This window comes from Vicugna pacos, chromosome 2, assembly GCF_048564905.1.
Source record: "Vicugna pacos chromosome 2, VicPac4, whole genome shotgun sequence".
Classification (NCBI taxonomy): Eukaryota; Metazoa; Chordata; class Mammalia; order Artiodactyla; family Camelidae; genus Vicugna; species Vicugna pacos.
In genome coordinates, this window is record NC_132988.1 from 96,627,824 (window position 1) to 96,916,181 (window position 288,358).

The following is a 288,358-nucleotide window of genomic DNA, read 5'->3' on the forward strand; positions in this document are numbered from 1 at the left end:
CTCTTGCTCTTGTACCCATCAATCAATCATTAGCAAACCCTGGCAGCTCTACTTTCATTATATGACCAGCTTCTAAACATGTCTCTTTACCTCCATTGCTTCCACCCTGGTCCAAGCCACCTTGTTCCTCTCTCTCCAGAATTCCTGCAATTGCCTCTGACCTGCCCTCCCTGTTTTGCTCCCTTCAGTCTATTCTCAGCACATCACTAGGAGAAACACCTGCTAAAAGTCAGATCGCGAGACTCCTCCACTCAAAACCTTCCAATCGCCTCTCACTACATTCAGATAGCATCTCAAGTCCTCACCATGAACTACATGGTCAACAAAATCCATCCCCATGGTCTCCTATCACAGTCTCCTCCCTTACTCTGCCTCAGACACAGTCTCCCTGTTTCATCAAACATGCTAAGCACATTCCAGCCCCAGGGCCTCTGCACTGGCTGCTTATTCTCCAGACACCCCGACGGCCATGTCTTCAGTTATTCCTGTGCTCAGTTCCAAAGTCACCCTATCTGGGAGGTCTCTTGTTTTTCTGAATTGCCGTGTGGCCCTCAAACAGTCAGTAAGGATTTGACCTCAACCCTATCACAATCAGAAATTCATGCTGGTTGTTGGTGTTCTGCCTCCTACTGGGAATCCTGAGAGACTCGCATGCCAGCATTTCTCAAACTTTAACGCGCATGTGAGTCAAAAAGACTGCTACTCTGTGCTTCTCATACTACTGCATGCAAATCCATCCGCAGATTCGCAGGTTTGAGACAGGCTGAGATTCGGGCTAACATATACCCAGGCGACGCTGATGCTGCATCCCCGCGCCCATACTTTAAGCAGCAGGGTCTGAATTTACATGAGGAAACTCGGTACCTCATCCCAGACACACAGGCTGATGGGGCCCCACCTCTCTCTTCCCTACCTGTTCACAAGTTCCTCCGTCCGCCAGAGGGTGCCGGCTCTTCCAGCCCCACAGATCTAACGGCACGACAGCTGAGTCGCCTGGGGCACGGGCCTAAAGGGGTGAACTGGCTGCACTGAGACGTTTCCTCAGCCGACCTGACCCGACAAACCCCGCTGCCCTTTCCCGCGCACTTCCACTACACGCAGCACGCGCACACCACGTGCACGACGTGCATACACGCACCACGCGCATGACACGCACCACTACGCACACCACGCACGACGCACACCACGCACGACGTGCACCGCGCACGACACGCACCACGCAGGTTCACGGTAACCCTGCGATTGACGAGGCAGTCAGCCCTCGGCGCGGAAAGGGGCCCGTGAGAGCTGAGAAAGCAGAGAAAACCGGAGAGCCGTGAGAGGAGATGAGGTTTGTGTGCGCTTGTGTGCTGAGATCTGAAGCAGAGGAGGTTTGGGCAGGTGGAAAACAGGTGGCGTTTCTGAGGGGAAACGGGAAGCGAGAAGGAGCAGCGCACATTCAGGGGGCTGCGGGGTGGCGAAGCAGCTGGGGCCACTACGACCTGAATGATCAAACCCCAGCCTGGATACGTTTAAATATTCTGTTAAAAAGTTACAAAATAATGTTTCAACAAAATACAATTTTAAGAAAACATGTGAAAAAGAAAAGGGAAGGGGAAGCCCCTTCTTGTTTCTTCTTTCAAGTCCACTCTCCAAAATGGCTGGAGAGGGGACTGCCTTTCTAGAGCTTTTAGTGGAAGCCTCTCTATATAAGTTGTTTTCTACTCGGCTATTTCAACAGAATATACCGGCCCTGTTTATGGACCAATAATTTCAATTCAATTTCGACAATATTCTCAAAATGACAAAATTACAGATGATAGAGGTGGAAGACACATTAATGTGTGCCAAGGATTAGAGGTGGCGGAGAGGGTAGGCAGGTGGGTGTGACTATGACTACAGAGGTATTGTAAGGGAGATTTGTTTGTTTGGATCAAATAGTTTCGTATCTTGGATGCTCTTAATTGTATGTAATGAATGTTGTGAAACTATACACATATTGTGCCAACATCAAATTCCTATTAATGCTTATGTAATATGTCACCTCTGGGAGGACTGGGTGAAGAGTACGATGGGCCCCTCTGAACTATCTTTGCATATTCCTGTCAAACCGTAATTATTTCATAATAAAATAAACCTAAAAATTATAGATTTGAAAGTGAGAAAAGTACTATAGGATAGGTTCTCAGTCCTACTGAGCTCTTTATGGATCATTTATCAACTGAGCCATATAAGCCCCCTCTTGCTGGTGGACAGTCGTAAAATTCTGTTTCTGGGGATTCGTGTTAGCTCAGAGAACATTTCCAAAAAGCCTCCAAAATGTGCTTACCCAGAGAACATTTTCTCTAATAAATGACTGCAAGTCTCATTGGTGAGGACTGCAAGTAAGATGTACTTCTGGAGTTCTCTCAGGGTCCTTCCAAAATAAAACCCAGCAGCTTCTTCCAAGGAATTCTGCATCTGTGAATTGACTAAGGGCTGAAAATTAGGTCAGTGCCATTTAAGGAGATTCAAGTTAATCTCCAGAATTAGAGGGCTTCCTCCTCCCCCTCTTCCACAACTCCAGTTAAGTAAATCAAAGACGATCTTAGTGAGACTCAGTGAGTCCTAGGCATAATGCCATCAGTTGGCCAGCAGCAAAGATTGACAGGTTGACATTCTGATTACAGATGCATGTAGTTGGCTGTTGGAGTAACCAAGACAGCATTGCTTTAGCAATTTTGTGTTACTGCTTTGTTTCTGCCACTCTAGGAATCCATCAATCAAATCCAAATAGGGAATCTACTTCAGTGGTAGCACTTCCTGTATAGCAAATAGAACAGCTTTGAGGAATTGCAGGGTTGAAATTCTACTCATCAATATATTTCTCAGTGCTTTGGAAGACAGAATGTTCTCTGGATTCTGAGGGGGTGAATATTACATCACATACAATCTACCGACTCCAACATTTCAGTTCTCTGAGTGTTTGGATATCTTGCTGTATATCTTATCATGGAATTTCAACTTCATATAAAGCAAACCACTAATAATTTCCAGATTAATCCAGCAAATGATCCAGCAGTTAAAATCACTCCTAGTTTCTCAAGCTATGAGATTGATTCAGGTATTTCTGGTAGGTGTTCCACTTACATAAATTGGGCCTAATACACTATTATATTATTTTCTTCTCCATCTAGCTATCACCAGATCTCTTAACTCCTAGATTTCTGTCTTGAATATATGAGCCAAATCTTGCCATTGAGTTGGTGTCTAAGCCATTTTATACGAGTTTTGGCTTTGCAGTTTCTCCTTTGGAACATCTTGAATATGATATTTATTATAGATCTTGTGGCAATAAATGAAACTAAGAAAGGAATATGAGAGGAATTTGCATTTTCATCAACATCATTTCCTCATGTACAGTCATTATATTTGTTTAAAAAAAGGCAAAAGCAGCCTTCTCTTATTTTGGCAGAGGTTTTTGGTGAGCTTTGGGAATCCTATCCATGTCCCTGGAATCCTATCAGATATTCTCTCTCCAATGTCACTATCCCACTCTCTCTTTATAAATGTCCTAATTTTAATGTATTTCAGAAGGCTGTATGTATATTCATTCTACACTTATTGTGGATTGAATTGCCTACCTCAGAAATAGATATTGAAGCCCTAACTCCCATTACTTCGGAATATGACCTTATTTGGAAATAGGTACTTTACAGAGGGAATGAGGTTAAAATGAGCTCATTAGGGTGGGTCCTAATTTAATTTGACTGATGTCCTAATAAAAAAGAGGGAAATTTGGATGCAGAGACAGGCATGCCCCGAGTGATGGCATTGTGAAGACACACGGGGAGGTCAGTCATGTGACTGGAGTGATGTGTCTATAAGCCAAGGAACACCAAGGATTGATGTCAAGTAACAAATTACAAAAGGCAAGGGAGGATTCTGCTCTAGAGCTGTGTGAGAGAACATGACTCTGCCGATACCTTGATTTTGGGCTGCTGGCCCCCAGAACTGGGACGCAGTAATCTTCATTTGTACCTGTGTTTTGGAACTTTGTTAAGACAGCCCTGAGAATCTAATCCAATGCCATAATTCACCAAACTGAAGGGATAGACTTTTTTTTTAAATTTATACCTGTATGAAACTTGCTGATAAAAAGATAAGTGATTTTGCTTTATTGGAAAAGAAAATCCCCGTGTCCTCACTAGCCTTTGAGATGAGAATTTAAATCTTGAGCTGGTTACTGTCTTTGCAGCATAGTCAGAAACTGCCAGCCCTCCCTCCCTTTCTCAGCCCTCTGCCCTGTGTAAACATTGTCATGATCATCAATCATAATACATGTATTAAAGCTTAGCTCTCAATAGGCAATTCAATTCAGGCAACCATAGGTAATAATTAAAGTAAATATTTTGCTACTGCTTGCCATGGATTATTAGTGTCTTATCTTTTTTGTGTTAATTGGCTCCTCTGTTCACTGACAGTCTCAACCTTGTGAAATCACTAATCCTAAATTTCCTTGAGAATGCCTTTTCTGCAAGCACCTTTGTAACCAGTTACTGTATTGCTTATGATTCCAAAGTTTCAGGCAATGATATGCTTGCATGCTCATTTATGAATAAAGGGTCATATTAAATAGTTTTTAGAATCTCCTAGATAGCCAATGTTTAAATACTGCATAGCTAAGATATTATATATATAGTTTCTAGCTATATACATGTATATAATATATATAATTATATGCATAATAACAACTATACACACTATAATGCTCTTCTAAAAATTCTTCTGGAAATTCCACTGATGCGCCACCACTTCACTCATTCTCTGAGATTCTAGGGAGGCTAGGAAAGATAATGAAGAGGTAGCATAGCCTGGTGGTTTAGAGCATGGACTCTGGAGCTGCCCTAGCTAAAGTCACAGGTAGCCTTCACCTTTCATTAACCCTGTGACCTTGGCTTTGTTAGGAAGTCAGCTGTACTTCAGTTCCCTCCACCTATAAAATGAGAATGGTAACGGTGCCTGTCTTCTAAAAACATCTGGAATTACTAAGCATTAGCTAAATGCTTGTGAAATAGGGGATAAATGAATAAATAGGGACCGGGCACTATAATGTCTGCCTGATTTGTCCCAGATAAAACTGAACATCTCCAACCATGCTAGAGAGATAAATCAATTTATTGCAAACATTTTAAATTTTCTGCTTTTCAGTCTCATGTGTATGTTCCTTCTTCTACACAGCTAGAATCCTGGCTGCAAACAAGTTTGAGAAATACTGTTTTTTAGACTTAGAGTGTCCATATTGAAAGATCAGAATTTGGGAAAACTCACTCAAACATCATTGTAAACCAAAATCTTATTTCCAGCTGTGTAAGTGACATTCCCAAGATCAAATTCGAACTCTCTGCTAAATGCAGTAAGCACCGGCTCCATGAGCATGTGTGCAGTGGTTCCCCCTGGGACATAAATTTCCTTGGCCATACAGCTGTTTCACAAATACCATGTCTGGGGAAGAATAAATTTGAAAAGATGTTTTTTTACAGAATGTTCAGTCTGGCTAGCCTCTGGCGAGCTTGTGATTTTGGTACAAAATGGTTATTGATCTGGCTAAAAGTTTTTCTCTGGTTTCTCATGCTTTCTGCCCTATCTGCTATACACAAAAGTTGTCAGAATGTTTCAAGTGCTGAATTTTTTTTTCAATTATTGCTATTTTTATCTTTTGGGGCCTGTGGCCAGGGACAGTCAACCTGATCTTAGCACATTTACAGCTAATGAAGCTTTCTCCTCAGCCATGTTAACACTTGTTGGATTTCATTCATTTTACGGGAATACAGCATGAGTAGGAGGCTGTTTCATTAGCATTTAAATTTCATAATTTTCTCATTGCAGCAGTATTCAGGGTAATTTTTGGCTACTTCATGATGAGAAAAAAACATCATGTTTTCCATTACATTCCTGCAGCCCACCTTTTGCATAGTCACACTCACTTAAATGGTAGGTTTTCATGCTACGTATGAGCTTGTTTCGTATCCAAAATGACTGGTAGTCTTAGATATATATTCACTTTTTTATTTGTCACAACTGGTCTTGGTTGTCAAATTCTTCTCCATTTGTGAAATCTTTTCAGTTACGACATTGTCACAATTTTCACTTTTCTAGCTTTGGACTGGTCTTCTGTTTTTAATTATTTCCAGATCATTACTGTCTCTAATAAAATAGCAATAACTTACGCGTATGCTTTTTAAATTAAATATCATAGTAGTTTCTGACCTCGTATTTTCAGAAGATTGCCTCAATTCAATGACACATTCAAGCTTCTGTAATAATTTATTTTTCTGCTCTACTGTTAAAAAGAGATGCTTCTTTTTTTCTTCTTTTGCTGTGCTCTTTTGTTCATTTGACATTTTCACACAGCGTTGAAACCTAGGGTCTTGGCCTCCTGCACACATGCACACACGATGCAGTATTACCAAACAGCAGAGTTATATGCGATTGACTGGTGGGACTATGAGATAAACTGATAGGCTCCCATGGATTTAAGTCAGGTGTAGCTGCCAAATAACTGTGGACAACAACCTCCCATGGTTTCAGTGTTTTTTTTTTTTTTTTTGATGTAAGACATACACATATAACTTTACGGACCTGTATTAATAAGTGAAATAGGCCGGTTTAATATGTTATCAGATTTAGAAATATAAAATTATTTGATTTTATTGAAGTTCGTAAGTTAAAAATGCAATTTAATTAAAGTTTACTTTGGAAACTGTACGATAAAAAAATTTATTTGTTACGCTGTTATTTGGAAACATCTGAGAACTTTTGCCTTCATCAAAATGTCAATTACTATTCTTTTTTTGTATTACAATATTCAGTACAGAAATTACTTATGAAGTCTGGGAGTGATATTTAATGTTATTTAAGTAGAAAGCAGAACTCAGCTGATCAAAATTATAGTTACCTCTAAACATTGATAGGACGTTTGAATTATGTTTTAATTTGTATCATAACTGCTCCAGAGGTGGTCACAGAATTCTGATACATCAAAAATATCATTTTAGTTTCAAGCTCCAAAAAACAGTCCAGTTAAATAATTCTCATTTGTAGACATGTTTCCCTCCCTCAGCAATAATTTATATTATTATTAATATAAAGCACTGAGAAATAATTGAGAAAGCTGAACTGAACAATGGTTAATTCATTTTTCTAAAACTTGACATAAAAAGAATTCTGGAATTTAATATTTCACCATGCAGTTTCACAATGTAGTAGGGGACATAACATCTCTGAAAATTAATTTTAGCATAGGGAAATCAATCTGGTTTTTCCTTGACAAATTAATAGTTTAGAGAGAGGATATTGCCAAGAGTGAAACATTAAATTATATATTCAATTTAATAAACTGCCTCCACCTTTGCTGATACTTATGTGCCATCTTTCCCTCTGACTTTTCTCTTTCTTCTCTCTATTCTCTCTCAGCCACACCTGATTATTTGCTGTGTTCAAACACATGAAGAATTCTCCCAACACAGTGCATTTATGTTTACTGTTTCTTTTTTTAAGCCTGGGCAGATCTCTTCCCAGATACTTATATTGATCACCTTCAGTTTCTTTTCTTTTTATAAATGTACCCATTAGAATGTCAACTAATCAGATATTTGTCTTGATCACCATAGACAAAATAAAACACTCAAATCATACTCATTCAGTATCATTTTTGATAACTTGTTTGTTCATTAACCTGTCTCAGTCTCATCCTGCTCACAACATTTAGAATGTAGATGCGTGAGATCAGTAAATGGCAATTTACTATCTGTGTATTACTATGGTCCATGTCTTCTGGATACTTTAACATTAAAATAAGTTCTGTAGACACTTTTGAACACATTTTTGTATTTACATTTATGTTCTCAAAGCAAATAGGGAGATGTGAAAATGGTAACAAGTGAAAGATTAGTGCAGTGAACTAATTTCTATTTTACTAAAAATAATAATGTCTGTAACACCTGCCATGTGATAGGCACTATTAAAAATATTTAGGAATATTAATTTATTTACTCTTCATTTTGAGAAAAAGAAAAATAGCCCTTAACTTTCAGCAACTGCCTAGCAACAGCTTAGTCTCAGTGCTGTTAGCTGTGGTGTCAATGCATGAACTGTGGATAATGGTTTTTGGTATGGAACACTCCATGTTATCTCACTAGAGCCTATAAAGGTTAAGAAACTTTTTAAACTCTATAACATCACTGACATTATGAATTGCATGCTAATATTTCTTTTCCAGGGGTTAAACTTGTTAATTTGACATATCAGTGGATATGTAAAAGTCTCCTGTTACATTTGACAAATGATAATAAACAACTGTCAAAACTCACTATAACCATTTCTTTATATTTTATTTTAAACTAAATTATTTATACATTTATAATTATGAGGAGTACTGTCCAGAGCAAGAAGGACTATAGATTACATATCTTTATAAACTGGATTTCATCTGGTTATAGCTGAAAGTGAGGTACTCTTTATGTTTAAAACATGCTCTTCTGTATGTGAGTATTTTACCAACATATATTATAACTATTCTTTAGATGAATGTGGTTGTCGATGTGTATATAAGGTGGTAGCTTAAGTGGATAGTTACTACAACCAAAGGAATCAAAGGATTGAATTATCCTTTGATAGAGACATGTGGATACAACTCCTTTGAAAGAACTCCTTGCAGTTTTTATTAAGACTGATGGACAAAGATAAGAGATTACCCTAAAGACTTGAGTAGTAAAAAAATTTTAAAATTCTTACAAAGTAGCAAAGTAGTTTAGCTGATCTCTAAACACTGATATGAAAGGTTGAGATATAAATACATCACAATCTGTAGAGCTGTGTAAATAAAAACAAGTATTCTGTGATATAACTTCTTGGACAATGTTGTACTTTAAATTAACATGCAGGCTTTTTAAAAAGTTAAATACTGTTAAATAGACTACTTTCTATTCATGTAGAAAAGTTAACATTGTTCAAATTTAACAGTTTTGCCCTAAATACCAAAGTAACTTTTCAAGTGTAAATTCTGTTTCATCCTAATGAGGTTTAGGATCAAATATCACTTCATAATAAAATTTCATGCTTTTATTCACAAATCCATTTGGTGACTTTTATAGGGAAGAAAAAAATTTAGTTCCTCTTCCCAGATGCTTTTAAAATGACTTTGGTTAACAAGAGCTGTTAAATCTTTCTATATTAAAACTTTTTTCAGAGATTTAAGATTTCCATAAATAAATTCAGAAACAAACTCAAAGCAAAGTCATTATTCTCATGTGAATAATTTATTTAAATTAATTATCACTTATTATATTCATATAAAGTGGTAGGCACAATTATATGATTTTATTGTATAATAAATTGATATTCATTGATAATGACATTATCCATTCGACAAAAAAACAAACTTTCAAGCCTTTAATGAAACTTCAAAACTTAAAAAAAGTATTCATTAAGTTGTATCCATATGTTAAGTTCACAGATAGTCAATATTATTTCTCTAATGTTAAAATGACAGTTAATCAGTTTGATACAGTCAAATAAAATAGGGATTTCTTTTGATATTTCTGAAACAGAACAAAATGGCTTTGAAGTCTATTTTGGGGAAGTCCTGTAGCAATGATAAAAAATTGATGAACTGATGATAACACACTTAGATTTTATGTCAGAACAAAAGGTTTACATATAAAAAATAACAATAATGTAAAGTGACTGAAAGTTTTACTGTCAAGTATGTTAATTGTATATCCCTGAAATTTATTTTGAAGTATTTGAAGCACTTCCCCACAATAATAATAATTATAAAAACTTTTTAAAAAGAAAGTGTTATGTTTTGCACTTATGCCATGTAGGAAACAAAACTTAATATTAACACACATGAAATGCAAATTGTAAGTTTATAAAAAGATGTACTTGTATTTATGCAGTAATGTGTATCTTCTTTTCCTTAATTCAAGAGATGTTTTAGTGCCTTTACCTGATACTTCGTAAAATGTGTAGCATAGAAGAAATCCTGGTTAGTCATTTAGAACAGTTGTGAAAATAAAGCCATAAAGAAAATCTGTTTTTGAAAATATGCTAATTTTCTATTATACCCTATTTCCAAGATAATTTTTTATTTGAAAAAAGGTGTCATGGCAGTTTATCTGGAATCTCAGAGATAATGAAGACTGTCTTTTGTTCACACTGTTTAATACGAGAATGATCCTTATTTGTCTAATCTGTCCCACTGATACAGTGTTAGGTGACCAAGCAATACTTGAACTTTCCCCAAATCAGGCTCATGCATCCATGGGGGTGTGTCTCTACTTCTCAAGTTTACATTTACTTTATGGACCAAGTGCAACTAGCCAGGCCAGTAAGCTATTCTGAGTATAAATGAAGCAAAAGAACTGTCACTTCTTCAACATTGCCTTTAACTTTACATATGCTTTTTTTTTTTTTAAGTCTCTGGAAGTACTTTGTTGGGGGAGGGAATGGCTGGGAGAGGCAATCAGGTTTAACAGTAACTACTTGGAAATCTGGATCCTTAGTTTGGATCTGATCAAATAATTTGGTATTGAAAAAAAGGGTATGAGTATTTTCAAAGAGCTGACTTGCTTATTTCCAAAAGTTTTCTACAAAATCTGATAAACTTTTGCCCTAACCTAGGTGTTAGCAAAAATAACTGCTGAAAATGCTGTTAAAAAAAAAGAAAAAGGTATCTCTTCTACTTGATTTTCTGTTGCTTCATATCATTATGCTGTTTCCAAGAAACAGTTACCCTTGATGGCTCTCTAGACAACAATTATCTTTTAAAAAACTTACCAAATCTTCCACCTTTTTTTCCCCTTTGTTGTTGCCTTATTTGTCCTGTTTATATGAGTATCATTTTGTGCATTACTATGTTTCTGGTTATTGATTTGTAGCTTCGTCTCTGAACCTTGATTTGAAAATACGTTCTTATGAATCTTTATATTCAGCATCCAGCGATGCATTTAATTCACAGTGGTTTGGGGAAAAATGTCCATTGAATAAAATATGAGGGAATGGGTAAGTAAACAAATAAACATAGGACTCTTTGGGCCAATATCTTAAACATTTAGTTTTTAGTTTTAAACAATCTTATTTCCCAGGCCCTTCTTATCTCAGATTTATGCATTTTATTTTTTTCCTATTATGTTCCAAAACACTGTAGTATTTCTGGCCAATTTTGGATTATCTTATTTCCTATATATTTAGTTTCTGTATTTGTAAAGTCACTGTTGATATTAATTTATTAACTTTGTCAGGATTATAAAATCTTTGATGATTTATTACAATTTTTAAAAATCCTTTCCAGTGCCTTTTACCAAGGTAGAGACTGCATCAGTTCCACCATTGATTCTGTTGAAGTCATAAGAACATCTGAGTTTCTCTCTTCATCTATTAAGAATAATCCAAATCCAACTTCTAGATTTTCTTTGGTATTTTCTGATTGCACATATGACCATGGAGCTTCATTATTGAATCCTCACTGGCTTTCTCTAGTGTTCAAATTGAATTTCTAACTTGTAAACTACAGAGATAAGTCTGCTCAGTATCTGCTCCTTACCTCCACCTTCAGTACCATCACTCACTTCCTTTCACTTCCCTGTTTATTTCTTTTACTACAGTCATCCTTTAAGATATGTTATAACTAAAAGGGGATATGCTGTAGAATTTTGCATGCTATTTCTTTCTCATTTCATATAATGTAACTCATAAACATGCCTCAAGTCTCAGTTTAAACTTAACCTCTTGAAACTTGGTTGGCTCTCAGGATAGCACTATAGGAATTTTGGTTCACTTTCCTGTCTCTCACACTTGATTGGAAACTCCTTGAGATTTTTCACTACCATTTCTTATTTACCAGTCTAACACTACCAGTCACTACAATGCTTCACATTTTAGATACCCCTAAATGAGGGAATTCGTACATTCAGCTGGACCAGTCTGATTCAGGTGCTCCTGATCTTGTAATCCACAGATTACAAGATGTCTCAGTTTTTGTATAAAAATTAGGAAAGATAAAACTATTTTTGTTCAAAGATAACATACTTTTTACATAGAATAGTAAGCAGTTATAGCAAGGTTTCCAGATAGGATTCTAATATACAAAGGTAAGTTGCTTTTCTGCATACCAACAAAGAATAATTCAAATTTTAAAGTGAAACAAAACCACTCACATTAGCATCAAAAAAGAGAAATACATATAAATCTAACAAAATATACATACAGTCTTACATAGTGAAAAACTACAAATCTGATGAAAGAAATTAGAGAAGACCAGAATGATGGAATGATTTTTGACTATTCATGGATAAAAGGACTCAATATTATTAAGATATTAGCTATTTATAATTTGATCTGTAGATTAAACGCAATCACAAACAAAATCCCAACAAGTTACTTTGTAAATATCTAAAAACTGATTCTAAAGTTTATATGGAAATGTAGAAGAACCAGATTAATCAACATGATAAAGTAAATCTGCTCTGAAAAAGACAGTGTTCACAGGATGAAATAATAAGCCACAGGCTGGACAAAATATTTACAAAACACATATCTAATAAAGGACTTGTATCCAGAATATGCAAAGAACTCCTAAAACTCAACTAAAAGATAACAGACAATGGAACTAAGAAGCGGGGAAAAGATCTAAACAGACACCTCACCAAAGATGATACAGAGATAGCAAATAAGTGTATGAAAAGATACTCAAAATTCTATTTCATTAGGAATTGCAAATTAAAACACTAATATGAAACCACTTATATCCCTATTAAGGTAAAACCCCAAACTCTAAGAACACCAAATGCTGGTGGAGCAACTAGAGCTCTCATTCATTTCTGGTGGAAACGTAAAAATACATAGACACTCTGGAAGATAGTTTTTCTTACAGAGCTAAACTTAGCCTTGTCATGTGGTCCAGCAATTGCAGTCCCAGGCACTTAACCAAAATGAGTTGAAAACTTATGTACACATTAGAACCTGCACACAGATGTTTGTATTATAGTTTATTCATAATAGCCAACATGTGGAAGCAGCAAAAATATCCCTCACGAGTGAGTGGGAAAAACAAACTGTGGTACATCCATAAGATGGAATATTATTCAACATTAAAAGAAGTATCTCAAGCCACATAAAGACATTGAACCTTAAGTGCAAATTGCTAAATGAAAGAAGTCAGTCTGAAAAGACTGCATACTATATCATTCCAACTATATGACATTCTAGAAAAGGCTACTATGGAGTCAGTAAAAAGATAAGTGGTTGCCAGGGGTTGGGAGGAGAAAGTAGGAAAGAATAAGTTAAGCTTGGGGAAATTTGAAGGCAATGAAATTCACTATGATCCTTTAGTTATGGATATATGACACTATGCATTTGTTAAAACCCACAGAACTCTATAAAACAAGTGGATTCTAATATAAACTATAGACTTTAGCTAAATAATAATGTATTAGTATTATTTCATCATTTATAACAAAAGTACACATCGCTGGGAAAGGCTAGTATTAGAGGATTTTGTTGGGACAGGGAGAGGGAATATATCAGAACTTAGTGCTCTGCTCAATTTTTCTGTAAATCTTTAACCACTCTAAGAAAATGACTATAAATTAAAAAAAATCAAAATACACAATGCATATACAAATGATCATGACAATAAAAATTGTTTATTCTTTTTTTTGCCTAAGCTACAGTGTTTCTATTAAAATAAACCTTTTGGTTAGTAACGGGGTAATTCAATTTCTATAGAATGTTTGCAATGTCAGTAACCTTTTCTAAAAATATTATTTGACAAAAGTTAAAATTAAATATCAAGTGCTAATTTTCATGAGAAACATTTTTTAAATCAGTGAGTTGAAGGTATAGTTCAGCCAGAGAGCAAATGAATCATTATTGCATCACAGTAACATTTACAGGAATGAAGTTTTTATAAAATATTTTCACATGTATTTTCTCAAGTAATCCTTACAATAATCCATTTGAAGTTGATTCTGTTTTATTTGAAGTTGGTGCTGTTTTATGTATTTGAAAAAATGGATCAACTTTCAAACTGGAAGATTCCTGGGTAAGAGCTGGTATGCCACAACCACGACTGTGGTCTCAATTTCCTAAGTCCAGGTGAAGAGAACTTGCCTTCCTCCCACTGCCTCCATCTTCATTAACAGGAAGTAAGAGAGCAGAGCAGCAGCATCTCCAATGAACATGGGAGAGAAGAGAAGTACGTAGCACTGTTGTTTGAACAGCTCATTGTTACACAACTGAATTGTAGTACTTGCTAAATAATGTGTATTTAGCAATATGTGCCATTCTTTTTTAGTCTCGGAATACCTAACAGAATCCTTCAAACTTTCTGCAAACTCCACATACACAAATATGTATCAGTTTTTAAAGATGCCTTCAAAACACCATGAGCTTCTGTATTATTGCCTCTGGAAATATTTACAATTAAAACCCAACTGGTTTAATTATATGCTGAATGCCGTAACCATTGAATACACAAGTGTCATACTAAGTAGTTAAACAATTTCTTTCCAAATCTTAAATAAGCAAACAGAAAAAAGGGAAGATTCTTTGAAGATTGAAAAGTGCTCCCAATGTAGTGTTGCCTGATAAAATTGAAGGCACCAACTAAGTTAGATTTTAAGATAGATAATGGATTTTTTTTTAGTGTAAGTATTAAGTATTTAGTATAAGTATCATGGAGATACTTCTACTAAAACATTGTCCACTCTGTATCTGATTTTCAGTTTTAACTGTGTGTTCTGTATTTTTATTTCCTAAATATAGCAACCCTATGTCAGAGAAAAATCCTCTTTACATCTTCAATTTTATACTGAGCCCTGCTATTGAAAATCAGTGAGTAGAATGATTAAACCAGATATGTTGAAAGTCAGTAAGTGTCAGGAGTTAAGGATGAGACTGAGAGCTTTTAAGATACCAGCTCATACAATTAAGGAGGCTAGCAGTGTGGAATCTATAGGGCAGGACAGCAGGCTGGAAATTCAGGTATAGAAATAACGTTGTGGTATTGTTAGGACAGGCCAATGGGCTAAAAGCTCAGGCAGGGTTTCTGTGTTGCAATCCTAACACAGAATTTCTCCTTCTTTGGGAAACTTCAGTCTTTGTTCTAAAAGCCTTGAAATGATTGAATGAAGCCCATTCACGTTATGTGGATGATTTGCTTTACTTTGTTACTGATTATAAATGTTAATCACATCTAAAAATACCTTTACAGCAACATCTAGATTAGTGTTTGACTGAACAACTGGGCACCAAAGCTTAAAATTAATAAAACTAATATAATCATCACACTAGACCCTACTGTGAATGGATTTTGAAGATGTAATTAAGATCCCAAATCAGCTGATCCTAAGATAGGGAGAATATTGGGATGATCCTGCATGATTGCACCAGCCGTTTAAGTCTGGGTTTAGTGGTCAAAGAGGAAATAAGATATGTTTAAATCTTAAGTGGTATTGAGCAGGAGAAATTTTCCATTGCTGGCTTTGAAATAGAGTGGGGCACATGGCAAGATGAGGGCAGGTAGCCCCTAGGAACTGAATGTTCCAGCTGACGGTAGGAAAATGGAAACCTCAGTTCCACAACTATGAGGAAATGACTTCTGCCAACAATCGGAATGAGCTTTCAAACAAAATCTTCCTCCAAGCCTCCAGATGAAAACAGCCTGAGACTGACACTTCAGTGCTGCAACATAAAAGCCCTATCTTGTCATAACTTGAGCAAGAACCCAGTTATGCAATGCTAGACTGACCTAGAGAACTATTAGCTAATAAATAGGTGTTATTCTAAGCCACTAAATCTGTTGACAATTTGTTAGGCAGCAGTAGCAAATTAATACACACTTTTTACAGTTAACTATATTTAGATTATTTGAATTTCTTTAGATTTTTTGGGAAATTGTCTTTACATTATATATATATATATATTTATATATAATATTACACATTATGCAATGTAAATGAAATATATATATGTGTATATATATGTATAAATATAGCTCCTTGTTTTGTGCAAATTTGACATACTCATATATCTTTCATTAACTTTGCTTAGTTATCTTCCTGCTATATACCGGATACATTTCCCTCTTGGCTCTGGAAACTCTGCACTGTATAGCGATTAAGAGTATAGCATGTGGAGCCAAGGTGCCTCATTCAAATCCCAGCCCTGACACTTCTATGCTGTGCAACTTTAGGCAAGTTAATTCTTCTGGTATCAGTTTTCTCTTCTGAAATAAAAGGACAGTAAGGTGGTTGTAAGGATTCAGTGAGACAAGACCTGTGAAAACACCTGGAACAATTAATAGCACAAAGCTCTCTGAAATGTTAGCAAATAGTGCTGTTCTTCTTAGTTTTTTAAATTGTATAAATAATATACAAATACATTCTGTTGTAATTAAAAAAAGGGATACTGACACATGAAAGTATGAAGAGTGAAAGTACTCTCTTCACTCTACCTACAGTCCTGTTCTCTTCCTTGCATTAGTAGCATATTCCCTGAATTTTTACAGCTTTAAAGTTTGCTATGTTACCTCATATAACAAGTCCTTCTTCATATTCATTTGGTATTCTTGTATATTTTCATATGTAAAATATTAGTTGATATTTTCCAATATGTGGTTAGCTTGTCAAATTCACCAAATATCCCATTGAAAGTTTTTTTAATTCCATTAATTTATTAGATTAATTTGTGGGAGAATAGTCATTTTATATAGTGATTCCTTTTCATTGATTTTAATTTCTACCCAGAAGTAATGTATTGAGCAGAACCTTAAGGGAAAGAAAAAATGTGAGCAAATAAATTAATATATGATCTAAGAGTTGACATTTTCAGATGTCCTCTAACTACAGCTGGCAGATAATTCATAATGACACTTGTGCTAATCTCTTTTAGTTACTGAGAAATCTATGTGATATATATGTGTTAAAATTAATACCTTGAGTTACACCTGTAAAACATTGGGAAATTAGTGCTAGAAACCTTGGCATGTTGACTACTACAGAATTTATTTATAATTAGAGAAAGAAAAAGAAATTGTAGAAACGCTTTATATTTTTAGAGCAATCTTAGGTTCACAGCAGAATTAAGATGACTTCCTATATACTTCCTGCCCTGACACATACAGGGTTTTGCCCATTATCAACATTCTCCACCAGGGTGGTGTATTTGTTAGAATCAATGAAACTATATTGATAAGTCATTAACACCAAGGGTGATATTCTGGATCTTCTGCCTCTTGATACAAACTTTAGAATCAGTTTGTCAAAAGTGCACCAAATAACTTGCTCAGATTTTTACTGGGATTTCATTGAATCTATAGATCAAGTTGGGAATTACTGATTTCTTGACAATATTGAGTCTTCCTATTTATGAACATGATATACCTCCCCATTTATTTAGTCTTCTTTGATTTTGTTCAACAGGGTTTTTTATTTCCCTCACATGGATTTTGTACATATTTTGTTAGATTTATATCTAAATGTTTTATTTTTGGAGGTGCTAATGTAAATGGTATTATGTTTTTAATTTTTTAAGCTGTTTCATTGATTTCAAATTTTACTTTTTCATGTCTGGTATATAAAAAAGTAATTGACTCTTGCATATTAACCCATATGCTGCAACCTTGCTATAATTGCTTATTTGTTCCAGGAGTCATGTGTTTTTGTTGTTGTTGAGTCTCTCAGATTTTCTGTATGGACAATCAGGTCATCCAAAACCAAAACCAGTTTTCTTGCTTCTCAATCTTTATCCCTTTTATTCTTTTTTTTGGGGGGGGGGGGCTTATTTAATCAACTAGAATTTCCTAGGATGGTGAAAAAAGAGTTGTGAAAGGATATATACTTGTTTGTTCCTGATCTTAGTAAGAAAGCTTAGAGTTTCTCACCATTAATTATGATTTTAGCTCTAGGTTTTTTGTACATTATCAAGTTCAGGTATTTAACCACCATAACTAGTTTACTGAGAGTTTGTTTATAATAAATGTTAGATTTTGTCATATGTTTTTTTCTGCATCTATTGATATGCTTGTGTGATTTTTATTTTTTATTTTTAGCCTGTTGATGTGGTGGATTAAATTCATTGATTTTCAAATGTTAAACCAGTCTTACATACCTGGAATAAGTCGCTTGTGTATATTTGGTTGGTCTTGGTATATATTTGTTTTTATATAATACTGGATTTGATTTGGTAATATTTTATAGAGGATTTTTGCATCTATGTTCATGAGAGATATTGGTCTGTAGTTTTTTTGTACTGTTTTGTCTGCTTTGGTTTAGGGGTAATGCTGGTCCCTTGAGTTAGGAAGTATTCTCTCTGCTTCTGTCCTCTGAAAGATACTGTAAAGAATCAAAAAAAAATTTCTTCCTTAAATGTTTGGATAAATTCACCAAAGAACCCATTGGGGTCTGTTACTTAGTAAGTTTCAGAAATATACTAATTACTGATTCAATTTCTTTAATAAGTATAGGCCTATTTAATTTGTCTGTTTCTTGTTGCTTGAATTTTGCCAGGTTGTGTCTTTCAAGGAATGGCCTATTTCATCTAAGATATCAACTTTGTTGACCTAGATTGTTCATAGCACTTATTGTTTATATTTTTAATGTCCATAGGATTTGTAGTGATGTCCCCTCTTTCATTTATATAATGTAGTAATTTGTACCTTCTCTTTCTTCTTTGTTAGCCTGAGGTCATTCAAATTTATTGATCTTTTCAAAGGACCAGGTTTGGTTTTATTGATTTTCTCTATTAATTTTGTTTTCAACATCATAGACTTCTTCCCTAATTCTTACAATTTATTTTCTTTTGCTTACTTTGGATTTAATTTTCTCTTCTTTTTCTACTTTTATAAAGTAGGAACTTAGACTACTGATTTTAAATCTTCTTTAATATATGCATTTGATGCAATAAATTTTTCTCTAAGTACTGCTTTTACTGCATCCCACAAATTTTGATTAGTTGTGTTTTCATTTAATTAAAAATCTTTTAAAATTTCTCTTGAAATTTTCTCTGGTCACTGTGTTACTTAGAGATGTTGTTTAATCTTTATATATTTGGGGATTTTCCAGTTATTGTTTTATTAGTAGTTTCTGGTTTAATTTCATTGTAGTCCAAGAACAGAGATTGTAAGTTTTTTGTTTGTTTGTTTGAGTTATTTCTTATGGTGTGTTTTATGGCCCAGAATGGGTTTTATCTTGGTGAATGTTCATGTGAGCTTGAGTAGAATAAATTCCGCTATTGTTGGATGAAGTAGTCCATAGATGTCAATTATATACAGTTAACTGATAGTGTTGATGAATTCCTCTATGTTCTTACCAATTTTCTGCCTGTGACTGTTCATTTATGGAAGAGATGTGTGAAAGTCTCCAACTATGACTTGGGATTCATCTGTTTCTCTTTGCAGTTCTACTAGTTTTTGTTTCATATGGTTTGATGCTCTGTGGTTAGATGCATGCACATTAAGAATTACTATGTCTTCTAGAGAATTGACTCCTTTATCATTATGTAATATCTTTATTTATCCTTGATAGCTTTCCTTGCTTTGAAGTCTGCTCTGTCTGAAATTACTAAAACTGCTTCTAACACTTGATTATTAGCATTGTATATTTTTTCCATCCATTTACTTTAAAATTATATGTGTCATTGTATTTAAAGTTGGTTTCTTGTAGACACATATAATTAGGTCTTGTTTTTTGACATACTCTGACAATCGGTTTTTTTATTGGTACATTTAGACCTTTGATGTTCAAAATGATTAATGATATAGTTGGATTAATAGCTACCGTATTTGTTATTAGGTTCTATTTGTTGCCCTTTTTTGTACCATTTTTAAATCTTCAAGTTTTTTTCTGCCTTTTTGATTATAATTGAACATTTTATATAATTCCGTTTTCTCTCCTTTCTTGGAAAATCAGTTATATTTATTTTTCACTTTGTTTTGTGGTTGCCCTAGATTTGCAACATACATTTACAACTAATCCAAGTTCACTTTCAAGTAACACACCAAAACACCTCACAGGTAGTGGGAGTACCTTACAATAACAACATAATCCTAATTTTTCTACTCCATCCCTTGTCTTATTGCTGTAATTCATTTCATTATATAAGCATGTATATATACTATATGCATAAGCATACATAATCAAATACATTATTGCTAATACTATTTTAAACAAACTGTTATCTGTTAGGTCAATTAAAATGTTTAAACCAGTATCATTTTCCTTCTGTCTAAAGTATTTCTTTTTAATTTCTTGCAAAGCAGGTCTACTGCCAGCTAATTCCCTCAATTTTTCTTTCTCTGAGAAATAGAAAGTCTGTTTTCCCCTCACTTTTGAAGGATAATCTTAGAATAATTTCTTAGGATGCAGAATTCTGGTTTTTTTTTTTTTTTCTTTCAACACTAACAATTTCACTCTACTCTCTTTCCCTTGCATGGTTTCTGAGTAGAAGTTGTATATAACTATTGTATTTGTTTCTCTATAGGTAATGTATCCCCCTCCCCAACCCTGGCTTATTTCAGAATTTTTTTTCTTTATCTTTGATTGTCTGTAGTTTGAAAATATGCCTATGTTCAGGTTTTTCGGTATTTACTCTAGTTTCTGCTCCCTGAGCTTCCTAAATCTCTGGTTCAGTGCCTAACATTAACTTGAGGAACTTCTCAGTCATTAATATTTTGAGTATTTCCTCTGCTTTTTTTTCCTTTTGATATTCTCATTATGTGAATGTTACACATTCTGTAGTTGTCTCACTGTTCTTAGATATTCTGTTCTGTTTTTTCAGTCTTTTTTTCTCTTTTCAAGTTTGACTGTTTCTATTGAAATATCCTCAAGCTGAGCGAGCCTTTCCTCAGCTGTGTCCAATGCACTAAAAAGCTCATCAGGGTGATTCTTCATTTCTGTTGCAGTGTTTTTGATCCCCAGTATTTCTTCCTGATTCTTTCTTAGGATTTCCATTTCTCAGGTTATGTCGCCCTTCTGTTTTTGTATGCTATCTATTTTATCCATTAGAGACCTTAGCAGGTTAATCATAGTTACTGTAAATTCCCAGTCTGATTGTTCAGTACCCCTGCCATGTCTGGTTCTGATGCTTGCTCTGCCTTTTAAATTGTGTATGTGTTTGAGTTTTTGCTTGTTTTTTGTTTTGTTCTTTTATCTTTTGGTATAGCCTGTAATTTTTTCTTGATAACCAAACATGATGAAGCAGGAACAAGGGACTGGTACAAACAGGTGCTTTAGTAATGTGGAGGTAAGGTGTGGGGTTGCAGAAGTGTTCTGTAGCCCAGTGATTAGGTATCAGTGTATGCCTCTGGACTGTAAGCTTTACAGCAGTTTCTCAGTTGTTTTGGTTTTTTGTTTTTTTTTTACCTCAATATTTAGATGGGAAAGGATGGTGCAGATGGGCTGGAGTTGGGGATTTCCCTTCCCCTTGTCGGTTAGGCCCTGGTTAGCTAGTTTCACCTGAGGGCAGACCTCATTAAGAGGATCAGAGTGCGCAGCCTTATTTCAGAGTGGTTCCTTTTACCTTCTTCTTGCAGGAAGCAAGAAGGGCTTTTTCTCTGATGTTTACTGTGGGAACCTGGCTGAGCTCCTGGAAGCAAATCTCTCATTGTTGTGGAGCGCGCTGCCCCCCACGACTGGTTCTTGGTGAAGTTGTTAACTCTCAGAGCCTCCCACATTGAGCCTTCAGCAAATTCATCCACTGCAGTTTGGATTTTCCTACCCCGCCCTGGTTCCTGTGGCAGTTTCACTCTCAGGTCACTGCTCTGGTAAGTCATGACTCCTGGACTGTGTTCACTGCTGTCTCCCCAGTACTGGGGGCTGGGTTTTGCTCTTTGTTCTCTCTTCTTTTATGGATCCAAAGAGAGTTGTTTTTTCTGTTTCTTTGGTTTTTCGCTTGTTAGTATGGGGTGCCAGCTTCCAAGCTCCGTACATGTGTAACTGAGAACCAGAAATCCTCAATATTTTTTTTAATATATGTTTAGAATGATTGAACTTTAATGTGCTGATTGTAGCACAACTAGTAAATATAGTGGATATGTTATAAAATGTTCTAAAGGACTTCCATCTGAACTTAAATGAATGTGATTACATAATGTGCCTGTTAATTGAACAGAGCTTAAGGGAGAACCGTTACAAATTCGGAATCCTTTAAGTTTAGAATTTCCTCGTTAGAAAAATTTCCAGTGTTTGAGGAATATATGGTCTCATTTAAAGAAATTACTCCTTTGACGTGTTTGTCTTCTCTCACCACATTGGTATTTATCACAGCAAAGCATTGAGACATGTTATGTGTGAAACAAACACTATTAGCACTCTTACTGTTTAATTGTAAAAGAGCTGCACGTGACACAGACACCTGTCTGGCATCAATACTAACAAGTGGTGCCCTTAACTTTGACAAGCTGGTAGGCTTCTTACTAACAATTTTAGTCAATTGTGTTAAAGGTACACTGCATAACCTTAACTTTCTATAATATGCGGAAGGACTGGACCATAGATAATTCCTCATAGAAGATAAGCTATGCAAAATGCCTAGCACGTGGTAAGGTCACAATAAAAATTTACCAGTATTGTTTGAAAATATTAGCAGTCCTTGAGAAATGTGGCCCCAACTTGGAGGCAACTAGAAGGTTGAAGATATCTTTATTATGAAGAAGAAAAAACATGTTGTTCAAATGTATATTTATAAATAGTAAACCACCAGTCAGAATCACCAGAACAATCCAGATTTCTTCCATATCTTTTTGAATGCTTAACTCGTATGCCTGCTTTTAAAGAAAAGCTTTTGTTAAAATAATATAAAATAATATATTGTGATGATAAATTAGAATTTTACAAAATATAGTTGATTGATAGTAATAATACCAGTTAATAACATGTTCACATATTATAGCCAGAAATTTGAAGCCTTAATTTACTATGCTACTCTGTGTTGCATTAGAGTCCAAACAGTATTCAGGGGAAAGCCTGTGTCTGGCAGTCGTACTTGTCAAACACTTGTACTGAGGTAGGAAGGAGGGCAGGTCAAACTTTTCTATCACCCTAATGGGTGGACACATATTATATGGTAAGAAATATTTGGTAAATAAAAGTAAGAGGAATAAATGACAAAGCTCCAACCCAGGTAATAAAGCATGTGGATCTGTACACAACTGTCAGAATATCAGATCTTCATTTGCATTTCAAGAGAGGGCCAAATTGGAAAAACAGAAAAAAGTTAATCATTTTTTCTACTGTTTTTAATGTGACATTTTGTCTTCCATTCTCATACTTTTTAGCTATACTGTGTCCTCTGAAATCAGTAATCTTCAAAATCTGCTAAAACTTTCTCAGAACATTTAAGTCTTCCTCTTAAATAAGATTAATGGAGACACCAATTATTAAAACACACACACATTTTTCCAATGAACATAAAATACTGAATGTGAAAGAACTAAACACAATTCCCCCTACATTATTCCTTTCTATGTTTCTTTCAATTTAGCTCTCAGCAAATGGATTTTTACAGGTAAATTAAACACTTGTATTGATTCTTTCAAAATTTTGTCCATAGACAGGATTTTGTTTCAGACACAAAACATTTAGATGGATGAAATAAGAAAACACGGTACATAAATGCTATCAGAAAAGGAATTCACCTGAGAATAGACTGATTTGCAATCTAGTATAAATGTAGCCCAAAATACAAAAGTTTAATTCTCTTAAATTTATTGTGAAATCATAGAAATTTGTACCCTCATTTTGGTATTTAAGTTCAGCCGTTTCTTATTAAATGTGGTAAGATCTAAACGTAGCAAAGTTTTATCTTTTGCCTTTAAATTGAAACAAAACCGGCACAAACTAAAATGAATACATTTTAAGTAGATAGATCACTGGATTTTTAAAAGTAAGCATTTCTGTAGAATTATCAAATAAATCAAGATACAGACTAATACCAGCCTCCAGCATATTCCCTTATGGCTCTAATCAGTTACTAGCCCTTCCAAAAATGCAGCCACTTTTCTACTACCATGAAAATGATCCTGCATGTTTTCAAACATGGTCAGTGTTCATTATTCTATTATGGATTTTCTAAAATTTTTTTACTAAGCACTGTTAGGTTCATCTGTGTTATAGAAAGTTATAATTTATTCTTAGTACTGTATAATATTCCACTTTATTAGTAATTCTGAAGTTTTTATCTATTTTAGTGTTCTGGTAGTTTTGGTCATTTCTAGTTTTGAGATGCTATGAATGATGCTTCTTAAATATTCTTGCATTTTGGTAATGTATATACAGATTTCTAAGTGTATATATAAGTTTCTAAAATACATCTAGGAATTGATCTTAAGTATACCTATGTTCAGCTTTGGTAGAGACTGCTATCCAGCTCAAAGTGTTTGTAGCAATTTACACTTTGAAGTGTGTGAGTTCTTACTACTCTATACCCCTACTAACACTTGGTATTGCTGTTTTTTGTTTAATTGTAACCATTCTAATTCTTTTATAACATTATAGTTTTATTTGTGTTTTGCTAATAACTATGTTAAGCATATTTTCCTAAGCTTACTTTTGGATAACATTTTGTTAAAGTGCCTGTCCAATTCATTTGTTCATTTTTGTTTTAGATGTAGTTATCTCTTCATTATTGATTTGCACTTATTTTTTATGTATTTTTATGAATCTTTAATTGGTTATTTGTATTACAAATATCTCACTCTAATTTGTGGATTGCCATTTCCAGTCTTTCAAAATTGTTTTTCAAAGAATTAAGAATTTCTTAATTTTAATAAAGTTCAATTTATCAGTCTTTTCTTTCATAGTAAATACTGTGTAGTGTTTTGAGGAACTAGTAACCTATCCAAATATCATTCTGTATGTGGTATTACATAACATTTCTGGTTTCACATTTCAGATTGTTGTTTATGATCCATCTAGAATTGATTTCGTACATGGTGTGAATTCGAAGTCATCTTTTTTTTCCATATGGTACAATTATTCTTATAGTTTAAAGGCCATCACTTTCTCTTGTTTTGACGCTATTAATGTAATGAAGTGATTTAGCATTTTTAATTTCTCATGATTCTGTATTTTTTTAATTCCATGTAATTAAGATTATAAAGGCTGAGGAGAGATTATGACTCAACCAAACCACACTCATCTTTTCTGCTTTTCTTATAATCTAATCAGTTTTTTATACCTGGTTTATGTTTGTATCTTTCTATATCTGTTTTTTCCTTCATTGAACTTTGTTTGCTGGCATGGTTGGTAAGATTTTGTGTACTTAAAGTGATAAGTTAAGTCTCTGTATTAGTTTCTGGATAGTATTATCATCCTTCAGAGAAAACTCTTTTTCTCTTCAGGCAGATAGCACACATGCAAATCACCTTGCTTTAATAATGATTGTGAATACTTGAAGCTTTAAAGTTTGTGAAAATTCTTCTATTTCTTATAGGTTCTTTCTTATAGGGAATAACCCTTTAGAACTATGAACTATGAACCTGAAGTGGTTGCAGGGTCTGACTTCCTTTTTAAGATTTCAGGTCTATCAGTTGTTGCCCCAGAACTCTGACACTGCAGATCCTTAAGTATAGTTTTTCTCTCAGCAGCTGTTTTTCTTTGTTGTTTTTGACCTTTTACTCTAGACATGCCCAGTTTAGGAATTGGTTAATGCCTTTTGAGGGATTGTATCCAGAAGACCTGGATCAACTTCCATAGTTCCAGTTCTCTGCCATTCTTTCCTCTTAAATCCTCATTGCTCTGGTATCCATGAACTTCAATGTTGCACCAGCTCAGTGGCAACAACACTGAGATCATGCTCTGCTATCAGGCTTGACATTCACAAAGGTAGCAAATAGCTTTTCAGGGAGAAGGCTGCTTTGAATGCAACCTCGGTGAACCTCTATAAGGTCTTTACTCTCAAGTTCTGGGAACTTTGTTGGATTCTGATACTTTCAGTCTATTTTTTATTCATTTGTTGTTTTCATAATTTAGAAGGTTCTTATAGCTGCTTTCAATGACTGGATACAATGGGGTTGCTCATCATAGTGAGGAATGAAATTCAAGATTAATTTTTACCAAGTTATATGGATGATGATAAAAAAAGGAAAAAAAAATATAAAATGCAAGTCTTTTGATTCCCCAACAGTCTTATGTGGTATATTTACAGAAATTTCTGAGTGGCAGATTTTCAACAAGTCATCAAGTTCCCCTGATGTGGTGCCATGTCACATTTTCTCCCAATGAGAGACATTGGTTCATTAGCAAAAATCTCTGGAAAACTCATCTTTTGAAGGTTAAGAGGGGGCTCTTCCTTGAACTCATTATATCTTCTCTTATTCTGTAGAGTTCTCTCTCATTCCTTATTATTCTGATTCTCTGTTAACATTAATTAATTTATATATCACACTTTCCCTATTCAAATTATTCTGTGATTTCTCTCTCCATTGTACTCTGATAACAAACAAGCACATAAGAGTTTTGAGGAAGATCCAGACATAAGTAGGAAGGACATACCTACACTGTATATAGTTTGTGTCCCTCAACCTAAAAGGGACTGGTAGAGAAGAGAATAAAATATAGGTCAAATACAAATGCAGAACAGGAATGCATGAGATGCATGCCTACTTAGACTCTGAGTTCTTACAACTGCTTAGAATTCAACAAAGGGTGACACCATAGTTAGGCTTTATATAACCTTTTACTGATCAATTGACTGCAGGGTCAGAAACCTGAATAGGTTGAAAAAAAAAACAGAATAAAAAATCAGTAAGGTAAAAGTTCTAGTAGATATTCTGGAAACATAGTATTATTACGGAGATTATGGTGAATCCTAGATTTAGAGAGAGAGGGTCAGAATTTGAATTCTGGAATTGCTTCTAACTAAAAATGGAAGTTTATCAATTTTTTAAGCTGCCTGACTCTAAGTTTCTTGAATGAAACGAGGGAAAAAACCCAAGTCTCTTTAGTCATATGTGTAGGATGTGTGTGATAGATAAGGACACAGGAGAGGGGTAGCAGGTGCTGCAGTGATTAGTTTAAGCATTATTATCATTAGCAGCAGCAGCATCCTCATTAGCAGCAGCAGAAACTTCAGTATCCTCATATTAATGATAAAAGCATCCACATCTTTGTGCCTTTCTAAAGTCCAAAGAATTCTAAATTCTGAAATACATGTAGCCCTAAGGATTTCGGGTAAGAGATTGTGGACCTGTATTAATAAGGTTTTGTGATAATAAACATGTTTCATTTTTATAAAAAGTAATCTCTTGCTCTTCTTTTTTTCTTGGAAGATGAAATGTCTGAGAGGTTGAGGGGAGTATTTGATTAGGGATCTCAGTTGGGAGATGGGCAGGAGAAAGCTTTAAGAAATATTGCTATAATTATATTTCTCCCAGTAAAGGGATCAGAGAAGCAAGTAAAGACTTTTATTTTTTTTAAATATTAAAATTTTTTGTTGTTGAAATATGCTTCTCAAAATATGATTCAAACATTGAACTACTTATAAAAATCGTGACTTGTAAGTATCCCAGAGCTCATACCTTTAATAATTTTATATATATATATATATATCTCCCCTTTTGCTAATACCATGCTTAATTAAAAGCATACTGGTCATTGTATTTCGCACATCACTTACTCAAAAGGATAAAATATGTCTGACAATATATCTTGTTTTTTATTTACTTTTGAAATAAATGTACTTTAAGTTAACATGTTGACATTGTGGGTCACATATTGGTGTGTTCTGCATTTTCTGAATACGAGTCAGCTTCCTCGTTTGTAGTCCATTCTAGTACAGAAGAAATTGAGATCTTAACGCAGCTGGACTTAGACTCAGACTCATGACAATGGTGAATTAACCAAGGTTAATATGACCTTAGGATTTGATCATTTGTTAACCACTCAGCCTTCCCAATAACTTTTTCATGGGAAACATTCTCAGTATAGACTCCTAAGGTCAAAATGAACATACTGTTAAGATTTTTTTCAGTCCAACTTATACTTTTTTGTAAGATACCTCAAGCCACAGATATTAGAAATAGCCACTGCAAGTTAGAGAGTTCATATAATATATAAACAAATATAATAAGATGAGTTAAATTCAGTGAATATGACTTATAAATAGTAACATAGCATGTGAATTCATGTAATATTCAAGAAGAAAAATATAGAATATAACCTTACTGATATCTAAAAAACACATATGTAGCCAACATGATGATGAATAATCTTCTTATAGTTACGTTTTATATATATATACACACACACACTTAGTTCACAGCACAAATTTAACTTACATTTAAATTTTTATTATTGTTGCTAGGAATTAAGATTTCATGCATTTTAATATGAACCTTGGAAAGAAGGCTTAGAGGATTGAATTTCTTTCAATTATAATATTGTCATTTTCTATTAATGAGAGCTAATTATGTGATAAGTGAACAACTCTACTCTTGGGAACTCATTTCTTTTCACATTTATAGGGTTTACCATCATTACTGCTTTTATAAGAAACAATGAGTTTCAGTCTGAAGTTCTCCAAACTGTATTTATTAAGGTTATTTCATGATCGTAGAATCTAAGAATTTAGTTAACATTAAATAACATGTAACTTTTTATATAATTGTGCAAGGTTTAGTTTTAAAAAGTGAAAATTTAGTACAACAAATAATTAAAGAGAAGAAACAAATGTAAATTAAACGAAGGATTTCACTTTCTCCATTAAAAGTAAATTAAGACGTTAACAAACAATTATCTATGCTACCCTCCCACTCAGCTCAATCCAGCTGTATCTGTGAGTCAGACTATTTTCAACTGCTTTTAATTAGCAGTTTTTGTGAATATCTCAGAGGTTGCAAATTAAAGAGAACATTAACTAGCAGATTTTGTACTGCATACAAAGGAAATGTCCTAGGGAGAACTCCAAATAGCAATAAAGAATTTCGGTAGTAGTGGAAGGCAATGATAAGGCATGAATGAAGAAATTTTTTTTAAAAAGTGAGAACTGCTGAAGTCTCAGATTTGATGCTATAAAATTAAGATTCAGAAGAGATTAAATGAATTTCTTTACTATAGTTAATAGAAATTTGAAAAAATATCTCACTAGAAACAGTTTAAGGTGTGGAACTGACTAAAGTGAGGTGATGTTATTGATTATAATATTTTATGTATGATGTAGGCTTTTTAAATTTACCAAATTTAGAACAGATGGTATTGTCAAGATTTTACTTATACTCTTACCCATGTAATATAGTAAATACTGTAGCTCAAACTCTTTTATGTAGTATGAAAAATAAAAATCTGTGTTCTTAGAAAAGTATGTCAGACATAGAAATTTAAGTCTGGTTATTCAAGTTGTTTTTTTTTTTAATTTTTAGTTTTAAGACTTTTTTTTTTTAGAGCAGTTTTAGGTTGTCAGCAGAATTGAGAGGAATGTGCAAAGACTTCCCATATTCCTCCTATTCCCACATACATACAACCTTCCCTGTTATCAACATCCACTCCCACTCCCTCAGAGTGATATTTTTATTACAATTATCATTCAAAGTCCCAAAGTTTACCTTAGGGTTCTTGGTGTGGTACATGCTATGGGTTTAGACAAGTTCATAATGACATGTCTCTATCATAATAGTGCCATACAGAGGATTTTCATTGACCTAAAATTCCTCTGTGCTCTGTCCATTCTGGCTAATCTTTCCATAGTCAGGGTATCTTAAGTACTGGATTTTTTTTTATTAGAATAAGCTGTGATTAAGATTTTGTTCTAAAACCAAAAAAAAAAAATTCTAATTCTGTCTCCAACTAAAAAAAGTTATTTTTTTCCTAAAAATCAACTAGCAAGTTAGTTTTTAAAACAGTGGGATATGTTTTATATAAATACTGTAAGTAGTGATTGATTTATTAGGCTGGCCTGTGAAACTTACCCATCTATCTCATATATATTCACATGTAGGGATAAATATGTATACATTCATCCACCTTTCCCATCTCTACTCCACCCAAGATAAAGATTAAATCAGTTTTAAAATTACAAGATTAAATAATATTTATAAAAAGATTAGAGATCTTGCTCTTTTTAAGTCAAGAGAACCTCAACATGCTTTCGTTTGGAACATTTGATTTTTGTTTTACTTTTTAATTCAGGACACTTATAAATCATGTGTTGAGTAAACAAGCACACAGATACGTAGTAGCTAAGCCACTGTTGAAATATTCCATAGCAAACAGTAAAACATGTTGGGTAGGGGTTTTGCTTTGTTTTTACTATGTGCCAATTTACATAGCTATGTTTAATTTACCTCATTATTGAAAACCATGCTGGTCTTATATTTTTTTTCTCATATGTTCCTCAAATGTTAAATATGCACAAATATAATGCTGGATGTTGGCTATAGAGAGATGAAGATGACATTTCTTCACACTTAAATGTCATATAGTTTATAGAAGATCTTATATGGTTCTGTTATTATGCCTTGGAAAGCATAGTCATGTATGATTATTCATGTATTATAAAAATTAAGAATATTGTATACATTTATTTCATCTAATATATATGTAAAGTTCACTGATATTCAACCAAATATAAATTAAGCCTCAAAAACTTTGCTAATAATAATGCTAAGATAGGGATAATTTTTATAAAACAATCTGTATTTATAAACATTAAAAATGCAATATAAATATGTAATGGTTCCACCCAAAGTGCCTAATTCATCTTTAAGGAAGAGCTTATGATTCTGTTGATTCTAAGAACTTGCATTAAAAAAATACTGATAGAAAATTTCTTAACTCAAAATGTACTATTTGTTCTTTGTGGTAACTTAGGACAAAGTGAGAGAAAAGTTGAGTTGGTCATTTCCTCACCAAAATTTTTCTGAAGCACCTTAGAAATGATTCTATTCATAATTTATGTCTAGTGCCTTCTAATCTAATTATTCAGTCGTTCAGTAGATACTTATTGAGTGCAAGAAATGGATATGTATCAGTTAAACATAAGGTAAAGCTTTCTTCCCTTGTGAAACATATGTTCTGGTAAGGGGAGATAGCCAATAAGTGGTTAAATTTTATAGTATGTTATGAAGTCATAAATGCTATAACTTTAGAATGGGCTAAGGGAGATAGGGACTGTGGGGGAAAGGGCAGAAAAAGGTTTTTGAAAATAGTCATGACACTAATGCCTATCTACTGAGCAAAGTGTAGGAGGAAATAAAGGTCAGAAAGGTCAGAGGTAATGTGTGTGGGTGGGACCAGTGATGTGGTGGTACTTCAGAGTCCATTATAAAGGCTATGATTTTTCACTGAATAAAATGGAGTCATGGGAGGGTGACAGCAAGATGTGATACAATTCAAATTTCATTTGAAAATGATCTCTGTGTTAAGCAGAGGCAGAGGTAAGAGTATAAGCACTAAGACCGGTTAAGAAACTATTTAGTACTCCAGTGAAAGAAGAGGAGAGCTTAGACAGGGAGGTGAGAAGTGTCCAGATTCCAGATACATGTTGAAATTAGATGTTTCTGGATTGCATGTACAGTGTGAGAGAAATGGAGCAGTGTTGGATAGGGTGGGCTGACAAATATCGGGTGCTCTGTTTTGGACAAGTTAGGCTTAGATAACTATTAAATAATACAAGTGTGAAGAGCAAGTAAATAGATGATGGTACAAGTTTGGAGTACAGGGGAAATGCCCACTTTGGAAGATTCCAGAGAATTTCTGGGGGTAATTAGCAAAAGTCTCGCATATGCCCATGATGCACTCCAGTCAGCCACCAGATGGTACCTAATATCCCCTTATGCTCCTCTTGCTGTCCCTCGACACCTGTTGAATATCACTGTTATTTCTTCTAGGTATTGCTGTCCTGATAGGCATTGTGGTTACTTGCAAAGGGGCATAGTCATCTTCCATTTTGACTGCTAAATGCGAGCCTCTGTTCAGATAAGCATGTAGTGTAATCTGTTGCAAAGTGAGAGAATGACACTTTCTCCTGTGTGTGAGTGTGTGTATATAATTTCACATTCACTAAAATATTTCTTAAAAGTAAAAGTACATTACATTTCATTTAGGAATAAAGTATCTAATATTCATATTTATATCAAACTATAAAGATTGATTGCCAGCTCAACAGTCAGATCTCCCGAACAGGATTAAGAATGAGATGTTTCACATAAGATTTTTGCTGGAAAGAAATTTTATATTTAACAGATAAGATCACAATAAATATAAGCTTTTGATATTAGTATTCCTGCTTTCTTCATTACTGAAAAATTTGCTAAATAACAAAAGACTTCTAAGATAGGCAGTGTTTTCTTATCCTTAACGAATATGAATTCTGCATTAACCTACTAATCTAATTATAATGCTTATAAAGAAGGTAATAAATGAGATAAATATAGATTTACACACATTTTTATGTCATTTTACAAAGGGAGATAATATGCCTATTAAAGGGTTAAAACTTCTCAGTTACCTATAATTTGGTACTTAATTCAAGAATGCTGCGCAGATGTTGATGAAACACAAATAGTCTTTTTGAGCTCTTTCAGCTGATTCAAGTATGAACTGAAAGGAACAAGAAATTGGTAGATGTCAAGATCTGCTCCCTACTCTCTTCTGTTTCTGTATTTGGTCCAATTCAAAGAGCATGGACTGTTACAGGGGTTGGAGATCCTCTAAGTAGTGCTTTGGGCCTTAAAGTTTTCTCATTCATTATAATGAAATAATTTAATTATATATGGTATTTAAAATAGTGCCACATAGTAAGAGATTTTCTAGGATGATATTATTTTACTATTCACTGTCATACAGCCATTCAAATTGATCTTATTCATTTCTGATAGGATTAAATTAAATAATTCAGGGTACTTACTTTTCAAGATTCTTAGAAATAACCCTAACCCTAACAGGAATCAAACCTTTTGTGAGCATTTAAAAATATATCTTTAACATTATAACATTGATTTAACCGTGTAAAAAATTGGATTTAACAATAAAATTTTGTTTCTTAGGTCTATATATAAATGCAAGTAATGGATGCTTATCTGTGAGTTTTAAAATGTAACTCTATACTCCCTGGCCAGTTTTCTTTTTACTTTGAAATAGCGTTAAGCCTCCAGGATAGTTACGAGAATTATGAAAGTAACTTTTTATTTTCCTCACCCATTTGCAGATAAATTGCTTACATAATGGCCAGTAAAAATAATAAATAACATTGATAAATTACCATCAAATACTCAAACCTAATCAAGTTTTGCTGATTGTTCCAATAAAGTCTTTTAGAGAAAAAGGATCCAATCAAGGCTAACATACTTCATTTCTTTTTCATAACTCATTAATCTCTCAGTTTGTTCAAATAAAAACAGTAAATACACCCCTTCAGATACATAATGTATATTTGAGTTCCTATTATTAATTTGAGGATTACTATTAGGTTCTAGGGGCTGAGAAATATAGATTATCAAAGCAGCAAAGGCACATTTTCTTACAAATCCATACTTCAAAAAAGAAATGTTTAACAATTTGTTAATATTAGAAGTACTAATATTCAGAATACCATGTAATAAATAGTGGTTGAGGCAAAAAAATAAAAAAGTATTTAATGTAATACAAGGAAAAACGCTTAATTAGTATTCATCTAATATTTTGAAAATAAAACTCATCAAAAAATAAGTAGTAAAATGCAAAATTGCTCCTGAAATGTTCACAATAAATTTGAAATGCATGAATGCCATGTAAGAAACAACAATTTTCCAGTGATTTTGGAGACTTCTATTGCTTCAAATGGCTAACTGTCATATAAGCAATTTTCTAAAGCATGTGAAATTTAAGTCATTGAAATCATTTTTGTCGGACATTTTTTACTGTATAGAAATAGCCTTAATGTAACTTCCATTACTTATAGATGAATGATGAATCCAAATGTGTTAGATAAATAAATGCAGCAAAGGCTGCAAATTTTCAACACAATGCTGATTTTCCTTATTTGGAAAAATAAATCTCCCCAAATTATCTACAAAGTATCTGACATGTTGCGGGATTTTTTTAGATACTGTGTTTAATTAATACGAGTTAAATTTTTAGAATATTCTCATTTTTAGAAATACTGATTTTTTAAGATATATTTGAGGATGTTTTGTTTGATTTTTAAACAGAGAAACTAATTTAAGTCCAAGTTCAGTTAGTAAGTGTGAATAGTTATATTTGAAACTTTGATCAAAAGTGAGGTAGGTTTTTAAATTAAAATTTATTTTCTTGTGTATTTCCCCAGATGACTGTAGGCCAGATCATGTACCACAAGACCTACAGGTGAATTTACTGAGGAATAATTATATTTTAGTATTTTTAAATTTTCTAATGCAATAGTATAATTTGTACAAAATAAACAACTTTGAAAAATACATAAGCAGATATCCATATCTCTATTTCTTTTTAATTATGGCCAATAAAAAGTAAATATAAATGACCATTTGTTAAGAATTATAGGTCTTCTGTGCCACTGTAGTACCATCTCCTTCTGCTCAAGTTAATGGTCTTGGCATAGTTTATCTTCTATTCAGTACATTGAAATGTATAAGAAACCTATTCTCACCACTGGAAGGAAGAGAATTGTAGCTCAGTGATTTAGATTTCTTATAAGATCTGTTTCTTTTTTAGAGTAAGCCTTTTCCTCGAGTCTATAGAAACATCACAAGAAATAATAGGGAAAGAGGACTTTCTGTGTAGCTTACACTCTGTTGAGTTTAATAACCACTCTCCTTGGGCAAAAAAACTGTGTTCATAGAACCATCTTATTTTCCTCTGAAGAAGTTTCTTGGTCTTTCATTAGCTTGTTTGTTTATTTAACATCTTAGAGGCTCAATTCTTGATAACAGAGTCTGGGCAAAGTCAAGGTGAATTGACTGTCCTAAAGTGACAAGAGAGTTTTAGTCTCAAAATTGGATGAATGGAGGGATATCACATTGCAAGAATGTCTGAATCCTTTGGTCCCTCACACAGAATGTCCTCAAGTTCTCCAGTGTGAGCAAATGTTCTTTAAACACTGTAGTCTTAAAAACTGTAGTAATTGTTCAGTGATTTGGCATGGAGGTCATAATTGTCATGGGCAGAATTCCAGGTAGACCATAAAAATTCAGGTAAGAATAGCAACATTTTAGTTTCTCTTTGGAAGATGTTTACCACTGGTGAGCAAATTGAAGAGTTAAAAGAATTAATTTTCTTGAAACTGATTTTATATAGTAAACAATCAAACAAAAAGATGTTTGTATTGGTTTTTGGATGGTGATAGGATTTTGGGGAGACAAAGTTCCAATTAAATTATATTTCAGGAAAGACAGTCTTGGTCTTTGTCTTAAATTGTCTTCACAGTAAAATGAAAATCAGAATTCTTTACCCAGTTCTCTTGGTTTGCTTATTCCTTTTTTTTTCTCTTTCTTTTCTTTTTTTTTTAATTCCTCAAAAAGAAAAAAGAGCCTCTTACCACTAATGATGAGATTATATATCCTATTAATTCTAGCAGGTAGTAGTTGAACAAGATCAAATTTGGTTTATAAATATAACAAAATGTGACATTTTTATGCTTAAGTGTATTGAAGAAATTTATATGGGGCAGATGCCTGACTTGAGAATTTATCCATTTGTTTAAATCTTTAAGTTTTGGACACAAATCCCATAAGAGATTATTTTAGTATCTTGGCAACCAGATTAAAAAAATACATATGTACACACACACACACACACACACACCCTAAAACTTAATACCTAATCTGTACATTTGAGTGAAAAAGTTAAAGTAATATAGAAAAAAACAGGGTCAGTTTGTAGATGATTTTCAAAAAAAAGATTTCTATTAACACCCTACTTTTCTAGTCATTTGCCTACCTTCTTACACAGGTTCAAAATTTCAAAGGCTTCGGAAACTATGCTATGTACATACAAATTTTTGTAAACAATCAAGTTAATTATGGAAATATGATGTTCATTTTCCAGAAAGAATTCGAACTTTACTTTGATTCTGTTTCCAAATCCTCTCCAAAGTACTTATCAAGTGCAGCTAGAAAATAGATATGAGTCCAAAACACCCAGGTGAAATCTGAATTAGGGATTATATATTCAATTATAGCTCACTTATGCTCAAAGGTAGGCTAACATTCTGGTTTAATTTATGCCTGAGGTTTTGGAAAATCAAATCCTCTCTATGGAAACATCCAGCATTTTAATCCAACTAATTTAACTTAGGGTTGACCTCTTTAAATACATAAAAATGAAAGTTCATACAACCATCGTTTTTAAAGTCATGTCAGAAGAGATGTAAGACTCTATCGGGACAACACATCATTATGTGAAAAGCTAGAAAAATATGATTACTTTCATATCTAAAAAGATACAGAATAAAACAAAAAAATCAAAAGAACAGAAATTTAAATTTAATTTTAAAATAATTTGTATCAGGGAATACTCTTAGCCATCTCAAAGAACACTAGATCTCAAAATGTGGCTAGGAGGCAGAAACACAAACTCTTACTCAGGAGACAATAAAAATGTAGCTCAGATGTGCTGAGCACACATATATGATGATGTAGAGTTATAAAATTTAGGCAAATGGCATTTAGAGAAAACACTCATCTATGTGAAACTATTTAGGGGGAGAAGCATGAATTAATGCTTTCTTAACTGAAAGATATACATATATACATGTAGATACATATACATATGTAGAGATATATATAGCTTATGTATTAAAGCAAGCCATTTAGAAGTCTATGACTCTGTTTTCAGTAGTAGTAGTAGTATTTTTTATTCCAATTTTCTATCCTTGTTTCACAGGAGGTTATGAGTACCACTTTCATTGTTAGTTATTCAAAACAACAAGCTTAAAAAGCAAAAACACTCTTTTTTCATTAAATTACTATGTAAAGTCAGTGGCTATCAGGATGTGGCCTTTAATTATAACTAACATTTTCCAAAAAAATTAATTTGTTAGTAATCTCTCCCTACATTCTATAACCATTATTTGATCATATGCATTTGATTTTGTTTGGATATATTCAGTGAAGATAACATGCCACAGGGGACGAAACACTCTTTAAGATAAAATGGCTGCCCATGGTTAATGTTTTTAGAAAATGAGGAAGGAAGGCAAAAGGTCAGCAGATTAAATTGTTACATGTCTGAACTGAAAAGCCAGACCCAATCACAGCTTTCAAAGTCCAGTTGAGTGCCAGAGGCTGAGCTTGCTTTAAGTCAGTTTCTGAAGGAAATCCGAGGAAGAAACATCTCTGTTCAAATGAGCTGGAAAAAATGCTGGCTGAATATACTTCTCTCTTTGACTTTTCCAAGAACAGAAAACAGCAGCATTGCACATAACAAATAGCACTTGTCTTCTTCACAGAGAGTAAGGGTTGGCTGGCAGCCAGAGGTAGTCTTGCTTTGAAAATAAATTGAAGAAACGCAAATATAGCATCACAACTTGGCCAGGAAAGAAGAAAGGAAGAGAAAACAAAATGAGAAGCCAAAAGAGAAAGCAAGTAGAGAAAAGGAGACAATGACAGAATGGGTGAAAAATGAACAAATAGCATTCTGAAATTCTCTAATTCATTGATTTGCTGAAGTGTAAAGAGAGATTTTTATCAGTAGAGGGAAGATCACAGGGCACACAAACCTAGGTATTAGTCTTGGTTCTGTTAATATAGCTAAGGCTTCTCTGGTTCACCTTATCTCTCTAGATTTAAATGTGCTTATTTATAAAAATATAAATAAATAAACCCAGACAGGATAGTGAGATAAGCCTATGGACCCTTCCAAGTAGAAGACCTGAGAGATGATGAGTGCTTGGTCTATGATTTTTGTAAAGTAGTGCTCATTTTATTACCAAGGTACTTTATCAAAATCTAAAGGGGCTATGCTTCTGTGGTTTAAACTGATGTAATCTATAGTAAGGGAATATTTTTATACAATTTTTTTTATTAATGAACAGAGAGCAAGATACAAATAGTCTCCCCCCACCACCAAAAAAAACTTGAGCAATGAAATTATTTGGAGGCTAATTTTTTGTTAGATGTCATTACCACACACAGAAAGTAGTACAGGGTTGTAGTTGCTGGTAGTCCACAAACTACTAGTTCCTTTACAAACATGCTGATTATTGATTGTACACCTAAAAATAGAACGGTGAGTTTTATATATATTTTACCACAGTAAAAGATGTATTATTGTTACTTAAAAATATATTAATTCCAGCAAGAACGAGTTAAGGAAAAGCATTGAAGTTTTGGTATTCACTTATCTGCGTTAAGTGGAGTAAGGTTGTGAGAGCATGTTAGTTGTCTCCAAAATATTGTTTTTACAGATAAGATATATTCACTAAACCGTAACCATTTCCTCGAGTAGCAATACTAAACTCTCAGTGCAAAATAATTCCTTAGTGACCTTTAAACCTACAGCTGCCCAGACTTCGACCTCAAGGGTTCATTTCAGTTACTGTGTGGTAGGGCCCATTCAACCACATTGTTCAGTTTTAACATGCACCCAGGGTTGAGGATAACTGCTCTAGAATGTAGACTCTTTGAAGACAGGAACTGCATTGTCTTGTTCACAGCTATGTCCCTATATAGTTGCTGGCTGACTAAATATCTGTGGATTGAATGAAGGATTGCACAAACAAAAGATCTCCTCGTCTATTTTATCTGTACATTTATCTATTAGATTTTCTTTGGAGTTGCAAAAGCCATGCATATTCCATAAAATCAGCCAGAAAATATGAAAGTAAATTAAAGTCAGTTACCTCTTCTTTTCTCCTGTCCTTCCACCCCTACCCTGAGATGACAAATGTTAAAAGTTTGGTACATGAACTTTAAACTGTCCTCTCTCAGCATGCAAATAAACACAAGTATAAATATGTATGTGTTTTAAAAAGTTTTCTTACACTTCCTTCAGCCAGATGGGATGAAACAATTTGCAAAACTCTACACTTTTTTCGCTTAAACAGTTTACTTAAACTTTTCTCAAAAAATCACACTATTTCATTATTCCTCAGGTTTCACTCTTTAATATAGAGCTAAACAATATTCTAATATGTCTGTTCCCAGGTGGCTCTGTCGTGCAGTGGATAACACATTGGACTTCTAACATGTCTGTTCCCTAAGATATTTAACAATGTCATCTCCATTCAGTTTCCTTCCTTTCTCTCATGCACATACTCCAGTAATACTTTGGCTGCCACCATACCAGAAAAGCCAATGTTAAATTGTCAACATCATTCTCAAACTATGTGTAACATTTGACCAAGTCTTGTCTGTCCTTATTGCAACAGCTATTTTTTGGCCCCTAGGCTGCCACTGTCTCTTGGTGTCCTACTTAACTATTGCAGTGAACAGTTTATACGTAGTTCCTCATCTGCTCTAGCCATAAGTTTTGAACCAAGCCCCAAAGACTTTTATACACACCCATTCTCTTATTTCATCTAGTCCATCTAGTTCATTTAGTTTTTAAGACCCACTATTTTATGACAACTCCAATTTTTTTTAATCCAGGCTGAAACTCTCCTTTAAACTACAGACCTATGTATCTGAATTCGTCTACTGATCTCCAAGTTTGTATGTAATAAACACCTTATAGTTAATGTGCCCCAAATAGAAATTTTGACTTTCCAGTAATTTCCCCCTTAAATTCCACAGTTCAGTGAATGGCAGCTCTATTCTTTTAAGCTGTCAGGCCAAAATCCCTTAAGTCTTCCTTGAATTTCCACTTTCTTTCATATCCTGCAACAATGTTGTAACAAATTCTGCTCTTAACCTAGAAACCTATTATCCAGAATACAACCAGTTTTTACCACTTCCTAATCGAAGACAACATCATTTTTCATCTGGAATGTGGCAGTAGTACTCCAGCTATTCTCCCTGCTTCTCTCTTTGTCTCCTCAAATCTCTATACAGCAGCAGTGATCCTTGAAGATATTAATCAGGTCACATCATCACACGTGTGCTCAAAATTCTTAAGAGGTTCCCCATTTCACCCAGATTTCCTTTTCTTTCACTCCTTTGGACCTTGTCCCTACATTATGTGTGACTTCCTGCCCTGCACCTCCCCAGTACACATACCATTATTCCTCAGATTTCATTTTATACCGTTGTCATTGACATTTCCTCCTTTCCATTTCCACCTCTATACTTGTGCTTCTTTGAAGACATCAAACATATTCTAGCCTTTGAGTATTTGGACTTTTCATTTAGCTGAAGTAATCCTTGTGTAGATATTTGCATGGCTTGACCTGTCATTTCACTTAGCTTTTAGCTTAAATATCACCTAACCAGAGAGGTCTTCCCTGATAATTCTAAAATGTAATCATCAGAATTTATCTCACGTTACCTAGTCTCATTTCTTTTTCCTTTGTCATACAATTTATGAATAAATGAATTATGGTTGTTGCCAATATCTTCCCTGCATAAAATGCTCTATCAGTCATCTTATATATATATGTCTTTATATATTGGTGCTTTAAAAATGAAATAGAATTATTAAAAAAATAATGTGTTTAATTTTCTCCGGGATTTATCACATTTCTTTCAGAAAATAGTGTAGTTTTCCATATTGCAATGTGTGTTATATATTTACCTACATCACCTCCTGTACTTGCTGTGTCTCTCTCTGCCTCTCTCTGTTCTCCCCGCTCCTTCCATGCTTCCCTTTCTCCCTCCCTCCCTCCCTCCCCTCCATAAATTATTGAATATTTCTTATTTTAAAATGTGGAAATGTAATTCCCTCCTTTTGAGTGTGTGCTGGCTTTATGTAATATCTTACTTCCAATAAGTAGAACAAAACTGAAATGATTATATGTGCCTTTGTTTGGAAGCATTCTGGATACATGTGTGCATATATGCATGTGTACACACTATTTATTTATATATATACACATAAATATTCTTATAAATTTTATAGTTCAATATTTTTCATAATGGTCTCTTCAATATTTAAAAATTGGACACTATTTTAACTTACAAATAAAAATAATTTTATTTTTAGTATTTTGTAGGTTTATTCTCAGATTTTATTATATATCTACAGAAATATTTGAATATTTCATGACTTAAAATTACTTATATTGGAGTTTGTATTTTTCATCTTTTTTTTTTCTATTTTGACTTCTTATAAACCTCTTTGATGTAGTTTAATTTATTTCAACTTATTTTAAAGTAGATATTGTGCTACATAAGGAAGTTTCAATGTTCTGGGACCTCTTTGTGCTTTTGTAGATGCATTATTTCTCACAAACCCTAGGGAAATATTTTATACATGTTTTTCTAGGAACTTTGTAAACACTACATGTTCCATTTGTGTAATGTGATTCTGAAAATGATGCACACAGATTGCAATGGGACTGTCTTGAGAATCATAGTTAACAGCCCAAGTATTTTCCTTTTTTTTTTTTTTCAGAAGAAAAGAGAGAAATGTATTTAATTCAAAGTCACTTTATTTTCTAAAGGGAAATATTACCATTAGAAATTCTAGACACTCATTTTGGCTTCTGAGGACAGACCATGTAGCAACAAGAAAGGCATTATGTAAATAAAAACAACTGGGATTTAGAACAAATGCTTATTATCTACAAAGGATCTCTTTATTGGTTGACCTTCCATTTCTTTCATCTCCCTTTACCATTGGTGGGTGTGTGCTCTGCTCCTCAAAACTTGCATAGATTCATCTGGCTAATTACCTTTCATAAAAATCTCAAAGGAGGTTCACCCATATTTTTCACCATTTAAAGCACTTTAAAATCTTACTATTTTCTTAATTGTTTCACCTTGTCCTGAGAAGATACAATAATATTTAGAAGTGTATAGTTTGATGAAGGTAGTTATTGTTTGATAGTTTGACCAAAAAGTAGACCTCTACCTTCATGAAAGATAAGTATTTGGGGGAAAGTAATACCTTTTTTCCCCTTAGGTTTTTATTCTTTCAGTTATTTCTGAGCATCCTATATTTTACATGATATATTAAATGTCTTAAGCTAAGCTTATCTTCTGAAGCTTATTTTATATTCTTTTGTAATTAATATTATTTTGTAACTTTTATGTTCCTGCAATACATTTATATCATTTATAGTTGATAACTTTACCAGGTATTTATATAAGTATGTATTTGTTGTATTAATGCATATTTATTTAGCACACTTATCATAAATAATTTTATAATTTATATTCATGTTATCAAATTATTTTTATATCATTAATTTCATAATTAATATAACCCTCCATCCTTCCTACCCCATCACCACCAGCAGTAGTTTTAAAGTAACTGGAAATGAGAAATAAGATGTTTTGGAAATGAGGATGTCAAAGTCTCTTCTACTTTCTTATTCCATGCCACTGGGTGAGGAAAAGCCTAACTTTATTTATCAAATTACCAAAATGCACACCAGAAAAAGGTCTTGTGGGTTAAAACGTTGAAATAGGTTAAAGGTTAAAAGTCACAGCATGTAAAATTTTATTTCATCTCTTTGGTGATCTCCTGCTCTTTTAGAGTTCTAAGTGTGAGACAGGACCGTTTATTTTCTCATATGGGAGATAGGATCTCTCTCTTTATTCCTTCTGCTTTCTTCTCAATCTCTTGTTTTCAACTATTAAAGTCCCAATCTGCCTTTTCATGAAATATTGAGCCATTATTCTTTTCCCTTTAAGGTTTTTCTCTTTCCTTCTAATAGATGGAAAAGTAAAAACAGGTTTGGGGGCTGCTGCGCATTACTTTGTTGCCATGTCCCTGGATTTGCACGCGAGAGCCCTCCTTTCATAGGCACTATGGCAGGTGTCCTCTTACCTCTGTTTCCCTTTGAGTTGTTCTCCTTCCCAGCCCTGGATGGTATGGTTTCAAAGAGAGGGTAAGATTTGGATTAGTGTTGGAGTATAAGCTGGCTGTTTAAGTCAAATCACTTCAAGCAAATGGCACCTGAGACGTAATTCAGGATAGTTCTCTCAAGTTCATTTTGGGACTTGGAACTCAAGCTCCAGTAGAATACAGTTCACCCTTGCACAACAGGGGTTTGAACTTCAGGGATCTACTTTCCATGGATTTTTTTTCTCAGTAAATACTACAATACAACATGATCTGGCTAACTTGTGTAAAATAAGACAAGGCAAAGATAACGAATGCTAGAAAGTGAAATTACGAAGCTATTTGAGGGACAAGAAACAAAAATAAACAGTATTAGTATAAATTAGATACCGGGAAACTCTTAGTAGAAAAGCATAACCCAGCACACGTTGACATGGAATGGAAATAGCCTGCGCCGCAGAATAACAGCAAGGATGCTTAAAGGGGAAAAAAAAAAAAGAGCCAAGAAAAGACAGGAGTCAAAGAGAAAAAAGATACATATATTCCTACACAAACCTGACTCAGAACTTCATTCCTTCTTGTAGAGTGAAATCAGAGCTTCTCTGTATTTATAGCTTGCATATAGAAATAAACTATATATTATCACACAAAATTGCACACATGGCTCTCTTTTCATGTTGTGGATTGAATAAGAAAAAAGTCATTGCATTGTAATAAAATCTGTCACACATGCACCATGTTTATGTAGACTGGCAATTTCATTTAAGATCCAGGTGTTCAGGTTGTACATACTTGTTATTTCTTAGAACACTATTCAGATGGGCCTTATTTTTGTCATGTATGTTATGGTTTTATATATTGCATTGCATATTTCAGAAAAGTTGAGGAGGCACTTTCATGTATTCAATAAATGACAATCCTGTAGTTCTATCTCCTATCTTTTCACAGATGATTTTTACATACATTTAAAAAAGAAAGAATTAGATAATTGATAATAAACTGGGACAGGCTGAAAAGACTGTCTGTCTTACTTTCATTATTCACAAATGGGGCAGTTTGTCTTATCTTCCCTTATGATAAATTTTTGAGAAATAAAATTGCACCATAGTAGGAAGTTTTCCTTAGGTACATGGTAGTCTGTTGCTAGGGGCAATTGTGTTTGTAATCTCTTGTAACCTTGATGATGTCCTGGTGCTCTTCAGTTTTAAAAAGATTTTCTCGTATGCAGCATGTAGTTCTTTATTTGGTTATATGAAATTGGAATTGTCTAAAACTCATATAAAGACTCATAAATGTCTCATAAAAATCTAGAGATGGAAACAAAATCTTGTCCAGAGATTGCATACACTGAATTCATGTTTCACCACTTTTTCCGCCTATACTCAGAGAGAATGAGGAGACTTCTACTGTGTCTGGACATAGTTTCAGAATTTTTTTCCAAACAATGTTGCAAGCATTAAGTATATTAAAATGGGTTTGGCATGGATATGAAACCTAAATTCTTTGTTACAGTTTTTTTTGTTGAGATATAATTGACACATAACATTATATTGATTTCAGGTGTACAGCATAATAATTCTATATATGTGTATATTGCAAAATGATTACCACAATACGTCTAGTTAACATCCATCACCAAGTTACATTTTTTTCTTGTGCTATAAACTTTTAAGATCTACTCTTTTCAGTAACTTTCAAATATACAATGCAGTCTATATTACATCTCCAATTTTTCATTATAGAAATTAAGAAACTGAAGTGGATGAAATTATTCAATCTTAGCTTGATAGTAGCAAAAAGAATTTTAAATTGCATGACCAACCATGTATGTTTTCAGGGTGAGAAAAGTAATGTTTGATGAAATTAAATATCTTGCATAAGGTCATTAGATGCCACTGATTCACCTAGATACCTGGTTCAGAGCTTCTTCCCCTAGAACAAAGCTCTTGTTGAAGACCTTCCTTTTAACTTTCAATTTCAGATATTCTCGATTTTTTTTTTCATTAGTTTGTACCCTGTGTGTGGATTCCTAATGACTAATGATAAAACATAAAAAGTGAACTGATGAACTCTCCCCTTCTCTCCTCAGAGCTTCCTTGTTTTACAACATTCCCTTAGCTGGGCAGATGCCATCAGCATTAACACTGGTGCAAGTGCCTGAATCTTAGCTGCCATCTTTGACTCTGCTCGGTCCCTTCTGCCTTGCCCCTTTCCTCACTAAATTCAAAGTGCTCTTCCTCCTGATTATCTCACAAGTCTGTCTGTTAATCTAATTCCAGTGTCCTCAGCTTTTATTAATTTCTGTCTAGTATAGTAACCTCTTAAAACTGATCTTTCTTTATTTTCTCTTTCTCAACACCTCCAATCCATTCACCACTCTGCTCCCAGAGAAGAATAAAGGCCTGTATATGTCACTGTGCTAATTAGACTATATTATGGTCTAAAAAAGTTGTTAAAATTTATGAGTCGTTGTTTGTAGAACATTTTTATCTCTTCTTTTCCTCATGACTCATTAGCCTAGACTTGGTTTTGTTTTCAACAGACATTATTTTTTCAGTCATTTTAGGCTCACAGTAAAATTGAGTGGAAGACACAGAGATTTCCCATATATCCCTTGCTGCTACGTATGTATAGCCTCCTTATTAAAATCTTCAGCAGAGTGGTGGTTTTATTACAGTTGATGAACTGATGTTGACATATCTTTATAACCCAAAGTTCATTGTTTACCTTAGGGTTCCCTTATTGGTGTAGTACATTCTAAGAGCTTAAACAAATATGTAGCAACGTGTGTCCACCATTATATCATCATGCAGAGTAGTTTCACTGCCCTGAAAATCCTCTTTGTTACACCTGTTCATCTCACCCTCCCCCCAACCTCTGACAGTCACTGATCTTTTTGCTGTCTCCATAGTTTTGCCTTTTCCAGAATGTCACATAATTGGAATCATGCAGTATTTAGCCTCTGTCTAGATTGTTTACTTCATTTATTTAAAAAAAAACACTATTTAATCATTCAATGAATTAAAAAAAAAGAAAATATGCATTTTAAAAAACCTGATTCATACTTGATAATAACTTGCATGTTACACATGCAGTAGGGGAATCATAATTTTAAAAAGTGATGAAGCCAGTCTAAATTAAAATACTAAGAAATATGTGGATCTAGAATAGTCTGTTAATATTAAATATATATGAAACAGTATCAATAGGTGAAGAAGTTTTTCTTGCTAGAAGCCACAGAAGAACATATTACAAAGATAGCTATTTTCAGATGGGTAGTTCTAGAAATTTGAAAGAGAAGCTTTTTTATCTAGTTATTAGCTTTCCTCTAATTGATTTAGGCACCCTTCTAAAGAAATATTTTATTCTTCCTTCCCTTAATCTTCCCAATATGTTTGGATAATATTTTTACATGTCCTTTTGCGGAACCCTATACAGATTAAAAAATAGGTGAATTAGAGTAGTTTTTTTATCTTAAGCAAAACTCTCTGGCCCAGTTATGGAAGGCAGAAATAGAAATGAGGTTGCTGACTATAGATTTCTGTTGGGCAAACAGTATCACTTGCTTTAGACATACTAGTGTCCAGAATTGAGCCAAACAAACAGATAGAGAAAGTATAAAATAAAGCTGGGTGAGCTTCATTGAGGAGCATAATATGTATCTATGTGTACATATATATATACACATATATAATATTTTTTCTTCTTACAGAAATTTTACTGAAATCTCTCCATAGTGAAAATTCTTTCACAAAATTTATAGCTTTATGTAAGGAGTGAGAGAAATGAATACAAGCAAATATTCTAAGGGTTTTTTTTTTGACATTTTAAAAGAGCTTTTATCCTTTACACAGGAAATCAGTAGGCTTCTAGGCATCAACATTACATGGATATTAACAATTGTCTTTAAATTACATCTGATTGAATACCCCTCTCATTTAAGTTTCTATAGATTTTTAAAGTCATATATTTATCTCCATAATTTGTAATAGACAATAGTTCAGATTATGTAGGAATATTATTTTTATAGTTTATTCTACTTTCTGCCACTCCCTTTGCTCTGTGTTTAACTACTTGACATTATATTGTGTGCCAGTTGTCATTCACAACACTGAGATAAATAAAATTTACCAAAAGATTATTTCAAGTAGCAAAACAAAATCCCTAGAAATAGTTTTGGTCTCAAGCACTTTTCATTACATATTAGTAAATAAGACACGTATGTCTTGACAAGAGTGATGATGTGCTTCAAAAAAAATACTTGTTTACCAAAATTTAAATTTGAAGCACACATTCAGTATCTTCCTATGGAAGTCTTGAGCACACTGACTAGCACTCAGATGAAAGTTTTATTTTTCCTACCTAGCTTGAAGGTGTAATATAAGCATTTTAAACAGACAGTACCAATAAGACTACTTGAGCCTGTGATCAGCAACATCCTTGTGGATCCAGAACCTAAACAAAAATCATATGGAAATCTTACCAACCCATTAGTTAATTGCTCATTTGGGTCACGGGAATAGCACATCTTCAAAGCCCTAACGAAACATAATGTCCAGCATCCACAAAATGAGCATTGGCAGATCTCAAACAAAAGTCAGCATTATTTATTATTCACATTACTTGATGTAATTAAAAGCTGATAATCTGGAATGGTGCAGAAATCTCAGTGTAGGTGCTGCCAAAGCGAGCACAACCGGTGCAGAAATCTTGATAGTTCATTCTTCACCATCCCAATTAGTGAATATTTATTTCATCCTCCTATTTAATCAGACCAAAAAGCTGTCTCCCTTTACTTTCTTTTTCTCTCACATCCTATTTCCAAGTCATCCAATTGTATCCAAAATCCTGCCACTTTATAATTTCTATTGCTACTCTAATGTTACCATCCTGGGTAAACTTTTAAAGTAGTAAGCTGCTTCTTTTCTCATTCGCCTAAAAAAATGTCAATACATCAGCCAGTGTGATCCTTCAAAGACAGATCAAGTCTTTCTTCTGCTTAAAATCCTCCAGCGTCTCCTGATTTCATTCAAAGTGAAAGCCAAGACCCTCACAGTGGTACGCAGCATTTGACCACAGTTGGAACCTGTTTCCTCTCAGAATTCATCTCCTGCTGTTCCCTCTCTTAATCACTGATTCACCTACATCATTTCCTTGATGTTCCTCAACTATCCCAGGTGTGTCCCAGCCATAAAGCCCTTGCACTGAATGTTCCCTCCACCTGGAGAGAACTTTCTCCAGAAATCCACATAGCTAGCTCTTTCTTCTTTCAAGTCTTTGCATAACTGTCATCTTCTCAAAGAGGCCTCATTTTTACCATTCTGTGTTAAATTGTGACCTGTCCTTATCCCCTCCTCATAGATTGGTGTGTATGATTCAACTTATCCTGCTCTATTATTTCCCTTCAATAGTGCTTATGACCTTCTAGTTTGCTATACAATTTATTATTATGCTGCTTATGTAAATTCTGCAGGGCAATATTCTTTTTTTTTTTTCCCAATCTGTTTTGTTCAATGATGTCTTTCAAGTGCCCAAATCAGTGATTCTGGCATCCAGTAAATATCTCAGTGAATGAATGAATGATAACCCAACATCTGTGTCTTGATTGCTTGCTTGTTTATTTGTTTATTGGTGACTTTTGTTAGCAAAGGGCAAACCAGATGGTCAGAATGTTCATAAACTGTGATGAGGCATTTGTAGCACATCTTGTCAGACTGAGATACAAACTGATGCTTGATTATAGCATTTTGGTGGGTCACGTTGTATTCTAGAATCCAAATAATTTGTTACCTTATAACAATATATTTTTAAAATTCTCATTAATAATTCATAAGCTTTTTATACAGTGGAACATTTAGTTAGCAACAGTAGGCAAAATATGAAAATATTTCAAATGTTCTGTATGATGGTACTTGTAACTCCAGAATTTGGATAAAAATAGAATCATTGGAAAGACATTAAAATTAAAAGTATTGTAATGGAGTTAAATGAAATGTCCTTATGTCATATGATATCAAGAAAGCACACTTACACCACTTGCATATATACACACAGATTGTAGCTAAATTTGGGAATCATAAAATGTCTGAAGAAATGATCTTGAAAATAAGTAGAATATCTGAATTTTATCATGTAAGTGATTTGAAGCTAAGTTTTACCGTAACTGATCTTTTATTAGTAGAATACTTGGAGATTTTCTCTTGGAAATTGAATTGAGTATTGACACTATATATTCTGCATATTTTTCTGACACTTTGTAGTTTTAAATTACACAATAAAATAAATATACTCTATATTTGAAACTTGTGATGTAAAGGAAGCAGAGAAGTACAGGAAGTTTTAAAAATCTTCAGCAAAGTTGAGTAATTTAATGTCTTCCCACCTAGCTAATGCAAGTTAAAATTAAAAATCTATATGCTTTCAAGTAATTAGCAATAGATACTTGATCTTGACATTTCTAATAATTATTTCTTTGCCTTTTGCAAATAGGAATGCTAGTAACAGCAGCAGTAGCATCAAGATCACAAGGTCAACACAGTACAGTGTGTGCCTGTGTGCCCGTCCTTACGTGAACTGCTGCACCCGTGCTAGTTTTCCCTAAAGCTTGGGGATAATGCGAAAGTGTTCTGAAATTAAAGACTTCTTTTTTTAATCATTGTGCAACCATCATGGAAAGAAAACATCATGGGAACAGAAATTGTTTCCATTTCTTTATTAGGGAGACAGCTCAACAGCTTTGAAATTTATTTGTGAGAAAATCTTTGCCATCTGTATATTTGTAATGTGACATTTTTAATCTGGCCACTGATCATTGTCACCCAGATAATCAGGATATATAAGAGCAACTTTCATTAAAAATTAGTGGATACTAAATGAGTAGCAAGGATGTCTAAGGTTTTGCTACATATTAAGTGCCATTTTGAGAAACTGTGACTCTGAAACAGTTATGACTGTATGATAAGTTTCAGAAAACGAAGGGTGCTAATGACATTATAGAATGTGAACATTAGTATAGCATTTTTTATGGTTTGTAATAGGACTTGATCATTCTGGATTATTAGAATTTTATTATATATAAATGATTTTGAAAGTACATGCTAAGGTTGACTTCGCAATAAGAAAAATAAAATGCTTATTGAAATCAAGCAAGCAAATCAATATCAAAGTATTTTCTAATAAAAGTACCTTAACCATGGCATGTTCAGTTTGTCCTTTAGCAAATCAACAGGACTATTTTAATACTGAACACGGCAGTTTCGTGTTTAGTCTCAGGATTGCTAATGACTCTTTGCACAGACTAAAGTAATCAACACATGGGTTTAGCAGTGATTTAAAATTAGTTACATTGAAAAATCTCAATTTCCAATGTCATTCTCATACTTAATAAACATTTACTTCTTGCAAAATTATGTAGAGGTCAGAAAGAGAAATCAATGTCAGGACTTCTTATTAGACAACGAAAATTAATTCATTTAACTACATTTGGGTTATGCTATCGAGTGATAAAGAACATCTTGCTTTAAGTGGCAGGAAACGGAAAGTCTGGATATCATGTGTAAGCCTTTGCTAGAAACTCAGTGCTTGTGTTTATAATTGCCACCTTTTTAATGTTCTAGGCTTCCTTACCTGAGATAGCATCAAATTTTGCATAAAATATTTTTCTGACAAGAGATTAAATATTTAATAAATAATCTCTTATACATACTTGTAAAAAGTTGCTTGTAGTCAGACTAATTATGCCTGTGCTATTACAATGGCATATATTTTCTTCTATGGAACAGTGATTAGGGCGTAGTGGCAGAAGCAGGTGGCCTAGTTTGATGCTCAGCTTCCATCTAGTATTCTAGGAGATCTTGACCAATGCATGCAACCTCTCTGTCCCTCAGTGCTACCTATTAAATGTGGGAAAATTATGGTAGCTCCCTGTCCTTTAAAGTTGCTGTGAAGGTTAAAATAAAAATTGTGAAGTGTGCACAACAGCACAAGCACATACTGTAGGGAATACAAGATTTAGCAATGATTTATAATATATGTGATATAACATATTTCATATGTTTTATGTATGTATATATTTATATAACATATAAAATGCCATTTGATGTATAATGTATATTATATAATATATAATGTACAAAAAATATAAAACATACATTTAGCCTATATGTATCATACAAATTTAATCTATATAGATATATATCACAATGGGGAAAATAGAAAACAAATAAAAATAGTTGTATAAGACATTTTTAGCATAACATTTTAATACTGAGTTAAAAGAACACAAAATACATGTTTATCATATATAATATAGCATTGCTGCTTTGATATTCTCAATTTAATTAAGTGAAAGTCAAAAATTTACTATGATTATACTTCAACAATGTGCCATTGCTTATAGTTAATTAATGACTTACAGATATAATTGTTTTAATAAAGAGATTAAAGGGTAATTTATAAGCAGTTCTTGATATACAAACATCTATCTTCTATATAAACTATATAAGATCACCCTAAGCTCTGCTTTATCTATATCACTCTACCTGTAGGCCATTGCTTTATGCTTCCTAAGAGAGAGCTGAAAAGGCTTGGAACTTCTCAGAAACTGTGCATTCAGAAAGCAAGGAAGGAAAGAGCAAAGTTGAGCCATTCTCAAAACAACGACAACAATAAAACCTTTAGAGTAGCTGTCCTTTGATAGACTCCCAATAATGGCTATATCAAAATTCATAGCCTCCCGCCCACCTCAAAAATTTATTCTAGCATTTATTGAGTAACTTGATTTAACTTTGTTAAACAATTTTTATGCTTTGCAGACTAATTTTATCAAATATTATTTTTCATAAAAAATCAGAAATGTATGTCTCATACTTCCAATAATAGTAACATTAGTGTAACAATAATGTAACTAGTGTAATAGTAACATTAATTATAACATCAGCATGCATTGTTACTATAGAATTAATTTTCACTTACCACCTAGTGGCATTTTGCTGAAAGACTGTTGCTGAGTGAAAAGGAAGTTTAAGACAATTTGTAATAGAGGCTATGTCAAAAAAGGTTTATTAATATCCAATTTAAAGTTATTTGCAAGAGAACATTGATGTCTGAGGAGAAAGGATCCAGAAGGAATAAAAAAAAAAAAGAAAGAAAGAGTCTATAATTTTAGTGTATCCTGTAATGTGTTATGAGCAATTTGTCTAGGATCCTTTATAACATTTACTGGCATGTCTTTGTTCCTGTTAAAAAATCGTTTTTAGTTTTAAATGACTATAATACAAACAGTTCTGAAAAAAAAATCTGTTCACAGTTCAGAGAAAACCTGTATGTAAAAAAATTACAGTATTTGCTTTCCCATGGGAGAGAGCTTAAAATACTCTAGATTATCTAAAGCCTTTCTCTTGTCTTTGCCAACAAGAAGCTTAGAAGATTAATTTTCAGCAGCAAAGATTTGTTTTTTGGGGTGAGGAATAAAACTAAAAGGAAAAGCTGATTAAAACGTGGTATAAAATATGAAATGATATACCTTGTTTAATTATAAAATTTAGAACTGAGAGAATGGACAAACTTGTTGGAATTTTTAAAGAGAGTTTTATAGAGCATTGGGTCATTGATGAAATGAATATGACCCATTAGGTAATAAAATATATCTTAGCTGTGTACAATCTGAATCAACCTATGAAAATCTTAATTTTTAACTTTTAATATTTGTATTTAAATGTTTTTAATATAGGCATTAAGTTAAACATGTTCATTCTCAAGAACAGGAACTTTTCAACGTGATTTGCATTCGCTGAAAAACCCAATTTACTTAGTGGATGAGGGTATAATTTTGTGAAAGAATCTAGTAAAAAAAGAATACATGTGTGTGTGTGTGTACATAAAGACATGTATTTGCCTGTAGAAGAAATAGAACTTAACTAGTTCTCTTTGAATCCATGTATAATCTGGAACAGCTCAATTTAAGGAAAAAATACAGCTTAGGGAATATTAAAGAAGGGAATAGGTCACTTCTCCTAAACTAGATTGAAAGGAAATATAAAAGTTAATCTGAGAATAAAATTTCTATGAAAACAACATAGTTAACATAACAATACTTCTGTACATCTCCACAGAGATCTGACTCCTCAGTTAAATAGCAAGTGGAGATTTCTTGATGTGTGACCAGAGAGTAAAACAGAGGCATTTCCTCAAAATGTTCCACCTATGGAAATGAAATGAATTTCAGTACATGCACTTGGCCAAATACATTGTGTATCATATATGTTACTCTGTGTTTTACCTGTTAAGGAAATTAGCCAGGTAGTACTTTTTAAATTTTCTCATTGGTTTCAATTTTTTGTAATCAGTGTATTATTGAAAAAATAAAATGTAACATGCAGAGTGCCAGACACATGAGTGTTGATTGCTGGTTGGTGCACTTTATTTCTATTAAGATTCAACATATGTGTTAAGTATAAAGAAAATGAAAACATGAAAATTGAATGATTAAAAGCAGAAAATCTACTAGTAATATTTATTGAAAGTGGAAAGTTTTAAATATTTGTACTGTTATTAAATTAAATATGCTCATTATCAGGATTGAAATATTTCAACATGACTTACATTCTCTGAAAAAACCTAATTTACTTAATAGTTGAGGATATACTTTTGTTAACTAATCTAGTAAAAAAAAAACAAGAAACAAAAAACAAAGAAATGGACATTTACCTGTAGAAGAAACAGGACTTAACTGCTTATTTTCTTTGAGTCCATCTGTAATAATGTCTTATTATTCTGAAAACCTAAATAATGCTTAGAATTCCATATTTCTTTGCTAATTCTTACCAAGTAATGATCATGTGGTCACTTACACTACTTAGACTGGTGTATCAACTCACAGGCTGAAATAAAGGCCCCTCGTCAGTGCAGAGCTATGCTTTGTTGCATAGAGGTTTTTCCTGTTCCTTAAGATTATTATGTACCCAGGAGTCATACTTATGATCTATGTTTTGGTGCAAAAAAAGTTTTCTCTGTTTTGGAAAATTATTCTTTACCCAGCAGTCATGGTCGTGGAAGAAGATCAAGTACTAACACATTCTGCCAAAACAGGATAAAGGCAAATGCACTTACAGATACACCTCAGGAGGAATTCTGGATTGAGATCAACTATGAGCAAACAGCTATTACTGTTAATCAGCCTAAAGAGAATACTGTTTAGAGGGGAAGGGATACTCTGGAGAAAGAAATAATACGGAGTTGGATTGAGTGCTAGTTCACACATCCTAGTGTCTTAAGCTAAAATTATTTTGACTTCTGTGAAAAAATAAATTTCAAGAACTTTCTCTACATTTCTAAAAATATCCATTCGTTGTTAGCTACCAGAATCGTATTGTGAAAACTAGGGAGTAGTTCAAAGTGCTATTTCCATCATTTTTTTTAATCCAAAATATGTTTATTGGAATAGTTTCCCATTCATCTTGATTCAGGGCGCTTTTAGTGCTACTTTCATCTGAAGTACTCCCATCATTTTAATCATTTTATGTACATATAAAACCTTTTCTATCTATGAGTAAGCTTATTGAGATCAAGGGTCTTCTCTGACCTATAGATACTGCTTCTATACTCGTCACTGAATTAATGAATTTAACCATCAGATAAAAAAGTAGTTTTCAAGTGTAGATTCATTTAAAATAGACTAGGGAATTTAAATTATTGATTTTAGTGATTCTATAGGAATATTTTATTTTTCCTGTTTTAGTCCATAGACTACTTGATGCAATATAAAATATGCAAAAAAAACCCAACCAAAAAACAGAAGAGGTGTTGAACAAAGTAAAACAAAGAGGGAAATCCTTAAATGTCTTCATATTTGTAAAAATATTTTCTCCTTCTGTTTTCAAAGGTTTACTCAATTATGTGCAGTTTCCTGAAGTAACAGCATCAAACACCTAATGATACTCAGAGGTCATACCTAGATTTTTTATTAAATTGTTATCATATGCATTTCTTGCTTATTCTATAAATGAATGTCTGTGGCATTTGAGCTTAAGATATGCTCATTTTTAGCTATTGAAGTGTTGTTTAGTTAGATATCTATTAAAATATTTAAATTTTCCCAGATTAAGATTCCAAATCTGTAAAATGATGATTAAGTAATTCATGCCATAGCAGTTTTGTGATGATTTAAATACGACGTAATTGAACATGACTGCATACTGTTCCTTTACCCTACCCTTCTTTGTTAAGAATGCCAATCATGTTGAGCTATAAGCAATCTGTGCACAGTAATTGTGTTTTGAGTGTGCTTTGGCAAAGTGCACTTTTGAGTGCACCTTTGAGTACTCACTGAGAAATCTAAAATTGAATTAATCTGTAACTGACAATTGACCACCTTGAGGGGAAGATGATCACTGAAAATGCTTTTAGAAGGATCACATTTGACTTTTGATTGGAGCAGGATTTGCTTCACCTACTAAAAGCGAATTATCTGCTACAGTCATATAAAATATATGCATCAACTTTTAGAATAGCTCTTACTTTAAATGAGCACTACAAAAAAACATATTTCAATTGTGGCAGTACAAAAATGTCCTAATTCCATGAACTGTCCCATGTGGTCTTCAGGGCACCAACATTTGGTCAGGGAGATGCACTGAAGAGCAACATATCAGTAGCTTAAGGGAAGTGACTTTAAAGCCTAATATCAGCATTTTTCAGTTTGCTGTGAATGGCACAACCAGATTAAATTATGAATAAAATAAAAACTACACATTCTATAGAATACCTACAAATGATCCTTGCATTTTCCTTATCCACTTTTCCCTCAATTTCAAATGTAGGTGCTTTTCCACTTTGCCTAACAAAATCTTTCCATTTTTGCTGTAGTGACTCTTAGTTGACTATTTGAGGCAACTTATTATTATAAGCTCTCATATTATCTTCCTCTTGTATTTTTCTCAGCAGTTGTCACAGTTGTAAGTTTCCTGTTTGAGTATATGTGATATATGTGTGATGTGTGTGTCTGAGTATGTCTCCTTCTGAGACTGTAAGAGTATTTGGTGACAATGTATTTTTGTTTGAGGTCACCATTATATCTCATGGTTTGGCACAGCATTTGACATACAATAGGATCTCAATTATTATTTGGAGTTTAATTTCTTCTATTACAGAAAAGTACCATCAATGCTATTAATAGTAGAACTTTTATAATCCACTATATAAATATGTTTCCTTTTTATGTTTTTATACATATAAATTAAAATCTGATGAATACCGTAGTAGTACTTTCTACCCTACCCCCACTGTTTCCTTTTGGTTTGTTTTGTCTCATGACTTTGTCTTGTAACCTGCAGTACTTCTTAAGACCTCACCCTGACTCCTTCCTTCCCCCACTGCTCACTGAGCGCCTGAACCCAGTCATGCTTTCAAAACCCTTTGTTTGGGTTTTCTCTGGATTTCCTCATCAGTGACCCTCGCCTTCTCAGTCTTCCACCTCCCTAACTGAAGCAGCACTCAGCAACTCCTCCCTGGGAAAGGTTTTAATACATTATATTATGTGTAGTGACCTATACAACCTGATATCCTGGTTCAACCAGGACATTTTCCCTTTTGTGGAACTCAGATAGTCCCTCTGAAGAGCCGCATACTAGAACACTTCTTCCTTTTATGGTTCTTTCCCCCAACAATTCTTTGGGCCCTAATCTCTCTGTCTCCCTCCTGCTCTCCCTCTTTATTCACTAAGTATTGCATAGCATTAATGTTTAGAGTTACCATCATTTATTTATCTCATACTTCAAACTTTTAGCTGATTACATAGCCTCAGCTACCTAGCTGATTTTTTTTAATGCATTTATAATTATTTTTTAGAGTAAATTCTTAGTTTCTTTTCTTAGCCTTGGTAGTTGAGCTCTAAATTCTCTACAAAGGAAAATAAATACACATACATGAATGAAGATTTATGCTTAGTTATGCATATATACAAAAACTATGTAACTGGGAGACCAGAGGTATAGAGGAAGAGATTTGGTGAAAAGAAAAGAAATGAAAAGAAAGAAAAATTGTTAAAGTTAAAAAGGCTTATTGGGGTTTACAGAAGTGTTGAAGAGGAATATGGAATTCGGAGATGGACAGTGAGGAAAGAAAGAGAATCCCTTCAAAGGAAGGGAGTATGGAGGAAATGTGGCCAAGTTGTCGTTCTTCTAAAGTTGTTTGGGGACGGAGTGCAATTGATGGAAATGGAATTTCAAAGATTTTATTTATGTCAAAGCCTTACATAAGCAAGTAGTAACTGCCTGAAAGAAGTGGCCCTGTGAATATTCCTCTGAATTTCGTCACTTGGCTCTGGCCTTCATGTCATTTAAAAATAGTCCATATGGTGATTTTGATTTCAGACTTCAAATCAGCAGTTTAATCCTTCCTTCTGCAAGTGTTTTGGTCTCATTAATGGCTAATGATAAAACACGTGCTCTTTGGATGCTAATACTCCCCTTAAGTGTGGAATTCTTCACAAAAACCATCTTATTTTAAAAACACATCCAGAGATGCAAAATATCTTGTAGTTTGTTTTTTTTTTTTAATCTTTTTCCTGTTGAATAGTAAAGAATTATAAAGGGCTCTTCCAGTATCCTTTCAAAATGCATGCATTTATTTGTTTGAAGAAAGGAGATATGCTAAGGAGCCATTTAAAAACCTTTACTTAATGCCTTTTCTAAAGCCCTAGAGAAGACTGGAAAGTAAATGCAAAAATTGAAATGCATTTGGGAAATACATCTTTACAAATTCAGTACAAAAGTGTCCCAGGAGTTTTGGGCTCCTGTCAAATTATAGAATTCCCAGAAGACCCTGAAGGATCTGATGTTCATATCAATAATTCAAATGCGCACAGGCCCAAGTTTACCATGAGGTTTTTAAATAAAGAGTTCTGACTCTAACTTCCATAGGGGTCATTAGAACCACTGATGGCTCCACTTTGCAAAACTATGATGTTGACAATAACTTTATCACTAAAATGATAATCCCTGTTGGGCAGCACAATAATTCTAGTCGTATCAAATATGATTTCAAAAGGACTGATGGTGCTGAATGTACATTTCTTTGGGTTTAATTCCCTTAACAAAAAGAAAAGAAATTATGAAGTCCTTATATTCCTTGTAGTGACCTTACAGTGTTGCTTGTCAAGATTCAGGCTGAATTCTGTCCTTTGTTTTATATGGTGTTGTGCAGGGCATTTAGTTAGAATACCAGGCTAGGTCCTAATGACCTCCTGAGTACAGCGGTCATTCTGTCCCTAAGCCTACATCACAATTCTTGGGATTGAGCCTCCACCGGAAATTTTTGATGAGTCAGACTGTATGCCATGCAGTTGGTCAACAATTGTACTTAGAGTTCCATTGTTTTTGCCTCTGATAATTTATGTTTGCTCTTGATGTGACTTTCATGAGTAGAAAATAGAATCCAGCTATCAAAGTGAGATAAGGAACTTTGTAAACAATGGGACTTTTGAGAGACAAATGACAAAATTAGAGATATAGTCAGTTCTTATTATTCATGGTGATTATGTTCTATCAAGTTGTATGGACACGCAATCAACAAACATAGACGTTCAGTAGTAGGTTCCTGCAGAGCCTCAGTTCATGACACTTAGTTAGCTGCTCAAATCGTATATTTTAAAGTCTGCTTCTGTTTAAAAATACCTTATTTAGTATATCTTGTTGATTCATTAACATCGAGCTTCCAGCCTGCAACACAGTAACCCACACCTAAACACTAGTGTAACGTATTTCTCCCATAAAGCACATCACAGCCTTCTTGTGCTTAGGAACACTACGGCATTTCAGCACTATTTATTTTTAAGAAACAAGACCCTCATAGAAGCACAAAAATGTATAAAGTGGGACTGAACAGACTGCAAAAAGAAAACTTGTATACAATATGAGAATTGAAACAAGAAGGCAGAGCATCACTTTACTCCACCTCAGCTGGGAAAATGCACTGTGGGGGACTCATATATTTTACAGCTCAGTGTTATGTGCACAGTTGACTGTGAGCGTTGATTTTGGGGTTACAAACAAGTTTTAGTGAATATACAAATTCTCTAACACCAAATCTGTGAATAAAGAGAGTTGACTGTGTGTCTCAAATGATTTAGGAAAACACATATTTTCTTTTCTTTTTTTTAAACACGTGACCATTGAATGGAGTACGTCAGAAAAAAAATATTTCTTAAGACACTTTTTCCTAGGACCTAATGGATAACAGCATGTTTCAAATATTAATCTAGAACTACTTGTAAATCCTGGGAAGGTGAAAATGCCAGATGTTGCTATTATCCTCTGTATTTTACTCTTACACTATTTGAGACGTGTGAAATATCACAGATATAATTACCAGGTGTTTGGAACATTTCTGCTTTTTCTTTGGTTACTATTTCTGTACCCAAACCTTTTATTTTTTTCTATCAGTACACTATTTTTTCCTACAATGTTCAAGTATAATTTAGATTTAAAAGATATTATTTTGTCTGTCTTTATAATAATTTCCCTTGTTTCCCAGTTTTGCTATTTGCTTTTTCAGTTGGATTTATTTGTGCCTTTTGGGCCATAATAATGCTGTGGCCTTGGCAGCCTGCGGCTGAGAAGTAGTTCAGGGTTTATCAAGTACAGGACATCTTCCTTTATCTGACTCAGCTCTGCTCTCTTTATGATAAATTTAGTTTGTAAAATGTACTTTTTCTGTTAAACTCTAACTCCTGCAGTTCCTGTTTCTCTCTTACTATTGAATTTTCAAGTATGTTGTGTTAGATAATTCCGTTATTATGACTGCTGGGTTACAAGTATGTGCTTCTCCAGAATCTGGTTGCAGAAGCTTTGTAGAAACTAGTTGAGTTCCTCTGCTCTTTCTAACTGCATTAAGCCTGTTTTCTGGCTTTTTTTTTTTTTGCCAAAAATTTAATTAAATTTAAAAGTCAACAAATACATAATGTCTCTTTGAATATAGGCTTATGACTGTTGTATATTTTTTATGTTTCATATTCAGATAGGCCATGGATCATATTATCTTTCATCTTTCTCTCTGCCTGTTTTTTCCACATTGGCTGCTGCTTTGTAGTTTATTTGACTCCAGTCACTTATGATGAGTAAATATAAGTAAAGACAAAAATGGCAAAAATAAATAAATGAAAAGGAAAAACACATTGAAAATATTCCAAGAATAGAATATAAATAAAAGGGATAGAGCAGATATCCAGAAGGTAAGAGTGAATCAGTGAACCATTCATAGCAATGGAACAAGAACTTTGATAACCTCATGAAATTAGAGACATCGTGAACTTAACAGTTATATGAGGTCGTGCTGGATACCAGTTGTTCTGTGCACTGTTTGGGGTTTAAGCCAAAAATAAACAAACAGGAGTACCGTTTCCTGATAAGTGCACCTTGGGCCTGGTTTCAGTGACTTTTTCAGAAATGTAAAAGGGGCAATTTCAGGTATTGAGAGTTAACAGCCATAAAAATCAGAACTAAATAAAGCCATGGACGTCCTTGGAGAAACATAAACCTTGGTGAGGTTTCTGCTGGAACGCTGGTCAGTGTGGTCCCTGGACCAGCAGCATTGCCATTATCTGGGAATTTGTTGGAAATGCGAATTCTTGGATCCACCTCCATGCCTACTGAATCGAATTTTCTTGGAATAATACTGATCAATATGTGTTTATAACAAAGGCCCCCACGTATTTCTTTTACAGTCAGCCTGAGAACCACTGAGCTGGCACAACATGGGGAAAGAATAAGTAAGGACAATGTGTGTGTGTGTGTGTGTCTACACATGGTACCCTGTAATAAGTAATACAACAGTTGTTTGTTATCAAAGACATCAACATCTACAAGTACCATACAGTATAAAATCTGGAGTCCAGTAGGTTATCAGTAATCCAGTTTATTTTCTCACAGCTGAGATATGCTAATGATGGATACTAGTTCTGGCAGAGTGAGGACGGGCTTTATTACGCCTCCTTAGGGTAGGGACGCTGGTGTCTTGATTAGGCATGTGGCCGGTGAAATCATGCTGCCTGAGCTTAACTCCTGCCTCTCCCACTTACTATCTGCATAACATCGAATCAGTTACTTTATATATCTTTTTGCTCGTGTTGCTCATTTGTAAAATATAAAAATCAATGATACTCTCTCATAGGTTTGCATTGAGGATTAAATAAATACTTTTAAAGCAGTAATTAAAAAGTATACTGAAAGTAGCAAAATTTTAATATCAGGTTTTATTTGTGTGGATTCATTACTAGAGATAATGGTGTATGTATTCTTAAATACAATCCCATGAATAGAGTACATGTCCCGCTTCTCTGTATTCCATAAAAATATCTGAAAATTCAGATTAATTTGCATGGGGACCTACGGAGTGATACGCAGTGGACTTTGGCATTTTTATTTAGGACATGTATTTCCTATAATCCTAGAATCAATTTTCCCTTTTGTCCAAAGGGCATTTTCCCATATTCCATCTTATCATTCGCACTGTCTCCTAGTTTTGAAGCACAGAACTTTATCTTAGCCGGACAGATGCACTCTGCTAGTTTCCTTGAGTTTAACAATGCACCTGGCAGTCCATTTTCCTGACGGTTCGGGGAAAGCCCTTAATGTCTGCATGCAGGCTCTATGTCTCAGAGGGAGCTCTTTCACCCGCTCTTTGAAGTGGGATATCCCTGTCAGTCACTGCAGCCCATTGTGTTTTTCTAAGACTTCCACATTGATCCTTAATCTGTGTCCCCTTTCAGGCTGCTATTTTTCACTGTTTCATTTGACTTGCTAAGTTTATGGTTCCAATTAAAGGATTCTAGGTCACAGTTACAGCAGTTGCCCACTGTCATCCAAAAGACCACACATTTCATACATCAGCCTTCATGGCCTTATCCACAAACCATCAATTATAGCAGCCCTGTAACAGATTTTGACGTTTATGTCTTTATTGGCAACAATCTTAAGGGGGCCTATTCTTATATTTGAAGCAGGAAGATGCTTAAAAGTTACGATCTGTGATGCTAGCATTGGGAGACTTCAAGTGCCCAAATCTCAGCTTCTTGAATGATCCCACATGCTTTATAGATGCTTTTAAACTACCTTCAAATAGCTGAGCTGGAATTAGGTGAATCCTATAGTTAAGCTGTCCCGTGGACACCAATGGGAGTGGAAATTGAAGGTCTTTCAGATTAAAAGTTCAAATTGTGATGATTGCACCTTTTAGCCTCCGAGCTGGCTTTTACCTTGATCTCCCTAAGCCTGTTCAGTTCATCATATTGAAAAGATTATGACATTTTCTGAATCACCTGGGGGGAGTATTCCATTTCAATTCAATGACTAAGTCATTCCCTGGGCCTGCAGCACTACCCTGCTGCGTTTAGTCCTTTAATGTGGAAGTAATTCTTATGTTTATAAAGTTTGTGGCTTTTTAAATCCCACAAGGAAACCTCACACTTTAATGTGTGATAAGCTGAAAGAAATTACTCACTGTACCTCAACTGCTCTAAAAGGAAAAGCTTATCAGAGGTAAGGAAATGCTAGCCACAGCCACTTTAAACATCAGTAAGGGGACATCACTGAAAGTAAAATCACACAAAATAGCTTTTGGATGTTGGGGATTTTGAATTGAGATGCCAAATCTGAATCTTCATTTCTCACAAATAACATTTTCCTAATTTCAAAAGTTGTATGTACTCTTTGGAAAATATTTTTAAAATATTAAAAATAAGAGAAAGAAATTACCTTCACTTGACCATAACCATAACTCATGTACATCTCCAGTCTTATTGTATACATGCATACATGAATTAAAACAAAATCAATTCTCTGAATTTAGCATTACCTTATAAATTTTATCTGATAAGCCATAGTGTTTTTGAGATTACTTTTAATATTTTCTTTTGTAGATGAATCATAATATCAGATTTCCATATTTTTGTTAACATTGATTTTTTTGGGTTTTGTTTTTGGAATTATAAATCAATTATTAAAAGTCATGAAATCTTTCTAAGTAAATCTTGGTTCATATTTTAAAATTACTGCCTTAGGATAAATTCCAGGATTAAAACTGATTATTGATGATATTAAACATTTAAATATATTGCTAATATTTTCTCCAGAAAGGTGGTACCAATTTTTGCCCTCAACCTTGGGAACAATGAGATTTATAAGTTAAAAAAAAAGCGAACAAACAAAAAACTCCTAGCCAAAAAAGGTAAGTTAAAAGTGACCTTATTCCAAATTTCATTTACTGCTTCACTGGATTAAAATAAAGTTTTTAAAAATTTTTTCCTTTTTTTGGTGGGGAGGATTTTTAGATTTGTCCGTTTAACATTTCTGTGTCATTCTTATTAATACTGAAAAGTAGAATTCTGTTTCTAATTTTAGGAATTATTGTCTTAATCTAATAAAAAGTTTTAACAAGGGGAACATTTATTTAGCTTTTATAAATATTTCATATCTGAAATAGATCTAGTAAAACTTGCCAAGTGTCCTCTGCCATATCTTTGCAAATTTGTCAGAGCTGAAAAATACTTTTAAACCTTTTCTTGCTGTGTTGAAGTTTAGACCTGTTAGAAAACTCGAAAATTTTAAGTCCAACAGCATAGAAGAAACTCACTATGCTTGGATTAATTTTATATGAAGGGCATGAGGCCTTCCTATTACTGTTTGTGTTCGTGTCATAAAAGTGGTTAAGCAAAATAGTGCTATTTCGACCTGCTCTCGTTTTCTAAATGTTTATATGAAACGTTGGTCCAGTTTTTATCCTACCCCCATAAGAACTATCTATTAATGTTATATTTCTGGTCTTTGTCTTACCCTACTATGCAAAGCAAGTCATGAACTTACAGAAGTCAGCTCTTGGCACAGCCGTCTTCAACTGCTGTCTGTGCTCCTCTCAAGTACTGAACAGCTGCAGAGAGGAAACAGATGTTTACATCTACTTCTCTGTAACTTCTAATTCTTAGTTTTTAGCTTCACAGAAGCATCACCATATCAATTAGTATAATCCTCTAATCAATTATTTTTAGTGGCTGCATAACATCTACCGCTTTATATGTCCCATTGTTTTTAAAATGACTTTTAATCAACAATTATTCACTGTACTTACTTTTTTCTATTATAAAGAGGCTACAATAAATACAAGTATTCACATATATGTAAATGTAGGTATCATGGGATTGATTTTATGGTTTATGATACGATGTATACTGTTACATCTAATTGTAATAGATACTGTAAAATCACTTTTCAAAAATTATGTAATGATTCATGTCTCTGACATGATATGTAAACACAAACATTTCATTCAGATCTCTGATAGAAATATTGTCTGTTTCATGCTTGCCAGTCTGATAAGTATAAAATGATACCCCAGTTTTATTTTAATTTCTGTTTCTCTGATTACCCAAAATTCTTTCCATTTTCTTATATGTTATTTTGTTCATTTTGAACTCTGCTCTGGGACCTGTCTTTTCGTGTTTGTATGTGTATTTTCCATGAGATAAATTTAAGTATTTCTTCATGATTTGTAAATGCCATTTTTATATTATAATCATCCATCACTTATCTGTCATTTGTACTATAATATTTTCTAATATTTCTACTTAATCTATCTTTTAAAAAATTTTGAAGGGTTATCTAGGGATGTGCTTAGTGCTTTTCAAGTAGGTCAGACAGTTTTCATCTCATTTTTATCTAATGGTGATATTTATTACTATTAAAATACTGACATCAGCTTTTAAATAATTAAGTATTTAAGTTCAGACTTCAATTTATCATTGTAAAAGTTTTGTTTTTTTCTTATTTTCCTGCTAACTTTAAAAAGCAGTTCAAAAGCAAATTGTCCTTATATCCATGAGATTGACAGAATTGACAGATTTATTTAAAAAAAAAAAGTTTGTTGTTTGCTCACTCCTAGGTATAAATTTGAATTACTAGTTTGTATTGTTTGAAACAACTTCTAGTCTAGTTGATTCTATTTTTTTTTAAAGAAAGGTATACATTTGAAAACATTGCAATCTTGTAACATAATCTTTTATAATGGTGGCTCAACTTTAGTACTATTATATGATAATTAAAATTGTTTGGATATAAACATCTAATATTGCATGTAAACCTGAGAATGGTTGGCCCGTAATTTGATCACTGCCTTTTCAACTTTCTATAAAGTACTATGGTAATCAGTACACAAAGGCATTCACAACTTAATCCCTGGAAACTGTAAGTGTGTTTTCTTACTTGGCAAAACTAACTTTCCAGTCATCATTAATGATACAGACCTCAAGTAGAGAGAGTAACCTGAACTATCTAGGTGGGCCCAGTCTAATCACAGGAGACCTTAAAACAGATAATATTCTCCAGCTGGAGGTAGAATAGATGAGGCAGAGGGAGAAGAAATAACTATCAAAATGTGGGACTGACTCAATGCCCTGTGGCTTGTTTAAAGATGGAAGAGGCCAACTGAAAAGAAATGCAGGTGGTCTGAAGAAGCTGAGAGGCTCCCAGCTGACAAGTCAGCAAGGAAATGAGGATCTCAGTCCTAAAAGTTCACGAAACTGAATTCTGCCAACAATAAAGTAAGACTGGCAATGAATTCTCCACTGGAGCCTTCAACTGTCAGTCCAGGACCATCACCTCTTTGATTTCAGCCTTGAGAACAGAGACGTCAAGCCCACCAAACTTCTAATCTTCAGAATTATGAAATTATAGATAGTTATTTTAAAATGCTAAATTTGTGGTTATTTTCTTACAGAAGCAATAGTAGACGAATACAAACACATACTGAATAAAAGAAAAGAGAAAAAAACTCCTTTGGTTAGAATGTTAAGAAATGTATACCAAACAAAATAATAACTACCTAAATTAAGACAGGAAAAAATACTTAGTAGCTTTTTCAGGAAACAGAGGAGTACTGCTGCACAGAGAGAAAGCAAGATATTCTAATACTTAGTGCTACTCTGTATCCCATGGTCACCAACCTGAGTTTAAAGATTTGGGGTCTATAAAAAACAAGTCACTAAGTAACATGGTCAGTGTTATTTTCATTTCAATCAAAATGTATTCCCAATTTACAAAGTAATTCTAATTTGTAATTTAAAAGACAGCAAATTAAAGAAAAAAAAAGTGCCAGATTGTTACATTGTAATTGGTCTTGGTAGGAACACATTATATCTTAAGGCAGTGGTGTTCTCCAGAATGTAAAGTAGCAAATGCCAATCAAAAAGATAGATAAATAAATAAAGAAAAAAAAAGAGGAGCAAGCAAACAACAAATCCTAGCTCTAAAACAAAGCTCTCATAGCAAGTCATTCCAGGAAACTTAGATTTTTGAGTATACCATTGTTTAAGCTTGACAGAGGACTATGTGATGTGAGTAGAATACTGTTTTTGGACCACAAAAATCAGTGCATGCTATCGACATAGAAGTTAGTCTTTATGTCTGAGAGTTGGACATAATCAGTATCTAATTAGAGTGTGTGTGTGTGTGTATATGCACACAAATTTACATTATATATTCTATTATTATATGTTTATATATAATATAAATATTTGCCAGTATGATGGCTATAAAATAATGTGTGTATATATATATATACATATATATGTGTTTTTATGTGTGTATATATGTGTGTGTGAATGTGAGTGCACATATATATTTTTTGAGAGAAACCAAAGAACAGAGGAAAGAATACTATGATAAAAGTGTTATGCTATACAAAATATTATGCCAAATGTTCAGTAGACACAATAAAAAACACTTAATTATGTGAATAAACATCTGAAGTTTTCCCTTAATTAAGGAAAACACAAGTGTTTGAAATGAGAGAATAGATTTCAATGTGAACAATGAATCTTACTCATGAATAACAAAAACTTACAGAAGAAAAATATTATAAAAGGCAAACTGTTTTAAAAGTATTTTTTTAAATTTCAAAAAGAATTTTATTTATTCTAAGGATAAAGAAATATAGCTAAATCATTCAGTTAGAATAATGAAATTATGCTATGGGGAAAATATGCTTTGCCTTTGCAAATTTGAATAGAAGATGAAAATGAATCATTAAAATTACATAAGATATTTAGCTTTAAGAAGGATTAGAGATTTGAAATAATTTATAATATTTTACATTTTTTTCAAATGGAAGATATTACTAAGTGTGCATAAGAATATTTTCAGATTTCCATGTGATAACATGTGACCCAACATCCATGAACATATATGACATACAACTCAACAGACTATGTTTAATTCTTAAGTTGTTAGTACAGCGCTAAGAGTAGAACCTAGGAATCATTTATTGTACATACTGAGATGTGTTCAGTCTGTTGGAGAGCCTCCGGGTTGCACCCCCCAAAAATACCATAATAAAATCAGCAACATGAATAATTAATGGAACTGGAGAAAGAGATTCTTTGTGGTAAATTCCTGAAAATTTAAAAAATTGATCTGTAATTTCTTTCCAGAAATTTGTATGAAAAATGGCACATCAAAATAAACTAAAATAATTTTTAACTAAGTTCCACATTGAAGCAGTATGCCATATGATTAACAGAAGAATTTTCACCAACTGACCTACACCCACTTTTTTCATGTACAATAACAATGCATTCTTAAAATATTTCCAGTCAGTTCACAGCTTCTGAACACCTATTATATTTACCAAAGAAACACATTCTTCACATTTATTTTACTAATTAAGTAAGCTACTTATTTCTCCAAAGATATCCAATGTCTATAATATCATCAGGCTTAGTTACCACCTTGTTAAGACTGCTGGTGATGATCCAAGGTAAAGATTAGACTGATAGTAGTTCTGTCAAATTGTGGACATTTGAATAAATACTCACCTTCCTTGAAGTCTGTATAACTGATTAGGTAAATTGAATGTTCCTAAGATAAAGATAAAATTAACAAACACCTAAAATGCATACATACACATCAGTCACACCATGTTGGGGAAGAATATAAACACAACATTATTGTGAGATTTTATGTCAGGAAGAAAGATTTGAAACTGATTCTGTCTTGGGCATTTTGCTTAATAGCTATGATCCTCAGGTCCATCATGCATGAAATGAATAGAATACGGACACCCACAATAGCATTGTAAATATTAAATTAGATAATGAAATAAGAGAATAGGACGGTGCCTGGCTGATCACAATTGCAGTTGTGTTGATTATTTTATGAGGACAGTTTTTCTTGGAAGATAACTCAAACACGTCCATGAAAAATGCTTCCATATTTGAGGACACAGCTCCTGAAATATGATTCCAAATATATATGATTTAATATCTTGTTCCAAAATGCCTGATGAAGTATTCTGAAGCCCATACAATTAATATCCCCAAATTCATTTAATAATAAAGGATCATTTTTAAAAGATCAAATGTAAAATCAGAATAAATGTATATATAATGGAATATTTATATAAAATCATCTTAAAAAGTGAAAGATTATAACTAGACTAAAATCATTAGTGTTTTGGGGTATTTTTAGGTATTACTGCTATGAGGACACTGGAGAGACATATGATTATATCCATACTGCAAAGATCCCATATTATTATCATTTTGATGAATTTTTTTGATGAGTATGGGCTTGTATTTGGGGTAAAATGTGCATAAATCTGACATAGAATTTGGAGCTAACAAAGTCATTCTGAAAGGGATGGAGTAAAGAAGGTAGTAGGTGGAGAAAAGCAGAAACGGGACTTTGGAGGTATCAGAAGGCCACAGAGTCTTCCAGCATGCCCCTTGGTTACTTTATAAACCTTCAAAATTTTTGCAAAATTTCTGAAATTCTTGGGTTAAGGATGGCATTTGTCAGTCTTTCAAAGGGATGAATTTTGAATATCTGATCCACTTACTGTACAGCGTAGTCAAACTTGGAGAAAGAGAAAGACAGGAGAAAATTAACTTTTGGTTACTTGAAGAAATCTCAGGAGAGGGATGATTTAGAATTCCACAGAAGCAAGGAATAAAGTTTCTTCAAGGGACGAAGGGGACCTATGATATCTAGGCTGCAATATGAAAAATAAGTATTTATTTTTTTAAACTAGAGCAAGGGATTCGTTATAATAGTCAGATTCTCATTAAAGCCAACACTACTTATCTTTAATATTTTTAGTTCAGGACAGTTTGAAAAAGTCATCATCTGTGTCCAGTTCTCTTATATTGATTGATTTTTTTTCCCATTATAGTTCATATTTTCCTGCTTCTCTAAATGCCTAGAAGTTTTGGTTGGTTTTCAGAAATTGTTATTTACTTTATTGGTTGCTGAATATTTTTGTATTCCCTTAAATATTTCTGTACTTTGTTCTTGGATGCAGTTAAATTACTTAGAACAGTTTCATACTTTTCAGGCTATCTTGCTGTCTGTCTGTCTATCTATCTATCTAATCTATCTACCTAACTGGCAAGAGCAGAGCGGCCTTCAATCTAGAGAAAATTTTGCCTTACGATGGAGGCAATACCTTTTTGAATAATCCTTCCAGTACTTCATGTATTGAGATTTTTCCACAAACTGCTGGTTAGAACACATCCATTTTGAGCTTTCTGTGAGCACTGGTGATTCTTTTATGTGTTTTGGTTTTTTTTTTGGTGGGTCATTTTCTAGCCTTATAGTCTCCTCCTCACATGTTGATGCTGATCAGTTCTTAGCTGAAGACTTCCATAGTACCTTCTGTAGCTCTTCTTAGCATTATCTGTCTGTATCTCTCTCCTCTTAGTACAGTGCTATCCCCTCTGATTGTCTGTTCTGAAAATTCTAGCAGCTTGGCCAACCTGAATCTTCCACTTGGTCTCTTCAATTCCTGGAGACTGCCAGGATCTCTTTGAGATAGATCTCTGTCCTGTGCCCCGCAGAATCTCTCCAGATAGTAAATTGAGGCAACTGAAGACCTCAACTTGCTTGTTGCCCATTTCTCTGGGATCACTGCCCAATGCTTCCAGTAGTACCATGTATAAAGTGCATCTACCAGCCATCAGTGTTCTACCTTGATCGATAGGAGAAAAAGTTTCACAGACTTTCAATTCAATGACCTTTGCACTGTCTATTCCCCAAAAGAGTATGATTTCATATATAATTAATACAGTCAAAACTCAGACTAAATAATGAGAAATTGTGGGACATGGACATAATGACATTCATCAAATGTTAATAATTTTCTGATTTTCTTATATATAATAGAATAAATACATAATGAAAATCCCATAATTAATAAGCATGACTTTTTCCTGCTCATACTACTTATTTGTAAGATTTCTTTAGATTATTTACAAAATTCTGGCTTATTGTGTGGCTTATCTGAGAATATTAATGGATTATACCTATTATGCTAGGCATACAGGAAATGACAAGTGACATTACAGACTCTATAAAAGTAGACAAAACATTAGCTTTGAATGAGTTATTTTAATCTACCAATGAAAAAAAGCTTAAGTAGACTAATGGAAAATAACATGACATGATTAAAGTTGAAGAATAGGCAACTTAATTGGTAATTTAATTTCTATTTTTATTTTCTGCTAAAAGATTTGAAATGTCAACTGGAAAGGCTGTCACATAGTAAAAATGTGTTCCTGTATGCATATTTCATGTAAATCATTTTTGTGTAATTTGTAAGTTTAGGTGTTGCTTGGAATACTGTATATTTAAAACTATTAAAATATATTTACTACAGAAGTTTAATGTCATACATTGATCAATATTCTTGTACTCTTTATTACATTTAGCATGTCCTTTGAAATGAAAGATGTGCTATATATAAGAAATATCTTCTATTTATAATGGGATCTTGACCTAAAGTATCCTTTCAAGTTTGGGGAATAATTCTTGTCATTAATTAAGCTTGAATATTTCTATATATGATAGGTTGGAAATATTTGAAAGTAAATGAAAATTTGAAATGGTGCCCTTGTCATAGTTTTGCTCACAATTAATTATGAGAAATATTTCTTTTATAGGTTAAAAGACCAAAAAATGATTATAATTATATTTTTATAAGGAGTTATCATGAGAAGTATCATATTGCCATGAATTCCTTAATGTTAAATATTAGGAAAAGGGTTCAAATATTTTTTCCTCAATTTAATATCCTAGAATATAGACCTTTTTTTTCTCATTTACAATGTAAGATGTCATTTCATAATGAAAAAATAATTTCAATTGCTTATTTAGATTTCATTAATAAATTATTAAAGCATGCTCTAATTTAAATGAATATTAATTTTGTGTGTTTTTCATTTTGGAAATTGCTCATAATTTAGAATTCAGCTAAGATCTGTTAGACTAAAACTACAGCAGGATTTCTGTTGCTTATGCAAACAACATTTAGTAAATATTTAAATATCTTTCCCATCTGTAAACAAGTACTAATATGTTCATTTAATACACCGAGTTTAAGCTTTTCATACCATTTTGTTCATGGTTTTTCAGTGTTCATCTTTGAAGTTGTGTCCTTTGGCCAAGTGACATTAATTTTTGATGATCTTTCATTTACCAGAGCTTTAAACTTCTTTCTGTGTTCACTGGTTACTTAAGAAATGCAAAAAGTTTAACTCAAGTTCTCCAAACAGACCACGGTGACAAGATTACATAGGTGATGAAAAGGTCAACAAAAAGTCTTAAAACTCTAAGCAAAGTTGAAATCTTCCTATTCTCATCATTGTTTTTGTATGCCATTACTAAAACAGATTCTCAAAATGGTTCCTATCTTTAAAAATCCTATCTCAGCCACGTTTACTCATTGATCATAACCCTCCTTCCACACTCCATGCTCTCTGATGCTCAGACTTTGATTGTCCTTCCCCAGCTCAGTGACCTACCCCCATTACAAAGACCAGTCCCCATCTCTGCATTGTCATCTCAGCCTTCCCTCAGCACCCTCTTCATTCTGTGTAATAAGCCATGTATTTTGCTCCTTCCAAAATGTAGTTGAAAAGTTCACATCTTAGAGAAAATCTTCCAGGCATCTTGGCTGAGTCACTTACTTGACTCAAATTTGGACACTTTCCCACTCAATTTTTCTATTTAGTGTTTTCTTTTTAATGAATTTTTCTACTTTCAAAGCTTTTGTTACGTATTTTAAAAATCATTTAAACTCTGCTCAAGTTTGTTGCACCAGATGGATTTCAAGAAAGAAACAATTGAACAAGGAAATAAGGGAAAGAGAGAAGAAAGAAAAAATTTAATACAAATAAACAAAAAATATTTATTTACATTTTATATATTTCACTAGTTTCACTAATATAAGATCTAAAAACATATAATTAGTGAAATGTGTTTATATCTATATCAATATCTCACCAATTAAAGTTGTAACTTCCCTGTAGTGCTTGCTATCCAGAGGTAGACAACAATTATAAGATAACAAGTATAAGGACAAAATAATTTTGGGAGTTTTTTAAATCCTCGTAAAATTATCTGCCAACAAGAAGTTTTCTGTGGTTTTAGAATAAATATGAACTTCCTGATAGGCTGGTAAATGACAACTGGTTATATGTGTCATAATTGTAGTGATTAATAGCAAAGTTTATTGGATTAAAAGTAAATCTTGTTTTCAAATACTGACTGTGATCCAAGGTGAGCTGTTTTTCTGCCTACACCTCTGTTTCCTCGTTTGTAAAATTGAACATTATCTATCTCATGGTCTTATTGCTGGAAAATTACATGTGAAAAATGCATGTGAAATGCTAGATACCTAGCACATGCCCCTACACATTAGCTGAGAGTGTTAGTATTCTTAGAAGTAAACCCGACTGTGTCTATCTGAAAACTATGGATTTCTCTATATAAGTAGCTGTGCATACCTTTCCCAGGGAAACCATTGGGGACATGGTGAGAAAGTGGTCTAAATTCCTCAACTTCTTTGGCTCTTTCTGTCAGGGCTGAGGAATGAGGGGAGGTATTCTGACACCAGTGGGCAAGTGAGAAGTAGGGTATCTTGCGGGGAGAGCCTGAGTTTACAACAATCTGAAGGTAAAAACAGTGTCTCTTCACTTTGCCTCTCTAACTCCCTGTGTTTCTGAACTCAGGAACTTTGTAGACTAATCTCTGTTTGGATAATATTTCCTTCTAGGTGCAAAGTGTTGTTGGAGTAATGTTTATGTTTAAAGATGAAATTAATGAAATTTCATTCAGTCTATGGCATGTCCAAGGGAACATAAAGTACCTGCTGATTTTAGGACTAAGTGGTTGGGGCAAACTAAATAACTGAAGAGTAGTGGTAGAAACAGAATAGATTCCTGACGTAGACTGAGGAAGTAAAGGTAGAGATAATGCTATCTAAAGTGAGTAGAACTTGGCCCAAAATTGAGTGTATGGCAAATAAAATATCCAGGATAGCTGATCCTCAGAAAAGTGTAGCACAATTTTAAATTTAAATGGCACACATATATTAAGGGAAAGATAATCATATGGTTAAAAGCAGCACATTGGAATAGTCATTCTTTTGAGATTACAAAGTCAATGTTTGTACATTTCTACCCCGAAATACCAAAGCCCAAATGATATGTTAATTAAACAACTAAACAACTTGGTTAAAAAAAAAGTTTTATTATTTTCAATCTGCTACATATTCACCAAATTATAAATTCCATGAGGTTGAGAATTTTATGTTTGTTCAAAGCTACAGCCTCAGCTCCTATTAAAATGCTAACTCATAGTAAATACTTAAAATATTTGTTGAATGAATAAATAAATGAATGAGTATTTTAATAAAGGTAAAACAATCATTTAATAACCATGTTGACTTTAAAATAGAGTGGCATCTAAAAATTAAATGGATTGGGCACTGTCATTTATTAGGACAACTGATAAGACAACCATGTCTGTCATGGATACACTACAGGATACATGGTGTCACCCATGTGTCTAGACAGGCTATCAGATTAACTCAGGATGTGTAAGATAAAGGCAGATAAGCCCTGGAATTCTGCTTATGCCTATGACGATTTGAGAAAGTTGTATTTTTGGTACATTGTTTATTTATAGGAATTGAGAAACTTTTTTTTCAAAAATAATCTAGTATTTTAAATGCCATTTTTCCTGGGTGAAATGTTAAGGATGTTTTAATGATGTAAAAGAGGAGTCTTTTTTTTTTTTTTCAGTCTAGGTGCTTGCTAGATATGTGAATAGATGAAACTATAAGATTAAGTTGAAGTCTTTTCCAACATAAACATTTCAATTATTCCGTTCTGAGATACCGAAAATGAAAAGTGTAGTCCTTTTAAAAACTCTTGACAAGATACTGTCTTAAAATAATTACCCGATCTATTTAAAATCACAATACAAGGAAAGAAGGTTTTACAAAGTCTTTAACATTAATGAATTATTTTTCGTTTACATCCTATAAATCTAATTTGATAAAAGCATTTGCTCATCAATTACTTAGAAGCTGGATTTGGCACGAACAGTGTGAAGCATATGGATTAAAATTCTGATGTTGAGCTCTACAAAGCACTTCACACAACAAAACATGGATCTGTATGCTCTGAATTTTTTATCTTATTTTAGTAATACTTTTCTCACTGAGGGTTTATCACTCATGATTTTTTTTAAGGTAGCATCAACATTGTTAATTTCTTGATTACAAACATTCTGACTGAGGAAGAAGAATTTTTACTATTAATATTACTACTCTGTTGCAACCTGATAATTAACACATAAATTAAAAATTTCTATTCTAAAACTGCCTGTCACCATTTTCAGATTAAAGCATAGGCAGTGATATATATATACACACACATACATATATATATATTATATATATCTCCATATTTATTGTATTTTCTAAAGTGTCATAAACATTCATTATTTAATTGCTGTTTTAATAATGTTTATTATTTCTATTTCTTGGCAGTCTAACTCTCTTTAAAAGTGTTGAAAAATGCTCTTTGTTTCTTAAAAATGCATCATGAGTTACTCTACTAATTAGAAAATTTATATTTGAAGTAAAAACAATTCTGAAGGAAAATAATAAATGCTGACAGTTTAGCTACCTTTGTCACATTAAAATGCTGATCTATTGGTTTTACTTTCCAATATTAGTTTGCTGAGCCTAAAGATCAAAAAGCTGTTACGTGTATTTTTCACAGTGACTAAAATCAGGTTTTTTTCTTAATTGCTACCGGAAATTAATTGAGGCTTTTAGTTTTTAATATAAAATACTCAAAATGACTTATTTTTTGAACATTTTTGTTTCTTATTTGTGAATAGTTTGAGCTTTATTTTTTCAGTAGCATAGAACACTTTAAAGATTTGTTTTAATGCAGTTGTTATCAACTCATGTCTTCGCAGTAATTATCATATTGATTTAATGGTATTTTATTGGGCTTTGAAATATATTTTTTATTGAAGTATAATTAATTTACAATGTTGTGTTAGTTTCAGGTGTACAACAAAATGATTGAGTTTATTATAAATGTATTTATATATATATATATGTAATTTTTCAGATTTTTTCCCATTATAGGTATTACAAGGTATTGAATATGATTTCCTGTGCTATGCAGTAGGTGGTTATTGTTTATCTGTTTTATTTATAATAGTATGTATATAGTAATCCCAAACTCCTAGTTTATCCCTTCCTCCACCCCCTCACTTTCCCCTTTAATAACCATAAATTTGTTTCTATGTCAGTGATTCTATTTGTTTTATAAATAGGTTAATTTGTATCATTATTTAAGTTTCACATATAAGTACTATCATACGATATTCACGTTTTTCTGACTTATTTCACTTAGTATGATAATCTCTAGGTCTGTTCATGTTGTTGCAAATGGCACTCTCTCATTTGTTTTTATGGCTGAGTAATATTTCATTATGTGTACACCACACCTTTATCCTTTCCTCTCTCAATGGACATTTAGTTGCTCCCATGTCTAGGCTGTTGTAAATAGTGCTGCTGTGAACTTCGGGGTGCATGTATCTTTTTGAATTAGAGTTTTCTCTGAATATATGCCCAGGAGTGGGATTGCAGGATCTTATGGTAGCTCTAGTTTTAGTCTTGTGAGGAACCTCCATACTACTCTCTGCAGTGGCTACATCGATTTACACTCCCACCAACAGTTTAGGAGGGTTCCTTTTTCTCCACATCCTCTCCAGCATTTATTATTTGTAGACTTTTGAATGATGGTCATTCTGACTGGTGTGAGGTGACACCTCATTGTAGTTTTGGTTTGCATTTCTCTAATAATTACTGGTATTAAACATATTTTCATATGCCTGCAGGGCATCTGTATGTCTTTGGAGAAATGAAAATGACTTGGTTCTTAATTGCACTTTGCCCTAACTTCTATCCTTTTAATTGAGTTTTGCCGTTAAATGTCTCTATGTCTTTTGTGATATTTTAGTTTTTATAAACCGAGACAAAAGCAAGGAAGAATAGAGTGTGACTAGAATATGTGTTGCCCATAAGATAGAGAGTTTGAAATAAATAAATAGTAATACCCGTAAGCCATAGCTGTGTTAATATTCCCAACAAGAAGTGTAAAAATTGCTAAACATGAAGTGCCTCTAAATTACCCACTATATTTTCACCTTTGACTCTGAAGTAAAATAAAATCTTACAGAAGTCAAAATGAATTAAATAGCCTCTCCTAAGGATACAGAGTCTAGAGCAACATTGTCCAATAGAAATATAACATAAATTTATGCTATTTTAAATTCTGTCAGTCACATTAAAAGAAAAAAAGTGAAAGGAAATGGTGCCTTACTTGCAAGCTAATAAACTATGAATATGTATGTGTGTGTGTGTGTATACATACACACATACAGGCAACTTGTTAATATATATTAACATGTATATGTATTTAGTTGCAAGTAAAATATCCAGTATAGCTCATCCTCAGGGAAGAGTACAGTATAATTTTAAATTTAAATGGCAATTTAAAATATACAATTTTAAACTTATATGTGAGATACATCTGTATCTATACCTACCTCACATACGTGGTGGAAGAGAAAGAGAGAGCTGGTAGATGAGAAGTAGGGAGGGAAAGATGGGGTGGAGAGAGAGAGAAAGAGAACTACATGTGCACTCTGGCAGGAGACACAAGCTTTGTGGATCAGACTAACAGTTATTATTCATAGATTGTGCCCTTCCCAGTTGCCCACAGGGCTATGTGAATGAAGACAGGCCATCACCTCCATATGTAGTGGGTTTGATTCTAAAAAGAGTTAGCCCAGAATTAGGTCAACTGAAGTTTATATAAGGTGATTGTCATATATGCAAATCCCCCCCTCTAAATGGGGAGAGAAAGACAAACAGAAAGACAGACATCTTTACTTTGAAATTTAAACAAATTTTCTCCAGGGACCGAAGGGGAAAATGTTATCTTCACTACCATGGAATTGCAAATTGCTGCAGGGATATAAATCTCCAAATCTCTCCAGAGTGTTGCACTATCACTAGCTTCAATATATAATTTCCATCCAATGGAGTTGCCAGTGCCCTTTGCTCTGAAAGCCTAAACCGAGCAGAAACTTGAACCTATTCATGGATAAATTCCTCCCAATGCTACTATACTGGACAGGACGTACCTAAAGCATAGATGAGAAAAATAATAATGTTGTGGACTGAGTGTTTAAAATTCATATGTTGAGACCCTAACCTCCAGTGTGATAGTATTAGAAGATGAAGTCTTTGGGAGGTGATTGAGACATGAGGATGGCACTCTGGAGAACGGGATTAGTGCCCTATAAAAAGAGATCTCATGGTCTCTCACTCTTTCTGCCATATGAAGTTAAGAAGTCAGCAGTCAACCAAGCACAATCCAAAAGAAGGCTCTTACCAGAACATAATCAAGCTAGCACCCTGATCTCAGACTTCCAACCTCCAAAACTTTGAAAGCCACTTTTTGTTATTTGTAAGCCACCCAGTCTGTGGCATTTTGTTTTAACAGCCAAAATGATTAAGAGAAAAATAGACAGGATACTGTACATAGTTAGAGAAATAAGAGAAACTCAGATATGCAGACAAAGGCCATTTCCAGGCAGTGGAAAAGGAAGACTCCATAAATAATACTTAAAGTTCAATTTGGACATTTCAAGATATAAAGACTAAGAACTAATTATCTGCAAATTGTAATCAGATACTTGATACAAGAATGCATATCCTGCAACCAAATGCCTGAGGAGAGAAACATACTGAAGCACTGGAAGGAAAATCTTGGATGTAAAGAACATTTACCAAACAAAAAGATAATGGGTTTTTTCCTACATTACAATGCTATGAGTTATTACTCAACAGAAAGTAAACAAAAATTTGACATCAAAACATTATTATATAATTGGATATGTAATCTCATCTGTATGTGATGCATCAAATAATTTTTTCATGTTCTTCCTCTCACACCTGTCTGTCTATTTTTCTCCAAATACAGCTCTCAATTTTGGGAAGGTGGCCATGAGAGGCAAGCTAATACATTCTTGTGTCTTCAAGCAGATAGTCTTTAGATATTTCTACTTTTTTTTTTTTTGAGAGAATGCTGAGTTGCTAATGGAACAAAAACAGAGGACTATCATTGGTACCAATCAGTGTCTAAGATGTTGCTGTAAACTCAGCAAATCAAAGGCCTCCTGGACCTGCCAGCATTAGAAAGTAGTTTGATATACCTTTGAAATACTCAGTTCTCTACCCCATGTAACTACTGAAAATATTTCTTACAACCATATACTAGTGTGTTCTCTCTGATATGACTTCTGATAATACACTATTCTCCATCACATTATATCAATATTTAGTACCTTTGTGATGTTTTAAAATAGATTTAAGTGATGTCTTAATCCAGTGTTGCCTTTTAAAGTTAATATAAATATTTACATAGATGCAGATGTACAATGATGACTTGATTGAACATTTTGGAGATAAGATACACTATAAAAAATTTAAAATTAATCTTTATCATTTGGAGATCAGGAAGCCTGCATAACTTAGGCTATTGTCAACAGTTTGAGGTAAATAAAAATGTTCAGTATCTGTTTACAGCAGATGAAAAGTAGATGACCAAATCTCACATGAACAATATGATAGTTGGATTAGCTGAGGAGTTGATTAAAACTAGAAAAATGGAGCTTAATACAGGAGGACGTAAAAATGGTGATTGCAGTAACTGTTGAAAAAGAGAAGAGTTTGAGAAATGGGAAGAATATGAAAATCATATGGGCGAATTCATACAGAAAAATTGTACCCTGGAGATGTAAATTTGAGGACATCTGTCCTTAAAAATCAATATATTCTTGAGAGAGTTTTGTGAATATATAGAAAGACATATTTGCATGTAGGTCTGATGTTTCAGTTGATACACTGCTGAATATAAAAATCATCATAGGAGAAAAGACAGGAAAGTAAAAATGAAGCAAAATCCTAAAAATTCCTAAAAAATGAAGTAGTAGTAAGTGAAATATGGGGAGATTTGCATGACATAAACACAGAAAACTACAAAGCGTTGCTAATGGAAAGATGAACATCAATCAGAGGAATCAGTATCATCAAGTTGTCCGTTCTCCCCAAAATTTATCCCCAGACTCAGTATAATCTTAGAATTCAACTAGGGTTTTGTTTTGTTTGTAAAAAATGTTATGCTCCTTCTAACACATGTATGAAACCAAAAAAGACCTTAACAAACATGTTTTTTGGTGGGTTTTTGTAAAATAACATATTTGGTGCACCCACCCTCCTCGATTTCAAGGTTTACAACATACAGTAAGCAAGATAATGTAGGACTGACATAGCATAAGCAAATAAATCAGTGGAAGAGAACTGAGAGTCCCGGACCAGTTCCATAAAACAAGTGGCATTTGTATATATACAAATATACATATAGTCAGTTTATTTACTTTACTGATGTGCCATTTAATGGGAAAATGAGTCCTTTCAACACATGATGCTGGATAGATTTATGTAAAAAATATTGATCCCTGCCTCAAAACACAGACCAAAATTAATTACTCTCATGGATATAAGGAAAAAATATAAATCTAAAAGTTTCTACAAGAAATATAGGAGAACATTTTTACTGCCTTGGTAACATGAAGATTTCTTAGGACACAAAAAGCATTAATGATACAAAGTTATGAATAAATTCATGTAAATAATGTATATCTATTTAACAAAAGGTTCTGATTATAAAAAAGGTAAGTCTTCAATGAGAAAAAAGTTCACAAAACACACATTTGATAGAAGACATATCCAAAATATGTGAAGAATTCATAGGAATAAATACTAAAAATATAAAACAATAATAATGGGTATCAACTGTTAATTCATTCTGTCCTTACTAAATGTGTCCAGATGCAAATGAAGCATTTTGTCCTTTGTGACTTCCTGAGGTAAACAAAGAAATTCAGTTGGTAATTTTCCAAATAGATGTTGAACATCTAGAGAATTTAATAATAGTTGTAACAACAGACACCTATATAGTTAGGACATACACTGAGATAGAAAATTGCAAGTATATTGTTTGTATTAGTTCATTTAATCTTTAAACTAACCACGTGAGGTAGACTCGCTAGTATCTAGTATAGATGACGAAATTGAGACACAGCTTTTAAGTACCTTTCTCTATATCAGATCTATTTTGTATGACAAAACCAGCTTTGAAATGTAATAAGGTATATTATACTGTAATTTTTAATTATTTAGAGATTTCTCAATAAGGAACAGTTTATACTTGTAATTATTCACTTATTTAAAAAATTATCTGAGCATCTGTTCTTTTCCAGACACTAGTCTAGTGGATTCATTGGTGGCAAATTAGAAATCAGAGACTAAAGATAAATAATTTGTGATTTCTACTTTTAGTTTTTATTCAATTTATTTATATTTAGAACTCCTTCACAATACATTACTGTGAAGTTTCCTTATTAATAATAAATATATTGTGATTTGTAAGTTTAGTACACTAAGTTCACAAAGCATTCTCTGAGTTTTTTTTATAAGTAACTGCTTTAAATGGCAGCTGTTGAACAGAAATTTACTTCTATTGAACTTTGTTGTGTTTAATTAGGAAAGATTATGGAACATGTTTTATATTCCCTTTTTGGCCTCAGGAAGTGATGAACATGAGCTGACATGACAGATACTGCAAAAGATTCCACGTGTGAGACGTTTGCAAAGCTTTGCATGGGAATCATATTTTAAAAAGCAAAAGCTACTGAACATGTAATTCCCCATGTACCTTTTCAAAAATTAACTCCAGTGGGTTAATTTTTGATCTGCAGACTACTGGGTTGGTCATAGATTTGCTTTTTTGCAGACATTTTTTTGGAAGTAATAAATAATAAGCTTTCCTAGAATAAAATAATAACTGGAGGAAATAGTCAGTGTTGCCTTCTAAATTTAAATTTTCTTGTGAAATCTGAAGTGAAATTTATGGTCACATTCATACATATATCAAAACTTTGAGCACAGAGTAATACGATGATATTAAAAAGCATAATGAATTTAAGCAAATTGAATGAATAATCATTTTGAGTTATACATAAATATACTAAGTACCCTCATCCATAGTTTTCTAAAGGTTCTTGAATAGATTATTGAAGTTTAAAATAGCCCTTTTAATTAGTAATAATTAAAAGTAATTAAAATATTACAGAGATGCTAATAAAACATTAAATACTTGTAAAAGAAAAAAAATTTGTTTCCAAAAGTAGTAACATTAAGGGAAAGTGACTTTATTTTTAATATGTTCCAAATGTAGGCTAAGACAAAACCATGTATATTCTGTATTCAAAAATATATAGTTGTTAAACATTGGCAATTTATGATGCCAACAAATAAAACTGCACATGCTGACAAAATGAATATATTTCCTTCAGATATAGTATTACTGTTCATTTATATGAAGTAACCCTTAAACCAACACTTACCACTACTACTGATGATAATGCTAATAATAAATTTCAGAAAATATCTGTCCAGATATCAAGATGCTGTCAAGTTCAACTTAGTAATCATCTAGAACAGATCAGAACAGAACAAAGTGCTGTGGGTGATAAACAGATATCAGAATACCAAACTTACCATCTTTTATATGAGTGGGGCTCAGCACAAGCTCTTACCGGCTGTGCAGATAGAATGAGAAAGTACATGAGAAACTTGTTAAGAATATGCAATATAAACATTAATAAGTGACAAACTATCATCTGAAAAAAAGGTTGGAAAAAAGACAGATAAACTTGCAGTGATACAGAATAAATTTAATATCAAAAACAATTTTGTTTAACTTAGAAGCCCTAAAATACTACTCTATACTAGTGTATATATATAGTCTGAAGGATGATAGTGAAATTGTCAATACATGTTTAAAAAAGAATGAACGATAGTTGCCATTGTTGAATCACTAATATGAAATGAAATGAAGTGAAATATATGTATTTCCTACACAATTCCAGAGAGTGTGTGTGTATGAGAGAGAGAGAGAAAGAGGGAAAGAAAGAGAAAGAGAAAGAAAGAGAAAGAGAAAGAAAGAGAAAGAAAGGAAGGGACACCGGGAGGGAGAGAGAACTACATAAGATAAGCATCTCTATCTTTGGTCAGGATTTTATGTTTGGATGTGGAAATGTTTGAGTCCACTTACATTAACAAATAGATGATAATATTTAGATTTAGTATGGTATAATTTATATTCAGTAATATTCACTCATTTTACGTGTATAGTTTTCTAAATTATATAAATCTCCACTATAAGGTATGGAAGAGCTCCATCACTGGAAAACAGTCCCTCCTGCCCTTTTGCAGTCACTTCCCGAACCCCCTGGCCTAAGACAACAACTGATCTGTTTTCTGTCACTACACCTCTGTCTTTCCTAAAATTTCATATAAATCGAACCACATACTATGTGGTCCTTTTGCTCAACCTCAACTTGGGACAATGCTTTTGAGATTCTTTAGTGTTGTTTTATGTGTTACTGTTTTATTTTTTAAATTTACTTAATTGTATTCTGTAGAAGTAATAGCCCACAGTTTAGCTAATCACTGGTTGGTGGACATCTGGGTTGTTTCTAGCGTTTGTCTAACAATAACACTACTGAGAACATAGGTGTAGACTTTGTATGTGACATATATTGTTTTTATTTCTCCTTAGTAATTCAAAGAAGTGAAAGGTAGATGAATATTTAACTTTATAAATTATTGTGATAACTGTGTTCTAAAGTTGCTAAAGATGGTTCCCACCAGGACAGTATGACAACTCCACATCTCATTCATGCTTGTGTGTGTCGATCTTTTTAAATTTAGCAATTTTAGTGAGTATGTCGGAGTACTTTGTTATTTAATTCTCATTTCCCTGATGTCTAGAGATATGGACCATCTTTTCATGTGCTTATTGGTCATTTGTGTTTCTGCTTTTACAAACTTAATATTCAAGTTTATCAGTTTTTTAAAATATGAGTTTTGATTTTTGTTGTATGTAATGTTTTTATATATTCCAGACATGATCATTTTGCAAATATGTTCTTTCTGTGGCTTGTATAGTTTCATTTTTTTCAGATTTTAAGAAGAATAAATTTTAATGTTTGAGTTATTAATTGTATACTTTTAAAGTTTGCTTTTTATACTGTTTGAGAAATTATTTTCATATCAAGTATCAGATTTCTTCTATGTTTTCTTCTAGAAGCTTAATAAGTTTAGTTCTGTTTAAATGTATGGTTGATTTAGAAGTGATATTTCTGTAGAAAATTCGTTGGCCTTGTAAATATGGGTTTAGTATGAGACTAATTAATTTGTTACATTTCTACTTGTTTGTCATTGTACCGGTACTGTGCTGTTTTTATTAGTGTAGTTTTATGGTACATCTGGAAGTTAGGTAGTGTAAGTTCTTCAGTCTTGTTCATTTTCAAAATGTCTTGACTATTTTAGATCCTTTATGTTGCACATATAAGCTTTCTGATTTTTTTCAGAAATACTGGTTAGGATTTTGATTTATGTTGAGTGGAATCTATAGATTATTTTGTAAATTGCCTCTTAACAATGTTGAGTCTTTTAACCCATGAATATTGTGTGGATCTTTGATTTCCCTTAAAAACATTTTATAGTTTTCAGTCTGAAGATTTTGAACTTCTTTAAAAGTGTTTTAAATGTATTAATTTTGATTCTGTTGTCAGTTAATTTTATTCCATTGTCTAAATGTTTACTAATATTTAAAAATATAATTTCGTTTTATATACTGAGCTTAAATTTTGTGACCTTATTAAATTTACTTATTCTAATAGCTTTTTGTAGATTACTTAGTTTTCTGCATAAATGATCATATAATCAGCAAATAAGGACCTTCCACATCTTTTTCATTTAATATATTTTTATTTATTTATGTGTGTACTGTATTATACTGGCTAGGACTTAAAGTACAATTTTAGGTAGATACAATAAAAGTGGACATCTTGGCTTTTCTTTATCTTAAGGAAAAATCATTCATTATTTCACCAAAATATTACATTAGCTGTAGCTTTTCCATAGGATCTTTTTAATAATTATTATATAAGTATAATTATTTATATGTTATATTTATATATTTATAATTTATATACAAATATACCTCACTATCCAAAAGTAGAGCATTCCTGTGAAATCTTTTGTAGGTGTAAAAGTGAAGAAGCAATTATCTTAGGACACATCTTGCTAAAAGTGTGCAAAATAAATCAAGATACAGTGCAGATGCTCACAAATACAGTTTAGAGTTCTGGTGGCTTGATGCTGAGATGCTGAGTGTGGTTCCCTGGGAAGGAGCTTGATGCTGCCACTCTCACTGCTCTGGGTGCACGCTGCTCTACAGCTGCCCAGCGGAAAACTGCTGAGTGAATCTTTTGCTTTTGCATTTCTCCATAAAAGCTTTACCTCTTTGGATTTCTTTCTGTGAGCAAAAGCAGGTACTAATGTAGGTCTTCCAATAAAGTGGAATGGCATAAAGCAGACTTTCAAAATGTGGGAGATACCTACATTTATATATTTTATATACTATAATGCAAAATTATATATTAATAACATTTATATGTAATGTTTTTATAATTATATCATATGATATGTCATTTATAATTTTATCATATGATATAGCATATAATTTTGATAATATTTTATAGGTGTAATATTTAATTGCATTTACATATAATTATAATTATATAATAATAATAATTTGAAGCTCTGCTGTTGGTTGTATACACATTTATAGTCATTATGGCTTTCTGATGATTTGACCCTATTATCACAATAATGTTTCCCTTTAACTCAGAAAATATTTTGTGTCTTGGGATCTATTTTTATGATATTAACATAGTTATCCTAGCCTTCTTACATTTACAGTTCAAATGATATGTTTTTTCCCATCAATTTCTTCCAGCCTGTGACTTTGTATCCAAAGTAAGTCTCTTATATACAGCAGAGAATTGGAACTTACTATTTTTGTTGATTCTGACTATCTGGCTTTTAATCCAGTGCGTAATACAATAATATTTAGTGTAATTATTACCATGCTTGAGTTTTTGTCTACTTTTTAAATTTGTTTTTACTTACCTTGCTTTGTTAAGTTCCTTCCTTACTCCCTTTGATTTTAATTATTGAAATACTTTTAAATATTATTTTAATTTTTCTGTTGTCTTTTAAGTTATACTTCCTTGAAATAATAGCTCTTTCATGATGACAGTATATTTCCTTAACTTTGCAATCTACATATATATAGTTATTATTGTACCACTTTACATAAAATAACTTGCAAATTAAGATACCTCCCACTGAACTTTATAACTGTTATACAGATCTCATCTGCACCTGTAAATACCACCAGATGATGTTACAACTTTTGTTTTAGAGATCATTTGGTCTTTAAAGAATTTAAGAAGATGATAGCAAAGAGAAACTAGTCTTTTGTATTTACCTAGATACTTATTATTTCTGATGCACTTCGTTCTTTTCTGAGGGTCAAAGATTCTATTTGGTATGGTTTCTCTTCAGCCTGAAGAATTTCTTTTGGTGTCATCTGTAGGGTAAGTTTGTTGGTGACCAATTCTTTTATTTTTAGATTTTATTTATCTGAAATTGTCTTTATTTGAAAACTTCATTCTGAAGGATATTTTTGCTAGAATTCTGGGAAAATATTTTTTGTGTGTTCTTTAAAGATTCTATACTCACTTAGGGAGTCCATGGTTTTTGATAAGAATTGAACATTAATCAGTACATGCACATACAAACTCTGTACATGATACATTATTTATGTCACTTTTCTATAGCTGTTTTCATGACTTGTTCTTTAGCTTACATTGGCTTTACTATCATATACTTTTGCATGGGCTTCTTTCTATTATGTTTATTTTTTGTTGAGCATCTTGTATCACTAAATTTCTGCTTTCACCACATTTAGGAAACTGTTAAGCATTATTTCTGTTCTCTCTCAACTCTCATGGGATTCTTATCACATCTACATTTAACTGTCTGAGATCATTAGCATGCACATTGAGGCTTTGTTCATTTTTTCATTATTTTTCCTGTATGTTATTCAAATTGAATGATTTTTATAGTTCTATCTTCAAATTCGCTTACTCATTTTTCTGACATCTCTATTCAGACATTAAGTCCCTTTAGTGAATTTTAAAATTTCAGATAATGAATTTTCTAGTTCCAGAATTCCCCTTGAATTCCTTTTCTCTCGTGTCTCATTAATTATTTTCTTTTTAGTTCTTCTGTTTAAAGTTCCATAGACTTTCTTGAATTAACTGACTTTTTTGTTTGCTTCGTTGCTGATTGTTATAACAGCCACTTTAAAACACTTGTCTAGTAGTTTCAGTATGTGTTTTATTCAGTGGTCAGATACGTTCGTTTTTCTTTTATCTTGGTTCTTTATATGTCAGGTAATTTTGGAATATATTCTAAAGTTTATGAGTATTAACTTGCAGATATTGTGGATCTGTTAGTAGTCTCTGATTTAAGTGTTGTTTTTTTTTTTTGTATAATTGGGCAATAACCTTTTCTAGACTTGAAGTGCAAGTTCTTATTGTTAGCTGACAGCTCCACCCTTAATTTGTAGCTTTGTCTTTAGCTGAGTCCTGTGATTCTGTTTTATACATGCTGTGGTTAAAAGATCATATTTATAGGCAGACAGATCTAGTTGTTACTCGGAATTTCCTTCAGCCACAGATTTATTTATTTGTTTGTTTCTTGGTTTTCATAGCAAGGAGAGTATTATTTTTTTGTCCATTTCTCTTACTGTTACCCTTGTGCTTCTGCAAATGTCATGCCAGTGGACTCAGTGGACTCATTAAGATGCATAATGGGGGAAGTTACTTTTTGTGGCCTTCCTCAATTCCTCCAGATATATACTCCCCACTGGAGTCTGTATACTTCTGTTCTTTCTCCAATTTATTTGGATGGGTTGAGTTATTTTTTATAGGAGTGTCTTCTGATACAGTCTTCAACTATTATTACCAGAAGTGGAAAAGAACATTTATTAAACATATGCTTGATTGATTTTTGAAAATAGTATTTCTAATATGTGAAAGTAAACATTAAATTGAAAAGGAAAATAAGTAGAACAGATATTCAGTTCTGTATTTTCCATTTTATTTTTTTCAACCCAGTATTTGGTGAAAAGTGCTTCTTTTACATATTGTCCTTATGCCTAATACAGTTATTTTCGTGCCCATGTTTGATTATCTTCAAATTGGGATCATCTGATGGTTTATTTCTATTTTTCTCTCTCAGCTTTTGGTTATTTTTTCTTGTCTCTGATGTTCATGGCAATTGCTTATTTAATGTCAATGTGTTAAAGTCACCAAATACTCTGAAAAATGTTACTTTTTCCACAAAGGACAGATTTTTCTTCAGTCAGAAATTTAGTGTATGGCAGTTTAATTTGATCCAATCAAAGAAAACAGACTGTGATGTAGGTACCGTGTAATTAAACTAGTTTTCACTTATAAGGATATAGTTCTTTAAGGATCTCAGCTGGAATTCTGGGGAATCTATGTTTTTTGGTGGTATTCTTACTCCAATTTTAATCTCCCTATTACTTGCAAATACTGAAATGTATATTTGACTTTTTAGCCTCTTCGCCATTGCCTTTTGCTTGATTTTTTTTTCAGTCTCTTAAGTTTACACATGTGCAGATTTAAATTGATTAATGCCCCAAAGAGAAACTACTCACAGGTGGTAGACTAATGTTTTTCTGCAGTTCCCTATTCTCCAGGTCCACAGGCCCTCAATTCAGGTAATTTTAGTAGTCTTCACCTCAAATTTTTGTCTCTCTAGTCGCAGGTGATGTTGCTGTGAGCTCTAGAGCTCTAAGCCTCTGTTGATTACCGTGCCTTCAGTCTTACAAATTAGCAAACAGCCTGAATGGAACAGCGGTGGTGAGTGTGGGGTTTATCTCAATGTATCACCTTTCCCCAGAGTCCTAGCCATTTAAATCTTGACTGCTGAATATTCTCCAGTGACTTCAAACACCTGTTTTGCTTTGTTTATTGTTCTAGGTTTTAAGGACTATTACTACCGAAAGAATTAGTCTAAACAAACTTCTCTGTCATGCCTTGCAGTAAGAGCCTTTCAAAGTATTTTAATATAGCATACCATATTCTTTGGAGTAAAGAAACAGTATGCATTTAAGCCCTTCAAGTTTCAACATTGGCTCTATCTGAATTTCCTTTCATCCGTGCTTCTAAACTGACAGTTTTTATCTCCTTCTTGGAACATCATGCTAAAAAGAGCCAGTAACAGCCAACATTGATATCAATGCTCTGATTATTTCTAACCACCTTCCGCAGAGTTAGCTCCTCTAGAGACCAGTGTTCTCTGTCTTAAGAATTACAGGTGGGGATTTACTGTTTTCCCACTGCATAATCTGGTTATCTAGCCTTCTAGCCTGCTATATTGGTTCCCTTGCCTCCTCCGCCCCAGTCCAACCGCTAAGCTGGAGCTCCTCATTTATATTTTGATCACAATTATACCCCTTTTTAAAAGTGGATTTCCTGTGTCAGTAAATTAATGCTAGCTGCAGTAATAGACAGCCTTATAGTCTCAGTGGCTTAATATAATCAAGTTCTGTTTCTTGTTAGTGTACTAATATGGTTAGGGTAGCTCTCATGGAGAACTCTCCTTTAAGTGATGGCTAACGGATTTATGTTTTTAACATCCTGTGGCCCACCATCCTCTAAAGCTATGTTGTCTACTACAGTAGTCATTAGCCTTGTATAACTATTTAAACTGAATTTAAATTAATTAAAAAATTTTAATGTAAAAACCAGTTCTTCAGTCCTCAGTCCGCCTGGCTGCATTCCAAGTGTCAGTAGCTGTATGTGGCTAGTGGTGAGTGTATTGGACAGGACAGATACAGAATCTTTCCTTCACTACAGAAAATTCTCTGATTTTTTTTTTAGCATTATTTGCACAATGAGTACTGCCTTCTAAAAACCATCTTGTTTTGGCTTCTAGGGGACTCTCCTGAGTCTCCTAAAATTTTCTACCAGGTTCTTTCCCTTTGCCCAGCCAGCAAAGAAGTGGAGGCATTGATATCTGGTAGGATGTTATATGGCCATGTCTAGAAGTGAGATGCATCATTTTATCCCACATGCCATGAGCAGGTATCAGTTAAACAGACCTCCCATTTGTAAAGGAAGCTGAGGAATCTAGTTTTCCTACCAACTTAGAGAACAAAATTGATGAGCAACTAACCTCTTCCACATACTCTAAAAATTTTTGGATAGGAAAATTAAAATCAGAACATTTAAGACTGGGATGTGTGGTAGTCAAGGAGAGGGAGAAGGAAAGGGAGAGACAAATTTTAGGTTTCTGGCTAATGCGAATATAAAGGTGAAATTTACTAAGATGACAGCTACAAGCATATGAATGTACATAGATCAGCAGTACAGTTTGTGCATATCTTGGATATATATAAGTGAAGATCTTTAATTAAAGAAGCTTAATATGTAAACATGAGACTGAGGATAAATATAATTTGAAGTCAAGCATTTGAGAGTTATAAACATCAATTCATTATGAGACTACTGAGAGTACAAAAGAATGCTCAAAACTGAACCACAAGGATCAGAGGTCATTAGAGGTTGAAAATGCAAGGCCAAGTGAGTTGGGGTATGAAAGCAAAGACGAAAACCAAAAGTATAGCCCCCTAGAAACTAAAACAAGATTGTTTTCAGAAGGCAGTACTCATTGTGGAAATAGTGCTAGGAGCTCTAAACAGCAATGATTTTAAAAAATGCGTGGACTATTTCTCTAAAAATGTTTGAGATTATATGCAAATACTAATTAATATCTAAATTAAAATTGTCAGAGTGCCAATGCATGTCTTTATTCTCTTTTTCAATAAGTATAAAGCAATTGCCCTAATATTACAGTTTGTCTTTGTAAACCTGTATAGATTTTGCTAGTGAGTGTCTTTTGGCTTATTTTTTGAACATTTCATATCTAAAAACCAAGTTGCAGCTGTAGGAGAAGTGTGATATATGTAACTTCTAGGATCATTGTTCACTTGTGGTCTTTAGAAATAAGAAAAATTCTCCTACTGAAATAACCTGCCTTTTATCTGAACCAAATGAAGCATCAAGATTAATATAGGTTTTTATACTTTATTAAACATGATGCTAAATGATACATTATTTAGTATCAAGAAGCTTTACAATAAAACTTCACTTACACTTAGAGTAGGTAAGAAAAAAAAATCAGTTATTACAAAGCAGAAAATATTTCCCAGTGGCAGTTTATTCTGCAGATTGTGAAAGGATAAAGTTTATTTGAGGCCATATGCTCTCCTTATTCTCACTACTTCATAAACTGAAAAAATTAAAAGCACTCATTTTAGAACTATGCAGTATAAAACACTGTTTTGAAGGGTCTACAGATGAATGCCAAGAGGTTATCCCACAGTGAAAATAATTGGATGCCCCAGAGGTTAGCATGTTTTTTCTATTTTTCAGCTTCTGTACACTTATCTTATTCCTAGTTTTTCTATCTTCTAAAATCCTCTTTAAAAGTATTAGCATGGCGATTTTAAGGAAGAAAACAAGGCTGAAAAAGAAAGCTGTGCAAACAGTGTAGAAAAATCCATTGCAGTTTAAAACACATTGCATAATTTTCTCTTTTTCTTTGAACTGTGAGTCATATGGAGGAACAGTAAGTTTTTGTAAAGCAGAATAGTAAGTTACTAGGTTCATATAGCAGCACTACATATGATAGAGTACTTATAACATTGTAATTAAAATGTTACATATTTTCGTGTGATTCCAGGCCATTAAAATACGCATAGCATCAATTATCAAGTAAATTTTACTATTACAATCTTATTAGGATGATGTTTTGGCTTCCAGCATGGACTCATATGATTGTTCTACTGAGAACAAGAAATAAAGACGTTCAGGTTCCATTATTATACCAGAAAAGTGACAGCATATATTCTTTGATGTAGGCATTTCAGAGTCACATTTAAAAATGGCTTATGATAATTAAGGGCTTCCTTATATAGTGGCATGATGAGTTAAGAAAATTATCCTTGAAAGAGTAGGGATTTTGTTCCAAGAAAAAAGGAAAATTCAATCAAGAGAATAGGAAACATATGTTGATAAAATGTTTGGAAAAAATAATGATCTCATATCTTGTACTAATGATAAAAAGTTATAAAATGTGTATCATAGAATGCATGCATGAAAAAATTAAAATGATTATATACAACTTAAAAAAATATTAAGATAGGATAAGTGATCCTAATAATAAAGTGAAATGCAGGAACCATAAAGAAAATCAAATCATAAACCCACAGCATTAATCAATTTTAACAGAAAGATGAGTAAAAAGAAATATAAAATCCAAATCATAAATATCTGTAACACATATAAAAATCTTACTTTTTTAATATAATAAATATTAACCTTCTGAGTTTGTTAAAATACAAAAAGTATGTTTAAATGTATTTTAAATATAGATGGGCATTTTCCATTAAAATGTTTAAATATTTAAACTCATAAATAATAAAAATGTAAAAAAATAAGACTTTTTGCTAATGATTATGTAAGAATTGAAAAGTATTACTCTTTTCTGGGGAAAGAAAAATAAAGCATTCTCACATGTGAATGTGGTATAAGTTCTTTGTACTCTAATTGATGAAATATATCAATAACAATAATATAATGTGTGACTCTGAAGTCACAAATTATTGCTTTAGTAGTTTTGATGGATATAATTTGATATGATTTTATCATAAATAAATTAATAATTTATTTGTTTGATAGAATAGTCTATACTATAAAACAAAGTATCAAAAATAGATTACTAGCTCTTAAAATCTAAGCAGGTTTGGAGAGTCAGAAGAAGGGTGAGGTGATAACTATTTCAGTATAAAGTCCAGAGTCTTGTATTATATGTATAATTTCATCATAAAATTATAACTAATAGTACTTAAGCAAACATTTTACCAAATGTATTTCCCAAACTTGAGGGGAAAATATGCTTACTGAAACTTAATAAAGCTGGGTGAAAATAAAAATCTCCAGAATACAGTTAGCAAGAGAAGATCCTTTGTTACTATTAAAACAATACAAAAAAAACCTAAAAAAATAGTACAAGTTGTATGTATTTGCAGAATTCCAGTGAGTCATGTATGAGTGTTGTGATGAGACTTAAAGGGGACTGGGCCCTGAAATTAAAATTAGAGTTTGATTTTTGCTTCAGAGCCTTCTTCATAGTATAATAGGATATATTTATTTGATAAAATATGATGCAGTGATGCAGGAAGAGAGGAGAACAAAAAAATGACATATTAAAAAATAGCACAATGTCAGATATGAATCATAACTTAATAGTAATTACATGAAATAAGAATATATTATGCATTCCAATCAAATGGAAGAAATTGGTAGAGTGGATAAAAATTATTATCCAACTCTATGTTACCTAAAAGAGATAGGCTTTAGATTGTTAATCACAAATAGGTTGAAAGTAAAAGAATGGGAAAAGATATACCAAGTAAATAAAAAGTAAAAACAGCTGGAGTGTCTAGACTAATATCAGAAAAGTAAGCAATAAGACAAAATTATTACTAGGACAAAGAAATTTTATAATAATATCACCAATCCAGCATGAACACTTCCTAACTCATTCTATGAGACCAATATTACTAAGAAAATTAAACAAAGACATCACAGGATAAGACAGCTTCAGTCAGATATCCCTTATGACACAGGTTCAAAATTGTCAGCCAAATTTTGGCAAACTAGTAACATATAAAAAGGATTATGCATCATAACCAGTAGGATTTTTGCCAACAACACAAGGTAAATTTGTCACAAAGTAAATTTATCGAGTATACCATATTAATAAAATAAATAATAAAACATGTGATCATTTAATACAGAAAAAGGATTTGACAAAATTCAACACCTTACATGGTAAAACAGTCAACAAACTGAAAATATAAGGGAACTTTCTCAATCTAATAGACATCATCCATGAAAAACCCTCAACTAACATATTCAATGGTGAAAGACAGATTTTTCTCTGAAAGATCAGGAACAAGACAAGAATGTCTGTTTTCACCACTTGTATTCAACATTGTATTGAAAGTTCTAGGTAAGGAAATAAAGCAAGAAAAATAAATGAAAGATATTCAGATTTCCAAGGAAGAAATAAAGCTATACTTTCAGATAACATGGCCTTTGTTGTAACAAATGTTTAGGAATCCACAAAAGGCTATTAGAGCTAATAAACAAGCTCAATATGATTGTGGGATAAAATATCAGTATACAAAATTCATTTGCCCTTTTTTACACTAGCAATGAGTGATCAAAATTGAAATTAAATAATTATATTTATATAGCAAAGGATGAACTTCTTAGGAATAAATGTAATGAAAGAAGCACAAGACTTTTATACTGAAAACTAACACATCGTTGAAAGAAATTAAAGACTTTATATATATATATATATAATATATAAATACATAAATATATAAATGGAAAGAGGTACCATGTTCATGGATTGGAAAATTTCATTAAATAGACATAATACAGTAGTGGAATAAAATTGATGGAATAAAAGCCCTTGTATTTACATACAAATGATTGTCTATGAATGTGCCAAGACAGTTTGGTGATTGAGAATAGTATTTTCAACAAATGGTTCTTGGAGAACTGAATATCCACATGCAAGAGAATGAAGTCGAACTCATGCTTCACACCATATACAAAAATTAACCCTAAGTGAATCATATGTTTAAAAACAAAATGTTAAAGTCCTGTATTAAAAATCAGTAGAATAGATTTTTCTCCAAAATAAGATATACAACGTTGCAAATAAGCATTTGAAGAGATGTTCAACATCATTATCATTAAGAAAATGCAGATCAAAACCACAGTGACATATCATTTCACATTAAGGCAAAAATATAAAGACTAACAGTAATCAATATTTAAAAATATGTAGATAAATTAGAACTCTTGTACGTTGCTTATGGGAGTGTAAAATTGTGTATCCACTTTAAAAAACTGTTCGGCAAGATGTTAAACAGTGCAAAATGTTATAAGTAGCATTATCATATGAGGCAGCAGTTCCACTCCTAGGTATATGTTCAAGATAAATAAAAAACATAGGTTCACATTAAAAAGTTACACATGAATATTCATAGCAGCATTGTTCTTAATAGCTAAGAACTGGAAACAACCCAGATGTTTCTCAGTAGATAAATAAATGGTGGTATATCCATACATGGAATAATATCCTACCTGAAGGAGATTTAAATACTGCTTTATCTTACCACATGAGTGAACCTTGAAAGCAATGTGCAAAGTGAAAAAGCCAGATTCAAAGGTCACGTATTGTATAATTCCATTGATATGAATTACCCAGAGTGGCAAAATCCATAGCAACAGAAAGTATGTTAGCTTTTACTAGAGGCAGTGGTGATTAGGAGATGGGAAGAAACTGCTAATGTGTTGAAATTTCTTTCTCTGGTGATGTGTATATTCTCAAGTTAGAAAGGAGTGATTATTATACAGCTTTGCAAATACACTAAAAAACTCTAAATTGTACATTTCAAAGTGGGAAATTTTATGTTATTTATATATCAGTAATGGTATTCTCAAAATAAAAAAATCATTAGTGCCAAGTTTGAGAATCCATTCCTTAATATAAACTAGGAGGCTGAGAAGTCTTTTGTTGCAGAAGTGACATTTTTGAATGAGACTTATCACTATAAACCTAGTTATAGGCCTATCTATTTACAAATAAAAAAAAAAGTAAAGATAGAAGGGAGGGAGGGAGAGAGGAAGGAAGGAAAGAAGAGGAAAAGAAATGACATTGAGAACAATAATACTAAGAATAACTGTTCACTCATTTGTTTAAATATACTATTTTATCTGTTGGAAACATTCATTCTAGTGACTTTCATAATGATGTTGAAGAATTCGAGGCTTTGAAATATTAGTCACTTGCCTGCAATCACAGAGCCAAAATTGAGTGTCAGAGCTGTAAAATGAATCAAGGGAATCTTGACTTGTGTCCATGTTCTTAGCGGGAGAGAGAATTTGATGTAGGATGTCTGTGATAATAATAGATTTTATCTGGATAAAACAGGTTAGAAGATAGCATGGACAGTCAAATGGAGATGATCCGTAGGAAACTAGCTGTAGGTTGATGTGAATAAAGGAGAGGAAGAAAAGCATGGATGTTAAAAGCATGTGGGCTCTTGAATCATCATGTCTGAATCTATAGCCAGGCTCCATCATGTATTAGTTTAATCAAACTGGGTCTTAATATTCTCTTTTCTTTACTAGAGATAATAATATCTACCTTATAAGGTTGAATGTTATATATAAAGTGTTTAATGAGTGTAGTTGTAGTGGTTCTGTAGTCAGCTGCCTTTGGGGGCAGGATAGGTGGATCTGACAGCTCACAGCTTTTTGGGGAACTAGGCAGCCCTACATCACCACTCATGGACATTTTGGCTTCCTTAGTTTTAAGATAACACACATAAAAGGTAACAGGCAGAAAAGTTGTTACCTGATTCCATTTACAAAATCACTATGCAGTTAATTCTGATTGTGTAGGTTGTAAGTCAAAATTGATCTCTTTTTTTTCTTGTTTCCGGGGGCTTTTGAAATTGAGATATATATGACATTAGTTTCATGTTACAACAATGATTCAATCTATGTATATATTGTGAAATGATCACCACAGTAAATCTAGTAGCAACCATCAAAAAAAAAAAACTGTGGTTGCAAACTAAGATCAACTATTAGCTTTTGTTTGTGAGGCTAGAATTTAGGAGAGAGAAATGTGTTTTGTTGTCATCACCATTCAGTTAGTCAGTTGAGCATTTGGAAGTACACAGAATTATGCAGGAAGGAAATGTAGGATGGAAATTCATTATGTTTTTAATGTGATTAAATTATGGCTTTGATTTAATTAAGATATAAATTGGGACCACATTTGGACTTCAGAAGTCATGAAATCATGATGATGATTTTTGCTTTATTATTTGGACAAATAAAAGAAGATGTAATTTGACAGTAGACACATTTTTATAGTAGTTATTCCAGAAGAGTGGCTGTGACATGGGAAAGGGTTCTGACTGTAATAACTTAAAGTAGGTACCAAATTTGAAAAATGCTTTGGAAGAAGATCTTTGATAGAGGGCATATGGTTGACTAAGGACAAGAAGAAATCAAAAATGACTATACATTTAATAGCCTGGTGAGCCAGGAGTATAATGATATTGACAGTGATGGGAACACAGAGAAGACTGAGAAAATAATGAGCTTGGCTATAGACACGTTATGTTTTAAGTGTCAGCAGGATATTTGAGTAGAGATATCTTGCAGACAGCCAAAAATGAGGGTTTGGAGAGCATGTGGGGATTAAATTCCCTTTTGCAGCTTTGTATGTGTTACTTTAATCTTTTAAAATTTTATTTCCTTGATGATTTGGCCATGTGATTCCTAGAGTCCCGTCTTACTTTTTGTTACTTCATATTATAAGTATCTGGATACATTTTAATTTGCCTTTTATTCAGTAAAATTCCATTATTTTCTCATACTTTGGAAAAAATAGGTTGTTTTATTCATTTTCCTCTTTCATTTATTTTGAAACAGTTACTATGATACTGCTAATATTTTTTTTTTTTTAGCAAAACGTGTTAGGTCTATAGTCACACACACACACACACACACACACAAATCTACTAGTTCAGGAGAGTTTCTGAGTTTTCAATTATTTGTAGAGAGCTTTCCCGTATCTCCCCTTGTGTTTTTGACATAGTTTCTTTTGGCCAGGTTGATTTATGTGAATATTTGACTATATGATATTATTTCAAAGGTGCTTTGAAGGCCCTGGGAGGTTCAAGAGGCCCTTGTCAAGTACAGGATGATGACTAACATGCTTCTAGAACTTCATCAATTTAAATCAAGTCCATAGTTCTCTTACAGTTCCAACACTTCCATAGTTCAAAGTAGTCTAACCTCATCTCTACACGAAACTGTGGATAAAGAACCCCAAAAATTTGTTTTGTGAGAATAGAATAGAAACATGGGGACCCTGAACATGGGAGTGGGGGATATGCCAAAATAAAAATTAAAAATTGAGAAATTTGGTTGCATTAAAGGTAAATTTTAATAATTCCCAGTGTGGCATTATTCATAAGCATTAGCAAACTTTTCAGGGCAGGAAAATCCTCTCTGTTCATCTGTTTTTATCAAAGAGGAAGAGATTAACTGGATGTATCATTTTCTAGGGCTTTGATTTGCTAATTGGCCTTTTTTCTGCAAGTTACTTAAATGGATATACAAATCTTTTCCTTCTAAATAACCTATTTTTTCCAAGTTAAATCATCCACTATAATTTCCTATTCAAAAATGAAATCTTAGATTCAGCAAAACTACTTTTCTAGTATTATATATCATTCAGATAGGTTATTTGTACCAAGAGCTATTATTTTTTAATATCCACAGTCTTTCACATGAAAAACCACTAGGTGTTAAACAGTATATACCACGAACCTACCACAAATCAAGACAAACTGATAGCCAAAACATTTTATTGAGGATTTCTCCATAAAATAGCAATGATCTGATTTTGGTTAAAAAAAATTCCCAGGTAATGATTTTCATCTTGAGGATGTTTTTGCTTGTTTCAGTTGTGAAAGAGTTGCATTAAATACCAGCTAAGATTCATTATGATCCCAGCTTTTCAAACTGAGGGCCTGGCTTCAAAGAATAATGCAAGGAAGATTTTCACATAGATTCTGCAAATGCTTCTATTTGTTCTACACTGCAGAAACTACACTGTGACTCAGCAATGCTTTGATGGCTTTGCTCTCTGATCACACACCTTTCTTTCTTGCAAGACAGACATCAGATATCAGGTATCAACTTTCATATAAGAAAAATGTTCGAGGCCAAAATTTTGATTGCCCAGAATCCTTCTAAGTCTTTAGCAATAGAGGAACCATCTGTCACCACCTGACTATAGTATCATCTTAAATTTCGATATCCTGGGGGCTCTGGACATTTTAAAGATTCTTGAGCAGTACCAATTTTAAAGAAAGATAAACTCTGCCTTCAAAAAAAACTATTAAAAATTCCAGGTAATGATAAACATGCAAAAATATAGTGATAAACAGTGGCAGTGACACAGGTGTTTTCATTCACGGGAACAGTCAAACTACACATGTCAGGTCTGTGCATTTCACACTATGTAAACTGAAAGAAAAATAAGGAACATATTTACATTTTTCTTATGACGTATTTGTCCCATCAAATTTTGCAGCATATTTTGTTGTTAGATTAATTTTTTCTCTTAGCTCTTTTAAAGTAATTTCTGTGGTAGATACTTGTCATTGAAAAGGTTGACCTGATAAATGGTATTATTTACGTGATATGAAAGTTATTATACCAAGAAGTGCTGTATAACATATGTAGATAGCCCAGCAATAAACCATGCCAAAACATAGTGTTTAGAGAATTTTAAAAAAACTACTAATATCTCATGATTATTTATTAAGCTAACTCAGTAAATAAGATATTTAGATGACTCTTTCCCTACTTGAATTATTTAGCTAGCTGCTGTAAAATGCCTTTGAATACGGTTACAAATCAGAACTTCAAAAGGAATGTATATAGCAGTTTAGTACATTTGATCATTTCAGTGTTAGTACCAGTTATAAAAAAATGTGATTTCTGCGTATTAATATAAGATCCACAAATTGGATAAGTGGCCAATAAAAAATATTTTGGTTTAGAAGTTTAGAAATATATTTGTTAGACATATTTATTAAGCATTTACTATATGGCAGGCACTGTTGTTTTTTTTTAAACAATCTGCAGGCAATCTGGCAATTAACAAAAAAGTCTATCATCATAAATCTTACATTATATTGGTGAAAAAATAAAAGTATGTCTTGTGGTTCTGGCTCAGTTGACTTGGATAGTATTATATGTAGCTGTATTTCCTAATACTGAATCCTATGCCTCTGAAGCCGAGGTACAAGGGAATATGATCTGAAACTGTGCCCCGGGTATCCCTACACGTACGTGAACAAATGGCACCTGTGAAGGATATTTTCAAGTGAGGAATAGCCTGGGGACCTCTGTAGACAACAGCGTCACAGGTGACTAAATAGCTAAAACATATCGTGGAGTTGATCTCAAAAATGGTAACAGGAGACATGACAAACAGAGTTTGGTTAAAACAGGTAAGTAACTTCATAGCCTTCCAGCATCCAGCTAATGGACACCAGCAGGAACTCCAAGTGGAGACCGTTTCTCTCTACTCACAGGTCCCTTGGTGACCATATAGGGCACGCACACTGCGGAGTAAAGGATAGAAAGGATTCACATCGCTCCTCTGTCCACATACCCTGCAAAGCTTCCTTGGTCTACAGTTGTCAAAACTTTCCTTTATACTTTGGGATATTGCTTTCCCTAAGGGAGAAATGTACATCAGAACATGAAAAGTTACTCCAGTTGTTTGAAATACCTTTTTTTTTTTTTTTAGGGAAGAGTAAGCCAACAATTTAATGAGAAGATGGCAGATGGGCATAACACTTGGGGGAAAAGGGTATCCCATCTAGTATCTAACGCTATACAAGAAGATTTTAAAAATGTATGATGTTCTATAGGTTATAGGTAAAAAAAAAAACGCAAATTAAAAAAAGCATAAATAATAAAATGAATCCAACAGAGTTTTATATAAATATTTGTCTAACATTGTACAATCATTGCCCAGACCTCAAATGATATTCACAGGTCCAGAGGGCAACTGTTTGTCAAAGTTAAGTATTTCCTATTTCTCCATCTTATTTCGGTATCTTCTGTGGCCTTCAGGGTAGATACATTATCATGAACCAAAAATGGCAATAGCTACACATATGAGATATCAGGATCTCTAAAAACTGGTTTTATTTCTATTGAAAACAACAACAACAACAAAAAACAGATGACACCTGAAAAAGGGTGTTTTGAAGATACATGGAACTTAGAATTTCTGTTAAGTACTACTCTTCTCAGAGCTACCCAGAATTATGTGCTGGATGCAGAACATAATTTCTTCACTTTTTGAGGTGAAATGGGTAATTGTTAGTTAAATGTCTGTAGCTACTATCTTATACAGAACCAAGCTGTTTGTTACTTCCCAACTTGGTTGAAGAGTGCATGTGTTGGCAGTTGAGAATCGAGGTTCAGTATGAAATGATCAGAGAAGAAGATATTTTTGCCTTACATGATTAACAAGCAGTTATCTTAAAAATAGCCCTACCAACTACACCAAAAATTCTCCCAGTATTGATTTTTAATTCTAACTTAGAGTTAGCACATTAAGGAATTTTACTGTAATATATATTTCATAGTTTTTCTAATAATGATGAAGCCTTTCCAGTTTTTGATGCTTAGGTAAGCTATTAACACTTTAGAGGTGGACCTGTGATCTTTTATGTCATTTATGTTCAGCACCTTCCATTCTAATGGGGCACAAGTTTTACATCTTAAAAAAGATGTTATATCTGTATGTTACATTTGTAACATTATAATAAGTAAATAAATAACATGTTTAAGAATAAATTATCATGCCAAGTTTCTTTCTAATTATTTATTTACAAACACATACGTATTTTACTATGTGCCTATTAATGTCAGATGTTAATAAGCCAACTATTTACATGACAAAATGACATCCTCTAAGTCTCTATAACCTTGAATAGGGAGATAAATTAATTAACATAATATAATGGAATGAGGATATATGCTATTACATAATGTTGAATTTAAAGAATAAGAAATCATTTATTTCTATCTGTGAATGTCAAAGATTTTTAGAAAAAAATCTCTATCCCAACAGGGCTTAGGTCATAGAGAAAACTTTTTACAGCTGAGTCTTGAAAGTGGGAAATTCTGACATATTGGAACACATGACAGGCAGATGGAGAAATGTGAGAGGAAATGCAAATATTTAATGGAAATTTTGAGGAAATCTGACTTTCAAGAGTTCTATTCCTGTACCACAGAACATGAGAAGAATGAAAATAGAGATATATGTAGAGAAAAGTTCATGAGAGTTCATATATGTTACGCTAGGCATTAAGATGGAAATCATATAATTAAAGTTTCAATTGACTATAGGGAATTGGAGGTAAAGTAGTATGATTTTAATGAGAAAAAACATGATAAAAAAAATAGGTCCAGAGTATAGAACACTCATTAGCACAGGCAAACTATGTGAGGATTTATTCACGTAAGAGGTAAGGTTGTCTAATAAAATAGAAAAAAAATAAATGGAAAAAAGAGGAATGAAGATTACCTTTCTCTTACTTACATTGATGGATTTAGAATTCTGAGACTTATTTTAAAACGAAATTTAAATATGAGGATGATCTGACTGTGACATCCATCACTCCATTTATCTTCAGGATTGATTCGGCTGATCTGGCTGGCTAGGCAGCTGTCCCTCCAGCCTCATCACTACATGTGTGTTCCTCCCATAGCTGCAGCGTACTCTGTCAAAGGGGACAGTGTTCCCTGATGGAGGAGGATCACTCTTTGGTCTAGGGTATATGAGTAGCTATGCTCCCCTACTAGAACCCCAAGCAAGCTCTGTAAGGTCCATTTGTAGGAGAATGTTGGGTAGTCAAGCTTCCAAACTCCAGACACACCCAACTGAGGTGCCACCTGTGGCAATCTGCCTTTCTTGAAAAAAAAAAAAACAAGAAAAGAAAGGAAAGAAACAAAAGGAAAAAAGAGACTTGTTCTAAAGAAAGACATGGAACAAAGAGACTATTTCGTCTGGATATACCTTTTAGATAATTGAATTCATTTTCTCTTTGGTGTGAAAAACATGAATCCTTAGGCTTCTATAATTTTTTAAGGTTCCACAGTTAATGAGAGAATAAATAAATTCCAAGCTTTCTAAAATTGCCCTTAGTTGTACTCCTTAGAAACAATAATTTATTATGTTATGTAACACCTTTGAATGTATTTTTTGAGCTTTTTTAGGTTTACAACAAAACTGAAAGGGAAGTTAGCGATTTCTCATGTATCCCTTAAATAGCCTTCTCTATTATATCAACATCACTCACTGAAATGGTACAGTTTTTACCAAGGATAAACCTGCATTAAAATATAATCACTTGAAGTCCATAGTTCACCTTAGAATTTACTCTTGTCCATTCTTTGGGTTTGGACAAATGTAGTATAGAGACATATATCCATCATTATGTCATACACAGTAATTTCACAGCCCTAAAAATTCTCTCTGCTCTGCCTGTTCATTTCTCCCCAATCCCCAACCCCTGGTAACCACTGATATTTTGTCTCTGTAGTTTTGTCTTTTCTAGAACATAGCTGGAATTGTACAGTATGTAGCCTTTTCAGATGAGCTGCTTTCATTTAGTAATATGCATTTGATTCATCATAACTTTTCATTACTTTGATAGCTGATTTTTTTATCACTGAATAGTATCCCATTGTCTGGATGTGCCAGAGTTTACAATGAATTAGAATTCCAGTTGCTTCAGATCGTTGCCACCATTTGGTGGTATTGGTGTTCTAGATACTGTCCTTTCTTATAAGTTTATATTGGTATCTCATTGTTCATTAATTTGCATTTCCCTGATGATATATGATATAGACCATCTTTTCATATACTTATTTGCCATCTGTACATCTTCTTTGTTAAGGTCTTTGGCCCATTTCCTAATCAGGTTGCTTGTTTTCATATTGTTTAGTTTTAAGAGTTCTTTGTGAATAACGGACCTTTATCAAATGTGTCTTTGCAAATATTTTCTCCTAAACTATGCTTTGTCTTCTAATTCTCTTGTATTGCCTTTGCAAAGCAGAAAATTTTTTTTAACTTTAAAGAAGCCCAGTTTATCAATTATTTATTTAACAAACTGTGTCTCTGGTGTTGTATCTAAAAAGGCATCACCATTGCCTAGGTCATCTAGGTTTTCTTCTATTTTATCTTCTAGGAGTTTCAGTTTTGCGTTTTGACATTTAGGTGTCTGATATAGTGTAAATTAATTCTTGTGAAGGAGGTAAGGTCTGCATCTATATTCACTTTTTGTTTTGTTTAGTTTTAGCACGTGGATTTCTAGTTGTTCCAACATCGTTTGTTGAAGAGGCTGTCTTTGTTCTATTGTATTGCATTTGCTTCTTTATCAAAGATCAGTTGACTATATTTATGAGGGTCTGTTTCTGGACTCTCTGTTTTATTGATTGATCTATTTGTCTATATCTTCAATACCACATGGTCTTGATTATTGTAGCTTTACGGTTAAGTCTTGATATTGGGTAACATCAGTCCTCCAACTTTGTTTTTTTTTTTCTTTTTTCAATGTTTTTGACTATTGTGGGTCTTTTGCCTCTCTATATAAATATTATAATCAGTTTGTCAATGTTCATAAAATAACTTGCTGTGGGTTTGACTGGGATTGTACTGAATCTATAGAAAAAGTTGGGAAGAACTGACATTTGCCTATAATCAGATTTTAATTATATATAGATTATTGCGATTCCCCAAATCATCCCAGTCATGATCAGACCCTTGTTCTAGTTCATGTATTTAACTAACAAGTGTTTGAACATGTACTGTACCATATAATCAGTGCTGGGCCTAGGGAATATAATATAAACTGACAGATATGATTCCTGTTATCCTGGAATTTTGTTTATTGGGGGAGGATAGCTACTGAAAAAAAAAAAAGCTAGAAGATTGATAATTCTAGGAAAGGGGTATAAAAAAAGGACTGTATGACATTGCATATATTTAGTGAAACTCCCAAATTCCCAGGTTTGCATCTGAATCCTTCCTTACAGTTTGGCCATCATTCTATAGTATAAGCTAACTGGACAGATGTATGTCTTCTTTGGAGAACTGCCTATTCAAATCTTTTGCCCATTTTAATTGGGTTACTTGTCCTTTTATTGTTGTCTTGTAAATACTCTTTATATATCCTGGATACTAGACCCTTTTCAGATTTATGATTTGTAAATACTTTCCCTATTCTATAACCTGTCTTTTTTCCTTTCTTAATAGTGTTCTTTGAAGCACAGAAGTTTTCAATTTTGATGAATTTCAATTTATCAGTTTTTCTTGGGTTTCTGGTGCTTTAGTATCATAGCAAAGAAAATATACCATAAACCAAGTTTCTGACATGTATTCCTATATTTGTTCTAAGTTTCTTTTTTATTTTTAGTTTTTATATTTAGGAGTGTAATCCATTTTTAGTTAATTTTGGTACATAATGTGACATAAAGGTATAAATTCATTATTTTGCACATGGATATCCAGTTGCCCCAGTACCATTTGTTGAAAAGACTGCTCTTTCTCTATTGAATTGTGTTTGGCACCTTTGTTGCAAGTCAGTTGGCCATAAATGTAAGGGTTTATCTCTGGACTTTCAATTCTGTTTCATTGATATATATTTTTATTCTTATTCTCACTGCATTAAATCTTTAGATCAATTTAGGGAGTATCTTGTCATCTTAACAATATGAAGTTTTCCGGTCATAAACATGGTATATCTTCTCTTTATTTAGGTGGTCTTCATTTTCCTTTTATGACTTTTGTCTTAAGGCCTACTGCTTATAGTAACTGCTTAATTTGGTTAATTTATTGTGAGAATTTTGTCACTTTTGATGTTATGGTAATTGCAATTATATTCTTAATTTTAATTTCAATTTTTTATTGCTAGTATATAGAAATATAAGTGATTTCAGTATATTGATCTTATGTTCTGCAAAATTGCTGAACTTGTTATTTAGCTCTGTTTTTTTGTTTTTGTTGTTGATAGATTCTTTATGTTTTTGTTGTTGTTTTTCAGCTGGGATAATCTCAAGTGACCCATCTTCAAGTTTATTTTTTTTCTGCTTGCTCAAATCTTCTGTTGATCCCCTCTAGTGATTTTTCATTGTAGTTATTAGACTTTTCAGCTCTAGAATTTCTATTTGGTTATTTAAAAAAACTCTATCTCATTCTTGATATCCTCTATTTGATGAGACATTATTCTTTTACTTTGTGTTAGTTCAGTAGACATTGTTATTGTTACTTCTTTGTACATATTTAAAATAATTCATTTAAAGTGTTTAGTAGGTTCAACATCTGCATCTCTTCAAGATTGTTTCTATGATATACCTTTTTCTTGTATGTAGGCCATATTTTCTTGTGTTTTTGCATGTCTTGTAATTTTTGGTTGAAAACTGAACATTTAAAATTATGTAACGGGGCTACTCTTGACATCACCCTGTCTTTGTTATTGCTACTTATGTAGCTGTTTTCTGTTTAGTGACTTTTCTGTAATAAATCTGTCAAGTCAGTATTGTTTGTGATGTTTGTTTATTGCAATCTCTATTCACTTAATTTAGCGGTCAGTTAATGATAGCCCAGAGGGTTCCTTAATCGCATGGAACCAAGAAGTTTCCCAAACTTTGTGAACAAATCCTGTATTAATGTAGGTTATACTTTTCAGTATGCAGGCTTGCAGTTGACAGTTCTGCCTTTGATTTGAATTCTTACTCAGTGCATTATCCTAAAACTTAGCTGGAGAAGAGAGATATGGGCCTTCCCAGGTTTTCCTAAGTTCATGCAAAGTCCTGGTCAGGCAAGATGCCATAGTGTGCATGTGTCTTTCTAGATTCCCATGAATGTAAAGAGTTTCATGAAACCTCTGTGAACATTTCATTATCCTGATTTTCCTTTACATTTGTTGTTGTTGTTAGTTATTTGCCCCTACTCTTATTTACAGTCTCTCAGGCTGTGATATTTAACAATTGCTTGTAATTATTTTTGACAAATGCCTTTGAGGAAAAGGCTTTTCACATAGAGTGATTTCTGAATTAGATCCAATACAGACAATATTGCTAGTGGAATCTTTCAGAAAACCACAGATACATACAATAATGACAATTCTTTTGGAATGAACTTTGAAGAAACTCCAGCCCTAGTCTGTTCCCTCTATTCATACAAAACTGCTGATTTTTACCATGAATGCTGGTTATTAGTTTTCAGGGCTCACATGCAGCTGGAGAATGGGGAAATGGGATTAGAGCAAGTTAAAAATACAATAAAGCTCACAATTCTTACAAAGAATCAGTCATTTTTCTTGACTAAGCACTCCTAGATTGTTACAAGTCTTTGATTAACTTCTGTAGTTCTGAAAAAGATGATTCTGACAATTCTTGCTAGTTTTCTTATTGCTCTTATGGAGGAGAGAAGTTTTGGAGATCCTTACTTCACCATTTTTGTTGACATCTATAAAGAGGATATAAAATGTATTAAATTCAGTTGTGTCAGCTTCCATTTTTTCACTTAATGCAAAATTCTGAAAAATTATATACATGTCAATCAGTACAACTACAAAAACTGTGGGATTCTGCGACATTTGTTTTTATTAGATATAATTCTGTTGGTAAATCATTATATAATTTGATTATATTATTTGATTATATAGCTTACTTATATAATTCTGGGCACTCAATTATGGTTGAACTTTCCAGAACATATACAATAGATACATATACTACATTTTTTTCTGGGACAATTTTCAGACCACCACAAGTCATCAATTAATCCATCCCTTAATTAATTCCTGCATGCATTCATGCATCGATTCATATATCTATTCATTTAAAACGTTTATTCAGTACTTGCTTTTTGTTAGTTTTACTAGAAGTGGAGAATGGAATGAGAAGCTTCAAATAGAATGATGAATAGATAGATAGATAGATAGATAGATAGATAGATAGATAGATAGATAGACAGGCAGATCGATCGATCAATTCTGAATCCCAGAAAATAGACAGACAATTGAATTCTTGTGTGTTAGATGCTATTATGGAAGAAATATTAGGATTCATGTGAATTGCTTGGTACATTAAACATCATCTTGAGTAATCTGATATAATTACTAACTATATTTGTCAAGTCATATTTATATATGATTCATTTATGTTATGGCCTATTTAGAGACAGTTTTCTTTTTGAGTTTTTTTTTTTAATTGAGGTATAGTTGACATATAACATATAATATATTAGTTTTGGGTATACAGTGTAATGAGTCAATACATGCGTATATCGCAGAATAGTCTTAGATTCTGCTGAATAATATTACCAAATTCCTACGTAAAATTGCTCATTTTTAAGAATGCCTCATTCTGTAAAAGTATATGTATCAGTCACTTCTTAAAGAAGATACATATTTGTTCACATACTTATATATATTTATACATAAATCAGATGACAATCTCTATAGAAAAAAAAACAAAGAAACTTTTCAGTTGCTGTCCCCTATAATATTCTTTCCCAGGTATTAGCATGGTTATCAGCTTGATTCACCTCCTTATCTCCTTCATATTGCTCCACTGCCTTATCTGAAAGACATTTCGTAGCAGTCTATTGAAAAGTGGTGCCTCTCTTAGCTGCATTATCTTCCTTCATAATGCTTATCTCCTACTAAAATATTTTATATTTATTTTTCTATCTCACTGCCAGTTTTGTTTACTGAAGCATCCTTCTCATCTAGAATAGAAGTAGTATACACTTGATAAATCTTTGTTGAATTTTACGCTGCTGTGCTGATCAAGCCCCATTCTTTCTTTACCTGTAACTCACCTATCACCTACTATTCTGTTATGTAAAGTACATCTTTGTTTCTTCTCTTTTGATAAATATTGCTATGTTTTCCCTTGATTTAATGAATAGAAAAGAAAAATACTTTCTCTGTGTTACCAAAATTTGAAACTGTAGGTAATGTCTTCTTTCTTAAATTACTGAATCTTGTATGTAAATTATAGCAGGGGTGTTTTCAATCTTTTTTGAATTCTTATTTCAAAATCCCTGAAGATAAACACTGTATTTTTAATGGATAAGTTTGTTATTTGACCAACTAGCCAATATAAATGTATCATTTCTTCTCAGATTGTAATATGATTGGACTAATGTCAGTAGTCTATGGTTCATGATATTACCAAAAGGAAGTAATTTGTTATAAAAATCCTGAGAGTTTAGCCATTTCTGTAACAAACTTTTGACACTCTAGGTTCCCATATTAACTTTTTTACCACTATCATATTTTAAAGAATTATTTTTGTAGCTTTTTGTGGAGACAGTTTAATGAGTGCCAGCCTTTGTTTCAAACAGTGAAGCTAGACAGTGGCCTTGAGCAACTTTTTAATGATTCCAGATTTAAAATGAAGTTTCTACTCAAGGTATTCATTATATCTTTTAAAACTAACCAATACTTTCCTAATACTATTATTCAATCACCTACCTCATGTAATTCTGCTCACGTCTAATTACTTCAAAACGTGACTTGAGATTGACGTCTACATTTTAATATGTGGGCTGGAAAATCAATAAAAGATCTAGAATGATATTTACCCTACCTAGGAACACTGTTAAGGATATAAAAAGGAATTGTTTGGCCAGAATACATTTCATTGTGTCTGTTGTATTGTTACTGTAACATGAGACTTGCTGGAGTTAGACACCCACTGGCAAACCTTCCTATCACTGATGCCAAAAAAACACCTCCAACTATTTAGAAAATTAGATTTGTCAATGTTACTGAGTTGTGTAGCTGAATACACAGTTGATTAGGATGAAATATTATAACTTAAGCCCTGAAAGTCCTATTTAGTTATTTATTATTTAAGACTATGGTGTGTTTGCCTTCCCTGAATGTGGTTGAAATGTGCTGTTGTTTGGTTATTTATACACGGCTTGTGAGATACTACATTCACTATTTTGACTTTTCTTGTTCGCATGTGTTAAAATGTTTGTTTTATTGTTTTCCTGTGTAGAATTCTGGGAACGTTGTTACTATGAGAGAGAACCCACAAGTTCATATTTAAAATACAATTGATTATGATGGAGTCATAGCTTAGCTAGTACTTTTGAAAAGTTTTACTTTATCTATATTGATCTCAGGGCTTTTTGAAGAATGTATTTTTACTGTTATTTTAATGGCCGAATTTAAATACAGAAGTTTGGTTAATTGATTCTCTCTTTGAAACTAGTTTTTAATAAGCTAAATTTCTTGGTTTAAGCCATGATTACATATAATCAAAATACTACACTAAAGTGCTAAATATGTACATGAATATAAATTGTTAATTACTTAATTATTTTATTATTTCTATCATGTTTGATTTAGTATTTTCCATAGTATACCTACGTATTTATCAATCTCTCTATATCCCAACTGCATATTTAATGGGTTTATAGAAGGATAAACCCAATGAATAACATTTCTTTAATAAAAATATATTTTAACCAATCTAATACATTTTAGAAAGATATGAATCTCAATTTATAATTCATAAATTCAAGAGTACCAAAAGAGTTAAATTTCTTTTGTTTATATGTCAATTAATGTATGATTCTGAACTCACACTCTGGATTAGTAAGAAATTAGATAATAGTCATTACCAAGTCTAAGTCTGTCACCTCAGATTTCCATTGCAAAAGGCTTCTCCAGTGATTAGATATTTGTCCTTGTCAGTTACTACTGAGATGCCCATTGCTTATTTAATGGGGTGCCTTTTGATCCAGTAGTTCCGTTGCTTTTATGAAATGACTGAAAATAAGTACCTTCAATAGTTGGAGCTCTTGAGTTTTGAATCCAGTCTTTTCTTTTTGAGATCTTGTCACACCCCACCCTAGAAACTCCTAAGAAGCAGTAAGGAAACATGCTCAGTCTCGTAGCTTGGGCTACCATGACAAAATTTCACAAACTGTGTAGCATGAACAATAGAAATTTATTTTCTCACAGTTCTGGAGGCTAGAAGTCCAAGGTCAGGGGGCTAGCATGTTCAGGATCTGGTGAGAATTCTATGGCTTACAGATGGTTGTCTTCTTGCTGTGCCTTCACATAGCAGAAAGAGAGAGCAAGCTCTCTGGTGTCTTTTCTTATATAGGTAACAATCCCATCCTGAGGGCCCCACCCTCATAACCTCATCTAAACCTAATGATCTCCCAATACTCTATTTCCAATACCATCTCATGGACGATAAGGGCTTCAACACATGAATTTGGGGGGAAGACACAATTCAGCCCACAGCACTCAGTTCCGTATTATTTGCATACATCCCTACACACAACCTGCGACCTCTTCCAAAAATATTTTTTTCTTCTTGTTCTCAAAGACAGCTGACAGAAAGAGCTGTTTTCTTAAGACAGCTGCTACAATATGCAATATTTTTATATGAAACAATAATACAGTAATAAGTAAAATAAAGCCAGAGTATTCAAATTCCCTAGTGTCATCCTGAAAGAAATGGTAGTGGGGTGGGTGGTGTGGAATATTTTGCCACAAAATGTAAAGGGGACTTTTTCATTTTGAATTTTATTGGACAGTGAGTAAATCATGCTTAAAACAATAGGTTTTAATTAGGTTTTAATATATTATTACATGCTTTATTACCACCACCAAAATTATTTTCTTTATACTTAGTGAGAAGAGCATTGCAGTATTTAATTGTTTTGCTCCATGTCACTTTCTCTTGAAATCAGAACATTTTCTACTCTTTAACTTTTTACAGTTTTTCCTAGAGCCATAATTTTAAGTCAGTCAGTTAATTAAGTTGAATCAAGACACTTCAAAAAATTAACCCAGTTTTACTTCCAATAAGTCAGTATCTTATTTATTAAAAAGAGAACAAACATATCTCTAAGCCATTTTGAATAACCTGCATTTGAATAATTGCAACAGACTTGAATTGCCCCCATTTCTCACTTGTCCTAACTTCCTAGGTAGTAAAACTTGAAAATAGCAAAGGAAGTAGACTTTCTTTCCTCAAACGCTTTTAAAGGTCTTATTCAATTAAATCTAAAATGGAGGAAACATTTTAAATATTAAAGATTCTCTTCATGTGAAAAAAAATAATGGTAAAATGAGCTTCCAGGGTTTACATGAATCTGAGGATAGCGTCAAGAAGATGATTCTAAAACCATGGGCATAACTTTCTTTTGTTATGAAGAAAAAAATGAAAGTTCCTTTTGAGAAAAGAATTTAGTTCATTGATTCTAACTTGTCAGCCATCTTTTGAATTCCAAGTGTAGTTATGAGAATAATGAAAACAATGGCATGACTTTGCAATTGGTGAGTCAGTTGACTCTAGACTGGAACTATGCACCTGGTGATAGCAAGAGATTTTAAAGTTTGTTAGGTAGAAACAAGTTCAGATGGGGTTTTACATTCATTTGCCCCAAATTGTCAGAAAGGTAATATAGTGTGATATACTCTGAAGAATAACTGTGATTATTAAGAGTGTCATTTAGCATTTTCTAGTGTGAGTTATAATTTTAAAGAATGTGGTTTGATAAGATATGTAATATATAGAAATACTAAAAAAATTTATTCATTTCCAAGCAATACTGAGTCCAAATCTTCAGTGCTTGCTAATATCATAGAAAGCTGGATTCCACCATTATCACATACCATCATAAACTGTGGATTCATCTAGTTACTGTCTTCCTGGTTTTCACTTCAGCAGAATGGGAAATAGTTCTCTTTTGCTGTTTCCCCTTCTTAAAGGTAATTTTAGGATTACAAAAACAACCCACTGAGGCATTTCTTCTTGTATATACTACCTCTTTCTGCAAGTCACTACCACATTGTTCTCATTCAATTTGATCATCTCAGCTCATTGTGAAAATAATGGTGTATATTCATCCTAATCTGTGCTCAGTAAGTAGCATTTTGGAATAACTGAATGCCATTTTAGTTGAATCCTCCAAGATAGTTGTCACTTAAAAGAGGATATTTTAAACACTACAGAACAAGTTTCTAAAAGTGGCAGTCCAACAGCATGACTGTGCAGAAGCCATAATTTTAAGAAGGACAGAAGCTCTGTGAACTCCCTCACACCATGGTTGGACAGTCCTCTCTCATGGGTTGTCCCAATCACTGCAGCCACCAAGCTCCATTCTTTCCCTGTAGGCTGAACTGCATCACATGTCCACAGCAGTCTGTTCACCTCTCAATTTTTCTCCTGCTTTCTACTCCTTAGGGATTGACACAGGAAATCCTTCCTCTCCCCATCTAAAATCTACCCTTCCTGTGTCTGTGTTACTGATGCCTCCTTTCCAACTGCCAAAAGGGACGAAAGGTTTCTCTCCTGCCAAAAGCCAGCCTGTCCGCAGATGCTTTCCTTGCTTTACCCTCTCAAAGGTTTCTCTTTTTCAGATATTCTCTCCTTGGTGCTGTAAGCGTCTCATGTCTTCAGTGATTTTGCCAGTAGCTTAGAAACCTCTTTTGATGCCCACATCCCTCTAAGGCAACTGCTCCACTTCATCCATTCCCTTCATTTCTGAACTTCCTAAAAGATGGACCAGTACATGCTGTGTCCATTTCCTGTGCTGCCCATTCATGTTGCAACTCCCATGTCCTCCTGCTGATAAGTCCGGCACTCCATCAAGTGTGGAGTGATTCCAAGGCAACTAATCACCTGTTTGGCTGTTCTACTGACTTAAATTTAGACATTAGAGCAGCCCTGAACTGAACTAACCGCTTTCTGAAGAAATGACTCTTCTCTTTCATGTCTTGCTGTCTCACTCTTCAGAGATTTTCCAACCACAGTCCAAACTCCTGTAGACTTCTGCTCTCCCACTCTCTAATTGGTGTTGTTCTTCAGGACTCTGACTCTTTCTCCTTTCCTTCTCTCTCTGCAGGATTTTGACAACTTTGAATGCCATGTATTTGTAATGACTCCCTGATAGTGACCTTTATTTGAGATGGATAGAGATATATATCCATCTACCTTCTTCACATATCTTGCTTATCTACATCACAGGTATCTCACATTTAGTGCATGCAGACTCTTTAGCACCTCTGATCTTGATTCCGTGTTTTCACTTTCAGTGTCATGAACATCAAACCATTTGCTAATCTTCCAACCCAGGAAAAGATAACTTCCTTAACCCTTCTGTATCATTTCACAATTTAAAAGCCAATTTGTAAAATCTAAATAATTAGTAATGTTAAAAACATATACAAATTTAATTATGCATTGGCTCCTTTCCTTTGCTAAAGTCTACTCTAATAGGGTTAGATAGTACCTGTATCTATGTAGTTCACTTCTCCCTATCCTACCAGACAGGATAGTTGGAGCATCTTTGAGCCAGGTTCCACTCTAATTTGTTTGATTTTATTAAAGAGAATTTTTTTAAATCACCAAGAAATGGAATTGTTCAAAAGATTTCACAGACTCTGAATGAATTCTAGTTTACCTTTTCTCTACTTGCCAAATTTTTACTTTTACTTTAAGACTCATTTCAACCCATCACAAGTTAGGTGTCTGATTTTGAATTCCAATTCTACAAGACCCTGTGTATGTGATCTTTGGCAAGTTACACAGTGTCTTTGTGCCTCGGTTTTCTTGTCTGTAGAAAAGAGATGGTATTAGAAAACTACCTGTAATTGTTGCTTTTAGGTTTATTTATATGAAACACTCAGAAAAATTCCTCGTTGCATAGTAACCACTCAGTAAATGCAATGCTGCTGATTATCCCTTTTCTTCTCCTCCTCCTCCTCCTCATTTTCATTTTTAATACTGGAATAATACATACCTCTGTTACACTACTTAATACATGGGAAGAGGGGGCATGGCTTATTTAGCTTTGTGTTCTTATGTATTAGTTCGCCACGGTTTATGTAACAATTTGACACAAACGTAGTGACCTAAACAACACATATTTTTGCATGCTACAGTTATGTAGGTCAGAAGTGCAACATGGAAACGCTGGGTTAAATCAAGCTGTCAGTAGGGCTTAATTCCTTACTGGAGGATCCATGAAAGAATTAATTTGTTCCCCTTTTCTAGCTCTGAAGCTTCTCACATTCATTGACTGGTGGGCCCCTCTTCCTTCTTCAAAGCCAGAAATGTTGCATCTTCTCTCTCTTTTTAAAAAAATTATTTCATTTTTCCTCCTCTGATTATAGTCAGGAAGAGTTCTGTGCTTTTTTCGAATTTGTGTAATTAGATTGGACCCACCTGGATAATCCAGGCTATTCTTCCCATTTCAAAGTCCTCAACATTTATCACATCTACAAAGTCCCTTTGGTTCAAGGGATTGAGACACTGATGTCTTTGGGAAGTTCTCGTACTGACTACAATACCTATTTTCTAATATACTCACCAGCAAGGAGTCATAGGTGTCACATGGAGTCATATGATGGGTGAAGAAAATTACTAATAGAAACTCCTTGTATTTTTGCCACATTTTCTTTTTATTCTTACAATATGATAATCAAAAATTATTTTTGAAATTTATTTGTACTCTTTATAGCAGATTAATACTTTAAATATAGTGTAATTCTGAATGTCATGTATTTCTTTTTGATGTGCATAAATAATGTCTTTAGGGGGAGGCAGTTTAGTTCAAAAGACCACACATTATGGAAAATGAGTAAAATAATAAACTTTAAATATTAAATTGCCACCAATATACATTAATATTCAATGATGTTTACAATCTCTGAATGGAATTCCAAATTTATCCTCCATGACCAGTGTTTTCTAATAGGAAGCCATCTGGAAGCCATTATGTTGTAGAGTAGGAAATTCATAGCATTTCAAAATGTTCTCACACAATGCAGAGAAGGTTTTCTTTAGGGGAAGTTAGGGTTGTTATAGTGTTAGACTCTTGGGGAGGCCATGTAAGTTTTATTGTTAGTTTGTTAATACCTCTCCCTTATTTGTTTCATTGTGATTGCTACTGAGAAAGGGGTTGACTATATAGGAAGGGTGTACCTACATAATGAAGGCCAGAAGAGGGATGAAGATGGATTAGTAAACTAAAATAAACAGAGCTATTTATGTGTATGTAGTAGAGAAATTGTGAAAAGATAAGACTAAAACCTGGTAGATTCTATAACCAATAGCGAAAGGAATGACAGCTTTTTGCCTGTTTTTCTTTACTCTTTTTTTTATAGTATCACTTTATTTTATTTTTATTTTATTTTATTGGTGGGGGGAAGGTAATTAGATTTATTCTGTTTTTTTGCTGGAGGTACTGCGGATTGAACCCAGGCCCTTGTGCATGCTAGGCACACACCCTACCACTGAGCTATCCCCTCCCCATTACACTCTTAAACTTTCTAAGCATTCATGTGAAAAAAAAAAAAAAAAGCTTCTTTTTTCAAGTCTTAGAAACTTACTGCTTTTTGTGGATGTATTCATTATTCTTTAATTTTATTGAAATTTAAATGTTTCTGACATACTGAACCTCGGTTGACATTTTCTGCTCTTTTAAAAAAATGTAAAAATAATACATGAATGCAGTCTTATTATAAAAGATTCATGAAATATATAATTATAAAGAATAAAAATTTTAAGTATTTTAGGACCCTTGTCTATCACATTTCTAACTCTCTCAGAAATAAACATAGCTAACATTTTGAAAGATGTATGTATATACATGTACACACACATATTACACAAACACTTCATTTTAATAGATTGGATCTATACTACACTATACTTTTACAAATGTTTTAGTTTAGTTTTTCTTTTCTGTGTAGCTACTTAATAGATTTTCCCCATCAGCACATGTAGGTGTTATTCTTTCTTTTAATGACTGGCATGATATTCGTAGTACGGAAATAACAAAGATTTTTCCTCGTCCTCTTTTTAGGCATGTTTAAATTGTTTCTAGCTGATGGTTATTTCACGTTATGCTGTAATAATCACATTTTGCACACGTTTTGATGCACAGAATGTGGTTATTCTTTGAGCATAGATTCCTAGGGAAGTGTTACTGTCAAATATGATTTTCAGTCCTACATGTTTCTAGGCCACAATAGTATTTAATGTACACAGTGAGTCATATTCTGCCCCAGTTCCTCAGTAATTACTATTTCTTTGTAGCATTGCATATGACTTTAATATTAATTTCTCTCTATTTAAAATTGCTGAATCATTGTATTTTTGTTACCGTAAATGACTATATTTTACAAATTGATGTTACAGTGGCATACTTTCACTTAAACTTGAAGGGATCATCAGTTATCTTCCCTTACTGTCTTTATTCATTTACTGAGCAATTATTTATTGAATGTCTACTTTGTGCCATTCTGGGGATAAAGATGTAAACAAAGCAGATAAAATGTGTTGCTCTCATAGAGGTTACATTCTAGAGGGAAAGAGACAGTCAATTAAAAAAATAAGAAAAAAATAGCATGTAGTATGTCATATGATAAGAACTACAAAAATAAAATAAAACAGAAAAGATTATGGAATATGGATGTGTGAGAGGAGGGTATGTTGTGATTTTAAATACGGAAATAAGAAAATGTTCACTTAGTGGGTGTCATTTAGGCAAAAGGCTGAGAAAATAATGCACATATGTGTAAGAAGGCTCTCCAGGCTAAGGATCTGAGACAGGATTGCACCTGATCTGTTTAAAGATCATCAGGGTGACTGATGTGACAGGAAAGAGTGAGCTGAGGGAGAGTAGTAGGCAGTGAGATTAAATGGGTAACAGGAGTAGGACCATGTACATCCTGTCAGACAACAGTGAAAACTTTGGTTTTAATTATAAATCATGTGGTGAGCCAAATTTTTGAAGGCCATTGAGTAAGCAAGTGACAGCATAAATCACTTGTTTAAAGGATACTGGACTTCTGTGTTGGGAAAAAAAAAAAGACCGTAAGAAATTAAATTACCAATAATGAGAACAAAATTAGCTTTTTTGTATTTTCCTATGTATGACATAAATAATGGCAGCTATTTCCAAAATATTAACTACACATGTGGCAACAAATATTCAGATTCTAGATATTTGGTAAAAGTAGAACTGTCCAAATGTGTTGATACATTAAAGGAAATTAAAAAAAAAAAAAGCAAAACTGGAGGAATTCCAGGATGACTTCTCTTCTTGGTGTTTCAGAATGAACAAATGGAAACATGCAGTTGTCACTTACTAGAGAATCTGTGCAGTGCAGAAACAGAGAAATACAAATCGGTGATCACTATGTATATTTTTGAACATGTTACTTTTTAGTTTTCTGCTAGAAGTGGAAGCGTTTAGGATGCTATAAGACATTCAAGTCATGAGTATTGTCAGAAGATACACATTTGTGAAATAGATGATACTTAAATCAATGAAACTGGGTAAGTAAGTGTGAATAAAGAAGAGTGCCAAGGATTGCACTCTGGAGACGTTATTAATTTGGTTACTAAATAGGAGTAAGTAAGGAAATCTGAGGAGGAGTCAGTGAAGTAAAAAATAAAACCAGGAGACTGCTTGAAGCCAAGTGACAAAAGGATTTCTAGGAAAAATCAAATACATATGAAAGAAAGAGTGGAGTGAGGAGAGAGAATTGAAGATTGGATTGAAGACATGAAAGCCACTGCTGAATTTGCAAAAACAGTTTAGGTGGATTTTGGAGTGTGAAATCCTGATTACAATAGAAGGAATAACATCATGCTTCTATGTTGATAGGAATTGCTGCTCAAAGCGTGATTCACGGACAGCAGCTTTGATACCACCTAAGAGCTGGGTAGCGATGTAGACTCTCAGACCCTACCTGGGCATACTGAATCAGAGTCTTCATTCTAACAAGATCTCAGGTGGTTCCTAGGCATTTTAAAGGCCATTAAAGTGGGTTTCCTGATAAGGAAGCATAGTGTGTGGGCATCTGTGATATATCATATATTGCCAAATAAGATAATGGTAAATTATTTGATAGTATTTTAATCATAGCACGTAAATTATTCTAACATTAGTCCACAAATTTGTTTAGATAGCTTATGAAAGGGGAAATGAGGAGAAATATTAACTATTACAAAGTTTTTAGTGTTGTTTTGTCTTATTAAAATAACACATATTGTTCTCTCTTCTTGGAGATTTATTTAATTCCACTGCATTTACTCAGAGATGACCTCCTAAACCCTCCCCTGTCCATAGACGAGGTTTCTTTCAGTAACCATATGCATTTCACTTTAGCTGCACTAATCAAAAATAGGGTGGCAAAGGTTGGGAACTGAAAGATCATGGGGTACCCTGGCTTTCGTTTCTATGAGAACTTTGACATTTCTTCAAGCTGGTATGATCACATATTTTTATTTTGTATATATAGCAGGGGAAATGTTTTATTTGATAAAGAATCATATAGACATAGATTTACTTACTGAAACACTTCTATGTGTTGAAACAAAGTTAGGAATATGGAAAGTGGCAAAATGTTGATCATAACCTCTTGTTATTTCTTTGGTAATCTTTTCTTTTGTGACTTTTCCAAATTCAATAACTTTTCACAGGGCATATTAAGGAGCATGAATTTAGATAGTTCACTTAATATTTCTGACGTGCATTTATTCCACTGTTTCTTAAATTTAAGATAATACTGAGTTTATATTAATGGAAACATTAAAAAAGCTTTGAAAGCACCTGTTTGAATCCTAATTATATATAGTTATAATTATAGAAATTTGCCAGTAAGATTTGTTAGATGAAATATAATTTTTTAAACATCATCAAAATGAATAACACACACCTGTTAGAATTTCTTTAAAAAATTACACTACCAATTGATGAGCATTAAAGCAATTGTAAATTTCATATATTGCTAATAGGAATTCAAAATGATATAGCCAATTATAAAATTAAATATTCACTTACCTTATCATTTAATAGTTTCAATTCAAGTTATTTACCCAAGAGAAATAAAAACATATACGTACATTGCAAAGACTCATGTGGGTGTTTATAACAGCTTTATTCATCACCATTAAATATAGGATAAAACTCAAATGTCCGTCAACTGGTGAATGGGTAAACAAATTATAATACATCTGTACAATAGAATAAGAAAAAACAATGATTACATGCAACAACATGGAGGTGTCTCAGAAACAAAACGCTACGTGAAATAAGTCAGACCAAAAGGGCGGTAACCTGCATAGTCCCATTTAAATGCTCTTGTGGAAAAGGCACAACTGAAAGCACAGGAAGCGCTTAGTCATTCAGGGGAATAGAGGTGGAGGGAAGGGGACTGACAGCAAAGATGAGCAAGGGAACTTTCATGTGTGTGTTTGTGTGTGTCTCTACATCAAACATGTGTGTGTGTGTGTATTGAATATATATACAAATAGTTACCTGAAAAATATGCAGCTAAATGGGGTACATTTTAATGTGTGTAAATTACACTTCAAAAAATTCTGACTTTTATAAAGGGAAAAGTCCAATGATAAATTCTTACAGATTACTACACTATCTCATCTTGAAAAATTGCTGACCTGAAACTTTAAGGTAATGCGTCTACATATCCCCCCTACAAAGGTCTTCAAAAGAGATAAGTGGGTAAAAAGAAGTTTTTGGTCATTTTCCTGCACAGATGCCTCACCACTACTTCTGATTCTCAGCGTTCCTGAGGTTTGACTGTCAGAGAAAACGAGGCACATTGTATTTTATCAGTTTAGTTCAGCAGTGTTTTATGGAATCTTTCATTTCTTCATGGAACTTCCTGCAGGGCTGGCTTGGCTTCTTAATCAGCTTTAATAACAATTAAAAATATAACGTATATAAATGCTTAGCTGAGTGCATAAGAAGTCTTGCCAGCATTTAATAAATGTTAACTATTGTTCTTATTACTGCTGTATTTTAATAATTAATTGCACAATCAATTATTTGCACAGTCTAACTCATATAAAGAATATAAGCTTTGTGAGAGGAGGCACCGCGGTTTATTCATGACTGCCTACATTCAGTCTAGCATGGTGCTGTGCAAAAATGTTAATAAATATTTCTTGAATAAATAACTATGAATAAATATGGTCATAAACAAAGAAGTGTAAAATAATAATAGTCTTAAAATAAATTTAAATTGGATAATAGAAAAGAGAGTAAGCCTTAAGTTCTTATTTTGCATTTGAACCTCTTAGGAGAAAAAAAAGCTAGAAAAGCATGCAGAAGAAAACTGCTAAATTGAAGTATTCACCATAAAAAAATCTTTAAAATTACTCTCTAACAAGCCACATTATTATTAGTTATAAGACATTTATACTTTTCCTAAATGAAAGAAATACTGTGTTCATTTCAAGAATTAAAATAATCCTTGAACCAATACATTTGAGTTGTCTTTTTATTAGCACTGAGAGTCTCTAAGACACCAAGCTTCATTTTTCTAAATGAGATTTGCTTTCCTTAGCTCCTTTATCTGAGCTGGTGCCCCTGTATCTTGGGGAAGGCCACTGCCTCACATAGACCTGCACATGGGAAGAGCAGGTCCATTGGCTGGATTTTCTCTGCTTCTCCCAATCTTTCTGTCCATCCTTTCACCACTTGCTGGACAGGCATCTATGGCTGAGGTCTGAAACTGTCCCTCAATTTGGTTAGCCCATTAATCTTCCTGACTGTCCCAGCTTCGCCCTGGCTCCTATGGCTGAGAAGTTCCAGTCTTTTCCATACCCTGCCTCTCAAGGTGGTACACCTGCCTCATCCTGCTGCAGTGAGACCCGTGATACATTCACTGGCTCTCAACTCTATGCCCACCCACTGGAGAGTGGGACAAACTTGGGGTCAACTTTATCTGACCCCATTGTGTCCTTGGGTTGATTTATATCTACACTAAGGGCATGCACTGCGGAAGCTAGAGAGCAACTGTCTTTCCTGAATTTTAATTGGCAGGTGGGTGTATGAGAGGTTTAAATTTAACTCTTCACTTCTTCAGTCTCCTGAGCTGAAGCCCAAAGAGGAGAATAAAAGTGGGCCAGAAGGGTCCAATTTACAATCCTTCCTCTCTCTCCCTTTCCCTGATTTCCTCCACTCTCAGGCTCTCCAGAGGTTTCCTTTGTTGTTGTTGTTGTTGTTGTTGTTGTTGTTAATACCATTATTGTTATTTAATTGCCATCCATCTAGCACTTATTCTGCTCATAAGGGGCAGAAATCATGGTTTCCTCATCCCCAGGAGAAGGTTTGGTGTCTAGGCAACAAGAGGATCCTAGGAGATCATTTCCAGGCTTCAGCTCCTGGCACTTTAACAGAAGTTTGTAGGTGAGGAAAGAACCGATAAAGCAATTTCAAATATCTTCCTTCAAGATCTATCTAGGTGAGGTTATAGGTTCCCTGAAAAATTCTGTTTAATGTGTTGGAAACTGAATATTATCTCTTTATTTTCCTTTATAATCCTTCCATAGTAAACTGTATTTTTAACGCCAAGTAGAGATATTTCTGACAATGACTAGGGTAAAGGTCTTATACTGTGAAGGAGATGAGTAGGGATTTTTTTTTAAGCTCGCAATTTTGCCTTACTACATCTGCCATATTTTCTTCATAGCATTTATCATGTGCTATGTTATGATACTTGTCTATACATTCACTTCTTTACTTTCTGTCTCCCCCACTGGCATGCAGGCTTCCTGAAATGTGTGTTTAACACCCCATCCCCAATGCCTGCGATTGTGCCTGGCAAAGAATAAGTCACTCGGTTAATTTTTTTAGAATCAGTAAAAGAATGGAATATAGTAAATAGTTTTAGCAGCTTTTAACACAAATGCTAAAAAATTACAATGTGTTTCATAATATAAGGTAAGGTTTAAGAGACTGACAGCAGTCCTGGAATCTTAAGATTAATTTTACTTGTGTTTTTCCTTAGTCCAGTGATCCTGTCAAACCCAGGGCTTAACTTACCTCATTTATTCTTTCTGTTTTTGCCATTCCCACTGCTGAAATCTCCTCTGCAGTGTGCCTTATCAACAGTCATATTTTCAACAGGGACATAGCTTCTGCATGTTGCATTCTGTGTGCCTTTCATCTTTTTACAAAATTATTTCCTTTTTCACTTGTATTTCTTACATTTGTAATCTTAAAAACAGACAGTTTGATTTGATTTATGCATTACCATCTAGAATAGAAATCTGGTCTAGGCTTGAATCCCATACTAGACCACATCATATGTCACTGTCTGTCTGTTGATGGCTATATTTGGATCAGGTATCAAATCCCAGTCCAATGAGTGGGGCTGTGCAATACAAAACATGGTAGACTATACAAAAATAAAAAATAACTCTCTGTAGTGCTAAGTAAAAAGAGAGCTTTATAAGAGATATATATCATAAAAATCATTGACTTAAAAATGAAAAGACAACCTACTGAAAGGGAGAAAATATTTGCAAGTGACATGACTGATAAAGGGTTAATATCCAACATATATAAACAGCTCATATAACTCAACATCAAAAAAACAAATAACGAATATTGGCAAGGGTGTGGAGAAAAGGAAACCCTCATAATGTAAATTGGGAATGTAAATTGGTATAGCCACTGTGGAAAACAGTATGGAAATTTCTCAAAAAACTAAAAATAGAGCTACCATCTGACCCAGTAATTCCACTCCTGAGTATATAACCCCCCCTCCAAAAAAAAAGAAAAGAAAAGAAAAAGAAAGAAAATGGTCATTTGAAAAGATACATACACCCCTATGTTCATAGCAGCATTATTTACAATTGCCAAGATATCAAGCAAACTAAGTGTTCATCAACAGATGAATGGATAAAGATGTGGTATATATACAATGGAATACCATTCAGCCATAGAAAGAACAAAATTTTGCCATTTGCAGGAACATGGATGAACTTGGAAGACATTATGCTAAGTGAAATAAGTCAGAGAAAGACAATTACTGTATGGTGTCATTCATATGTGGAATCTAAAAAGATACAATAAACTAGTGAATATGACAAAAAAGAAATAGATACAGAGAACAATCTAGTGGTTACCAGTGGGGAGAGGGAAAGGGAAAGGGATATAAGGGTGAGAGATTAAGAGGTACAAAGTATTATGTATAAAATAAGCTACAAAGATGTATTGTACAGTACAGGGAATAGAGCCAACATTTTATAATAACTATAGCGTATAGCCTTTAAAAATTGTGAATCGTATTGTACACCTGTAACTTATATAATATTGAACATTAATTATACCTCAATAAGAAAAGAAAAAAAAGAAGAGAAAAGAAATTGCTGGATATTATTTGATCAATTTTAAGAATTTTCCTGAAGTTATAAAAAATTACTTATCCATTGATTAATGTAATGCATTATATTAGTAGAATTGCTAATGTTAAATCATTATGACATTCTTAAGATAAACCTTACTGTAAATGAATTATTCTTTGAGTATACTGCTGACTTCTTTTTGCTACTCTGTTATTAATATATATGTGAATTTGTAAATGAGATTGTTTTTCTTTGTATTGGAAGAAACAGTCGACATAGTGTAGATTAACTTGATTTTAAAAAATTCACAGTTTTCCATCTTTTCTTCTGCCTTCCACCATATTCTAATGATAGACTATCTGCTACTTAAAGGTTTGGAAGAACTCAACAGTGAAACTTGATGAAGATATCAAGTTGTATAGGATAACTTTTGTCCATTGCTATTATCTGTTTATTATGAGATTACTTGGTATTTATTTTGTTGAGAGGAAAAACTTAAAAGTCACATGAGAGAAACTTCCATCATTTTCAGATCTAACCCTACTAAGTCATACTATCACACTAGGTAGAATTGCTGGAAGAATGCTGAAAGAAACTCTAAACGCAGGTCAGAAGTATGTTTTGGGGACTGTTTGTGTTAATTTCTGTTTGTTTCTTGCTCATGGTAATACAGGAAACCTTCTTTAAACCAGACTAGAGTGAGACCATCTGCAAAGACCCTACATACTAAAGTAAATGCCTTAACCTCCATTTTTTTCCAAAATAAAAATAACATTAACACAAAACAATGTGTTATGAAGCATTATAGTTCTGATATTTTATGAAGACATCAATGCTATTTTTGAAATATCAAATATCAAGATTCTTTCAAATTAAATATTTGGTATCACTGCTTTGCAAATCCTTACATTTTTAATCTAACTATTGGCCCATCCTACAATGCATTTTTGAATTCCAGAAATAGTATTGTAGAACTTTGAGGAGGACCACAAGGTCTGCATGTGAATTTGAGGAAGATATTTTGAAATTCAGAGTGTACACTGAACACAACCCCGTATTTACCTACATATTGGCAACGTGCAAGGATATTGCACATTTAGCTAGAGCTAAACTAAAATCATGTTATGATAAATATCTTTGGAACTTGGGTAACACAGATTTAGAGGGAAACCTATATTCTTTTTTTCATGTTTATAATAATTAACTTATGTATTTCAACTCAACAAACTTTTAGAAAGTGCGTGTTTATAACCAGAATTCACTGGAATTTAAAATTTTGTCTTGTGCAGATAAGATGTGTATTTTGAACTCCAAGACTGTGAAAGAGTGTTTGTTTCTTATCAAGTTTGTGGTGATAAAAGCCCTTATGCACACTCGAATTTATTTAATCTAAGAGAATGGTAATTACCAAAGGTAATATACAATTCTATAAAGTAGTATTGAATGAAGTGTACCTTTTCAGCTTGTTTGCATTTAAAAATCTCATGAGGTTTCATGCATGCACAAAAAAAATTGTAGAGCCTAAAACGCTAAACACAATATAATTTTTTATAAATTAAAATAACACTTTACAGAAGTTAAAATTATGTTTTAAAGTTGTTTGAATAAAATTAAAACACAAAATTATATCTGAAATAAGCCTTTTATATTTCCAAATTTATGATAAAGTATAAGTTTATAAGTTTGAGTTATCAGAGAACTGCAAATCAAAACTACAATGAGGTATCACTGCACACCCGTCAGAATGGCCATCATTACTACATTGATGGTGGAAAGGTAGTTTCATGCAGCCATCATGGAAAATAGTATGGAGATTCCTTAAAAAACTAAAAATAGACTTACCATAGGATGCAGCAACCCCACTCCTAGGCATATATCTGGAGGAAACTATAATTTGAAAAAATATATGCACCCCAATGTTCATAGCAGTATTATTTAAAATATCCAAGACAAGGAAGCAACCTAATCGTCCATCATCAGATGATGGGATAAAGAAGTTGTGATATATTTATACAATGGAATACTACTCAGCCATAAAAATGAATAAAACAATACCATTTGAAGCAACATGGATGGACCTGGAGAATATCATTCTAAGTGAGGTAAGCCAGAGAGAGAAAGAAAAATACCATGTGTTATCACTTATATGTGGAATCTAAAAAAAGGGCACGCATGAACTTATTTACAAAACAGAAAGAGGCTCACAGACAGAAAACAAACTTATGGTTACCAGACATAAAATGGGCGAGGGGTGGAGAGATAAATTGGGAGTTCAGGATTTGCAGATACTGATACTAATATATATAAAATAGATAAATGACAGGGCCCTACTGTATAGCACAGGGAACTATATTCAATACCTTATAATAGCCTATAAAAACTAGAATATGAAAAGGAATATATATGTATAAGTGAATCGCAATGCTATACACCAGAAATTAACACATTGTAAACTGACTATACTTCACTTAAAAAAAAAAGGTTTGTAAGTTTGAACTTTTTATCTTTGAGGATTTGTACTAGTTTACCAGTGCAGTTTACATACAATTACAGTTTACATATGGCACTTAAAATATATATTAGTGTTTTCCAAATATTACTCTGGCATAAGTATTAAGTAACTATGTTAGGAATCAGATAATTAATTTTTAAATTGACTTTTTATTGTTGAAAGAAGGTTTAGGCTCACAGAAAAATTGAGTGGGATATACAGAGATTTCTTGTATCTTTCCAAACACTGTAAGAATGAATTCTGTAAAAATTCTGATTTTTAAAAAAAATTTAAACCTTTGTACTTTTCATGATAATGGACGAATACAAATCAGTATCTTTTTAAATCAACTGATAGAAAATGTGCATTTAAGTGAACTAAATTCAGTTTTAGATCTCTGTAATCTTTGGAAAACAGGTATCCAGGTGAAGGGATGCTGCATTAAGAATAATGACAGTATTATACCAGTTCTGTGCATTTGAGCATGGTACAATAGACAGCAGATGTCTAAGCAAAAGAAATTTCAAAACTGGAAGCATCTTGATTTTCCTTTTAAGTAATTATTTTAATTCAGTTCTTGATTATTTCTCCTGTAATATATGTGCTTGACATATGGTCATTTTAAATGCAAATATTTTGTATCTGAAGAGCAACAGTCTCATGTCTATTTTGTATATTATCCAGAAGCAAAAGTAGCTTGACAATAGATAAAATTGCTTTGATTGTCTGAGCATACATTTGCCTTGAATATCCACATCTGCATAAGTGTTGGAAAAAATAAATTCAAAAAGAGAGAATGGTTGTTTTCCTTTCCCTTAGAGGAGAGGGAGAAGGGAAAAAAATGGACCTGGCCATCTATGAATAATGAACAAATCATACAACAGCACTTCTAACGGCACTCGTTGATTCTTTAAGTTAGAGTCACTAATCAGAAAATTAGTAACAGAGCTCCTCAAATCAAAAGCATAAAGAAAAATGAGTATATAAACCAGTTCCAATTTTAATTTGGTTTGATATGCTAATGATACAGCCATCAGCTGAAAAACAAAGAGGAAACAAGATTGTCTATTTAAATTGTTTTTGCAGACTGTTTTTCTGATTTACCTTCAATGAAAGTATTATATGAAGTAAGTGTAACTCACTGAATTTAATCTATTCTGCAGCTGTTGATTATATAAGAAGAAATATGACATCAATGTTATGCAGTCAGACATAAAAAAAAACTGTTTCTAAAAATTTCTTGTAACAATTTCATCAATTTATTTGAAATAAACATAATGAATATTTATACACTAAGATAAGGCCTTCAAACAAAACACATTTCCCTTTCCTTCTTTTTTAAGAAATACTGAATTTAAATTTGTGACTGAGTTAGGGTTAGATAGTCCTGTTTTATTTCAACATAAAATTAGTACTTGATGCACTGAACAGAACTTTTAAATACTACCATTATCTTAGTAGCTAAGGAAGCTTAAGGTTCAATCTAAAGAATTAACATCTATTGATATAGTGTAATGAAGAAAAGACAAATCGTTTAGGACTTAAACATGAGCTTACTGTGATTTACAAGAGTCCCATGTGTCTAGTTTAGACCACCAGTTTTTCCTCTGGCATATAAAGATCCTGGAAGTAAGAAGATAAACAATTGAAGTAATAATGGCTGATAATTTTCTAAAATGAATGACAAGACTATAGATTAAGGAAACAGAGAACTCCAAGCAAAATAAATACAAAAAAAGAAAAAAAAGTGGATCTAAACATATCTTTTTTCATATTCTAGAAGACTAAAGACAAAGAGACAATCTTGAAAGAAATCAGAGAAAGAAACACCTTACCTATAGAACAAAGGATACGGATTATGGTGGAATTAAATATTTTAAATGTTGAACAGTAAAGCCACCAGCCTGAAGTTCTCTATCCAGTATAAGTCCAATATTACAGTTGGAGACTACGACACTCTGTCTTAATTGATATATCAAACAGAAGGTAAATAAGGACAGAGTTGACCTGAATAGCACTAATAGTCAACTTGATCTAATCCAGATTTGTTGAATGTTCTGTTAATGAGAGCAATATATATATTCCTCTCAAGCTTGTATAAAATATTCACAAAAATAGACCACATTACAGGCCATGAAACACATTTGGACAATTTTTAATTGAAATATTACAAAGTATATTTTCAAATTACAGTGGAATTAAATGAGAAGTTAACAACAGAAAGACAGCAGGAAAATTCCCAAAAGGGGACATATAAGCCCCAAGAGAAATTATAGTTTATCAACTAACTAAAATTAATAATGCATCCTACTAAAATGTGATGCATCAAGGACAGTATTTAGGGGAAAAATAATGTGTACATTAGAAAAATGAGAAATATCTAAAATCATTTATCTAAACTATCAGCTTAGGAAACTAGAGAGAGAAGAACAACTTAAATTTAAAACAACCAGAAGAAAAGAAGCAAAAATCAAAGCAGAAATCAATGAAATTGAAAAAGCAAATCAACAGAGAAATAAATGAAACTAAATCAGAGATGAAAGAGATCAGTACTGATCATATAGAAGTTTTTTTTAAATGACAATAAATGAGTACTATGAACAAGTCTAGGTCTACATTTTTGACAGATGAAATGAACCAATCTCTTTTTTTAATTGAAGTATAGTTGACTTACAATACAATAGTAATTTCAAGTGTGCAACACAGTGACTCAATATTTTTATAGATTATGCACCATACAAAGTTACTGCAGTATTATTGATTATATTCCCTGTGGTGTTCATTATATCCCTGTGACATTTATTTTATAACTGATAGTTTATACCTCTTAATCTTCTTCATTTCTTTTATCCATCCCCCTCCCCCTCCCCTCTGGCAGCCACTAGTTTGTATGTATCAGTGAGTGTGTTTCTTTTTGTTATATTTGTTTCTCTGTCTGACTTATTTCATTTAGCATATTACCCTTTAGGTCCATGCATTTTGTCATAAATGGCAAGATTTGATTCTATTTTTAATGACTGAGTAATATTTATTCATATATTTATCTATTCATCTGTTGATGGACACAAGTGGCTTCCATAGCTTGGCTATTATGAATAATGGTGCTGTGAACATTGGGACATATGTTTTTTTGAATTAATGTTTTCATTTTTTGAAGAACCACCATACTCTTTACATAGTGATTGTACCAATTTATATTCCCTCCAACAGTGCACGAGAGTTCACTTTTCTCCACATCCCTAGCAACATATTTTATTTATTGTCTTTTTGATGATACCCATTCTGACAGATGTGAGGTGATTCCTTATTGTAGTTTTGACTTGCATTTCCTGGGTGTTGAGCGTCTTTTTATGTGCCTATTAGCTTGATTTTAGGTTTTACATTTAAGTCTTTAATCCATTTTGAACTTATTTTTGTATGTGGTATAAGAAAGTAGTCAATTTGATTCAAAGTGTTTACTGTGTATGTTTTCTTCTAGTTTTATGGTTTCAAGCCTTATGTATGTCTTTAATACACTTTGAATATATTTTTGTATATGGTATAAGAAAATGGTCTAGTTTCATTCTTTTGTATATAGTTGTCCAGTTTTTCCAACACCATTTATTGAAGAGACTTTTTCCTCACTGTATATTCTTGCCTCCTTTGTCATAGATTAATTGACCATATAAGCATGGGTTTATTTCTGGGCTCTCTGTTCTGTTCCATTGATCTATGTGTCTGGTTTTGTGCCATTACCATACTGTTTATGACTGTAGCTTTATAGTACAGTTTGAGTTCAGGGAGTATGATACCTTTAGTTTTTGTCTTCTCTCTCAAGATTGCTTTGACTCTTCAGGTTCTTTTATGAAATGAATCAATCTCTTGATAAAGTCACAAAATTCTAAAATGTGCACAAAGAATAAGAAAATTCATAGGCCTTCATCTTTTAAAGATACTGAATTAATAATTTTTCAAAACAGAGCACTAGTTCTAGTTGGTTTCACTAGTGAATTCTAGTAAACATTTAAGGAAATAAATGAAACCAGTTTTCCACAATGTTTTGCAAAAGACAGAAGCAGAGGGAATAATAGTTCCTATAATGGACTGGGTGGTAGGTGGCTCCCAACAAGGATTGGCCTCTGAAGTTTGTGAATGTGACATAACTTGGAAAAGGGGTCTTTGACAATGAAATTAGTTTAAAGAGCCAGAGATTAGATCATCATGGATTAGGATGGACCCTAAGTCAAATGACAGTGTCCTTAGAAGAGAAGGAAAGGACTGAAATAAAGAAGTCATGTGAAGATGGTTGCAGAGTTATGTAGTCCCAAGCCAAATTATCAACAAACTTATTCAGAAGTGCATAAGGAAAGGCACAGGACCTAGAAGAAGTAACCCAGTACTATAAATAAAAAGCAAGTTGTAGGACTTACGCTACCTGGTTTCAAAACTTACAATAAAAATACAGTAATATGGACATAATAGTAATTGAATAGATAGATTAATGGAACAGAATTGAGAGCCCAGAAATAGACCTGTGTAAATACAGCCAACTGATCTTTGACAAAAAAGCAAAAGCAATTCATTGTCCATTCAAATAATATTCTTTTCAGCAAATGATGCTGGACCAATTAAACATCTATAAGCAAAAAACTAAACCTGGACAAAGACCATATATACCTTTTGCAAAAATTAGCTCACAACTGATTAGACTTAAGTACAAAACACAGAAGCACAAAACTTGTAGAAGAAAACACTGAAGAAAATCTTAGTAATATTATCTTTTGGTGATGGATTTTTAGCTTCAACACCATAAGCACAATCCAAGAAAGAAAAAAATTGTAAGTTAGACTCTATTAAAGTTAAAACTTTTGCTCTACAAAAGATAAGCTACTAACTGGGAGAACAAATTTGCTAAACACATAAAGGATAAAGGACCTGTGTTCAAAATATATAAAGAATTATTAAAACTCCAATATAAGAAAACAAACAACCCAGTTAAAAACTGAGCATAATACCTGAGCAGACACTTCAGCAAAGAAGATGCACAGATAGCAGTTAAACGGGAAAAGATGCCTCACTTCATTTGTTATTAGGGCATCTCAAAACAATGCAATGCTGCTACAGACCTATTAGAATGGTTAAAAATCTAAAAATTGGATAATATCAAATGAAACAAGAACTCTCATTGATTGCTGGTAGAAATGCCAAATTGTACAGCTATTATTGGAAGACAGTTTGTCAGTGTTTTACAAAGGTAAATATTGTATTGTCATGCACTCTAAAAATCACACTCCTAAGAATTTACCTAGTGGGTTTGGAAACATGCTCATACAAAAATCTGCACTCACACGCTCATGGAAGTTTTGTTCATAATTGTCAAAAACTGAAAGCAACCTAGATGTCCTTCAATAGATGAATGGATAAACAAACTGCATTACTTTCATACAATGGAATAGTATTTGGTGATAACAAGAAATAAACTAGCAAGTCACTGAAAGACATGAATAACTTTTAAATGTATGTTAGTAACTAAAAGAAGACATTCTGAAAATGCCACAAACTATATGAATTCAATTATACAACATTTTAGGAAAAGCAAAACTATAATGACAGTAAAAAGATCAGTGGTTGCTTCAAATTTGGTGGAAGGGGAGGACAATTGAGTAGGTGAAGCATGGGAATTTCAGGGCAGTGAAACTCCTCTCTGACACTATATTTGTGAATAAATGACAGTATGCATTTGTCAAAACCTATAGACATTTACAGCACAAAGAGTGAACCTGAATGCATGCAAATTTAAAAAAATCATTTAGGAGCTCAGGGCACCCCAGGGAGAAATGTATAATATGATTAAACTATCTTTTTTACATTTTTTTGCAAATCCAAAGCTCTACTAAAAAAGTTTCAAATGTCTAACATGTCTGTCTGGGCAGCTATATTATATCCTTTGTTATCAATGCTTTTTATTTTCTTATATAAAATTGTGTCACATTTCAGAAACTATTAGAATTGGGGGGGCGTTGGTAGCTTTAGCATAATTTTAAATGATTTTTTAAACTCTTTAATAAATCTTTGCCATCACTCTTCATCAAGCATGGAAATGTAAAGCAAACATACTGACTAGTACTCAACAATAAGTATTCATTGTTTAACTATGTACCAGTGCTGGACTCTGGAATATAAATGATTGCTGCCCTTGTGTAGGGTCCTTGTCTGCTTATGTGTTTCAAGTAAAATGAATTTGTGAATAGTTTGTGGCCGGAAGTAAAAGATACTGCTTTTGCTTAGTTCTTTGCCTTTTAAAGAGGGCAGTGGACTTTTTTATTCCCCTATGCCCCAAGCCACCTTCCTTTTCCTTTCATCCTCTGGTATGTGATGATATGTTTGAAATGGGGTTATTTTCCAGGTATTCCGCAAGGCTAGAGTATGTCTCATCCACTTTCTCACTGAAGCAATCTAAAGTTTCTCTCAACAATCCAACTCTTCAACTCTTAATAATTGACTGGAAATCATTTAATCAGTGATGAAAACTGTTAGAAGTAGTTTAATCTCAATTCCCCACCCCACGCCTCATTTCTCATCTCTGACTGAACTGCAGTAAACATCAGACCCTAAACACTGGGGAGCTATAGAACAGTACCGAGGCTTCTTAAGAAAACTTTGAAATACGATGCAGCATAACTTCTTCTTAGTTGCAATCCTCTATCGTCTTTGACATTTCCAATTAGGAGAAGTCATAAAAGCAACATTAAAAATTCAATAAAGCAAGCCTGAGACAGTAGTAGAAGTTATGTCTCCCCTCAAATATTTGTTAATTGTCATGACTAATACACATATGATTGAAACATCATACTTCTTGTTGTCCTAAAAATTATCTTTCAGAAAGGAGTAATGTGCCTTGTCTTTTTAAATATAGGGGATTTCATATTACCCAGAATTTACATTAGACTAAAATATCCTGAATTTAGAAGGTACTAAAATGATTTCCAGCAGTCCTAGTTCCGGATGTTGACAAAAGGTTAATCAGTGGAATAGGTAAACTATAAATGGAAGGTGAAGGAATTAGCAGAGGCATAGTGATTTTACTGGGGCATGTGGCCATGCATTTTCTGTAATGTAATACTGTAAACAAATCTCTTAAAGATTATTTTTCTGAATAATCAGTAGGTGTTGACATCATTGAGATCACATATATAAATATGTTGGAGAAATGAAAATATAAAACCCTGCTATTATTGGGTACTTATGGATTTGGAATGTATTTTCAGTGAGAGCATAATATATGATTTTCACAAGTGCTGTAACTCATACTATTAAGACATGTGAGGATGATGCACTCTAAAAACTGTTAGATGACACTAAAAATGTTTGAGTGATACTGAAGGCATCATGTGTATAAATGATTTTGATAAAACTATTTTATGAAATGGAAAGTACAAAGGGCAGGGTTTCTAAGTTAACACTTAATTAAATATCTGCTTAAATAAGTCATGTAAATGTTATTCATAAACAATTTTATCACTTTTTGTACCTTTCAACATTTATGTATTTACGTTTGATCAATTTTTTGAGACTTCATACGAAAAGTGGGCATCTCTTTCTATAAGAAACTGTCTTAAATTATGGCATAGAATGAATGTGAGTATTGTGTTAGTCTGCTTGTACAGCAATGTAATAATGCTTATGATAAGGGGAAATTTTAATAAAGCAGAAGCTAGGAAGAAATTCAGGCTAGATTTTGATTCTAAAGCTTAATGCTTTCTTGCACTCCAATTTCACTGTGTGTTATCCGAAAGAAACCATCAAAGTATTGCCCTTACCAGTAGGATAGATCCAGTATTTGACTGAAGAACATGAACTATCATTATTATTAGGTCAAGTATTGTAACTGCCTTTAAGATTAAAGATCCAAGAACAAAGAAGAGAGATCAACTGTGAATAAAGAATAAAGTAATTCACAAGAGAGATAGGTTTAATATACTATTTTATAATGTGAAGAACTATAGTTGTCATTCATTTGTCAGTTACCTCAACATTACTTTAACTTCAAGATTTAAATTGGAAGTGTCACTTACATTTAGCTTCAAAGTGAAGGAGAGAAGGAAAATGGCCCATTGTTCATTACTCAGAATCCATGTGCCAGAAAATTCTAGGACACATCCACCATTTCACTGCTCATCACAGAGGCAAGATCTGTAATCAGAACTGCCTTGTAGCGGTGACCCAAATGATTGTGGGCCAAGGAATTGGTTGTGTGGCCCTCATAAAAGTCATTAAGACACATAGGGACATCTGTGAAAATATTCTGGGCTGTATAAGCAGTTCTTTGGGTGAGATTACGTCTTCGTCCACTACACACAGTATTTAGGTCACGAAATGGTAATTGTAAAAATTAAATACACTTGACAGTTAGAAAAATCAAGCAGTATCAAACAATATATGACTTAAATATCCCTCTCATGACTTCTAGTCTTTCTAAACCAGACTTCTTCATTGAATCACAGAGCATGCAATGTAATTTGAGTATTTTCTTATTGTTCCCTAGAATGTTACATATCTAGTCATTATGGACTAACGGGTGTGAAATTAATTCATTGCATACGCAGATATATTAGGGCACTAGTGATGAATTCTTGACAGAGAGCCCCACTTTAAAAACAGTGCTTACACATTTCTCCAGCCTCTTCTTGGTTGGGCTGTTTTCATCAGAGGGGTAAGTATCCACAAGACTCTAATGTACATACTGCATATACAATCATGCAAGCAGAATGTATGTATATATCTGAGTGCATATGTGCATGTATATGTATTCATGCGTGGCTGTAAACCTTTTTAAAAATGCAAGTATACACTATACTCCTTGCCACTCTAAATCTCTAATATCCAAAATCTGTATTTGGGTTATTTTTTACTGGGTAACCTAAATGACTGATTTTTAAATGGCTATCATTTCATTGCAAAAATGTACTATTAATTATTTGACTTGCCCCTAACTTAGAAGTGATTAACTTATTTTTAGTCTTTACCATTACAAACATTGCTGCAGTGGATGAATTATTTTTGTACACATCTATGTCTGTAGGATAAATTATCATAAACAGTAATTCTGAGCAAAAAAAAAATGCACCTCTCAAAAGTAAAATATATTGTCATATTGCTCCCTAAAGAAATTGCTCCAACTTATATTCTGAACATCAGTTGCTCTGAATTTTTGTTTTGTCTTGAGTATTTTCTTTGCCTTTGTATATTTCATATTATGTTATTCCTAGATATTTTATACTTTAAATGCAGTAGTAAATGTGATTTTTTTCCCTTATATTTTACAACAGCTCTTTATAGAGGAGAAGCTATAAGAAAGCTCTTGCTTTGATAGCTTTACTTAATCATCATATTGTTTAAAATAGTGTTTTAGTATATTATCTTTAGTATGTTACCTATAGATAATTATCTAATCTTGGATTAGTACTTAAATATATTTTTGTATCTTTCAGGTAAGTTATAGCATCTATGAATTATTGAATTTCTTCCTATTTTCAATTGTTTTGGTTCCCTACTTTCTCTTATCTAATTTTATTAGCTAGCTAGAAAACATTTTAAATAAAATCCATGTTGCCGTATGTATTGTCTTTTTAATCCTGACTTCAGTGTTTATACGAGGCATTTTGCTTACAACATATTATGATTAAGATTCCTAGTTACTTCCCAATTATTTCAAAAATGATTAACTTTCTATATCTCATAAACTCTGTTTTGAGGATAAAGAAAGTAATAGAGATGTCTTTGTTCTTATACCTTTAAAATAAAATCTGGTGTTAAGAGTGCATGCTGTGTATAGTATTAGAAATGACAAGGGGATTTGGATATTTAGGGTAGCTAGAAATCTATACCTCCTTTCTTACACTTCCTACTTATGGCTAATTGAGGAAAAGGAGCCAGCTGCAGATCACTTCAGGTAATGGTAGTGAAGTAAGTGACTTGAGGTCAGATTATAGGATTGACAGTGGAGAGGATAGGGAAGTGCATTTCTGGCAGCTAATCCTATGGGCTGATAAGACTGGTTGTGTAATCTAACTGGTGCTTACCTAGGGAAGAAATATTGAGGAATGGTAGGGCAAGGGGTGAGTGGAGAGGACTAAATCACCAAGAGATGGTTTCTATCTTCTCTGGATACCCAAATCTAGGCAGAGGGGCTTGAATAAACCTTGCCCTTCTCTAGTGTTTCCGGATGAGTATATTATATATATAGAGAGAGGATTTTTTGAATACAGGGTATAGAGCATGAGCCAGGGAAAGATTAAAAGACCTAAAGACCTGTTGTGCCTCAACTGTAAGATATGGAATTAGGCAGCAGTTAGCATCTTATTAAATTGTGCAGCAAGGCAATAATAGATGGCTTGGATGAAGTTTTTGATTAGGTGCATAAAAAACAGTATCACTGGATAGGCATCTTTCAGCAATTAAAATATTTTATTTTCTATTAAAAAAAAGAACAACCTAAAGAAGTGACATTTTTAGCCAAATCTCCAGAAACAATAGAGCCACCACTAAGCTGTTGAATTATATAAGAAACTGAGGCGTAGGAAGGAATTATAGGCATTCCACTTCCCTCCCCCCTCACTCATAAAAGTTTTGAAATGTGATAAAAGTAAGTGGCCATTAAGGAATATTGGCCAAAGTTGAAGTAAAAACATTTTAGCAGGGAGCTACAACATTGATTTTATTGAAAACAATAGCCGGTTCTCTTCCCTGGAGGGGTTTAAAAAAAATGGAAAAAAAAAACAAACAAAAAAACAAAACAGAAAACACAGCCTTCGAAACAGATGAAACCTATGTAGAGTTTTAGGATCTTAATTTTTGAACAGTCTTAGGGGTTAATTTATTTCACCTTTCTAACCCATCTCTAACTCCCACTCAATGTCAGTGTATAGAAAACACTATTGCTCAAAGGATGCCAATGAGCTCCTCCAGCCAGATTCTTCTCTTTAGTCAATCATGGTGCCTTACATTCCCTTGATTAGTATCATGAGAGCCCTTTCTCTTTGATTCTTTTTGTTTTTTAAATTGGGTGAATATTGTAAAGTCTAGGGAGACTAAAGCATTGACTAATTAGCAATAATTTGTTAAACCAGTAATTTTCCATATCACCATAATTTTAAGCTAAATCTATTTTTTCAAATTTAATTTCTTAAAGACTTTGCACACTGAAATAAAAACTCTCAATAAAAATGCAGCTATAGTTCATTGGGGAAAGGTAATTTTCAGAAATTTACTATTTTATATTTTCCAAAAGATCCTGCACTTTGTGTGACACATATTGATTTAATTCATTGTACTGAGAACCTTTGAGAGTATTGCTTTCAAAACACTTTCTAAAATATCTGGTAATTAGAAAGAATCTAATAAAAAGATTAACTAAAATATGATTATATTTCATAGGTAGTTATATTTTAAATCTTTATGCATCCTGTATCTTTATTTCTGCAACACAGTTGGTAGGAAGGTTAAATGTTTTGTTCTATAGCATAGTGTAGACATTCTATTATATGGCTATACAATGTCACCTAACCAGTTAGAAGCATTCTTCTCTGCAGTTGAATATGAACAAGCCACTCTGTCCATGGGCACAAATTTAAATGGGTACAAACAGTTGCTAATTGATCAAATTAGATTTCTTAACTTTTTAAACATAGTGGTTAAGGACTAGTTGGCTAGTTCCAGTCTCTTCCTTCAGATTTGTCTTGGCCTACACAAAAACTTAATTCATTTTTGGTTTAACATAGCGTGAATTGATTTTTCTTTTTAATGAGATGACCTGACTTAGAGCTGACCTTAAATAATTGTTTTTTGGTTTTTGTTTCTTTGTATTAAACGTAAGAATATATAGAAGAAAGCTATTACCTCAGCTGTTACATCAGTATTCAAGTAGATGAAGAGACAGATTTGGTTGCTTGAGTAAAATGATGATTATTTTCAGTAGGAAGAACAAGTTCTTGTATGTTTATATGATTAAAGTACTATTATAATTAAAATATTTAGAGCTTCAGAACCCACTCCTATCCATCTGAATAAACATATTTTTATTTCTTTAGTATACCATTTGAAGAATCATTTCACAATATGTGGTTTCTTTGTCTGATAATGAGTTTACTTTTATTAGCAATAATAAAGATGAAAGCGTTGCATTAGTCTGGGATTACCTTTACTCATTAGTAAGAGACCACCTACTCCCTAGGAATTTCTTTATTTTTAACATTAATTTTTACTTCCTAGAGTATGCAGCCATGTTAAAACATTCCAGGAAATTGCTAGCATTTACAGTTACATCTTAGGAACATTATTTAATTTTAGATTTATGCCATAAAGAATGAACCAGAAAAAGAAACCTCAGTATTTCATGATGTCTGTGATGTCTATTTACTGGCTGGCTTGGGGGTACTCATTTTTCTCTTTATACAGATCCATTTTCATAAACCCTACTATGATGTAATACCTTCTAAAAGCTTATAAATTTAGCCTCAATCTCTTTACAGTATTTTTGAAACAAATAAATACGGCCAGTTAATCATAGTTTAGTTTATCATTAGCTGAATGGCTCTTTCTAATTTGTCACACTGTCTCTTAGAAATGTTTCCACCTTCAAAGCCTCAATTACTAGCTGTATGTTGATCTCCCAGTCTGTGTGTTCAGTTCAGACCTCTGCTTCTAAGGCCTAGACCTCTGTTTTCACCTGTCCCCTGCTCAGACATGAGACCTCCTCATCCGAATAATGTATTCTTCTATCATGGCATCCTATTAATTTTCTTCATAGAAAATTCTCCAGGTTCTAGCCATCTATGTTTTTTTTTTACTAACTGCTTACTATATACCTCATCCACTGACTTTTATAATATCTAATCATGCTTCTTTTACTCATAAATTAAAAAAAACAGTGCCTAGCATATAATAAATGTTTAATAGGCATATGCTTTTGAAATTAATTACCTAATGGGTGCATATTGAATATTCCTGGCATGCACATACATTTCAGTTTATAATTCTCCCTTTCAGTCCCATAGTTTTCATTATCATTATTATTATCATTACCATTTTGTTTTGCTTCATTAGCTAATAGCACCGCCATCTGCACAGTCATCCACAATTCATCCATCTCCTTTGTTCTTAAAATCTAGATGATTATTAAACCCTTCAGCTTCAACCTTCTCAGTCTTCATGACACTTTCTCAGTTGATTCAGTTCTGAGACAGATCATCACAACATTCTTTTAGCTGTTTTTTGTTTTTTGTGTTCTTTCTGTCTTGATTGTTTTTGCCAACAACTCCTACTTCTCTGCAGACTCTTCTTTAATGCTAAGTTGTCTTTTACCAAGAGATTTGATCTTGTCAACTCTTGGTTAAAGATTGCCACTGTTTCTTCATGACTCAACTTTTTGAATACAGTGATCTTGGCCTGTATCTTTCCACCATTCTGTTGCACATGCTGCCATCTCTAACCTGAAATAATTTTCTTTTTTAAGTCAGTCATGAAAAACATGAATTTTCCCATCAGGTTCAACATAAGCACCATTATTTCTGTGAACCTTTTCTGATACTCTAAGGGAGGGAGTTACTCATGTCTGTTCTCATGTATCCACTGGTGATACTAGTGAATTCTTAGATTATTCCGATCAATGGTTAGTGATTGATGATAGACTAATATTGATAACTTAGTCTCTGGTCTGAATAAGTGTGTTCCCTCAAAGTTTTTAAGGTTGAAAACCTAATGCCTGGTGTGATGGTATTAGGAAGTGGGGCTTTGGGAGGTGATGCCCTCCTGAGTAGGACTAATGTCCTTGTAAAAGAAGCCTGAAAGAAACTCCTCACCTCTTCCACCACATAAGGACACAGCAAGAAGCTGGCAGTCTGTAGCTGGATAAAGGCCATTATCAGAACCATGATCTTCAACTTCCAGCCTCCAGAACTATGAGAAATACCTTTCTGTTGTTTTTAAGCCACATAGTCTATAATTGTTAATAGTGCTCAAAAGTGCTAAGACATTCTCCAACTCAATTGTGAGTGCTTTTATATCAGAAGTTGTCTTACTGATCTCTACATCCTTAGTGTCCCCCATAGTACACTTCATGTGCTGGACTTAACTGACATACTGTCCATTAAGTCAATAAGTAGAAATAATGTAGCATCAAGATCTGTGTTCAGGTTCTGTCCATAACATTAAGGTTTATGAATTTAGGAGCATTTTTAAGCCACATTTTATTAATGTGTAAAAACAGAAATAATAATATGGATAAAAATAATATATGCCCTACTTAATTCATGGACATAGTTCTATGCAAAATTCATGTAAAATATTCAGATCATTACAATAAAGAACAAAAGGCTCATCTTTATCTAAGCCAGCAATTTTATAACTACAAACACAATCTCAGGCAAATGAGTCAGTGGTCATAATCAGGGTCTACAGGTAAATTAGATCAAAGGAGGTCAAGTTCAAAATGAATTGGAAAGTGTAATTTCCTAGATAGGAATATACTAGTTAGATCATTGGTTTCTAGTTTTAAGGATGGACATGTTGACGTGTGAGTATAAAATGGTGAATAACTTACTTCACATTAAGACTTAAGCACCTAAAATTTGCTAATGTAAGTACTGGATTAACTCTTGGTCAGGGAAGTAGATCACCAAAGTGAATCTGGATAAATCATGTTATCATTCCTCAATTTCAGTCTAACAGTCCCTAGAGTGGAGTGTATTGTTACACATGAACCTCAACCAAAGGAATTCTAAGGCTAGAAATAAAGAGAACATTAAGGTCAGTTATCTAAAGGAGGAAACAATCTCATACACAGCCTTTTTCTTCCCACAAAATAAATTTTAATAAAAGGCTACTCTTTCACATAGTAATACACATACTTTCTTTTATATGCGATTCATTTTGGTTTTATTTTGATAACAATTACTGAAAACCCTGATTCCCAGAGGTATGTAGTAGAAATGTAGAAATTTAGGGTTCATGTAACTTTCTCTGCTGGACACAGACCTATGTCAAGATAGGCCTATCAAGAATCCTCTAAGACCCTGAGTTGAAGTTGTGTTAGAAAGTCAAGAATTGTTACTCTCCCTTTCATCTAAGTAGAAGAAAACTTGAAAAAGAGTTCTCCTGAGATTTTTGCTTGCAGAGACACTGAGAAATCTTTGTCCTTCTCTTCAAAAATGTGTCTAGTATTTCAATTTCTGACCTCTCTGGGCATGGTGGCTACTTGTCCAAAACAACTCTGCTTGTTCTGCAACTTTAAAAATGAAGATTTACTCATTCAACTGACTAGAAGTAATTACTATTAAATGAGCCAAACTCCCTGATTAAATTTCTCTTTGAGATCATTTTGAGGGTTTTCTTTTTCTCTTAAAAAACAAACTTCCCCATGAAATACAATCACACACATCTAGACATTCTTTGGAAAACTAGTGTATCCCTATGTAATCAAAAGGATGCTAACATTTTTCTATTATTTCTTTACAACCCCTTTTGAAAAGTTAATGGTCAAGGCCCACATTCTAGTGACGTTGACAACTTGCATGATTCTGGAATAGTTTTTGCCACCAGTGTATGCACTTGTAGAGAGAATTGATCCATGATTACATATGAATCTAATTTCTCTACCTGAGAAAGCAAGCCCAGGAGTGTTGCCCAGCATCCTAGGTGCTCCTTATGTACATGGAGTAATATGACTTTTTTCCCAGTAAAATTACGCTTTATCATTTTGGGAGACATTTCTAACCTTACAAGTTTCCCAAAGGGTTCGCAAAATAGTCTCCTTTTTTTTTTAATTAACATATAGTCAGTTTACAATGTTGTGTTAATTTCTGGTATACAGCATAGTGATTCAGTTATATATCTATTTCTTTTCATTTTTTTCATTTAAACTATTACAATGTGTTGAATGTAGTTTCCCGTGCTAGGACCTCGTTGTTTATCTATTTTATATATAGTAGTTAGTATCTGCAAATCCTGAACTCCCAATTTATCCCTCCACCCCTACCCTCACCTTTCCCCTCTGGTAACCATAAGTTTGTTTTCTATGTCTGTGAGTCTCTGTCTATTTTAAATAACTTCATTTGTGTCCTTTTTTTTAAGATTCCACACGTAAGTGATGTCATATGATATTTTTTCTTTCTCTTTCTGGCCTGCCTTCACTTAGTATGACCATCTCTAGGTCCATTCCATGTTGCTGCAAATGGCATTATTTTATTCTTTGTATGACTGAGTAGTGTTCTATTGTACATACATATACACCACAATGTCTTTATCCAGTCATCTGTCAATGGACATTTAGATTGTTTTCATGTTTTAACTATTGTCAGTAGTGCTGCTATGAACATTGAGTGCATGTTTCTTTTTGAATTAGAGTTCCCTCCGGATATATGCCCAGGAGTGGGATTTCTGGATCATATCACAAGCAATCCTGAGGCTAAAGTCTTTGTCTATGGAGAAAGGACATGTGTATGCCTTTAGCAAATCAGTCAAAACAAATCTAAGGCTTAGGAAGTTTAGCAAGAAAATCCTCAAAAGACGAGTGACAATGAGTAACAATTTGAGAAATCATCCAGGAACCATCAGTTATCCAATCAGTGGAAGATTAAGGTAAAGAAGGAAAAAATAGAGGTCAGCCAGGAAATAAGCTTCCAAAAAACAAAATATCAAGTTATAGACTATAAAGCATTAACTTTCTTATAATGGATTTAGAGTAACAAGCTACTAAGAGAAGCTGTCAAAATAAGTCAGTATTCAGAATAGACTACAGAACAGTGGATTTTATAAGACCATAGTCATGTTTGAGAACAACTTTTAACAAAAAGCCAAAATCTTTAAGCATATTATCTTTGTAAAGGACTGTAATTCTCAATATATCATAACATTTTATTTTTTTCTAATAAAAAAAATAAGATACAGCAGATGAAACAATGACACAACCAATTTTTTGCCAAACCAACTATTCAAGCTGTCTTGATAATTAGAAAATTGGTACAATAAAGTTGATAACTTTATGCCTTTGAAACTATGTAAAACTCTTCTCAAATTTCAGAACCAAGAACAGAAGATAGAAATTTAGTGTCAAGTTCCACAGACACTGATGGAAGTATGTGGAATGCTATTTCAGAAAGTACCCATATCACATTGCCCACTACTTCAAAGAAGAGAGATCTAAAAATGAGGTTATGGATAGAACGTATCTCACTCTCACAGAACAGTTTTATTTTTAACATATTCTAATGACTGCCATTCTCAAAAATGTGCATCACTTCTTTAAACCCTATGAAACCATCTTATCTTGTCAATTGTTTAATCTTTTGTAAATAACTTTTTTCTGAAGCAAATTTTAAAGTTATTGGCATAGTTAGAAATACTGTTTCATTAACTGAAAATTTTACTTGAAAATGAAATACTGAAGATCTAAATTTTCCAGAAATAGAGTTAATGTTTATGGCTTAGAAAAGATTTTATTGTCTGTTGTTTCATAGGATTTAAGAACCAAGAAAGACCCTAGAAATCGTCACATCTGAGCCTGCTAATTCACAGAAGAGGCAAATGATCCTAAAATTCACACCTTTGGTTAATGAGAAACTATTCATCTCTCAGTTCATTTCTTTTCCCACCATAGCATGTTGACCCACGTTTCAGTATTTTTATTAGACCTCAAAGAAGGCATTTCACCCGATGTTAGTAAATCTCAAATCCCGGAGATGACAGAACTACATTTGTTAGAGTTCTTTGTGATATTTGAGCATTATATATTGGGAATTCCTGGTTTTAAAAAATATTTTCAAGATAATCTTTAAAAACACACTGTAAGCATATTGTGTATTACTTGGGTTCTTATTACCAAATACAGGCAAGTGATTTCAGTGCTCCCATTTGTAATTGTGTTTAGTATCATGCAGGTGCCAAGTATTACAAATTTAATGTCTTTCATTTGCATAAAATAATAAAAAGACCAGAAATTATTTATTCTGTAACCCACTGCAATTGAATGTTAATTTATGTAATGTTTTCTCAGGTTATTTGAACAGATAAAAGTTGCATGAGAATTGTATCATTACATTGTAAACCATGGTGAAGTCATGCTGCATTCAAGAGAACATTCTTGAGAATGGAGTCATGTAGATTTTTGTTCATTGTTGTAATTCTGGGATAGGTCACGATACCTGAACCAGTGTGTACATTTCATAAACCATTGCTGATTGATTTAATTAATATGAACAGGTTTAATAATATTTAAGTAATGTAAACAATGTAATGTCACATTAAATTGGTGTATTAATTTAAATTTAACTGTTAGATTTTTTGTATATAATTTCTAAATTTGTTTCACAGTTGCATAAGGGTAAAAACATAACAAACAAACCTTTCTCTATGTTTGCAAATATTTAACATTTTAATTAAAATAACGGAATTCAGCTAGACATCTAAAAAATTTAAAAGGCCTTAACGTTATTCCAGATTGAGTAACATCAGCCTATGTAATAAAGATCATATAGCAACCTTACTCAGAGAAATTAATATGTTTGGGTAGGTTTACATGGCCAGTTGTGAACGTAGGAGAGACTTTAGCTCTGATCTCACTTTAGACACATTGTTCTTTCTATTAGAGCCTTTGTCTACAGGATCAGTAAAGTTTTGACTTTATTCCTGCCTCAGTTATGGCACTTAAATATTATAACAGCTATAGTTGTCCCTCAGTATCTGAAGGGTATTGGTCCCAGGGGATGCTAAAACCTATGGATACTCCAGCCCCATAGTTGGCCCTCCATATCCACAGGTACAGCATTTGCTGGTTCAAGCAACCACAGGTGCGGATTGTGTATTAAGTTTGCAGTCTGTGCAGCTGGTTGAATCTAAGGATGTGAACTCCCAGATGTGAAGGGCCAACTGTAAATTTCTTTTAAATATGCCTGTAGAAGTGGACCTATGCAGGTCAAACCTGTGTTGTTCAACGGTCAACCGTACAGTTGGTTTTTTTCAGTGCTTCCATTTGTAGTTGTGTTTACTTGTAGTTGTGCTTGTGCAGGTGATGATTTGAGGCACATATTTGAATATATTTATGTATAGCAGAGAAATAATTAAAATTAACATATATTTTCAATTCATATTTTTCATATAATGTTTCTGATGTCATACAAATTTAATTAACTTTTCCTACTGAATTATGTGGCCTCTACTAATTCATTTCTCTACTTCCCTAACAATCATTATTTTTTTTTACATCATCAGATTTCTTCTTAAGAGAAAAATAGTGATGAAAGAGCAAACAAAACAAAATTATTGAAGCTTACTATTCAAATTACTGTAGCTCTAAACAGATGGGCTCTTCGGGTAGAGAACAATTGTTTCAGTACTTTTCATCCTTTGTCAACTGGTCTGCTTATAAAGTCCTCCTTTGGGAGCTTTTGATTAGGAAACTTGAGTTTCTTGTTTCTTTTCTTTTTCATTCATGGTTCTGTTGTCTTAATCATCACATACTTCCAGAAGTACTTGGGAATCTCTGCTGAGTTTCTGTCTCCTGGAAATATTCTCTCAATTCCTGGTATTCCCTCAAGCAAGTTTTTGTTTCTTTGGTTTTTATGGTTTTTTGGTTTTCGGTTTTCCCTCAAGCAAGGTTTTGTTTATTGTGGGATCTTCATAAGGACATGTGTTCTGTGGCCAAAATTCCAGACGTGAAGGAAGGAGAAAGGAGAAGCAAATAAAAGCCTTAATTTCTGCCCAGGCAAACATTTTATCCTGGATCACAATCAGCCTTTAAACTGAAGTCTGAAAAAGTCAGTAAGTCCCTTGATCAACAAATTCATAGGTACCTAAAGAATGTGTTGCTGCTGTAAGAGCTACCAGTGAAAATGTGTTATGTACATTGAAAGGCAAAACTATGATGAGTGGCTGCCAGAGGTTCAGACAGAAGGGAAGAAAGGATAAATTCATGGAATACATTGCATTTTTAGGGAAGTGAAACTATTTCGATACTATTATGGCAGATAAATAACATGATTTTTCAAAATCCATTGAACTATACAACACAAAGAGGGAGCACTGATGTAAACTAGGGACTTCAGTTAATAATAATCTATCAATATTTGTTGATCAGTTGTAAAAAATGTATCATCCTAATGTAAGATGTTAATAGTAGAAGGGGGTTGGATGGGGAAGGAGTATATACTTCCTGTAAACCTAAAACTGCTTTGAAAAATAAAGTCTATTAAAATTGTGATACATTGTCTCAATATTTGAAATAATCACATGCAGAAAAAAATGGACAGTTTGCCAGAACTTTGGGTTAAATAAACTTAACCAAAATTTGAGAAATGTTTCTAAAACTAGACTGGTTTTGCTTAATAGGTAATAGAGTTATAGATTTCTATTTATTTATTCTACCTACTTATATTCTGTAATTATGTCTTTATTTTCTTGCCTTTTTTGTAATCAATATCTGCTATTTTAGTTACTGTTGGTTTTATCTATGATCTACAAAACTGCTATATGTGGAAAGATATTAGACATTATAATATCAAAGTTTTATTTTAGGAATATAAATGTGCAATTTATTTAAGAAAATTAACCCCACTGCAAAATGGCAGAAAAATTACTTTTACCATTTAATATAAATATAAGTCTAGAAGAGAAGACAGAGTCCAAGTGACCAAGTAACTCAGAACCACTTTACTATTGGAAGTGTAAAATACTTTTTAACTGAATGTAGTTGGACAGAAGAAAAACGGGATGATCATGGATAAGTCACTGATTGCATTCAGTTGTGAAATAAGAAAAAGAATTTGGCTTTTCCACTTGGAACTTAAGTGTAAAATCGCTTGTGTGTTACATTGGTTGAGAAAATAGAGAAAGTAAACTCTAAAATTGAAATTTGATAGATATTCTTCTTTGTATTGAAGTAAGCAGATTTTATCTTTAAGTTACTCATTGCCCAGCTTGCTCAATTTCAAGCATTCCTTACCATACATGTTGAGACTAAAGGAACTTATTAAGACCAGTTTTGCAAAGATGAGTTATGCTGTGGAAGCAGCACCATGCTTACGTAATGAAAAATTCCCCTGGAATCTCACTGTAATATTAGAGATACTATATATTGCATATACAGAGGCTTCTGAATAAAAGCAGTGACAGAGCTTCCTCAATTGAACTTTTTTAACAGAAGACTATTCCTGTGGATCACTTTTAGCATTTCTGAGTGTCTGTTCCTCAGCTTCTGATCAATGATAGCATGCCATTGTCAGGAAACTTTCTGAGGCCACTGTTGGTGCTTCAGACTCATGTTCAGAGATCCCACGGTGTGTGAGAATTTATGTTTCCTTTATTCATCCTACAGCCAGTGACTGTTGGTGTAGAATTGTGAAAGCTGAATTGACTTGACTCTAGGATTGATAAACCCTAATGGTAGGTTTACACCCTAGGACTCACTGTAGGATTCAATTTCACTGGGTCTTCCTCAGAAATAGCACCCTTGCTTGGCTCTCTCCCACCCCTTGTCCTGCTTCATGCTCTTCCTTAAGAAGTTACTTGCATTATGAGTCTTTACTTCAGTGTCTGCTTCTGGGAAACTTTATCTCAGACAGGCTCTCATTGTTCCATTGTAGATTTTATTCAAGATCCAAAGCCAGAGATATAAAGAGAAACTAGAGGAGAGATATAGATAGATGTAAATATATGTATATGTATGAACATATACATGTGTAAGTGTATGTACATCTGTATAGATATGTCTACATAGATATACAAATGTTTCTATATAACTTTTGTTTAACACATTTGCATTGGAAAATTTTTAAATTCATTTTCTGCACCTTTGAGATGTAAATCCTTTAAAAAGCCTCTTGCCACTTTCAAAACCCAGGAATGTCTTTCTTGAGGACTTGGGGAGCCATCCCTTTGAACTGTAATTGTCAAGGAAGAGAGCACCCTTGTTGCACAATTTCTGTGGGAGTGTAGAAGCCTAACTTCTCTGCATGTCTTGCTCTAAGTTGTGAAACTACCTCTGTCTTAAAATGTATGCCACATTTATCTTTCCTTTGGATAAATCTAGTTAGCAAACAGTGCCCTACTGTCTCCCAGGGCTTTTTCATTAGCTCACTATAGTGCTTAAAAATCCTTCTTGCTCTTTATTTCAGTAAAGTGTTCAGACTCAAATAATGATCTCTTTCTTCTATTGCAATAGCCTTGAATAGTTATCTTTGCCTGTTTAACTTTGGTGCAAGTTTTGCTATAACAATGATAAAAACACTAGGTTTTATTGAGTGGAAAAGAAAGATATTTAAGAATTTTGAGTATGTGAGTGACATAGTATGTTTTATATTTAATGGAGTCCAAAATGGATGAAAAGAAGGCAAAGGCATGACTAGTTAGAAGAGTTGGGAAGATATTATGATATTCTAATCTAGAAGTGGCAGTGGTTGGATGAGGAAGGTAACAAAGGAAGTTAATGATCATATATGGATATATTTTGTCATCATAGCCAAAAGGATCTACTGGTGAATTCTACATGTGTTGTGGCAGAGAAAGAGAGCTAGAGGGAAAGAGGACGAGAGAGTGAGATAGTGGCAAAGAGACAGATGGGAGACATAGAAATGACCAGTCAATGGTGACTCCAAGATTGTGTTTCTGAGTTTCATTTACTGTAAGAGAAACACACTTGGAATGCAGAAGAGTTCATTTTTTCACATATTGAATTTAGGTGCCTCTGAGATAATGAATAGTCATTCGGACATTTTGAATTTGAATTCAATAAAGAAGTAAAAGTTGAGACTATAAATATGGTAGATAGCAGCCTAGGAAGTTATTTAAAGAGAGGAGATTCAGTGAAATCACCAAGGAAGAGATATGGATATAAAAAAATGTTCAAGGATTAACCCTGAGGGCATTTCAACAAAGAATTAAAGAAGAATCAGCAAAGGGGGTTGAGTACTTAGAGAGGTAGGAAAGAATGGAAAAGGTATGTTCTGGAAAACAAACAAAGTGTTTTAAATGTAAGAATGTAGTCAGCTTTACTGAAGACTTATTAGAGGTTAAGTGAAAAAAGTGCTGAAAAATTGGTGTTTGGATATAGCAATTTGGTCACTGGTAACCTCGATATGAGCAGTTATATTGAAATACTAGTGACAAAAGGCTGAAAGGAGTGGGCTGAAGAAAGACAGTAGGAAAGTCATTTATAGAAAATTCCCTTCATGAGTTTTACAGTAAATAGGAGGAAATAAATAGTACAAAAGCTGGCATGAAAATTGGGTTAAAAGGCTTATTTATATTGGGAAAATAACATCTGGTCTTCATAATGTTGGGGACAGGCCTGTAGAGAAAAGATTGATGTTTCGAGAACAAGACAGTGGGATTGCTGGGGAAATGTCCTCATGTTCTCACTTAGTAGAGAAAAGATGAGGTATGATGTAAAAGAGGGGACCGTCCTTTGCTAGAAGGACAGTTTACTCATTTTGACATAAAACACAGATGATGTGGGCACAGGCGCAGACAAGTGCAGGCAAATAGCAGGGGCCTTTGGATTTTGTCTTGTGATTGCTTCTCTTTTCTCAGATCATATTTTGAGAATGAGAATAAGGAAAGATGTATCAGTTAAAGAAAAGGAGAAGTACTGAAATGATCACTTAGAGGAATGAGGAAGAGAAAGGACTAGGGAAATGTTACAGAATTCCTATCAAACTAAGAAGCATTACCGTTGAGGTAAACAATCTCACATTTAGCTTCAGAGCAGTCAGGATGGTTGTGTGTTTTGTTCCAGCTGTGTTTCTCTGTGTAGATGCAGATGTCATGTGGGTAGAGACTTGATTCATCCACAGTTGTGATTCAGTCATCTTAGTGCAGCAATGCAAAAAATAAGAAAGGAATTACATGCTGTGTAATGAATAAATGTGGGTTAAAACTGTAAGCAAAGAAAGGAGGCTAGAAGCAGGGGAGGGATATTAATGGAATCAGTATTTTGCAGTTCTCAGTAAGACTGAAAGTATATTCAATGAAGAGATTGGAAAAATGGTGAGTGGTGGCTGGAGAGTGAGGTGCTTGAAACTGAGTTGATATAGTAGGTAGAGCTGTAAATAAGGACATCTAGTATATGACACTCATATGAGTGTCTAAGGTAGGGCTGGAGACCTGACAACTGGAAGAGAACGTCAAGAAACTGAGAGGATATGGTTTTGGAAGAGTGATTCAGATAGACATTGGAATTACTGAGATCCATGACAGTGGCCTTGTTGGGGAGAGCCTCAGTGTGGCAGAATCTACAGTCTCCGTACCAGGAGGAAGAGTGACGGACCCAAGGATCAGCAAATACGTAAAACAAGCAGTAACGATGGTAGAGTCTGATTTCATAGCTAAATAACTTTTTTTTTTTTTTTGGTGGAGAGAGAAAGAAGAATTTGAAAGAGACAAGGACAAAGCAAGGAAGAAAACTACCCCACCTTGAGTTTCAATAGACTGAGAAATGTGGCAAAAACCAAACACTGACATTTTGTCATTGGAACAGTCAATTCAAAGCAGAACCAGGTTTCAGAGAAAAAATAAAAAAGACGAAAGGATTATTCAAGGAAGAGTTACAAAATATCACAAACTTTGCTGTTGTCTATGAGTATAGATGGTTTAGTGCAACATTTTGGAAGTTGAGATTTGGGAGAGGGAAACAAGAAACTCAGTGTACAGAATCCTATGGGACTGGAATCCTGGGCAAAAAGACTGATCTGGCAGAACTGAAGTTCTTGTGCTGGATGACAGGGACAGGTTTAAAAGACATAATGAGATTACACGTTATGTTCCTAAGACAGAGAGTGGTGGGGTGCAAAGAATGTTGGAAGGGAAAGAGGAGAGTAGCTGATCCGGCCTGAAGCACTTAGCGTTCAGAGGGTCCTGCATGACTCTTGCTGACAGGTACCAAGACTGTCAAAACAGTGATCTTATTCCAGTAGCTCAGGTTCCGTTTTGGTGATGGAGATCTTGAAATATGCTGTGTCTGAGATTGGGGGCCCCTCAGTTGACTGATGCCAGTTGAGGCTCACAAGCAGCTGATCTAACTTTAAAGGAATGCATATTCTCTTGACTCCTGCCAGTAAGAACACTATTAATTTGAATGCTCCCCTGAGATTCTAGTGGTATTTTCTGCAACATGCTAATGAATAAAGATACACATGCAGCAAGAGCTAAATAAGATGCTATTACTGTATAATAAGTAAAATGTAAATATTCTTAGTGTATTTACTCAGTCATATGTATGTATCGAGTGCCCATGCAAAGCACACTTGCTAGAAGCTGGGGAGACTATGACAAACACAACCATACCTGCCCTCAAGGGAGACTTGACAATAACAAAGTGTATCAGAGATCCCTAACCTAGTTTAGAAAGTTAGGGAAACTCCATATTCTATGTTTTATTTTATAATCCTAACATGTTTTGAGTAGACTATAAGAAAGGGAATATTTTTAAATGAATTCCCATTACCATTTTCAAATACTCAAAGGCTTTTCTAAATAACTCAAAAAAAGTGGTTCTACTAGAACGTTTTAGTGGCTGAATAATTTGCAAAGCATCTTCAACAATTCATTCAACAGATATTATTGAAATATTATATTGGGTTCAGTAAAGTGAATACAAAGTATTTTTGCCCTCACAGTACTCTCAGATTAATAGAAGAACCAATTATAGTAACAGATAACTCTAGTGTTGAGTCATAGGGATAACCTCTTATTAGAGCCCCAAGAAAGAATTGCCTACTCACTCTGGCATGAGGGTGATAGAAATTAGAGAGGATTGTCTCAAGAAGACAATATCTGACTTATGTTTTAAATGATGTTTAGGATTACGGAATCCTCTCTAGCAAATTCATAGAGGAAATAAATAAAATTCATTCCCTCACTCTCTCTGTTTAATAAGATGCCAGTTTTGTTCAAGTGTTGTATCTCCCAGATAGAGTCATAACCCACAGTTTCCACTGCCCAACTCAGACCTCTGATTATTCTGGAGACAATCCCATTCCTCTGGCAGTTCAGAAATGATCAAGTTACCCAATTCTAATATACTTAATGATGCATGAGAAAAAAAATGTGCAGGTGATTATCTGGCTCCTAAAGGATAATCACAGAAAATGATGGTACTTTTTTTTTATTTTAATATTGCTGTGTGTATATGTGAAGCTTGAATAGCTGCTAGGCTGGCGATGAAACCAGTACCAAAAATGGTGAGCTGAGCAGTGGAGAGTGTCCAGTATTGCTGAAGTTGTTGTACAGATGAGTCAGTCAGCTCTGAAGTCAGCCTTACTTTTATTGTTGGCAGTAATAAATATTACTTAAGCCAAGTTAGCAGAGTAATTAGACACATGCAGCAGAATGCATCCTAAGTGCAGTCACATGTGTGAGGAGGTGCTCAGTTGTGTGTTTGATGACATTCCAACAGATAAAGCTTAGTCATAGGCAGAGGTTGTATTATATACTTTCTTGTGCATGATTATAAGGAGTCCAAACTCACATAGTAACTAATGATGACTTGCTGAAGGGTGGGGAGTAAGATGTCAGATTTAGATATTAGAGAGCAATTCTTGATTTTAGGAGGAGAAACTGGAATTAGAAAAAAATAGTAAGAAGCAAATGTAGTAATTTAGCAAATGATATAAGCCTGAAGTAGGGAAGTAGTAAGGAAAGGAAAAGGTAGAGTATTAGAAAAGTTTTTAGTGAGCTAAAAATAGCAGAACATGATTATTAATTCTGAGTGAGAGGGAACAAATAAAGTCAGGGATTATTTCTATTTTTCTTTCTTGGATTAGTGAGAGAATAGAAACAACAGAAATTTGACTAGTTTGAACTCTAGTTGATGGGCTGAAGTTATTTAAATAATGTCTTCTAAAATCTGCATTTATGAACTTGAAAAAAAAGATTTCCTTATTTTTTACATATCCCCAACTAAATTTTAATTTAATAGTATAATAGTCCCTGGCCAAAATTCTGAATTTTACTTGCAAATTGTTATTGATAATTATGTTTACTTTGAAAAATTGTATCCATTTCATATTATACTAACCATTACAAACATTAAGTTTAAACACATGCACAGGTTTGAATATAAAAATGGAATGTTTCTACTGGATTTTACATTTGATATTTTTGAATCAGTATCTTTCTCATGTATTTTAAGAAAGAACATGTTTTAAAATTTTTTTCACATATCAGCGTTAGAATACTTTCTATTTTCTATGTACTGTGGAATTCTTAACAACTCGGGATGGCCACTTTACTGTTCAAGATATACTTCAGTGACCTGAAATCAATGCTCATTTGTTACCACTTCTTTTCATTTGACCTTCCTACTTCCCACTGTCACATTGTTTGATTATGTAGCTAAGCATCAAAGTGCTTCTCACTCAATGTTCTTGGCTAGATTATCCAACCCTGACTTTTTTGTATTAAAAAAAATCTTTAAAATGTTCAATACTCTACCACTAGATTATGTAACACATTGTGAGTTTTTTTAAACTGATACCTAGAAAATCATCACTATTTTTCTTTATTTAAAGATATGATCACAATGTATATTCAAGCCATCTTGCTTGCATATAAATTCAACATATGTTGTATTTCTTGGTATTAATGGAAAGAATCACACATGATAGAAACAGTTGGGCACATAGTAGCCTTGTGATTTGAACTATAGATAATTATAAAAATGTCAATCTCTGAATAGGCTCTACAAATATATTTTGTTAGATATTTCTGATAAAAGTGCTTTATGTTCAAACAAGTTTGGTAATAAATGGTAGAATATAGAGACGGCATAGCCCTGTTTCCCTTGAGGCCTTCCTCTCTTGCTTCCTAAGCCAGCCACCTGACCCTTGTTGGGCCAGTTGTTGTACTGCTGGCATCAGGGATGGTTTCCACAGCAAGCACAAGACCTAGGTGGGTCGAGTTAAAGCCCTTCTCTGCATATGCATAGAGGCTTACCAGTCAGACAGAATGTGAACCTACATATATCAGTGGTCCTTTTCATTCTACACAAAGAGATTCCTTCTATAGAATGAAGGCAACATATTGAAATAAACAGAAAAAGAAGTAGGAGAATTATAGACCTTGATGATGTGAATTTTGCTCTTGGATCCAGACATCCTATTGACAATTTCTCCTGTGGATTAATTGACAAAATAAATTTTTTCATTAGAAAATTTGAGGAAGGTGTGTATTAATTTTTTTTTAATACTCTGGGTATTAGAACATACTCCTTGATAACACAACATCACAGAAGCTTTTTAAAAGTAATTTACTTTATGAATCTCCAGGAAGGTTGGCCAAAGTATTTAACTATGGAGCACTTAGATTCTTTTTCTGAGGAGAACACATGTCAGATTATACTGCCTCATAGCTGTGCGACTAAAACTCTGCATTCAGCTAAATGTGTCAGTCAGACAAGAAGATCCCTGAGACATACACTTGCAAAATTAATATTTAGATTCATTTTTTTCTTCTTCACCATATCTTCAGCAAAGATATAATTTCAGAATAAAATAATATAGATATTCATAGATTATAAATTAGACTGGCTTATTCTGAGCAAAGGAGTAGAAAGCAGGTAAAAAGAGAAAAAGACCTAGAAAGAATTCTTGCCTGTTTTAGGATAGGGACTGCATTTTTCTGTTCTCTGTAAGAGGCAGCCTGGAGCTCCATATACATATGTGTAATCAGTACGTAATTGTTGACTTGATTCATTGTAACACTGAGTACCAGGGTTAGAATGCCCACATCTTCGATGTGAGTGGGACAACTGGTGATACGGTGATACTACTGATCTTTCCTTCACTCACAGAGGTAAATGGGAGATAATAACATTGGAAGTATTAAGTTCTAAAAGATAACAGAAGAAACATATGCATCAAGCTACATAGATATGATGTCAGATTATGTCCATGGAGCAGAAGTATCGAAATGTGTATCTAAGACACATCAGAATGTTTAGATTGTTGTCCACATAATTCATTCACCAGTTATGGTGGCAAAGTCAAAGGCAAAGCATGAGCTCAACAACAAGGACTTTCATTCACGTAGACTGTCTAGTTGCTGCTCCTGAAAAATATCGAATATCAGCTGAAGAGACAGATATCAACACCTTGGTGTGGTGGTACCATCCTTCAAGACCAATCAGCCACTTAGTGGCAAGTTGATGTTAAGAAGAGCCATCTTTCATCCTTACTGAGATCAATATGCATTCCAGGACTGGGTTTGCCTTCACTTCCTGCAGTACCTCAGTCAACAATGCTATTGGTGGGCTGAAAAAATTGATTGTTAACATAAGATCCAACCTAACATTTCTTTAGAGAAATGTGTTTTCATTTTGGAGAAAGCATGACAGTGCACATATAGGTAAGGGACGCAGAGTTACAGACAGCACACATTGTAAACTGCTTACCTGGTTGAATATTGGAATAGCCTCTTAAAGGTTTGACCTGAGCACCAACCTGCAGATGATGCCTTTCAGTGTTAAGAGAATATTCTTCAGATTTCAGTATAATCTTTGACCCAGCGGCCATTGTACCATGTCATGTCCCTACAGTTAGAATCCATAGATCCAGAAATCAAAAAAGGATAGAAGAAGGAGTGGTGATTTCACCATCACTCTCAGTGGCTCAGGGGATTTGTGTTTCCCTCCTGCAGCTCTAATATAGTCCCCATTCCCTGAAGTTATACTTTAAAGTTATGCTGTACAGTTATTTCAGGCTCTACATAGAATTAGATCAACAGACCAAAAAAAATGTTCTATTAATGTGTGGAAAATTAAACTTGATAATTATGAGGATCAGGAGTTTGCTACTATATAATGGGATCAGAGGGGTGTACCTCTGGGGCTCAGGGGTTACCCTGCGGTCCTTCTTGCTGCACCTGTTGTCATCTGCAATAGCACATAGGCCACGGTACTAAACGGACCTCATAAGGGGAGAGCAGTGGGAGCTCAGACACCTCAGGGATAAAGGTCTGATTCATCCCACTGAAAAAGCACTATAGACCAACAGAAGTGCTGGCTTAAGATTAGTGACACTAAGAATGAGTAGATGAGAAGGAAGATGATGGTATCTATCAATCATATCTCACACACATCTAAGAAGCTGTGACTTTGAAAAGTTGCTTACTGGTCTGTTGTCTTTATCATCATGAAAGCAAGAGTTTAACTAAACAAAGTTCAAAATGCCCTTCTGAATGTATAAAAAGTTAATAGTGTATAAAGCTGGGATACAATTGTTTTCTTATTGTATAGTGCTTGATACCTAATAGGCTCTTTTCCAAGTGCTTTCACCGTATTAAATGTTCATACTATAAGACGGTTGCTATGGTGATGATGATGGTGATGATGACGATCGTGATGAAGAAGAAAATGGTGATGTTGATTCACGTTTTTACAAGTGAAGAAACAAAGACCCAAAAAAGTTAAGTCTTACAGCTTTGCCCGCACAGCCAGTAAATGGCAATCTAAAATCCGAAGTCTGGCTCTGAACCTTGTGCTTTTAATTAATGATTGCATGAAACTAAATATTAACCACTTTAATTATTTTCTCTGTTGAGAATACAGAATTTCTTTTTTACTTAACATGCTTTTGATGTTCTGTAGTTACTCTAATGAGTTCCAAGTAAATGATTTATGATTGTACAATTTGGGTAAAGCAGGCTTACTAACAATATATATCTTCCAAAGAGTAATCTTCTGTTTCACTTCCCAAGAAAATCAGGTGTTCAGATAATTTTAAAATATTTTAAAGATGGATGTTTTTATAGTACACATCTGAAGAAGGTACGGTGTCTCCCTCCAGATGAGAGAGCCAACTTCTTTCTTGTCCAAGAAAATAAAGGTAATGTCTCCCTCTAGAGCAAAGGTTGAGAATATTTGCTGTCAGCCCCATTATAAGCTAAGGGGTTCTCTAAGCTTTAGATTTCTGAGCTGTAACACAGACATGCTGTGTGCACATCTGCCTGGGCATAGCTCTGCGTCTCCCCTTCCCTCCATGGGGCAGGAGGAACGAAGGAGAAAATGAAGCTCATGCTTCCTGTTGTGCCACAAGAAATAAAATACTTGGTTTCTGGCTCAGGACAGAATCCTGTTCGTTCAAACTGAGGCAAAGCCATCCATCTCTTATGAATTTTCCTAATATATGTTTGAAGTTTCTTGCTGAATTTTAGTGTTTTAAGTACATTTGTGAAATATTCTCCTATACTCTGAAGCTTCTAGTTCGTTAAGATTGTCATTTATTACTTTAAGTAAAATTTCTCTTGCTGCAAATCCTAAGGATAGATGCCAGTTTTCTACAGGTTTATTTCTGCACAAGTTTAGGGATAATGTTCCCAGTTTTACTTTTTAAACAGTATTGGCCTTAGTTATATGATGTTTTGACTTCATGTTGGGAGTGTACCTTCCACTCTCTAACTCTGGACTTGACTCTATGACTTACTTTGAATAATGGGAGGTTAATTTTCACATGCTTACCTGCTCAGGTTTGGCCTCTTGCAAATCTGTCATCACATAAAAATAACACCCCTGGGTTAGCTGCCGCCACTTCAGCCTGGAGCATGGAATGAGTGCACATGATGCAGACCTAAGCCCAGTCAAGGATCAGGAGCCAAGCCCAGATGGAGCTCCAGCTCGAGCAGAACAGCTCAGCCAAAGCCAGCGTAGGTTAGCCGGCCCCCTAGCCAACCTGCATCCTGCCCGGCAGGAGTAAGTGAGTATTGGTATGTTTGTTGTTCAGAAATAGCTGGCTGATAAGAATATATACTGGGGTGGTTAGGGGGAGGAGGGAGATTGAGAGAGAGATTGAGCGAGATTTGAAATTTGGTAAGAAGCTTTTGATTGCCTACATGAATCACGTTCTTCCTTCCTAATAACAGGAATCAAATTAATTCAGGTATCCACACCCATGGAGGATGAGTTTTGAACCTCCGTGACAGTTTAGTTGTTTATAATTAAAAGTTTTTTGCTTTATTTTTGTTTTGTTTGTTTTGCTTTGCTTTTGCACATAGAAGATGCCATTAATATTTAGAGGATGTTAAGGCCCACGTTTCTTTCTTTTTTTTGACAACTTTGAAAGTTTGAAAGTCAAGTTTCAGACCAAAGTCTTGCTCTATACGTAGATCATATATTCATAATGAGGCATCTAAGCACACTGATCATTTAATCTCTTGTGTAACTTCATGCAGTCCCACCTCTTTGAATTTGTTGCTTTAAATCAGTGGTGTACTATTAAGCCAGCTCAATGAGTATAGGAATGTGTATGTACATACATACATACAAACATACATCATCCATACTAAAACAAAAATTGATATCTAGGATTTGCTATTTCCATGATGTGAATACTCTTACCCTGGCCAGTTTTAAGCAATCAATATTATGTCTCTACATGTAGCACTGGGAAGAGATACTAACCACTGGCCCTTGCAAGCTGGTACAAATGGACAAGAGCACATCGGTCTTTAAACTCACTTTTCATGGAAGATTTTACTGAAGACAGCATGACTCTATTCTAGAGGCTGAGATCAGTCAGTCTTATAGAAGAGATGAGAAACCCATTGTCTTCTATATTCTGTTTCTGGACAAAAAAAAAAAATTCCAAAAAAAAAAAGCCTCGTACAACATTCTGAATAGTAAAAAGTGAAGGACTTACTAAATTCTTATACCCCATTCATGCAAATGCAGCCAGTGTCTCTACAGTATTTTAGTTGATCCATACACATTCACCAGTTCACTAATTTAGCCAATTAAATTCAATTTATAAAATTGATTTTCCTAATTAACAAGCTGTCAATTTTTTCCATAAGAATCTATTTCAAACTTTGATTTCACTAATTAGCAACATCTCTGGGACTGCTCAATGACAAACATAGCTGAATTGTGGAATATGGACCTCAGATTTAACACTGGTTTCAGATTGTAGTAAATGGCAAACCCCTGGGTATAGATTGAAAAAACAAATACACCCTAGCTCTGGATGTAGTTCAAAAAAACAAACACACCCTAGCACACAGAACAATATAATTTACATACTACGTAACAGTAACTGGCTCCAGAAGTGGGATAAATTTGAATAGGCTAAACCAATGACAGTCATTTCTGTTAATAGTGATTGTTGTTTTGAATTATAATTTGATTCAGTTTGGGCCAATGAGGATAGGTCTGCTACAGGCCAATAGAGAAAAATGTCTTCGCTCTTAAAAAGCAACACATAGAAGATAGATACTCCATTTTCCTGTATTACATTACACCTCTAGATGGAATGCAGGAATTATAATAGCCATATTGTGCCTATGATGGGAGCTAAGTTAAGGGGCAAAACAAACATGCTGTGGACTACACAACAGAACAATGGAAGGATCCTGTGTGCTCAGTGAAGCCACTGACACAGAATTAGATGCCCTACTAGCGTTCCTTACTCACGTCTCTTAATGTGAATAATAAATAAAGGTAGATAAAATAAGTTTACACAATTTTAAAGCCATATTTAGATTACTTTTTCAGACCTGACTAGATGGCATTCTACCTGATACAGATTTGTGTCTGTATCTAAAGAGCTTATTTTCATATTTTCTCAGAATTCAAGATAGAACCACCACTTTAAGGACACAAACTGCAAAATAATTCTCATTACAGAATGGTTAAATTGAAGAAGTATAATAATCTCTACTATCTTGATGAAAATTCTTTTGATGGTATGATCATATTCGAAATTATAAACTGGCATAAATTTTTAAGCACGTACATAGATGAATATTGAGAAAGTAAAAAAAAATAGTGTCACATATGCTTAAAAGCATATCTTTTGGCATTGTCACTAACATCGTGGATGAAGTAATTGATTTTTTCCCCACATATTTAAAGAGTATCCTATATCCAAGACAAATATCGCTAGATGTCTGAGATCTGTTATTTTTATAGTTGTGAAAAGTGATTTGTTTTATAATATATTATCACTTTTTTTCAATTACTAGAGTGGAATATGTTTACAGCTGTTTAATATTCCAAATTTATTTGGTTCTGGTTTTGGAAAGAAAACAAGAAGAGTACTCTTCTATTATAGTTTACTCGAGGACTAGGAAAGTATAAAATCTCAAAATTTAAAAATCACGATACTTCTACTTTTGCCACAATATATCAAATATGCTTTGAAACTCTGTTTATTTTACTGTTAGTTCCTTTTTAATAGCTTTTGGTAAAGTTCTGCTTTGTGTTAAAGAATGGAAAATAACACTCAATAAACTGTAAGATTAGAGCGAAGAATGGTTAACAGGAATGAATGGGGGGAAAATTGTTTCACAGATAGAGATCTGAAATAACATCTGAGAATATAAAGCTTAGCCAGATTTTGTTCCCAGAAAAGAGATATGAATGTTTCACACAGATGAGAAGTGATGCAGGGGATGCCACAACTAACAGGGATAAAGGCCGAAGCAAAGTTTCAACATCCACAGGCCTGGGTCTTTCTGCCTTCCATCCCCATACCTGCTCCTCACCTATAAAAGAAAAATACATTGAAAGAAGGGAGCAAGAAGACATCAAGAATATAATTTTTTCTCATTCCCTGGATTAGTCTCAAACAGTGACCCTCAACAATTCCTTCTCTGTGTGTGCATACATACCATTTCTCACATCAAGAGATGGACGTTATTTCCTCTGTCCCCAGAAGGACTGCCAGTTTTCACCTCCTGCCTCTTAGAACTGAGCCAGCACTCTCCGAGAAGTCCAGGCACCTACAGCAACCACAGGGTTTAAGAGGAGAGGTGTTTCTTATGACAGCCTCAGCTGAACTCCAGCTGACTGCACTAAGGACATTATGTGAATAAGCTATTTTGGATGTTTCAGACAAGTCAGTCCTTTAGTTGACTGCAGCCCACAGAATCATGAGAAATAATAAAATTGCTTCTGTTTAATTCACCAAGTTGTCTAGTAGTTTTTGATGGAATAAATAACTGAGAAATCCTACATCCTGCAAGGATTGATCATTTTCAACTTTGAGAATTGTCAGTTCTTAAGATTTGAATTGACCTCTCTTTTATGTTCCTACTATCTGACTGAAAGACATTTATAAAGTTAAATAAAAGAAATTGGATGACTGTTTGCAAGGTACTGCTCAAGGAAGTTGGCAACAGAGAGAATGGCAAAGATTGCTTTCAACGAGACTGGGCAAGAATTCACAGGAAAAAAATTCAGGCTCCTGAAGACAAACAATTTTGAGCACAAGAAGAGCTGGGAATTGTGCAAAATTCCCTTAGAAAGTAGAGAAATTTTGCTTATATGACAGATTCATTTCAGACTACAGAATGCCTGGAAAAAATATGTAATAATCTTTAAAAACATCAATAAAATGTATCACTCAGCAATGGAAAATTTATTATGTCCTGTATCAAAAAACTGTAACAACAAATGAAGAAGTAGGACAATATGACCCATAACCAGCAGAAAAATCTCTGGGTAGAATCAAACCCAGAAATGAGAGATATGATGGAGCGGGAAGGTAGGGTATGCTAGTAGGTATAGTAATTTTTATGTGAACGAATCTTTAAAAGATAACTGATTGCTTCAAACAAAACATTACCAAGACTTTGTAAATTTCAAATATATGTGTTAGTGAAATATATCAATATACCTCAAAAGATGAGGGGAGAAATGGAAGTATACTCTTGTAAATGTTCAATAGACAAGAAAAGAAAAAAGAGGAAACACATGAAAAATCAGCTAAACTGAAATGCAGTTGGAAATTTCAATACCCCTTTTTCAGTAATTGATAAAAAAGTAGATTTCAAAGAATCAGGTAAACTATAGAACATTTCAATAATACCATCAAACAATGGAGTTAAATCTGCATTTGTAAAACACTTTGCCCAACAACAGAAGAATATACATTCTGTTCAAGTACACAGTGACAATCATTATGAAATACCATGCCCTGAGCCATAAAATAAATTTTAACAAATATACAGATTGGATTTATACAAAACATATTCTCTGATCACAGTAAAATTTAACTAGACATTAATCACAGAAATGTACAAATATTCAAATATTTGAAAATTTAAAATATAATTAAAATCCATAAGAAAAAGACAATCACAAGTTGAATTTTTAAATGTTTTGTAATGAATGAAAATGAAGCAAAACATGCCAAAATTTGTGGGAGCATGATGAATCTGTGCTTAGAAGTTTTTGGCTTTACGTGCTTATATAAGAAAAAATTGCCAAAGATTTTTTTCATATTACCAAAAAAAAGACAGAAAATAAACATAAATTAATTAAATGGGAGAAAGAAACAAGAAAGGTGGGGGGTAACCAAGATTTTATAATATACATGTATGTATACTAGTATACCTGCCCATCCTCTTGGCTCTTCCTATAAACTATTGGAGACTCCCCCTTCTTACTTACTATCTGTTTATCAGTGCATAGAAATAAATATTTGTGGGCAGTATATTAACAGTTAAACAGACTGTGAACTCCATTTTAGGCTCTGTATATTATGGTGCCCACAGTTGGTTTCAGCTTATTAAAGGACACTTGCCTACAAGTAATATTTATACTATTAGTAATAACAACAAAATGGAAATGATTCAGGGAAAAAAAAAACCTTTTCAAAAAACTTTTGACACCTTTCTGAAATGCTAACAAATTAGCTGATAGCTTTTGAAATCACTACTACTCAATCTTTCATTTTGGCAATAAATTTCTAAGATAAAAATGAAAAATTTTATAGAAGTGTGAAAATACTTTCTGTAGACAGTTTTGATAAGTGTTTGAAAAGCAACGAATAGCTTGAAATATAATTTTTCCAGTTCTGCTTCTGGCTGTACAAAATACCCACATATGAACTCAGAAACATGAAATCAAATCAAGGCAAAATTTACAACTTGCTTATATATTTTACTAGATGTTTCTCTAGAGGAAAGAGAAATTTTTTTTGTTAATAAAGGTTAATTGTTTCTTTGGCAAAAATGTAAATAATTACACTTATAGATATTAAAACATAACATTATTTTATTCTATTTCTGTTAAGTAACTAAATAATGAAGATAAAAATAATTCTGTTCTTTGCAAATATTAAATTTTCCTATTAGTTGTATGGATGAATGATCTCATATGTTTTTTGGGGAGGGTAGGTAAATATTCTTATTTGAAGCAGGTTTATATATGTTTCTTTGTCATATCTTTCAAAAACCATTATACATAATAAGTAACTTGTGGACTCCCCACTCTGCTACCTAAAGAATTCTATGCAATTCTCAGTATGTATAACCGTGATCATTAGTGTATAAAACTAAATGTGGAACTCTTAAGGTATAACACACAAAAAAAAGATCATTTAAAATCAGTATTTATTTCATCTAGTTATATTTAATTCATCTGATTATTCTAGAAAGATTTAAAATATGTGAATAAAAACAAAATGTCTTTTTTTTTAATATATCAGGAACCAAATAAAAATCAGAGGTGACAAAAACCAAAAGCAAATATTATTTTCTCATAAAAAAGCCCATCATTCCACGTCAAGTAAGTTACATCAAGCCCATTTTCAAGAAGAGGAAATTTATCCATGTGAGTTCAGGAAGAAACTTGTAACTTAGTATTGGATTCAAATGGCTACTGGCAAGAAAAGTGCTGTGGAAACTCAAAATGCAAATTTAAATATAGCAAAGAGAATTTGTTTTAGTGAAGGAGAGAAAACAAAACAATTTAAGGGAAACCACCTCTCATGTATTTATATTTATATTCATACTCATAAAATAGAAATGGCAATAGATATACCTAAACCAGATTTGTAATTAAGAAATCACATGCAAAGAAATGTTCCAACTTTTATTAGATTTAGTCAGTTTTTCCATCCCATCTATACAAGGTACAAGTAATTTATCAGAATTATAACCAGTCTAGGACAATAGACACCTCACTTTGCATATTCACCATTGTTTTTGAACAATGATTTGCACATGGTAGCTACTATGCAAGTATTTGTTGAATGAATATTCTGAAGACAACAATAAAATAAATTGAAATATTGTTACTGTAGCACAAGAAATTTAGAATATATCACTTTAAATGATTTATGAAAAAGTAATGACAAACTAAAAAACCAAACAAGGAAAAAGAACACAATTTTTTAAGAAGATCAAAATGATCTTAGAGAAACTAATGAATATAGAGGTAAGCAAAGAGAGGCCAACATGTGCATAATAGGGAGCTACATATTTGGAAACTAAAGCTAGAAAACAAATGCGCAATTACATACTTTTGTATATTTAAGAGACCCTGGCCTTTTAGAGTAATTGCCTTGTCATTCAAATTTAATATATAGAAGTGAGTAATTGACTTAACATTATACTGTGTCTTAAAATTGTATTAAATGAATGCATGAGACTCAGCATGGAAGAGAAGTTAGGTTCACTGTATTTGTAAATTTTATTTAACATATTTATAAGAATTATTTAGGTGTCCAGAAGATGGCTAAAACTGAAAATTGAATTCTAAAGAATAAATCAAATATATTGAACGTATAAATTTTGTTTAAACATTTTTTAATTTAGTTTGCAGATGAGAACAAAATTACTCAAAGTTTGTTAAAATGTGCTAGCTTCATACATAGTCTAGTAAGATTTGCAAACTGAATTTAAAAGCCTAAAATGGAGGTTAAGTTTTGAAGCAGCACCTTTCATATATTGAATACTAATTGCTTATAACCCTGAACAGACTTCTACATTCAAAAACCACCCTTGAGGACAACGAAAAGTTCAGCGATAGGTTTATGGAGTTTTAGTTCTTGGGACATAATTATGCCCAAGAAATTATAGATATGGTTTGTCTGGGAGGCTTTCCTAGAAGGTGATCACTTATCTTCATTATTAAAATAAGGAAAAGAGCACTTGCACATTGTAGAAAGTTTTTTTTTTTTTTTTTTGCCTTTCGCTATAACTTCCTGTGGTAATTTGTCTTGTGAAAAATGCCTGCTGCTTAGCAGAAGGTCCACAGCTGTAACTTTCATTCTGCACTGTACAGGTAGTGCAGTACTGAGAGAGGAAGCAAAGTTCAGAACATTTAGGCCAGAGGCAATGAGCCTGTGTCATTAGCATTTCAATGGATCACTCTAAGGGAATTAGCATCAACTTGAATGATGTCTGCAGTGCCCTCTTCTCTGGGAGCAACTGCTCTACTTTCCCCTTTTTTTGAACTACTTACATGAAAGAGACAACCATTTCTTTAAGAGGTACCCTGATTGGAGGAGCCAGGAAAGAATCCCACAGCAGGAAACCTGTGATGGCAGAGTGTAACTTACTTTCCAAGAAATGTGCTTTATTCTCACAAATACATTTACTGATAGACACTAGTATTTCAATATGCAAATATGCATGTTTTCCTTAATCCAGGGAGTATACTGTTGATCAGAAGAAATGATTTCAAATCTAAAAATCAAACAAAGAGGGACAGTTTAGAATGTTAAATCTGGTTGGGGGGGAGAAAAACTTCAAAGATTATTGAGGCTTGTTCTCTCATTTTGGTGTCTGTAAACAAAATAGGTTAAATAAATTTTCCAATTGTATACCTAACACCCTGTTCGTCCAGAAAAAACATGCTTAGCTTCCAGTTTAGTGGTTATTTGTATTTAACAGCTTTGGACCTAAGATTAAGCTGTTTCTCTAAATGCACTTGAATTAGATGACAAATGTTAGGTGTAATATCCTACTGGCTTAACTTTCAGGAACCTTATTTGGAGTGTGTCTGTAGAAACCATGCTCTATTACTATTACATTTTTTTCCCTCTTGTTTAACTAGATACATGTTTCTACTCAGTTTTCAATTTGTGGGACTTTCTCACCTACGCTTCTGTTTCACATAGCTTTGTCCTCATTGTATTTATTCTGATAAACAGGATTTAAAGTTGAGACTTGACTGATATGTGTGCAGAGGAGATGGGGATACTGAACATAGCATAGAGAACACTGAGCAAACCCAAAGCAAGAAAATATGATCTCTGTGCTGTCTTCTTTACCTCTGGGGGGAATCCTATTATTTCCCAAATCTCTTCCTCCTGACTGCAAAAAACAGGCAATTAGGCAATCTGATTCAGATCCGCAGTCATTCAGTTAATTTCCCCTTCTGACAAGATCAATATTTGGCTCATATAGTTTGACCCACTAAGACTGAATCACAATGAGAATTCAAACCAAATTGGCTACAGGATTTTCAAACTAGCAAACAAGGATGGAGAGCTTTGTCCTTTTCACAAAGGAGCCACTTTGCCCACTCTCCATCCTATAAAGTAATTCCTGCAGGACCTTGTTCCAAGTGACTTTTCTCAAAGTGTGGCCTTTAAATTGTTATGTGTATGGACCAAGAAAAGATGTTCTTACAAAACTTAGTGAGTGAAAGGTCAAAAAATGTTGGTTGGATGAGAAGACTGCGTATGTAAGGTCCTGGGCTTGTCTCTTGGATTTTGGGTGATGCTGTTTTATTCAAGGATGTTGTTTTATTCAATTTGTAAGCAACTTTCATGGGGTGGATATATAATCTTCTGTTTTGATTGGTCAGTAATTAAAGAATTTAAGGACCAAGAATCCTTTGCAAGCATTCTGAGAACATTTCCTTTAGCCAGAAAGTGTTAGGAATCCCACTGAGGTTCCCAATATATCAGTTCTATATTTTGCAATGTGAAAATACAGGTGGAAAATAAAAATAAAACAAAGGCAAAGTTGTACTGTAAGCAGGCAAGGAGAGTGGGGAGTCTTTCTTTCGGATATATTTTAAACACAATGTTAATTATTACAATTGATATTATTGATTATAATAAAATTGCTCTAACAGTGTACAGATGTTATCAAAAAACTCTTATTCTTAGAAATAGAAAAAGTGCTTAAATTATTTTGTTACTTTTAAATAATACTGACAAAAACAGTCACATCTAATGTTTGCATATATCCTTTTAGTTCCTCAGGATCAATTTCTATAAACGAAGGTGTTGAATCTAATATGTCACATTTTTAAATCTTGATACATATAAGCAAGTTCCCCTTAAGAATTATGCGCCAATTCATAATTCCCAGAACAGTGTATGAGACTGCCCAGTGCCCTCCCAAGTACAAATGACCCTTAAGCAATGCAGGGGTTGGGAGCACCAAGCCCTACACAGTCACATCAGTTTATAGTCAGCCCTCAGTATCTGCAGTTCTGCATCTGCAGATCCTGCCAATCATGGGTGATGTCCTAAGGTAGTACTATTTATTGAAAAAGTTTGCATGTAAGTGGACTCACATAGGTCAAGCCTGTGTTGTTCAAGGGTCAAACTATACTTCATAATGTACTTTCCTAAACACTTCATAAATTATGTGGATACTGAATTATGTTTTATTTTTGTTTTTACTCACTGATAATTTTACATTTCTCTTAAAACATACATTATTTTTTCTTTATTGAGTTAACACTTTTTAATATTTTCACATTAGAAAGTATGCCATAATTTAACTTTGAAAAAAATTATATATTGTAGATTAGCTTTCTGTGTCTAACATACATCGAAAGAAAATTTTCCAATATGCCATTTGAGTTTAAAATTTTTTCATAGTAAAATACTTTAAACTTAATACTGGTAACATTTAGCTTGTTTTTCTCTCTTGAATTTCTATCTTTGCAACATAGAAAGCTCCTCTCTGCTTTCCACCTTTCTAAAGAATCTTTTATATCCTTTCATGTTTTAATGTAAAGGGACACAAATGCTTGAAAGAAAAAAAAATTAAAAGTGAAATATATTAAAAGTAAGACATCCTTCCATGACATTAAGAAAGTGAAAAGGCAAGCTAAAGAGTGGGAGAAGCAGCTCACAAAATATATAATATCCGATAGCCTGGTAGCTAGATTATATGAAGAACTCCATTAGAACAATTAAAAAAAAAAGTAAAGGAAAAATCCATGAATGTGGGGAAAATTTCTTTAAATAAAAAATAGTTTATGGCTTAAAACTACTGAAATGTATACAGGAGTATGCCATTATCTGAGTGTTTATGTCCCTCCCCACCAAATTTCAGTGTTGAAATCCTAACCCCAAGGTGATGGTTTTAGAAGGTGGGGTCTTGAGGCCTTTGGGAAGTGATTAGGTCTTGAATTAAGTCTCATGAATAGAATTAGTACCTTTAAAAAAGAGGCCTTAGGAAGCACCTTTGTCCCTTCTGCCCAATGAGGTTACAGTGGAAAAATGACCATGTAAGAAGTGGGTTCTCACCAGACACCCAATCTGCTAGCACGTTAATCTTGGACTTGTCAGCCACCAGAACTATGAAGAGTGAATTTCTGTTGTTTATAAACCATTCAGTTTATAGTACCTTTTGTTATAGCAGCCCAGACTAAGACACAGCATCACTCATTTGTGATGATGATATAAAACTTGTAAGTACTCAAAGTGTGAAAATCAGCTTGAACTGGAGAATAGGAAAGTAACCCTGAATTTAATGAAAGAGAGAGGATAGACAGATATCAGAAGCAAAGCTAGCAAGAAACCTTGTCTCCCTCAAGGTCATGCAGAGGTTGTAAAATGCCATCTGAACCCCCTCTTTGAGTGATAACTTCTTTCTTACCTGTGGATGCCCACTTGGCTTTCACTGTTGTTACTGAACAAAAGTTTGTGTGCCCAGCACACAGTGAGGCCATACAAACTGAAACCTCGAAGTTTAAAGCAGAGAAAGTTTTATTGCAGGGCCAAGCCTGGAGGAGAGGTGCTCATGCTTGAAAAACCCTAACTTCCCAATGGTTTTGGGGGAAAAGTTTGTATAAGCAAACTTTGGGGTGAGAGCAGCAGGGCAGTGTTCCAGAAATCTTGCGCACAGCCTGAAGTTGCCATCCTCCACCTGGATGACAGCTTTGGTTTCTACAGAACAACTCAAATATATTGTTGTATATGTTCCTTGAGAAGGACCCAGGACTCTGCCCCGAGGCTTCACTATTGTTTCTTTCTTTTTTTTTTTTTTGCCCCAGACCTCTCTGATCCAAACCCTTGGCCTCACGGCTAAGTGCACTAATTTTTTATTTTCAATTTTGTAGAGTTTCTGAACTTCCCTGTTCTTACATGATCAACTACTGTGGCTGCAGAATAATGGCAAAATCATGCTCATTAACACCAAAGGAGTTAGTTCTCTGGGAAAAGCTCCACGTTTTGTAGGAATTTTAATTGCTTTAAAGTGAAGCACGGGTACAAAAGATAGACTTTATGAGCTATGGCTATCTGTTAAGTATACCTTTTCCCTGGAAATATTTGATTTTTATTGTGCTTTTTTATACCTTCTTATTTTCCTAGGTTATGGAACTGGTCTTAGGTATTTTAAGTAATTTTGTCTCCTTTGTTCGTAAGTGTCTTATGAATAATTTCTGACAGTCAGAATGAAATAGAACTCACATGTTTTTACTGTTGTAACATTTTAATAAATTCTGGCCATTTTGATGGATGAGAAGGTTAAGACTTCTCTATGCTTGGTGTCTTGTCCCTCTACTGAGAGTTGTGACCATTCTCAGGTCCTGTTGTTCATGCTGCCTGGTCCCATGCCCTGTCACCACAAGGCATTATGCATTTCCCTAAACAATGATATGGTACACTTCACAAAAACCCTCTCACAGAAGGAACCTCATGGCTCATCTGTCCATCCCGTATCTTACATCACAGAGAGAGCGAGAGGGAGATAAATTCACTGGGCATTAGCATTGCCTTGGAAAGGAACTTTGACTTTTATATTCATTATAAACATCATGTAAGTTTATTCACATATCCAGGCATTTGGCTTTGACTTCTGCTGGTACAATGTTTTCATCACAGTCAGAAGTTCTCTTGGGGATCCAATGGATGGGTCCTATGGGAGGTGGAGAGAGGGGTTCATATGCCACTGCTTGGTCCTGTGCTTGTCAGTTTTAGCCCCATCATAAGCTATTTTTGTGAATGGTGTAGTGACTCTGAATATCATCTTTGGGGTGAGACTCACCTAGATTGAAAGCCAGACTTAACAGCTGTGTGACTCAGACAGGTTACTTAACATCTCTGTGCCCATTTCCTCATTAGTAAATTAATAATAAACTGATTTCTATACCAGTTACCTCAGTGGTAAACTGGGATAGAATCACATTATTCTATATGTTGGTGGATATCGCTGTCTGTTGTCAGTCCCCTGATGGAATGATGTGTTATGTAGTAACATGCTTTTTCCTGCCTTTTTTCCCATTTAATTCTTCTCCTCGCCTCTCATTTTCCCTCCTCTCCCTCTATCCCACTTTTTTTTAAACTTTTTTTTATTGAGTTATAGTCATTTTACAATGTTGTGTCAAATTCCAGTGTAGAGCACACTTTTTCGGTTATACATAAACATACATACCATTATTTGTCACATTCATTAATTGTCACATTCTCTTTTGCTGTGAGCCACCACAAGACCCTGTATATATTTCACTGTGCTACACCATACAATCTTGTTTATCTAGTCTACATTTTGAAATCCCAATCTGTCGCTTCCCACCCCCCACCCCCCTGGCAACCACAAGTTTGTATTCTATGTCTGTGAGTCTGTTTCTGTTTGAGTATTATTTGAAATAAAATGGATATTTTATATTATTTTTCATAATGGTAAACAATAATAATAATAAAATATACTTATTAATGAATTTATATTGTCAATGAAAGAAATCAATACTCAATCTAAGAATGAAATGTATAAATTTATTTAAGCCAACCTGAGAATTATAACCCAGGAGACAGTTTTTCAGGAATCTCTGAAGACTGCTCTGCCCATTAGAGGTCAAAACACAGTTATGTCAGTGTTTGAAACAGGGTTATACTTCTAATGATGCACAGCTTACACAGTTCATATCTGCACATGCAAAGCCAGAAGTGGGTCAGCATGACCCCTTATAAGATTAAGAAAGAAGGTTATCTTCTAAGGAATTACGGAGTAGTCAGTCATCCTGACCCTTTACAAGAATACATCCTGACAAAAAAAATATTTATTATCTGTCAGACGTTGTATCAGTCCTTAAGATCCAATAGTAATAAAAACAGAATCAGGGTCATCCCGACCCTTTACAGTGTTATCTCCTAAGGAGATCTGGTTAGAGCAGATGCACAGCGTACACTAAAGGGGATGGAGGAGGCCCAAGGGGGCAGAGATGGCTATCAAAATGTAACTTAATTTTAAAATAAGTGGGTTTTTGTGTAATTGCCTAATTACAAACATATGCTAAACCTTAACTCTTTTTATTTATACTGAATGAGTGTACACAATAAAAATTTAATTTTTTTTCAGATTATGTGCTTATATTGGTTAGAATAATATAGTAACAAAGTCTGAAGAAACTCCATAGTATTAGATTAAAATAAATATTTTGGGAGCTTTTACTTATTATGATTATAAATCTCTAATTTCTTTGCTTTTTTTCTCTCTCTCCTTAGCAAAAGTACTTACAATAACCAATAATAGAGTGGAAATTAAATCTTTTGTTTATTACATACTGTTGTAACATTTAAAAATATGACTCAGGTTATTAATACACTATATACTATCTTTTTGGTAGAATATTTAAGGTAAATAGAGAGTCTTTATAAAATTTACATAGAAAAAAAGATATCCAGTCTCTGAAGCTGGAATTGCATACAAATTTAAGCACTTTTTATTATCACCTTAACTCTTACTTTTCTTCCTTGCTTTCTATGCCCTGAATACTAAGCACTTAGCTGGTAATTAGTACTTTAACAAGAAATTGCTTCTTTGCTTCAGGTCAGTGATCAGCAATAATTAAAGTAGCTAAAACACTAGGAAAATAGGCTAGAAAATAGAAGAACATGGTAACTCAATCCAGTTTTTAAGTTGTTAATTAAAATAGGCAAAGACATGTGCAAAAGGAAATGTACCCCTCAATTAATAAACATGATTCCATGTTTGTGCTATTGAATGCCTTTAGCTTAATTTAACCTTTATTTATTATTCTTAATGTGTTTTCATCAAGATCTAACTAAACAAATGATAGCGGAATTAATTTTGTGTTGGCCCACTTCATCAAGGAAGGTATCAAACAAATAAAAGTTGAATGGCATTCACCAGATAATCTAGGCAGAGGATAAACTTGTTACTGGAGAATAGGTTCTTGTCTTGAGCATGAAAGAATTCAAGAGCAAGCCATACTAAGGCAAAAGCAAATTTATATAGAGCAATAAACACTCAATACACAGAATCCAGGCCATTTTAGAAGGCAAGAGAGGCAGCCCTGAGGTGTTGGGATGGTATAGTTTTTATGGACTGGGTCATTTCATATGATAACAAGTGGGAGGATTATTCCAATTGTTTTGTGGAAGGGGCAGAGATTTTCAAGAATTGGGGCCTCACCCATTGGCCTCACCCATTTTTTGGCCTTTCATGATCAGCCTGGGAACTGTCAGAGCAACCATGGGTGTGTAGTAAGGCTCAAGGTCTACTGGAAGTCAAATCTTTCATCATCTTGGACTGATTTGGTTCTAACCAGTTTATGCCCTAACCTCAATTGTTGTGTCATTCTTTAATGGTTGTGCCTTGCCCCTTTCCCTCCTGTCTCAAATTTTCCAAGCAGAGACAAAAATAAGATTAGTGGTATTTAGACTGTAAGGTAGAAGGTCAAATAAGAAATCATCACATTTCTCTATTTGGAAAAAAAATACTCTGTAGAAAGAATTATTTGAAGAAAAATCTTAGACTATGTTAAAGATAATATTTTATTCATTTGTTTCTGTTTACTTATTTGTTCTTTCAAAAAATAACTTTTTTTTAAGGCATTATACGAGTCCTTGAGATACAATAGTAAGAAAAACAGAATCAAGTCCTATCTTGTGAGGTAAAATACTGACTAATAGTTATATAAATGTATAGGTATAATCTCCTATATATGCCTCAGAAGAAAGAATATTGAACCATATTTTTATGACATGGATTTTATAATATGGATTAAATATATCATTATATTTTATAAGCATGATTAAAACTATGAGACATAGAATGCTAGCCAAATCATGTGGTGCTTTAATAAGTCATGATTAAATAATTCTTAGGCACCTGGCAATCCTTCTTTGAAAAATACACATTGTAGTATTCTGTTCAAAATTCAGAAACACTGTAATAAATGATCACTGGAAAATGATCTTTCAAATCAAAGATTTTAAGAGAATAAAAAGTCACTTGTTTTTGCTAGATTTCCAAGTTCAGTAAAGAGCAGAAATTCTACAGAGAAACATAGTCAACTCTAAAATTTATTTTTTTACTTAGCAATAATCTAAGTAGGAATAGGTAGAATAAGAAGTGAAGTGCTGCATTCACCTCAATGTTAATAGTAGCATTATTTACCATAAAAATGATATAGAAGCAGCCCAAGCGTCCATTAACAGTTGAAGGGATAAAGAAGATGTGGTATATAGATACAGTGGAATATTACTCAGCCATAAAAAGGAATGAAATTCTGCCATTTGGAACAACATGGATGGACCTAGAGAGTATTATGCTTAGTAAAATAAGTCAGAGAAAAACAAATACTGTATGTCATCACTTATGTATGGAATCTAAAAGATAAAACAAACAGATGTATATAACAAAACAAACAGATACACAGATACAGAAAATGAAATAGTAAATACTGGTAGGGAGAGGGAAGGGAAGAGGGACAAGACAGGTGAAAGAGATTAAGAGATACAAACTACTATGTTTAAAATAGATAAGCAATGGGATATATCATACAGCACAGGGAAATGTAGCCATTATTTTGTAATAACTTTAAAGGGAGTATAATCTTATAAAAATATTGAATCACTATGCTGTACACTTGAAAGTAATATAATAGTGTAAAGCAACCATATTTCAATAAGAAATAAAGAAGTTAAACACTAACCAATATCTGCAGTGAACTCACAGTTTGTTACCTACATGTGACTTCTTCAAGCTTTTGTAAGAGGTGAGGTTTTTGAACAGAAGATCTAACCTCTGATATTTAATAATAAACCATGATTATATGCTTATATCTTTAGTCATAAACAGCTGTATTACAATAAACCAGTTCTTCAGAATAAATAAATAAATTTTAAAAACCTTAATATATCATTTGCTGATTGTTGTGGTGTAAAGTCTCCCATAATAGCCAATTACAATCTACTGAACGTTACCCCTGAAACTTGGAGTTGGGAGAAATGTGGACAGTTGGCAATTCCAAGGCAGTGTAAGCTCAGTTCAGCATACCTAGTTTCACCTTGTAAGATACATCTCAACTTAGTAAATCAATTTATTTCTAAACCTATTGCATAAATTACAATATTTGGAAAACTTTTAAAATAATGTGGAAGGGAACATACAGTATAAGACTCCAATCTATGCTCTTTCTTTTTTTTTTTAACTCTCCATCTCACTTGCAAGAAACAAACTGTTTTCATAAGCAGTGAGTTTGTGATTATTTTTTTCCTGCAAAAAATTACAAATAACACTGAAAAACTGTGCTCACATTAAAAGGTTACAGAGTTTTGGCAAGCTACACCACTTTATTGGCTTTCTTCCCATGGAGGATAATATTGAGCGACATGTTGATTCTTCTTGGCATCAATTCTGTTGATTTTAGCTTTGGAAATACTATCTGGTACTGTTAAGTCAAGATGTCACTACTACATGTGTCTTGTTTCTTCTTGGACAGAAATTGTTTTTAGTGATAATGGCAAAAATAATCACGAGAACCACACTGAATAAGAAGAAATATGACCAATACCATAAAGTATTTTTCACTTGGCATCATAATTCAGAGATTAAGGATATCAGAAGCGAGGCAGCAGGAAAATAGTCTAGTGAAGGCAGCAGCATGGTATTATCATCATTTAGCAGTGTATGTTCGGAGAGGGTTCAAAAGAATTAGGAATCATTGTCACTATCCGTCTGAGCCTACTAACAAATCAAAGAGAAAGAAAAATTTGGAATTCATATTTATAAATCCAAGGGAATGATATATTATGCAGAATCTACATGCAAAGGAAAATAAGAAAACATAAATGGGAAGTGAAAATACTATTTTGAGAGATGAGAAAAATAAGTTGTGGATGATTCTTACCCATTAAGAGATGCTATATTTAAGCAAGTTTAAAAAAAATTCATGATTGATGGTACAATTGGTCTGCTCAGAGGTTAAAGTGGGCAAGGTATCAGGGGATGGTGGGATGGAGAGATTTCTCAAAGATACAGGAAAAAAAAGAATAAGTTATATTTTAAAAATCCAAAAAGAAAACAAACACAGGGAGGTTTTAAGGCTGTTGAAGAATAAGTTAAAAGAAGGACATTCCCAGTAATGCTCTGACATCTGAAACCTGAGGTATCCTCTCCCTGGCTAGTCATTCTTTCTCACACTAATTTTTATCTTTGAGCCATAAACTCTGTGCTGTTGATTTTTATCTTGAATCTGATCAATGTCTGACTAGCTTTGTAAATTTTAATCTATTTTATCTCTCTCTTTTTTTTCCTGCTCTGTAAACTAAGAATCTCTGTTCTTGAAACTTTTTATGAATTTAATTCCTAGGTACTCATCAGTTTGGCTGCCTGATTGTGACTTAGACTTGCTTCTTATGTAGGGTTAACCCAGAAAAAAAATAACTCATCGGAAAGACAACAAAGCTTTTCCCTTGAGAACAGTTATATCTGATTAGAATCAAAAGGAGAAACAGACAGATTTGAAGTCAACCAGTGCCAAACACATGGAAATCCATTTGCAGAAATACCGTTATATTATCAGAGAACTAGTTGATGTGTTAAATTTACTTTTCACTCTTTTAAAAATCTTTGATTTTGGAAATCAAAGTACATATTTACAACCTAAAATTCAGCCATTCTTAATTCTCCTTTCTTTCATAACACCATTCATATCAGGATTCCCATTAACTTTAGATCTTCAAGACTTATTGCAGAGCATATATTCAGGATAACTAAAAAGCAGCTTACACAAAGAAATTACGTACATTGGTCAAGAACTGTGAAGTGTTTCAGATTTTACCCTATTTGCATGCCAACAAGTTCGTATGCCTCACTTTCCTGAAAGCTGGTAGAAGACATGGGTCTCCTGGATCAGAGAAATGGCAATTTATTAATCACAGCAATGGCAGTAAGCAGTGTATTAGCAATTTTATTGGTTCTCTTGTTACCCATTAGGGAAACAAACAAATAAACAAAAAACCTGGTTCATGTCTTAACTGAAAGGTAAGGTTTATAGATGGGAGATGGAAAGCATTGTGTAGCAATAAGAGAATAATATGCTGACAAGAGCAGGAGGTGGGCTGATTCAAGGAGGAATTGTGGTGTTCTCTGTCTCCTGTTTCTCTTATACCTACTCTCTTAGAGATGGTCTTTTGATTGGTTGACAGCTATTGTTCCTGGAATGCTTAGTCATGTTTAATCCCTTTGAGCATGTACTTACCATGGTATACATAGAAAAACTCAAAGGGGCAGCCTAAATCGCAATGTTAGTTACAATACAATGAACATCAGGTCATGTCCAGTTAAATCCTTTGGTTAAGTCCTTTTTGCTACGGTGAGGTCGTGGCTGTCAGGGTCTAACCTGTTTCTTGCTGGCACTCATGTGGGAGAAGTAAAGTCCCTTTATACTGGAGGCGGGCATAATACCATCTTCCAGACCATCCTTCTCTCCTCCACCTATCTGTCCGGTTCGCCGGCTTATCTAACTACCTAACACTCCAACCCCCAATTTCTAAAGAGTTATGCAAAGAGGGCCAGAGGATACTTAGACACACAGTGAGTTTCATTACAGGAGGCAGACCCTGAGATTCGGAACCCAAATCTTTTGTAATGGTAGTGAGAATGTCTGTCCTTTGTTCTGGAACATGATAATATCTCTGCACCAGTTCCCTATATGCATCTTAAAAAAATAGTCTGAAAAATTAAAGTAGTGCCTCTGGTCTAAGATATACAGAAACATAAAAGGCCCATAGAGAGTCATCTCCCGTCATAAAGGTGAGGGAATATAGAAGGAAAGAAATATATTTTTTGTTGTTGTTAATTAATGTAATTTACTATACTCAATTTATACTGGAGGGGAGAGTATTTTAGATATGTGTTTCTCCTTTAAAAATTCATCATTTCAGAGCACTAAAGAATTGTTTAGTCTTAATTATGAACAGGAAGTGTTTAGTTGTTACTAAACTAAATTTTTAAATATTTAAAAATCATGAGGAAACAAAATGACTTTATACTTTATTTCCAGGCTAATATCTGTATTGTTTTAAGGCACTAAGAAATGTTCACTTGGATTGTGCTTAATTTCTAGCCACGTGGATTGCGTTTCCAAAACTTGGCAGATTCCCATGCTCTGCCCTATTTCTACTAGATTGAAATCTCCAAGGGAAGGCCTTGGGAACCTGGATTTTTAGCAAGTACACTAACAGATTCTGATAATTAGAACAAGTTGGGAAACTGGCTCCGAGAAACGGAATTTGTAGCTCCATCTCTGTTAACTAAATAAAAAGAATTGGGTCGCCCATGTAAATAATTTAAACACTAAAATCCAAGTGTTCTTCATCATAATATCTCACATTCATTAAGCTCTGCCCCTCTGGTAGATGTTAAATACGTTAAATGTCTTAACAAAGTGACCATTCACACCCACCCAACGAAGGCAGGGTAATGTTGTCACATCCATTTTGTTGATTGTGGAATGAGTTCAGTGAAGATAAGTAATTTGCCTAAGGTGAAAAGCGGAGAAATGGACGCTTGAAACCAGGTCGCTGATGCTGGAGTCTGAGCTCTTCCTGTCTTAATTACTTATTTGCATCTTTAAATTTTGAACAAAAATATCATCCACCTTTGCTTCTTTGTCTAAGTCCATCCAGACATTATAATAAGGACCTGCTCTTTAATCGTCCTTCTATTCCTACCTCACTCCAAATCTTAAATGTTAAGGACACTAAGAAATACAAAAGAATGGCCTGTTCTTAAAAATTATGCTGTCATTTTGTTAGAGCAGGCAGATAGATATGAGCAGAGAAAGAGGGGCACAGGCCAAATAGCAGGAAGCCATACAGCTTGTGAACAATGGAGGTCCTTGGGCAGACAGAGAAAAGCAGGAACCTCTGGACTGACAGAGAAATCTTACATTTTGAGGTGACAATGTCACCACACAGAAAGGTGGGAAAAGGCAGGAATCTCCAGCATCTGAATGTAACCTTTTGCTCATTGAGCCCTCATTACAATAAAATTAGACTTGCAGATTAGAAGTACTTATCATGCACTGACACCATGACACTTTCAATTGAGACTAAATAAGGACAAAAATCCCTCCTCCCCTCGGGAAGGCAGAGTTAGAATGGAAATAGGGGAATAGGACCCCAGGCCCACCCATCTCCAATGTATATTCCACTTACTCATTTTTTTTCAGTCATACATTCTTTTTAATGATATTAATATATCCCTAGAGATAACAGTAAAGCTTATTTTTAATTAGGTAGTATTTTATTAAACTGAACAAAATTTCATGTTAGTTTGAACACCATTTTCAAGAATTAAATAGTAATTACACCCTCGATAAAGAAGGTTTTGATACTGGTCAAAAACTAGTTTTAGGATGATGGAAGCATCATCTACTTGTGTGTTTTTTTGTTGTTGTTGTTTGTTTCTTTGTTTGAAAAGTGTGTATTGGTATTGTGCTATATATTTCTTTCTTTTTTTTTTTACTTTTTATAATTGAAGTATAGTCAGTTTATAATGTGTCAATTTTTAGTGTACAGTACAGTGCTTCAGTCATACATGAATTTACATATATTCATTTTCATATTCTTTTTCACCTACTACAGGGCATTGAATATAATTCCCTGTGCTATACAGTATAAACTTATTTATCTGTTTTATATATACCAGTGAGTATCTGCAAATTTCAAACTCTCAATTTATCCCTTCCCACTCCCTCCCCTGCTGGTAACCATAAGTTTGTTTTCTATGTCTGTGAGTTTGTTTCTGTTTTACAGATAAGTTCATTTGTCTTTTTTTTTTTTGGATTCCATATATAAGTGATATCATATATTTTTCTTTCTCTTTCTGGCTTACTTCACTTGGAATGACATTCTCCAGGGCCATCCATCTGGCTGCAAATGGCATTATTTTATTATTTTTATGGCTGAGTAGTATTCCATTGTATAAATATACCACACATCTTTATCCAGTCATCTGTGATGGACACTTAGGTTGTTTCCATGTCTTGGCTATTGTAAATAGTGCTGCTGTGAATACTGAGATGCATGTGTCTTTTTGAATTAAAGTTCCCTCTGGATGTATGCCCAGGAGAGGGATTGCTAGATCATATGGTAAGTCTATTTTTAGTCTTTTGAGAAAATTACCATACTGTTTTCCACAATGGCTGCACCAAACTGCATTCCCACCAGCGGTGTATGAAGGTTCCTTTTTTTCTGCACCCTCTCCAGCATTTATCATTTGTGGATTTTTGAATAATGGCCATTCTGACTAGTGTGAGGTGATACTTCATTGTAGTTCATTTTTAAACTTTATGTAACCAGCTTCCCAAAGAAACTCAGTTACAGCCCTCATCTGAGTCTACCTGCTCTCCCCTTGAGAGCATCCTATCACTTAATAAATCCTCATTTTACTTTTTTGAACTTCGTGTCTCTGAATTCTTTCTGTGAGGAGACAAGAACCTACTCTCTGGCAACAATTGTATTGTGCATCTATGCCATAAGAGGTTCACATGCTAATAGCATTTTACTTTCATTTTACTTAGCTATGGAGAAGAAAGATAACTCGTTCTGGCAGTGTTAGGTTTCTTATAGGAAAATTCCAAATTTATTTTTCATGCTTCACCTGTAACATTAACCTAATTACACCATACAAATGTATGCTTTCTTTGCATACAGCTCTGCTAATATTTTCTTGTGTTTTAATGGTGCTTCAACTTCTGACTACAGGCAGATTCTTTGAAGGTGGCATTAAATAAACCATTCTTGTCAGTGGGGGTTTTGAATGTGGCTCAAGGGCTCCTGGTACACAGCAGAGAGCGACTAAATATGGTGAAAATAAGCAAATGTTGCACAGATGCTCATAGCTGACTTCTTGGTTTCCAACTTATTAAATGGTCTTTTTGCAAATCTATAGATCGTTATTCATGCAGATTCTCTATCAAGAGTGCTTCAATTGAAGCTGCCTACTCTGAGTTAATGAGAAAAGTCCTAATTAAGCTAGCCATATGTTCAATTGCATTTATAAATGGAAAAATAGCCCTTTTTTTTTTGCTGCTGATACTACCATTGTTGTCATCTCCTGCTGCTGTGGGTGTCACTGAAGCAGTTAGTGTTTCAACAGTCTCCTCTTGTACTCCAGCATGTTCATTCCGGGCCTGCACTCTGTTTCATGAGATATTCTTGGCACGTGCAACTGAATGCCTGCAACGCTTGCTTATGAAAATATCTTTCTAGAGATCTATGTCTGTATTGAATGCAACTATGTCTTCAATTTTGCCCTGGGGATATAGATCTCGCAGTGCTGCCAAAACATATTCTTCCTTTTCAAGCATTTAATCTATTCTGGAGCAGATGGAGAGCCCAGGAGTCAGGACTGCCCTACATAGCCCTTGTCCCTTTTGCTGTGATATTTGGGCTTCTTTGGGGGCCTTTTCTCTGTGCAGGTGCAAAGCATTTGTTTGAGCCTGTATCATTGAAAGTCAGGTAAATACTCCAAGTGTAAATGTGCGCTACCTTGAGCCTAGAACTGCTTAGAGGAATTTCCCGTGCCTAAACATTTGAAAACTGTAGAATAAAATTTTCTAATTTCTTCATGGTATCAGACCAATGTTTAATAGTATTACATTATGCATTTATTTATTCTACATTGTTTATTCATCTGATAAACATATACCGTGTACCTGTTACAACCTTTATATTTTCTGGGGAATTAAAAGAACAATTAACATCTGTTTGCAAGGATTTCATAGCCATAGTCATCAGTGATTTTTGTGCATATATATATATACATATATGTATAAGTTTTGTGACACTAAACATACTTAACTATATTAGACATATGTAACTAATAGACTCGGATAACTCAGGTGCATTATCTAAATAAAGAAAAGGAAAATATGCTTATATAAATACAGTGACAGGTGATAAGTATAATCACAATAATGAGATGTTTCATTTTAATTTTTTGTATCTTTATCAAACTACTTATTCTTTCTCAAATTTATTGTTATACAATATGGGATAGAGTAATTTTTGCATTTTATTTTCTGATATTGTTATCCAATTGAATGATAACTGTCAATAAACTATGCTTTGTCACTCACTACACTAAAGTAAATTAATACTTGTAGATTTTACCTGACTGCTTAGGGTATTTCAATTGAACTATTGTATCAACTGCAAATGATGAAACTTTTGTTTTCCATTGGTTCCCCAGGAATGAGACTCTTAACATGGAGCTTCAGATGCAGGAAGACTATTGGGGAGTGCTCTAGAGATCAACAGGAGAGGGAGGGTGTAGAGGAAATAAGACTGGTCAGAGTGAGAAGTTGAATCTCAGTGCAGTCTTGACAAAGATGTTTGGTGACCCTTTGATTCCGCGAGGAGCTGAGTGCCAGAATGACTTTTCATCGATGTCCCTCCTTGGTGCAAGGGGGCCAGGCCCATGCAACTTGGCATTGACCAACCAATGCAGGATGCTCTGGGCAGGCGTCAGGGAGAAATATCTTTTTCCACTTGATGCAATTCGTGAAAGCCCTTAGCCGCCGGCCCACCCAGTGGCGGGGACAGCGAGCTCTACAGTGCTGAGGGAGGAGTTTGAGAGGCAAGCTACAGCCTCCACTGTAACGGCTTACACGTTTCAGTTATAAGTTTAATAGCTATTTACTGATCAAATACTACTTATCAGATACTCTTCTAAGAACTGAAGATAAAATCATAAACAAAGCAGACAAAAGTCCCTGACGTTTGGGGGTTTATTGAATAAGAGAAAACACTTATACAAATTTACCATGTGCCAGGCATGAGTCTATTTTACATATATTCACACATTTAAGTGCAAAAATATGAGTGAAGAACTAATATTATATCTGATTTACAGATGAGTTAACTAAGCTTTAAATAAGATAACTCACATGTCTAATAATATATCTAGTAACATTTGTCCAGATTTGCACCAGGGATTCCTGGCTCCAGATACCATGATCTCAAACTCTGAAATATGTACTCTTCTTTATTGCTGAGGTTGTATGCACTTTATGATATTCTTTTTTCCATTTTTTCCTGTGATTTGAATTGCTAAACAATTTTAGTATTTTATTGATCTTTCCAAAAATGCTCTCCTAGATGTTATCAAATCTACTACAGTTGACCCTTAAACAACATGGGTTTGAACTACACAGGTCCACTTAGAAGCAGATTTTTTTTTTTTTATTTTTCACTAGTAAACACTATAGTACTACACGATTCCAGGTTGGTTGAATCACTGCATGTGGAACCATGGAGATGGAGGTATCCGAAACAGGTCCTGCAACCAACTCCCTCGGATATCGAGGGATGACTGTGATTGTTTCTATAATTATTTTTGCTTTGCCATTATTTTTAACTAAACTGATTGATAGATGTCATGAAACCATGTCTCTCGGATCTTCCACTGCAGGAAGCATGATCAACTGACAGTAATCTTTACACCTAAGTCACACCTTCAGTGGGCAGCCCCAGACAGTTGCTGAGCACTGTGGGATATTAGTGCTGGCCCATTCCTTCAAGGTAAGGGACTCCGAACTTGATTGCTCCCCATTGTTAGGCGAGTGATGAAAATGAGAAGTACAGCCTAGGTAGTATGGTGGAGGCCCTGAATTTCCATGTAAGAAAATCTGATTGCTCTAATGAGTTCATAAACTTTCAGCATTTAGTTCCATAATGTATTACAGATATTACTCTTTTATTTAAAATTTGAAAAAAAAAAACCTAATTTACTAAATTATAGGGATTTTGTTTTTGCATCTCAAAATGTGACACCGCAGCCTAAAAATGCCATGGAAATTTATCTCTAATCCACAGAAAAACTACCTGGTTGATATTCTTGGGAATATTTCCTTGTGTAATCAAGATTAGGTAACTCTTGTCAAGAAAAAAGAGACAGAAATTTTATATCTGAACCAAAGTCAGATATAATATTCTGTTAATCCATTCTCTTTTCCACGAGTAATGTTCACCACTTTGACACTATTTGAGCATCCAATTGTGTAAAACTGCAGAGTTTCTAAAAGAAAATAATAGGAGCCTACTTTATTGAAAATTACAGTGAACTCTTTTAGAGGATTTATCATCTGAGTTCAGACAATATTGTACACTGGGTTAAAGATCACTCCTTTGGAAAGGAGATATTTTTGGTCTTTATTCCATGGATTTAACCATAAAAATTTAATAGAATAACAATAATTATTCAAAGTTTTAACAATTTAAGAAGCATCCCAGTTCCATTTTTCATATTTAGAAAGGACTAATATTTGAGCATGATAAAGACTCACTGACTGATGTAAACTATATCTTCCTTGCTATATATACCTGAACATGTTCTGAAAAGAGTAATCCATTGATTTTTCTGAGTATAATACATTTGATTATTTTATTATGGACGTCTATCTCCTGGGATTATATTAATTCCATTTCTTTTCAAAGCCAGGTATCAGAGATGATTTGAGTCATGTAAAATTGTATTTAATCTATTCATTCAGTGCACTCTGAATTTCTTTCTTTCTCAAAAAACATTGAATTTTGAGAAATGTTGGAATTATTTCTTAATGTGTAGTTCAGCCACATTATGCGATAACGCTGTTTATCGAATGAGTTAACAATTAAAAGCACAATTTATGTCACAGATTACAATTGCTGTTAATTATATAAAAAATGGTTTAGTAAAAAGTGATTGTATATTTTTTGTAAAATACTGGCATAATGATTAATATGAAGGCAAAATTTTTAAAGAATTGCAAGCCAGTATAAGGCCCTAATACCAGTTAATAAATTTTAAAAATATGGATACAGTTAACCATTTAATTGTTCAATATTCTATTAGAGATTGACAGGATGCTTAGGATAACTGCTTACAGGAAAGTAAATACTTGATTAAGTTTTTTGAATCAGGATTCAGGCTATATAAAATTGCTCATGGAGTTAAATGATGATCTGTAAGAATGTTTATTCTATTCAAATTTTATATTCTAGAAATATTTTAAAATGTGCTATAGAATATAGTATCATAAATATATTTCCATTTATAAATTCAAGTTGTCTATGTATAGGATAAAATTAATCAAATGTGTTATTTTGAAAGACATTATTTCACAAATTTATATTTTAAAAATGACTAAAACCCAAGTAATCAGCTCTAAGCCATCTCCAAGAGAATAATTTTAATAGAATTAAAACAAATTAGAAGAGTGATATAACTGAAAATCTGTTCTTCTTTTGGAAAGTAGACATGATAAAATGAATACTTGTGAAGTTTTATATAAAGAACTAATATTTAATCTATTTTGAAGACTTTAAAAAATGTAAAACCTGAAAGTACATAATATATACACATATCTTCGTTACTAAAGGAAATAGACTATGTAAGGTACCTAATTAGTTTGAAACCAATATGAACCCAAATCTGTGTTTTCTTTGGAAATGTGGAAACTTTTAAATGGCATCAGCTTAGAAATGCCTTATTTGACCTAATAATGTCACAGTTTGCAACATAACCATACTTTTTCCTACCAATATATTGTTTAAGTATAATTACTTTGAAATTCAAAGGTGTGCAGAAACTTTAACAAGCATAATCTAATCAAGTTTTGAAATGCTTTGCTAGCGTTGACCTTTAAATGTGTATTCTAATCAATAATAAAATTTCATTTTGTACCCTGTAATAGTACTCTGAATGGCATTATAGAGTAGTAAGAGAAGGTGCACTTGAACAAGGAAGCTTTCAAACATTTTAATACATTTTTAGATGATATTGCTAATGCAGAGAAGAATATGAAATCTATATGTAAATAGTATTTATGATAAAGTAATAGATTTGAGTTGTTCCTTCAAACTGAGCCTTAATTTAAATATTTTTAAAATATATAGTTCTTTTCTAAATAAACAATGATTTTAAAGTTCTGTTAGGAAAATTCAATTTAAAATGATCACTTTCAAAATATTTCTGCTTTTGGCACTTAACAAAATAAAATAAGCATGACTGAAGTGATGGGATGAAATGGAGAGAAAACCATTTTTTAAAATTTATTAGCTTTAATAATGTCACTGTTTTTATGTGTAGATAATTTTTTAATGTAGCAATAAAATATGATCAACTATAACTTCATTGCCTTGAGATAATCACCTTTACAATAGTGGGATAGATAGATAGATAGATAGATAGATAGATAGATAGATAGATAGATAGATAGATAGATAGTTTATAGTCTGTTTATATTTGGCCATTTGTTGTTAAAAGATTATTTCCTGAACAATGCTGTTTTACCTTAATTCCCATGGAGGTGGCTCTTCACAAATCATAACATAATCCCTGCCACATTCTCAGTCAGCATCCTACAGTTAGGATTCAGTTCTTCCAGACAGCACTAATGTTTATAAATACTCTTCAGACTTGCATAGATATTCCAACAATTCAAATTTTTTCCCTAATGTTTTGCCTGTCCCTGCTATGATTTCCTTAGAGATTTTTTTTGTGTAGCTCTAACATAGGTTTTACATTTAGAATTGTCCTTTGTATCTTTGAAAAAGTTGGGGGGAAAAAAAAAAACTAGCTTCCTGACCATTTGACAGGCACTATGGGTCAACAATGTTCCCTCAAATAAAAATTAAGGCAGAAAAAGAGATTGTACAAACATAAATGTCAAAAATCCAGATCCCAGTGAAATCAGATGAGCACAATGTAGCAGTCACTGACTGAGAATAGTTACAGTATACAGACTTAATTACATTCATTGGATGAGAATGTACAGTAGAAAGTGCCAAGTTGATTCTCTTTAGTTAATAATGTATGACAGCACTCAGAGAATGATGAAAACAATAGTGATGTGTATGTACATATGTATATATACATATATAAATTTAAGGCATATTTATATAGGAATAGACTTGGACTAAATTGGTGCTAGTAGGAGGAATATTAAATAGGAAATGCATGAACACATATGTATGAATATTTATTGTGTACATTGTTCTTAATCTTCCCTCTTTATCTAACATACCATATTTTTCTTCATAGCATTAAATATTGTTTTAGTATACTATGAAATTTGCATATTTCTTACATTGGTACACTGTGTTGAATTTGCAAATCCCCTGTTGCTAAGCATTTGTGTTGTTTCCAATTTTTCAATGTTGTAAAATATAATGAAACATAAGCATGACTATGCTTGGCTCTGCACATCTCCAGGATACTTTTAAACTTTCATTAACTTAGAATACACATAGGGAAAAGTTCATAGATCATGAAGTGTAGATCAATTAATTATCACATAGTGAACACACTTGGGGATCTACTATCTAAATCAAGAAATTAAATGTTATTAGCCATCAAGAATCAATACATAGGTATATTCCAATTTATGTATTACTCCCTTTCCTCTCAGAAAGATAACCTCTGTTTTGGTTTTCAACTCTGTGGCAGAGTTTTGCCATTTTTTACCTTGGTATAAATGGAATTTTATACCATAATTAGTTTATACCTTGCTTCGATTGCTTAATAATACATTTGGAAATTTATTCTTGTACATGTGGCCATAGTTAATCCATTTTTGTTGCTAGATATTCTTCTATTATACGATTTGTTAAATGGACTTCCAGATTCATTTTACTGGGTATTTGGATCATTTCAGTTTGGAGCTATTTTGAATAATACTGCTTTAAACACTCTTATGCGTATCTTTAGGGTCATGTATGTACAAAATTTTGTTGTGTATGTACCTAGGAAAGAATCAGTAGGTTTTATAATTTGCATACCTTCAACTTCAATAAGTAATGACAAACATTTTCTCAAAATGTCTGTACCAGTTTACACCCCATCATTAAGTGTATGAAATTGTTAATTGTTCCATAAACTCAACAGCAGTTAACATTACTAGACTTTTTAATTTTAGTCATTCTGATTAATAAATATTAATATTTCATTTTGGTTTAATTTGCTTTTCTTTATTGACATTGAGCACCTTTTTCTACATAGCTGGTCTTTTGTAAATCTTCATTTGTGACACCTTCTTGTCTTTTACATGTTTTTTCCAGTGGATTATTTGAAAATAAATTATCTCAGTTCTTGGCTTGCCTTTACACTCACTTAATGGTACTTTTGGTGGGGAGAAGTTCCTAATATCACAGATATGCCAGTTAGTGATCTTGTTAATGATACATGCTTTCTGATCCTGTTGGAAAAATCTTTGCCTACGTATGTAGTGGGTATAGACTCTCACATTACTTTCTGGAAGCCATGCTATTTTATCTTTAACATTTAGACCTACGATTAACATGAAATTGATTTTTGGAATTGTAATGCAGTGGCACAGAAGATTTTCGAGTACAGATTAGTCTGTACCATCTGTTTCAGATTAACAAAGTCCTCAGAGGAAAACAGCACTGGATCGTGTCCTCTCGATGATCTCATCCCAGCAGTTGTATTTACGTTGTTAGCTTTTGAAGTACTTTTGAAAATATGTCTTATATTTACCATAACATAATTTTTTTCAGGAACATTAGGTCCAAATTACCATTGTGCTATTTCTAGGAGTAAATTCTTGGGTTTTCATTTGTTTTTAGTACTTTTTTTCTTTATTGCCTTTGAATTTATTCGATGTTTTTAAGCCTTTAATTTATTGCTTTCTTATCAAAGCAATTTTCCAGAGTTCGTTTTTTTTTTGTTTTTTGTTTTTCCTCTTTTCATGATGGCCTCTTCTGATCTCAGGGGTTAATAGACTCTTGACTTTTGTTGAAAATGTAAATTAGAGAGAAAAAAATTCCTAAATGCTTTGGTTCTGTTACAATTTTGTTTTAATTGCTGTGAATACTCTCATTGAAGTTTCTTCTCTGATTCTGTATATTAGGCCCTAGTTAACATAATATCAAGAATCTAGATTTTTTGTTTTATTATTCTTGCAAAGGAAGTGATGTATTTACTCAATGCTCAGAATTTTTGCATGTTCTGTAAGAAATGATGAACATCTCCACTTAATTGTCTTCTCCTAATGTAAAGGATATGCATACATTTCAAAAGCTAGAATGATAAACCGTGTTGGGAATAGATTGGCATAGACATCCCATGAAAGTAACCTTGACAGTGAGTAGTATCTCAGGCCAAAGACTTATTTTCTATTTACTGTAACAGGTCCTTCTTTTTATGTCTTGCAGAAATACTATCATTAGAAGCCAGGTGTGAGAACATTTCTATTTTCTTCCTTCCCTCAATGCTATGTAGTTCAGAAGAGAATAGATGAACAGTTCCCCCATTTCTTCAACACTCCATCACCTCATTTATTTTTTAAAGCACAAACATAATTAAGAGTAATTCACCTTCAAAAGGAATCCACTTTTCCAAAGCAACCTTTATTTCCTGTCCCTGGAGTTCTGAGCTTAAGGGAATTAATTAGATTTTCCTGGTTACATATTTCTCTTCTTTCTCCATGTTTTTACTTCTTAATCAACAAAATAATCATTCCTCTTTTCCTTTAGACTGCTTTAACACATCACCTTGTAGAAATGCCTTGAGATTTCTCACATGTGAATGTCTTCATTTCTGAGTTTCCACGACAAATGCAGATTTTTCTTGCATCATCTGTTAATTTGTATATGTAGGTTTAATCCATTACAACTTAAAAGTTAAATCATTTATAAAATATGCCCCATCAGACTTATATATTCATGAACTTATCTACTCACTACCCTCAGTAGTTTGAAATGTGTCTAGACTATGCAACATCATAAAAGGGTAGTGAAGTTTTTCCTCTGTTATCATATCATTGTTTTTTTTAACACCTTATATCAAAACTCTTCTTTGTAGACTTTCTGTAGAAGTAGAGGTTTGAGCAATGCTACAGAGATGTGAAAATGCATACCGTTTATGCTGGAAAATGGCTAACACAAATGGTATTTAAAGGAAAAAGGCATAGTTGAAACAGAACAGATAGAGGTATCAGAAAGGGGAAAGCTTGAAAAATGTGCAAAGGAATTGAGAGTACATAAAGAGAAAGATAATCGTTGGAGAATTTTGATCAGGGGAGAGAGTGACTTTTCTGTTTTCACTTTTTGTTAACTAACTCTGACTACAGTGTAGGGGGGAAAACTTGTATAATTTAATTTTTTAATTTAATTTTATTTTTGCTCCAAATAGAAGCCTTGAAGACCTGGAACTCTCTTATTCACTGTCCTAAACTCAGCACCTAGCACAGTGTTTATTATATCCTAAACACTTTTACATTATGTACTGGGTGAAATAAATAAAAGAATGGATTGATGAAGACAGTTAAGAGACAAGACAATTAGAATTATATTTCAGTCATAAAAGTTTAGGAGTCTGTTTTTTGGGAAATGAATACATGTAATATCACAGAGAATGGAAGCAAGAAGTCTAATAGACATTTCAGAGGTAGAATTAGCATAAATACATGGCTAATTAGTAACTTCCTATTCATTACCTCATATGCTTAGGGTTGACATTCAGTTTTCTTGTCTGGATAAAATTAAGATAGTTATCTCTTTTTCTCTTTGTCTCCTCTGCTAATATTCTTAATTATTATGGAGTACTATCTGGATGTGGCCACTGATTAAATATGATGATTATAAAAAGAAGTATATTTCCTGTGAAAGAAAATAATTGATCTTAAGAAAGAAAATAATTGAATTTGAATCAACTGCAACATATCTGTTTGGAAATTCCCTCTCAGGTGTTGAAAAGACATGAAGGACACCTTTAAATTGAGGATTAATCTTCATTAGAGATGTTATCTGAAAGTGCAGGAACAGAAGAGATCACCAAGAGAGAAAGAGTAATTAGGGAAGACTGGAACTGGAGCACAAGCGTTTATTCATGCATCTATAAACTTTTTAATGTTACAAAAATATTTCTAACACTGTATTAGTAGCTTAATATTCAAAGATGATTAAATCATAATTCTTACCCTCAAAAACTTATACATGGTAAGGGAAACAAAGTCAAAAGAGTATAAAAAGATCTATTAAAGTTGTATTTCAAGTATATATTTTATGTTACAAAAATTTCTGTTTAGCAAATCCAAGAAATCTTTATATTAAAAAGAGCAAAATTTCTTTTGCTACAAAGTACCAGTTAGTAAATATTTTCAAGTTTCCAGACCATGTGTTGTCTGTTTTGAGATTTGACTCTGACATTTGACCAACATAGCATCAAAGCAGCCAGAAACAGTTAGTAAAGGAATGGATGTTGTTATGTGTTCCAATAAAACTTTATTTAAAAAAAACGGACAGGAAATAAGATGGACTTAGCTGGGAAGCCATCATGTACCAACCTCTAATAGGACATAATGAGAGGGCTGCATCTTAAAGAATAAGTAGGAATTTCCTAAACATATACAGATAAGATCAGATATAGTATTCTTTTTTCCTCTATTCTAGTAAATTCCACTTAGTATGTATATTGTTTATGCATTGTTCTATCTTGAACGAAAACATATTCTGTATCTTATAACACAGACTAGATGTGCAATAAATGTGTCAAAGAAAATGTATTTCTCATGATAGATGCTCAATAAATATTTGTTAAATGATTAAATATTTTCTCATTGAGGCTGATATTTTCCCCTGGCAATTAATAGTATTTGCAGAAGATTCCTAGTAGCTTACTTCTCAAGAATTTTTTGCTTGTACTGTTTGTTTTATGAAGGGGAGGTAATTAGGTTTATTCATTGATTTCTGCTTGGAGGAGGTACTGGAGATTGAACCCAGGACCTCTTGTGTGCTGAGCATGTGCTCTACCACTTGAGCTATACTCTTCCTCTACTCCTCAAAATTTTAATCAAGAATAGGCATTGAATTTTATCAAATATCTCTTCTACCTCTATTGAGAAGGTCATTTTCTTCATTTTTTAAAAATTCTGATATAAACCATTCTTTCATTCTTTAAATTAGTTCATCTTAATCATGTGTGGGGTTAAATCTCTTAATGGCTCTATTCCAATCAAAAAGTTGGAGTCCATGTCCTACACCTTGAGTGTGAGAGGCTTGTAACTATTCTAAATAGAGAATAGCAGGAATTCCACTGTGAGATTTCCAAGACTAGGTCATGAAAGTCCAGGTAACTTCTGCTTTGGCTGCGAGGAGCTTACTTTTTTGAACCCCTGAATTAGAGTCTGAGAGGTTCAAATGCACTAAGATGACTCTGGGAGAAGCCATATAGAGGTGCTCCAATGGGTGGTTTCAGTATTGCTGAAACTGACTGCATCAGCATCCAGTCAAGTAAGTCATCTTGCATGACCAGCCCCTTTGGGACTTCAGGTGACAGAAGCCTCAGGTGACACTCAACTTTAACTATATGAGACTGAAGAGAGAACTTCCTAGCCAAGCTTTCCCTGAGATTCTGACCCATGAAATTAGGAACAAAATAAAGTTGATGCTTTAAGGCACTAAGTTTTGATATAATAAGTTTTACAGCAATAGTAAGTATGAGAGTTGTATGTTATATTTTAATATACTACTGTATTTGGTCTGAGCCATTCAGGTAAATATCATGTATTTATTTTTTCTGTTTTTTTCCAGTTTTATTTTTGGAACCATGTATAAATAGTTACTGTCTTACATACTCTTAACATTTTAGTATCTTAAAGTTTTGAAAGTACTTATAGTAAAACCAATGGACATGGACATTTCAAGGGAGTAGAGAGTAGTTATAATGATAATATTAATTTATATGCTAGGCAACACACTAAAAATGTTACATGAACTGTTCTGTAATTCATGCATCAACAATAACAAAAAGCATTGTGCTATTATACCAATACTATACCAATATTTTAAAAGATGTGGCAACTGGGGCATAAAAATTGGCCAGGATTACACAGTGTATACTAAAATCAGGAAAAAAAAAATTTGATTTCAGTGACCATGAACTTAAATATTACTAATTGAAATTGAATTTCTTTGGTTTTTAAAGTCATTGGTGGTCTAGTAAAGTATTGTTGTTGTTGTTAACTTTTCAATGCCTATCTGTTGCACATACAGATTTTCCTAGTATATCACTATTTCATTTAGATTTAAAATTTGTTTACAGATACATACTCATTTCCTTTTGTATAACACTCATTTAAAGAAAATTTCTCTACTTTTGCTTCACTGAACTTGGTAGATATTTGTATGTTCTATCATTATTTTTTAAGTGGACCACTGTATTATTGTAATATATGTATATAGTTTGATTTCCTACTCTCTTAAATAGAATTTTGTATTTTCTCTCTCTTCAAACTTCTAGCTCATCTACCCTACTGTCATTCTCTGCTGAAGAGCTTGATTCTTAATTCATTCCTTCTAGGACTGTAGTTGGCTAAGCATCAAACTACTATACATTCTGTCCTTTTGTATGGTTGGACAATGCGTGGGCCTAAGGAAACCTTTCTGTTCATGGGCTAAAACCCAAATCCTCTCACCAGGCTATTATCTCCATGTCTTTTCTGTTACATTAAAAAAAAAAGCCTCCTCCTTACTCTTTAATTGTTCATTTCAGCATGCAATCATGATGCTATTTCTTCCATAGTAAAAGCAAACAAAAACAAAACTATTTTTATCCCACTTCCCCTTTTCCTATCCTTTATTTTTCTTCTTCCACTTATAACAAAACTCCTTGAGAGAACAGTTTGTATTGCTGTCTCAAATTTCTCTCCTTTCCTTCTTTTTAAAACCTATTTCAATCAAACTTTCACCCCACCTGCCCTAGTAAAAGTCAGAAATCACGTGCACTGTGTTAAATATAAAAGTCAATCCTCTCAGTCCTCATCTTTATTAACCTATTGGTAGGCATACAAAAAAAAAAAAAAACACTCCCCCTTCTTTGAAACACTTTCTTTATGGCCCCAGGATACCACATACTTCTAGTTTTCCTCTTTTATCTCGAGTTCTTTATTACTGTGCTTTGCTGGATGGTTTTGATCTTTCCAACCTCTAAACTTTAGAATGCTGCAGGAATGAATTACTTTCCTATTTTATAGCTGAACTAATATCCTTGTATATTTCACTTAGTCTTAGTGTTTTAAATCTCATCTAAACCGTGATGGCTCAAAAATTTATATCTCTGTTCCAATTCCTTTAACTCCTAACTTGTATATCTAAAAGTGAACTAAAAATATCTGACTAAATATCTAATTGGAATATTAAGTTCATCATGAGTTGAACATGAACCCCAAGTATAACCCCTATTTCTTCTCTAAGAGCCTTTCCTGTTGCCATAAATGGTAACTTCATTTTTCCACTTACTTGAGCCGAAAACTTTAGAGTCATTCTTAAATTCTTTTTCAGAACCAATTCAATATGTCAAGAAATGTCGTTAAATGTACCTTCAAAATATAAAGAAAATAGCAATTTCATCCAGTTCAAAGCCATCATATTTTGCCTAGAATGTTGTAATAGCTTCCTAACTGTTCTCTCTGCTACTGTCCTGGGTCATCTGTAGTTAATTTTCAAGCATTAACCAGAAAAAAAATGTTAAAATATTAGTGATAAGTCACATCCTGTCATTCATCAGTTCATAGTCCTCGTTCATGTAATGGCCAGTCTCAACAATGATTTTTAGGATATATATGATCTGAATCCCTCCTTCTTTACCCCAAGATATTTTCTTACATCATCCTCTACAACATTACTTATCTTGTTCTTTATGCTTCAACCATACTGGCCTCGTCATTGTATCTTGAACTCTCTCAGTAGTTTAATAGCTGCTCTTCTTTCTGCCTGAAATATATTTTCTCTCAGAACATTGTTCCCACCCTTTCTTCATTATTTAGTCAAGCATTCTATTTTCAGGGAATTTTTCATGTCTTCACTAAGTTTGCAATTTTTCCTGGCCCTCTCCGATATTTTCTATTCATTCTCTGCTTTGTTTTTCTACATAGAATATGTAAAGTATTTTATTTATCTTTATGTTTGTTTCTCCCTTACAAGTTAATGAGGATATAGTTTTTTATATATATTTTAAGTACTGCATTTTCCTCATAGCTTGAAATTTTTTTCTCAGCATTGTGATCAGTCAATAGTTCTTGAATACCAAGTATGGAATGATTATGCCAAATATTTCCATGTATTACATTAAATATTTTTTATGAGTCATGAACACTTGCTGTAAATTTCACTGATTTCGTCACGTTTTGTTTTATTTTAGATTGTCCTCTTTCTAATATTTATTCATTTAATATTTATTTTGTTGCATTACTTATGATTTTATTTAAAAATAATATTACCGGTGAATGTTTTGAGTTTTTGGATGTTCAAAGATATTTTTACCTTTCTTTGATTTTTGAAGGAATATAGAATTGTATGTTAGAAATCTTTTTTTTTCTCAGCATTTACATTTAAATTACAAAAGTAAAATATATTTATGACTGGGTGGTGGAATTAGCTGAACTTTGCTTTCAGGTTTCTGTTGAGCCTGTCTTTTTGTTCTATCAACTTCTTGTGCCTCTAGAAGCCACAATTCACCAGATCACTACCTCATATTTCTCTACAGTAAAAATGCCCCTTCTGAAAGTGTCTGGATATAGATCTTGAGTTTATTTTAGAGGTTACCATTCTTAAATTTAGTTTGATGGGGAAAACACACACACACACACACACACACACACACACAGAGAAATTAGAGTTCCGTAACTGTTTTCAGTATTTTAATTAATTTTCCTTATCTTCCACTTTCCTTTAGGCCAGCTCCACTTCCTATACCTGAGGGATGTTTGTCTAGGTGTTATTAGAAAAAGTCTCTGATTAGGTGACCTCTGTTTGGCTTAAATGGTGTTTCAGAATTTATAATTGCTGAGATTCATGATAATCCTGTCCCTAGCATATTTTATATTTTACAGAAATTTATCAATGTTTCTGTCCATTGTTTAAACACTATCTAACTTTGTGCGACAGTTGACTATTTTTATATTTATGTATTTTTCTTTAATTTCACTTTAATTTGCAGAATGAAAATAAACTTGATCTTGAATGCAATGACATGTTTAAGTCTACCTTTTGCTTACATAATTTTTTACAGCTTGATTGAGATATAATTGATACACAAAAAAACTGTACATATTTGTTAAGTACAATATGACAAGTTTGAATGTATATATATATCTGTAATACCATCACCACAACCAAGGTAAGAAATATATCCATTGCCTCCAAATGTTTCCTCGTGTCTTTCTGTCTTTGCTTCTTTGCTTGTTTGTTACTTTGCTTGTTTGCTTATTAGAAAATGCACATTGTCAGCTGTCAAGAGGTTGTATTTTAAGGGTCTAGACAACAAGCAGGAAGAATGAAAAAAGAAGTTATTAGAGTTGTCCTGATGAAAGTTAAAGAGGGACTTAATGAGGGCAGTAGCAATGAGATTAAAATTATAATCTACTCTCTGGATAATTTTCTTTTATTTTTAATTTCTCCTTTAGTTACTTTTATTGCATATTACCCTTAAAACTCAAGAGGAATATAATTAAACATTAGCCTTTCTCACAAACTTCTAGTTCCCTACTGTGTTATCTAGTATGATACAGTATCACAAAATACTGTAGACTAGGTAGCTTAAACAACAGGAACTCATTTCTCACAATTCAGGAGGCTGGGAAGTCCAAGATTAAGGTGCAAGCAATATATGTTTCATTCTGAAGCTTCTTCCTTGGGTTTCTAGGTAGCTGCCATCTTGATGTGTGATCACAAGGCCTCTTTGTCAACGTGAAGAAAAAAATCTCTCTCTCTCTTCCTCTTCTAATAAAACCACCAGTTCTATCAGATTAGGACCTCATCTTCAAGACCTCCTTTAATTACTTTTTAAAAATCCTGTCTCCAACTACTGTCACATTGGTTAGGCCTTCCACAAATGAATTTAGGGAGGATGCAATTTAGTCCATAGTACCTACCTTATTTTATTTTATCCTATTCAATAGATTTAACTCCAAATGTGTTATTGCTACCACTGTTTTATACCCTAATACCTAGCTTTTTTCCCTCCAATAATACCTACAATACCAATAATACCTAGTCTTTTTTTTTTTTTTCACTCCAATATCAGATCTCCCTACCAAATTTTGGCCTATACTCCAAGTCTCCACTATACTGGATATATACCACATTACAAAATACAGCTAGAAAAATATTACACAGATAAAGATGCCCTTATAAGGCATCGTATTCAGGGATTCCAACCCTTTATTAAATCATCCATACAATTCTAGGTTTTCCTAGGATTGATAAGCAAGATAACATTTTCCCAAAATAAGCCCGTATCTGAATTCCTTTTCATGAAAAAGGAAAGCTAATTTTGCGAGCAGAGCCTCAGGACCAGATGGTGGAGTTTTGAATAGGGTAACACATAGATCTTGAAATCCGGTGCTATGCTGGCTGCATTTTGGAATTGATCCATTCTTTCCCTTCCATTGTCTCTCTCCTTTATTAAATAGAAAATATCTACAACAGGGATCCTATGATTGTCCCAGCCATTGTGTTTTGGGAGTAGATAACTAGTTTTCTTGTTTCATGTAAGGTCTACACATGGGGAAGATATTTGCCCCAGGATGAACCATACCGAGTCTCACCCATAAATGATTTTGATAATGTAGACAATGAGATTTGGTTATTTTGAACTGATACTCTGATACTTTGGAAATATTAACATTGAGTGAATGCATTTTGTGCATGGACATGGGTTTTTGGAGACCAGATGATGGACTATGGTAGGTAGAATCATGAACAACTGCCCCACCTTCAAACATGTCCATATCTTAATCTGTAGAACCTAGGAATATATTAACTTACATGACTAAAGGGACTCTTCAGATCTTTAAAGATTTTGAGATGGAAAAACTATCCAGGATTATCTGGGGTGGCTCAGTATAATCACAAGGGCCCTAAATGAAGGAAGAAGGAAGGCAGAAGTCAAAAGATGGTGTGATTATGGAAGCACCCATGAATGATGTGATTGTGAGAAGGAGAATACAGCCAGAAAAGCGAGTTGTCTCCAGACACTGGAAAAGGCAAATAAATTTATTCTCCCTTGAAGCCTCCGGAAGGAATGCAGCTCAGTCAACCTATTTAGCCTAAAGTGATGTGTTTTGGACTTCTGACTTTCAGAACTGTAAGATATTAAATTTATGCTCTTTTGAACTACAAAGTTTGTGGTAATTTGATAAAGCATTATTAATAAACTAATGCAATAGGTAAATGTCTAACCCTTTCATCAAAAGGTGTCTTTAAACCACCTCCCTTTTCTTCAGACATCTCACCTTGTCACCTCCTTATTCTCAGCACAAACCTTTATCTCCTACTTTACAAATAAGATTATTTTTCAGAAAATCCAGTATGCTTCAAGTAACCCTGTCTTCATATACAATTTTTATATACAAGGTTTATATGCATGTTATTAATGAAAATGAAGTAAAGTACCCTCATTAGAGAGTTAATACAGATGTAGAATCAATGCAAGTCAATAGAAATACTGTAAGAGAGTCAGTCTTGAGCCAACATGAACTGAAGAATGTTAGTACTGCTAACACACAAACACACACATAATTCAGTAGGAAAAGCAAGTTTTAGGATTAAGATGATAACAACTTTTGGACACACTTCATAACTGTTATGCTTGACTATTATATTTACAATAATGAAACATTGTGGGGGAGGTTAAGTCAGGGTTAAGAGTAATCTAGTCCAACTAATTTTTATTTTCATGTTAAACATGAACTATGAAAATTAAAAGACTTGATTCCAGGTCAATATTCATGTAAATTGTAAATCCAGGGCCAAATTTTAAGTCATCTCACAATATTTCATTTCGCTTAGATTCTATTGCCTTTCTTATGTTTTTCTATTTAGAATACTTTTTTTTACCCCTGAACTGTCTCTAAGAATCCCATCAAAATGATGTGTTAACCTCATTAGCTACTTTAACTTCTCTTCAGAAATGATATTTTATACTTTGTATTGTCAGGGCCTATCATTAGAAAAATTCTTATGAATTAAGTTCATTGGGAAATTATATTATTTACTCCTTATATAAGAGATTTTTGTCACTGCAGTTTAAAAAGTCAGGTAACCTATCATTACTCAACACACACTGCCAACAATGATGGTCACAACCTTTGTTCCTTTTCAACAAACTATAATTTTGTATTATTATGTTATACTCTATCTATTGTTTAATTTGAGCCTTTAAATATCAATAGTCAATGGAATATACATCTCACACTATAAAATAATAACCATACAATTATTACAGTCTTCAGACTATTAGCTTGAAATATCTCTTTGTGTTGTCTCAAATGCCAATAATGCATATCTATAACTCTATTTTTTTTAACATTTTTAAATTGAGTTTTAGTCATTTTACAATGTGTCAAATTCCAGTGTAGAGCACAATTTTTCAGTTATACCTGAACGCACATATATTCATTGTCACTTTTTTTTTCACTGTGAGCTACCACAAGATCTTGTATATATTTCCCTGTGCTATACAGTATTATCTTGTTTATCTATTCTGCACATGCCTGTCAGTATCTACAAATTTTGAAATCCTAGTCTGTCCCTTCCCACCTCCCACCCACTTGGCAACCAAAGGTTGTATTCTATGTCTAACTCTATTTTTTTTAATTGAAGTACAGTCAGTTATAATGCATCAATTTCTGGTCTACAGCACAATGTCCCAGTCATGCATATAATTACATATATTCATTTTCATATTCTTTTCAATAGAACTCTATATTTATGTTATGAAATTTGTGTTTATAATAATAGAAAATTATAATAGAAAAAAATAGAAGCCCAGCTGCTTCCAAGAGACAGCTACATTATAGCTAAAAACTGTGTTATTAACTTTATTCTGTCTTCCTGAAATATACACATATACATGATTATGAAAAATATTTTACTTTAAATTATTAGAGAACTTATAGAATTAATCAAAATTAAATGGAATATATAATGCATCTGATTATATTTCCTGAGTGATTGCAATTTCATGTATACTGTTATATATCTCCATAATCCATTAAAAATTCATAATATTTTCACATTTTAATACCCCAGCTATAGCTATTATACTATTGCTGAATCCTTTGATGTCAAAGATACTTTTACATATTAGAAATCTTTTATTAGTATACGATGCTCAAAAAATATATCTAATTAAACTATTGACAACTACTTTGCTTAAATCTTTATTTATTGATTATAAATTGATCAGTAAAATCAATATACTTTAATAATATAAATAGCAATCCAAATGGACTTTTCAGTCACTAGAAGACATAGATTGTTATATGTGAACAGTTATTAAAGTGTTATTAGTGCTATTGAGTTAAAACTGTGTGCACAAATGCTTATAAAAAGTAAATTTCTTTTTCTTATAATATGCCTTATTGTAGTTGCAACTTTTATCATCTGTAATGTTTAGGTAAATTTACTAGGTATCAGTTTTTTTTCTTTACTTTGTCTCCTTTGAAACCTGGACTTTGTGACATGGTCAAATCTCTTTGGGCTGATTCCCCTCATATAAAAAACTATCCTTGTTATAAAATAGAAACTTTAGATAGTTGTCTTACATATAGGTTGCAGATCTTTTTTAAATGTTGACTTTCCTATAATATAGGTATATATTTACTTTTGTTTATTTAGTGATATCTGGCATATAGTCTTGTCATGATTATATGTAGAACTGATTTATTAGCATCATTAAAATGTATATTTTTCTCATTTGTATTTGATAATAATTAGTAAGGGCTGTTATAATTAGAAGTTGTTTAATTTTCCATGATATGAAGAATTATGTCTGCATATTAACTCTTATCTTTTAGAATATTTGCCTAATTTATCATTTAAATATACTGTATGCCCTTTTTCCAATTAGTTTTTGTGTAACATCCACCAACATAATTCAGATGGTGGACTCCCCTTCCATCTTTGAATTTTATATGAGCCCATAAGTACTTATTATCCTTTAATAGTTTCTGATATTTGAAGGACTATTTTTAACACACACATTTTTGTTCACTCCTTTATGTTCCATAGATATGAACTAATGTTTACCTACATTTTTAGTGAGATACATACTTGAAAAAAACAGTAAATCTATAAATCAAATCTTCAACAAATTATTTTTCTAATTATTAAATAATTCACCATAAAATATAAATATTATATGTGCTTTATAGCTTATTTCTTTATAATGCAAAGTAATCTTTACATTGTCAATCATCAGAATGTACTGATGTCATTTTACAGGTTTACCTTATTATGATAAATCTTTTTGATAATGTCGATGTAGTTATTATTTGCTTTAGATAAAATAGTTATAGCCTCACAAGAGGGTGATGCCTTAACTGGCTTCTTTGTCATTTTGCAACTAATCATGTTGATATTGAAAGCATAATGATTAAGAGCATGAATTCTAAAGCCAAACAGCCAGAATTCCAACCTATCCCTGATAGTTGTGTAATGTTAACCTCCTTGTTCTTATCTGTAAAATTGAGGGAATAATGGTTCTTTTTTTTTAACGTTTTTTATTGATTTATAATCATTTTACAATGTTGTGTCAAATTCCAGTGTAGAGCACAATTTTTCAGTTATACATGAACATATATATATTCATTGTCACATTTTTTCTCTGTGAGCTACCATAAGATCTTTTATATATTTCCCTGTGCTATACAGTATAATCTTGTTTATCTGTTCTACATTTTGAAATCCCAGTCTATGCCTTCCCACTCCCTGCCCCCTTGGCAACCACAAGTTTGTATTCTATGTCTATGAGTCTGTTTCTGTTTTGTATTTATGCTTTGTTTGTTTGTTTGTTTGTTTGTTTGTTAAGGGAATAATAGTTCTGACCTCACAGTGCATTGGTGAGGATTGAAGTTAATGCTTGTAAAACACCTGGAATGGTACTTAATTAGACAGTTATTAATATTCAACATATTAAACATTTAGTAACTATTAGTTACCACTACTACAGTTTTGTTGTTGCTTGTATCATATTATTATTATTGTTAGACACAAGAGAATATTCCAGGAGCATTCATTTCTTATTCAAATACATAGAACCAACTATTCTCCAAGCATGTAAGATTATTTTTAGTGTGAATTTCTTATTAGATTCCCAAATCCAGAAATAAGAGAGCATAGAAGAGTTGTAGACAAGAGTGCCACTGAAGTGCAAAACATATCTCTTATTTGGAGTCATGAGATTTTATTGACCCTTTCAATATAATTTTATGGCAATGCCCTCTAATGTTTTAAACAGCTTTTGAGATATAATTTACATACCATAATTTATCCATTTAAAGTGTACAATTGAACAGGTTTTAGTATATTCACTGAGTTGTGCACTATTACCACAGTCAACTTTAGAACATTTTAATCAACCCAATAAGAAATCCTATACCTATTAACAGTCACTTCTAACCTGCACAGCCCTTAAACAACCACAAAGCTACTTTCTGTGTCTATAGATCTGTCTGTTTTGGATATTTCATATAAATAGAATTGCATAATATATGACTGTTAGTTTACTTAGAATAATATTTTCAAGGTTCATGTATTTTATAGCATTTATCATCAACTTATTCATTTTTATTGCCAAATACTATCTCATTGTATGGCTATACCACATTTCATTTATCCATTCATCAGTTGATGGACATTTAGATTGTTTACACTTTTTGGTTGTTAGGAATAATGCTGCCATGAACATCCACTTACAATAATTTGTGTAAATAATATTTCTCTTGTGTTTCCACTCAAAGTGGAATTTCTGTCTTATAGTACTTCTATGTTTAGAATTTTGAGAAATTTCCAAGTTGTTTTCCATAGTGATTGAACCATTTTACATTCCCATCAACGATGTATAAGGATTCCAATTTCTCCACATCTTCTCAAACATGTGTTATTATCTTTTTTTAAATTATTAAAGCTCTCCTATTAGGTGTCAAGTAACGTATCATTTTGGTTTTAAATTGCATATCCCTTAATAATAATGATGTTGAACATCTCTTCATGTGCTATTGTAGATATATGTATATAAAATATACATATAGGAGGTATATAAATGTCTATTCAAATCATTTGCCTGTTTTGGGAGTTGTCTTTTTATTACTGAGTTGTAAGAGTTGTGTATACAAGTTCTTTATCAGATGTGATTTGCAAATATATTATCTCATTCAGTGTTTCACCTTTCAATTTCTTAATGGTGTCCTTTCAAACACCTTTTTAACTTTGAGGAAGTGCACTTTACATTTTTATTTTGTCATTTGTGCTTTTGGTATTATATCTAAGAAACCATTGCCTATTCCAGAGCCATGGTGATGGACTATTTTCTTCTACAATTGTTAGAGTCATTCCTTTTACATTTAGGTATATGATTTGTATTGAATTAACTTTTGTATATGGTTTAGGATGGGACTCAAACTTTTTTTTTTTTGCATCCGAACATACAGTTCTTCTAGTACCATTTAATGAACAATCCAGATTTTCTCCATTGAATTTTCCAAACATACTTGAAATTTAATTAACCATATATGTTAAGTGCTTATTTCTAGACTCTCAGTTCTGTTCCATTTATCTGTATGTCTTTCCTTATGCCAGTACCACAAATTCTTGACTATTGTAGCTTTGTAGTAAATTTTGAAATAAGAAAGTGGAATCCTTCCATCTCCATTCTTTTTAAAGATCATTTTGGCTATTTTGAGTCTCTTGCATTTGCATATGAATTTTCCATTAGGCTTGTAATCAACTGCAAAATATCCAGTTAGGATTTTGATAGAGATTGTGTTGATCCTAATTTTCATGTAGTTGATGATTTCATCAATACTTAACCTTTTCTTCTACAGTGACATATATCAGAATGCCTCTCACCTTTTAAAGTGTCATTCTTAATGGTTGATTATTCTCTTTGAACAATAATGATTCTAGCAATATTTTATAATGGCCTGTGTAGATTACATTTTCTAATTATACATATACAGGTAGAGATTGATCTAGTATTGATAAGCATTTTTTAACTGAAGTATAGTTTATTTACGATGATGTATTAATTTCTGGTGTACAGTATAATGACACCTATATATTCCTTTTCATATTCTTTTCCATTATAATCCTTTATAAGGTATTGAATATAGTTCCCTGTGCTATACAGTAGGATTTTTTGTTTATCTGTTTTATATATAGTAGTTAGTATTTGCAAATCCTGAACAACTCTCAATTTATCCCTCCCTACTCCTTTCCCTCCCTGGTAACCATAAATTTGTTTTCTATGTCTCTGAGTCTGTCTCTGTTTTATAAATAAGTTCATTTGTGTTCTTTTTATGATTCCATATATAAGTGATGTCATATGGTATTTTTATTTCTCTTTTTGGCTACTTAATTCACTTAGTATGATGATTTCCAGGTCCATTCACGTTGCTGCAAATGTCATGACTTTATTCTTTTTTATAGCTGAATAGTATTTCATTGTATGTGTGTGTGTGTGTGTGTGTGTGTGTGTGTGTGTGTGTGTGTACAACTTCTTTATCCAGTTATCTCTTAATGGACAGTTAGGTTACTTCCATGTCTTGGCTATTGTAGATAGTTGCTGCTATGAGCATTAGGTGCATGTATCTTTTCAAATTAGAGTTTCCTCTGGATATATGCCCAGGAGTGAATTGTTGGACCATAGGGAAGTCTATTTTTAGTTTTTTAAGGACTCGCCATATTGTTTTCCATAAATCCTGCACAAAAATACATTCCCACCAATATTGTAAGAGGGGTCCCTCTTCTCCACACCCTTCCAGCAAGTAACATTTGTGGAATTTTTAATGATGGCCAGTCTGACCGGTGTGAGGCAATACCTCATTGTAGTTTTGATTTTCATTTCTGTAATAGCAACACTGAGCATTTTTTCATGTACCTATTGGCCATTTGTGTGTCTTTATTGGAGAAACGTTTATTTAATTTTTCTTCCCATTTTTGTATTTTTTTTAGGTTATTGAGTTGTATGAGCTCTTTGTATATTCTGGAAATTAAGCCCTTGTCAGTAGCATTGTTTGCAAATATTTTCTCCTATTCTGTACGTTGTCTTTTTGTTTTATTTATGGTTTCCTTTGCTGTGCAAAAGAGTATAAATTTAATTAGGTCCCATTTATTTGTTTTTGCTTTTCTTTCTATTACCTTAGTAGACTGTGGTAGGAAAACATTGCTATGATTTATATCATAAAGTACTTTACCTATGTTTTCTTCTATGAGATTTATAGTATCTTGTCTTATGTTGAAGTTTTTATGCCATTTTAAGTTTATTTTTGTATATGGTGTGAGGGAATGTTCTAATTTCATTGATTTACATGTGGCTGTCCAGCTTTCCCAACACCACTTGTTGAAGAGATTGTCTTCTCTATTGTATATTCTTGCCTTCTTTGTCAAAGACTAATTGACTATAGATGTGTAGGTTTATTTCTGGGCTATCTCTTCTGAGATTGATCTACTATTGATTGAAAGACTTTTTCAATAATTCTTATATTTTCACTGAAAAATATACTCATTGACATAGTAATAAATGATTATAACTACAACCAAGGAATATCCACAAATTGTATTTTCTTTCATTTTTTTCTGTAGAAATTTTTATGCTTTCCAAATTTCTAACCATACTGGTGAACTAGTTCTTCATTCTATGTATTGTAGAAACTTTCTGTGTTATTACATATTTATTTCACTTATAGTTGGACATAAGGTTTTAAAATCTGTGATTTTTAAATATTTTTAGGCAGAGTCATTAGTTAACAGATCATGTTTTATTTTGAAAATGCCGAATAAATATTCCTGATTATTACACTTGAAAAGAAAAGTGTTTTTTTTAAATATATGGGCTTAAGAGTATGCAGAGCTGTCATTCACAATTTTTTAAAAAATTGTGTGTACCTGCCTTAATTGGGATATTATCACCAACTCATAATTTTATCTTATCTTATGCTTAAATAAGTATAAAGCATAATTCATTTTCCAAGCAAAGTTAGAGTAGTACTACTATATTGTGGTTTTAACTGCAGTTGGTCTAAGGATGAATCACTTGTCGTAACAATAATAAAATCAAATTTGAGCACATGCTGTAGTAACATTCATCCTTCATATTCATGTTTTGTCATATGATGTGATTTTAATAATGTGATTCTCAAATCTTCTATGATAAAGGACTGATTATTTGAGAATTTTTGTCACCTGGATGATGTAATTTTGGTTCTGGTTGGTAGCATCAGAAGCTTATTTTTAGAGAGGTGACCTATTCCTCAACAATGGACATCTATAGTAGGAATGAAGAATGGCTGATATCACCCATAAAATAGCCTTACACTGTTCATGAGGCAGTGACTTAAAATGGTAGTGTAAGCCTTGAGGGCAATGCTGTAGACATCAATCTTAAAGTGTGTTCTGTGTGTAATAAATATTGACTGGCATCATAGTTTGGTCCTTCCACTCATAATTTTTGGAACTCCAGTCCCTTTAGTATTTATGTCATTTTTTGATATAAGAAAGGTATTCATGGAAGAACATTAATTCTTTTCCAGTCATGAGCAGGCCCACCTTTCCTACACAACTCCAGAGTAATTCAGCCAACGACTCCAGTATCACCTGGTCTAATCTCTCATGTCATGTTTCTGCCTCACCTGTACTCATCTCAAGGGGTAGTTCAGTTACCATTAGGAAATATTGCAAGAAGTACTCTTCTCCCTTGGTGAATGTGAAATATAGATATAAGGAATGATAAATGACTTTATAGACCATTTCATCCCAAGATTACCTTGCCATACTGATTAATAATATAGCTCTATTTATAAGGCCAGAGTGCCAAAATTAAACAGTACACTAGTGACTGAAATTAATTATTGTGTTTACTAAAGAGTGGGAAATTTGGAAGAATAAAAATTAAAAAGACAGAAACAATAAGTAAAGAATGAGTTAAGGTGAGATATCCTGTCTCTAATTAAAACGAAGCAAATATGGTTATAAGGAAATTTATTAAGTTAATAAAAGAAATAATTGATAATAAGTTAATCAATATCCTTTAATTAAAATTAGAAACATAGTGCTATACAGAATGAATGTATTATGCTCTAACTATAAGTCAAGTGGATTTCTAAGTCTATTTGTGCAGCTTTAACAAAATACCATAAGCTGAGTAGCTTGGAAGCAACAGAAATTTATTTCTCACAGTTTTAGAGGCTGAGGATTCTAAGATCCTCACATGGTGGAAGAGACAAGGGAGCTCTCTGAGCCCCATTTGAAAGGTCACTAATGTCATTCATGATGGGTTCTTAGTAATTTAATTTTCAATTTTAACCTTCATTTAAGTATATCAAGTTGCTGTGGCATTTTGATTTTGTTGAAATATTTAAATGAGTTATGTCGTAATTTTATGGTTAAATTTAGTATTTCTACTACATCAGAAATTACATCTACAACTGATTGCATTTATGACAACTATTTCTGATGTTAACCTAAATATACATGAGGGGATATGTATACACAAACATGCATAAATTAAAAATTATGTATTAAAAATATATACTCAAATATATATATATTTAAAACTCTTGAGGAGATATTAAAGCACAATGGTTTAAAGGTTATTAAATACTTTTACATTTGTTAGAGGTACTTAAGTATAAGTAGAAGTGTGGTCTATGTACCTTAAGAATTTAAATGCAAAATTTAGGATTAAGTGTTTCTTTTTTCAAATTATTCTCTTATCAGTAATTATCATGAGGTTATCAGATCAGTGAGTTAAAGTTGTATAAAATTGTGTAAAGTTGTTTAAAATATATCCATACGGTGCTGAATTGGATCACATTTCTCAGTTTTGACAAAGTAATGATATTATAAAAATAAAATTTAACACTCTAAATTTGTTGGAATTTGTCTTTATAAAAACTGTAAAATGAACACACAAGAAATGTCTTTGCTTTAAAAACATTATTTGCAAAACAGTCACCTTCCTTTATATGCTTTGATTTCCCATTAAAATTTAATTCATAAATCATATATAGAAACTATTTCTAAAAAAAAAAAAGCTGTCTCCTCAGCTACCTGGTTAGAATATTTTTATTATTTTATTTTTTGTGGCAAAGACACAACATTAGATCTACTCTCTTCAAGTTTTAAATGTGCAATACATCATTTTTGGCTAGAGCTATACTGCTGTACATCAATTTCGAGTTTATTCATCTTGCTTAACTGAAACTTTTTGGCCCTTGATTACTAATTCCACATTTCTCCCTCACCCTAGCCCCTGGCAACTACTATTCCATTCTTTGGTTCTATGAATTTGGCTGTTTTAGATATTTCATCTCAGCAGAATCATGCAGTATTTGTCTATCTATACCTGACTTACTTTACTTAACATGATATCCTCTGGGTTCATTTATGTTGTTGCACATTTCAGAATTCCCTCAGCTTTTAAAAGTTGAATAATACTCCATTGTATTTATATGCGACATTTTCTTATTCATTCATATGTTGGTGGACATTTTGTTCTTGCCACATCTTGACTGTAGTGCAGTGAACATAGGAGTGCTAATTAATATCTCTTACAGATCCTGATTTCAGGTACTTTGAATATATATCCAAGCATGGAATTACTGGATCATATGATAGTTTTGTTTTTAATTTTTTGAGAAACCTCCATAATTTTCCACTTCAGTTTCACTATTTGCATTCCCACCACCAGTTTTGAAAGTGGTCCAACTTTTCCACTTCCTCTCCAAAACTTGTTTTTGTTTTTGTTTTTGATAACAGCCATTATGTCAGGTGTGAGGTGACATCTCATTGTGGTTTTGATTTGCATTTCCATAATGATTGGACATTGAATCATCATGGAAATGATGTTGAGTATTTTTCATACACTTGCTGGATATTTGTTTGTCTTCTTTAGAAAAATGTTTATTGAAGTCAATAGCCCAATTTTAAATCAGATTATCACTTTGTTTTGTCATTATTGTTTTTAAACTGTTGAGTTGTAGAAGTTTCTTCTATATTTTGGAGATTAACCTGTTACTGGATATGTGGTTTGCAAATACTTTCTCCCAGTCCATGAGTTGCCTTTTTCCTCTGTTGATTGTCTCCTTTCCTGTGCAGAAGCATGTTGTTTGGTGTATTCCCATTTGTTTATTTTTGTTTTTTTGTGTGTGATTTTGGTATCATATCCATGAAAAAATTCTCACAGCTAATGTTTGAAATGGTCTCCATATTGTTAATTTCTAGAAGTTTTACAATTTCAGGTATTTTAAGTATTTAAATAATCTTGAGTTGATTTTTGTGTATGGGATTAATATGGTAAGAGTCCAATTTCATTCTTTTGCACATGGATACCCATTTTTTCCCAGCATCATTTGTTCAAGGCACTATCCTTTCCCCATTGTGTATTCTTGTCACCCTTGCTGAAGATCAGTTGACTGTGGATTGTATGAGTTTATTTCTGGGTTCTCTATTCTTTTTTATTGGTCTCTATGTCTGTCTTTATGCTAGTACTGTATTGTTTTAGTTACTATAGTTTTGTAGTATCTTTTGAAAGAAGGTAGTGTGATGTCTCTAGCTTTGTTTTTCTTTCTCAAATTTGATTTGGCACTTTTTGATTTTTTTGAGGTTCTATGTGAATTTTAGAATTGTTTTGACAGGGATTGCCTTGAACCTGTTTATCATATTAGATAGCATAGACATTTTAACAATATTATGTATTCCAAATATAAATTCCCATAAAAGTGGAATATCTTTCCATTTGTTTGTGCCAATTGTTTTCACCATACTTTATTATTAGTGTATAGAAATGCAACTGATTTTTGTATGTTGATCTTGTATCTTGCAACTTTATTGAATTTGTTTACTAGTTCTAAGAGGTTTTTAATGGAATTTTTAGAGTTTTATATATATACATTATGCTGTCTATAAACACAGACATTTTATTTTAATGTTTATCCCTTTTCAATTTGGGTGCCTTTTAATTATTTTTCTTGTCTATTTGATTTGACTAGATTTATGGTACTATGTTCACTAAAAGTGATGACAGTGGTTATCCTTACCTTGTTCCTGGTTTTAGAGAAAAGCCTTTCATTTTTTTATCAGTGAAAAGGATGTGGCTTTTTTATATATTTTAATAACATTGATGTAATTTCTTTCTAGTCTTAGTTTGTTGAGAGTTTTTATCATAAAAGAGTGTTGAATTTTGTGAACGGATTTTTCGTATCTGAAATAATCATGTGGTTTTTATATTTTATTCTGTAAATGTAGTGGATTATATTAATTGATTTGTATATGTTGAATTATCCCTGCATCCCAGGTATAGATCCCAATTGGACAGAGTATATGATCCTTTAACTGTATTATTGGATTTAGTTTGCTAGTATTATGTTGAGACTTTTTTTTTTACTCTATATTCATCAGAGATCTAGGTCTATAATTGTCTTTACTTGCGGTGTCTTTGTCTAGCTCTGGTATCAGAGTAACTCTGGCCTCATATAATCAGTTTGAACATTTTCCCTCCTTCTTTATTTTTTGGAGGAACTTGAGAAGTGTTGGTATTAATTCTTTCTTAAATATCTGGGAGAATTTGTCAATAAAGCCACTTGGTCTTGAGCTTTTTTTGATTGCCAACTCAATCTGCATACTAGTTACTGGTCTGCTTTCTATTTCTTCATGATTTGGTTTTGGTAGTTTATATGTTTCTATGAATTTATTTATTTCTTCTAGATTACCTAGTTTCTTGACATATGATTGGTCATAATATTTTTTTGTGATTGTTTTTATTTCTGTGATATCATTTGTAATGTCTCCTGTTTTATTTCTATTTTTTTTTTTGAGTGTGCTCTCTTTTTTCTTAGTCTAGTGAAAGGTTTGTTAATTTTGTGTCCCTTTCATAAGAGAACACAGTTTTATTGACCATTTCCATTGTTTTGCAATTTTTTATTTTATTTCAGATCTAGTCTTTGTTATGTCCTTTACCTGGTAACTTTTGGCTTATTTTGCCCTTCTTTCTCTAGTTCCTCCAGGTATAAATTTAGGTGATTTATTTGATATCTTTCTTCTTTTCTAGTTTAAGTGTTTACCACTATGAACTTTCTTCTTAGTACTGCTTTTGCTGTGTTTCATAAGTTTTGGTATGTTGTGTTTTCATTTTTGTCTTGAGGTATCCTTTTGTTTTTTGGTTTTTTTTTTTGGATTAGTGGATGGTCAGGACTGTGCTGTTTAATTTCCACATGTCTGCAAATTTTTCAGTTTTCATTCTATTAATGACTTCTAGTTTCATTCCATTGTGATCAGAAAAGATACTTGATAAGGAATATTTTATTTTATTTATTTTATTAAGATTTGTTTTGTGACCTAACATGGGCTCCCTCCTGCTTAAAGAACTGTGGGCTATTGAGAATAATGTGTGTTCTGCTCTTGTTGAGTATATTGCTGTACATATATATACATTTTAAGTCCATTCACTTTAGTGTCTCTCAAGCCCTCTTTTTCCTTATTGATTTTCCATCTGAATGGTCTGTCTATTAATGAAATTTCTTACTATTATTGTATCACTGTGTGTTTCTCTCTCCAGTTCTGCCAATATTCACTTAATATATTTAAGTGTTCTGATGCCAGGTACATATATATTTATATTTGTTACACCTTCTGAGTGGATTTTGTCATTTTATCATAGCATTGTATTTTTCTTTTTCTCTTGTTAGAGTATTTGATTTAAAGTCTATTTTTTTTCTAATACAACTATAGCCATTCCTGCTCTTTTTTGGTTTCCCTTTGCATGGAGTATCATTTTCTTCCTTCACTTTCAGCCAATGTGTGCCCTTAAATCTAAATTGAGTTTCTTATACGCAGCGTATAGTTGACTCTTACTTTTTTATCCATTCAGCCACCTTCTGACATAATTGGGGACTTTAACTGATTTATATTTAAAGTAATTATTAATAATGATGGACTTATTACCATTTTGTTAGTTATTTTCTTTTAGTATTATAGTTTCTTTGTCTACTTTTTATTCTCTTGATGTCTCTCTTGATGTTTGTTGATTTTTTTTCTATTGATGTGCTTTGACACATTTTTATATTTTATAACTTCTATAGGGATAGTTTTCCTAGGGACTTACATGAAATATCTTGCAATTTAACAGAATATGTTAAGCTGACAGCAATTTAAGTCTGATCACAAACAAAAACTCTATATTTTTACTTTGTCCATTCCACACTTCGTTATTGTTATTATAATTTACATTATTCATATTTGTGTATTTTAGCATATTTTAAAATTTAGTTATTTTAAGACTTTTAAAACATTTTTATTAGAATTAAAAGTGATTGACTCATCACCATTATGGTAATACAGTTTTTTGTATCTGTCTATGTATCTTTGCTGACAAGCTTCATACTTCCTTCTGCTATCGTTTTGCTATTGAGTGTCCTTTCGTTTCATTTTGAAGAACTCTCTTATCTTTCCTTGTAAGAGTGGTCTAGTTGGGATTAATTCCCTCATCTTTTGTTTTTCTGAAAATGTCTTTATCTCCCTTTTATACTGGATGTAGTATTCTTCATTGGCATTTTTCGTTCAGTACTTTGAATATATCATTCCACTTCCTTTTGGCCTGCAAGACTTTTACTTTCCACTGATAGTCTTTTGGGGGTTGCCATGTATATAAGCCACTTTTCTCTTGCTGTTTTTAGCATTCTTTTTTTGTCTCCAACTTCTGACAATTTGATTATAATGTGTTTGTCTTAGTCTGTTCAGGCTGCTGTAACAGAATACCATAGACTAGGTGGCTTGTAAACAATGGAACATTATTTATTGTAATTCTGGAGCCTGGGAAGCCTAACATTAAGGTGCCAACAGATTTGGAGTCTAGTGAGAGCGTGCTTCCTAGTTCACAGACAGCTGTCTTCTCACTGTGTCCTCACATGGCAGAATGGACAAAGGAAATTTCTAGAGTCTCTTTTATAAGAGCACTATTCCAATTTATAAGAAGTATACTCTCAGGACCTAAGCAGCTCCCAAAGGCCCCACCTCTAAATATCATCACATTGGGGATTAAGTTTCAACATATGAATTGGATTGGAGAAAGACAAATATTCAATCTATAGCAGTGTCTCAGTGTGGATTTCTTTGGGTTCTCTTATTTGATATATTATTTTTTTAATATGGACATACACTTCCTTCCCCATATTTGTGAGGTTTTCAGACTTTATTTCTTTGAATAAGCTTTATGGACCTTTCTCCCTCTCTGTCTTCCATGTATGAAACTACTGAGACTTACAAGTCTAATGAGAAAAGATATATACATAGCAGTGAACTATATTTATACAAAGAAACTATATAAAGTAATATAAATAAAATGAGAACATTCATAAGATTTTATTTTTAGCATAGTAACTAGTCACTGATAAGAGTATTTAAAGTGTTGCTTTTATACTAAAATTATATCTCTAGTGATTTCTGATATTGCCACAGACTTAGAAATCTTCGTATAGAAAGGAGCTCATTTATGTGTAAAGTATAATGTACAATTTTCTCTAATTTTCTTTCCATCAAACACAATATAGAGGGCCGTGGAATGGTGAAGAATATTCCTAGTTTTCCTACAGAATGTTCCATATGGGTCTATTGTTTATCTTACCTGTCTTCCTTAAGGCATCATTTATCTTCTTCTCTAACCATGAGTGATGAATTAGTGTGAATTTTAACCTGTACTTAAAAGTGTGAACACCAGGAGAGAAAAATGAAGAGGGGAAAAAAAAAAAAGAAGGACTTCATTTATTTCAAAAATACTTATTGGTCAAATTTTCTTGGTGGAAAAAAACTCGATGAAGAGCACAAGGCCATAGGTACAGCCATCTTAGATCTTATAATCTGAACAATGGGTAGAATGCAGAGGTATTAAAGAATTAAAGCATTAAAACTTACATAAGCTAAGGATGGAAGGGTGAGAAGTAAGAGTTATCAAGAAAGATTTCCTGATTTCCTATGACAAGCAGCTGAATGAATTATGAATAGAAGCATTGTATCCCTGGCTCCTTAAAATACGTATACTACATCCTAAAAATGTGAAGCCTATCCTTCTAACTACAGGGTGAAATAGCCTTTGATTTGTTTAAAAACAGCAACTTCTCAGACATGCTTATTATTTGTTTTTAAGCCCATTACATGATTGTTGACATTCTGTATTTTCTATAGTTAGTGTTGAGTTTAAGAATACCGAGGAATCTGGCTTGTGGTTAAAAACCTACATGTGATTTTTCAAGTCCAGCTGTAGACAGTTACAAAGGTTTTATCTGGTAGGCCTCATGAGGAAAGCTGACCTCCCTCCAGACTTGGTGCACATCCAATGCACTGCAGTCTCAGAAGGGAGTTGCTGTCTAGGATTCAGGCCTTTCCGGAAGGTCATGCTCCCATGCATGTTTGCATTCTTAGCCTAGACACCTTTATTCCTAGATCTCTTTATCAGGGGCCTTTGGCAGAGATCTTTCTCAGATGCTTCTGCCAAGATCTCCTTATGAGGAGAGGAGGATAAAGCTGAAGACACTTTTTCCCATCAGACCTAGTACTTTTCCTCTCCTAACCTTTCTCCTCCATCGTCCCACCCCCACCCCAGGTCCTGAAAACCACCAGAGCTTTTATTTTGGTCTCCTCCAACAAAATAAGACATAGATGAGATGTCCCCACATCTATGCTGATCCATTAGACTCTTGAGTGGTATAAGGGAGATGAAACAGCAGTGAGTTGGTGCCTTTCTCCAGTTTTAACCTCTTGCTTTACTTTTGCTGTCATTAGAGGCTTCAATATTACTTTCATTTTGACTCACTGTTGCTTTAATTGGTTACTCTGGCATCTCAGCTCTCTCCAGCTCAGCTGAGTTCCTAAGGAATACAAGTACTTTTTTGTGATAGTTTATGTGTTGAAACCAGATCACATTAAATATGAATCTGATTTAGTTAAATTTCTGTACTTCTAGAGTATATGGAACCATAAAACAGAAGAAACCACCCCAATATTCAACCTATGTTGAATTTTCAAAACAACTGTTGTCTTTTGGAAGACAACTGCATTTTGGGGCAACATTCTGTAGGATAAATGCATGTCTTATAGGTACATTAAAATGAGACTTCATCATTTCTTTGTCTACATTTGGGTTTTTCTGCCTGGCTTCTTGGGAAATCTGATTTGTACTCTGCATGGGATTGATTCTATTACAGTATTTTTACTGAGTTTCTCTTTTTCAGTGCCATTTTTCTCATAGTTGTTATGATTGCAGTTTTCAGTGATTTTTCCTTCTTCTTTGTGTTCTATTTTGTATTTCCCCGAGGCAGTGAGTCATTCTGGAAGTATTGTGTAATTTGTTTTGTTCAGCAGATTGCTTGCCATGCACGGACTGTGTATTTAGCTCCTTTCAACTCTCCTTCCAAATGTTGCTTTCTTCTAGTAATCACTTTCACCTTTTTCAGTTCACTGCTTGATGACCAAGGCTAGGATCTTTTTCTGTTTTATTCATTTCTGTGTTCCAAATAGAAGAGTAACTGACAGATACTATATGTTCAATAAATACATGTTGAGTCAATGAATTAAAGTGAGCCTCTTGTTCTGTTTCAGTTTTCCATGTTGTCTTTGTGATGACTTACCAAGACACTTACTATAACTTTGATCAAAACTTTTGAATTTCTCTATTTGTGCTACTGCCCTGTGTAGTTTTCCAAAGGCACTACTGCTTTCTGTGCCTGTGTTATTCAATCAATGAAGGAAACCTCAAGTATGATTTTAATTTTGAATTAGAGAATTGAAATTGAAAAGTTGATAGAATAAAAATACTTTTTACTATATAATATCATAAATTATAATTCCTAATATGGTGCACCATTTCATGCTTTTGTATCACTCTTCTGATACCATTGTCATTCAGTAATATTTTGTTATCATCAATCCGTGCCTCTCTAAAGATTTGATTATCCCAACAGAATTAAAAATACCAGAAAAAATTGAGATAGCAAAGTACAAATTCATTTAAAAAATACAAAAAAAATAATTTTTCCTCCATAACTTGAGTAAAATATATATATGTATGAATGCATATATGCATATAAACACTGTATACATCTTACATATTTTGTAGTTTAGATAATTAGGATGTATTTATATCTTCTCAATAAAGAATTGCCTCTTCTTTTACTATGTATTGCTATACACCAGGAGACACACAGTTCTTTTCAGCTCCTTCTTAACTTGAAATGGAGTCACCAGGTATACTCTCCATCTAAACTACTCCAATATCAGTCTGGCCTGGACTTACTTCTCTATGCTATATAGCTGAATCCAGTGAGTAAACAGACAAAGTTATTCCTTGGGTTTTTGCCCTTCAAAATTGATAATACTTTTACAAGTTAAACATAAAGAGACTTTAAATACCAACCTGCTCTCTGAAAATAGGTGTTGACTGAAACTGACTGTTAGATATTTCTTCCAGTGAAGATGGGTTTATTCAGGATCAGCAGAGAATTGCAATTTGGGGTCTGCCATGGTGTGAGCAACATACAAGTCCTCCCACACAAGGAAAGGAGAACATTATCACAGAGAGGAAAAGGAGGTAAGGGGAGTGTAGTAAACAAAGAGTCCCTGGCTTTTCATTGGCTGAGTCCTTGCCAGGAAAGAGGTGGAGTCTTTCTTCTTATAAGGGGGAGCTTTCCCAACCCTATTTAACTTAGGTTTCTGTTTATTAATTTTCTTACATTATCTCATTTTAATCAAGATCTTTCTCTGAAAGAACTACTGGTCTAGAGTCAAAATTTCTAGTTTCAGCAGCTTTCTGTCCCTCAGTGTTAGTGAAGATCTTTCCTGGGGGTAGTGTATCATGTCAGAGGGAAAATGAACATACTGGAAATCTATTAAGGTCACATCTGACTAACAAGGAAGGGATTTTTAAAAAATCTAAATCCCCTACTTATGAAGATCAGAGTCACTGGAGATCATCTGAAGTGTTGTGTCATCACCATAGGTTTGGAGACAAATCTCTAACAGGCCTAGCCCAGTTATATCAGAGAAGCTGTCTCATCAGATGTCATCCGCTTCAGTTCCAGGAAACCTGTACTTTCAGGTCACCAGATGATGTGAAAATCCGGTCAAGGTTTAGTGCTTTCTTTATATGTGTCACATGAATCTAAGAGTCAATTCTTTGGAATTTGAGGGCACAAAGGTTGATTAGCTATACTTGACAGAAACCTTTCCAGCAAGGTTGAATGGAGTTTTCTGGAGGTGTCTTTTCCAATAGACAGAATCTCTAGGTCGCAAAATCTGATGCTTAAAGTCTTCATTTCCCAAGGGCATGCTGATAAGATTGCTCTACCAAAACATGGTTATTTTTAATACAAGCAATTAGACCTTTGCAAAATTGGAGTATCTCTCCTTTTATCAGGTGTGAGTCAAAAGATGCAAGAGCCAAGTGTATTGGCTGTTCATCCTGTTACTACCTCAAACAGTGAGAATTCATGAGTTTTAAAAGGAGCGAGTCTGAGATTAGAAGGAGCAATGACAATGCTTTTATCTAAGATGTTTCAAGGGCTTCTATACATTTTGTCAATTAAGTTTTAATAATGCTATTAGCGTGTTCAACTAAACCAGAGGATTAAGGGTGGTAAACAGTGAAAGTGTTGTAAAACCAGCCAAATAGCACAGACTCATTGAAGCACATGGCCAGTAAAATGGGAACCTCGATCACTTTTGAAAAACCTAGCACGATTTCAGAGAAACAACCCCTATTCCTGACAGAATGGGTTGAAGGTTAGCAAGCTTCAGAAGAAGCAGCCCCTGTTCTGAAGGGAATGGGCCAAAGCCTGGCCGAATTCACTGAACAGTCTGAACTCAAAATCAGACCTAAGTGCCAGATGAGTACTTGTGGACAGAACAAGGCCTTAACCAAAAAGAAAACTTGTGGTTGCGTTCTGGATAAATAGAGAGCTTCAAACGCAAAGAAAACGTAAGCTCAGATCCAGGAGAAAGATACGCCGTTAAATCCCAGAGTCATTGAGAAGTCAGTGGGCCACAGTGGGTTCGTTTGTGGGTAGATCACCTATTTGCTCACCAGTCCTGGAGCCATCAGGAGTCTTCTGTGGTCCCCTATATGGGCCACCAAAATGGTGGCTTAAATAGACTGTCAGATACTCGTCCAGCAAAGACTGGCTTATTTGGGATCAGCAAAGAATTGCAATTCAGCATCTGCAGCCATGGCAAGCAGGCCATGTGCAAGCCACCAAGCTGGAAGGGGCAGTTTTATAGAGAGGAAAGGAAGTTGGGAGGGCTGCAGTAAACAGAGCCCATGGCTTTCCACTAGCTGAGTCCTTGCCAGAGAGAAAAAGAGGAGGCTTCCTTCTTCCCATTGGGCTCTGCTATCATCACAGAGTGTGAGAGCTCCCCCTTCTGGTCTCCCAACTCGATTTAATGGAAGTTTCTCTACACATGGTAGCCAAATTCCACTAACATATGATTATTTTCAAACTAACACAACTGAATAAACCTTTAATTCCTAGGGTTCATACTGTAGTGAAGGGAAGTACAACAACAAAAATAAATAGAGAAATAAACTACAGAGTGTGCTAGATAAGAACAAATAACCCTGAGAAAAATGAAAGGAATGGATGAGTTCCTGGGGCTGAAGTGTGTTTGGAAGGGGTTTTGATTCTCATAAGGGTGGTCATTCACAACCTTAATGTGAAGCTCTTTCTTGAGCAGAGAGCTGAAGAAGGTGAGCGAGTTTCCTGTGTGGATTTCTGGGGCCACAGTGTCATAAGCAGCACTGGCTACTTATCTGTAAGGAGCAGTGTAAGGTGAAAGTGAGGGCCTCTTGCTGAGAAAGCACGAGAGAAGCTTTTCCTTTTTTCCCATGATGTGTCTCAGCTTGCCGCAGGTTTTATTTGCTGTTTAATGCCACAGTCCTTTGGGCATGGGATACTTGCTGAGCAAGAGCAGACCCTCCTGAGCCCAGCCTCTTGCCTTTGTGTCCTGACTTACCTCATATCCACATCTAAGCCTCCATGGGCATCAGAAGGTGGCAGTGGTTGCTGGGTGGGGACAGAGGAGTGGGTGTTTGAGAATTGATTCCCAGCCAACAGAGAGGAGGTGGGAGGAAGGACCTCACATGAGCTAAGACTCCAAGTCCATGACATATGCATCATATTCCCATTAGACTTTATTTATAACGAGCACATATTCAATGATAAAATCATTAATGAGTTCCAATGTGTGGCTGTAAAGCACTAAACCACACACCAGAGGCTTTCTTCTGAACGTGGGGTTTTGTGGAACTGCACTGGATGCACACCATAAAGTCATCCTTGGTTACAGGCAGAGGAAACATCAAGTATAAAAGCCATGAAATGGGACTGTGCTGGAGTGAGCAAAGGGGAGACTAATAAGAAACAAAATTAGAAATGTCACAGGGCTTCAGATTGTGTAAGACCTTGTTTGTTGTTGTCATTAGAACTTTGAACTTTATCCTCAGTGAAACAGTGAGAAGCGATGGCATTTTGAACCAAGATTGTAGTGGTGAAAAGTGATTTGTTTCTAGATAATTTTTGAAGGTAAGGATCACAGATTTTGCTGACTACTTGCATGTAAACTATAGAAGACAGAGGGGAGCCAAGGGTAATTCCGAGATTTTTGTCTTGAGAAATATTGGAGTTGCCACTGAGTTCAAGTAGATCATGAGAGGGGCTTGCTAGGGGGAAGGAAGTGGAATCCAATATTTGATTTTAGACGTTAAATTTGGGAGGTTTGTTAGTGATTCAAGTAGAGAAAAATATTTCTTGAATAAATCAATCATTAATCATCTGTTGAACATTAGAGTCTAGAAAATGAAAGGAGACGTCCGTGTGGGAGCTATCACTTTGGGAACCATTAGCCTTAGCATACAGGTAGCATTTAAAGGTATGTGATTGAATGAATTCAAGAAGAAAGTAAGTGTGCAATTACAGAAGAGATACTAGATCTGAGCCCTGGAATACCCCAATAAATAAACAATCGAGAAGATAAGAAGGAACAAGGAAGGACACCGAGAGGGGACAATGATGGAAGTGGAAACAAGGAGAATATAGTTAGATAATATATACCAGGAAAGTAATCCTGGAAGCCAGTTGAAGAAAGTGTTTCTGGGGTAAAGGAGCAATCAGTCAGCTGAGTCAACTACTAATGATAAAGACTTCAAGGACTTGGACTTGATTGTTGAACTAAGCAACACTGGTGGCATTAATAAACTTGGCAAGAGCACTGTCTGTGGGAAGGTTGGGAAAAAGTACCAATGAGAAGGCTCGGGAAAGAATGGGAATTAAAATTGCAGACAGTTGAGTTTTTGACTACTTTACAGAGGTGTTTTGTTATGAATGGAAACAGAATTGGGTAGTAACTGGCATAGAATGGTGGTAAGATTATGTGTTTTTATTTAGCAAGTACTCATTTTGTTACCTAGTAAGACTAGAAGCACCTTGTGGGCCAAAGCCATGCCTTATAGTTCTTACATATCACCTGCTGCTAATTCCAGATCACAGCTTATGGGAGATGTAGAGTTCTGTGCCTATGGAGATGAGGACAGGAAAGTGTGCTGGGCCAGGAAGTGCCAGGTACCAACTGTTTGACTAGTTTGGTGGTTCTAATTTTATATTTTCAAATGTATAAAAGCTGTCTTCTAAGAAGGCTTGTATTGAAGGATATAATTCTATGTGTCTAGTAAAAAAAATTTATACATAACAATATGAACACTGAGGATATGGGCCATGCTGTTATCACCTAGTTTATAATATGAAATATTGTAGATACGATACATAAAGCCATGTAGGTGACCCAATTCAGATAAGTAAATTAATCAGTGGTCAATGGCATTTTTAGAAGCCACCCATTCCCCTCTTCTCCAAGAAAACAACAACAGGGAACAAAATAGCCAGAGCTTTGTAGAGGTTATGGCTTCTTGGCAAGGGAACGTGCAATTCAATACAAGAATTTAGTTTTAGGAAATACAGTTCTGCAAAATAAATTCCATGCAGAATCTCATTTAATTTGTACCAAAAAGATATGGGATTTAGAACAGCACAACTCAGCCATAATGTCTGGTTAGAACCAAGAATCTTCATGTTTGAAGTGTGGTTTTGGAGCCGCATAAAGAGGAGTGTTTGGATATAAACACCCAAAACTATGTTTTAGCAGACCTGAAAATGTTCTTAGTTGATATTTAAGCAGTGGAAAATTTCAGAGTTTATTTTACTCAGTTTGTGAAGAGTTTCCCGTAGGAAGTAGCACTTAAGATGATGTGGACAGATTGTACTTTAGTATTGGTGAGTGTTTAGAATACATCTAGAATTACAAAAAAAGGAAATCATCCTAGTATATTCTAGTTAGTTGCATGTTCTAGCAACACCTAGCTAAACACCCAAGTTGCTTCGAACAAGCCATTTGATTCTTTGTGCCTCAATTTCACATTTGTAAAATAATAAATCAGACTAGGCGGTCTCTGAAATACTTTTTAACTCTCATATATTATAATTTATGTGATTATTTTGAAGCTGATGGCTTTGGGGAATACACAATGTACTTTGAGGAAGAGAGGGGAGACCAGAGTTGGTATATAGTTCAATATATTGCTCTTTTAAAGACATAAAGGGTGTGTTATAAAAGGTTTTTTTTAATTTAAATATTGATAAAAAAAAGTGAGTGGAAAGATGGAAGGAAGGAAGGAAAGGAGAAAGGAAGGGAGGAAAGGAGAAAGAGAGGGGGGGAAAAGAGGATGGAAGAAACTAGTTAACTGAGCATCATGGGGTGTGAAGCTAGAAAATTGACAATGGTTAAAAGACGCAATACAAAAGAACTAAACCTGGAGTGTGAATGTGATCAAATAGATCCCCATCTAGTAAAAGGTAGTAAGAAATGCACTGGCAGTATACAGTTCTTTCTACAAATTTTTACAGGAGAAAACAAGGATTTCAAGAGGAAATAAGTAGTTCCAACTCAGCATGTTCCATTTTAAATACTAATGCCAAGGTGTTCAAGTAAAAGTACAGAAAATTCTTCAACCCGACCTAATTAGCCATTAATTAATAGAGCCAAAAAGAGGCATTAAAATGAGACAAGGCTGTGATTTAACGTGGGTTCTGATTCTTGAGCTACCTAGTAAGGTTATTTCTATTGTGATTTGAAACTTGATCCCTTTCATGTTTCCGTAAAGAAGTGAGCCCTAGAGTTAACATTTGTGTTTCCTTACTCAGTTTCCCTACGGGAAAGGATTCTGACTGAAAAGTTCAGGCAAAAACTAAGCATGTGTGACTCAAAACCCCTAGATTTCTTTGATATAAGTCTTCCTGGAAGCAGCATGCTTTCCTATCAGTTCTTGACTCTTGTTAAGCTTAGCCAGTACAAGCCCTGTTCTTGTGGCCAGCCTTAAATTGGACCATTTGCTTTTGTCTGGGTAGTTAAATTTGCCATGTTCATTGGTGAAGTATTAGCAAGTGCCCTTGGCTCAGTGCCAAATCTGCACTCATCAAAAAGCTTTGTTAATAAAGAAAGCGCTATTGTATCTCCGTTTGTCTAACTTTGACAACTATCTCCCAAGTGTCGCAACATCAGACAGGGAAGTGGGATGTTGCTTACACAAACCTCAACACGTACCTTCAGCTTTCTTGATTCCGTATCTAGTGTGGAGTGAGCTCTGTGGAACATCCACAGTTTAAATGGGTCCACGAGGGTCTCGAGTACCAATGAAGGACCCTGTTGGCTCTGCTTCATCAAAGAAAACACATAGTCAACCATCTTTTAATCTGAAGTTGTTGCTCAATTCTAAGTCTTTTTCTGCCTCAGCTTGCCAGCATGAAACAAAAGCAGAAACAGTAGAGAAAGGACATCTGAAAGAGATGGCATTGTTACTTTTGTGGTCTTTGTGATAGCTCTGTAACCTATGACACCCTTCTACATCTGGTATTAATAGAACTTAAATTCTACTCCAGTCACAGTGACCCAAAGGCTTATCACAGACCCACAATGAGTATGTGTGTTTTCAGACCAGCAGTTCAGAGCATTTCAGGGGTTGTCTAACCTAGTTTTGGGGAAGACCAAAAGAAGATTCCTCCAGGAAAATGATATTAAAGTTAATACCTAATTTACAAAGTAGTATTTGGGAGCTGGCTTTTCAGGAAGAAAAGATGATACGGAGGCAAGGCATAGTATGATCCAGGAATAAAAAGAAGTCTGCAATGGCTAGAGTCAGGAGAAATACAGAAAGTGGCACAAGATGAGGCTGGAGAGGTGAGAAGCAAAAGCTAGTTGACCATGTCGAGGGTGACAGATGAAATTGCTGGTGAAAGGTGGGAATGTTTTGAAATCACTACTTGGGGAGAAAAAATAAGCTTAATAGGCAATCCATCATAATAAACACATTTTGAAGGACAGATATAATTTCTAAAAGCTTCAGTGCTCCTTCCTTCTTGGTTTGCAATGATCTATAATTTTAAGTAAGTTTCTTTGTCTAGATTGATAGCATATCTTCATTTATAAAATGCTGATCTATGACAGAGACTTCTAATCTTTAAATAATGAGTTTTAGTGACCCGTGAATCTAATTTGAAAGGTGCTATAACATTACAACACAGTGCAGTATTAGGATCTGGTTTAAAATATTCAGTATCATTATGCCTTTAAAATGTTCTTAGGAATTAGGTTGATTATACATGAGCATTCGCTGAGGGAGTCCAAGAATATAAATGATTCCTTGGATGGCTAACTCCGGCTTGAATTATTTCAGAAAGGATAGACCAGAGGAGAGTTATGAAAAGTTTAAAGTTTTCCAGCTTCTATAGGAAGCTGTCATTTCAGGTTATATTCTTCGTATAATGGGCATTTGAAGTGAATTCTGCTGCTTTGACATTCCAAGCTGTTGTGGAATATTTTCAGAGTTTCCCCATCATTCTAAACATACTGCACGAGCCTCTCTAGGATTCAAGAGTTGCCACTTGTCACCTTTATATCCCCAATCAGAAAGGAACTGCGGAGAAGCATAGTACTTCATCATGGAAATATCTGAATTACATTTCCCTTAAGGACAAATATTTTATCGATTGAGTAAGACAAAGAACCAGGTTTTGTTTTTTAATATCCATATGCATGTAATTTGTACTGCATCATGAGTATCTTTCATATCAGCTCAGACCCTTACTGCTAACAAGGTTGCACACTTTCATTTCATGAATACAATGATAAATACACAGCCAGACCCATCACTAGTCTTGTGTCCTCATTATTCACACTTGCTATGTATTGAGACAAAGTTTTACAGTATGCTGTGCGTTAAAGTGAATGACTGTACATCCTTCCACATTAACACAGTCTTAATTTTAGGTCTTAGTATCAAAATGTAAATGCCTCAGAGCCTTTTCTTGAACCAGTAACTTATGCTCATAAAAAAAAAAATCCTTGTATAAAATAGTATCATCACACACTAAGAAATAATTGTTTTACACCTAGCTTCAACAGAGAAATACCACTGCCAATCACATATGCACTTGAATACATATTATTTTCTAAAGTAGCATCTTTGGCAAGAACTTGCAACTTGCATATAGTGATGGTTTTAAATGAGTATTAATATGAATGTGAATTGATGAGTCAAATAATGCCTTCAAGTAATTGTTCCATGGCTTGGTTTTCTAAGGTTGGTTCTGATTTGGCCCTATGATAAAGATCTCTAGGACTCTACTTGTTAACGGGGATTAGTTATCCCTAATAAGTGAGCCTGTTGTAACACTTCTGGCCATTGTCTGTGTTCCATTAGCCCCCGTAGCTCACTTTTGGATGCCAGTGAGTATAGCTTTAGCTCTGAGAATCAGCATTCAGCCTCCTCCTACCACACATCTGTGACGGGTGCTCTCTCAGGTGTTTCTCCTGATGCAGCTCATTGCAGTGTAAGTGTCTCTGTAGCACATACCTACAGAAATACTTTGGTGACAGAGGCAGCTCTCATATTTCCCGAATATTCTTTATGCGTGCCCAACTTTAGGACTTAGCGTCAGCTGTGCCCCATTCCTAACAAGTCTGAATGACCTCTGTAATGTCTCCCAATTCAGCTCTTTATTCAAGATCTAATTTAGAAATCATCATTTTAGGAAAGTTCTCCTTAACTTCTCTAACTCATGTTTTTTGATTTTTCTGACACAAGTCCTTAGAGTATATATCACAGCTAATTATATGGTGTTTGTTTTGGGGTATTTACTACTTGTTTGGAGTTTGCAAATTGGTTTGTATAATTAGGGTATGGGTTTTGAGAGAAAGAAAACAAAGCAGTTTGTACCTTTTATACATCCCCTTATTTCAGTCAGTTACTGTTAGTTTATTTACATATTCAGTATTTAAATAGGTTTCTCTACAGGACTAATAGAGGAACTGACCATGGGGAGGGAAGAAAAACACCTCGATTCTCTGTCCTATCTAAGAAAAAGAATTTAAGTGGAAGACTGAAAGTGTGATATAAACAAAGGATTTTATTAGTAGAGCAAAAGTCAGTATAGCACACTTTCGAGAACTAAAGGCGGGCCAACCCAAGAGAGGCAAAAGTTGGCAACACTTCTTTGTTTCTCCTGCCTGGTATCCTGGCTTTAGGGGCTCTCGGGATTGATTGACAGTTTATGTACATCCCTTGAGTGCTTTGGAGTGCCCGTCTCCTTTGCACATGCTCTTTTACTCATGATGTACACAGAAAAGCCTATGGGAGGGGGCCCAAACTGCAATGTTAACTATAATACAGTGAACATAAGGTTGTGTCCAGGTAAGTCCTTTTTTGCTACTTAGCAGTCCTGCCTGTTGGATTCTAACTGGTTTCTTGTTGGTACTAATTGAGAAGAAGTAAAGTCCCTTTATGTTGGAGGTAGTCACAATGGCTTCTTCTGGACCATCTCCCTCTCCTCCACCTATCTGTCTGGTGCCCCCACCTATCTAACTACCTCACAGAACCACATGGCTTGTGAGGGTTAATGTTTTAAGAATTATTCAGTGGCACTTCCAGCCTCAGATAGAGTTTACCTAAGCAATGTTAAAATGCGCCATTGTGGTTTCTTTCTATATTTAGAGAAAGGCACAATGGTGATTAATGCTGCTCTCAGTGTTCAGTCCATTTTTTCAAAGTGACTGGACAGGGGCCTTTCCAGAAAGATTTGTTAACTTTGAAGACATATTGAGCCTTTAAAAAGTGATCTCCTTCCCCTTGTCAACTTGCCTGAAAATTATTTTTCTTAAAGATACATAGCACACACACAGGAATAATGTACTATACATAACACTTATTGTATAGTTTCTCCAACAGTCATGGAATTTCAGGTAGTTTGCACACAAAAATATTTAGCAATATAATATTTGGAGAAAAATAGTGTTTTGTTGTAAATATTTTAAAATATGAGAAACTCTGATTTTTGTCAGTTTCTGTCCTATAATATTTTAAGGAACACTTTTTTCCTAGTGGTATCTATCAAAATAAAGTCAGAAATCAGGATTCTAGTTTTAAAAGAACGCTCTAGAGTTTGCATAGTCTGTATTCAGTCTATAATTTTGGACATTAGTGCATGCAGTGTAAGAAAGTAACAGAAGGTATAAAAGAGAGAGTACTGGCCTTCAGTTGACTAAGGAGGCAATAAGAAAACTAGTGACAAGTAAAAGACAAAAACGTTTGCATGGTACGCAAAATGTAAAATGAGTAAAAGATTAGAAATTAAGGAAACTTCATAGCATGAAGTTATTCAGAGGAAAAAAATTTGCTATGTTTTCAGTAGATATCATAGAAATAGATAATTATAGATTATATATGTGTCAAAATTATATGATAAAATAAAAAGAACAGGAAATGTGTGATGGAGAAAGAATAATATTCATAACTTTGTAGCATTTTATGAAAGTCTGCACCTGACTTTTGCAATTCAAATATTCACATGCTCATGCACATACATACACAATGCCAGACTTTGCAGAAAAAATCTGGGACCACTGCTATTAATTTTGTACTTGCAAATTAGCATGGCAGTAATGACAATTTAAATAAGTGTAAAGAAAGCTTGGCTATGCACCTTAAGAAATTTGATATTTTGCCTTTATATATATATATATATACACACACAGATATACACAAATAGTTTTTTTTAACACTGAAGTATAAGCTAATACATTTACAACATTGTAAAAATTCCAATTTAATATCCCTCGAGAAAGGTACTAAGGTAAAGGTGAGCATAAACGTATGTGACATGATCAGACTGGTTAAGTGCTTTTTATCTTTCAAGAATTGCTTTTTGTAGCTCTCTGAGCTTTCTGCTTAGAGGAATATTCTAGCAGACACAGCTTGAAGGAAGATGTTCCCTTAATTCACACCAGATGGCACTATAGAACTTTTCCATTTCCTGAAGAGGCCAAGAAAAAATAAAAGAGATGAAGTACAGTGAAAAATCCTTTTTGAGTGAATTTGTCTCTCATGTCTGTTTCTTAAGATCAACTGGCATTATTGTTTAATATATAACACAGGAATATTGCTGGTCTAACACGCTTTTCCCTCTGTAACTCTTTATTAAAGCACAAATAAATATGTAAATAGGAATCTGTTTATATAACAATTCCCGAAAGCCTTGGGTTAAACTAATTTTCTGGGAAATAATTTATTATTTTATGCATTTCATCCCCACTTTATGGGCCTGGTGGAAATCCATCAAGATATAATCGTTAATGATTTCTCAGTGTTCACATTCCTAGTATCGTGCCTGCAAAACTCAAAGGACTCTAACTGAACTACTTATTAATTTTCAAGTTGCATCAGTATAGTTCACTTATTCCTTCTTTCCTACCTGCAAAAGTATGCAGACAAATTGAGACTTTAGTAAAAGTATTAATTCCATTTATTCATCTCATATGTTTTCATAATTTTTTTTATTTTTCTGTAGCGAAGATGATATGAATATATCATGCATTCATCATAGTATGAATATATAGTATTCACTTGTGTTGGAGAAAACACTCCAAGTTGTGGTATTTTATGAATAATGAAACAAGATTCATGTAAAAGAATATTTTCTTCTCTTCTAATTCCTTTTATTATTACTTTACAACTTCTCCATGGTGCTTTTTATCATAAAGAAATGACTCTGGGCGTAATGGTATTAAAATCCATTTAGATTGCTATGCCATGTATTTAAATATTAATATTTAATTAGTAACATACCCATTCTGTGCAAAAATCAAATAATACGCAACATTTCCACTTTCTTGTTATTCAATTTTGTCCTTATATATTTATACAGAAGTCTATCAATTTCGGATTTTCAAGAAGCTACCAAAATGACTGCATTTTAGATAAATATCTTAGCAAAGTTTAAAGCTCAGATATCATGTTTAACATAAATCATTTTCCTATAATTTGTATAAAAATAACACGTATTGCTTTAAACAATGCAATGAGTTACATGCAAATATTCTGAGCCACCATTTAAAGTAGATTTATTAAAATAATCTTGCCATTATCAAATTTATAATTATAAATTAATCAGATAATAGATGTCAAACACATCCATTCACACCTCATAGAATCTAAGCAACCCAAAAATATCTTTGACTTTTACTTACGTGCCTTAAAAAGTTAGAGCTGTAAACATCTGTAAACCATAAAGAGACATGTTAGAATGTTTTTTCTTTCATTTGACATTCTATAAATAGGGCTCTATAATGAGAGCTTTTTAGCATAAAGGGAAAAAGCATATGCTTATATGAATGTTTTGGTAGAATTGTCTAAAGGTTACACAAGAAATAAGTTAATGGACTGAAGTTTATAGCTGTGTATATAACTGTCAAATCTTTCTGTAAATTACCTTTCTCTTCTACTGGCTGGAATGCAAAAATCCAATAAACTGTTAATAAAAATGGAAAGGTCATATGTAAATATCAAAGATCTTGAAAATGAACTAGAAAAGATGATAGTTTGCAGGAACATATTATTTCATATTCTGTTTCATTGTATTCTAAGTGTGATTTGGGTTGCAAAGTATGTTTCCAAAGAAAAAAAAATGAGTAGGAAAAGTTTCTATTAAAAAGAGATTAGTTTCCCATCTGAAAAGAGGAGTTTGAGTACTAATTGGCTGTTGCTTTCTGCAACTTCAGAAGAATTGCAAACAATTAAACGCTTTGATATTTTCACTGATTAAGCAAACTCTTAATAGGGCCTCATGGAATTTTTCCAGAAACACTGAGAGAGCACAGTCTGGGAGGGGTGTGCGTATGTGATGGACCGTTCATTGCTCATGGCCTGGGAGGCTCCTCTTCTTTCTGCAGCCAGGCACCTCACAGTCTCGCAGTCGCTGGCCTGGTCTTGAGCTTGCAAAGAATTGGTACCTGGGAGAACGGGAGCAGAAACTACTCTTCTCTGCCCTACTCCATTTGTCCAAAGACAGAATGTTCCTTTTAAAGCCGATTTGAAAGTTGTAGCCTCCTAAAGGTAATTCATTTAGGCCTAGGGAGAAGCTGAGTCTGAACACATGCTGTTTCTGATGAAGCCATGCGTGGTGCCTCTTGATCTGCTGTGTCTGTATTTTAAGGGCTGTTCTGGTGCCTGAAGATAATGGTTGGCAGAAGGGCAAAGTATGGGTTTGTTCCCCTGAATAGGTCCTTGAAAGAGCAATTTCTTTCCCCTTTTCTTTCTCTATTTTATTTCAGCAGTGTCCAAACTCTAAAATTTTTGTACAGGATCAACATAAGAATCAAGGTTCATCAAGACTGTGAAGTAATAAGTAGCACTGATTGCTACTGATGTCTTTAAGCTGAGGGGACGATTAGCCCTTTATGATTTAGGCAGATACTCAATTTTATTTAAATGTTCTAAATTATTCACCAAAAGCAATGAATGAATAGATAAGTTTATTTAGGCCAATGCTTCATGTTTTCTTAAATGATCTAAATTATTCAGGAAAAGCACGGAATGAATGAATGAATTTATTTCACTGGAAACATACGATTAAGATCAGCTTTCCAAATAAATTTGTAATGTTCACATTTGACATAAGTAAGTGTGCTCCTTTCATTAACTAAAGGCTGGAAAATCACAGTGAGAGAAACCCAAAAATGATCCAAGCACTACTCAAGTGGGATTTTGAATCTAGAAAAGTTCCTTCCAGAATACATTATTTACCATATTTAAATAACATTGGCTTAAGGTCAGATTTAAACTAAAAGCCCTTTCAATTTAAACCTTTCTGATTCCTGTGATCACTTTTTCAATTAGACAATGAAAAACAATTTAGTGGATACTTAGCGTAATTGGTTTCCTTCTACTTTTTTGACCTCCAGGGCTACACTTATGTATTCTATGCAATATGCTTGTACAATTATCTGCCTCTTTCGAATGCACATTTCCATGATTTGGTACAAACTGTCTGATTCAATCACTATTAAGTGCTCTTTACTCCTTTTTCCTTTTAGGAGAGAAGGGTTCAAGGCTTGCTTCTAACTTCTGGAATTAGAATAAAATTGTAACTTCTTATTAATAGGAAAGAGCAGGTCTGAATCAGTAAATGATGCTGCAGTTTTTAGGCAGAGTTGTTACAGAATGTCAAAAAGAATGTCATTAAAACTCTAAACAAAATAATAAAACAAGAAGTTGTTAAATAATTAGTTAATTAAGTACAGTGATAGCAGATCCAAACTTGATGAATTAGTATTTTGTAGTGATAGAATGTATTTCTCTGTTTATGTCTGTGTTTGCATCTGAGTATGTAGATTTCTCTAGGGGTCAGGTTCTTTTGTGTAGAAGTCCATGCCATTTCCTTCAGTAAACTTCATTGAAGTTTTAAGTTTGATAGGTTACCAACTTACACCTAGTTGTATGCAACTAGGTATAGGAAAAAAGTCTCAAATATGGTATAGGTTTAAAAGCAAGATCAGTTTCATATGAATCCTGGTCTTAATTATCTAAAAGCTGTCATCTTAAGAAATAATTTGGTGTTACTAAAAAAAGTTTTCTAAGGATCAAATTTTCTCACTATAGTTAGGTACAGGATGACAAGTGGCATCTCATTATGTCGAAAAATGTGATTTTCAAAAACCTGATATTTATTAAAACTTTACTATTTAAGGTCATTTTACCTCATTTACATCAACCTCATTCATTCACACGTTTTAGCACTTTTTAATTAAAAGGGTAAGAAGAGACAATCTCTCTCCATAAGGAGTATGCTATAGTGCAAAGGAGGTAACATGTACTCCCCTACAGAAGAAACAGTAATTACACAGTGTGCTAACTCTACTCTACAAGGCTCATAATCTATTTTTTTAAGTGTTAAGGCTTAGCTGAAAGCTAGACAAGGTTAGCACTTTGGCCCTACTTCACAGATACATAAACTGAGCCCAGTAGCTCTGTACATAATTAGTGAGGATTTCAGGAAATAGAGAAGTCATTAAATGTCACAGACATCAGTTTTTCCACCTGTAAAAAGGAAGTGTTTGGGTTAAATTTCTGAATTTTCTTCAAATTTACCCTTTTACCATCTTACTACTCGTTCAAGATCACATGGTTGGTGAATCTTAGAAATCAGGCCTTCTGCATCCTAAGGACACTGTGCTCAGCAGTATCCTCAATTTCTCTTCCCAAATGCATCCAGTCCCTTCCTAAGACCTAAACTGGTGCCTGCAATTAGACTTGTCAGAGCACCCATCCTTCATATCTCATTGCCTCAAATTAATTTCCTCCAACTATATGATTATTTGGCATGTATATAATATTTAATGTCTCTGGAGAAATGTATTTGTATGTCAGCTTTTATGTCTATGTTATGGTTTTACATTTTTAATAGATCTTTCTTGTTACATTGATAGATCTACTTAGTGTACTTACGATTCTTTTACTTGTGTGCATTATACTTTTGTTTATTCAGGAGGCTATTTAATGTCGGATTATATTACAGTTAAAATTCTCCAGTTTCTAGATTCAGACTAAACCTGGGTTCCAGTCTCCATATAGTGGTATGAGCTTGGGGAGAGTTGCTTAACTTCTGTATAGTTTCTTAACTTTTATGTTTAAAAACCTTTTCACATAAAATTAGAATTACTGGAGTGAATATTCACAGATATATGTATCTATGTATGTATGTACGTGTGTGTATGTATATGTGTATATAAATGTGTGTATATATATATATGTGTGTGTGTGTGTATATATATATATATGTATATATATAAATTTAACCTTGTTGATTGAGGAATGCCTTTTTTATGGTGCTGTAATTATATCTGTTGACCTCTTGGAATTTTCTTTCTAACACTGAAGTTCCAAATAGATTTTTTTATCTAGCTCTTCTAATTGCTTATCTTCAATGTTTCTAAAGAAATGTATAAAGTTTGAACTACATGAGCGAATATGCTTTTGGGAAAGGTCCATTTTGTAATGTGCAGTATCTCTAGGATATTTTTAGCTCTATCTGAAACCAGTTTCTCCAGTTTCCTCAGCTCACACTAACACTCCTACTATTTAGCTATCAGCAATTTGAGAAAATATGCATGGTTTGTGGGTAAAAAATAAACTAACAATGCAAGGCCCATGAGTTTTCACCTTATTCGTCCTCTTAGATTCCTCTGCAACTCCGCTCAATATTTACATCTTCATATTTAGAGAGTTAATCTGTGTAAAACAACTGGTTGAATCATTCTTACTAAAACACTTAGGTCAGATGATGATGGAAACCTGATTGCTAGTATTTCTTGAGGTTTGGTTTAGGATAATGTGCCTGGGTAATTTAAAATAACTAGCTGACCATATAAGAGAAGGCAGGGGAGAGGGACATAACTTTAAATTTTCTTTTTGTTTTTGTTTCATCATAGGACAGTAGCATATGAGCTCTTTGATGTTGAAGTAGAAATATTAGAATCATAACACCAAGAGCAGAAATGTACTCTTCCTTTTAGGTTTAGATCACTGGCATTACATGCTTTGAAAACTAGAAGTGGGACAACAATAAACCCGTTGATCTATTTTTTTAAACATATAATCTAGGGACAATAAGAAGAAAAGATAAAATCGCAGTGATATACCAAAGTCAAACTACACCCTACACACTTGTGGCTATACCAGGTCTGTACTATATTTAGCAGTCCTCCTGAGGCAGAGCAATGATGGCAAGACAGAGATGGGTGAGGAAATGTAATGCCTTTGTATGTTCCTCCTAGATATTAGAGGCATTGTTATGTATGTGTTTGTGTGTGTATATATATATATACACACATATACATATGAGATATATATCCTCTTTAATATTCTAGTTGCAGAATCATTTAACACCAGAAATTACCTTAGATCTCCTTTTAAACGTGAAGTCCGTGTTTGTATAGCTAGATTGCCATGGTGATGAGAATAATATCAGTGTTTTCTCCATTGTCTACTCTGTCTTATACGAACCTCTGAAGGTACTGATTTACCTATTGTTCTTTTGGCTCAGCTGCGTCCTGGGCTTTCTAGCCATGGAGCCCACAGTGAGAATCCATGAAGAAGTTCTCCTCTCATTCCTACGGCATCAAGTTGATGGACTTCAGACCATTCCTGTCATTATTACTTGCATGGACGAGGACCTTGGAATTACAGAGGAAAGTAGATACTCTACCTATCTGAAAGAAGATAAAGCAACCGCTGTTTCTGTGTTTCAGTGAATTCAGTAGGATGAGTTAAAACATTTACCTATTTTATTCAGTGTTACTGAGAACTTGCCATGCGTTTATATTGAACTAGACAAGTTGGAAGATGCGAACTAGAACTTTGGTTATCCATACTTACTTATTCACATGTATGCACATATATAAGGGTCGAGGTGAGTACACAGAAGTCAAAGAAGATTGATGTTGCTGACAAAAACTAAGCAGTCTATCTGAGAAAGAAATGGAAAATTTTATTCAAGCCAAATTGAAGATTAGAACACTGGAGCAGCCTCTCAGAAAGCCCCAAGAACTGTTCCACCAGTTAGAGGTCAAAACACAGTTACGTAAGTTTTTGAGACAGAAGGCTGTGCATTAAACGACATCTTATTGATGGTTTATACAGTCTAGAAGGTAGTGGGCCATGGGTCATTGTGGCACCGTACAAGATGAAGAAGGAATGTTATCTTTTAAGGAGTTGTTGTTGGTGCTAGGTGTCTTGTTGGTTGCTCTTTATGGTTGAGCAGGTATCTCTGCCGATGAGGGAGGTTTCATAGATGCATAATGCAGATATACAGTACACAGTAGAAAGGAGAGAGGAAGCCAAATGGTAGAGAAAAACTTCTTATGCTTTAATAGTTCTTGTCTTGCCATAAAATATAAATTTTATTTTACAATGTGAAGTTGCGCTTAGAGCTGACAGTGCAAAACAACAATTATTTTACTGCAGTATGCAGCTTTTGGTAGCTTCAAATTTGTCCAGTATCCTAGAAGCATAGGACAAGAAACAGCAACAGGAAGGACTAGCTCAAGAGCAGCCTTGGTGGACTGTAGGTGAAGGACAATGAGATTCTAATAAGAATTGATCTCTACCCTCCTGTTCTCTAATGTGTCTCTGGGGAGCCTTCCAGACGATTATCATGACACTTACAATACAGTATTCTATCAATCTGTGTATTTTCTTGTTTCTCTTAATTGACAGCCAACTGAGGGCAGATAATGTTGTTTAAGTTTTTGTAGGCCCAGTATATGTTTAATCTTTAATACATAGAATGCAATTAACTATGTATGGCAGATGAAGAATAGTACCATTTTCATTAATGTAAAAGTTATATCATGTTATTAAGACAACCTTAAAGGGAAGTGCCAGAAAAATAACTTTATTTTACTTTAATGGATAATTTTGTCTTTTCCCAAACAAAATAGTTAAAATGTCATTGAGCATTGATGTTTTTTCCAATGATAACAGTTGTCATTGAAAACATAATAAAATATTCTCGACAAATTTGGGCTGGGAAAAATGGCACAGAGTTACAGTCCAAAAGGAAACTTAAGAATGGCTGGGGGTATAATTAGTAAATAATTAACTGGACAGTAATGATATTAAATAATTTTATTCTGAACATGCCATTAAAGCCATTGTGCCCATAGAAGTTAAAAGAAAAGGGCAAAGTGCAAAAGTTTAACTGCATTGCATAGAAAATTGATGAAGATTAACATGTTTGAGTGCTTCAAAATAATTCATCTATGTTGATATAATTCTTATTAAAAGATTTGTTATCAAAACATGTAATTAAAACATCTATTAGATAGAAAATGTAAACAGCTGTTATTTTGAATTCACAATCATATTTAAAGAATAAAACCCAAAATGCTGGGTTCATATTATATATAGGTGCCAGAATGATGCTCTTAAAGCATGGTCTAGATCTCACCATTCCTCTGCTCAAAAAACTGCAGTGGTATCTAACCTCACACAGAGTAAAATAAAAGTTAAATCCCATACAGTGGCCTAAAATTCTTTTAAAATATACACTTTCCTTCACTCTTTTGTCTGATCTCATCTAAATCACTTTTCCTGTCACCAGGTCTACTCTGATCAAACTAATGTTCTTGATATTCCTCAAATACACCAAAAGCATACATCTGCAGGAGACCTTTGCATTTCAGATTTCTACACTTGGAATGCTCTTCCCCCAGATAGCCGCATGACTCTCATCTTCATCTTTTAGGCTTCTGCACACATGTTTTATTTTTATCAATCTAGCTTTCCTTGACAACTCTATTTAAAATAGTAATGACCAAACCAGTAATATTTATTCCTATTATATGCTTTATTTTTCCTCCAGAAAACTTATCAAAATTTGAAATATTATGTATGTTACTTATTTTATGATTGTTTCTTCATAATATAATTTAGGCTTATTTATGATAGGATTTTTTTTTCCTCTCTAGATCACTGCTGTCTCTTCCACATCAGGAATAGTGATACATAGCCAATAATTTTTTTTTTTTGACAAAGGAAAGAAAGAAAAGACGGCAGGAAACAATAAATGAGGAAAGGAAAAAGAAAAGTGTGAAGTGAGGAAGGGGAGAAGGAAAATAGAGGGAATGCAGGATCCAAGGAAGGAAGAAATAAAGGATAGACATTGAAATTGCAAATACGGAGATAGAAAAATACATATTTTGAGATTTGAGGCTTACTACCCTTGGATCTAAGTCTTCCAATTGTTGATACGCTGATTGTAAATGTCTTTAAAACTTTCACAGGCTTCTATCCTATGCTTTCAACTAGAGGTGAATATGAGGTCAAATGGGCAGTGTTGTTGATCCTATTTGATTGGGTTCCTTGGAAACAGACTCTGAAATAAAGTTTTTCATGCAGATGGTTTGCTGAAGAAACACACAGAAGATAAACTTGTGCAAAACTGAGGAAGGAACCATTGGACAGAGGCTATTTATCAATGCAGTGCAACTGAAGCCTCAGCCAATCTCAACATAAGTTCAAAGCCCATGAGGCTGATTCTATGCATTCCCTATCCAAATATTGACCACATGTTAACTCTGGGAAGGGAAATAACCTTGGGTTAGGCAATTAAGCATCTCCCTGAGGATGAGGGCAACTGTGAGTGGCTGTTATAATTTATCAGCAGCTGATAATTCCATTGTCTAGGAGGTAGATGTGTCAGCCCTGCCAGGGATATTTGCGCAGAACAACACAATACCCATTGTGTGTTTTTTCCTGGCTTTATTAAGATATAATTGACATGTAGAATTGTATAAGTTTAAGTTTCACAGTATGACTATTCCATGCACATGTATATTGCAAAATGATTACTACAATAAGGTTAAATAAATATTTTTCAACTAACAAAATTACCATTCTGCTTTTGTTATAGTAAGAATATTCAGTATTTACTCTCTTGGCAGTTTTCAAGAATGCAATATAATATTGTTAACTATAATCACCATTCGCTACATTAGATCCCCAGAATTCACTCATCTGAAGCGGGAAGTTTGTACTCTTTGATCAGCATCTTTCCATCCCCCTGCTCCCACCCCTACAACCATTAGCAACCACCATTCTACTCGATTTCCTTTCTTTATTTTTCAGAGCGTTCACTGTTAATGTATAGAAACACAGCTACTTTTTGCTTCTTGATTTTAAGTCTTGAAACTTCACTGAATTTGTTGATTAGTTCTAAAGGTTTTTTGGTGGAGTATTTAGAATTTTTTCTGTCCATTATCATATCAACTGTAAACTTCCTTCTTTCTAATTTGTATACCTGTTATACAAATTATTTGTATTTCTTCTTGACTAAGTGCTCTGGCTAGGACTTCCAGCACTATGTTGAATAGAAGTGGTGAGAGAGGGTACCCTTGTCTTACTCCTGATCTTAGAGAAAAAACTTTTCAATCTTTCACTGTTGAGTCTGATGTTAGCTATTCATTTGTCATATATGGCTTTTATTATGTTGAGGTACATTTCTTATATACTTGATTTTTTTAGAGTTTTTATTATAAATGAATGTCATTTTTTTCCAAAATCTTTTTGTGTCCATTAAAAGAATAATATACTTTACATCTTTCAGTCTCTCAATGTGGTATATATAACATCAATTTGCATATCTTGAACAATCCCTGCATCCCAAGGATAAATCCCACTTGATTATGCTGAATAATCCTTCTAATGAGCTGTTGAATTCAGTTTGCTAGGATTTTATCAAGAATGTTTATTGTATTTATCAGGAATATTGGCCTGTAGTTTTCTTTTCTTGTAGTGTTCTTATCTGGCTTTGATATCAGGGTAATGCTAGCCTCGTAAATGAGTTTGATAGTGTTATCTCCTCTTCAATGTTTAAGAAGAATTGGCTCTAATTCTTCTTTCAGTGTTTGATAGAATTCAACAGCGAAACCACCTTGCCTTGGGCTTTTCCTTGTTGTGAGGTTATTGATTGCTGATTCAACCTCCTTCCTTACTCAGTATTGATCTGTTCAGATTTTCTATTTTTTTATGACTCTGCCTTGATAGTTTGTATGTTTCTAGTAATTTTTCTGTTTCCCCTATGTTATCAAATTTGTTAGCCTATAACTTTTCATATAGTCTCATGTTTCTATTTTATTTCCATGGTATTGGTAGTAATGGTGCCATTTTTCATTTCTGATTTTATTTTGGGGGTCCTTTTCTCTTCTTTTCCTAGTTTAGCTAAGTATTTGCCAGTTTTGTTTATCTTTTTTTTTCCATAGCTCTTAGTTTAGTTGATCTTTTATTTCTTTTTCCTGTTCTGATTGGAGAATTTCAAATGATGTATCTTCAAGTTCTCTGATTCTTTCTTCTGCCTGGCCAAAGCACTGTTGAAGATCTCTATTGAATTTTTCACTGGGATTTTATACTTCTGCTCTAGAGGGTTTTTGTTTGTTTGTTTGTTTGTTTGTTTGTTTTTTAAATGGTTTCTACTTCTTGTTAAACTTCTCATTCTATTCATGTACTGTTCTCCTGATTTAATTGAATTGTTTTTCTTTGTCTAATAACTCACTGAGCTTCTGTAAAATAGTAATTTTGAATTCTTATTGGACAAATCACACATTTCCATGTCTTTTTGGTTTGTTATTGGAATATTATTATGTTCTTTTGGTGGTGCCATGTTTTCTTGATTTTTTTATATGTTCCTTTAAGTCTTGAATTATTGTTTTTGCATTTGAAGTAGGGTCACCTCCTCCAGTCTTCACTGACTGGCTTTTGGGATAAATGTATTCCATCAGCTCTGCTAGGGTTTCTGAGGCTTGTTCAGATCTTCCCTGTGGGTGTGCCTACTCCACATATTTTGCTTCCTTTTGTGGCAGAATTCCTAAGCTTGTGTGCCTTCCCTGGATTCTGCCAAACCAGGCTGAATACTGGCAGCCTCCCTTTTGCTTTCCCTAGAGTGGTGCTGATTATACAAGTTTATGGTTTCTCCCACACCCATAGAATTTAGCTCTCTGTGTGTGCTCACTAGCCATCTGCAGTGGCTAACTCTTGCCACCATCAGGGGTATGCACAAGGAATCAGATGCTGGGTGGGATGTGTGCGTGGGTGAGGTGATTAGAACACTAACTAGTATTGCCTGTGGGACTGTTGTGGGGATCCACAGATAAGTAATTCCTGGCAGTTCATCGGCAGGCTTCTTGATAGAATCTGAGATGCACTTAGCTGGATTCATGTCCCTTTAATGTCCTACAGAAGTCCTTTCTGCTGCTCTCCCAGGTAGTCCCTGCCCCATAGTCAGGAAGCATACCTCAGTATTCTGAATGGAGCAGGATAAAACTGAGTCTCGTCAGCAGCATACAGCAGAGCTCAGCAAGCCAGATGCTAACTTGCATGCTCTTACGTTCCCCCTCTGGAGAAATCACAAGTTGACAAGGTTTTTCTTGGATTTGGGCTGTCCTGTCTTAAGCAAGCGGTGATATGAACCTGCTCCTTTCACCTTATTCAATGCATCTAATCTTGGATTTTTTGCTCCAGAACTGTACTGCAACTTCTCCACTGGATTCCTGGACTTCCACAGAGGACTTCTTGTCCACTGGTTACTGGCAACATCACTTTTCTTCATGGGCTCCTGGATTGTGATAAGAGGGGCTGAAGCTGTTTCATGGGCTGTAGACTTCAGGGTCTACAAGTAGGACTGAGATTTGTATACCTGTTACCTGATATATAGGTAAGGCATGATTCCTCTTGGGTACCTTGGTATTTGTTGCTGGTGACAGAATCAAAGCCAGACTGGGCTGTAGGTAAGTCCTCAGGTATATGGAGCTGCTTCCAGGTGTGTAGCTAGGGCTACAGTCACAGGTAGACACCTGAGTGTGGGCTTCCTTTCTCAAAACAGCTTTCCTCAGACTTGGACTTCTCCAAGGTTTCACAATCTCCTACCTAGATCCCAAAGCTCCCACAGAGGCACTTCTGTCTGTGTATAAATGCAAAATTATGCTGTTGAGGGGAGATACATGTGAAGGAAGTCTTATTTGGCTATCTTGCTGATGTCCATCCCCATTGCATTGTGTTTTACTGTTTGTACCTCTCTGGAGTCTCATTCTTTGGAACAGTGGTGGTTCTCAAATACGTGAATCATCTGAGATGCATATTAAAAATACATATTTAGGGACCCAGAGAAGTTGAGTAAATCAGAAGTTCTTGGAATCAAGATAAAAAATCACATTTCTAATTGGCATCAAGTAATACTGACCTAGATGGCAAGTAGTTTCCGTAGTAAGGAAGACTCCACTCACATTTCCACTGTAAACTCAAAGAAGGCAAATTTTATCTTATTAATCTTGTTTCTCCATTTTCTGATACATAATGATAATTATAATACATTAATAAACTTTTCTTTTTAATGAAAAATTGTGTATCAGTGGTAATATATCAGTCAATATTAATTGGCAAAAACATTTTATTATTGGTATGGACGTAATTTTACTGTGAAACTCATTTCTTTCTTTCAGAAGTAGAATTGTAGCTTATTTTATTTTTATAAGTAGAATACATTACTACATTACTTAGAAGCAACTCAGATGTCTTTCAGTAGGTGAATGGATAAATAAACTCTGGTGATCCAGACAATGGGATATTATTCAGTGCTGAAAATAAATGAGCTGTCAAACCATAAAAAGACTTGAAGGAATCTTAAATGCACATTACTAAGTGAAAGAAGCCAATCTGAAAAGGCTACACACAATATAAGTTCAAGTATATGACATTTTGGAAAAGGCAAAACTGTGGACAATAAACAATAAAAGGACCAGTGGTTGCCAGCAGGTGGGGGTAGAGGGATACTATAGTGATGGCTACATGCCAGTATACATTTGTCTGAATCCATAGAAGACATAACACCAAGAGTGAACACGAATGTGAACTGTGGACTTTGGGTGATTATCATGTGTCAGTGTACGTTCATCGGGTGCAACAAATGTGCCCATCTGGAGGGGGATGTTGATAACCGGGGAGGCATGTCTCGGGGCAGGGAGACAGAAGAGCCCTTTTCCTCCCTTTCAGTTTTGCTGTGAACCTAAAACTCTCTAAAAAATAAAATTTATTAAAAGTAAATAAAGTGTAGATAGCGTTGTGGGCAATAAGACATTTCCATTCACTCAGAGACCTGACCTGGGGAGAGGAGACATAATTTATATTATATATAGTTGTGATTTTTAAAATTTAGTTTTGTATTAGAAATGTATTTACTAAATGGTGACTCTGTTAGCTCTTAACATTGCCTTCAATGGTGTATGCTATCTAAAAATAAGTCAGATAGGCATAGGGCCTGCCATATTTTCATGCCAGGGCAGGGGCAGTTAACCCCCACTGAGTAAATTTTATAAAGATTCTGAGACCAGAGTAAAGCTATATTTTTCATTTTAAAACGTCACCCTGACCAATATTTTCCCCACACCCAGGCCTTCTGCAAAAGCAGTAAATCTCACAGGTTCCAACTGGTTATTAGATGTAATCATGTGAGTGAGGAGGGGAAACAGCAGTAAGCTTTGTGGATGTCGCTTCTTCTAACTGCTTGCTCAATATCTTACTGGCAGATGTTTGTGAAAGATGGATAGCTAACGTAAAATAGTTTTGGAAAAAAAAAAGATGTGTTTTCATTTGGTGTATATGTGTGTTTTTTCTTGCTGAAGCAGTTTACAGCTGCAGCTGGTTAACATTAGAGATGAGTAGATCCTTTGAAAGGCCAAAAAGGCCCTTCGGGCATATTTCTATTCTAGGTCTGGATTCCAGAAGCAACTAATAGACAACACTAGGGACAAACTCAGAAGTTGTACTCCCAACCTGAGTTGAAGATAATGCATATTTATATTTTGTCTTGGGAAACCTGTTAAAATGCCTGAAATCAGTCTCACTGACACTATTGAATTTGCTTTTTCTTCCATTTCACCCTCTCTCTCTCTGTATATATGTATATCCCATCTTAAGATTAATACTAAGCATTGTCTTTTAATTTATACCAGACAATTTGAAGTAAGTTAGGACGATGCTGAGAATGCCAAAAATTCTTGAAATTTCTTCTTATTCAGTAAATAATTATTAGTTCTTAATTATTGACTCAGTAGGACAAAAGGCTTAAAAAGTAGAAAAATAAAAATAAAAATGAGATTGTCTGTGAGTTTTGTAACCAAAACCAAGTCTGTCATACCATTGTCTTCAAACTTATGGTTCTTTTTTTGAGAACTACTACTGCAAAGTTTTTGCTACATTCTCTTCTTTTTTTAAGTGTATTTTCTTGACAACATCACATAGCTATTACAATAACTTCAATCCTCACCTGTGGCTTCAGTCTATATTTTGAGACCCAAGCTTTATTTCAGTTGCACATTAAGTTATTCATTTGCTCAACAAACATTTATTTATCACTATATATATATACAGATACATATGTGTATATATATATATACACACACACACATATTAGATAGAAATGTTGTTTGCTCTCATGTACCTTACATTATAAAGGAAAATATAAAAATAATAATACATGTGTATTACACTCATTAAATATTTATGTAACTTCTTTTATAAGATGTGTTATGGATTGAATATTTGTGTTCCCCTCAACCCAAAATTCATATTTTGAATCCCTAACCCCAATATGATTATTTTGGAGATGAGTCCCTTGAGAGGTGATTAAGGTTTGATGAGATTATGAAGGTGGAGACTTCATGATGGGATTAATGCTCTCAAAAGAAAACCCAGAGGGCTAACTAGCTCTTTCTGGCTCTGACTCGTCTCTCTCCTCCGCCTGCTCTCTCTCAACCTCCCACATACACACACAAAGGAGAGGTCATATAAGCACATAGAGAGAAGGAGGCAGTCTGCAAGTCCGGAAGAAAGCTCCACTGGGGACTACATAGGCCAGCCCCTTGATGTCGGGCTTCCCAGCCTTTAGAAGTGTGACGTGACAAGTAAGTTCTTTGCTTAAGATAACCAGTCATTGGTATTTTGTTATGGCAGCGCAAGCTGATTTATATACATTTTTTTTCATGATGATAACTGTGATGATAGTTATGAGAAGAAATGCAGAATACTGATAGCATTTACCAATGAGACCTAACCTAATTTAGGGAGTTTAAGAAAGTTTCCCTAGCACTTCCCTGAAGAATTAATATGTATTCCTGGCCTATAATATGAGCAAAAGTAATCCAGATAAAGAAATTATAGCTAATTTACTTAGATATGTGTGGTTTAATTATTAAAGTGTCATGATCATAACTGTTTGTAAAAGGTCATGTTAGCTTCATTTTGAAGAATGAATTATAGAAGATCAAAACTAGACCATGGAGCATAGAGGCCAGGTGAGAGATGATTATGGCTTTCTCAACAGTGGTCATAGAGATAATAGATTTTATTAGATGAATTTCAGATATGATTGGAGTTAGAGATAAAATTAATTGCCAGTGGATTGATAGGGGGTAAAAGAATTATCCCAAATTAAATATACATTTTTGGTGCGAGAAACTATAATTGCTCATTGTGGAGTTTTCTAAGGGGAAGACAGTTTTCAGACTGCGAGGGGTACAGATTTTGGGAAATAATCGATAAGCCTTTTGGGCCCATGTTCAGTTTGAATTGCCTACTACACGTCTAAGACAAGCTATCAAGTGAGCATTGAATGTACATATCCGGAATTTTGTAGAAAAGTCAGTACTGAAGATTCAGAACAGAATCACAGATTATAGTTGTTTAAGATCTAAGCGCCTGACCACATGCTAATTGGAGAGCATGGATGCAGTGATAGGAGAAAGCCTAACATGCATCCACAGCTTTAAGCAGGAGAGGGGGGAGCTAACAGAAAAGAAGGGAGAGGATTCGTCAGCGAGGTGGGAAAATTCACACAGTGCAGGGTAAAAGAAAGCAAACAAAAGGGTAAAGTTATCAATTTTTCTAAATACATCTGAGTTTAAAAATATGAAAAGATAACTAATCATTGAGTTTAGAAAGCTGGAAATAAGGAACAAATCTGAAAAGGAAAACCTCAATGGAATTGGAGGGGAAAATAGCAGAAAATTGTCAAAAAGACACAAAAAGAAAGTTGTTATATTGAGACAAGAGAAGAAATTGTTTAGAAACAGTAGTGAGACACAAGAAAAGAATGTACCCAAACCTGTGGCCCCAAATACAGGAGTGAAACAGGAAAAAAAGAAATACAGATTTCACATGAAATGGCTTTAAGGCAGTCAGTTACTAGAAGGAAACTAACAATGAATTTACAGTAAGAAGTAAAGATGGAAGAAACATTTAAAAAATGAATATATGGACTAATTCGTTGGTTAAGAAAAGAATTGTAGAAGAGGAAAGTGTGAGAATTTTTATCAGATTATTAGATGTACCAGTGAGGGTCTGGACTGTGTCTCTTGTTACTAAGGTAAATGAGTTATTACAGAGATCTCTGGAAATACATGCCATATGTAAGGAAGGTATTCTACGGAATTCACAAATAGAGATATTTCTGTTATATTTAAAATTACACTTAACTCTTTTATGAGACCTTCCACAAGTCTTTTCAGGCTGAGTTTTATTCTTGTCTTGTATGTTTGTATGTTGCTATATGCGTATCTATATTCTATTCATTGTTTCGTTTTTCTAATTTTCTGTTCATGTGTCTCTCTCTCCCACTACATCTTTAAGAGGAGAGCTTGTGTATTATATTTCTTTGGATTCTAGGTGCATTAAATGTGCTTATGAAATGCATACAAAGCACTAGAAATGTATTGGTGGCATTCCTTGACTTCAGACATCAAGAAGGGGGCAAATACTCATGTGTCATCCAGGCAGCATCATAATGAGATTTTCTTTGTCAGTTTCTTAATATGTAATGTGAAATATAAAATTTTAATTTCCAAGAACGTGAGTCTTTTTTTTCCCCCCCTTTTAGGGTTGAGTTGGAAGTACAGCTTTATCAAAGAGATTAATTCAGTCTCATGAGAAGAATCACCTTACAGTTTCTCTAGTCTTTATCCCTTTATCCCTGAAAAATAAACAACAGTCTATTTGTAAGCAGAGAAACTGAAAGCCATCTAAGTGGAAATTTAACCCAGGGAATTGGTTACATGGATTATTGAAGACCCAAGGAACACGATTTTTGAGAAAGTAAGTAGAGATTAGAAACAACAGGAAGCACTACCACTCCTAAGACTGGGAAACACATAAAAGAAGAGATAGTATGACAGCCCTGAGACTTGTGCTCTATGGCAAGGGCTAAACCTCATCAGGAACTGAGTGAGACACAGAAGAAAGGACTATTTTGTAGCAAAGAGAATAATGGAAAGAAAGAGCTGATGCCAGTGAGGCCACTGGAAACAGAGAGCTTAGAAATAATCTCACTTCGTTCCTACACTTGACCTATACTCTTCCTACACTTGGCCTACATTCTTCCTACACTTGACTTATATTCTTCCAATTTCTACTATTTGCCCAAAGGCAAACACTTGAACGATTTTGTTCCTACAACACTAAGCAAAACAAGAGGAACTGATAGGAATGCATCCAAGAGGAAATACCCCAGTTACTGGCACACATTCTTAGATAACACATACTCAAAGATAAATCTCTCAAAAATATCTTACTAAATAATAAAAGATGATGACAAAACATTTACAGTTGTATTATTACTCTGGAACAACTTGGCTGAAACTGTAAATGCTTGGACTCATTTAGAAATATTGTCCATTTATTCATAAACTTGTATCAGTACAGAAAAAATCTATGACTAAATCTTTATGCCCTCATTTGGTTCACCCATTAGGAAAAAAATCCATTATTATCTGATTTAGAAAGAAGAGCTCACTGACTTTTGAAAGCATGGGAAGAAATTGATTGAGCAATATTTCTCGCCTCAGATCAGTGTCTTTTGCCATTTTTAGTTTGAAATTACCCTTTTGATTCTGCTAAAGGAAAATGGTATTAGGCAATTTAAGTAATAGCAATCAAAATTAATGATTATGTTTTCATTAAATTCAAATGCCCTGGAAGTATTGTCATTGAAATCATTTTCCACCATCCAAAAGGAACACTTTTTATTTTCAATGCTTTTTCTTAGTAAGTTTCTTATGTAATGACATAGAAGAAATCAAAATAACTCCACTATATTCAACCACTAATTTCCTAATTGGAGATTGAGTTTCAGTTCATTTTTCTTCCATAAGAGGATACATCTGTTTAATAAAAGAGAAGAGGGGAATATCTTCATCACAGATACTTGTGATTAATGTTGTTAATAATAGCAAATATTTTCCCTGTAAATTCAGTAGGACTTTTGGAAAATCATATGCTATTTTTCTGTTACTGAACAAATAATAAATCAGTCTGGAAAGGGAAGTGACGGAAACCATATCCACTACTAAATTAAAATGTACCTTAGCATTAAGCACTTTCTTGGGCTTACCTAATCAAAGTTTTCCAGGCAAAGACAAAGTGAGCCAGGGAGCAGGAAGCTATAGTTAGGTAGTCCAGACAAGTAGAAATAACCCTGTGCAAGAGCCCAGAGGTATAAAAAAACATGTCATCTCATGAGCCAGCAAATAATTCTATGTAGGTAAAATGTTGATTACCAAGGGAAATGTGACAGAATATAGAGCCAGAGCATTAATAAGGAAAATCCATGTCATGAAAGGATTGGAATTTGACACATTTTCTTAAGAGTGATGGAATTTTATTGACTTTTTGGGAGGGAGAGACATGATCACATTTTCATTTTATAACAGTCTTTTCTTAGTATTGAAAATATATTGATAGAGACATCGCATTAAACTGAAAGGAAAGAGAGAACAATTCAAATGTCGCAGTTATCCTTGAAAGTGATAGTGGTTCCTGAGCTGCTTAGAGGTGAGAGGGATTAGAGAGAATTGGGGTGATTTAAAATCTGTAAAGTAAAAAGCAATGAAAAGTCATTGATTAGATGAGACATATGAATGAGAAGGACACTAAACCAAAACCATGGTTAAAGCCTAGACTCTTTCTGTTCTGTGTTTATTCTTGTGCATCTTTGCACAGTTGGAAGGAAAACACCCAACCACATGGACTGGATCTCTCATAACTATGTGTATGGTTTTTGGTACTTCTTGGCTCTCAAATTATACTCTGCTAATTCACTTACTCTCTCACTATCAGGACTCACTAGTTCACGCCTTTTCCTCTGTGGTCGGTCACTCCATAATTCCTTCCACACTCATCCTCACTTTGTACTTCACTAGGATAAGTGGAAGCAATTCCATAGACTCCCATCATCATATCTGCACATCTACCTGCACAGATATCTGCAGACACTTTCTTTGTTCCTAGCCATGCATAATTTTCTCTCAAACACACTCACTTATTTGGACATTAGTTCCCGTATCTTGGACTCATAATATATTTACCTTATTCTTCTTCTCTCAACAACTTAATGTCAGAGCAGTAATTCTAAGATGATGCAGTCAAATTTCATGGCTTTAAATACCATCTATATATTGATAACCCCCAATATTGTTTTTTCTCTTGTAGAGTCTTATATCCTGATATTCCACCACTCTTGACATTTCCACTTGGATATTTAATGTATCTCAGATTTACCACGACCATGGCAGATTTGCTCTTCCTCCCCCTAAAACATGCCTACCAATAATCATTCTTCAATTGATTGACAACAACTCAGTCTTTCCACTTGTTTAGAGCAAACATTTTGAAAGCATTCTTGATTTTCTCTTTCATATTCTTTGTTGGATGTATTACAAGTCATATTTGTTTAACATTCTAAATGCACCAAAAATACTGTTATTTACCACCCTGTATTACTACCAGTCTGTCTCCAGCCACTATCATTTCACCCTTGGATTAGTACAAATAGCCTTCTAATAGATTCCTCTGCTTCCATGCTTGGACTCCTACTGTTTATTCTTTATTCTTCAGCAGAGTTAAGTGGATCATGTCACTTTTCTGGCCACCTTCTTATAATCGCTCTCCATCAAAATATCATACAGCAAATGCAATGTCAGAGTCCTTGAAATGGTCTACAGGGTCCTTCTGTAGCTCCCTTATTACCTCTAGGGGATTAATTCTCCATTACCTTTAACTTCATCATCTACTTCTCATTCATTGCTTATTTATCTCCAGCTACACCAGTTTCCCCCTTACAATTAAAATATGCTAAGAGTAGTCCCATCTTAGTTTTGTTTTTTGGTTTTTGTTTGTTTGTTTCTTCCTTTATATATCCTCTGAGGGGATTACTCAATCCCTAGTTATTCACTTGGCTAATTTTAGCCCTTCCTCCAAATCTTGGCTCAAATGCTATCTTCCCAGTTAGCTCTATCCCTGACTACCCTATTTAATGTTACAAGTTTTCCTCCAACCTTGACCACTGTAAATCTCCTTTAGCCTATTATTGTCTGGGTTTTTTTGTAAATTATTATTTACTTACAATATTTACTGGTAATTTTTGTCTTACATCTGTATTAAAAGCTTAATAGGGCAAAAATCTATGCTGCTTTTTCATTGATGTCTTCTAAGTAACAAAAACAAAATCTGGAGCATGGTTGGTGATAAATAGATCTTTATTAAATTAAAGAATGCATGCATGAAGTTTATTACTTTTGTCCTAATTTTCCTAAGAGCATTTCTATTTGAGGTGAAAACTTCTTTCCTTCTTTTTCTTTCTTTCTTTTTTGTTTTTCCTGCAGCATCTCTCCTTGAGGTCTTAGAGACCATTAGACAGCTAACTGTCTGAATAAGACAGAGGCCAGGGTATAAAGAAAAATACCTTAAAAATATCAATAAAACAAATTTTATCCAGCAGGTATTTGTTTATTTGTTTCTGATTTAGTCCTTGGAACCATCTAGAGGTTGTGTTAATACCCACATTTTATATAGGAAGAATAGATATTCAGAAAAATTAACATACCCAAGGTCACACAACCAGAAAGTCACACAACTCCTGTTTAAGCAGTAATTTCAACTTTATTTTCAACTTTATTCCCTCTGTTTCACACAGAGAACCATTATCATGTTCTACTTTTTGTTTCTTCTCTCTATTCTAAATGCCCTGTCTCTTCATATATTTTCTACTTTCTTCTCACTCTAATCACAGTTTTAGGCTATAAAATTTGTCAATAATTATAGCCTCCCCCCCCCCAATCAAAGTGTGTATCCATTCAAGTCTCAGTTTCAATTTTGGTGTATAAATATGATAATACACATCACAGGATTATTTCTTGTGAAGCAACACCTGTTCATACCAGTAACATAATAATAGTGATAGTGGTATTTGCCATGGCATGACTAGCATATTTAACTCTCTATATGGTGACCAGGAGAAAATATGAATACATTTGTTCCCGGATTGCTTGCTTGTATTCCACTTTTGTGTTTCTCATCCGTTCTTAATGTCTCTTCCTTTTACCTTTATAAAAACCCTATATTTACTAGGGGTATAATAAACTTCCTGAGATGTCCTGTGAGACACTAGGAAGCACAGATATAGACAGGCATAATCAAGGCACTGAGAGTACACATTGGAGAGGTATCTGCATATATCAGACCATGGTACACTCTTCTCTAAATACTGTGATGGAGGTATATTCAAATAGGGGGAAATTAGGTCTTACTAGCATCTCATTATTTTTTCTAAGTGTATGTTTCTGTGTGTGCTTATCTGAAACAGTTACTTTGAACTGAGTCTTTGTCATTAAAAAAAAAAACCGACTTCTGTTTTTAAGTGTGGTTATGTAACAAAGAGATACAGGAATTACTTGTCACACATTCTCTGAGATTTCAAAGTTCTTATTTAAGTAACATTGAAGATATTGTCATAGTAATTTAGTTTCAACCTTAGAGAAAAATATTCTACAGAGACTGAGCACATTGTAAAGCTTTTGCAGGCTTAAACCAGAACTATTTTAAGGACAATTTAACATTAAGCTAGAAAATGCTTTAAATAGTAGTAGCTTGCCTTTTGAATTTAATGGCTGTACAACTTCAATCACCAGTACTTTCTCAAATTCTTTTCCAAACTGAAGACAAGACAAAAAAGTGTTAGACATTCTCACCAGATAAAGCCTAGATGAAACTTGTGTCCGGGATATTGTTGCACTTGTTTGGTTGAGTCAAATTCAATATTACTGCGAATGTCGGGAGGAATTTGGCATCAGTGCTGCAAATATTTTGTTTGAAAATGTGTATTTAAACAGCTGAGTTAACACGGAGGCATCTGTGCATTATTCTACTAACAAGGACCCAAAGTATGTCTTCCAGACATTGGTGCTAGCAAAGACCAGTGTGGCAAGTCCTGGGAAGAGTGAAAAGTATGAATTCATCCCTCAAAGCCATGCTTCTTATCAATCTTTGAGAATAGATAAGGGAAAATTCAGAGAATTACACAGGGACAGACATGTAGAATAAACATTTTTCATGTGGTTATCATCAAGCATCTTTTGAACTCTTTTCTTCAGCCTGGGAAACGTATCCAACTTCTATTCGCATGTATCAATGTAGAAGCTAAAACTTGCCTTTCTAGTCATAGGACCAAAGATGCACAGAATTCAGTTTTTATTTAGGAAGATTTGAAGATATTTAGCTTTTTGAGGACAGCAGGGTCAGGAATTTTGCTGCCCCCACCTTGATATATGTATAAAAGCCATGATGCCTTTGATAAACTACGCATCGCAGAATGGTTGTAGAGTAGTTTCTTCCCTAAAGCAATCCCCATCCCATTCTGTGTACTTTTTCTGGTTCAGTGACTCTTCCTGCCAAACTCTCTGGCACTATTGCAGAGTCCATGAGGTGTGAAACATCATTTAATAAGTGTATTGTCTGGTTCAATTCTTATGGTTGTAACCAAAACTCTGGTGCTAGTGCCTTCTTATCATGGCTCAACTTTTCCATGAATCTTGACAATTTTCTCAATTTCTTTGCCCTTCTGCTTTTGTTACAGCTTTCTAGGGAAAGACATAAACATACACACAGACATCCACACACACACAAAGCTTTCATTCAGATTTCGCTTTCCTCTTTGCCTTCATGCAGACTCCTGAGAGCTGCTGAAAAAAATCACACAGCTGGACTTGCTGATATCATGATAAATTCATGTTAATCAACCTCAATTAGGCCATTCTCATCAAAATTTAAACATTCTCACACTTTTAAAATATTAAAAAATATATATATATATACGTTCCCATTATACTTTATCTAGATTAGCTACACATATTTTATCTCTTTCTTTCATATGATCTTACTCGGCCTTTGTCACTTGTAACAATTTCAGGGTCTTTTTGTTGAAGTGTGCACACAATACAGTGAAGATAAAGCCAGGAAAGTGGGAGACTTGGGTTGGATGACAAGAGGGTCCATGGTAGGACCACTTCAAGAAACAGTGTTTGTCTTACCTGTATGTACACTGCATAAGCCTGTGTTTACAGACCCTCCGATTAAGACAAAATTTAGATATCCTCTTATTGTGTTGATGTGAGAAAATAAAATCATATGAAGGACTGAAAAATATTTTTCCATGTTAAAAAGTGAATTTTAAAAAATATTACTCTATGAAAATATTTGTTATTTTTGTTTTTGTTTTAATTGAAGTATAGTTGGTTTACAATGTTGTGTTAGTTTCTGATGTATAGCATAGTGATTCAGTTGTACATAAATATACATATATATATTCTTTTTATATTCTTTTTCATTATAGGCTATTACAAGGTACTGAATATAGTTCTCTGTAGTATGCAGTAGGACCTTGCTGTTTATCTATTTTATATATAGTAGTTAGTATCTGCAAATCCCAAACTCTCAATTAATCCCTACACTACCCCTTACTCCCCTAGTAACACAAGTTTGCCTCTTTATCTGTGAGTCTATTTCTGTTTTGTAAATAAGTTCATTTGTCTGATTTTTTTTTTAGATTCCACGTGTAAGTGATATCATATGATAATTTTCTTTCTCTCTCTGGCTGACTTCACTTAATATGACAATCTCCAGGTCCACCTATGTCACTGCAAATGACATTATTTTATTCTTTTCTACGGCTGAGTAGTGTCCTTGTCTGGTTTATTTAACTTCACATACTAATTTTGAGATTCATTCATGTTGTTATTCATGTTAATAATGTGTTTGCTTTTTTGTTGTATAGTATTCCATTGTATGGATATACTGCATGCTGTTTACTTATTCACCTGCTGAATAAAAAACTTTGGATTTTTCTTCAGTCTTTGAAAATTACAAATAGAGCTGCTAATAAGACCATTCATTTGCAAGTCTTTATGTTTGTATTTCCCTCAGGTACATGCTTAAGTGTATTATTTGATTTCTAAGTTAGCTATGCCATGTCACATTCCTATCTTTAATTTCTCTCAGAAATGTTTTGAGATGTTTGTTGTGGAGGTCTTTGTATATCTTTGGTTCAGTTTATTTCTAAGTATTTTATTTTATTGTAATTTATGTTATTTGGCATTACTATACATTAATTTTAAAAATTGATTTTATGGAGGTGATGGCTGGAAATTAATAGCTGTCTTGAGGTGAAAGCCATGACTTTAGAATGGCAGAATAATTATAGACAAGGATCTGGGTCACAGAAGCTTAAAAAGCAGCCTTAAGAGCTCAGGATTGCCAATCCAACTTTTCATGGTAAAGAAATGTTTTTATTCACTGTTTAACAGATGAAAAATTATACTTCATTGGAGTAGTATTTTAAATATCTGTATTACCTATTAGACTGAATACTGACCCAGTGGATTTACCCAATTAAATATGTCTGCTTATATGATTTACTGATTTATTGATTTAGATTTTAGTGTTCTCATTATGAATTTAAATTATTTTTTAAATAATATATCTGTCTTCTAATATTTGCTGCCTTCTTATAACATAGTTGTTTGCTTTATGCTTTTTTTCTTTACTTTTTCTTTTTTTTTTTTTTTCACCATAAAAATGTTTACTATTATCTAGTCAAAGCTGTACTTTCCCTTTGAGGTCATTTTAATATTAGAATATCATTCTCTGAGCAAGAGGGTTAGTATGGGATTTTACATATAATTTGTAAAATTACTTGCTTGTCACTTATTTTTATTTTTAAATGATAAGAATTAGGACAAAAGTGATTTCTTGTGTATCCCTCAATTACTTATTGTGGATATAGATGCTTTTCCTGCTTTCATATTTCAACCTTCCTTCTAGTTTCATAAGTGGTTGATCTACTACTTTTACTGTACATTTATTTGTCTTTGCCAATAAAGTTGTTTCCTTTTGTAATCTTCACATTTCTAATTGTTGTCTTTTCTCTTCCGCTTAGAGAAGTTCCTTTAAGATTTCTTGTAAAGCTGGTTTAGTGGTGCTGAACTCATTCAGCTTTTGCTTATCTGTAAAATCTTTACCTATACTTCAAATCTGAATGATAGCCTTGCTGGATAGAGTATTCTTGGTTGTACATCTTTTTCCTTTCATCGCTTTGAATATATCATGCCACTCCCTTCTGGATTACAAAGTTTCTGCTGAAAAATCAGCTGGCAATCTTATGGGAGTTCCCTTGCATGAAACTAGCTTTCTCTTGCTGATTTTATAATTCTCCTTTTATATTTAATTTTTACCATTTTAATTAAATTGTGTCTTTTGGACCACTTTGAGTTCATCTTGTTTGGGACTCTCTTTACTTCCTGGACCTGGATATCTGCTTCCTTTCCCTGGTTAGGGAGGTTTTCAGCTATTATTCCTTCAAATAAGTTCTCTGCCCCTTTGTCTCTCTCTTCTCCTGAGACCCCTTTCATGTTTGATGTCCTAGAGATCTCTTAACCTATCCTAATTTTAAAAAATTATCTTTTCTGTTCAGCTTGGGTAATTCCCACTACTCTGTCTTCCAGTTTGGTAATCTGTTCTGTTCCTCTGTATCATCTAACCTACTGTTGATTCTAGTGGATTTTTTTAACTCTTTTTTTCTTTATTCTTTAGTTCTATTTGGATCCTCTTTGTATTTTCTAACTCTTTGTTATCCCTTTGTCTGTGTTCATCCATTCTTCTCCTGAGTTTGTTGAGCATCTTTATGACCATTACTTTGAACTTTTGTTTATCTACACTTCACCTAGTTCTCTTTTTGATTTGTTGTTGTTGTTGTTGTTGTTGTTGTTGTTGTTGCTGTTGTTGTTGTTCCATTTGGAATATATTCCTCTGTCTCCTCATGTTGCCTAATTCTCTGTGTTTATTTCTATCTATTTGGTTATCTTTCCCGATCTTAGAAAAATGGATTTATGTAGGAGCAGCTGCACACTCCTCTCTGGTCACCAAAGCTACATGCTCTATGGGTGCCCCCTGTGTGGGGTGCATGTGCCCTTCCGTTGTTTTGCGGACAACTGCCGTGGGTGCACTTGTCAGTGGAGCTAGCCCTGAGCCTAGCTGACTGCCAGACCCTGCCTCATGTGGTGGCTGCTGGTCCACAGGTGGTGCTGGGGGCTGGGTCCCAGCATGGCTGGCTGTGGATACTGAGGGGTCCAGGGGCTGGTGCTGGCCCACTGGTGGGCAGAATCAGGTCCCAGGGATATTTTTCTATTTTTTTTTAGATTCCACATATAATGGAGAATGGTATGGTATGATATTCTTATGGTATTTGTCTTTCTGTAACATTTGGTTTGGCATAATATCTTAATGCCCTTTAATTGACCCTCAAATGCTATTATTTTTTTTTTAAGAAAAGCATTTGTTTTCAGTTTCTACTTTGTTCCTAGCCTTTTAATAAAAGGTAAAATTGAAATAAAAGGTCAAGTGAAGCAAATGAAAAACAAAAAACATATATAACCAATTTGAATATTTGAGAATTGTCTGCATTTCTGATATTACTGCTTCTAGGTACAGGGTGAACATAGTTTCTTTCTTTTATTCTGTAATATTTGTGGAGTTTTAGTATTGGCCATGGGGCTAGTCCAGAAGTAGAACTAAATGAAGCCTTGACCAAATTAGAATGTTATTGGCTTCAGTAATAGAGCAGTGCAAATTCAGGGAATTTCATTAACTCTTATTAAGATTGTAGTTATGTTTCTTCCAGGCCTCAGGGTACATGTTTATTTTGATTTTAGACTAATTTTCTTTTTAAGCATTTAACATGTATCTAGTGGAAGCTTTACTCTTATAGTCAATTCGTGGAGTGAACCATTATGTGGAGTTTTTTCTAGAGAGCTGACATAACATGGAGAACTCTACACCAAGATACATGTTGGGGAACTAGAGATTATTCAGTTTATGTCTTTCTGACAGCAATGGAGCACAGCAAAGTATAATGATGGATATGAGGGAACTGAGGACAGATGACCTGAATGTGGACACTAGTGGTCTATATTGCACATGCTGTTTATTTATCTATCACCTATCTATCTATCTAGTCTCCAGTTTCTGGCAAGAAAGTTTGCCAAAAAGAAGAATGACCACATTAGGGAATTGGGGCTTTGTCCTTCATAGCTATTATCTCCAAAGCAAAGATCCTGCTATCTTCTTAAATTCTCCCATGATACTATCTTAGTCTAGGCTCAATCAGGGAAACAGAATAAGAAGCTTTAACAAAGAAATTAGGATTTACAAGGGAGACATGAGACAGGTGGGGAGACAAAGATGAGTAAAGTCACCAAAAAGGCCCAGATTGCTACAGCAGAAAGTCAAGCAAGTAGAGGCTGAGGCCCTTCACCTAAACTGCTAGATCCAGTGTTCTCAAAGGAATCTGCTGTGATCTGCAAGAATGTCCCTCCTGTCTCTGTCACAATCATCACAGCAGGTGATAGATAAGCAATTTCAAGTTCTGTATCATATTTGTTCACACATCTGACCACATAATTTATTCTCATTTCCCTTGGCCAACATGAGTTTGGCTTATTTATATTCTTTTTTTTTTTAAGTACACTTTATCTTTTAGAGCAATTTCAGGTTTACAGCAAAATTGAGCAGAAAATACAGAGTTCCCACATAGCCCTCCCACCCGCTCATATATACTCCCCTACCCTCAACATCCCTCATCAATGTGGAACATTTGGTACCATCGATGAACCAACATGGACACATTATTATCAACCAAAGTCCATAGTTTACACTCATTGATATTCTTACCAGGTATCAGACAGGGAAGGGGATTCTGGTAAACATGGTTGTAGACTTCTTCCCTTCAATGAAGGGAACAGCAATAGGAATAAAGCCAATTTGACAAAAATTCAGAACAGATTCTATGGGATAGAAATTTTCATCAACCATTTAATAAAGGAGGAAATGAAAGTTTATAGAGTTTAGGTAACTTGCCTGAAAATGAAGGTCAAAAATTTAAAAAAAATTAAACCCAGGGCAGTTTAACTACAGAAGAGAGTGTTATTTTATTGTTTTTGATGGTTGTTTGTGTTATCTTCAGAGCATCAGTGATTTTAACACTAGCTTAATAATATTGGAATTATAAAGGACTTCTGAAAATTATGTGTCTGTGTGAAGGTCCAGAGATTCTTATTTTGCTGCCCAGTGTTGGAATTAATGGAATCTGATTTCTACCAAAACATGCTAGGGGGCTCTGATGCACAAGCTAGCATGAGATACACTAAACTAAATCAGACTCATATTCACTCAGGATTTTCAAATTGTGGATCATGATACACTGGTGGGAACAAGTATTTTCTTTATGAGCCTTAAACAGTTAAATGAATTCAAATCCACTCTTGTTCTTACAAAAAAAATGTAGATAATTCTATGATTTATAATTATTAGTATTATTATTAACATTATTTTATTTTCTATATCTTAATGACTACTATATAAAATATGTATATATCAATTATTACTTGTGATTCATACACTATAATCAGTGCACTGCTAAAGAAATTATTCTATTCTGAATACTGGCATTTTTCAGTTACAAAACTCTTACCACATATCTGTATAACTAAACCTTTAGATTGCTCAAATGTTTCTGGGAAAATTCCTTATTGTATGGGCAAAATCATTTTTGTGCTTAATAGATATTGTCTTTTGAATACTATTTTCTTATGATTTATAATAATAAATGATTTTATGTATGGGTAATTGCTTAGAATCATTACTGACAAAAAGTAAGTACTCAATAAATAAAATTTTTAAAACGTGGAAAAGGGAAGAAAAGACAAAAGTATATATACTAAAAAAATGCATTAATCTTGAGCTGGTTTTTACAATAGTGCAACTTTAATATACATATAAATTTTATTTAAATTATGTCATAGATATTTATTTATATCTATATATTTATCTGTACTATTTTTCATCAACTTTATGCCATTGGTTGTAAGAGATACCATTTTTATGTGTCACTGAGAAAAAAAAAAAACTGCTAAGAAAACTATGTTATCACAAAGAATGCTTATTTTATACCTGTTGACAAATACCTAATTTTATTTAGGTGTAGATTTTTCTCCTTATAAAAGAGGAAAATATGACCCAAAAAAGTAGTTGAAATGGTGGATTTTACAAGTGTCCACTCTCCTCCATTTTTGCATACATGGAAGACAGGTTTTCAATCCCCATGCAGTAAGTTACTGGCACGTCTACAGGCATGGCAGTTAAATGGAAACCAGCGAAATGTGAATTTCTGCACTGAAGTGGTGATTGTAGAAGAAGCTTCATGCAGCAACAGAGCCACAGGTTTGAAGCAACTTGGCCATTGATTCACCACACAGAAGACAGTTGCTCTAAAAAGTGAGCTACATTTGCAAAATAATTTGCATATGTGAGAAATAAACTTTTACTGCATTACATCTCTAGGTTTCTATTACTGCATCCTAATGTAGCCTATTCTGATGGATGCAAATATTAACACAAAAGTAGGGAAATGACCTAGAAAACTTAAAATATATGGCTGGGCAGTGAGTGATGAAGAAACCATCAGGGACTAGAATGATGGCATTTCATGTTGCAGTAGTAAAACATTCACTAAAATTACTACGTGCACTACCACTGGAAGTCAATCACACTTTAATGAAATGGTAGTGTACTTTGGTTGTCATCCATGGTATTTGTATCATCAGAAGTAAATAAACATGTTAAAAAATAGTTTGGTTGGCATGCAGATGTGAGGAAAAAAGAAAAACAGTCGAAAGTTTCATGGACTTGTAGAATTGGAAAAGACAGCTGCTGCTTCATTCTAATGAATAAATAAGTTTGACAGATACTTGGGAAGGAAATGTGCAAGGAGGCCTTTCAACTGAGCACAACTCCCTACTATACCGATAAGATAAATAGTGTTGAGTCCAGTAATTCAGGGCAAAAAAATGACTAAAACTGCAGTAACTGCAACATTGTCTCTTTCAAATCAAAGAGCAAAAGATATGGGGGAAAGAAAGCAAGGAATTCAGTAGATTTGAGGTTCTTGTATAGTTGCCAAAGAAATCATAAATCTGGACTAAATGGGTAACTATGAGATACCTAAAAAATAATAATGCCCTAAATCATTTTTGAACAGACAGTAGACTAAGAAAATTAGTCCTCAAAAATAACATATTTGCCAATGTCAGCTTCACACTGTGGAAAATAGAAGGTGGATAATAGAAAAGAAAAAATCTCCTTCCCAGAAGATAAAACCAGCAGCCCCAGGAGAAAAGAAGAAATGTATTCACAGGGATGAAAATCAGTGCCTAAGCAGGAAACAAGAACATTCTTTCCCCAGAACAGTAACCTTTGGTGCATGTAAGATTTCAAAATACTATGGACCAGTGGCCATATGCCTTCATATGACCTCTTGCTGAATAGACAACTGAACTTTGGCATACGGGATGTGAAGGATGGATAAATTTTCTTTTTAGTTTAATTTTTTGTTCACAGTTCCTCAAATCAAGAATGACCTTGTCTAAAAAATGTGTAGAAATTATTGTGTATTACAACTCTTAGTCTTTGAGCTCAGTCTTGATACTGAATGGGATTTGGGGTTTGTCTTCCTTGGGGAGGGTGCTATTCATCTGTTTGGCATGAATCAGATATTTGAGGATCAGGGAGTAAACTATGATAGGCACTCTTTGGACTTACCAATATCAGGTTTACTTCTATTTTCCTAAATCCAGACATCGCATCCTAAACCATCTGCGCTTGAGTTGGCCCATGTGGGTATTTCTAGCCAGTGCTAATGTGGTGAAAACCCATGTGCGGGAGATTATCCATTCTCCCTCTTCTCTACTTCTTTAGTGATGATGGCAGTAGCCTCAGGAAGATAGTGGAATCACAAGATAAAAACACCTTGAATTGCTCTTTGTAGAAGAATCTTTGTAAGTGTATGATGGACAAATAACCATTTGACTCAGTAGCTTATAACAATTTGGAGACTGTTTCTCTAGTGTAATCTGGCCAATCCTGACCAAGAGAGTTAAAGCATTTCTAAAATTTCTTCACATTTAGGGTGGATTCTTTCTGAATTATTTTTAGCTCAGAATAATCAGTGCCTTTGGTTTCCTACACAATATTGTTCATTGTGACATCCAGTTAATGGTGATACTGCACAGCTATTATTTACATGGTAAACTTGATCCTCATACTTCGTTATCATATAAAAATATCAACAGATGGCTTTTAGAGCGAGCTCACTGCTTGCACTAACAATGACTGCTGCATCAGTAGTGCTGCCTGGCTGAGAATAACTGCAGGCACCATCAGAATTGTAAAAACATGTCTTAATTTCAAAAATGTTAACATTTATCTTTAAATTGATGAAATACAGCGTATCTCTCAAAACTTGTTTGTATACTGGTACTTTCTTAGGAAGTTGTGCAGACTGTTCTCTGAAAAACAAGTAAGTTAAAGCAAGAAAGAAAATAAAATGGAACTCAGCAAATTAATTCGTCGAGAGAATTTAAGGGAAGTCCCAGAAGATGGGGCAGAGTAGGTCTAAAGAATAGACCAGACTGGAGAATGAAGCCTCTGGTAGATAAAGACAGGTAGTAAGTAAAAGATAAAAAGAAAAATAATAAAAAACAAAGGTCACACACACATAATGAATTATGAACTCAGCAAACTATCTGATGTTATACATCTTTTGAATAAAACGTAGCTCCCTTCTTCTGATAACCTGCACCATAAATTCCAGCTACCGTAGGAGCCTTGAAATCTGATACCTGCCTCCTGGGTACACCGAGAACTTTGTGCCCTGCTTGGTCTCTGCTTCCCCTTACAATTGCTGAAAAGTGATCCCAGAAGAAAGCTGGTGTGAAGGTGAAAATGTGTGCTTGCTTTCTCTAAAGGATCACAGTCCCCTCCTGTATTCTACCCAGTTTTATAACTATTCAGGCAGGAGAGTCTATCCAGTCCCGATTACTCTCTCATGGCTGGAGTGGAAGAGTCTAGAAAACACACATTTTAATTGTAGTGAGTGGCAATGGTACAATATCAGGCTTGGGTGTAAGTTAAAAATAGCTTACCTGTCAGTCATCATTAGCTCAGGTACTCTTCCAACTCTGCAGGGTCTGAGGTGACCTCTGTTCCCAGGCCACATGCTGTTCCTCAGCCCTATAGTAATAGGGCTCTCTGAAGCCCAGGCAAGGCTCAACTCCAGCCCTGAGACACAGCTTCAAAAGGGAGAAAGCCTTTGATATTTCCTTGATGTTTCTTGCCCGGTAATGTATAGGCCAGCCAGCTCCTATTCCTGCTCCCTGACTTCTGGCTATGCAGATTCATTACTGACTTCAGTTTCTCTATGATGTTTTTAGCATTTGATTATATTATAGCCCTCTCTCTCTCTCTCTCTCTCTCTCTGACATCCTGTTAACTTTGACCTCACCCAAGGTACTTTAGTCTCATGATTAATCCCAAATATTCATCATTATCAAATTACACTAATATGAGTTAATCATACTATCAATAATAATATGATAATATTAGTAATGATAGACAGTAATTTATCTCAGAATGTGGAAAGCATATCCATGTTGAGAAGAGAGTGTGTCTGTGTTCGCAATTTTGTTGTTATGTCTAAACCTTATATGCGTAAGGAAAGTGAACATTTCCCCAAGAATCTGAAGTCGGCTATAAAGTGGCACTCAAGATGGCTACCCCTCAGTCATCTCTGATATATACCAGCAAATGGGAAAGGAATTGGAATGGGGTTTTTGCTCATCAGATACCAGCAGTGCTTCAAGAAAACTTTATGCTCCCCAAAAGATGAGCCATGTTTCTTTTGTAGCTTCTTGAACCCCCTGGCATATCCCTGGGTCTTACACCAGTATGAAAATAAGGGTATTACACAGAAGGTGCCTTTCTCTGTATCTTCTAGCACATAGTCTGTGTGTACTACATACAGCTGACACATTTTCTTGGTACTGATGCTGGCATGTTTTGTTTTGTGTCTCTTTCCCTATCATTAACTCCTCAACCCTCTACACACACACAGTTACACACGTGCACACAGACACACGTGTACCTGCACACACACACAATACTAGTTCCTTACATAGAAAAAATCAGTCAGGTAAATAGAGTCAATGTCCAATCTGATAACTAGTACTGTAGGCTGACTGTTGACAACACATTTCTTTTTTTTTTCTCTTCTGTAGAGATTCACATGACTAATAATTTTCAGCTTAGATTCTCCAACACTAAAAATGCATATTGATGTTAAAGTGACAAGGAATGCTTTTTGTACTTCGTTACGTGTATGTATAAATTTTAATATAAACTATTTTACATTAAAAGTTAATTCAGTTAGTCTCCATGCTCCAGATTTTTTAAATTGCATTATTATCAGTAATAAACCCCTACTCACAATGTAACTCATAATTATTATAACACAACCATGAGAATTGCTGTGTTCTGTGTGGTAAGCAGATTTTTTGAAAGGCTTTTATTCTTCTTTTAAGCACTTGGTTGGAATAAACTATATCTTCATTTTCTTTGTTTGTTTATTAGTTTATAAAGCAGAGAAAACATTCTAGGAGTAAAGATAGATGTAGCACAACCTGAGTCCCCATAAACGGGAATGAGTAGTAAAGTCTTAAAAAAAAGCATCTTTATTAGTAATTTAATATTACTATTTTTAGAGTTTTACTTTCTCTAATAACAATGATTTGAGGGCTATAGTGACTTAGTGTATTAACATTTATATATGGGAATCCATTATAAAGGAAAAGTGGAAAACATGTACTATTCAGAAAGATTTTATTTTTAAAACTAAATCAAGTTTCTCTTTAGTCTTGTCTCAAACTGGTTGTTTTACTGTTTAGGGGAGGCTCTGTGGCCATGCTCGCTATGTTGCAGGTATTCCTTGATGTCGAATAATAAAATCCCTGTGGGGAGGCTACACCTTTGCCTGGTGCCAACACATTCTTGGCAGCAAGAACTTCTGCATGATAAATGTTGCAATTAAAACTATTGAGTTGTGCATAGGATAACCTTCAATCTTGTTTCAGATTTATCTAAGAGCTATGAAAAAACATAAAAATATGAAGTAGAATTTTCAAATAAGGAAAGTGTATATATTTTACATACCTTCTAACTTAGTAATATTATTAATAGCAATACATTTTAAAATTAAAAAAAGAAAATTTTCTTTTGCCAAAAAGAGAATGCTATATTCCAAAAGTAGAGGAAATAAGAGATTCAGTAAGATGACTTCACTTCATTGTTGTCAAGAATATCTCGTTTTTAAATGTGTGTTTAAGGGAAGGGCATTTTTCTCTATTCCTTTCTAATAGTGGTTAACTCTTTTTTTTTTTTGGAAACAGAAAAAAAATTGGTACTTAGACCTATGCTTATTTTTAACTTAATTTATATTGTTTGATATTTAATTCCTGTATGGACATATTTTAAGTTTCACTTATATGCGTGTAAGTGTGATTGTATCCGTTCTTGTAATTGTCATCCATCTTTTCTCTCCGTTTTTGAGTCAGTTTTACCCTCCCTGTCTTCTCCCTTATCAACTCGAATCAGCTCTACCACCCCCAGTATTCCCATGCATCACTTTAGGACAAATTCTTTTATCTTTTACTGCACAATATGATAACATTGTGCAAATGTAGCTAGAATGCACAAGACTAGATTCACCCATCATGGGCACACATACCCAATGAGAAGTTTTGTTTGTTCGATTTAATTTTGTCTTATAATTATGCAAAATGTTTATGCTTCCAAAGTCATATTTACAATATAATTTACATTCATAGATGGCTTTGTTCTAATGCTATCCTCTCTACAGATAATGGAATCTTTCTGTCCTCACTCTTCTGCAACTCTCTTATTCAACACTATTTTCTGGAAATACATAATATGTCCATTACAATGTTGATGTGATTTCTCTTTCTGTCCTTTTTTAACAACTATGCATAAGACTGTAATCAACATCCTTGTGCATTCTGTAGGAACATCAAATCTTACATGTTGATATTTGGCTTCTGCTAAATAAATTTATTGATGCAATATTTCTGGATTTAAGGGTTATTTAGTCTGTAAATATTTCTGAATGAATCTCTAAAAGATAAGGGCTTCTTTTGTAAATAAAATGTCAATGCTATCATCATTTTAAAATATTAATAATAACTTTTTGATACAAAATATCTAGCCAGCACTCACTTTCTCATATATCTTTGAATCAGAATAATAAAAGGTAATTGTATTTTTTAAAAATTTGTTTCTTACATCTATTTTAATTTATAGTTTCTTCCTGCATCATTTCATTTTCCTGAATTTCTCTTGTTATTCAAGAATTTCTGTTATTTTTGCAGAATTTTGCTGATTGTTTTCCAATGGTGCTTTAATTGTGTGCCTCAGTTCACTCTGTTCACTGGCAATCACTATTTCCTGGAAATCAGTAATGAGAACTAGAGGTTTGATTAAATCAGAGTAAATATAGAGAGAACTTCATATACGGTGTTGTATACTCATATTAGGAACTACATAATGTCGCTTGTCTAACTTTTTGTAATTCTAGTAACAGTTGGGATTGTGTTATTGAAGAATGCAATACTTCATATTCTAATTTTTTTTCCAAATAAATGCTTGTATGGCAATGACCAAAAATATGTTTCTAAACATTATGAAATCATACATTAACAATTTTTTACATATTTCAGCATATTTAAGTCAGTGTTCTGAAGATGGTCTGTAAAGAGGAAGTTATTCAAGTGGCTCTTGAGTTCTTCTGATGTGACCCTAGCTGTTTTCATTGGTGCCTGTGATTCTTGGAATCATTTTAAACATTTTCTGTTCCCGACATGAAGCTGCTCTTGTTCTAAGAAACCCTGTGTCTTACAGTGGTCATGCTTTTTAGAGACCAAAACCTGTACACAAGTGTTCATGGCAGTGGATGGGCTAATTGATTCTCAGTGTTTTTAGCTAACAAAGCTAGAAAAGTGTTTTTTTATTAAAGTGACATATAAATTCAAAAATGTTCCCGATCGACCTTCAGAATGATATGATTCATCTCATCCTACTATGCAATGTCTACTCTCCCACACTAAAATTTTTAAGATCTTCTTACACAAACTTAGCTACTTATTTGTTTTTATCTTACCCTACATGCTTAACACTTAAAGCTGACAACACCATAAGCAATATAATTAGTAAAAAAAATTAACAATTATGTTAATATGAACATTTGTTTGATTTTTTTTTTTTTTTACCCTTGGGAAATATCCCACCAGGATGTGTAATCAAATTACTCTGGTTTAATGTCACTTAAAAGACTTCCACTATGTGTGGTTACATCACAGGTTTGTACCTCTACACATTTTCATTTGCTTCAATTTCAATTTTTAAAAATTGCTTATCTTGGATTTAATTTTGTCTTATAATTATGCAAAATGTTTATGTTTCCAAAGTCATATTTACAATATAATTTACATTCATAGATGGCTTTGTTCTAATGCTATCCTCTCTAATCTATCCCCTTCCTTACCTATAAGCAAGTGTTTTTAAAGTGTCATAGTTACCCTTCCATAATTCTTAATGAGAAAAGGCAGATTTTTGCATTCATGGGGACTTCTTTAGCTAGCTTTTTCATTTTTCTGAACCTCTAAAAGAGTGTACATAGATATATGTATTTCATTTCCTCTTTACCTTTTTTAACTTAACAATCCTGTTATCCCTTCTTTATAGACTACAGGTAAGTCTCTCATTCCTTTTTGCAGTTACGTGGTATTCTATTGTAAAGATTTTCTTAGTTTCTTAAGTCAGTTGCCTACTTTCGCCAGCCTCCTGCTATGACAAATAGGGCTGCGACAAATACCTTTATGTACATCTTTTCATGTTGTGCACCCCAGCGATATAACCTATGAATAGAACTAGTGGACAAAAGGGTAAATTTAAGTACTTGGATAGTTGGAAAGGAGTTTATTTTATTTGTTTCGTACTTTTATTTTAAATATGTATGCCATCTTTTTTGCCAACACTATTAATTCTTTCAACACACAACTAAAATAAATTTTATAAGGTTTAGTAAAGTCATATTGTTTTAAAGGTGTCAACCATGTGAAATTTAATGCACTCTCTTTGTGCTATTTATGTTTTTAATTTTGTTATCTTTTTCATCAAAGAAATAGCTGATTAAAATGTCATTTTTAACAGATTCATTGAGAGGTAGAGTGCAGCTTTGCATTATGACTACTATTTTTATCAAGCTACAGTTTTCAAAGTTATTATTGTTTAAGTTGATGGTGAAAAGGAACTCTTAACTTAGCCCTGATTTATTGTTAGTATTATTATTCTTATTACCATTATTATTGTTATTCCCTTAAGTGGGAAACATTTAAATAAAAGTTAACCTGCTATCTATAAGGGAAATTAAATTAAATCTATAAAAAATTACTGCATGGAAAAGGAGACATAAACATAAACATTTTGAATAGATTCAAGACTGTCAGGCTAGCATTTAACCCTAGTTTAGGATGGTGTCATTAATACCCTTTGTTGCCATTTAACTCCTGTTTTCTTTCTTTGAAAATATGCTTGGTTTCCTGTGTAGCACGTAATAATTATCTGAACCTCAGAAATAGCAATTTATAAGCATGCCTTTCTTTGCTTTAATTACAAGCATTTGCTTGTATACAAAACTAATAACATTGCCTTTAGAAATGCTGATATAACACTCCTATGATAAACTATTTCCCAAGCCCAGATTCAGGGGTGAAAACACACGCTACCTCTTGACAGGAAAAGAATCAAAGTTAATTACAAAGAGGCGTGAACATGGGTATAGGAGACTTTACTATATTTACAAAGAATCTACCTACAGTCCTATGATCTTATCAACTGTCACATTAAAAGCAACTATAAGAAAATATGCAATTAAAAACATAGTGTTATATAAATACTTCTTTGAACATTTAACTTTAATAACTGTAGTTATATTTATTACATGTACAACCTGTAAATAGAACCAATATGTATCACTGAAGTTCATAACATCCTAACTAATGCATGTAAGATGTGAAAGGTAAGTGACAAGGACACCCTGTTCATTTGTTTCTTTGCAATTGCTACTGACAAAAGGCCATAAGATTTACGGAATAAATCCATAGTATGGCACCGACTCGTACTTTCCTTGAAATAATTATGTAAGAACCTGATTTCATGTACTGCATCAATTCCTATTTAAAATACTAGACTGTATTTTTGTTTACTTATTCCCTACACTGAATATTGGGTAATAAAGGGCCTATTTTGTCACAACATATAATTTTACAATGCCTACAAAATAAAGTGATATTTATTGAGCGCTCACTACTCCATTCATAAATTATCCCAATTCATCCATAAAATTTCTAATTTAAACAAAGAATGATTTGAATAGATGGAGCACAAGGGATTTGTAGGGCAATGAAATTATTCTGTATGATACTGTAGAGGTTGCTGCATGTCATTATGCATTTGTCAGAGCCCACAGAACATACAACATCAAGAGTGAACCCTAATTTAAACTACAAACTTCGGTTGATTAAAAAAAAAGAATGATTTGAGAGAAAGATTCTTACGGACCCATTTGATAAATGAAATCAAATTGTTCACTGTAGGAGAAAGAGAATAAAAATAGGAAATGGCAGAAAGTCAGAAAGAAAATATGAACCTAAGTTAGAAGTAGCAATATGTATGGTAGGTAGAATAATGACTCCCCAGAGATGTCCCTGTTCAAACCCTGGAATCTCTGAATATGTTACCTCACACAGCAGGAGAGTCTCTGTAGATGTGATTAAGTTAAGGAACTGGAGATGGGAAGATTATCCTGGATTATCTGCGTGGACTCAACTTAATCATACGGCAGGAAACTCACAGTCAGAGAGAGCCTCCAGAAGGAACGCAGCCCTGCCAACACTTTGATTTTAGCCTAGTAAGTTCTGGCCTCCAGAACTCAGATAATAAATGTGTGTTGTTTTAATCCCCTAAATTTGTGGTAATTTGTTACAACAGCAACAGGAAACTGATACAGTGTAGGTATCTTTGGTTTTTTTTTTTTTCATTCTTTTTGTTAACTTATTGTAATAAAATACTCAAATATTATTACACTGAACCAGAAAGAAGGCCAAAAAACAACATTCTCAAAAACCGAGAATCTCAACCTAATAATACATTTAGCTGCCTTTTTGCTTTTTATTTATATAAATAGTATGATACTGTATGTAACCTTTTTTTTTTTTTTTGGTCTTTTACTCAACACTATGTCTGTAGCTCTTACCCACATTTATTTGTGTAGTTGTATATTATTAAGTACTCAATTCTATATATTATATCATTATATCATTTCTTTACCAATTCTACCAGTAATAGTCTTCGGAATATTTTCTTTTTTTCCCAACTATAAACAGTACAGTTATGAACCTTCTAGTACATGTCTCTTGGGAACATGTGCACATATGTGTGTTGATTACATATCTAATGGAATTTACTGAAAGTGAAAGCTTGTTGAGGTAAAAGGTGTCTATATGTTCAGGTTTAGACAGTTTTAACAGCAACAGATTGAGAATGGGAGATAACCCCAAATTCTTTGACAAGCCTCCCAGTTAGAGGTGGGGGGTCTACTGTATTCATTCCCTTGACTCTAGGCAGGCTGTGTATCTTCCCTGAACAAGTGTCCATGGCAGAATGATGTACCTGTTCCTGGGGAAAGGCTGCTTCTACATCTACTTTAAACATGCTTGCTTATAGTCCCATCCCTTTTGGGAACCAGCCACAGGTGCTGTGAGAGACTCAAGACATATGGAGAAGCCACATGTAGGCACTCTTTTCCACAGCCCAAGTAGAGCTCCCAGCATCAACTACTGTCATCCCAACTCAAGTGCCAGACATACGAGTAAGAAAGCATCCTGGAAAGTAAGTTTTCCAGTCCTAGCCACCCCACTTAAAACTATGTAGTTTAAAGGAAAAAAATCCAGCCAGATCCTTTCCAAATTTCCAGCTCACAAAATAAAGTGGTGTTTTAAGCCACTGAGTTACAAAGTAGTTTATTACACATCAGCATAGAAGTTGCAGGAAATTTGGTGTCTACAGGTGGAGTACCATGTACCAAAGCATGACCCTGGCTTTCTGACTAGGCAGGGAGCAGAGGCTGGGAATGATTTGAGGCTGTAAGTCAAAGCCGAGACTTCAAGACTGGAAGGATAGTGAGAAAGTGTTGTAGAAAACTGGAGGAAAGAGATAACTGTTATAAAATGGTGGCGAATTTGGCAACAATATTACCTACAGGAATGTAGAAAATATAAAAGGCATCTAATTTAGTAGCTGATTTAACTGGGGGGAATTTCAAGAGCAATGTAGGGAATGACATGTGGCTTTGACCCACTGCCTATGATAAAATACAGGAAGAGTAGAGATGGATTAAAGAAGGAACTAGTGTGATTTTGAGTTGCGTTTAAGGGAAATACAAAGGCGCAGGAAATTCTGGATTTGAAAATGAAATTGCTTCTCACTTCTAGGCGCTTCCAGAAAATGAGTCGTAAAAAAAGAAATAACTTCCAAGTAAGAATAAATTCATTATGAAACTATAATATTCTCTGTTAAGTCCTAAGAAAACTCTTAGGCAGATAGCCTGTCTTTTTAGTTCATATATCTTTAGATTTAAAACAACTGCACCCGAGAAACTTCATTTATTTCTGTGCCTGATTTAAATGGTGAGATCTTAGACCTTTATCTTGTTCTTGTGCTTAATCTTGTTCCTGTAATAGGTTAGACTTTCTGTAGTGTTGGAAGGGAGGTAGTTTGTATGTGTCAGGAATATAAATAATTTGTGCCTGCAGTATGAATTGTAGTGGTCTTCATATAACTACAGATCCTTTGATATTCTTTCCATCTAGAAAGAGAGGTTGTCTCTCTTTCCCTTTGTCTTTAACCCGTCCAGGATCTATGAGTGCTTTGACCAAAAGAATATGGCAGGATCGATGCTGTGTCAGTTTCCAGAGCCAGGCCTATGTCTTGTCTCTTGAAATTGTTGCCTCTGGGAATGCAGCTTCCATGACATGAGAAACACATGTGTATGTGCTCCAGTAACAGCCACAGCTCTCAGTTTTCTATAATTTTAGTTAATCTGATTGTTAAAGGTTCTGCCAATTTTAATGCCTTTAAAAATATTATTATGAAACTAGGAAATGTCAATTCTACATGAATTTGGTTATAATGAGGTATAGACCCTGCTAACTGGCCTTCTTCCAATATCCATTTCACATTCTTTCTTTACAAATCAACTCCAATAATTTTAGAGCAGAATGGTGTTGAACTTAATCCTCAGTTCCTTTTAGTTATAGGGATGTCACAACGCTGTGGCCCATGGTATGTAGACATCAGTGGCTGGGAAGGATATAAAAAGTTAGTGTCTCATGGAAAGACATCTTGTGTTCATGAATTTTAAGACAATATTGTTAGGATAGCAATACTACCCCAAAACTCATTGTAATCCCTACTAGTGTCCCCAAAGTTTTTTTTCCAGAAACAAACAAAAAAAGCTGATACTAAAAGATATATGGAATTGCAAAAGACATAGAATAGACAAATCTTTAAAAGAAAAAGAAAATTGGAGAATTAATTTCAAAACTTACTACAAAGCTACAATAATCAAAACAGAAGTATAGGCTTAATTATGGGCATATAGATCAATATAATAAAATTGACAGTCTGTTATTAAACCCATAGAAGAGTGATTGATTTTCAACAGGATGCCAGGATCATTCAGTGGGGAAATGATAATCTCTTCAATAAGTGGTGCTTGAACAGCTGGATATCTACATGCAAAAGAGTAACGTTGGGCTTTTATTTTACAGCACACTCAGAAATGAACTAAAAATGGACCAACGACCTGAATGTGACCGTTACATCTAGGTAACTCTCAGAAGAAAATACTCGTATAAATCCTCATGACCTTGTATTTGGTAATGGACTTTTAGATATGGCATCAAAAGCACAAGCAACAAGAGAAAAAAAATGATAAATTGGACTTCATAAAAATTAAAATTTTTTTGTGAATCAAAAGATAATGTCAAGGTAGTGATTAAAAGCAGGCAAAGGACTTATCAACATTTCTCCAAAGAAAATATGCAAATAGCTAACAAACACATTAAAAGATATCCAACATCATGAGTCAGTAGTGTAACAGAAATCGAGTCCAAAATGAGATACCACTTCACATTCATTCGAATGGCTATCAAAAAGTAAAGAAACTAACAGATATTGGCCAGGATGGTGGTGGGTAGGTAAAATATTGCAGTTTCTGTGGAAAACAGTTAGCAAGGCCTCAAAAAGTTAAACATAAAATTTTCATATAAGCCAGAAATCCTACTAAGTATATACCCCCAAAGTTGAAAACAGGTGTCCAAATACTTGTACAAGAATGTTCACAGCTGCACTAGTCTCGATAGCCAAAAGGTAACTTAAGTTTACATCAACTGATGAATACAAAAGCAACGGTGGTGTCTTTACACAATTGAATTCTATTTGGCCATAAAAAGGAACAAAGTACTGATACATGCTACAATGTGGATCAACCTCAAAAACTTTATGCTAAATATAGAAGAATCTAGACACAGAATGTCACAAAATGTGTGATTTCCTACATATGAAATATACAGATTAGGTAAACTCGTGAAGACAGAAAGCAGATTAGTGTTTACCAAGGGGTGGGAAGATACTGCTTAATGAATATGGAGTTTCCTTTCATGGGGATGAAAATATTGCGGAGTTAGAGATGATCGTTGTGCAATATTTTATGTACTAAATGCCACTGAATTGTACACTTCCAAGTGATTAAATTGTGTGTGTTTTACCTAAATTTAAAAAGTTATAAACTACACACAAAATATATACTGTGTCTTAAGATACGTATTTTGAGTTTCTTCCTTATTCCTAACAGAAATGCAGGTGAAAGCAGTCATTTTGAGACCTTAAAAATTAAAGGCAGAAATCAAAGAAAGTTGAGCAGAAAGAGATTGTCTTTGCTTCAGATGAGTTAATATGAGAGAGAGAAAGAAAACACAACAAAAAAAACATACTATTTAATGTCATTAAGGAAATGTTCTGTTACAACCAAATCAACCTTATACAATAATTTAGCAGTAAAGGCATCGAAAACCTATATAGACAAAAATCATGGAAAACATTTTAAAATTATTGTGGAAAATAATTTTATTAACCCAAGTTTAGTTCATTATGTATATTAAAATGAGCATAAAAACTCAGAAATTTGAGCATGGATTTCGAGGACGACTGTTAAAATATGCACTGCTATTGTGCTTCTCATTTTAAATAGCCAAGATGTTCATTAAACAGCTATTTTTGTGGATTTGCTGCATGGATTATATTTGAGACAGAGTCCTCCAGGAGATGAAGGCAGACTGTGATTTCAAAGATGGTCAGAAATACTTATTTTGGAAGGTTAAGTAAAATTTGAAGTAATGAGTCAAGCTACTTAATTCCCTAAAAGTGTCTTCCTCCATTCCATTAATATTTTAGGTATATAAATTTTGGTGATTTAAAAAATTTGTCAATTTTTTTGTCATCTCTCTGTCTCTAAATTCTGCCATGTCAGATATTATGTATTTTTTGATCATTATATCTCCACATCTACTTAGGGTCACCAGATTAAGCAGATTAAAAAAATACCCATTTAAATGTTATTTTCAGGTACACAACAAATACATTCTTCTTATAAGCATGTCTCAAATATTGCAAGGGTTGTATATATTCTGAAAGCATATTTGTTAACTGAAACTCAAATTTAACTAGGCGTTTGTTTTTTTTTTTTAATCTTATCTGACAAGCCTAACTAGTGGTACCTAAGACAAAACAGGCACTCAGCATATTTTTTGTTTAATAAACATATGAATGAATACACCTTTCCACCCCAGTCAAAACTCAGTGGCTTGTATTCTCATTGATACTGAAATGTTAATTTGCAGTTCTGTTTCTATGGACAGTCCTTTTTCCTTTCCCCATGTTGCCTCCACTGTCTCTCTAACTAAAGTTACCCCCCCATTACCTTTTTCATCAAAGGTTCAATTGGTCTAAAACTATTCTTTTCAGATACATTTTATCTAAATATTGTAACATATTGTGGTTTATTCAGTTTTGGATAATGCTATACTCTATTACCTAACAATACTATTTCTTAATTTTCCCACGTTTTAGACATACACTTCAGTGTTATATAAGAAATACCTTTTTAGTGGACTAGGTAAAATGGGAGGTATATGCTGTGTACACTAGATTGCCTTGGAATGCTTTAATACTTAGACTTGTTTCAGCTCATATAATATGAGAGGACTAGGTTGGAATTCCAGTACCTTTTATGATTACCACCGCAAACCCACAAAATGCAAAACCCCTAGTGCCACACAATCCAATTGATTTACAGCCAAATTAGAACAAAGGACTAAAAGAACTCAGCCAACCACCAAACCATGTCAGAAAAAGATAAGCACTGTCAAGTTGACTATATGCTTGTCATGTCAATTAACCCAGTATCCCATTAATAAGCTACTCATGAGGATTCAGTTGCATCATGAGTAGCACACCTACCATTTTTCCTGCCAAAAATATCTTTGTAAGAGATTGTTTGAACTAGAATTTTCATTTCTCTGGAGGAAGTTTCCTTTTGAAACTTTCCTCTGAAAAAAAAAAAAAAAAGCTCAGTATGATACAGATTGTTGTATAAATTCTCAGAGCCAGGTTTGTTTTGTTTTGATTTTTACGTTTTACAGAAGAAGCATCTGACAAACTATTTTTGTGGGGATACTTTAATATAAAGGTTTAGAGAAATTGGTGGTGGAATTGGGGTATTTGTGTTAATTTTGGTCAAAAATAAAATATGAGAGGAAACTTTGCTGTTGTTCAGGACCTTAACTTTGAACAACCTTGGCCAAATACACACAAAGTCAACTACAGAATCCTGCATATATATTTCATCTTGACATACGCAGGTTCAGGTTGTTTTACAGAGTTCTGTCACTACTGAAAGGCACCAGAGCCCTAAACTTAAACCTCTTGAAAATCTTAAAGTTGATTCGAGAGTTATAATAGTTTCCTCTCAGTCACAGAACCTGACCTGTCAAGTCTTTAATTTTTACAAACTCTGCTTCTTCAGCAAGTATGTCTTAATATGTTTGATTGACTGCTAGAGTGTGTCTTTGAAAACAGCTTTCTTTTCTCCTCTGGCTTAAAACACACACACACACACACACACACACTGGAGAATGCCTCTGAGCAAACATGGATTTCAGACTACTCAGTGTTCACTGTAGAGTTTTTCTATTTATTTTCTAAGTCTCAGCTGACTGCAGTGTCACAAGATCATCAGTGTCACATGTATCCTAATCCCAAGGCTCTGGTATGGTTGCTCCAAATATGACTGATACAATGAGGGACTCTATAATATTATTCACTCTGATACAACTCTTAGAAAAATATGAACCACATCAGTTACTTACATTCCTTTTCTGTTACTTAGTAAAGACTGAATTTATAAGATCAAAATAGATGATAGAGTTTGGAAGGTAGTAGTGAATTATCAGAAACTTTTCCTTAATATGTGGCATGCATAAAGTATAAGACAATAGTCCCAGATGGTTTTACTCATGAACCTCCAATTCTTGCCCCCATCTCTTTACAAATGAAGACACTCTCAGGCTGATTGAAAGGCAGATCACATCAGCAATGTTTCGAATCTGACTGACTGACAAAAGAATGAGTCAACTTAAAAAGAAAGAGAGTTTTATATAGATGCCAAACTTATGCTATTGCAACTTCTTAAAAATTTTAATTTAATTATTATTTTTTCTTTTTTTTGGGGAGGGAAGTAATTAGATTTATTTATTTTTAATGGAGGTACTGGGAATTGAACCCAGGACCTGGTGCATGCTAAGCACACACTGTATCACTGAATTATAACCTACTCCCCTGCCACTGCAGTTTAGTCTGTGGATTTTAATTCTCAGTACATTTATTGCTATCCTTCATTTCGTTAATTTGTGAAGTTTCCTTGTCCTCTGACTATGCCCAGACGATGACACTATGCAAAATCTATCACGAAGTACATGCAAAATGTCTTAGTCAGCTTGTGTGTGCAGCCATGTGGATGTAGTTCTGTGCGCCTGTGTCTCCCTGATTTCTTCCTTCTACACATGAATACACAATGTCTTTCTGTTTTGCTCTGTACTTAGGGTGTCAGTGCTCATCACTCTTATGGTCTGATTACAGTGAGATCGCAAATTAAGCTTTAAAAAGCAACACATTCAATCTGAAAATTATACTGAAATTAACTCTTTAGTGATGAGTCCCTGTATGATTTTGGTCGACTGATCTAGAAGAAAAAAAGACCAACCCACTTGAGAAGAATTCATATTGGCTACATGCTAGGGGATGACACAATAAAACTACTTTCTCTTTTTCATTTCTGTGTAATACATAGGCTCCTGGTGCTTTGTAAGATACAAAGGTGCACATGCCAGAAAAAAACTAATCCTGAAATACTTAGCTCTCCATATGGTAAAGCCAACTGTAAATGATTTCACCATTTGTAACTCCCTACCCACTGTTGTTATATAGGAAAATGCCCTTCTTACTACAAGGACGTTGTAATTAAACATTTAAAAACATCAACAACTGTAATAGTCTTTAAGGGAGGGCATAGAGCAAGTGCCTAGCATGCACGAGGTCCTGGGTTCAATCCCCAGTACTTTCAATAAATAAATAAATAAATAAATAAATAAATAAATAAATAACCTAATTACCTCACCCCCCAGAAAACAAAACAAAACAATATACTCTTTGATGTCATCTTGTTTTTTAATGAGACTCCCCTATTTTGTACATAATTACAGAGGGAGAGTGAGTATGCAGAAGGAACATGAAGACTTTTTTTCCTTTTATGTTTTACCTTGAGACTTTTAGCCTCCATCAATTTGAACTCCTGATTGTTAAGTACTGAAGGATATGTTTCTCTTTGTAACTTTTTTCTTTCATGAATACTCAGATTCTTTCATCTCCTACTCAATATTCAGACAAACCCAAAACAGAACACCCTCTGCTTTAGTGCCTTAGAATGTGATCATACAGAAAATGTGGTTAAAATGTTTTTAATCAGCAGTTAATTGCCTGAACTAGATTCTGCAAATACTAAATCTTCATCTTAACATAGGCATGTATGTTAGTCAGGAATCTTTCAGTTGCAAGTGACATTAACTCATTTCAAATTAACTTTGGCGTAAATGGGGGTTAATGGGCTTGCATAATTCTGAAGAGCAAAGGTGCCTATTGGAAATATTTCAGCCAATGGCCTTGATGTCTCCAGGACATTTTTTTCGTCTTCTCCTCACTTTAGTTTCTCTGTGCATGAAAATTCATTTCTCTTCAATTGCTGACTAGAGCTTTCTCCTTGTAAGCACAGAGAAAATAGGAGGTGGTGAAAGCTCTTGGTAACAAGAGAAAATGGAGAGGGAGGGAGACAGAGAGAAAGAGAGACTGTAATTAACTTTGGTTATGTGCCAACTCTTTGAATTAATTATGGTAGCCACCGGAATAAAATACTATCATTAGGCCAGCCTTGGTCACAGGAAGTCCCAAAAAACAATTACAGTATAATGAGTGGGATAATAAAGTGAGTGACAAGTTTTTAGGGAAAAAAAATCTCAGTACTATGTAGTAATCATGAGAAAGTTTGTACAGATGAATTAATGGTTTATTCTGTGGATTAGGGAAAGAATTCTATACAGGAAGCTTTTGACCTGGCCTAAAACATAGAAGGATTTTTGCGAGGGAAACAGAAAATTTGGAGCATTCCAATAGATAGAAGAGCCTCTGAAAAGGCCTAGAGGTGAAAAATCATGGTATGCATGTATTTTAAGTATTATTACTTAAAACACTCTGAGGTGTTTTTGAGTATTGATTTTTACATTTTTTAATATGATGATGTGTGTAGAAATTGAAAAGTTTTACTTTGAAACGCTGGACATCAATGGGCCGTTCCATGTGGTAATATTACTTAGCTTAAACTTAGTATTTCAAGATACCTCACAAGATAAACTCATCCAAGTTTTAGCATGTCTTGACTTAGCCCAGTCACATGTAAATACATGTGTATTGTTTTGCTTGGCACATGGGCTTTTCATCAGATCGAGTATATAGAAAATTGCATTAAAATGTCAAACTGAGAGGGCTTTTTTTGCAATGTAAACAAAGTAGTCTTAAGATGTTATTAAATATTATGATATGTATGATATTTTCAGGAAAATGGAAGAGGCATATAAGAGATGCAAGACGAAATCTATCTTGACACAGAAAATTTACTATAAATGTCGTTATTTACATCAAGCCTCTAAAAGTGATTCGAAGAGAAACCCAAAAGCTTAGAGATGGTTTGCGTGTAAGCGTGATGTGAAATTCAACTGAACAGTAGTAATTATCACAAACAAGCCAGGCGAAAGGAGGCAAGGACACTTTCACCATCAGCAAATAAGAAGCAAAGCAAGTAATATTCCCAGAAGAAATTTCTATTATATCTTTAAGCATTCAGTAATACAAAATACCATTAGCTCTTTTTTTTTCCTACACAAAACTGATAATTCTGCTTATTCTGGCTGTCATATTTTCCATTAAATTCCTGAGAATTTTTTTATTATCAAACCTTTCACAAAGACTTCATAAAGATAAACTACCAGTTTAATAAGAGAGAAGTTAATCAACAGATGTCCTCTGTCCTTTACCAGAGTAGTATATAATATACCAACCCCCAAATCCCAAGAGGCTGCTGGCTATGAGAATGAAGTTGCTGTTGCGTATTTCACCTACGGCCTCTTCTGTTGTGGTGGTGGTTGTTATTTTCCGTGAATGTTTATTCTTTAAAATAGACACCCATGAGTGATATGACTGAGTCAACATGCTACTGACAAATTGCTTTCCAAAAGAGACGTGAAGAGTTGCATGTGTAGGCGCCCCCACTTCACCTCTCTTGCCATCTTTGGATTGTTAGTGCCAGAAAACAGACTAACCAGAAGAGTGTTCCTTTGTTTTGTTTTGAGGAAAGACAGTGACATGGCCAGATTTATTTTATAGTTAGATTGCTAATGGCAGTGGAGAACAGGGCGAATGACAGTTTCAGGACAGAATGATAGAGCCACAGGAGGAGGGCTGCAGGCATGGCCACACAGAGCTCTCCTTTCCGTGGATGTTCACAGGAGTCGGGTTTCTCCTACAGATACTGGAGGAAGCCGCCTCCAGCTTGCAGGGCTGGGAGAAGGCTTTCTGTAAAAGGCTTGGATGAGCCTTCATCACTCTGGAAACATCTGCAGAACATGTGACAGGCACGTGTTACAGAAAGCAAGATACAAAAGCAAATAAGACTGGTGATTATTGTCAAGTAGCTAAATGTAGTGGAGGGCACCAGGATTCAGCCATTTTTCTTGAATAAACGATCCTTCCTTGTTGCAAGCTGATAGTTAATTTCCAAAATCCTGAAAAAGTTGAATATGACAGCTTTTTCCAGTGCTCTTTTTGATGTTCTGGAGGATCAGATTTTCAGAGGTCTTTATTCTGTCCACCATTCTTGATATTGAAACCCAGTTGTTTCTTACATATTTCAATGAAGAAGCGTAACTCCATAAAATGGTTGGTGTCAAAAAAAAATTTGATTCTGTGTACCTGGATTCCATCTTTCTTTAAAGATCTACAGATAATGAAAACAATGATCTGCACCTGAGATAGAAAGAGGAACTTCTAAAAGTTTAGACTTAGCATACATACATTTTCAAAGAAAGGGTTCCACACACACACACACACAAATCTTGGAGTATATGACCTAATTTTTCTCCAAGAAAGTAGGTAACTAATATCATTGTATCACATCATATCATATAATTGTAATCTATATAATATAATATAACTTATAGTGTAGAATAGTAGCACATAATGTTCTATTTGTTGGGAAAGGCAGTCGTGTGCTCAGCGTCTGTCTCCCAGTTCTGGGCTTGTCCTGCTTGCGTACCTGTGTCAGTAACCTTCAGGCATGCCCCCAATTTTCTGTATTTCAGGGTGGAAGTCCTTCTTCTACAGCACGACATGTGGTGTGTCCAGCCACGTCGGCATCTGTGGGGTGGATATGCTGGCCTTGGGAGACTGTCGCGTTGCAAGAGGCTGGATCTTGGACATTCTCTTTCCTCTCTTGCTGTAAGTAAACACTGTACTACTTACACCTGGTGTGTGTGTTGTCTCTTCTCAGTGACCTCAAATCACAACCTGCTCTCTTCCCTGGGTGGTACTTGTCTGCCTTGGTCACATAGCTCACAGTGCACGGGACCTCATGTAGTTCTTAGCAGGGAATTAGCCTAGAGTTCTTAGTACGTGAAAAGATCAACAGATGTTATCTATTTTTATTTTTATTATTTTAGACAGAAACATACCTAAAGAGCTGCTAAAAAATGTTTAGGAATAAATATGATATGTTAAGATGTTGGTATGGGCTTTTGAAGCATTACTAAATTAAAATCCCAAATTTATTAATTCCTAACTGTGTGATCTTTGTAAAGTTGTTTATTTTTAGTTTCTTTATGTGTACTTGGGGGTATTATTGGTGGTGACCTCATTAGTTTAGTATGAGAATAAATGCAATGATACCAGTGAAGTGCCTAATTTTATACTTAGCACATATTAATCACTAAATTAGTGTTAGCTCTTATTATATCTGCTCTTTGATCTAAATTCTTGAGCCTTCTGTGTTCTCCCAGTGCTTTCTGCTCCTAATTATGAATTCTTTTGCTCTGCTAAGAGACTAATCCATATCCTATGGAATGAGAGCTATTGAGTTTTTTTTTTATTTATTTAATTTTTGGAGAGAGAATTCATATACAATTTGGAGTTAGCTGAAATATCATATAAATGTTCCTTTAAACAAGTGATGCAAGCATACATAATATTTCAGATTGTATGCAGGGTAGTAAAACCTTAAATAATGTTGTATTTATAATGGAAAATTAGAATTTGATGGCATGTATTTTGAAGATCATCATGGAAGAATAATAAAAATACTGAAATAAGAAGGCAAAACAGCAGGGCAGAATGGTATAAGATAAAGTAGAACAAAGAAGGAAAAGAAATTAACAGAATTAGGAAAACACAATCAGGAAAGTCCCGAGATGGGACTTTGGTGAAACCTACCCCCATTTGAATAATGTGTAGTCTTGTCTAATTTTTACAAGTGGAGGAGCTGCATGGACCAAGGAAATAGGTCTCAAATATAGTGTGATGCTTAAAGAAGAGCATTTATTGATAAATTATTGATGCAGGCGATGTGAAAAATGTTCAGAAGGTACATGACCTCATTCACAAATTTCAGGCTTATTGAGATCTACATAAATAATGCAGCATGCATGCATTTTAGGTTAACGGACATTTTAAACCAACATAGAAAAAATTACTATTCTTACTGTCAAAGAAATATCTTACGTAGGAGTTTTACAACTCTCTTCTCATAAACAATCTCAGTAAGGCTTTGAAGCCTTCAAAATGTTCTAATTTAATTTCCCCAATTGGGCTGAGAGAGTCAAATACAAGGATGAATGACTCACCCTAATTTCTACCTATTTGTGATAAAAACTTCATAATCATATCTAATTTAACCTTTATGACAGCTGAAGTTAAATTTTAAATACTAATTAGAGGTGAATAACGAATAACATCAACTTTTAAACCTCACAGGAAACCTTACATATTCAGGGTCTTTTAGTTTTCCCTAAAGTCGTCTTTGCTTTAAATTCAGATTACTTAATTTTAACTCATTTCAACCTTTGGCATTTGGTCCATATTCTAGCTATTTAATCAATTTTGAGTCTGTTTTTTGATTCCTGAAATATAATTAGGGAAAAAATAAAATAACTTTTGCTAAAGCAACCCTAATTTTGACAACTAATGATCACATAGACCAGAGAAGATGTATCTATGGCAAATTATGTGAAGTCATGTTGTGCTGATATTCAAATGTGGCATGATTAGTCTCTTTTCTCATTAACTTCTTATAAGGTGTAGTGAGGCTGTTAGACTCAGTTCCCATTAGATCAGGCAGACAGTCAATAACTAGTTTTTCTAGTTGTGGATGGTGCTGAATTTTCATTGTTGAGGGAAGCAAACACTTCTCTAGACTTAATGTATTGACAGCAGAAGACTCTTCTGAGAAGTCTCTAAATAAGACAAGAAATTTAAAACACACTCACTGGTAAATTTAATATAGAGCATATTAAATCTCAAAGATTTACAAACATGAATATAAGCGATTATAACAATAGAGAAAAACAATCGTTAATCAGCTTTCCTTCGGAGGAGGGATAAAAGGGAACTTTTAATGCCCAGAGATATATAAAGCATATTTTTAAAAAATTAATATTGTTGCTGCTAGTACTTAAGATGCTGAGAAAAAGTCCATCAAAATAATTTTAACGTTAAAAGAATTTTCCCCACTTGGGCTTTGGTTTAGTACCCATAAGATAAATTAATATTTTTAATCTAGCCATTTTTCTTCTCTCTCTCTCTCTCTCTTCATAAATAATTTAGACTGAAATCCAGACTTTCAGTATAACTCTAACTTAACCTTAATTTTATGGATTTATTGTCTAAGAAGAATGGAATAAACCTTCATACCATTACGGTTTTTTCTTACGGCTATAAAAACAGTTGAGTTGCCAATCTTCCCAACAAATCTTAATACAATTGCCTGTTATTGTCTGTAGAGTCACACAACCTCACCTAGGCATCCAGGCCCAGATATATGTGCATAAGGGCAGTTTCATCTTTGAATGGCTTTCTGCTTCTTTACCTCATCCTATGAAGTAAGAATATTGCATTTAATAAATCACTAGACATGGAATGATTGTAAATAATGTGAAGTAATTGATCAGCATATCTATACTGATATATATTAAATCGATTCATTGAAAGTTAATAACTCTGGCATATTCATTATATTTACGTTTTGAAAAAAAATGGAGTTGAAGTGGAATCTTATTTAATAGGAATGCTTTGGACTTCACAGGAGTGAACAGCTGTGCATGCATAGAAACAGATTGTTGTTCAGTCTCTACAAGTTAAAAAGTGCCCAGAGGTGCAAGCTGAGTAGTTCTGTTAGCTCTTAACTCTAACTTCACAAAATGGAGACCTTGCGTTTGAGTATCTTGCATGTTTACTTCATCCGTTCTCACTGGAATAAGCCTCAGATCTCTTCTGATAGATGCCAAAACTTTATTTAACAAATTTTAGCTGTTTAAATTTATTAAACTATTCAAAGTGTGGTTCTAAGAAATTTGGTTGAAAAATCTTGGTTACATTTGTTTAGCTTTATTCTTTTTAGTAAATTATCTTCACATCATTTTATTCTTTTACTCTTGTTTCACTACAGTTTCTTCTTGTTATTTATTTAAATGGCACAGAAATATTAGAGCAGTGTATTTGTCTGTCAGCACTGTCATAGCAAAAGATTAGGTGGCTTGAACGATATGAATTCATGGTCTCGAGATTTTGGAGACTGGAGGGGCAAGATAAGGTGTGGGGAGGTTTGGTTTCTTCTGGGGTCTCTGTCCTTGGCTTGCAGATGGCTGCCTTCTGACTCTGTCCTTTCATGGCCTTTCTCCAGTGCCTGTGCACCCCTGGGAGGGAAGACGGAGCTGCTTTTGTTAGGTAGTTAAAGTCAGGGCACCAGGCAGTTAGGTGGAGGAGAGGGAAGATGGTCCGGAAGATGGCGTTATGCCTGCCTTCAGTGTAAACGAGCTTTACTTCTTCTAAATGAGTGCCAGCAAGAAATCGGTTAAGACTCAATGACTGCGCAGTAGCAGAAAGGATTTAACCGTGTATTATGATTAACATTGTGGTTTAGGCACACCTCCCCTGCCATGGGTTTCTCTCTGTCACCATGAGTAAGGACATGCTTAAAGAGATTAAACATGACTAAGCGCTCCAGGGACAAGAACCATCAATCAATCAAAATGACTGATAAGAAGAAGGGGAGACAACACCACGATTCCTCCTTGAATCAGCCTCCCACTCTTGGGGTGTGCTGTTTTTTCCTAAACAGATCTTTTAAAATCATTTTGCTACACAGCACTCTCTGTCTCCCATCTGTAAATCTTATTTTTCGGGTAGGACAAGAATCGGGGTCTTTTCCATTTCCCTTTTGGGTAACACTCTGAGGAGGACACTTCTAAGCTTCTAAATCAGCTTCCCAAAGACACCTCATCCTTTACCCACTGTGCTGGAGCACTGAGGTCTTCAGAACCTTCCTGAATATTCCTCAACTGAGCAATCCCAGTCCAGGGCAAATCGTCAGGGAGCCTTGACAAGGAGAATGCTCCTTTCCATGAGGATCCTCGTATCCTTATTATGTTTAAAAGGCCAGAGGGAAAACAAGGATTCTGAGCTTTTAAGAGTAAGTCTTGCAAAGAAAAACTTTCTGATGCTCCTCTGACACACACAAACAAAAAAACTACTGAAGTTCTAAACTTCTCCTGTGGAACATTTCTCAAAAATGTATTTATCTAAAAGGTGTCTACTCGGTCTCAAACTCAAAAAACAATAATAGCAACAAAATTACATTAAAATATTATTCAGTGTTGCAGAAAAGATATTAAGGCTTTCTATTATTTACAGTAAACAAGCAAATACATTAAAAACAAAACAAGAAGACCTCAGTCTTCCTTTTTCTGACACCTCTGGCCAGAGGGGACACTGTGCCTCCTTCCAAATGACCAAGACCCTTTGCAGAGACTGCTCTGCAGAGCCATCCTCAGATTAGAAACACTGACTCTGGCGGGAATCATATGGAAGATGGGGGAGAGGGCAGGGGGCAGGGGAGAAGAGAGGTCTAGACTCAGGCAAGGGATCCTGGCCTCCTCTCCTGGGACCCTTGCTGCATTTTGCCATCCTTGGGTGGACAGGCTAAGCTGAAGGTGATCGCGAGAGCTGTCTAGTAGCCTCCTCTTTTTATAAGAACTCCAGTCCTGTTGGATTAGGACCCAACCCTTAAAACTTTGACTTTAATTATCTCTTTAAAGATATGGTCTCATTGAGCACTGGGGCTTCAACACATGAATTTTGGAAGGACGTGATTCATTCCACAACAGGCAATTATTAGCTAAGTTTTGCCCATGCCTAAAAAGAATGTCTCCATCAGTCACATCAACAGAAACTCATGCTTGCTCTATATATAGGTCTTCCAATCTGTTTCCAGAACAACATTCGTAGATTGTAAATCCTATTGTCTTAATCTGTGAAGTAAGACTGAATGCACAGACATGTTACTGGAATTCCGTTGATAACTGACTTCCATAGAATTAAATATATCTATTCCTCCTAAACCCCCATAGTAGGTTTGAATAAATGTATTGTTTGATGTATCCCTTTTAACTTTGCAATATAGTTGATTTTGTTGCTGGATAATATTTCTATCCTGACTGGGTTTTATGCGTGAGACTATGTTTGATTTATATTTGATACCTGTTTTTATCAGATACAAAATATCAGCATTCAGTGAATAAATGATCAGTTGAGTGATCAAATATGTTTGCTAAATATAAATATAGAGCTTCAGAAGAATTATCTTAACATGTAGATTCTGCTAATTCATTCCCCTTATATTAGAATCGTCGACTGTTTAGGTGATAATTGATTTCAAACAAAGACCTCTGTTCTCTAGTTTCATAATTTTACTTCCAGACTTTCAAATATGGCAGTATTTTATTATAACTTCTTTTATTGTAATTTGTATATATATATACACACGATTTGAGGAATTTGACTAGTCAACGTATCCATGAATTCCTAATGAGTTTCTTAGCCCTCAACCAATTTCCCCTTGAATCACAGACACTTGGCTTGTCTGCTCTCATGTCAAGTCTCTACAGCTGGCTTTCTCATCAGTTACATGCCCTCCACTGACTTACTGGAGCAGTAGAAAACAGCCTGACCCTAAAGACACGCTATGCTCCTCATTTTGATGATCAGACCTGCACAACCATGGGAGGTATAGGGGTTCACAGCAGGTCTCCCCAGGATGTGTTGCTTTGACATATGGAATATTTTGAGCTGAAGGCAATGGAGACCCTGGCGGCTCAAGAGAAACAGCTGCCAACTCCCTTAACTACCTAGAAGAATTTAAATTGAGCATTTTTCCCAGAAAAAGAGTTGTTACCACAGATAAATTTTACCTAGGTGGCTCCATCTATATGGTAAGGCATATATGTAATTATCAAACATTTGCTCTTCTTCCAATCATCCTGTGAATGACTCTTTTGTCCTTGGAAGCCCCAGTCCCCTACCCAATTCTTTAGTTCAGGATGGCATATATACCTCATTTTACTTTTGTATTTTTGAATCTCTCATGTATATGGGGTTTCTGGTGTCCCATGTATGTGGGCTTCTTGTACATATAAAATTAATTTTGATTTTTTTCTGTTACTCTGTATTATGTCAATTTAATCCTTTATTTTATGGTTAGCATTTTTTAGCAATAAGGTACTTGTATTTTTAATTTTTTGTTGTTGAAGTATAGTTGATTTACAATATTGTGTTAATTTCAGGTGTACAGAAAGGTGATTTGATGTTTTATATACACATATTTTTCTTTTTTTAGATTCTACATATAAGTGATACCATGTAATATTTGTCTTTGTCTGACTGACCTCCCTTGGTATGATAATCTCTAGGTCCATTCATGTTGCTGCAGATGGCAATACTTCAGTATTTTTTATGGCTGAGTAATATTCCATTGCATACATATACCACATTTTCTTTATCTGTTCATCTGTTGATGGATACTTGGATTGCTTCCATTTCCTGGCTATTGTAAATAGTGCTGCTATGAACATCTGGAGTGCCTGTATCTTTTCCAATTAGAGTTTTCATCTTTTCTGGATATATGCCCAGGAGTGAGATTGCTGGATCATATGGTAGCTCTTATTTTTAGTTTTTTAACTTCCATCCTCTTTTCCATAGTGGCTGTCTATTTACATTCTCCCCAACAGTGTAACAGGGTTCTCTTTCCCCATACCCTCTTCAGCATATTTTATTTGTGGATTTTTTGATGATGGCCATTCTGATCAGTATGAAGTGATACCTCACTGGTTTTGATTTGCATTTCTCTAATAATTAGCAACGTTGAGCATCTTTTCATATGCCTATTGGCATCTGGATGTCTTCTTTGAAGAAATGTCTATTTAGGTTTTCTACCCATTTTTTTGCTTGAGGTTATTATTATTATTATTATTATTATTGATATTGAGTTGTATGAGCTATTTGTATATTTTGGAAATTAAGTTCTTGTCAGTTGCATTATTTGCAAATATTTTATGCCAATCTATAGGTTGTCTTTTTGTTTTGTTTATGGTTTCCTTTGCTGTGCATAAACTTATATGCTTGATTAGGTCCCATTTGTTTATTTTGGCTTTTATTTCTATTGCCTTGGAGACTGATTTAAGAAAGTATTGCTACAATTTATGTCAGAGAATGTTTTGCATATATTCTCTTCTAGGAGTTTTATGGTGTCATATCTTACATTTAAGTCTTTACACTATTTTGAGTTTCTTTTTGTATTTTGTGTGAGGAAGTGTTCTTCACTGATTTACATGCAGCTGTCCAGCTTTCTTAACACTACTTGGTGAAGAGACTGTCTTTTCTTCATTGTATATTCTTGCCTCTTTTGTCAAAGATTAATTTACAGTAGATGTATGGGTTTATTTCTGGGCTATCTATTCGGTTCCATTGATCTGTATGTCTGTTTTTGTGCCAATGTCATGCTGTTTTGATTACTGTAGCTTTACAGTATTGTCTGACGTCTGAAAGGGTTATGCCTCCAGCTTTGTTCTTTTTCCTTGGGATTGCTTTGGAAATTCTCAGTCTTTTGTGGTTCCATATAAATTTTAGGATTATTTGTTCTAGTTCTGTGAAAAATGTTCTGGGTAATTTGGTAAGGACCTCATCAAATCTAAATTGCTTTGGGTATTGTGGCCATTTTAACAATATTAATTATTTCAATCCAAGAGCATGAGATTGCTTTCCATTTCCTTGAATTATCTTCAAGTTCCTTTATCAATGTTTTGTAGCCCTCTGTGTATAAGTCTTTCACCTCCTAGGTTAGGTTTATTCCTAGGTATTTTTTTTTTTTGGTGGATTTTAAATGTGATTTGTTTTTTTTACTTTATCTTTCTGGTATTTCATTGTTAGTGTAAAGAAATGCAACACAGTTCTGTGTATTAATCTTGTGTCCTGCTGCTTTGCTAAATTCATTTATCAGTTTGAGTAGGTTTTGTGTAGAGCCTTTAGGGTTTTTTATATAGAATATTATGTTAACTGTATATAGTGTCATGTCAGTTTAATTTTTACACTAACCAGAAGAACCTGGAAGGGTAGTGGAAAGTTTTATTTCCTCTCTGACAAAGGTAAATGAACAGCTATATTAAATGAATGATAATTTTATAAGGACATTATTAATGTATAAACTTGAAAAACTTTTACACTTCCCCTAGTCTTAGAGCATTCCAAAACATGCTAAATAGTAAGTACTTTTTAAGTACTTTCTCTTTAATGTGACATGAAAGATAACAATTGCAAAAACCTTTAAATGACTTACTTTCCTTATGAACTATCCCTGGACTTATTTTCTGAGAGACCTAGAAAGAGCATTACATCCTGTTCAAATGCTGTGATAATTTGCTTATCAGGTTATTTGACAATAAATTCTTGAGAGTGGTTAGGATGTGTTAAACACACTGATCATGGTTAATGCCAGAAAAATGTTTTCTATAGCCCCTGGCAAATGACTCAAAATTTAAATTTTCTAACTTTTAATATGGAATTTCATTTATATCACTTTAATACTGTGAGTGTTAATCTCATTAATTTAAAAATTCCATATGATAGCATTTAAAATATTCCTTATATACTTTAACAGCAATTTACCTAATTATTACAAAAATTTTGAAATTTGGACTAGCAATAAATTTCTGCCAAAACTTATAGAAAATGTGGGTTTCTTAATGAAAAATTGAATGCAATGAATGAAATGAAAAATTTATTATTACTTTAATTGTATAATCTCAAGTTTGTGATGTGCATTCCTGTTGTTTAAAATATAGGGGAACTCTTTAATAAAAAATGTAAAAACTTGAAATATCTTCACTCCAGAGCAATAAAAGATAAAATGGAAAAAATTATAAAAGGGAAAACGTAACTATATATGTGAGATTTTTTAAGTATATATTGTAGTATAATGTATTATGTAACATATATAACATGTTTTATATAAATTTTACCAATATGTGTAAATCATGAAATTTTATAGCTAAATCGTATTCACTTAACTATTAACAAAAGAGTAAAAGGGCCGAAGGGTTTTAGTTAAATTTGTTTCTTATATGATGTGGGACAATACCTGGCTTGAGGGAAACTAAAATGAAAAAAGCATAAACCCTAGTCTCTAGAAATCATAGACAGTGGAAGTGAGAACTACAGTTAATCTTTATATCATATTTTTGGCTTTTGTTAAGGACTTAAGTAAGAAAAGACCAAATAAAACCTATTATTATTTTCTCACAATCTCTTCTGAGAATTATACCTATGTTTTAGTTCTATATGCAGTATGAAAACTTGTTTGAAACTACCATCAAAAAAATTGTTCTTTTTATAAGTATATAATTTTTTTCCTTTCATTCTCTAATTAGACCCATATCTTGTTTCCATTTATTCTGTGACTTCCAGGGATTTAACAATAATTATAATATTCAGTCTGTAAATGAATCAACCTATTTCTCCATATGAGTATATCATCATATTTCTTTAATTCCCCTAGCCCAGTATTTTAGTTTGTTGGATTTTTTTTTTTTGCCTGAAATACTTTCATGAAATTAAATAAAAATATGTTACATATGATAGCTCAGTCGGACACATAAGCATCTACTTCAGCTTCATAAATGGAAAAATCTGTCTAGAATCAAAAGACACAAAAATTAGAGATTATCAGAGAGCAGAGAAACAGCAGTCATATATCCATATTTATTGAGCACTTACAATGTGGCAGCTACGCAGTGAAATATGCCATTACTTCTCATCTCTAGGAGTTATTGGCCAATTAAGAGAGAAAGAAAAATGATGTAAAAATGATTTGTTGGCGCAGGGTATCTATTTAAGTAGAGGCCCCAAAATCCTCCCCCAAGGAGTTGCTATTTCAGGTGCATTATGAATGTCAGGAAGAAGTAGCTTGATGAGGATGATCAGAAATTAAGATTGGGATTTCCATAGTAAAGAAACATGGGAAAGAAATGGTAAACTAGAAGTACTTCAGAATGTTTGGATCATGAATAATGTTTGAAGGGAGGGCAGTATCTGAAGAGATAAAAATGCTTACATAATGAATTATCTGCCTGCATAGAAAGCAAAGCTTAGTGTTACACTGGAAAAAAGCAAAGATGACATTCAAGAATAAAAAGCCATATCCCACATGGTGTGCTTGATACCCACTCATTGACATGAGTTCTTTTCACCAGAAGTTTCTTGTTCAAAGAGCTTTTCATTAATTCACTTGATGTTCACACGGCAATAATAAGCGTTGCTGAGAATCAAACCCAGGATGTCTGAACCTCTTATACTTTATGATACTAGTGCTATATTAAAAACAACTTTAATAACTCAGTCACTTCCAACAACAAACCTTTATTTCTGGCTCGGTAGGTCAGTTGCAGTGTTTCCCACAGGTCATCCTGGCACACAGGATGTTTTGTGGTGGATGACAGGGCTGGGGGTGTCCAAGGCAACTCCCCCAGCACATGTAAGTCATCTGCTAGAGCACGAGGTTTATCACATCTGTCACATTCTTTTAGCTAAAGCAAGCAATGTATCCATTATTAACAGGGAAGGAAATCATACTTTTTCCACAGAGCAAGACAATAGCAGTGTAAATATTTGCTGAAAAAATAACAGAATGGATCACACTGACTTTCAACTACTTAAAAAACTACCAATTTCAAGAAAAAGATGCAGTGCAGCAAGAA

At 33.8% G+C, this 288,358-nt stretch overlaps 1 long non-coding RNA gene across 2 annotated transcripts; it reads left to right on the top strand.

Moving 5' to 3' along the window:
* Positions 1–1,249: 1,249 nt before the first annotated feature.
* LOC140700426 (uncharacterized) lies at positions 1,250–232,622 on the top strand. Of its 2 annotated transcripts, none has more exons than XR_012078824.1 (3): positions 1,250–1,330; positions 21,554–21,784; positions 232,444–232,622. It is a non-coding gene; the product is annotated as an uncharacterized lncRNA (long non-coding RNA). The 2 variants fall into 2 exon arrangements; XR_012078820.1 differs by lacking the exon at positions 232,444–232,622 and adding an exon at positions 189,667–190,510.
* The last annotated feature ends 55,736 nt before the right edge of the window (positions 232,623–288,358 follow it).